Source organism: Fistularia commersonii, chromosome 3, assembly GCF_037954325.1.
Source record: "Fistularia commersonii isolate RoL2024-O1a breed Wild chromosome 3, RoL_Fcom_v1.0, whole genome shotgun sequence".
Classification (NCBI taxonomy): domain Eukaryota; kingdom Metazoa; phylum Chordata; class Actinopteri; order Syngnathiformes; family Fistulariidae; genus Fistularia; species Fistularia commersonii.
In genome coordinates, this window is record NC_141286.1 from 20105659 (window position 1) to 20355684 (window position 250026).

The following is a 250026-nucleotide window of genomic DNA, read 5'->3' on the forward strand; positions in this document are numbered from 1 at the left end:
GCTTTCAAAGGTATCCGTGATGTTGTGTCCTTGTCAAGATGAGCCCAGGTGATGCAACAGGAACCACAAGTTCAAGGGAAATCCTCTCCACAGCAATCATGGACCTTTAATGGACCACAAATAACTCTTTGGTGAAGTTCATATTGCTGCCAGGGAATTTTGAATTGACCCTGATATCTGATGCACCTGGCTGCAGATTAAAAGACGACTAAATTTGGCCGAGACCCAAATGTAATGAGACAGGGTTCACGCTGAGATACCTAATATACATTTAAAAGACCTAGATAACATACAGACCTGTACCCCCTTACTGACAGCCACATTTATTTTACTGACCAGTATTTGCAATTGCATTTACAATTAAAGTGTAATCCTACTTTACGCGTTTAAGAGGGGTAGGCTGAGGTGTGGATGGGTCTGCAAATGCTATGATTTTCAAGACAGTAATTGAAGCAAAACTGTTGCTAAACTAGGTTTGTCAATTCACTTCCACAGTTTGAGTCAGTTGGGGCTCTGGCTGCAGACTGTATAGGAGAAATCCTAGCAAAGGCACTGACCTTGCAGCCAACCCAAATCTGCATGTATTATATCCAGTTGTTTCCAGCAAAGTGAAAAGATGGTAAGAGTTTGATACCAACAAAATGATCTTGACAGTGTGACCACTGCAGAATTCTGGTGACATTGTAAAGTTATGGAGCACAGATTAAAACTGTTATCTCTGAGAGGGTTCTGAAAGCTTCTCTCCTGAATGAAAAATAATACAAACACTTAAAATGCTTCTGAGTTCGGTGACAAAGCCAGGTCTGTCTAATTAAAGGCTCTGTGAAGAGGGGATAAAGACGGCCATACCTTGTTGCAATCCAGCTAACTAAAACAGAGAACAGAGCACCGGGTTTACTAAAATCAATATGTTCGAGACTGATATCAAAATCACCTCAGAGATTAAATAATGTTTGGACAATTGTTGCACAAGGTACAAAAGGGAAAGAAAGCTGCAGAGGAACAGAGTCTCCTGAGAGAAAAAATGTGAAAAAAGCAAGACAACACATGTACAGAGACTCAAAAATTAGAAATTGAAGTTGTATCTCGGCGAAGAAGGAGAAATAGTAGTTGGGTCGGTTGCTGGGTGGGAATATCCTTTATCATCCCAAGGGTAAATCACAGTTCCAGCAGTATCTATTGATATCCTGTAAAAATCAAAAATGAAGCATACAATAAGCATGCAATGCGACCCAATAAGACATTTTATGCACAAGTACAGCGTTTAGTCCACCAATCATGACAAAACTGAGCAAAACAGCATGGAGTTTCACGTCAACATTTTCTAGCCTTTATGACGTTTAAGAGCTGCATTGCGTGGGGGAATCCATCAGTGGAGCAGGACAGCAGGCGATCACTGAAGCGGCTCCTCTGCCTGTATATGGTGCTGTGCAATGGCTGGTGCAGTGTAAATCTTATCTTTATTTTAAAATTTTCATGGTTATTTAAGGTTCTGACTTTCTTTATTTAGATTGAAATGAGTTTCAAATAATTGCAGCTGCAAAAGTAGGTATCTCATTACAATTGAATTGTTCTGTGATGATGACTCTTGAAATTGTTTAACCAATGACCAAAAACCAGAGGAGCAATAGTTAATGGAACAGTAACTGGCAGTGCACTCCCACTGTAAATGGCAAGGACAATGTATCTGAATGTCTGAAGAGAGGAACCCCAGTAACAAAATAGTAATGATAATAATAATAATCTTTATAATTATAATGATTATATGTGGCTTCTGCCTCACAGCATGAATATCCGTGGTTCCACCCAACAGGGGGCCTTTCTCTATGGACTCTCCATATTTTCCCAGTGCTTGTATGGGCTTCCTCTGGGTTCTTTGGTTTCCTCCCGTAGACCAAAACATCCAAGAGTTTCATTGGGAATCTGTGAATCCCCCTGACATGTGAATGACTGATTGAATGGTTGTGTCTCTGTACATAGCCCTGTGATTGATGGCGTATGATCCAGGGTGCGCTCTGCTTCTCAACAAATGGCAGCTGGAATAGACTCCAGCTTCCTGCGACCCTGAGTACAGGATATGCGGGATGGATTATCGAATATGGTGGGACAGCAGCTGATCATTATTATTATCCATCCATCCAGCCATTACCCACTGCTCATCCTGCACCCGGGGTCATGGGCATGCTGGAGCCTATCCCAGCTATTAGTTGGCGAGAGGCAGGGCACACCCTGGACCGGTTGCCAGTCAATTGCAGAGCCCAGATAGAGACGAACAACCATTTACACATCTGGGCAATTTTGCCAATTCATTCCAATTAACTTCCTGTGTGTTTTTGGACTTTGGAAGGAAAGCGAAGAACCCGGGGGAAACCCATGGGACAGACATGGGGAGAACATGCAAACTTCTCACAGAAAGGGCCCCTATGGGAATTGGATCTAGTTCCCTCAAGGTATGCTGTGAAACAGAAGCGCTAACCATTGCACTACCACCCTTTATTGTTATCCATCCATCCAACGTCTGCTGCTTTTTCTGCACTCAGGGTTGCAGGGGATACTGAAGCCTATCCCAGCTGTTGTTGGGCGAGAGGTGGGGTACACCCTGAACTGGTCACCTGTTAATCACAGGGCCACATGTCTATACAAACAGACAACTATTAATTCACTAATTTGGGGCAATTTTTCCAAATTCTCTTTTTCCAATCAACCTGCTACATGTTTTTGGATTGTGGGAGGAAACCAGAGAACCCAGAGGAAACCCACGCAGAAAGGTTATTGTTATTTTTATTGTTGTTGTGTTTGTTATTATTATAACTACTATCCCATCTTTTGTTTAAAAAAAAACATTGAAATTAAATCTTATATTTCAAGTCTTGCATGTTTGCTCTTGGAAAAAGTTATATTTTAATCAGTGAATTGCTGCTGCAGTAAAAAAAAAAAAAAAGCTAAATCAGGCAGTTTGAGGCAACTCAAGGGTCCTGCGGACACGGGGACGCGCCTATCCACTTGGCGTGCGTCGTGCGTGACGCGCAAAGGTGATCCACGTTTCCCTGAATATCCAGGTGAGCCCATGTTGCGAGGAGATGTTTTAGAGAAACACCTGCAACTCGCAGGGATTTGGCTGGTGTCTGAGAACAGGTTATTGTGAGCTGAGGATTTTGGATCATAGTTTGTGTTAAATCTTACGTTTTTGTAATTATGACCGCGGTGCGTGCGTGATCAGCATGAGTCGCTCAGTCAGCGGGCACAGGGGCGCTGTTTGCGTGCACGCTGGAACGCTTGGATCCCTTCATTTCCAGGTTAAAAACAAAACAAAACATAGATTTGTAATGGGTGTGTTTATATAAGTCTTTGACTCTGTAATGCAACAGAAATGCTCATATTTTAATATCCTTTTACATTGATTGAACTATTTGAGGTTTTATACGAGGGAATGAGGACCCTTTAAAAGGAAAACAGTATCGTACCTAAAGTATTCACCTTTTTTGATTTTTTTAATCAATATTATCGAACGAAACAGTAGTATTTCTTCAAAAGTGAACTGCGAATATTTTTGTTTGGACAGCCTACGCATTATAAATGGAGAACCGATTTAAGCTCTAGCCTCACTTCTTATTTGAGATGACTCACCCGTTTCAATATATTAACAAACAAGCTTCAACAAATTATAGTTCAACGCATAACAAAAGGAATTTTAGGGTTAAACATATTTTATTTATTCATAATATTCTCTTTGATATATTGGTGCTTTAATCTGTTGCAGTTCATTGCATTGCCTGAGGGTGGTAGTAAAAATCCACCATTAAATAATAATAAAAAAAAAGGTCTGTCTAGATTATGAGCGTTGTTTTTTTCCTCACAGCACCATGCAATTCAGTTTTTATTCTTGGAGCACATCAACGTTCCCTCTACTTTTTATTAGTGCATTAAGGACACCTATCCATGTGGTGGCACAGCAGTATGTAGATGCTATGGCAATTACTTGGAGAAGATGGAAAAAGTCCAATTTGCATTCTGAAGTTCAATCTTGCACGATTCTCCCATCTATTTTCTCACATTCTGAAGTTAGAAATAAATGTTAATGTGGTAAAGTATAAAGTGAAAAGTGGGCATCCATAGGATACAAAATTCCAGGTTATGCATTTTGAAACATCTACTGCATAAATAGATACTTTAACAAAAGAAAATATTCACCGACAAGGCTCTATGACATTTATTTTGTGCTAGAATATCACACATATTGCGATAATGGTTTGTGGTCACACTTTTATGTGCTTCACACATGCCCTTATTGATTTTTCCCTCGTGGCAGGACTGACATGCATTTGAGAACAATAGTGTTCAGAAACAGTAATTCACCTCCCTAGACTTCTTTGTCTTGGTAGGATCATACAGTAAAGACCTATGTCTCCTCAAGAGAGAGCGGGAGATTAGATACCCGGTTCCGGAAATTATTGTCCACTGCATGTCAAAGATGGACAGCAAACATACAGTAAATCCTGGCAACCCCACAAAAAAAGGATGGAGTCAATAAATGAATAGATCTGCAATTAGTTTGCTATGATATTATTATATCTTATAATGCAGCGTTATATAAAGCCACTTGCTGCAGAAAAAGGCCATTGCTGCATTTCTGACTGTTGTTTGAAAGCCTGGTTATTGAGCTCTCTGTTTTTATGCCTCCAGATGTACTAAAAGGTCAGGTAATAGTGTTTGTGCTATATGTGTAAATAAACATTTGCCGGTTTTGCAAAGATTGAATAACATTGTGGAGGCTAATTTTTGAGACTCACACACAACTCAACATGCTATGAGAATTCTAGCTGACCTTGTGACCTGTGAAACATATCGATTATATCAGGCTTGTCCTTTCAGACCTCCTGCACTTTGTGTTCGTCCTATAGTTGTGTCATTTCCTCCCAAGCGCTCTACTTTTTCATTCGAAACAACACCCTTTTTTTCGTCCCTGGGCCTCGATTGCACATGTTAATGGACTTCACTGCCAGGCCAGAGCTTAAATATTTGATGCATGCATTGTAATGGTGCTTGTTCTGTTAAATGTTTGTCTAAGCAAAGTTAAGCAGCATTGAAATATACTTAACTATGTGTAATTAACTTAATCAAGAAGTCATTGTTTTGATAGTAAAATGTGTGGAAAAGCCATTTGGCAGTTTTTTTTTCCTCTTACTCAAAGGATAGAGGCTAAGTAGCTCACTGGCTAAATACCCAAGGAAATCACAATAGACTGAGACACAATCCCCCACAAATGCTCTTCTCTCGTGGCAGCATTGGGATGGTTCAAGGCCAATGCTCTGCTCTGGGGGTCTTGCTGCAACATCCCAGTGTATTTCAGTGAACAAAGCTGGACAACAGTCAATAAGATTTTTCTTTTTTTTTATGACATGTACAGTATTATTACCATCCTACAAATCCTATAGCTTCTGTGACCCAGTCCTGGGTGTTCTGCTGCAGGAAATTTGTGATATACATCTGTTCAAGACTTGTTGGTATCAGTTTAATGTTTGTCCAAGTCTTGCAACTGGCTTTGTTCGGTGTTTGGTTGTGAGTTTTGGTGGCTGAGTTTCACTTTTAGCCAATTATCTTAAGCGGAACATTACATTCTAGTGTAATTTATTTAATTGAACACATTTTCATTTAACTGGCAATTAAAAAACACATTTGTATTTTAGAATGGAGCCTTTGGGGAAGAAATGATTAACTTGAATTCATTTTTACTGGATACGTTTATCTGACCTGAATTACTCTTAAAGAGCTAATGCAGTTAATGATACAAAATGATCACATATATAATTTATTCTTCTCTTACAAAATGATCACATATATAATTTATTCTTCTCTTACTATCTCAGGACACCTTAAAAAGGTATGTTTAAACCATTTCAAAATATACTGCATCAAGATGGACTATATATCATTCCTATATCCTTCTCTTATGACGTTGCAGTGTTCTGCTTTTTTTTATCTCAGAGATGTGCTAATTTATTTGAGCAATATTTTGGAAGCGGTCATTTGCACATCATACAGAGATATTTTGCAATATTAAGTCATAAGTAATATTTTGTCAAATAAAATTCATAAAAATATTCAAAATAATCGTTAGACATTCAGTTTGTTTACTTGGTCCCTGTGAGGAGTTGTTCTGCAATTCAGAAAAGGGAACTTCTAAAGTCGTCTGCTATGCATATTCTGTGCTCAATACTGACCGTCGTCTTCTCTTTTTTTTTTTTTTTTTTTTTTTTTTTTTCCAATGACATGGATGCAGTTGCTGATTTATCATTCTGGCTGCTGACCAGCATCAGTAGCCTGGATATTTGCATTGACAATGAATATTAATGGCATATTTCCAGGATTTCAATTGATTTGCTCTGAGCACATGTTAACAAAAATAAACATTTCAGACATGATGTTTCGAGCTGTTTTCTTCACCAGTTCAGTGAAAGCACATTTCCATACTCCTGCTCTGAGAGAATGAAACAACTGACAGGGAACTGCCTTAAGCTTTTGCCTCACTGCCAGACTTATCGCTTTTTTGTTTTCTCTTTCCTTTTTCCACACAAAATTTAGAATGGCACGTTGATACCGAGAATGTAAATTTATGCAAGGGATGCTGGATACTTCCCCTTCTTTTTCGGAAGTCTCTGTAAACATACAGTACACAATAGACAGTGGTCATTTGAATACTTGCTATAGTCTTGATGTAAATATTCATGGCGGGGGTGCAGAAAACGAGAGGGAGGCATCTTTGCCGAAAGCACACAGTAAAATCAGCAATGCTGCTGACAGGCCATTATTTTAGCTTGCTCTGAATGTAGATATCTTGATTTACTCAGGCAACTGTCAGTCAATATTGCTTGTCTTGGATATCTTATTACAGACAAGCTAAAACGATGCCTGCTGTCAGCTTGAAGATAAAGATCGGGGCTTATGACCAGAAGGGTAAAAAAAGAAGCGCTTCTGTCATACTGTGTGATCCCACAGAAATAAATGTGTGTGTTATATAGCATGGCTCTTGACACAAAAAAAAAGGGAGTCATTTAAAACGTCTAGGTTCTGAGGTGAGACACACAGATACATACAGATGCTTGTGCAAAGGCTCATACCGGTTAAAGATTTTTAACAAAATTAATTTTAAGGCACTTACTTTGATTGCATGAGGTATCATAGTGATGCATAAGCCCTTCCTATTTTTGTATATTTTGAGCATTTATTTGAGTAACAGCCAGTGATGCCTTTTGTTAGTTGCTGGCCAACTCAACTGGAACAGTGATATTTGTAATTTTGCCAGACAAGGTGAGGCAATGTAAGTGGCTCAGTCTTGTTTGGCCTCAGCTTGAAGGTCTGTATTATTGTGTGTGTGTGTGTGTGTGCGTGTGTGTGTTGTTTTTTTCTCCATTCTGACAGAATTGCATGAGAACAGTTAATGGGCAAACAGAAAAAGAAACAATCAATGACTATAGATGGCCAACTGAATCCTTCGGCAGAGATGCAGTTGCTGCTTAAGGCACTGCTGGAGAGAATATAATTTTTATTTAAAAGATTGCATTAATAACCGTACTCCAAATCTTGATACATCTAAAGAGTAAACACCCAACTGCCTTTTATAAAGTAAAAGCCAGCTAAAATATGTATTGAAATTCATAGTAAATATTTCTAAAGCCTGGCTAAGAGTGAAGGAAGAAGATATAGAGCAAACCCAGAAATTAATGCATGGAAAGCACTAAATAGGTGTCTAGCAACCACAGAATCAACACATTCCAGAATAGTCACCTCTCCTCATTTCCATACCGAGGGCGTTAGATGATTGTCTTTCATTTGACTTTAAGTACAGGAGTGCTGCTTAAGTCAAACATTCATCATTTTAGCTGCACCAAACAGTTTTTTAACCCCATAGCCAAAATATAGTAAATTACTTAAGTAAGAGTTTTATTGCATCAGTTCTTGCATGTTTATGTCTTTGACTTTGCTTACAGGCATTAAGAAATGATTGGATGAAGTGCCCAAGAAATATGTGCACTTGTTATTTTTATATGCCTAGCAGTACTTTGCTGCTGTCTTTAATTTTTTAGCTAATGCCACATGCTCAGCTAGATCGCTGCGATTCAAAGAGGCCCAAGAAGAAACCGGAATTACTTGAATTTAGTGTTCATTTGGTACATCTTTGAAATATGAAGATGTGGATCAGGAACATTTTAGGGTTCATGAAACATTAAGAAAACCAAATAAAAATGATCTTGTAAATATTTCAGTTTAATTGACTTTAGTATTACAGCTATCCAGTGAAAAAACAATGACCTCACCGATATTATGATTGGGTTTATTTTGTTAACACAAAGATATAAACCTGGCTCTAATAATTCAAAATTAAAGATGAATCTATTGCAGTTAAATTATTGAGCACTGCATTATATAAATCAAGTGATTATAATTTTCAGAACATGATATTTGTCATCAAAATCCAGCTCTCTATGTTCATTTATGATAACTCTTCATAATGATTCTCTGCAGGTCGGCTGAAAGAACCAGGTCTGCGACTTTCTGGTTGATGAAAAACATGATTTAGATGGATGACGAAGGTCCACTGAGGCTCCTCTTCCAAGAAGCTAAGGTAAGCTGTGATCTGACACACTCATTATGCTGGATCACAACGGGTTTCCATGCATGAACTTCTAATTAGGGCAAATAAATTACTAGGAATCTTTCAATATCTAGTATAGGATATTAGCATGGAAAATAGACTAAAAATTCCAGTTGTGCTTTAATGAAAACCATTCATCATGGTGACGGTATGTGAAGTCCACTTTTTGTTTAGAAAATTTTACCTGCACTAGATGCAATGTGGTTTTGGAAGGTCCACTTTGCTATTACCATTTTGCAGCAATGCACTGTCTCACTTGCATTGCTTTCCATTGTCCAAGGAAACATGCTGGATGGCTGACTTTAACTTGGGAATACAATTACAAAAAACAAAAGCTAAGAGGCGATCAACCGGAAACTGCAAACCAGGAAACCATGATAATTGCATGCAATTATTGAAATGAATAAGACTAAAATAGTTTATCATTTGAAAAGAATACTGCTGCTGCAAGTAAAATGCCTGAGTGATTTATAGATGAAAATGAAAGAGTGATATCAACAGTCATGTAATAAAACAAAACAAAATAAATAAAATAAATAGATAAATAAAACTCTGCTTGACTCACATTGTATCTGAATAGAATTTAATTTGCAGGACCACGGGATATTTTGTCTTTATTACAGCCTTAGCATAAAGTTAAATATATTTTTCCAAGTACACTTCACCGACATTTTTCATGTGTGAACAATATCTATTATCACATATTTTGCGCTGCCAATGGAGTCGTGACTTTTTTCATTTAACCGTGTTATCGATATCGTTCTCTTGAGGCTCATTTCTTAAACCCTATTATGAGGAAATAAAATGTGTGAGTAGATTCTTTTCATGTCATTAGTACAGAAAAAAACTTGCATTTACCACAGGATCACTTGAGTCAAAAATGTTTTTTTTATTCTTATTCGTGGGGAAAAATGCTCAAGCTTTACTTTGTCGAAAAAAACAAGTCCATTTTCAGTTGGGTTTGAAGAGTTTTTAAATATTCATTGGCAAAAGCGTAAATGTTGCTGTAAAACGAAAGATTTGCAGCACCGCATATACTTGGAAGCCAGTCCCGATTCAATATACAGCAGAAGCAAAAAATGAAATCCCCAAGTCGCAAACACTGACAATGGACTTTACTTTGAAAAAGAGGATATTTCGTGACCAAAATGATTTTTTTTTTATGTATCCCTCCCCCCTTAGATTGGAGCAGGACTAAATTCAGTTTGAAGGATTTCCATCTATTGTAACCTATTATGTCGGTGTATGTCCTTCAAAACTACTGCCCGAGTAATAACAAGTGTAAAAATGTAAAAAATACACTCAAAAATAGACAGAGCAAGCTATCATGACCTTTCATCTGGCAGTTTGTCCTTGATATAAGAATACCAGATAGCTTTCCTTTTTTACCATACATCTTTTCATAACCGCTCTTTTTAAAGTAAATTCCATTGTCACAATTTTAGCTCTTGTTTATAACACACGTATGTCTGAAAGAATGTAAAAAAAAAAAGTCTGTCACTTTTTTTACTTTTTTATTCAGACAGTGTAGTGAATTAGCAAATACGTTTGGTTTTAGCGTTTTTGAATTATTCATCTTTTACAGTGATATAGTGTGTCATAGATTAGTTGCCTTTCAAAATGTCAATTGTGGTATTAGTCTCAGGGGGAAAGATTGTGACTCATTCTCAAATGCATTTATTGGAATATTTTTTAGCATCTGAAAACACCCTTAGAGGGTTGCGCTAAATTGCGCCTTGGAAAGTACTCAATCTTGCTCTGTTTGGAATTTTTGATTTTATGTGTGTGGTTACTATTGTTACTGATTCTCATGATTGCAGTGTGAATTTACATATTCAGTGTGGATAATTGCACACTTAGACATGCGCCAGTGGTTTTTGGAAAGAAACAGAGAAGCTCAAAGAAAATGCTTGCGTTCTCATCATTAATACCTGGCATGTTGTCATCATTTAGTCTTTTTCCTCATCTGAATTTTTATATATGTATATATATATGCATGTATTTTTTTTATTTGTAAGACTCATTCACTAAATGCCATAGCTATCAAGAGTCTCCTGAGTGATCACGCCCATCACACTCCATCTATTAGTGTCTTGCCTCAGCTGAACTCTTACTTTGCTCTTAGGGAATGTTACCCACTTGAGTGTTCGCTCACTCTGATCAGCACTGTTACTCTTTTCCTTCCTAGTGCATCGCTATCGAACTGCAGGTGGTAAAGCAGGCGGGGATGGGAACGGAATTGGGCATTGTTGAAACAGCAACCGGCACCAAACAATGGCAAGAAATGCCTCACACCAATAGCTGGAGCAGCACGGGTGCTGACACCATATCACTCGCACATCTCCCTCTCTTTATTTCTGCCCCACCCGCTCCTTTCCATTAGCAAGTCGGTCCGTGTCCCTGTGTTATTTAAAGCCAGAGATCCTCCCTCTCACCGCGCCACTGTGTTGCATCTGTCTGCCTCGTTGCATGTGTGTCTGGGCGTGCGTGTGTGTCTGTGTGTGCATGCGCGCGTGTATGCGAGTGAGTGTGAGAGTGCGCTAAAAAACCTAAGCAGCCAGTGGGAGAGCTAGAGAGCGAGGAGAGGCACACAAGGGGAAGGCAAACAGCATCTGAGACGGGAGACGGAACGGGAGTGTGTGTGTGATAACAGCTATGAAATTCATCCAAGCTATTTGCTTCCTGCTTCTCTGTCCTGCTTTGAGCCTTAACACCAGGTAAGTGATGACTGACAGGAGATGTTTATTTTTCTCTTTTTTTATTTTGTTTATTATAATTTATCTCTTTCCTGCCTCTCAGTTTTTAGTTCCACCCCGCCAGAGACTCTGAAATCGAAAAAGGGGGAAGAGATTGAAATAATACAATTAAATGACTATTCTGGAGGTCTGTAGAATCCTGTGGAACACGAGCGGCTTAATTCTTTTTGGCAGGGTCTCTGTGTACCAAGAATGTTGCTTCATACAACTGAAAGACTTTAAGGAGGACAGACGAGATAATCTTTTCAACTGGGCTATTATCTCTCTCAGTTCTGGGGCAGGCTGAGAGACACTTGTTCTATTGTGGCTGTAAAATTCACTGGATGTGACGCCTCCCAATGCCTCCCAGTGACATTGCTTTTTGGGACTTTTTGTCGGCTGGTCCGGGAGGGAGCAAGTTGAAGTCTGGGGAATAGAAAGAACAAGGCTACTTGTGTTGCAGTGTCGGAGAAAAAGAGCAGGTGTGTGTCTCCATCAATGCGCGTGTGCGCGTGAGATTATAAGGCATCGGAGTCAGCCGGCAGAGGAGTGATGGGCAAGAAGAATGAATAGGAGAGATATGTGTGGAGAAGGAGAGTTTTGATGATTAATTAAATCATTGATAAAATCATCCTTTTCTGCCAGTGCCTGACACCACTGCCTTAATGAGAGCCGTGAGAGAAAATTCAAGGCTTTGACTATACCATGGAGACATCATGCGCAGGAAGGCATGCATTATAAAACTTGCCTTTTCTCTTTCTTCTCAGTGTCTTAAACATTTTGAGGGTGATATCATCTTTTCGCAGCAAATCACAAAATACCTGAATGCTGGAGAGATGTAACGGGACAAAGGGGGGCTTTGAACTTGAGGTTTTGTGGATGTTGACTAAATAGATTTATATTTCTTATAACTGAATACCTTATGAATGATTTATAACACTGTATATTTCAAAGGAAAGGAGGTTAATGTAATGCCCGTGTCAGCAATGTCAGTACTTTGGGATGTATGACTCGCAAACTGGGGCTGTATTGATGAATTAACCCCTAACGTTTATATCATAATTTTAACCAGTCACACTTTTAAAGACGTCCACACTTTCAGAAAATATATTCTAAACAATTCAATCTTTTCCCATGGGTTAACCCCCACCTCCACCTCCACACACACACACACACACACACACACACACACACACACACACACACACACACGCACGGATTATTGAAAGATTATTGAAAGTTATGTCTGATTGCTCATTGTGAAACATTGATTACCATTGGTATTGGAGCTCATCTTTTGGTGGTAATTGGACAGTGACGTATTATGTTGGTAATTTCACAGATCAGCACTGATTAAATGCTCTGTCTTTGTGAGAGAAACTCACAAAAAGTAATGAGTTTAACACAGGGATATTATAATCAATTCATCATTTTGTTTTAAAAAAGCGTTTTGGGAAAAAAAAACAAAAAACTAATTTTCTGCAGAAAATGCTTGAAATCTCTCAAAGGAGGTGCCGTTAAGAGGAAAAGTCTGTATGATGACATTTATAAGATGGTGCTTAATGGCCATGATTATTGATTAGAATAACCAAAAACTTTTGCAAACATTTGGAGGAAGGGAGGCACGGTCGCATAACCCACCCTTAAAAAAGCAATGGCGTTTTCCTCATCAGAATATGATTAATGACGGTATAAGCCACAGCCTTAATACACTGCTAGTGATAATGTTAAACCGTAAAACTCCGGCAGATGGCAAACAAACAGAAAGCATTAGCTCGGTCCATTAAGGACTGTGCTAACTTGATTGTTCACTATACCATTATCCTCCTTATTCATACAATGCTGCAAAAATCTGTCATGGGAAAAGTTGGAAAAACTGTTGCATGATCTTAACATTTTTTTTTTTTTTTTTTTGGCAAGAACAAGAATTTTTGAAGTTTGTTTCTATTTGATTATTTTTTATTTCATTTTGTACTTTTGGTAGTGGCACAAACAACATATACAGCCCAGACACCTTCACAGTAAAACTGTATCTAAACTGTATCTCACATTCGTTTGCCCTTCTAGATGCTTTAAATCTGCCAGCGTCAAGGTCCTATGTCAGAATTCTATGCTTAGGACATTCAGATCAGAAATTGAATCACATAACCAATCAGGTAAAGAAGACAACAAAGGGGCAGCAACGTTAAAGGAAATGAGGCTTGATGTTTGGTGTTGGGGTATTTAGAGGGGAAATCAGTGTTTTGTTTTTCAGCAATATTGTGAAGTAAGATTACTAGTATCTGCAATCATGCAGTAATGCTGTACTGCAGAGGACAATTTTGTTGATGTGTTAAACTTAAGAAAAGTGATTTTAAATAATTCAACAGTTTCACAAGTGCATGAATGAGTTAAAAAAAAAAAAATCCACTTAAAATTCCACACCGAATGGGGGGAAAAAATCCTTTGTTTCTGACCTTTTTTTATTTGAGTGCTTTCCCACATCAGGTTTGAGAGATTGTTTCACCAAAGAAAACGAAATACATTTTCCGTAATTTAAAAAGGCAAAGCGAAGTAGTGAAAAAAACTCTTCATCATATTTCTTTGTGGACTTATTTGTGTAAGTAGTCCTCTTATTAGTTTGATTTTATGTCATTACCCAGCTAACAATGTGAGCAATTCAGACGACGCTAATAAGTTTCAGCTGGAGAAAGCGACAATCAGATGCCACTTAGGAGAGAATGGAAAGAAAATGGCTTAGAAATTGCAAAAAGTTGAAAAAAAAAAGGAAAACGTGTGTGTTTGTGTATGCGTGCGTGCGTGTGCTTGTTTTTAAAGTTATTGTATTTGTTGTTGGTGAACTTACCTCAATCATTTACATCACAGATCAAGTTTCCCCACTGGCGGTTAGTCCCCAGCCCAGCCCAACCCACCCTGATTAGATTTTCCTCTGAAGCTGACTCTGAAAAGGGAAGCCTATCTTCAAGGAAAGCTACAAGGACAGCTAGATGTCATCTTCCTCCAGTCTCTGCTGCAAGCATCCAATTACACACTCAGACAAATGTCAACATTGAACAGGGAAACTGGTTGATCCATAACACCTCTGCTATGACTATCTGCTTCATCATTGCTTCCCACCCACAGTGGTTGACACTGTCTATTAGACCTGTCAAATACACTGAATTAACTAAGCTTTTAATAGCCTGCACTAATTAGCTAGCATATCATCCCGCTACCTCTTTGATCTGATGTGGCCTAAAAGTGGGTGCATGTAGATATTTTAAATGGCAGCGCAGAACATATATTGAAATATATTTAAAAAATTATGAATAAAGACAGATTTTGACATATGTTTTTTAATGCATTCTATCTTGACATTCTTTATTTTATGTAAATACCATTATGAAACTGAAGTTACCTTTTTGACACATATTTGGAAATATTTACCAAGAGCTGTTTGTTAATATGAAAGACATATTTTGTGTTGCCGAAGTAGATCATTTGGAAAAGCCATTCATTTGTAAACTGCACTCTCTGACCAGATAGAAAAAAATCGAAGACCAGATTGATTTATAAAGGGAACGATAATTAATGAAATGTAGAAGTAATTGAATTTTTTATGGAGAATAGGACATTTTAAATGCTTCGATCGATGCTTAATTCTTTTTTTATAGCTATAAAATGTGAACTTTCTTCCAGGGGGCGTTTGCATTGGTACACCTGCTTTAGAAGAGCTACAGTATTTCACTTCACTTGTTATTTTGCATTATCTATAATAGTTTTGATAATAATGTGTTTCAAATGAGATCCTGATTAAAGTGATTTGATGTTGATGAATTAAGTGGGCTACTGAGGCCAAAGACTGGTTGTGCAGGGCTATGTGTCATTGCAGAAATCAATTGGTACTTAGGCAGAACACAAGGCTGCATTGACACTGGCCCCGTGAGATATGACTGCCCACCTCTGGGTCAGGGTTGCAAGGCTACTACAGTAAATGCCACTGCATTTGGCTTGTTATTTTCCTCCCCCATCTCTACAGATCAGGCAGGGACACCCTTTTTCAAATATTTCCTTCCAGGCCGTTTCTTGAATCATATTTGATGTTTTTTTTTTTTTCTTCTTCATGACTGAGTCCATCAAGGTGACACCACATATTAGATGTTTTGAAGATAAAGTCAGAGAGGCCAGAATGAGATGGTTTGGTCAGGTACAGAGGAGGGACGGTGAATATATTGGTAGAAGGAGGTTGCTGAGGTTGGAACTTCCAGGCAGGAGGCCTGGAGGAATACCAAAGAGAAGATTTATGGATGTAGTGAAAGAGGACAAGAAGTTATTTGGTGCAAGAAGATACAGAGAATAGAGTTAGGTGGAGGAGGTTGATTCGCTGTGGCGACCCCTGAAGGGAGCAGCCGAAAGGAGAAGGGGGAGAATATTTGACATATTTTCCCGATGCTATGCTTTGATGTATTTTACTTTAAAAGACTCTTCTTGGAAACAGTTGCATCTGGTGGGATCTCCACAATAACCAAGTTTTTGGGAAGTATTCTGAATGCCAGTTAAAACGACGAGGGAGACCTGCATTGCGTGGGCAGCTGCATTGCAGAAATATTGCTACAATCTGTTATACCTTTCTTTGAATCTCTAATGACACGGAATAATTCAGATAGCGATATATAATATAATATGGCACACTCCTTCTGTGCCTTTTAGAGGTTTTCAGAGTTTTTCTAAAAGACATTCCATCACCATCATTGACATGTACGTTATTTTACACCTGACAATGGTTAATCTCAGTGAATGATCATATGGAACTTATTTTCCTTTGCTTCTTAAAGGCCTATTAATCTTGAGATGAAATGGTCATGTTGTTCTGAAACTGAAAAGAAGTGTGGAGCAGGTAAAATAAGACCAAAAGATGAACTAGAGACTCGCAATCACAGTGGTTTGCATGAATAATAAATAAGTGGAAGTAATTTCCCTCTATTCTTTCTATACATTTATGTGGAACTGGGTACCAAACACAATTAAACAACTATCATTTAGAAAACATTTCAGAAATATTTGCGAGAATGGCTAGTGAACACATTTACATGCACACACTAAAGCCCGTCCTCTTTCATGGTAAATTTGACCGCTCACTGTATATTTTGCAAATATTATATTTTATTTGTCATATTTGTGTTGGTGTTGTGTCCAACGATATATGCCTTTGTCCATTTTATTGCCATTTTGACATCATGGCTGGGGGACTAAAGATGAAAAATAGCCTCTCTGGCTAATTCTGGCTTTTTTACTCATGTTTTATTCATGTGTTTTATGAAATTGCATTTTCCCCTTTAGAAATAAACTAATTTAATTTAATTAATTTAATGTTGCATATGGGCGATACATTTATGGTGAACACATACAAGTATTGCAAGCAAAGATCACATATTTTGAGGGGTGCTTGGATGTCTTGGTATTTGGCTAAACTGTTATCGAGTGAAAGCTCTATTGTTATTCAAATTACATTCTTGTTTTTTCGGGCGTTTATACTGACAGACACTGTGGAAACTTGGCAAGTTTGAATACCCCTTTGCAAACACAGGGACGCTTGCAGAGAAGCAGCAGGTTGGTGAGAAGTGGTTAAATGTCTGACAGGGAAAACTTACAAAAAGGGTCATGTGTTTAATTGAAGTGTAAACACAAAATCAGCGTCACTAATCTATGGTGGATTTTGTAACTTACATACTTATATGTGTGGAAACGACTGAAAAGCATGGTTTTCTTTCTTTTGTGATTCTAAAGTTGAGACATCATTATAGATAGGACTATAATGATGAGCATTTGGACCTTCGAATTGAGAGAAAGCGATGTTTCTGCAGCCTGGAAATGTGCTCAGCCCAAATCAGAGTGTGAAATGATAATTGAAATTCAAAGGGCATGGTGTAATGGTCACAGCATGGAAACCACATTGGCCACATGAAAGTAATGAAGTGGACTACAACAAACAGAACCTTGGGTGACTCATACAAATGAGAAAGTAATTACAAAGACCAAAACCAGTGCAGGGTGAGGGGTTGAATGATGCTTGTTATTCAAGCCGCATTTCAGGTACTGTGCTCTTGCTCCGATGGCTCCCTGACAGTATTCAATAGGGCAGCAGTGTTAATCGTCAAACATGAAGTTATAGGACAAATTGTTGATGAAATCAAGACAGATGTAGGGTTAATATGAAGGCCAGATGAATAACCAGAAAAGGATCATATATTACCAGTTCTACATTCTAATGCAAAATTTAAACCATTTCCATGGTCATATAGATTTTGGACAAATTGAACAGCGGTTATGATATTGCCTCAACTTCAAGTCCCTGTAGTTACGGTTTAGTTATGGTCAGTTTTCAACTGACACATTTTACAGCTTCTTTTAAAGAACCCACATCATTTAGGTTGAAATGTACTGTAGATGGAGAGTGCAAAGTTAATACAGTGGAAAAAGTAAAGCATCAACATAAAATACAAAAAACACATTTCACGTATCCTGTTATATTAAGTATCTATAATTGAGGAATAATTTTCGTTTCCGAAGGTTCGGTCTGAGGTAGATTTTTGTTCAACCCTCATGTTATTTAATCCTAAACAACATTTAGTGTGGTGTTTTTTTTTTCCTTTTTCAAAGTTTAACTTCAATTTTGCAACTTTAATTAAACCTGTGAATTTGAAGTAATTGGAAAGCACTTAATTTCTCACTCCCTGTAAACATGATGCTTGTGTTTTTTCGTTGATGAGTCATTACTCTGGGGCTTGACTCTGTGTTATAGTGAAATGACCATCACTTGTCAGAATGGCAATGCATATAAAATGCCTCAGTTGTTTACACTGTGTGTATATATATATACACACACGCAGACATTTTTTTTTAAATAAAATTTAAAACTCTTTGAACATGTATTATCCATTCCAAACTCCTGACAAAAATGACATTGACAAATGACAAATTGTATTTTATTTGACGAGATATATTAGTCATTTCCATAATTAACTTGCATTGATGGTCAGGCAGTTGATGTTTGGCTGACCATAATCCTCATTTTAAGATCCTGATCAAATTTTCTAAAAAAAAAAAAAAAAATGCCGCAGGATAAAATTATATATTTTATATATTCTCATTCCAAAGTTAGACTCTGGATGCCTTCAAAGAATTCTTTGAAGCTTATTCTGGTTATAACAGGCAGATATTAATTCCAGTTCTTTGTACAAAAATTAAATAATTAGGTTTAAAGAAGAAAAACAAAAAAAAGCTTTCAGTTGACTTATAAAACAAATAAATGAGTGCATTGTTTATAAAACTATTCAACTACTCTCCTATGGAAGTCTGTAGAATGCCTCGGAGATTTTGATATATCCATCTGACTGAGGAATGAAAACATTACATATTGATATTGTTTTCATTTCTTGCCCCGTAGCTTTCTTATGTTTCCACTTTCATTTATTATGTGAAATGGTATGTCACAGTGTTTGAAACATGTTTCAAATTCATAAAGTTACACTTCTTCGTCCCCTTGGGGAGCTGCCCTTCACAGATCACATGGTCTACTTCTGAACAGCGGCTCTAAGGCAGCCAGTGTTCTGCTTGCAGACTACCTTCACAGTATTTATCAATACATGGGGGTGGTTGTTACACACTCACATCCCTGTCATGATATTTACAGCTTCTCTAATCATCCTCTTCCTACTAACTATCTAACCATTCATTATTTTAGTTATGCTTTTTAAATTGTTCACTGTGGGACGAACGGAAGAAGTCAGAGGCATGACTCGCACAATATTAGACATCAAAACATGTGGAGCCAATGGTTTTGGCACAAACTAAAGAGAGGGGTTATAAATAATACAGCTCTAAACAAAATGGTTAAATTTGAGGTAGACTGCCTTTTTCTTCTTTTTCACTATATTGTTGTGCTGCAGCATTTATCTTCTCATTGGTTCTGCTGTTTGTTGAGATATATTTTCCAAATGCTGTCGCTAATTGCTGTTCATCATCATTTTCCCAAACATTCAAATAAATGTATTTTGTATTCTCATTTATAGCCCGAAAGCCACCGCGCTATTTCTAAAATGTCAGTTGCTCAGTCAGATCCTTCTTTTATTCTTAATGATGAATCATGCTTATGCCAAGCAATTTTCAGCCGAGTCTATTAACTAAAGGTTAACATAAATGAAATGCTTGGCCGTATACTTAATTAATGTTTCAGGTGAGATTGAAGATTTGATGTATAAGTATTCAGTTATTTCTTTCCATAACAGCTGAAGAGTGAAAAGTTGCTATGTAAATAGATGGAAATATAAGGGGACTATACCAAAGGAAATAGACTGAAATGCATTTAATATTTTAATATTTCTCTGCTCTGGGTTAATGGCCTGAGACCTTTGTCATCCATCAGAATTTAAGTCAACATCTTCAGGTAAGATTAGGTTGACCTTTGTCATTGGTTTCAATTTTATGTGTTTCGATGCAATAATGTATTGTATTCATTATTATCTCAAATAGTTTAACTACAGTGAGCCAAAGTGCTACAGGGTACAATACAGTGACATTTAGGTCTGCACAGACCATTTATTCTGGCTACAAACACTATAGAAGAATAATGCGGCGCACAAAAATGGAGAAGTGAAGGTAATGGTATTTTAACCTGACACTAATTTTACATTCTACCGAAAAAAACAAACATACTTAAAACGTAACACAGACACTTAGCCTCTTTCCTGGCTCACACTGTCGGGTGATCCCAAACTATATTTTATCCATTTACTGTTGATATGGTATTCTTGTTTGAGTGCTTGAATATAATTCTCTGAATATACATGTCAGGAACCCTCAACTAGGCCCTTGTTTAACAGCATGGCAGTATATTGTGAAATACAGCAAGATATTCAGTCAATATTCAAGGACAAACAAAACAGACCTACAGTGAAGAGCCGAACTGCAATTGATTTTCAAAGATATCAAATAAAGCTGCTAAACTGGTGCTGTGTTTTCATTTCTTGTCTTTTATTAACCCCTCCTCATTGTTCTGTGCTTGGAACTGGGCATACTGTACGGCAAGCCCTTATGAGACATTTTTCATGAAACATGATATCAGCTTCTTTGGGTGAAGGCAACATAAATCTGAATCCTTTATCAGCCGCCAGCACACCTCCTCGAAGACGCCTGGGTGGATTCTGTTATTTTTATCTAATCATTTCCTGAGCATTTTCTGGTGTCAGGATCCATCTTAGCTGACAACTGCTGGTTCCATTAGAATCTACTATCACCCTGTTTTTCCAGTGTTTTGCCATGACACCTGACTGATAAGTACGATGTTCAGTGTGTATGTAGAAGAGTAGTGACACATGGTCCTTAGCAAGGGGAGGGGAACGGCTCCATAGTGCCCATGATGGCATTTCATATAATAAATGTTGTCATTATGTATTTTGATTGAGCATGTAATGTGCAGGCATTTTGAATGTCCTGCTCTAAGAGTCCTTTTTGGGCCGGCTCTATTTAGATGACCCAAATATGCACCATCTTAACATTTCTAGGGAGTAAATACCATGTTTTGTATATTTTTCAATATTTAGAATATTTATTGATTGAATAGCTTTATTAAATTATTTGTATGCTTTCATAGACCAGCCATTCTCCAATGGCACCATAAGCATATCTAATGGCATAGCATTAAATAAATTCAAACTGTAAACATCCCTTCCCGCACTGTGTTTTAGTGACCCAGAAATGGTACTCTTCAGATGATTCCTGCAAGGTTCTGAGAGTATTGTCACTTGCCAATCAATTCCAGTGTCAGGTGTACCATTTGGCAACAAATGGAAACCTACTCATGCAGCTCAGCTTATTGTTGATTGCATCTCTGATCAATCTGTCTGTGCCTGATTGTTGCCTCACTTACTATTTTTTTTTTTTTTTTTTTTTAATTTATTTTTTTTATGTTTGCCAGTGACAAATGCATACTTCGAAAGAGCAGAGGCATCAGTTCAGGTTACAAAACAAGGCCTTTTTTTTTCTTTTCTGTGTGTATGTATGTGCACTGAACCTCACCAGTGGGCATAGAGAGGGCAGTGAGAGGGTGTTATGTTGCTGAAGTCCACCACTCCCGTTTGCCTGTCTGTCAGATGTCTTGCTTGGCTGAGCTCCACACAGTGATGGTGTTGACAAAATGACAGGATGGGTGCACACTCCAGTGAATGTCAATTTGGCTGGAAACCATTGCTTCCCCAGGAGCGCTGAAGCTCCCACACAACCAACAGAAAAGAGAGAAATCTGTAGTTTATAAAAGGCAAGCCCCACAGATTTTGATATTTACATAAAGCCTGCAGCGGCACATGCATGCATATAAACCTGCACAGGCCTTGTTGTTTTACACCCAATGTGTACTGAGAGTCAAATTACATTTTGGCAATTATTGGGTTGGCAAAAGAATTTTGTCAGTACATGACAGTGATGTTGAAGGTCTCAACACAGATTCGGTGTCATTCATTCACAAATATCGTGCATTCTCATAGCTTTGCCAAGACTTGCTTACTGTCCTGGCATGACTGCCGGGATTAGAGATGCATTCTGATGTGTCTCTAATCTTATAATCTGTCTGACATGCACATTTACACTGCTGCCATTTAATGGGTAAACAGAGATTGATTTGGAGGAATCTAAAGGTTATTGTGGGGCAATTAGTATAGATATTTATCTATAAGCTTGATTCTAGAATTCCTTGGGTGTTCCCATGTGCATGTGCAAGACTCATCTCAAATGTTAAATAAATTATACCAAACTGTATATTTTAGAAATTAGCATTTGATGACAGGTGTTTGGATTAACGCTGATTTAATGAGCTTTATGAAAGTCCCTGGAGGATGAATGTGAGGTTTTGGGATTACTGACTTCCAGGATAATGTAAGAGACAGGAAAATAGAAAATCCCTACTCCATTTAAATGCATCCACATCCTTATCTGTTCAAACCTACCAGGAAAACATCTTACTAGGCTTTCACTGATGAGCAACTGGAATGGACATCTTGATCTTAGATATACAAACCTTATGTTATGTGTTGCATATTGATGGCTCTTAATAACATGAAATTGGAAATGCATAGGCAGAGTTGTTTACAAGGGTGCAATCTCTAAGGATGCACATTGATTTGAAGGCAGCAGAATAGTGCCTTTCACTTCTCTCTCATATTGATTAATATATCATGAACTAGTAGTTATAAAGCTTGAAGTTAGGATTTTTGCAACCTGAGAGAGCTTTCAAAAACAATGTAAATTCATTCATTGTGCTCTGCTTATGAACTTCTGAATGCAGCCCCCCTAGAGACCATAATTAGACTCATCACAAAGTTGTGGGTGTTCGCATACAGTGAGGTATGTGTCAGAGGTTGCTGCCAATCTGCACTACAAAGCAGTGTGCGTCTGCCCACCTGCAGGCTTCGTGAATAATTTGTCAGGAGTGTTTTCATGTGTTTTTGCTCAGTGGATCATCCGTGCTTGATGTGCGGACCTTGAAGAACAGGTCAGTATTACTTTCACAAATAACTTGGAAAAAGAGAAGTCTCCCTGTCAAACTGTTCAGTATTGAATATTAGATCCATTGGAAAAAATTATATTCTCAGTGTGCAAGTGTTATTACATGGAGATATTTTCGAATTGGGGAGTCGTTGAAAACTTAGACAGGATTAAAAAGACGTAAGCAAATGTCATTTAGGTGGAAAACAATCCGTCAAGCATACAAGCTTTCTAGCCTTCTCCCTCTCGGCCAGCTGGGTAGAAAAAAGGGTCAGTCATGCCACATGCTGTTAGCATTGACCGTAACTGTTGCTACTCCCTGTATGCCCGCCTGTCTTTGAATGTCAAATGACACTTGAAGGACTGATCCCTTAAATTCTTATTTGTGTCTAGACTGAGACTCAAGCGAGGTTTTAATCAAATTTCCCGTAAAGGTTATATGGTTGCAACCTTCAAAATTCAAAATCATCAGATAAATTAAATTCTGTCAATACAACCAACATCACCATCCAGAGCATTCAGTTAAGTGTCATAAAATATTATGACAATGTTAAATATCTCTCTTCATCTCAAAAGTCCAAGCTTGTGCAAGGTGTTATGCAACTTACATTAATCTGACACCTTTCAACCTGCATTGACAACAGGTACCTCTGAATATGGCACATCTCTGCAAAGCGGGTAGAATCCCATTACCTAAATGGATGGGACTAATAATAAAATATTACCTCCATTCTAAACGGATTAACAGTGATCTTGTGCTCTTTAGGAGTTGTTGAGCTGCCTCTGTACATCTAAACCTTATTATATATATATATGCATACGTATATTTGTATATATATACGTATGCATATATACACACATACATATGTATGTATGTATACGTGTATGTATGTATATATATGTATATATGATAAAGCTTTTAATTTAAAGTTCATTCCAATTTACCATTCAGCTCAAATGTGTTGAAGAAACAATAATAAATTAATGTTGAACAAACAAGGACGGTGAAACAGAGGGCTTTTTAAGGTCTATTTTTGTGCTTACTGCTGCAGTTCACTGTAGCTGAATTACTGCCAATACAAGTTAGGCCAGCTAGGGATTACTAAGATTGGAAAAATACAAGGAGGTTTGTTGACTTTACAGAAAATGCAGATGAAAGAAAGGGTACTGCACTCTGAATCAACAACTGGAATACCGAAATACTCAAAGGCACATGTCTCTGACCTTGTTCAGCTGTTTTGTAGCGTTTCCCCCAACTACAGCAAATCAGAGAATTCCTAACTATTTGATTTTCAGACCAGGGACCAAATTTGACATGTCTTAATACTATTGCTGTTATGTGGTAATAGAGAGGCTGAGTACTAACTTTATTGATTTGTACAGCTATTTATGAGGGCCATAACATGCTAAAAACATCCTAAGGCAACATTCTGTCAAATCATCAAGATTTTCAACCACTAATATCATGACACATAGTTTCTAGGCTGTTTTAATGTAATGTAATGAATAATGAAGTAATTAATCTGATTAATTTACTATTAATGACCATTGCAAAAATCAACATTTGGTTCCTTGAGTATCCTTTGCATCCTGAAGGAAATTAAACAAGGCTAATTGGATACATAAGTACCGGTAATCCTTAATTTTTTGTTTTTGTTTTATTTGAGTGTATGTGCGGCATGAGTAGCAATGTAAATATTTTATCTCACTGATTGTGAAATTACTAAATTTGCTAATCTCAAACAGGATTGTACAATATATGGGATTTTCATTTATGCCCCAAAAAATCATACCCCGTTACATGTGTGCTTAGACTAGAAGTTTTGACCTCCTCTTAATCCCACTGGCACTGTTGATATATTTATTTATTTTTTTCCTGGCATAAATATCAGGACTTGCTTACACTATACAACATATATTCATGATTGATTGTATAAAACTATAACTGGCTCTATCACTGAACCTATTACCTTGGGATTTTAGAAATACTGGCTGTATTATGATGTTACTTTTTGAAGAACGCGTTCTTCTTTTCTGTGTGGTTTCACTGTGTATATTTTTGAGTGCAGTGTGGGGGCACAGTTTCCATCAAAAGTATACTCTTGTGTCCCTTTGTCAGGGTTTGTCAATGTAAGAATCCTTGTAACTACTGTTTTGCGACCAAGTCAAGTCTTCGTTTAAGAATAAATAAAACAGAATGGAATACAACAGCCAGTGTTGGGAAATCTAATGTAATACATTTGTATAGCTGTGTCTGAAGCAAAACCTTTAGCTTTGAACCATTACTTTTTACCCAGTCACCCCACTAAAAATCATTTTTAAAAGCATACATACAATCCATCAATCAAACTGATCAATTTAATTTATGAAATGATAGAAGTTGGATATTACTGCTAATATTATGGTGGTATCAGAGATCTCATTAATTTAAATATCACGGTGATTCAGTAGTAATGCTATTTTCATCACAAAGATTTTTATAGAGGCATACTTGCTAAATAATATGTTTGGACGATACTGAAAAGTAATCCAGAGCTAATGATTAATGTTTAATTTCCAAAATAGCATTAGTCAGTAATCAATTCACAGAAAATAATGATTAATCACATTGAGCAGTTTCTAGATCCCAAACAATGATCCTATTTTTGTGACATAATACAGACAATAAAAATGAAGCTTAATTGTGAACTGGACTGAATAGTTGAAATGGGGGCCGGTGAATTCTGTTGAATGATAGATCCAAGAATATCTTAGTGCATGTTGGTGTTTGAAAAAGGCTGACACTGAACAGTTTGGTAACATAATAACAGTTTTGAAGAGGTCAAGAGGTTAAATGGATTGGGGTTTGTAATATTTTTTGATCCTGACCAAGTCAAGACCTACAAGAGAGGAACATTTTGTTATGCTATCTGTGAAGGTTACAGGTGACGACAGCGTATCATCTACTGCATAGGTGTCAAACTCTGGCCTGCGGGCCATATTTGGCCCATCCTGTAATTATATTTAGCCCGCGATGCCATTAAGATTGACTATTAGAGCTGCCACGCTGGGATAGTCTACAGTGCATGTACCGCTAATTCTACAAGTCCCAGAATTTTTGCTGGTGTTTTGGCTGTAAAATCACAACAAGACTCATAAACGCCCTCTCCTATGTTGACAGTAGTCATAGCGACCTTATGCTAGTACTGCCAACCTGCTGCTTAGGGAGAAAACAGGATTTTGCATGTGTGCAATATTAAGTTATATATTGTATAATATTAAGCTATGCTTGTTCCTTCCTTAGTTTTTAAGCAAAACTTGTTTGGGTCCATATGAAAAGGTTCATTGTTTTATCACTAAATTTCAATGTTGGCCCATGACTTTGTCCCAGTTTTGAATTTTGTCCCACCATGAATTTGAGTTTGACACCCCTGATCTACTGGAATAGTGAACTGAGGATTTGGTCACCCAAGATCCTCTTGTTGATATTTCTTCCCATGTTCAGTGGAGACGCATCTATCCAGGATTATGCCTCAGGTACCACTGGTATTGTTAACTGCTTGTCATTTATTCAGTCAACAATGTCTCACTTGGTTTAATTTCCAACAGGGATTATGCTCTAACTCCTAGATGTGATACATTTGATACATTTAAAACAGCTTGCTCGCAGTTCTAAATTATGAAAAACAGCTTGCTCCAAAATATAGAAAACAATATTTTCCTGTAGCTGCAACCAATTTGTTGGTGATCACATCCTGTGGGCATGTCTGCCGTCATTTCACTAACTGTAATGGTAATCCATCATTGATAGAACCAACATCCTTCCCTCACATGGGATATCATTGATAAAACATAGTAGAATTAAATGTTCCTAAAATTAAATGTATCTAATATACTTCCAATAATGTGCAGTACTTTAAATGTTGCTTTGCCACCAGGTCTCTCTTTATCAATAGCCTGTGGCCTAGCATGGCTTTTCCTTTTGCAGTGACAGGTGATATTGAATAGTAATGTTAAGCACTGGCCTGCATGGTTGCATGTGCCTCCTTTGTCAGTATAGCAGTTTCAGTTGATTATAAGGTGAATGTTCTGTTGTGTTGCCTCAGTATACTTCACTTGTCAACCAGGCTGATGGAACGAGAGCCTTTAGTCAGCAAGACAGGTAGAACATATTCAGCCATTTGGAAACACATCCTTTTTTGATGTGGAACAACAAAACATGATGTTGGGTTGATTGAATGCAGACAGGTGCACCACAGAAAAATAGTCCTCTTTTTTTAACCCTGTTTATCATTGTGAAATCCTTATCAATTTTTGCAACAATTTAAATCAACGTTACAGGTAAAGGTATTGCAGTGGCGTGCGGTAAATAGAGAAAACAGGGAAGCGTGGAGAGACAGGCTGACGAAACACAGAGGTGAGGCGAGCCCCATGAAGTATGAAATACATTCAAACATGGAGAGTGGAAGGAAATGACAAGTCTATCAAATATGTATCCATCCAAAAGCAAAATTATGTCCAAAGAAGCTGGAAGAAAGTACACTGAAAAGGAAAGGGAATGCGCCAGATTTTTGCAGAGATTTGATAAGGTTGAAGAAAGAGGCAGGGGAGACTTATCAACCAGTGAGGGGTACTGGTGCTGTCACAAGCTTAAAGAACAGCAGAACTCACATTTCCCTGATGAATCACTGTTATTTTTCTCTTATAAACAAAAGAATGTGCATCACCTGCATTTATAACTTGAAGTAAACCTAAAATGAATCATTAACCATAATTAATGGATCATGGCATGTCATCCAGTCCAGTACACATGATATATCGAATTGTATGAAAGCTTACCACTTCCATAGCAAGACAGATTTATTTATTATTTTTTCCCCTCAGGGTTTTCTCTGATTTCTCAGAAGCAATGTTGATATACTGGGTTTTCTTGGCACTCTTCCACTAATTGGGCTTTACCATTTATTAGAATGAAATACCTGACATCTCTCCTTTTTCTGTGACACCCACTATGCCTTGGAGTTAACCTTATAATGGGCTGATGTTTGCTTTGTAATGATATGTCAATGCAGGGAATGGTTCGCCTAAATTGGCAACACAGACTAGACTGACATGCAGGAGGCACTCAGAATAATGAGCTGGTAATTCATCACACTCCCGCTTCAAAACAAAAATGCTTTAGTATTTTATCTTAATGTGTTTAATTTTTTTATTTTTCTGTCTGTACTATTGTCAAAATCTTAAGTCAAGCTGAGCAGAATCCGAGATGTATTTGAATTAAATTATAATTCCATGGGGTTCATAACAAGAGCCTTTATCAGTATCACCTGTTTTAACACCTTATTGTAATTTTATTTTACAATAATTAATTAATTGTATTTGATTTTTTTCATCATAGAAAAGTTTTTACATTTAAAATGCTTATAGCTTTCAAAAAAGGCTTCTTTGACAATAAATTGTTTTTAAAACATTTTACAATTTTTGATTTTTTAGTCTTTGCAAAATCTTACTCATGAATGGACCAACAGATTATTATTATTGTTATTATTAGTCATCCTTTTCCCCTTAATTTAAAATCAAATGAGCAGTCTTTCTGGTATTTTTTTAGGAAGATGCCTGGTTGGATGGGCTGTACTGCTGCAAATAAGACAGTGAAATCTTCTGCTTACAGTAACTGATCAATCTTGTGAAGTGCTTTTTGTATAATCGCATGCTGTCACACCAGGATGCAAACACATTGTCAGAGAGCCAAAACGATGAAGGTGCATTTTTGTCCTGCTCATGAATGTGTCAGACGGCAGAGTGTGATATTGTCATTTTAGTTTTTTGTGCGTCTCGCGAGAACAATTTAAAAAGTCCACAAAAACAGACATTTGAGACCATCTTATATGCTTGATCATAACCATATACTAATATGACTGATCTGCAAATATGTCTATTAATTTATTGAGACTATAATGGAAAAGATCCAGGCTGGAAATTATGTAATGCATCATCAGCAATACGAAAGCATCTCGAAGTCACAAATGTCAACTGGCTTGTTCCAGATCACAAAGAGTAGCAAATATGAATCCTGAGTTATGAGGCTTTTGACTCACAACACACACAAACTGAGAGAGCTGCTGGGTACTTTGTGACAAAATAATCACAAAATAATCAATCATGAAGGACTTGCAAGGCAGAGAGTTTTATCTTGTCTTGCTGCATCTCTACCAAGTAGGTAGTAATCTTTTTATAAAGCCTAAGTCTGTTATTGAGTCGCAGTTATTAAATCTTCAGCTGGGCATGAAAAACTCATTTCATGTGATATGCGTGTACTGAAGTTCATTGAACAATCTAATGTGCTTCATATGACACTGCAGAACTCCTTCTAATTTAATTTTTGGTGGAGGTGGATGCAAACCCATGCTTTACAATATGCTACAGAGGAATATTGAATTCCCGAATAATGTTGGAGTTTTAATACATGTTGAAATTTGATCTGTTTTTTTTCAAGCAAATCTTTTTGCATAAATCATACAATACCCAAATCAAATGGCACTTGGAGAACTTTTTATTTTTGTTTGTACTCTGAATTTCATTTTTGTCTATTCTTGCTTGTGTGTGTGTGTGTATTAGTGCTTAGGAATATATATATATATATATATATATATATATATTTGTTCTCTCTCTCTGGTTGAATGTATGTATGTGTTCGATTCTGACAAGGGGACGTCTGTGTGGAGTTTGCATGTTCTCGTCATGTCTGCGCGGGTTTCTTCTGGGTTCTGGATGGATAGATTACTATCCTGTAACACTACAATCCAAACAGGATTTCCTTATCTTAATAAGGAGAAAGTACAATAGAAATTCATAAAGACTGCAGAGAGGTCCCTGTGCAAAAGATTCAATGATAAAATTTTGTATTTATTTGAACTTTATATAATAGTTGTTTTGTCCTGCAGGCTTCCTAAAAGACTAAGGCAGAGGGAAAAAAAAGGAAAAAAAAAGACATATGTGATCCTCCCAGGGTGCCGGAATGATTTCTTTTGAGCCAGTTTCAAGCCCATCAGGACCCAAACCTACCAAATGATATTGGAGACTGCAGGATAGTGGCACTGCCAGTAAATGATGGAATAATCTAAAACACAGCGACCAGTACTCTGGTCTGATGAGTATTTTTCTACAGGGGGTATCTTCATTCCGTCTGTTTCATCTTAGCAAGCACATATGGTGCACTGTTGCAGGTACCACCAACAGGAATGTCTCATTTCTAGAGGGTGGCCGCCATTTATAAATACATTTTTGCTCACATCATTGTTCAAGTTTCATTTTTGCATTAAAAAAATGCTGAAAAGCTGATAGTTCCTCAACATGTCATGTTGATTGTATATGCAATCTGTGTTTTCAATAGTGTTTTCGATAGTTACAACTCAAGCATAAAATGAAAACTCAAACCATATTTTACACTCCTATATGCTTTATCTAAAAAAAACATCCTGCTGAAAATCATATTTAAAAAAAATTTCTGTCAGCAAAGTGAGGTCTGACAACCTACTGCGAGCCTTTAACCCAGGGGTTGGCATACTACGGCCCGCGGGCCACATCCAGCCCGTTGGTCTTTTTTATCCGGCCCGCCAAAGATTGGTACAGAATTCATACTTGATGTGAATGATTGGATAAATCAATGTGGGAGCCAAAAGAGAAGATTATTTCATTTTTGGAGCTACTTGAGAACAATTGAGGATTTTCCTGAGCTGAATGACACAGATTGGCGTTGTGATTTAGCCTTTACTGTGGACATACTGACACACATGAATGAACTGGACGTGAAGCTACAAGGGAAAAAACGGTGTGTGCAAGAAATGCAAGGAAACGCCAGAGCCTACAAACCCAAGCTAGTTTTATTTTCAAAGCAAATGTCAGGCAATGTTCAGACTAATGTCAACAAAGTCTTGTCTTGTGCTGGCCCGTCTGTCAAATTTTAAAAGTCATGGTGGCCCCTGATCTAAAAAGTCCCCCCCCCCCCGCTTTAGCCCCATCTCCTCAGGTGTAGTAAGGCAGGTAATTAGGACAGTCAAGTCCCAAAAATACATGCACTTCCAATCCATAGTCAATGAATATGGTTGTTTAAACATGTTGCACATCTCTGTTGAAAATGTACAAAAGTTTGCTTCCATTCACAATGTTATTGCCTCAACTGCAACATTTGCAAGGGGTGAAATGGCTCCGGTGGTAAAAGCAATTGTCAGTTTGATCCCTGATCTCCCCCGAGCCCAGGGGTCGGCAACCCGCGGCTCCAGAGCCGCATGTGGCTCTTTTGATTCTTCTTATGTGGCTCCCTGTGGCTTTTGAAAAACAATAATAAAATAATAATTTTGTTTTAGTTTGCTCATTTTTAAAATGTCATTTTAAATGTAATTTATGGCGATCCTGTAACGTATAAATAAAACTTGTTAAATATTTTTGTCGCTCTTAGTAAGCAACTGCATGCGCCGGTAAAAGGATGACACAGCACACAGAGAGAGGACAGTATTTTTGGTTTGCTGTCAGTGGATAATTTAAGTTTGGCTTTTTTTTCATCAATAAAAGAAGGACTCAAATAGACATTTAGTATTTTGCTTAAAAGTAACCTTCAAGCTAACAGCTTTTTTTTTTTTCTTTTGAGTGCAAAATGCTTTGCTGCATGCAGAAATGTAATTTTATTTTCTCTGCAGTTGTTCATTGATAAAAAAAAAAAAAGTAACACATATTTTGTTATACATAGCATACATAAAGGGAAAAAAAAATAATGCTATATGCTGTGTTAATTCATTTTAAATTTCAAAAGGGTTGTGTGGCTCCTGATGTTTTCTTTACTGTGGGTTTGGAAACTGGTCCAAATGGCTCTTTGAGTGGTAAGGGTTGCCTGCCCTAATCTGTTGAAGTGTTGGTGAGCAAGACACATCTCAAGTGACTGCCCACTGGTCATGGGTCATCTGAGGGTTTAAAATGCAGAAAATTATTTCCCAAAGTATTCAAAAAAAAAAGAAAAATCACATGTTATTTGCAAACAGGATTGACTTCTTCATGCCAGTTAAGGTCGGTATCACACGAAACGCTTACTTCTCGAGGAGGCACCTAAGCATCTCATATACACTTGCACTTTGGATCTTATGCATTTTCAATTGATCACCAGAAAAGGAGACTGAACTGTGGTCATAAGTTGTCAAAAACTAAACTCGTACAACAAAAACTATTACAGGATATGAGTCAGAAAACCAGCTCTGAAAATATAATAATTCAGTTATGATTTGTTCATGCACTCGTTTTTTCTTGATTTGTCCAAGTGAATCCTATTGTGCATATCTGGAAGGTAATGAAGCATGTTTATTTCTTGTTTATTTGTTTTTTGTTTTCAATGTTGTGTAGCCGAGTGTGTTCACATCAAAACCTAGCGATAGATTCAGTTCCTTATTTAGAAGTTTTTTTTTAAGTTTGAATTACACCACATTTAATGGAAATCCACCTAAAATTTTGCAACCAATCTTCTCAATGGGTGACTACCTTCTCATCTTTGGAAAGCAATAACTCCTTAGCCTATGTGAGCCTCTGCACTTCATTCACTTAAGTACGCTTTCACCTCTACATCCAAAGTGGCAGTCAATCCCAAGGGGGCATTGATTGCAATGACCTCTATGGGACTAAGGGGTACATATTTATGTTGCAGTTGACAGCTGTCCTTAGGAATAATGTAATACAGGACCACCAAGGCAGACCTTAACAGTGACCTGTTTCGTGGTTTTGAACTTGTGTATCCTCACGTTTCATCCGAAAGATTTTATGTTCATTTTTGAATTAGTTATCAGCTTGACCCCCTTGTCCACAGCAGGTTATCCTTGTGTCCTCAATCTATTAAATTCCATAATGGCCTGTTTATTCGGAACAAGACTTTTGAAAATGCCTGGGTGGAATGTATTTCTGAAGAGTAAATCATTTCAAAAGATCATAGTCCGAGATGACAACTTGTACCTTTTTTGTATTTTTTGTGATGGTAATAAATGGCTGTAATAAACTGACATTACTATGGTACAGCATTTGAGATGCAGTCAGCTGCTCCCTCATACTTAAAAGTGTTCCTTGGGTAATAGAATGTTGCACAAAACCCTGAGATCATCCTATACTGTATATTTCAAAGAGAACAAAATGTAGTTCTTGAAGTCTTTAAGTTATGTTTGTCAATATTATTTACATATTTCAGGAAACTCATGTTCTACCTCCATGTTGAAAATATTAGTGGTTGCAACTAAAACCATCCATCCATCCAGCCATCGTCTGCCGCTTGTCCTGCACTCTGGGTCACGGGGGATGCTGGAGCCTATCCCAGCTGTTATTGGGCGAGGCGGGGTACACCCTGAACTGGTCGCCGGCCAATCGCAGGGCTACATGTACATACAAATAACCATTCACTCATTCATTTGGCACAATTTTACCCCTTTTTTTCCAATTATCCTGCTGCATGTTTTTTGGACTGTGGGAAGAAACCGGAGAACCTTGAGGAAACCCATGCAGACACGGAGAGAACATACAAGCTCAACACACAATCCCCTTTTCAGAATGGAAATAGGGTCCTTCGTACTGCGAGGCGAAAGTGCTAACCACTGGCCCTGCATCTGAAACCATTTTCCTTAAACATTAATAAATTAGAATAAATAAATAAATAAAAATCCCATTTTACCAGTATGACCACATCTCTTGTGCCAGCAATGGGATGACACATCTAATTACCGTGACAGGCAAATAGAAATCATTGTGCATGTCGTGCCTGCTGTGAGTCTTTGTTTTGATTGATACCACGGTGCTGAAAGCCTTTTTAATAGGTATTATGTGGCTGGAGGCAGGATGAATCTGTAGCAGTATCCAATCTTTTAACAGAATGGCACTGCCTCTGGTATCTCTATGAGACAGAGTTTGACTAGTGATAATTTACCACCCCAAGTTATGTGATGGAAGTTCACCATGGTGCAGCTCCATGAAGGAGGTAAAATGTTTCTAGAATTCAGCAGATAATTTTAACATTTACTGCATCATTAGAGAGTGAAACAGTTGGAAGTACATCTTTTCCAGCTATTCACCCTGTAGTTCTCTTCATGCATTAGATAGCTATTCAAACTCTATAACACTGTGATTGACATGTCAATAAGCACCACAAATATTGCTCTCAATAAACTTTTTTTGGTTCAGTTTATGTTACTTTTAGTGTGCCTAAACTCCTCGTTCTCAGTTTACATGTTTGAGAAGTAAGTCAGTAGTCTGTCTCTTTTTTGTATAACATTTTTGTTGCAATGGATGATCTAAGACGCCAATCTGTAACTTCTACATTCTGCTTTTGGGAGCCTTCATTTCTTAAATCACCTTACAGAAAGTCATTTTTGACCTCAGTACCATCCAAGTATATTTTCTAGACTACTTAGATAACACAGAAGTGATGGCAATGGTTTATATAAATGGGTCAATAGTGTACAACCAAAAATAAAGTAATTAATGATTAATTATTTGGTCATTTGAGAACATCAATGGTGTTGGATAATTGCTGAAAAGGATTCTCAGCCATTTGTAACCTCTGGTCACATTTCCCCCGGCTACATGCACAGAAAAATACACGCACACAAATACCATGAAACATGATTTTATGATATTAAATAAAGCTTATAGAGGAGTTTCAGGACTCCTGCTGAGTTGTTTTGCCCAAAGAGCTGCAACCACTTAAACACTGTCTTGCAACAGCATGATGAAACACATTTCTGACAGTGTGATTCTACATACACACCAGGCACACAAGACCAGTGTACACAAACTGAACCTCCACAGTTCAAGACTTCAATAATTCGTATTAAAACAGCATGATGCCCTAAGCGCCTACATTTTATAGAATTATTGATTTTCATGATTATTCATGTAACTATTGTAAGGTCAATGGTCCTATGACACACTGTCAGTTATATACCTTTTCAAAGGAGATGACAGACAGTTTGATAAATTGGTACTGTAGCTATTTCTTCATGTCTCGCTGTACTCTTTTGGGAAACAAAACAAAAAATAAACAACAAAAAATTTAGCTTAGAAGTGCACTACCACTATTTTATTCGCACTCTATCTTTACTGTAGTATGTTACCATAAAAAGATAACTTCCCGGTGAAAGATTTTGTTTGTACTGGTCCGTCAAACTATATTGAACTTTCCCTCTGAGTCATTATTGTCAAATCTTGTCGTAGCAAATAGATGACAGATGAAATGTCTTTGAAAAACATTAAACAAGTTCAGTTGCTGTGACAAGTTTTGTTGAGAACCATGACCTGGATGACAAAACCTCCACAGTCATATTTATTTTGTGAGGAGTATTAACTGTCAGTGGCCCTGATGTTCTTTGATATTTACATCCAGTGGAACAAACATCACATTTTCACTTCTACATCAGATTTCATTGACTTGGTTGTAGGGCTATTAAGTGGAACAATGCTTACAGTAAAATGAGCTGCTGAAACCCATTGTTGCGTTGGTTCATGTAGTTATACAATGATTTTTAGCAAAATTGCATCATAAATATCTAACATAGATGTGTATTGTGTTTAATGAATAGCAGTGTGCATGCCCTGCGTTAATTCAAAGCAATTGGAGTGAATTAATTTTGATTGAATTTAGCATTTTGTTTGGACTTTATTTATTACCTTTTAAAATTCAAAATGAATATTAATATGTCATTTATATGTAGGATGACAAACCTAATGGGTCTCTAAAATTAAGTTTTAAAAGATTCTTTTGCAACTGGTGCTTCCAGTTTAAACTAGACAACACTAAATATGTAGTGACACATATATCTCACTATTCTAATATTACCATGTTTAATTTTTCCTGCATCTGATATCAATGTGAGATGTGAAGTCCATGCACAGTCAATGTCAACAGAGCTTTATCTCAATTAAAAGCTTTTACTTTTTAGCTGACTCCTTGTGAATGAAACACAGTTGATTTTCACTTTTGCCGAAAAAATGGGAAACTCATAGGTTGACTGTCATAAAACATCTAATCTGTCGTGTCCCAGGCTGCTACCTGGGAACTTCCTTACGTGCCTTTCACATCCTCCGGCATGACCGTTCTGCCACGTCGATGGAGGATTTTCATTCAGATTAATTATTGCTCAGATTTTTTGCATGGGGGGCTGCTTGACTCTGAGCAATCTGGAAAACATGAATGTATGTATGTATGCATGTACAGCATCTACGTATATGTATTCACACATATACATGTGCTTGTGCAAATGTGCGCATGTGATTTACACTGGCAGGCTTGGGAGCGAAGAAAATGTTCTGATAATAGCATTAGGCAGACTAGGAGAGACTTACAGCTCTTAAAACTGCAATGCAGACCAATCCAGTGGACTCTTTCTTCTCTTGGTAAATCTTGTTTTTAAGCTTTTGGACCACAAATGTGATCGAATACAGGAAATACATTTCTCAGGGCCTGGGATCACAATAGTCAATATGGAAAAGTAAATTATGTGAATTATAAGAAATAATGCTGGGCTTTTGGAGGGAGCCCTGTTACAATCAATCTATTCAGTCGATTCAGGGAAGTAGTATAAGACTCAATACTCTGTAAGCTTCTATCATAGTAGTGTAGATTAGACTTACTAGCACAAGAAATGCAAGCCTTTAAATCCAATTACATATATTTTACATCATGTCATTTTATAAATTCTGCTGAATCTGTAAAGAAGACCCATGAAGTGTGTTTTTATATGACTTAGGGAAAGTCTCTTATGCTGTTCTTTTCAATTGAATACATCTAAAACAGTTTTTTTAGATAGCAGCCCGAGCAGTGACGCTCAGACCTTCCTCTCCTCCGCTACATGGTCCAGCTCCTCTGGGGGGACCCAAGGCATTCCCAGGCCAGTCTAGAGACATGGTCTCTCCAATGTGTCCTGGGTCTTCCCATGGTCTCCTCGCAGGGGGACATGTTCGGAATATCTCCCCCGGGAGGTATCCAGGAGGCATCCCGACCAGATGCTCGAGCCCCCTCATCTGACTCCTCTCTATGCGGAGGAGCAGCGGCTTTATTCCGAGTTCGCCCTGGATGATCGAACTTCTCACCCTATCTCTCAGGGACAGTCTGCCCACCCTACGGAGAAAACTCTTCTCGGTCACTTGTATCTGCAATCTCATTCTTTCGGTCACTACCCACAGCCCTTGACCATAGGTGAGGGTGGGAACGCAGATCGACCGGTAAATTGAGATCTTCACCTCCCGGCATCTCCCACTTCTCAATGACAGGCCGATACAGAGTCCACATCACTGCAGACGCCTCACTGATCTACCTGTTGATCTCTCGCTCCATCCTTCACTCACTCGTGAACAAGACCCCAAGATACTTGAACTCCTCTACTTGGGGCAGGACCTCTTCCCTGACCTGGAGTGGGCATTCCACCGTGTCCGGTCTCAGATTTTGTGGCACGGATCGGTGGAGGGTGTTCCTCCCAATCACACCCTTCCAAGTCGCACTGTCATTGCACATGTGAGTGTTGAAGTGAGTGTTGAAGAACGAGGGAGTCCCTGGTAGGATCGCTCTCTAGAAACCCCTCTAAGGATCCCAAGAAGGGTGAGTAAACTGAACTATTGTTGGGTGTATAGACACAAACAACAGTCAGAGCCCGTCCCCCCACCCGAAGGCGGATAGAGGCTACCCTCTCGTCCACCAGGTTGAACCCCAACATACAGGCGCCGAGTCGGGTGGCAATCAATATTCCCAACCTGCCCAGTGCCTCTCACTGGGGGCAACTCCAGAGTTAAAATGAGTCCAGCCCCCAAGCTGTGGATCAAGGTGAGTCCAACTTCTCAGCCTGAGTCTCTCAGCCTCATGCACCAGTTTGGGCTCCTTCGCTGCCAGAGAGGTGACATTCCATGTCCCAAGAGTGAGCTTCTGCAGCTGAGGATCGGACCGCCAAGGTTCCCCCGCTCCGGCCACCACCCAGCTCACACTACCTCTGACCCCCATGGCCCTTCCTGTGGGTGGTGAGCCCAGGGCATGAGGAACCCATGTCAATCTTTTGGTCTGTACCCAGCTGAGCCCCATGGGTGAAGGCCTGGCCACCAGGCACTTGCCATTGAGCCCCGGCCCTGGGCCTGGCTACATTGAGGGGTGCCCCAGTGACCCATTTCCAGGCAAGAGAAAACCAGACCCAAGATTTATGTTCCTCATGAGGGTCTTCTGAGCCGCGCTTTGTCTGGTCCCTCAAATGGGACCTGTTTGCCTTGGGTGACCCTTCCAGGGGGATCAAGCCCCCAACAACAAAGCTCCTAGGATCACGGGGACGTGCAAACCCCTCCACCAGAGTAAGGGGACAGCTCATGGAGGGCATGTACGCATATTGTGATAATGAAAGCCAACACAAATAGTGCAGATAGCACACAATAGATAGCACACCATATATTTAATTATTTTTCTGGTATTTGATTGGGTGTTTAGGATTATCCTGTGTCTCCTTCTTATTTCTGTCTCCACGTCCCTGTCCTCCTTCACTACTGTTGTGTGTTTATCCTCTCCCTCCTTGTATCTTCTACTGATTACTTTTTCCTAATTGGAAAAGCGAGTTAATTATCCCCCACTCTGTACTTAGCACATAATCTGGACCTCTCTAGAGAAGCTTAAACCCCTGACAGAAACCTACACTGGGGTTGAAGATGGGGTACTAAAGGAGCATTTTGACCTGAATTGTACCCAAAGATTGGTCCTATAGATTGGGAGCAAAAATAAAATCAAAGACATCCATTATAGGAGCAAGAACTTGGAAAGATTTTATAGGGCTAATTTAGAAAAGCCTGCACTAACTTCATCATTTTGCTCCCCACTGGGCTAGAGCAAATGCCAGAGAGAGCAAACCAGTTGTTTTTAATTCAAGCTTGTTGCTTGATGCCATGGGATGAGAAGCGATCGACAAAACCTAGCAACGTTAGCAGCATCTATAGTGATAGTGATTGAGAATATTTTTTTTTGCACATTGCACTATTTAGATTTAATAACCATCTTCCAATATGTGGTGCAAATGTATGTAATAAATATAAAAATATTGATGTTTTAATAATTAAGTATTGGATTGTTTGAACCCAATTTACTGAGGATGTTTAAGAGATTTCTATCAGTAGTATTTATGCATAGTATATGCAATGATATCCAATGTTTTGGTGATATAATTGCTATCATATCGATTAAAAATAACAAAGCTGACATTATCCTGTAGTGTTATTAAAATACACTTGTTAATTAATATTTCAGAAGCAGGAAACACAGAATAACCAATACTTTGTAAACCAGTCCAAATGTGACATTATTGGTGTTACAAGAATACAAGGAAGGGTAGAACATCAATGGATTGATTGTGTTACAGCTTCTCAAGGGATGAATTGTATTCAATTTACCCAGCAGAGCTGACATTATACATTTTATATTAAAAATGATGGTCTTTAAAACATCACCCAAAAGATTTAGGAAAATTGATAGCTGCAATGTGTGCAACATTGCTTCTGAAAAATAGAGTATATGTAATTGTTACCCTTATAAGGTGCATCTATAGCTTTTGAGGGGCTAAAAATTGCTCCATACACAAGGATGACCTACAATTTTAATCAAATACAGAATTATTTGTAATATGACATTTCCTGGGAAGATAAAGTATTTACTCATGAAGGTTATGCTGCCATTCACACATGTTTAAGGTTTTGAGACATTTTTGCCAGTTATCTTCCCCAATACAGTTTGGGTAGTACTGCAACATCTAGAACGTCAATAGATATGGAACAAAAGCATACCTCGTATTGCAACAAGCAATTGATCAAGACTCATCTAATGTCAGAGTGCAGCACAATGATGCTTTCTCGTAGGAAATTGCATAAGCAGCAATCTGACAGCAAACAAAAACCTTGTCTGGCATTTCAACATTCAGGATGGTAAACCAATTGTCACCGTAATTTTTGTATTTCATCGCTGTCTGTTTTGTACTTAAAATAAATAATAAATACATTGTAATGAAATCCATTGTGTCATCCCTCAAACTGGGATTTTTACATCATTTAGTTCCTCTTGTTAATGGTTATCAAAATGTTAGCAATGAACATGCATGACCAAACGTTTGTACTTCCACATCCTCAAAATGTATCCAGAATCCCTTAAATAAAATGTTTTGTGCCCTTCTCCCCAAAGAAAAAAAAAAGATTTATAAATATCTGTCCATCAATCTTCTACCACTTAATCTTGCACTCAGGGTCGCAAGGGATGCGAGAGCCTATCCCAGCTGTCATTGGGTGAGAGGTGGGGTACATCCTGGACTGGCTGTCAGTCAATCGCAGGGCTACATACAATAACAGGCAACATTCACTCATTCAGGGCAACTTTTTCAATTTTTCTAATTAACCTGCCGCATGTTTTTTTTTTAAATATGGGAGGACCCCACGCAGACAACATAGGTCCCCTTGTTGGAATCGAAACAGGTTCCTTTGTGTTGTGATGCTGAGGCACTAACCACTGCACCGCCCTTTAGATTTAAGAATAGATTTTAAAAAATGAATAAATTCCACACAAAGGGCACTTTGGTGTCACACCCAGGCCTCCACACTGAAGGCACTACTTGATCCTGTGTCAACATGTCATAAGGGAATATATTACCTAAAGGTTGAGGTTTTCTTCATGATACATAAGTGCTGATTCAGCTCAGTTAATTTTATGTGTTATATATCTACTGGATATATATATTAACTTGTCCCCTCTCATAAAAAATATTTTGCAATTTTAAATTTTAGACAAAAGTTAAGATTGAACATGACAATATTCTGGGGCAGAATTTGTTTTACTGACTTTGTATTTACTGCCCATGGTAAGATGTACATTTCAACTGTGCTGAAGAAAGACTAAAAAGAAGAAGGTAGCTTATGATATCAATATGATTTTAGATTTGAAATTGAGGAATGGGTTTCATTTTCTTTGTAAGGGTTGGAGTCGTTTTGCTGTTCATCTTGTTCAACTGTGTTTAGGGACCAGTTTCTCGCAAAATGTGTATTGCCAGAGGGGAGTATGTCTTTTGACTATCTCCAAAGCACCAATGAAATCACATGCTTCAACCTAGTTAAGAACCCTGGAGTGACCATTTCTTAATGGAGGAGTCCTGTTCAAGGATCTAGAAAGATGCAACAAAGGAGATACTTGATAGAGAGGCTCCTTTGAAAAACTAATGAGAAAGAAGAGATGCCATGAATGTGATCCAAATACTAACTCACAGACTAAGTCTCTTGGTCATTGGCAGATTTGTGGGAAAATTGGAACCTTGTAAGCTGCCTGACCGAGTGATTGAGGTCTTGAATGAGCAACGGCTCACATCTGTAACTCATGCACATCCACTATGTTATCGTGCATGGTGATACGGCCAGCTATGAATACCAAGTCCAATCCACTACAAACCTAAACACTCACCTAAGAACTGCTTTACCAAGGTGAATTGTCCACAGTTCTGACCTCAAAAAAACCTCACAAATCAATCTGCCACAGACAGGGCAAAGATATTTTACTGGTGAGAGTCTAATCAAAGCACTGCTGGTAACTTCCTCCAGGTCTGCTTTTCCTGACCTTTTCTGTCATAATCACAGAGTATTTACTTTGTATTCTGCAGATGTTTTTATTTATTTATTTATTTATTTATTTATTTATTTTTTTCATCATTCGATAATTCTTGGACACAATAATTTATTCAACAATAGATTATGATTGGAATTTCAGGTGGCTACGGGAAGGGTGACTAACTAATTACTGTTTTTCACAATTTGAGTCCTGTAATTGTTCATTGTTGAGTTGTCATGGGACAATTCTTTTAAATCACAATTTTGCATTATCACAATAACTTTTTTTTTTTTTGCTCTTTTCTACATTTTTCTTTCACAAATCTATAATCTATGAAAATTGTAATTTTAATGGCTCAGAAACCACACAGCTAACATCCATGACACTATCCAGAGGTACATTAAAGGGACAGAGTTCAATGCTATGATTTTTTTCTGACACACACACACACACACACACACACACACACACACACACACACACACACACACACACACACACACACACACACACACACACACACACATCTATAAAGAAATCATACATAACAGTTATGTTTGCTTTCATATGTATGTATGCTTTAACACACAGTATATCATTTTGCTTTAACCATCTCTTTCATGCCCAACCATCATCTGAATGACAGACTGTGATTAGGTTCCATGTTTGTAACATTAAGTACTTTATATTACGATGGTAGATATTTCTTTTAGCCAAGGGGGTTTTATACGCAGGACATGACAGATAATTTGATTTGCCTCGTCCTTCTACTGTCTGTACATGCTTTCGTAGCTCACCCTCAACATCCCAATACCAAAATACACGCGCCTGTGTTTTGAATGCTAATTTTTTTTTTTCAGCTGCTTCGGTGCGCAGCTTCACCGTCACATTGAAGAAGTGGAAGGTTGACTGCTCAATAATCATTATTGACCTAGTGTTTCCAAGAGGCCCAACATGTCCCGTATTGTACAACTGATAAAGTAAACAATGATGTATAAGATAATTTGAAAGCATTCTTTTAAAATTAAACAGATTGATCACAGTTCCTCAGCTCCTTTGGCTTAGCATGATTTGGTTTTAAACCCACAGTCACATCTCTTGATTAGATTTCTTTATTGATTCTGCAGGTGCAGTAAAGGTCAGACTATTGCACAACTCGTACAGATTGACCTTCAAGGGAACTCTAGCACAGACAGTTGTCTCATTTTATTTTGTCGGGAGTACCTTCAAGAATAGATGTTTCTTAGCTTTGGTTCTGATTGTCTTTGCATCCATCACAAACAAATGTAAAAACAAACATGTATGTATGTATGTATGCATGTATGTATGTATGAAACAGCTATGATGCAGGTTTCAGTTAAATAATTACATTGAGTTCCAATCCAGATATTTAAGTGCCTTTGTGATGTCATCAGTGGCCTTTTGAGTGATCCTTTCCGAGAAATTACCTCTGCAAGCTGCAATTCTTACAAGAGCTTGGAGAGCAACAATTTACATTAGGATTGAACATTTTTTTCACTAGTCCTGTTACATTAGCCTTAATGTAGATAACCTATTGTTGCGTGGCAACCTATCACGTTACTGTTCATCATTTTGCATGACAATCTCAACACCCTCTAAGTTTTTCTTATTTAAAGGTTGTCAGAATAAAAAGTAAATGTTTTATAAAAAAATATTTCATAGCTAATAGATCCTCCCTATCGACCTCAAAAATTCAAAGTAATTTGTCCTTTAAACTGGTTAACTTCTCAATGTACCACAGCCCTTCCATACCAAACTTTGAAGACACAACTATTCCCATTCCCAGTCTGAAAGCATGTCTCGAAAATTATCCCAAAGTCAATCTTCGTTTCAAGGTTAATAGCTAATCACAGTCTGGGATTTAGGCAACAGGGGTGGAATTTGTCTATTATCATACTCTAGAAGACATTATAGGAGATTATAGCACTAGAAGCTATTACAATACCCCTCCTTGTAACTGGTCTCAACACAAAAGTCTGCTATGATGCACACCAGTGTTGCCTTCCTGATGCTCTCTGAGAGGTTACACTTGGCCTTAGATATGATTAAGCACAGGTTAATCAATTAAAGCCAATAATTAAATGAAAGTACGATCTTGTTTCCACTATCAGCTTTCATAAATCTCATATAAATAAACATGCTCCGCCTGCATTTCACCCTTGTATAATCAATTTCTTCAGTGTGCTCACACCACCGAGCAGATCAGTTCAAAATCATCTTTACCTGTTGGTCATGCTTACAGGCAGAAAACACAACACCCATCATAAAATGGCATGATAGAAAATAGAAAATGCAGTAAAATATCTGCAAGAAAGACATTATGGAACAGGACAATCACAGGAGGAGAAGAAAGTGAGTGAGCTTGTCCAGTGGACAGCTGTGACATGGCCTGGCTTGATATAACAATTGGTACAGAGTGACAAACTGAAATTGCCAGCATGTACTTGGAATACTGCTAGATGGTGGAATGCAGACAGAAAGTGGGAATCACAAAAAATACAATGGTATTCCTATGAAACGGTACATCAATGATGTTGATTTTAGTTTCTTGTTTGAAAGGTACCTAATTAATTTACTTCAAGAAAATCTATAATAAATAAACCCTTCAGTGAAATTAAATTGCATCCTAAAAGGAATGAATTTAATATCTGGCAGAATTTTTACTTGGCTTTGCAATTTTCTATAGCAGTTACGGCAACTTCTTTGACTAATAACGCCCATGATAATAACTTTTTTTTGGAAGGTTCTTATGCATAATTTGGATAAGAAAGTTATCTTTTAAATCAATACTCTGCATAGAAAAAAAAAAAAACAATAAAAATGTTCAATTTATTTGTAAATGAAATGTAAAACTGTTCATGATGGAGTGATTCAACAATTCAAATAAGTTGATGAGATTTTGTGATGTACATAGACTAATCTGAGCGGTACATCCTAAAATGTAATTTCATTTACCCATTAAGGATTATTCATACTGAAATTCAGATTCATTCTTGGTAGTTAACGGCCAATATACATTTTTCAAATGTCTAATCATTTTTCTTGTTGGAGCTTGATATAATAAACATTCAGTTGATTGGAACCCAAAGGAAACCGCCAGATATCTGTTAAAAAGGAGAACCAGTATGAGAAACAGCAGATCAAATTGTCATGTAATGTTGTAGACGATAGATCGTACAGTGTTTGTTCCTACATGTCTGACTGAAATGGTCTAATGTCACGGGGGGCTATTTGTTGAAAAAAGATAGCCAAAGTACCTCAGGGCCTCTCTTCAGGAGCAACACATGATCTTTTTAGATCATGGCTGAAAGCCTAAAATTGTTGCACTGAAGAAGCATGCGGCACAGCTCTTTTTTCTAATGCATCTATTTGATATTTGAATTACTTTAGACATTACTCATATTCTTCATGCACTCAGACTATGTAGAAACCAGCTGATGGCCAGCATCAGAAAAAGGGGGGGGAAAAATAGCATCAGCAGCACAACTGACACAGAGATGTAAAATCAATACACAGTGCATTTGTGATATGCCACGTAATCGTCTTTTTCTACACCACAGATGATATTTTCTCCCACTGTTTTTCAACCATGTTATGTATATATGTTATACAGACAGTAGTGACTCAATTTGCATAAGTTCAGTCTTTTCATATCACACGTCTTCACATTTTAACTGTCTATGTTAGAATGAGTAAGGATTTCCTTTTTTTTCCAGCACAATACATTGCTAGTTATCTTTTCAAGATTCTTGAATTCACCTTAGATACACAGAGGTGTCATACTTGAAGACAATCAATTTTGAGTGTATCAATACAGTGCCTGCCACCACAGACTGTCAAAATGGTTTCAGATGCTTTAATCCCCTCCTTTTTAGAGCATTATTGTGCATTGGTAAGGCTGATTCAATTTTCTTGAGGTGGGGAAGTGGGGTAAATGAAAGGGAAAAAAAAAAGAAGAAAAATATATGTCTCCTTTCTTTTTTACTAGACGTCAACAACTACCTTTATTGTGTAACGCCTCTCGGTCTTGATGTATGTTTCAAAGAATTATCAGTTCTAGTTCACACAAGAATATTACAAAAACCCCTGCCCTGGAAAGAGAAGGGTCAGGGTTGACGTAAGAATTAATTGTCTGAGGTTTGGTATGTGGAAAGTGCAGTCAAATATGTCAGTCCAGAATCTCCTACAGGTGATTGATTGGGTTGAGTTCTATTGTGTGTGAAGAGCATAGAGTGTACATCACATCTTTGTCATCCTGGAAGACAACCGTGCATCTTCATGGACGAAAAGTGGTCATACAGATCAGAAATGAAATTATGTCTAGTTCCCTGTTTCTGGACATCAAAATCCCCAAAAAGCATTTAAATGATCATTTTTTTGTTGGGGTTCAGATTTTCAATATTGTGGGATTCTTTCGGCACAAAGTTCTATGTACTATATTTTAACACTTGATGGAAATATTGTTTCACAAAATTACTGTTTCTCAAAAATGTCTGCATGACACTGTTTAATTTGAATAGCGCTAAACTTTCAAATGTGCATTCATCTTTGTTATAATGTGGTTAAAAGCACCACAACCCTTCACACATTACGCTTGATGGCAGTCTGACTGTAGTATTCATTTACTTAACCTCTCTTCAAATATCATGCAGTGCACTTCATTGTCAAAATGTTTCCTTTTTTCTTGATTCCTCTCAAGTTAGTGCTTACAGAGGTGAAAAAAATGGCGGTGACAACAAACCACTCCCGAAAAACATAAAAGCATAAACTTCCATCTCTGCTATCATATTCAAAAAAGATTGCAGTTGGACAAATTAGATGAAATATCAATTCATAACCAAACAAAGACCATTACTTGATCTCAGTCAATCTTAACCTCAGCATAGTCAAAGCATTATAACATTATGTTACATTACATTATATAACAAACATTATATTACGGAGCAAAGATGGTTGTTTGGATTTCAAGATTTTTCTGTCACTCTCACTGAAGCTCCCGCCATCTGAGTCTCAGATTCCGATCTTGGCATCTTGGGTCAAGGTTTAAAAACCAACTGGACCCACTTAGCCCTTCCAAACAAATGCATCTGTTCAATGCATCTGCATTCATTATTACTCTGTACTCCTTTTTTTTTTTTTTTTTCCTTAACATTGGCCTATCATGTAGGAAAGTTCTGACTTTAATTTTCAGTACTGAGACCAAGGTCAAGAGTTCACACTTTCAATACTCAAAACATCTCATATCAGTTAGGACAGTAAATCAGTTTTTGCAGAGTGGTTGCCCTTTAGTCATTACTTACTGAAATAAAAAAAATGGAAAAACAAGGGAAAATCCAAACTGAACTGAATTGACTTGTGATGGAAATGTTCATGTTTTCGAGCCTTATTCAATAATAGAATGAGTTAGACTAACTCCATTCTTCAGTCATGAATACAATTACTGATAATATCTGGCATCCCCTCACTGAAATCAGCGGTCAAAAAAGGAACTCGGAGAGTTTCAGCATACCAACATTTCGGATAATTCCGCGCTCCCAAATTTGTGGGAACAGTTTGGAGCAGGCCCCTTCCTTTTCCAACATGACTGCGCACCTGTGCACAAAGCAAGGTCCATAAAGACATGGATGACAGAGTCTGGCATGGATGAAATTGACTGGCCTGCACAGAGTCCTGACCTGAACCCGATAGAACACCTTTGGGCTGAATTAGAGCAGGGACTGAGTACGAGGCCTTCTTGTCCTACATCGATGTGTGACATCACAAATGGGCTTCTGGAAGAATGGTCAAAAATTGCCACAAACACACTCCTGTACTTTGTGGACAGCCTTCCTAGAGGAATTGAAGCTGTTATGGCTGCAAAGAGTGGACTGACGTCATATTGAACCCTATGGATTAAGAATGGGATGTCACTTAAGTTCATATGCGAGTCAAGGAAGGTGAGCGAATTCTTTATGCCATATAGTGGTGTGTGTGTGTGTGTGTGTGTGTGTGTGTGTGTGTGTGTGTGTGTGTGTGTGTGTGTGTGTGTGTGTGTGTGTGTGTGTGTGTGTGTGTGTGTGTGTCACCCTCAAATAGTAACAGCCACCCTTTTCAGCAATGCCTCATAATGAATTTGAATGAAATACAAGTGCATAAAAAATACATTTTCTTATCTGGGTTTGTCTCGGCTAAATATCTTTGGGATTTATAATTCTTTCTTCAACTTGGAAACTCAGGATTGTGACGGACTGTTAATAATATGCGAACATTCAGTGTTGTGATCTTCTGACAGAGTCCAAGCAAGATTCCAGAATGACTAATAGGCTACCAGTTGCTTGAATTCATTTTTGACATTTCCATATTTATTTTTCGGTAGCAACATCACACATCTGGAGGAAGTCAGGGTGGTACTGTATATAAAATTGCACAAATGGTAGGTTGTCGACACTTGGTCCCCTCACTCACTCTCTCTCTTACCAGTACTTTTCTTTATCCAGAAGGATTAAAGAGCCCTCACTCTTGTCACCACTTAGCTGCGGTTCTCTTTCTTTTATACTTTTTCAATTTTTGTGAGAGAATCAGACAAGGTGGATAAAGATGGTAAAAGGAGTAAAATCTATTCTTCTGTGGCCTCGAAAGAGTCATAAGAGTTATGTTATCTCACAATGAAAATAAGGATTCGTCTGAACAAAAACAGGGACGATGAAAGAAATCAGCTCCTTGTGAGTTTTTGCTTCCTTTGGTGCATGAAGACAAGTTGGGTCATCTTTTATTAGACCACCGTCTGATGTTACCAATATGACGAAGAAAAAAAACAATATTACTTGTGATCATATTTTGGAATTTGCATAAACCATTGAATATTGCTATGGTTTCAATCTGATACAATCTATTTACTGTGTATATATTACATTTTAAATGCTATATATGACACAACGCAACTGCGGGAGAGAAAGACAACAAGTCGTCTGCTTTTTCTTAACCGGAATAAGATTTTTGCTTTACTTAGAGTGAGATGTTGCTAGAGCTGTCTTTCATGAAAAAATCTTTTGTGCAAATGCAAATGATTGATTCAAGTTTTGTTTAATCACAAAACCGTTCGGTAATATTACATGTTTAAAGTTATAGAACAATAGCTTTTAAAAACGGTCTTGACTCACAGCTAAAAGGGAATATAAGTGTCTTCTGCTTCACCATCTGTCAGACAGCACTCTTTACTTGCTCCTGGCAGTTTGGAAATGGACAGTTTCCTGCTATATTTTCAGCCTTAAAAGCACCAGCTCCATCTACCTGTCTTATTGCGAGATGAATGGAAAATCAGCTTCCATCTGACATCATTTGATTTCCTTCTTTGTAGAGTGACCGCTATTGTTTTGGCAACTACATGGTCTTGTTCTATTAAACACCTGATGTTAAGCTGGGTCATTTTTGCAGGTTGCATTAATGGCCTATTTTCTGTACGGGTGCAATCAGTTAAATGAGTAACGAGGTATATGACCACTTATGCAAAGGGTCACTAATTGAGGTGGTTTTCTTCAGACCTTTTTGTGATATTGCAGCGATATTTCATTGAATGAACTATTTGCTACATCATGTGCTATACTCTAATAGTGCAGTTACAGTGTTCTATTTGCCTTTAAGTGACATCAAATGATTTAATGTTGAACATGGGTACATATCAACATCTCTTAACAGGCATATTTTTAAGGTGGGGGATAGTGCTTCATAAAGACAATCTATAAACATTCTCTTTCAATATCTATTTATTCAAAGTTTCAACTGAATTACAGGTATTTGTAATGGATAGATGAACAGAATGTGCTTTGTTGGGTCCCAAACTGGGAAATTGTGAGGGTAGCAGCAGCACAAAGAGCATTTTATATATGTAAAAATAGAAAAGGGAGTTACTTAGCAAAAACACTATAAATTCTCAAAAAGAAATATAACATTCCAATTATAATTAGGCTTTATATTCTTATAGCTTTGGGAGTGACCAGGATGGATAGGATTAGGAATGAGTCTATCAAAGGAACAGCACATGTTAGATGTATTGGAGAGAAGGTCAGAGAAGCCAGACTGAGATGGTTCGGTCATGTACAAAGGACAGATAGTGAGTATATTGGTAGACAGATGCTAGAATTGGAGCTGGCAGGCAAGAGGTCTCGAGGACGACCAAAGATTTATGGACGTTGTGAGAGAGGATATGAAGGTAGTTTGTGGATAGAGAAGAGGATACAGAGAATAGGGTTGGATGGAGAAAGTTGATTTGCTGTGGCGACCCCTGAAGGGAAAAGCCGAAAGAAGAAGAAGATACAAATAGCACATGGGAAATAGCCCTCAGGTTCAGATGCAATACCTCTTTTCACCTACCCCACATTTGGTAAATGTTCACACATCTTTGGTCTTTTTTCAATTTTAGTACAGGATTATAGTTTCTTTCGAAGACTGTTGAGCAAAAAATGTTGGTTTTGTTATTTTTTTACATTTATATTTATCTATATTTTGTGATTTGTATTTTTTCTTAAAATTTTTTAATATAATCCGTTTAACAAACCAGGAAATATTCCCTTGTGGAACTTCGTATGCTGAATATTGCAATGAATTCAGTTACTCCCAGTTCTCCGTACGGCTGGCGGGCACGACCGTCCTCTCCTGAGTGGACCTGGTGCGTGGTTATCACCAGGTGCCACTGTACGCAGAGGACATGCCCAAGACAATTATGATTACCCCATTTGGGCTTTTGGGCTTTTTGGGCTTTTTTGGGCTGCACATGCTTTTCAGCTTGAAAGGAGCTGCTCAAACCTTTCAGAGGCTCATGGTCTCAGTGCTGCATGACCTTGCTTTCATGTTTGTCTAGCTTGATGACATAATGAGCAGCCCGTCGGCTGATAAGCACCTGGAGCATCTGACACAGGTTTTCTGTCCATTGGACGAGCATAGCCTCATAGTCAACCCGGCTTTTTGTCTGTTTATCTGTTTGTCTGTGATTGACTTTTTGAGTCATCGCATTTCACCACAAGGCACGGTCCCATTGCCTTCTACGGTGCAAGCAGTAGCTGATTTTTCTTGTCCAGGCTCTGTCAAGGCATTGCATGAGTTCTTGGACATGGTGAACTTATACAACCGCTTCCTACCAAACGCTGCCTTAAGTCACTGTATGTGGGCTTTGTGGCTTACAAAGGCGGAAAGGCGCTTTGAACATGACCATGTTGACCGATTTGGCCCTTTACCTCCTTCGCAGGATTTTACATTCCCGCTCACTATGGTTGATTGAACCACTAGGTAGCCACTAGGTACAGGCGTTTCTTTCTTTCTTCCTGGGTAGGCCGTTTCGGCACCCCGTTAGACATCATTTTGGACAGGCGTCCACAGTTCATGTCGATGCTCTGCTCGTCACTGGTGGGGTCATTGGGGTTGAAGGTGCATTGTACTACAGCGTAGCACCCTCAGGCTAACGGCTTGTGTGAACGGTTTCACCAATCCTGTAAAGGAAAATTTTTTTTTTGATCTACTGCTGAATTATTTGTATTGCTCGTTTGAATATCTTCCCTCATGACATGTGTGCTGGAAAATTATTTACTGCCGAACTGCTGAATTATTTGACTTTTTGATGTGCAACGTGTGTTTTGAAAGATCCTGTACCCAGTGATAGACAAGACAATGTCACAGCGACCTGACTAACAGGTCGTGCCCAGGGGGAGGAGGGGGGCTGCTCCCTCTCCATCCTTGACCCAAAATGACTCGACCGTCTGGAGAACGAAGTCAACTCCATAGAAGGAGAAACTAATGTGATTGGCAGGAGAACAATGCCTCCTCGGTCACCCGAATCTGAAGATATCAAAGAACTTAAAATGAGTGATCCGCCCACGTACGGTGGGTGGGTGGGGGGGGTTGGTACAGACTTCCCTAAAAAACTCTATATTATGCCTTTTCCCCTCTTGCATGCAAGATAAAAGCAGCTTTTCTCTATTATTGGGTGTCCTGACTCTTCTGTTATTTAAGAACCTTTCCGCATGGGAAAGATTTTTACAAAGATCCCTCAAGGCAGCACTGCATCGGATGGCAACTGGGTGGACTGTTTACCATGGGTTAACCTGGGGTTGCATTCACCCCCTAAAGGCAACCTCAACGCTTTGCCCACCAAATTAGTTCTTGGTCAGCTGCTACGAGTCTCAGGGAAATTTTTGCCTAAGAGATCTACACCCCCCCCGGTCTGGCTATGCATCCCTTCTTGCCCAGCAGCTCTCAGGTTCTAGGCCCCATTCACCACTGTTTTTGGTGCCTACAGAGCTCGACTCGGTTTGTGTTTGTGCGACATGGTGCTCACCACTCGCCTCTTCAACCCCAAATTATGGGCATTTCCGGGTTCTTGAGACAGGCTTAAAATGTTCTGTGCTAGATATGGGCAGGTTTGCGGAGCGGGTAACGCTGGATCGGCTGAAACCAGCACATAGGATGGCTTGCTAAATTGTGTTTCCTTTCCAGACTGAGGGTTGATGCAGTCATTATGGCAGGCTCCCTTAAGCCTCCAGTGATCCAGTGTTCGGTTCCTGTATGATCAGTTTCTGAGCATGGATCTTCATGGCCAGTTTTTGGATTTGTTTCTGGTGAGGGTTGGACCCCACTTGGACTGCCCTTTGTCAGCAATTTGTTCATAACTTTTACTGACAGAGTTGTAGACACTGCCTGTTGAGGTTTGGTGGCCTCAGGATCGAGTTGCTGCTTTTTGCATATAATGTGGTTTTGTTGACCTCATCGCACAGTTATCTCCAACTCTTGGTGAAATGCTCCCCAGCCAAATGTAACAGAGCTGGGATGAGGATCAGCACCTCAAAATCCAAGACAATGGTTGTCAGGCAGGAAGAGGTGGAGTGCCCACTCTGGGTTGGGGTAGAGGTCCTACCCCAACAAGAGGAGTTCAAATATCTTTGGGTCTCGTCCACGAGTGATGGAAGGATAGAGCGGCAGATTATCAGCCAGATCAGTTTCACGTAGCAGTGATGCCGACTCTGTGCCAGTCTGTCGCGGTGAAGAAGGAGCTAAGCTTATAGATGAATTTACTTGTCGATCTATGTTCCTACCATGTCTTATGAGCTGTGAGTTGTGACTGAAAGAACAAAGTGGCAAAATTAGTTGGTCCGTCCGTGAATGGCTCAGACTAGAGTTGTTGCTCCTCCCATTGGAGAGGAGTAAGGAAGTGGCTTGGGCATCTGGTTAGGATGCCTCTGCTTTGCTTGCTGCCCCTGCAACCTGGATTTTCGGTAGAAGAATGGATGGATGGCTTGCTGAATGACGTTGATGTCTTTTACCTCATGCTTACATTAGACACTGGAACTGGGCTGTTGTCTGGCAAAATCTACTGAAAGCTTATGATTGCCACGGCTTCTGGGGTAGAACAAAATCTAACAAATCATCACGGTACATTCTGCAACTCATTATAGGATTTTTTGTGTTTTATCCTGATAAGCACTACTGACTGTTGAACTTGCCAATGTGGTTTTAAATAAGCACTAATCGTGAGTGTTGTTTTGTTCTGTCTTTCAATTTCCCAGCCTCCGCTGTGGCTCCTTTACAAATTGCTGGGCTGGTGAGTTGGTAGAATACTGCTCTCATTCTTTGAAGAGAAGTCAATAGATTTAGCACAGAGTGGTATCATTTAAAGTTTATTTGTGCTGCATAAAGAAGACTGGGGCTACCATTACCTCCCCAGTTAAATCACTTGTCTTTATACCATGGTACTGATGGAGCATTCTTTAGAGTTTTTTTTTTTTTTAAGTTTTCCAGGTAAAATTATATAGTAATATTTTACATTTTCTCAATAGAAACATTATTGTTACTATAGGTGGTTCAGAACACCTACTATTCTTCCAGCTAATTTTAAAGTTGTGTTTTTTTTTAAGCATTAAGTATTAGTTCACAGTAGTAAAGTAATAAATAATTCCTCGATGGGCTATAAAATAGTGAAGTAAAAGGGAGCAGTATAAACACCAAGAAACAAAGAAACTATGGCTAAAGACTTAAAAAAAGGGAAATAAATCCACTCAGGTTGAATCACACATGTTAGCTATAAAACCTAAAAGGCACTGTTACGTGCAAACACAGGGATATTTTTATTTATTTATTTTTTCTTCATGGTTCCAAAGGCCATGTTTAACAAAGTCAAATTTGACCACATATGCGACAACTGAAATTAGAGCTTATAAGTTTTTTTTTATATTATCACTATTTGGGAATTGGCAAACTGCATGCTGATGAATTTTGAAGCATAGCCTCATCATGTAAATGTAGAGTTAAAAAAAAAAATATATATATATATATAGTATATATATATTTATATCCAATAAATGTGTATATTTATTTATTTTTAACAAGTCAAGAATCATTCAAGTCCATAATTCCAATGTTATAATGCTGAGTATCAAGAAGAAGAAGAAGATTAGTCCTGTAATTCTCATTTTCACCTCTTCCAGTCTCCTCAATAGTCTAGATTGTATGAGTAGTTGCTCAGTAGGATTCCAAAAACTGGTATGGCAAGGTGATGACAAGTTGGTTGGTGATAGACGGAGTTGCCAAGGTCAACCTCATATCCTTGGGCATTCTGGCAATGGGCCTGTAATGTTATTTGCAGAATGTGGAATTTTAGAGATTTATGACTTTTAGGGATAAAAATATTAATATTGCTGGAAAAATGCAAATATTTATGACCTTGTTAATACCTGGAAAATGAATGTATAGAAAAGGCATCCTAATTCCATGTGGCCCCACTTTTACCCACCCAGCATGAGAACATAGTGTACATTGTGAGTTGCATTTACAGTGATGTAACAGTAGCACAACATGGTGACTTCAAATGATAAGTATGAAAAGATGTGAAAAGTTAGTATTTCAAAGATACAGGCATGGACTGTGTCAATTGCTTAATGCACAAGGGATATGGGCCTGTCGTGTAGAGTATAGAGGCTGTAGGCTGAGTGGAGAAAGAAAACAGATTCTCGGGGTTGTGTGCAGTGACAGAATGGCGAAACTCCATTAATGTACTATGACTTGTGCCATCATCATTAATACACCGTGGCTTGTGCCATCAATAAGTCATTAAGCAGTTTCATGATTTTAAAGCAACCAGAACTGCTAAAAGGCTTCCTCAGAACAATGCCATGATGTAGTTTTTTTTTTTTTTTGTTCAAACTCATGTATAGTAAATTGAAATGTTGCGGTAATATGTTAAACCGTGACAGTATGATTGTTGTTATTGTTATTATCCATCCATCCATCCATCCATCCATCCATCCATCCATCCATCCATCCATCCATCCATCCATCTATAAATTATCTACTGCTTATCCCACTGAGGGTTGAGGGGAGCCCACCTACCATCAAGTGAGAAGCGGGGTACACCATGGACGGGTCACCAGTCAATTGCAAGGCCAAACAGAAACAGAAAACCTATTGTTATTTATTTTTTTTATTTTTTTTATTTTTTTTTTCTCTGGTATATATTAAGACAGAGCAGAACTATTTTTCTATGATTCAGTGGTGGTCAGATAGCTAACACTTAACAAGTCCTTTTCATTGCAAATCATCAATATGAATTCCAATTGTTTTTTTTTTTTGAATCATTCAAAATGCATTTATACATAATTTGTATAAAAAATGTAAATGTATACAAAATGTACAATATCCAATGCAGCCTCAGGGCAGCACAGGCCAGTTTCTCCCTGAGCCAGCCTCAGGGGGGCATGGACCAGTGTCTCCCTGAGCTGGTCCCAAGCCCGGATTAATGCAGAGGGTTGCATCAGGAAGGGCATCCGGCATAAAACTTTTGCCAAAACCAAACATGCAAATCAAACCAAATAATCTTTTACCTGATCGGTCGAGGCGTGGGTTAACAATAACCGGCATTGATGCTAATGACCTACAGTGTACCAATGGAAACTGGGCTACTGTTGGTCAATGAAGGAGAGGAGGAAGGCATCTTTGGAAGCAGACAGAGAGAAGGAAAGGCAAGAGTCTGGCTGAGAGTAGCAACTTTGACTGACTATGACAGGAAGGAGGGAGAGAATGATCTATACAGGTTGGCGAAACAGAGAAAAAGCGATGGAGAGGATGTACAACAGGTCCGGGTGATTAAGGATAGAAAGGGAACTGTATTGACAGATGCTAGAAGAGTGTTGGGAAGATGGAAAGAGAGATTTGAAGAACTGATCAATGAGGAAAATAAGGTAAGGGTAGAAGAGGCGACTTTTGTGGAACCGCAAAGTAGCAGAGATTAGTAAAAGTGAAGTGAGGAAGGCATTGAAGAGGATGAAGAGTGTAAAAGAAGTTGGTCCTGATGATATACTGTACCTGTGGAGGTGTGGGAGTGTCGAGGAGAGGCAGCGGTAGAATTTTTGACAGGATTATTCAACAGGATCTTAGAGAGGAAGAGGATGCCGGAGGAATGGAGACAAAGTGTGATGGCGACTCCTGAAAGGAAAAGCCAAATGAGAAGAAGAAGATACAAAATGTATAAAATCCAATTAAAGTGACTACAAGATGTAACAACAGTGCATGGCTGAATCATACCTGCACAGCTTCCTTTAATTAAAAGGAAGCCTGGGCATTTGCAGCAAGACCTACATCAGAGGAGTGGAGTCACATACACAGCAAAAAAAAAACAAAAAAAAAAAACGAATAAATCAGCATAGACTCAATCATGAGAGAAGTGCATGTAGTTTTGAGTTGGGGGGAAAATTAGTGTGTTAGACTAAGGCGAAATCAGGAGTCTGTGAGTGAAACCTGTTGTCTTGCTTAATAAATGAATAAATGTGAAAAAGATGCAAATATATATATATTTTTTATTTCAACTGCCATAAACCTCACTGACTTTTATTGTATTATTGTGGAAAACAAATGGGAGTTAATTATTTTTTGTCTCATATATATTATAAATGATTTCAACTTCTATAGCACCTTGAAAACGCAAGGTTTTTAAAGCTCTTTACACTACATCACATTTACCCATTTACGCTAATGCAGGGCCATAAACAGTTCGTTGGGAGCAACAAGAGATTCACCGCCTTGCCCAGGGGCACTTTTGGCCCCAATTTGTGGGACGCTCACTCTACCAGCTCAGCCAAATCTGACTCCATGCATATGGACCGTTGTAGTCAATATTTGAAGAACTGCAAATTGGACTTGAGGCTTGTGACAAACCATCCTTGACCCTGAATCCAAATTGAGTCCCACAAAATCATGTCTTATATGAAATGAGATTTTAAATGACAATGGAAAGAGGTGAGGTGTTAAAGTTTTCGGTAAGACACGACATCACTATTCGTCAAGGTTGATTGGATAATACGAGCATACAACCTTTTTCTTACATGGGATGGTCAGTGGAGTATTTCTCTTTGCATACTATTTCTGTCTGACAAACAAAGGGCTGTTCTGCCTTTGTTATCGTCACTTTAGATGTTACTGTAGGGTAAAAAAAGCATTTAGTCAGCCACCAATTGTGCAAGTTCTCCCACTTCTGAGAGAGGCTTGTCATTTTCATCATAGATACACTGCAACTATGAGAGACAGAATGGGGGGAAAGAATCCAGGAAATCACATTTTTTAATGAATTATTTGGTAGATTCCTCGATAAAATAAGTATTTGGTCATTGACAAACAAACAATATTTCTGTCTCTCACAGACCTGTAACTAATTTTGTAAGAGGCGCCTTAGTCCTCCATACGGTACCTGTATCAATGGCACCTGTTTGAACTGGTTATCAATATAAAAGAAACCTGTCCACAACCTCAGTCACACTCAAAATTCCACTATGCCCAAGACCAAAGAGCTGTCAAAAGACACCAGAAACAAAATTGTAGACCTGCAATAGACTGGGAAGATTGAATCTGCTATAGGTAAGCAGCTTGGTGTGAAGAAATGAACTGTTGGAGCAATTATTAGAAAATAGAAGACATACAAGACCACTAATAATCTCCCTCAATCTAGGGCTTCACGTAAAATCTCACCACAAGGGGTCAAAATGATCACAAGAATCGTGAGCAACAATCCCAGAACCATACGGGGGACCTAGTGAATGACCTGCAGAGGGCTGGGACCAAAAAACAAAGGCTACCATCAGTAACACAATATGCCGTAGGGAGCTCAAATCCTGCAGTACCAGACGTGTCTCCCTGCTTAAGCCAGTAAATGTCCAGGCCTGTCTGAAGTTTGCTAGAGAGCATTTGGATGTTCCGGAAGAGGATTGGGAAAGTGTCCTATGGTCAGATGAAACCAAAATAGAATTTTTTGGTTAAAACCTGTTGTGTTTGAGTAGAAAGAATCATGAGTTGGTTGGTAGCGGTTGGTAGAACAAATACTTATGTCATGCAATAATAAGAAAATTAATCACTTAAAAATCATACAATGTGTTTTTCTGGATTTTTGTTTTAGATTCCATCACTCACAGTTGAAGAGTACCCATAATGCAAATTACAGACCTCTTGCTTTCCAAGTGGAAAAAGCTGAAAAATCAGCAGTGTGTCAATACTTGTTCTCCCCACCATGTATACATAGCATTTCTTTTATTCAGTAACTTTACGAGATAAGTCACCTGTGGGTCCAAATACTGATCAAAATTGTCTGTCCACCTGTGGAAACATCAGGGCCAATGACCTTTAAGTAATCCAGAGATTGAGCACCGAGTATGAAAACTTCATCTTTAAGATTATAACCATCTTCTTTTTGTTAATGGACAGTTCTTGAGTATCCTTCTTATTGTCTCACACAACAAATTTGCAGTGCTCTTGGGCAATGAATTAACATCCACTGCATTGAATGATTTTCTATCAACCAGAGGACCAACACAAGACAGTCCATTTCAAAACTGGATCCATTTGCTTGCTATAGGTAAACTGTAGAATGTTTAAACATCAATGAATGAGGCCATACCTGCATAGATTAAGCTCACTAGCACTGGCCATCACCAGAAAGACCATGAAAATAAGCAACTTTTGTATGTTGCTCATTTTTTTTCAATTCCATTAATCATACTATATCACTCAATATATAGATGGCTAAATTTGGAGCTCGCCACACATGAACGACTTCTTAAGGATACCTCTGAGGTGCCAGTATGTTTTGTTTTCAACAGAAAAGTATTTGGTATCCTTATAAGGCTGAGACTTTTTATTTTGGCTCAAAGCTGAGACTTCTGCCACTTTGCTAAAACTTGGAAAAATTAGATGGCATTACTGTTTGCTAAATCTTTCCCAGACAACCCCTTATTTCAAATAAAAATATTAATCTTGACAGCCAAAAACTCCCGGGGATAGTTTTCTATTCAAAAAAAGACCTGCTGCAAATGAAACCTGTATAAAGTAAACCAGTGTTTACCAATTGTGTGCAGCTTTTCAACCTAAACTGCTTAGATTTAGTCCTTTGAATTCAGTCCCCTCACTTTGATAAAACTTAGGGAGCCAGATTCTGTACTTGAAGTTAGAACTTTGCTTAATGGCCGAGTCTCATTGTGCTGATGACTGTCTGTTCCAAGATCACAGTGGATTTGGATAATTTATGACTGTTTATTTTTAGCCAAAGGTTTGTGAAAGAAATATTGAGCACTGTTAATTTTTCTTACCCTAAATCCCCTCAGGTAGCCATCTTTGGTACACCTCTTTTCAGAATTTATACAACTATCCAAACTTATGTTGTTGCATTCAGCTCCATTATTACTTGCAGGACGATTCCCCTACAAATGCGAATTGGGAGTGCTTCATTAAAATTTGGAGTTTTTAAAACCCTCTCATTAAAATAAGCAAATAGATAGCTGACTCGATGAGTATATAAACAAATAGATAATCACAGCTACCAATCAGCCTCCATAGCAGTCGGGGTCCCCATCCATACTTTACATGAAAGCTCGGCATTTGTGGTATTACGTATGCTATCTCCAAGACTGTCCTTTGGGTGTAAACTTCTAATTGATGATTACATATTTTCTGTAACTTTTATTCACCAGGGTCTCTAATTTGCATCTACAAGTTGGAGTTTTTTTTAACTTTGTTTCATTTCAAGATATGAGTTTCTCATCAATGCTCAGAGGAAAATCATGATATTTGCATCTTTGTTGCTGTAGCTACAGGTGTGTTTTTATGCCACATCGATTAGAACTAAAATTAATTTACACAAATATAGACAGAGAGGGGGGGTATAGATATTGATATTGGAGCCATCTATGGTGTTGCATTGATAAGATCTTATTGATATTAGACCATGGGAAGTTGTTAGAATGACAAATTCAGCTTAATTACTCTACAAATAAACAACAAGGATTCGTTTGGAACCTGCATAATGATTTTGTTTCTCTGCAGGGAAATATGCCATTTTGCGTTCTTTTATCTCTCCATCAGCGTTTTCTGCATCAGTCAGCCTATTATTCCACCCCCCACACCTATTTCCAAGAAACCCAGAAACAATTTATCAGCGTATAAAGAATTTTGCACCACGGCCTACATTAGAGGCATTCTTAAAATGCTGTCCTAAATATTTAATTGAACAATTATCCAGCAAAATAAAATTAAATAATAAAACAGCAAAGGCCTGATGAGCTGAAGATAATGCTTTCTGGCTTATCTTTAATCTTAAAGGTCATGAATGAACTGGGGACCCAGGGCAAACAAGAATGGAGAGATTCTCCAGACATTGACACTCACATAAAGAGACATAAGAGCCAAGGGGATTGAGAAAGACCCAAGACAACACGCTCTGCTCTGTATTTGTGAGAATACAGAGACACCATATAGTGTTCACTGTACAAAACATGCTAAGTGAACAAAGGAATGCATTTTAGACCGCATATAAACATATAATAGTCATCTAGTCTGGTGGGAAAACGAGTGTCAGTGTTGTCACAGTTGTTTTCCCAGCCAGGAGCTGATTGGCCAACCATCTCCCTCATCTCTTCGCTGGTCAGACAGGTCCTGTGGGAATAGTAACACTATAACTGCACATATCACGGCTAATAACACACGACATATTCAAATTACATGGTCTTATTATGTAAATGTATGCAGCAACAGAAGAAGAGGTCACTGATGGGCAACATTCCAGGTGCTTAAAATTTTAGATCAGCATTAATTTATGTGTATCTACAAGTAACATCTATACATATCCTACTTTGTGACTACACTGTAAAACAGTGTGCCTTCATATCTTATTGAGGAAGAACATTTCTTATTATTATCATTACTTTTCACACTTTTAATTTACTTAAGAATAATTTTTCAGATGACTTAAGGAGTTATTTAAAAACATGTCCATGTTAATATCTTTGCATTCCCGTAATTCCAACACCAAAGACATGAACTTTACAGTGATAAATTCTTAATCAATAAATCATGATTATTTGACATTTTTGTTTTTGAAAATACTTTGATTGATTTTAATGACTTTTAATTGTCAAAGTTGTCTGATTCTTTGATAATTTACAACAGAGAATATTGAATTACAACAATAATAATGGCAGCTCATAATTATTATCATAAGATACATAATTATTTAATATTTATGGGTTGCAAGTGCTGTAGTAGTTCATATTTTTAAATCACATGTGATATATTTGGTTTGATTCCTATTTAATATAATTCATTCCAAGACAGCCTGGCCAGAGGTCTATTTCTGGCCTTATTCAAATTGAAATATGCAGATGAGACATCATTAAAGACTTGGCCATGATGAAATTGCCCAGCGAGCTCTTCTTCCTTCATTTGTCCAATTTAGGTAGAAAAGTGGGGCTCATCAAACCTATCTTGCATTTATTACTGTTGAAGCATATTGCACCATTCTCTAAAGTAATACGACATTTTCAAGACCGTTACCGATTGACTCTTTTACACTCCGATATCACTGTGTCTGATATAATATTTCAGTACCGCAGTCTTCCAGTTTCAAATTCAAAATGTGAAAATAGCTTACAACTGAACGGTTTCTGTTGGAATTTTCCCATCAAAAGTAACCATCTGCATATGCAAGCCTTTGTGACATTACTTTATCAGATGCTAATACAAAATGGATAATCTGCCTTAATGACAGAAAATGTTTAGTTGTCAGACCGTTCCTCAGACTAAAAATTTTGGCAAGAAATCAATGCAAGACATTTTGGGCTGTTCTTTCACAAATCACACTTCCCATAAGATGCCTCTCATCCCTTTTAGCTGAACTTGTTCAGTCCAAGTTCAGCGGATTAGCTACTGCCAATACAATTTCAAAGTTTTCCCATCTTCTTCAGTTGCTATCAATTATAAAAAAAAAAAAAAAGTCAGATATCAGAGACATTTCAGTCAGGTTTGTGCAAATTAGAAATGTAGAAAAAAAAACTATAACAGATTGTTTTCAACAATTGCTTCAACTGATTGTCCTTTCCTAGAGCTATTTTCAGCTGAATAATTATTGTACAACATTATAGATTAAAAATACAGAAAAAAAGAGAAAAATACTGAAGACAACAAACTAATAACATTAATTTAAAAGCAATCAGAAGGAAAAAAAAAGGAATGGGATATTGCTTCTATTCAGACAAAACTAGCCTCATGTCTTTCTTGATTTAATTTGAGGAAAGCAAAAAGGCTATGCTGGATGGGAAAAATAATGCAAATATTGAATTATGTTATGTTTGACAGTGCCCTCTTCTGCTGTGGCAGTGGCAACTGCATTGTGAGTTCGTGCCAGCAGTGCATGTCGAAAGACTTAACCTCATCCTTATCAAGAGGTATTTATTTGTAACTGTGTTGGGGAGATAAAAAAGGCCTGTATTTGTATACCTTCCCCATGTACACACCAATGGTATTTTTGCTCTTGTATCTAAATATTTCTAATCAACGGTGCCTTGATGGATGGGGAAATCAAGGAAACTGTTTCTGTAATCGTCAGTTTGCCCCAAATGTTAGATAAGCATAATAATTAAGTTATTATCAGTGGTTCAAATATGAGGTTAGAGGGAGGAAGGTTATGGGGAGGAGAAATAAAGACGGTTGAGGATTAAAAATATTTAAGGTCAACGCTCCAGAGCAATGGAGAGGGTGGAGAAGAGGTAAAAAAACATGTTCAAGCAGGTTGGAAAAGGTAATAGGGGTGCATTAACAAAGTATAGCAGTGAAAGGTACGATGATAGAAAGAAATGAGAGTTAGAGAAGACGTTGGCGAGACCAGCAATGTGGTATGGCTTAGAGACAAGACAGGCGGCTAGTTTGAAGAAAAGACAGCCAGAGCTGGAGCAAGCGGAGATGAACATGTTGAGGTTCTCTTTTGGAGTGACCAGGATGGATAGGATCCTGAATGAGTCCTTCAGCGGTACAGCATATGTTAAATGTTTTGGAGATACAATCAGACTGCGATGGTATGGACATGTGGATGGGAGGGATAGTGAATATTTGGGTGAAAAGATGTTGTGGTTTGAAGTACCAGTGAGGAGACTTGGACAAAGACTGAAGAGATTTACACATGAAGTGAAGGAGGACATATAGTTAGTTGGTGTGAGAGAAGACGAGGCAAAGAATAGGATTAGATGGAGGAAGAGATTTTGCAATGGTGACTCCTGAAGGGAGCAGCCGAAAGGAAAAGAAGACAACTTAGGGGCTAAATCGCAGCCAACTTGTTCACATCCTCTATTGTAAAATGAATCCGAAAAGTAGCTCCGCTTAAGGAGTGGCTGCTATATAATCTTCTTCTTCGTCTTCTTCCCCTTTCGGCTTTTCCCTTTAGGGGTCACCACAGCCAATAAACCTGGTCCATCTACCCCTATTCTCTGGATCCTCCTCTCTCACACCAAAAACCTTTATATCCTGAAGGCTGTATTATACGGATCATTTTTTTTCCATCAGTGAACAGGTTTTGTTAAGCAGCGTGCATGCAGACAGGGATTTTTGTCTGTCTGCTATGTCTTAAGAGTTTTTTTTTTATTTTTGACACATCAAACCATTTACAATGACAAAAGGTTAAGGCTCTGACTTAAGGGCGGCTCCTCCTAGTCGAAGTTTTGTTGAGCAAGACACTGAACCCTTAACTACTTCCCTGCCGCTGTTCCTTACTTGCCTTCTGCTCATGGTTCCTCCATGATGGGTTAAATGCAGCGGTCAAATTTCACTGACATTGTGCTCTACGTATGAATAACTGTATGTGACAATAAAAGCATTTTTTCTTAAGCAGGAAAATTTTTTTGTCACAAGAATTTGATGTCATCTTCTGTTGTGACACAATAAGGCATGACCAATGCTTGTACATGACTGTCTCAGAAAATTAGAATATTGTGATAGAGTTCTTTATCTTCTGTAATGCAATTACATTACAAATCAACTGAAATTTTGCAAGCCTTTTATTATTTTAATATTGCTGATTATGGCTTATATCTTAAGAAAACTCAGAATTCTCAAAATATTAGAATATCATGAAAAAGTAATTTTTGTTTTTTTTTCTGCATTACAGAAGATAAAGAACTTTATCACAATATTCTAATTTTCCAAGACAGTCTTGTAGATTACATCTCCAAGACCAATGAGGTGGTTGTGGACTTCCGAAAGAATCGGAGGAGACAGTTATCAATCACCATCCAGGGTGAAGTGGTGGAGATAGTGGATTCCTAGGGGGTCCATATCAACAATAAATTGGACTGGTCACACAACACTGATGCACTCCACAGGAAGGGTCAGAGCAGGACGTTCTTCCTGAGGAGACCGAGGTTGTTTGGCGTCTGTAGGGGGCTCCTAAAGACCCTCTACCAGTCGATGGTAGCCGGCGCATTCTTCTTTCGGTATAGTATGCTGGTGGGGCGGTGCCAGGACTGGTGAGGTCAGTAGTTTTGACAAGATGGTGAAGACAGCTCGCTCAGTGGTGGGATTGAACCTGGACCATCTTCAATTGGTGGCAGTGGGGAGGGTGAAGGACAAGTTAAGAGCTATCCTGGACAATCCTTTCAACCCCCTGCACGACGAGCTGCGGCTGATGGGCAGCTCCTTCATCCAACAGTTCATCCCAACCCGGTGCAGAACCGAACGCTTCAGACGCTCCTTTGTGCCCACGGCCATCAGACTGTATAACAGTAGTCTGGACGGCACACAACTCTGATCAGCCTGAGGTGAATCTGTGCTGCTGCTCCCACAACCTCACTACCTTACCTCACCCATTCACGTCATGCCCTAATTCTGCTCTCTTTCTTATCGTTGTTGGTCCCAGCCTACACGTATCCTGACGATTTTTATTTATTTTATTTTTTGTCGTTGCTATTGTCATTCTATTTATATTGTCGTTCAGTTCTGGTTGTGTATTTTTCACTCTTACTGTTCCATGAGATTGTCCATTATCCGTGGTCTATTTATTTGTTGACGTCTTGCTAACTTCTGCCTTCTAATGTCTCCTTATTTATATTCATATTCATATTCATAATCATTTTATTTTTTTCTAATTTCTGACATAACTGTTACGCTACGACAAAGGAATTTTCCCTATGGGGATCAATAAAGTTTATCTGTTAACATACTTGTTCATTTTACATTGCACAATTCCAATAATCAATTATTATTATAATGATTGGACCCTTTCAGAGAACAGTACACTTTTTGAAAATACAACTATTATGTCCCAGTTTTGCCCCTTCCCCTTTCAGAGCCTGTACACAAAACTGCCAAGCTCCATGTTTATGCAGATACATTAATACATTATTCATCTTGCCTGTAATTATTTTTCAATCCTTTCATGACTTTGTGAACACAGGATCGTTGAATAAGAGCCATGCCTTAAAGTCATTTTGGAGCCCTTCTTATAGGAATGATTTTAATTTATTCCCAAAACATATCTTCCTATCAAAGAATAAAAATAGCCATCTCTGTAAGAGCTGGAGGACATATGTTCTTCAGGTATATTCTTAGGATTCCAATTTTTTATAAAACATTGGCAGGGTTTGATGGGTAGAGATTAGTCTGAGTTGGTCTCCATGAGCTGGTTTAGCACTATATATGCCACTCTCTTACATCAGTGTGTGTGTGTGTGTGTGTGAATGGGATGAATTTGGCAACTGTATTAACTGGCCTGTATGTGACTCCAGGGTCTGTGATTGGTTTGTATATTTAGTGCTGTGTCTATTAATCACGAATGCCTGCAGTGTATTTTAGTTTTCTAGTTCCTTGGTCAGTTACCTCAAAGATCCCCAAGAACTTACCTTTGTTTGAATGATGGTTGCTGAAACCTAAAGGGCTAATCAGTGACTTAGCCTTTTAAAATAAAGTCTCCGGTGGCATTAGTGGGCTTAGGGTTGAGCACCCGTGAGACAGACTAGTAAGAGAGTGATCAAACATAGACTTCCTTAATGGGATTTGTTGGCATTTAGGTAAATAAGCAGTGATACAATAAGGTCATGAAAATAATTCTTCTCCATTGGAGATTGAAAATCAGAGTACATATGAGGTCCATGTCTTACCTTATGCAAATGGACAATTAAATGCGTTTTAATTAGCCTTGAGTTGCAAAATGTATCTTGCTCATTTTATTAATATTCATGAACAACCGTGCTTATTGCTAAGACTTGAGAAATGAATTATGATCTAATTTAAAAATGTCCTGTGCCTCGGGGTAAAAAGGCTTCCCCAATATAAATAATCAAGTAGTAGTTTACAGTCTAGACAAGTAATTTGAGGAGAAAAAAAAACAGCAGCTTTATTCAAGTGAAAAAATATACTGAACCAGCTAAACACAATGTAAAGAGATTGATGGTTTTCCAATCCAGGACCGTGTTTTTCAACAGGATCAACCAGAGCGAGAATCATGACATTGAATGCTTGAAATCTTGAAGGCCATTTTCTGAAAGTCTCAGCAGTACCAGATTTGATTATTTGACTTAAGTATTTTGATGAACAGGAGCTAAGGTTTTCCAGGATATCATAAGATATGTGCCTTGCACCGAAGGGTTGTTAAAGACACAATGAGCTTCGTGTCAGAGCTCATGTCGGATGAATCGGAAAACCTGAAAAAAAAAAAAGGAACTGAAGTCCAAAGCATAAACAGAGATCTAATCATGTAAAAACAACAGCAGCAACAAGTAAAATATGTAATGTGATTGTTAGTCCTTGTGGGATTAGTAATACTCAATTAATTAAAAGTGAATATTTTTTGCCTACGCTTTTTCAAGTTTTTCCTAACATGACACTGGTGTGTGTGCGTGTATGCGGGCACTCCAGTGCTTGTTGTAATGCCTGATTTGTTGGATCATTAAAAAAAAAATTTTAGCATTCACCTAATGGTGATAGTCATTTAGTCACTGACAGCTGACGAATGGAGAAGCATTAAGTGTGGTTCTTGGATAATAATCTAAGTAAGACTGAAATAGAATATTTTTTCTAATAGTCTTTTGTACTATTAGATGTTAAGAATTAATTGACTACTGGCTAAAAATGCATGGTCTGACCTTCATTCTTGCTGAAGTGGATGCCTACTACTTCGCAGTCAGCTCCATAAGCTGTGACTAATGCCACACAGAGAAATTCAGTTATATGCTGGTCTACGACAATTGGTTAACCCTACCCAGGAGGTGCTGCACACCTAAAATCTAAGCCTTTCATTTTGTGGTCAGACCCTCTTTTACAAAGGGTTTGGCCTGAAAGAGGTTGTCCAACAATGATGCAATATATCAAATCAATAACTTCACAAATTGTAAAGGAATAATAACAATAGCGATACAAAAAAACAACAACAATATATAGATATTGGAAATGAAAAGGCTGACTTCCAATGTCTAATCCTTTCCCTGTCAAATCAAGCAATGTTACAGCTGCCCACATTTATTCCCATCCAAAGTGGGTGAAGACCTCTATTAACCTTGGGTGATCTGAGTTCTTTAGATCTGTAGTATTTGTGAGTCCGATAGATAATTTAAGAAGTGCTTCATAAAAAGCAATGCGAAAAGCCTGCTGATGAGGACTGAATTTTGCACTTAATATGCTAATAAGCATAATTATAAACTTGCTATGAAATCATTGAGTGCAGATTAAGGAGACAATCTTTGCCTTGTCTGATTAGTAAGACATTTGATGTCTGGCTTTCTTATTCGAGGGACATTTTGTAGCTTGTGATGGAATTTCTCTGAACCTTTGTGCAGACTGATATTCAATAGACCAAACCTGGCAGCGTTTGCGTTTGTGCCATATGCAATTGTATTTTTACCTTTTTGAAAGTGCATGCATGATTGGATCTGCTTACAGGGATATTGTGTCTATTGAAGCCGAAGATGTTTGGTTGCTGTTGTTTATTTGCTTCCGTTAAAGTTGTTTTGACAAGAATGCTTCTCACTACTATGTAACTAATACTTTATATCACTTATTAAACAGAAATTCCTCCTCGCAATTTGACCAGACTGCATGTTTGTAACATCTGTCTTGTGTGTACTCATTTAACTGCACAGACTCCAATGAGTATTGCTAAAGAGAAACACTCAATGACCAGGCCATACAGTAAAAATGTAACCCTTTGGAAGGAATATCAGACTGTGTTCCCTCATCGCCAATTTAAAATGGGATGACAACTGGACGAATTAATCCCTCTAATCATGCCAGACCATTATTGCTTCATTCTGAGCCAAAAGGTTTAAAAGATGCTGACCCACCACTGTCATTTAAAAGTCGGGAAACTGAAACAAATAATTGACAAATTAGCTTATCACAGTATACTTGGCAAAAAATATAAGCCTAGCAATATGTCATATTTATGGATGAGTGACAGTTCAAAAGTTGGCCATAAATTATAATAATATGGTGCTTGATAATCATTGGCAGTAGTTTGATGTCAAAGAAACTGATTAGATATTTTCTGAAGCCAGTATAGGCTTCACAACTACAACATTATGTCCGCTAACCACAAGCCGCGCTAATGCAAGAAATTACAAACCACACCTCCTAGGGTTGGGTAATCAGCTTTAGCTGTATCAAAAATAAATGAATAAATATATTAATTAATAAAATAATGTATCTTACATTTTCATTTTAACAACCGTGCTTTTTTTTCGTGATTATGACAAAGATATTATAATCTGCAAGATTACAAACTGGCATGGCCTCAGCAGTGTTGGACATCAGGAAGATTTCCAAGTTGGATAAAGGAACAGATAGACAAAGCTTGAAGCCAAGTTTTGAGGAAAAATGATTTCACGTCCCTCGGATTGTATCATTAAAATGTTTTTGTTCGTTTTTTACAAAGCGCCGCGCTTACTTAGTGAGATCTTTGCAAAGCCTTGCTGCAGCAAAGACAATAAGTACCGCAAGCCTTGTTTAGAACATGTCCACTTGGTGTCCACCTGGCAGTCAGCTCACTTGATGCAAGCGTATAGTATATGCAATAGTTAAAATTTCCAATGCATGATGGAACAATTTAGTTTTTAAAATATATTAAGTTAAAATTACTACTTTATTTTACAAAAGGGTTGTACAGTGGCAGACACCAAGGGGCGTAGCCTCTCCCCACACGGTACTAGGGGATTCCGGCCACATACATGTCAACCTGGTAGGCGCTCTGTCTTCTTTGCAGGGTTTTGCAAACCTGCTCACCCTGATCGATTAGAACACCAGGTAGCCGGAGGTCTTCCCGTTGTCCTCCACGACAACCTTGAACGTGGCGATGGCGTTTCTTTCTTCCTTGGTCGCCCGTTTTGACATCCATCTGACATCACTTTGAACGCCGAGCTGGTTCTTGGTCAGCAACTCAGGGTCTCAGAAGAGTTTTTGCCTGAGAAATCTGCTCTCCGTACGTCCGAAGCTCCTGTCGGACCCCTTGACCCTCTTTTTGCAGTGCTTGCTAAATGTTTGGATATTTTAAAATGTATATGAGCTCTATATCACCCACGCACAAATTTGCAAGTTAATCTGTAATCTTTGGCACTTGGAACAAGGTCTGTTGTGTACGTTGGCCCTAATGATTTTGAAATATGGACTTTCTCCAGCCCATCGTGCATGATATCGAGAGAAGAAAATGCTTGTGTGTTGATTTAGTATACAGAATGCATTAACAAAGCCTGAAAGTAATAGTTGTAACTGTAACCTTTTGGTAAATCAATTATAAATAATAATTAACCTATTACCCTCTATTCCTGTATAGCATACAATGAACAACACACTCTTCCTTTTGGATGTAACTGAGGGATGAATGTACACTTGGAGTAGAATTTTAACTTAAATGAACACTCAAGCCACACTAGTTTTCCTAAAATTGAGATTTCTTTACTGAAGCTCTACAGTCTGTTTATTTGTTTTCCACTCACACAGAATTCAAATTTGTTATGCTCTTATTGTAATTCCACTTTCTTTCCAGAGTCTGAATGATTGACAAATACAAGAGTGTGACTGTGAATCTTACCAGACGTAAAAAGGGGTAACATGAACAATCCCCACAAACAAATAGATTATCAGTTACAGAAAATGCTACATTTGCTTTATTTGATTTAAATTTTCGTATTAAAGCTTGGATGGCTGAACAATATAAATAAATAAATGCATATTTATAATTCAGCATCCTCGGTGAAATGCCTGTGAACTGAGGCAATGTCAAATCTGTTGTTGAGGTCAGAAAATTGCTGCCTGTAAGAGTGTAGACAATTATGGTCCTACAACGTGTGTGTGGGCGGATTCTTTGCCTGCGGCTGATTTCTGAAAATCCACCAACAACATCAGAGAACACATAGACAAATGAATATACAGCGGAGACACTGGTGCTTCTTCAAGTTCATAAAATGACAATTTAATAGGATTTGTAAGCAATGTGAAATGAAAGTGCAATACTTACTGTTTAAGAAAGACGTCTGGGGGAGACAAGATTATACTCTTAACATCTTATTTTAACAAATGCTTGTGTTTCAGATTATGAATGCAGAAATGCATGTAATAAAATATTTCCTTATTTTCACAATTCTTACACCGCTCGTGGATCATTCCCAGTTATGAAGTTGTTTCACAAGACAGCCAGAATGAAACGTGAAGTCCCTGCAGAAGTCATATTGAATGGGCTCCTATACTTCACCATACTGCAGCTCCGCAGTATCTTTTCTCCTTTTTTTTCCCCTCTGTTAAGTATTTATATATCCCATATTTCAAACACCACATCTCAGATGCAGATTCCCTATCCGTTCCAAAGATTAGACTGCTTAGCCAAGCTAAAACCGGTTTAATTAAATACCTTTTTTTCCTTCATATTTTAGACTAACCCTCACTCTTGCTACTCTGCTTTATTCCTCTTGACTGGTGAGCTTTTACGAGGTAAATCACTCATCCAGTTCAATATGTCGAAGCTGTATTTTTCAGGGATGTATCATAGAATAGGACACAGTTGTATAAAATCAAAACTTAACCAAATGGTCGGGTGGATCTGCAAAGTGCTGTGGCATTTAAATATCTCATCGCACAAATTTGTATGGGGTTAGTGTTAATTTCCGTTCTGATCATTGGGATACCTGCTCATGTTCATCCATGGTAGGTTTTATATTTTATACACAAATATTGGAGCAGCGGCATATATTTTAGGGTTTTACATGAAATACTTTGTGTCACGGTTTGTCAAACATTCTGTGGCATAAAAGTCCATGCCTATCTTAAATTCAGTTTCAATGTACAAATGTGTGATTTTCAAGCTGATCCACATCTTTTCTTGTCATTCTCCTTTCAAAATTGGATTTTACTTTGCATGTCATCATGCCAGTCTGAACTGTGGCCAGAGGGTGTGAGTGTATGTGCAAGCGAGTAGGCGCGTGGGTGTGTGTGTGTGTGTGTGTGTGTGTGTGTGTGTGGGTGGGTTTGGACGAGTGGGTGAGTGAGTGAGTATGACAGTAAGAGTGCAAGAGAGAGAATCTGAACACTTTGGCAGGTGCATCTCATTCAATATATCGACAAAGCACTGATAAATTTGATGAAAAGCCGGATAGGAAATTTTATTAAACAGTTGGTGAGCTGTCAAATAGCTTTGGCCTGAGCCAGGGAGCCCATCAATCAAGACAAGGGCCCCGTAAAGCCAATCTGTTTTGCATGAAACAATACATTTGAATATAATCTTGGCTTTTCCAAATTAATAATCCAGCCATTGGTAGATTTTTCATTTTGGTCCGAGTGGTGGAACAGCAGGGTACTTAAAATAATCAAGTCGTATTTCGTCACCCAATTACAGACCCCTCTCTCTCCCCACACACACATTTCCCACTTCCTTGCTTAATTTTTCACCAGTCAGAGTTCGTCCTGAATGGCAAAGCGAATAAGCAAATATGCAGTTCTTCACTTTAGCGTCAACACAACAGTTTCTTTAGTAGACGGACATCAGCTCACCTTAAAAGAACTTTAGATATATTGTCCTTCACTATCTTTTGGTATCTGTGACCTTAAGACCTCAAGTTTCCAAAGCAAACATTGTTACTGAAGATGTAACATGATTCAGTGTCCCACATTGGTCATGATGCTCAACTTGTATATTGATTCGCTGCTTAAAATTTGATTAGTTTTAAATGACAATCAATGAATTGGGATTGTCGTTCTACATAGTAACAAATGTTTGGAGCATGAAGGGGAAAGGAGCCTTGAGAATTTCTTATGTTGTCTTTTTTGTTTTTTCCAATGAAAGCCATTATTGGTGGAAGCTCTAGTTACCACATGTTGATAAAATCACCAATCACCAATGTAACTGTAATTTAATACTGAATTCATAACACATTTAGAAACTAATGGCTTGGTGAAGTGGAGATAAAACTCTCCTCTAGTGCTTAGCTGCATTTAGTTTGATAATTCCCATGTGCCAAATTAATGAACTGCTAACCATGATGGTTGTTGACTGTGCTGAAGTCAGTATAAAGTTTATACTCTCCATCTGGCCTGCGTTTGATTCATGGTGAATGAGTGTAACCACATACAGGGGCATTTCAAAGAACTGTTACATGTCTATGAATTGCCACCCCATTGCTAATCATTCTCCCTTGGGGAAATCCTGTAGATCCATTTGATTCTAAAATATTTCAGATCAGGCTCATGCTTTCAGTGTAATAAGATTTGGGTGCCCATGGGAAATATTGTAATAGGGTGATTTTGGTCCGAGTGGTGCAACAGCAGGGTACTTTTCAAAGAGCAAAGGGGATCCTCTTTTCTGCCCATGTATCCAGTTATACCACCACACTGCAAGTCCCTTACATTAGTCCATTGTGCAACTTTCTTCATGGAGAACTATAACTACATAAATATTGACATTCAATAACACTTCAGGCTTGAATGTGAACCTGTATCACATCAAATTTACCGTTCAATAAAGCTGGTATTCGTCTTGACTTGTTCATAGAAGTTGCAGTTTCTCATCTTCTTCTTTGCAGACAGTTTCTTTGCTGTTTCTCCTGCAAATTAACACAGGCAATTCAGCAACAACTGATTTTCAAACTCGAGTTTTAATGTCCTCAGGATGTTGCCTGTGGTGCAAAACGTCTCCTTTCTGGCAATGTTTTCTGACATCATTGAAAACAAAGCTGTATTACTGGTTGTTGAAAAAATTCTCACAGCAGCAATAAGCATCCATTCTGAGAAAAGACAGCTCGCCCAAAAAACAACAAACAAAAAAAAAGGCACAATTACTGAAGTTTCAATCCTAGGCATTATCTCTTAAAAAAGCCTAGATGGATAAAATTACTCTCATCGTTCACGTCTCGGTTTTAATTGAGGCTTGCGATCCCCAGATGTTCCTCGAGCCTTTAAAAGAAATGCCGTTGCTGTAAAACTGGATCCCTTGGATTAGTTGCATCAATGCATGTGATGCAAGTATTTCTCACTGAAAAATTATGTATCAATGGACAGTGTCAATAAATTTCCAGATGAGGGTTATGTTGATCTGTTTAATTTCGTATTAAAGGCAACTTCCAGGCACATTTTGTGAGTTCATGCCACCGTGAAAATGACTTGGGTCGTACGTGACAGAGTACATTTACTGATAAGCTCAAATCATGCAGAAAATAGAGGAATCTTCACGAGATTGACTTTCCTCTTCGTTTATGACAGAAGGTAAAACTGAGCTTGAGACCAAGCTTGTGTGGAATCTCAATATTAATCAGCTTTTACTTTAACGACATGCTTGTCATGCTTTCCTTTGATTAGGGCTGGATAATCTTGTCCAAAAATAGATCTTGATATAATATTGTAAGCATTGTATGTTTTTCATGGTATTTCATGCATTCTTTCTTAAAATTTCAATGTGTATTACTTTGAAAAGTTGGTCAAGGACAGCTATCAGATTTGCATTAAGTGAACTCTTTACTATTAACTATTTCAGTTGAATGCATTTTACATATTTAAGATTTTTCAGAACATATTCTAGAAAATTTTATTGGAAAAATACAAATAAAGTTAAAGGTTTTTCAATGGACTCGGGGTCATTCTTGACAAATGGAGCTGCTTAAGGGTCCTAAAGATGTATTTCTCACCTAGAAGCCTTTTGGACTCGAGTCCTCTTAAAAGTTTTCGGTAGTTGCCAGGACCAAGATGACTAGAAATCTTCACAAAGCCTTTGTCTTGGAGCTGCCATAGGTAAAACCTTAGCAAACATGACCTATGATTACAGAAACCATTATTTTCTTTCCACCGCTGCTCGTCTGTTCACTTGACATTTTGGAAGGTGTATGCCTTCTTTTGCCTTCATCATACTCTGGATTGTGCTTTGCTTTGACATGATTGAAAAGATTGCCTGTATTGCTGCCGTTTGTAAACACTGCCACATAACTTGCAGATTTTCTTTTCTGCTAGATTTATTCTTCTACTTTTATCTTTTTCTCTTTTTTTACCTCCACCTCTTACTCCTCTTCCTGCTCCTCTTTTGTGTTGTGGGTAGTCACTGCAACCATTATTATTGCCAGCCTTCTCATCGCTTCCACACAAATAATATGTTTCCCCAATGGTATGCAAATATTTGCTCATGTAAGAAGTAGACAAAAGCAAAGGTCAGAATGTAGTTAAAAATACCAATATACCGTTCTGGTGAAAACCATCCACTGCCTAGTTGAAATCTGTGTGGAGTTTGCATGTTCTTCCCGTGTCTGTGTGGGTTTCCTCCCACAGTCCAAAAACGTGCAGCAGGTTAACTGGAAAAAATGGGAAAACTGCCCAAATGTGTGAATGAGACTGAATGGTTGTCTGTTTGTATATTTGGTATATTTTACTGGCAACCAGTCCAGGCTGTTTTTCCACTTTTTCACATTTTTAACATTTCATATTTCTGTTGTGACAGTTGCATTTCTATTTGATGGCTATAAGATACCCGTCTGTCTTGAACCATTTTTTCTAACCAAGTACATGTAGGAATGATGGAGTGCTAAATGTGGAGGGGATGTAATTGGCATCTACTTATGCATGAAAATGCCTGCAAGTAGCCATTGAATTATTCATTTAATATGCTAAGTATTTCTATTTCAATGCTTTAACCCTCCCTTGGTGGAAGATTATATAACTTAAGTGATGAACAAAGTAAAGGAACTTACTTTTCAAGAATCTTATCATTTACAAATCTCAGGTTAATCACCAAAACTCTATGTTGCTATCGACTGCTGAACTGTGAACTATGATTTTTAATGAAACAGGAGCTGAGTATCTTATACAGTTCCCCAGGTCAAACGATAGTGACAATCATACTGATTCATACACACTCAGCTGAATAATTCAGCTGAATTATTGAATTAATGCATTTTATTTCGATCCACTAATTCTACACAGTTTTAGGGATTCAGGTCACCTGCATGCATTCCCCAATCGTGGAATTGGATTACACTACTTTTATTTAATCTGTATCCATATTTAAAAACCTACAAAAAGTAGGTTGTTAAACAACTGAATACCAGCTTTGCAAATGTTTTTGTAAGGTCAGTCACTTGTCATAAAGGTTAGTTGTTTTCTTCTTCTTTTAAAGAGAGAGTATTTGAAATTGATCATGCAGTTGATGATTATTGTTTTCAATATTTTCAAGTGTTGTTATTTTCATCTTGTGCTTTACCAATCCCAGAAAATATACTATTTCCTGTATGTGTCAACCACGTGTCAGAGATAGATTCCGGATCATTGTTTGGAACATTGGGAAGAGTTGATCAGTCTTAAGAATTCACATCGACAAATCAACAAATATTGGTCGCATTTTACCTACAGTTTTTTCAGTTTAGAATTTTCATGCTTTAGTCATTTCTTTGCCAACCATGAACCTCTACCTGGGGAACGGCAGCAGCATACAATGAGTGCACAGCGAGAGTGGATGTGGGTAGGTAGGTAGGTAGACAAGTTTTACAGGCTTACTATGACCACAGACATGAGAATCTTTCTGTATTTTTTCTTTCTCCCTCAGAGCAATTTGTTAATGCCTGTCTGGGTATGGAGAGAGCGAGACAAAACCTGAAAAAAAATGTTTCCAAAGAACAACTTCTGCTGTACCACTAAATATAGTCAGTTCGATGTTTTGACTTTATCAGAGATCAGCATATGCCACATTACTAATTCAGTTATCCATCCATCCATCCATCCATCCATCCATCCATCCATCCATCCATCCATCCATCCATCCATCCATCCATCCATCCATCCATTGAAAGTAAACATCAGGGTTGAAGACAGACTGTTATTATGGTGTAAATTATATGTAAAAATCAATGAATACAGCCATATATATTTATGGTACTACCCAAAAGATCAATTTGTGGAGCGTTCGGGGGAGGATGTGAGAAGATATAGGAGTCTTGGAAATCAGTTACCATACTCAATATCGTTTTGGGATGGTAAAAATGTCAAATAAGCATAACTTAACAAAGGAATTTGAACAGACAGATTATACCACAAAAACTTTATACACAGATCAGTGTAAATCATCTAATACGGCTTGTTTTTTCTGCTGTTGAATTTAAGCGCGTGGCATCTGGAAAGCTGCGTGACAGTTATGGCCAGTGATAGGCTACATGTATACATTAGCAGAGGCAAACACATATAAATTGAAACAAACAACTAACAGGTGAGCCAGAGTGGAAAATGTCATTAATTCTTTTTGCTAAAATAAATATTAAATAGTCAAAAAATTTTTGCATCATTTGACGTTGCATCATTTAAATTTATTGACAATGCCAAATTGTCCTCAGCATGAGTCATTTTCAAATCTGTTCACTGAACAATTAAATAAGATTAATGTCCAGCATCCCCTGACATGCCTGTAATTAATATTCAGTGCCTTCAACTGTGTTTACAAGAGAAGGTAAACATGACTCTCTCTTGCTGCATGTGTTGGACAGTGGTCATGCTCTGCTAAGGAATGTATAATTTCCATGACAACCCCAAGGCAGTCTGTCTTTTATTGAAATTATTTATTTGCTTCTGCCTAATGACATAATTAATCTTGCCTGAAATTGGAAATAACACATAAACTGGTGTTTGCCTATAATCTGCATGACTGCAAATAAACTCTTCCCATGCCCAGCAGCAATTACTTTGTGACTTTAACTCCTTCATAAAGGGTAACTGTGCAGCATATAAGCACGCTCAGCACTGGAAGTTTTACAAGTCATGCTCAATACAAAGTTATTATTCATACCCACTTTCATCAGATAAACATATTAGTGATAGAGAAAAAATATTTATGGCTATATCAGACCTACATTGCAAAAAGGAATGATTTTCTGAGAATTTGTGTTTGATATTTGTCACTCAATCTCCTGATATAAGCTTGATATGCTATACTGCATACTTGTTACAGTCTTTCCTGTCCATCAACTGAGCTAATATATGAAATAACAGAGTTGGTGGTTTCAGGGTTTCCTTAGACACTTTGCCCAGGAGACACCTTTAATTTGTCCTTGTTTTACCATCTGTTGTTATCGTTGTTTTTTTTTTTGTTATTTTTTTTGTTTTTTTGCTTTTCAAAGCATCCCCAGCAAATGTTTCTAAAAATAGCACTCAAAGTTCATGAAAAGGGGACATCCGATTTTTCAGCTGGGGAACACAGTGTTCCACAGGGATTATTTTGCAATACTAATTACAAGGCAAATGATGGTGGGTGATATCCTTCTTGTCAGATGACGTTTTATGGGCTCTGAAAAAAAAAAAAAATCCATCTTTTAGTCACCCTTATCGACTCTTTTTACGCTGCTCCTGCTGCCAACCTTGGCTGGAGGCCTCATGTTACAGGTTTTGAATCTTTTATTCCGCATAAGCACTAATGGAATTTCTCAAATTTTGACCCAAACATCCACTTTGATGCAAAAATGACCCTATTAGAACATCCTAGAATGCCTCAAAGATCAATGTTTTTCATGTGTATCCCATTGTTATTAACATGATCCCTTATGGATACAGGGAATGGATAACATTATATCTACAAAAATATCCAATTACACTCAATGATGTACTGATTTTGAATTATGATGCCACAGGTCAAATTCACTGTGATCTATCATATCGTGTTTTTCAGTATTACTCAAACTTTTGTCTCTAGATGTGACAGAATTTTAAACAATTGCCTGTAGGACAAGACATTTAATATTCAAAGGGTCAAAGATCAACTTCACTGGGATATAAAATTCTTCAAAAAAAATTCTCTGGCTATGATTAAAACAAATGAACTGATTTATGAGTTTTGGAGGAAGAGATGTAAAATGTCCTCGGCAGAGGAGAACAGCTGCATTTCTTTGTATTGTTTATTCAGTATGCAAACAATGCATGCGTTTCCAAGAACCAAAAAACTATTACCTATATTTCAGATCAAACCTACACCTGGTACGACACTGCAAGTCAGGCTTCTTCAGTATGCTTTGTTTGATTAAACAAAAAAGGTGTCCCATAAATTGACCAATGTCAAAGTTTCAAAATGCCACATTGTAGTGTTATCTGAGCCTGATTTCACCGCCACAAATTACTTTAAATACATAAATATTGGATATAAACTTCCTAAAAATACTTGCAATTGCATATTTTCTTCATTACGCCTCCATCTCCAAGATATTAATGTTTATTTACGCTGTGGTTTTGTTTTGAAAATCGCTTTTGGCTAAAGTTATCGAAAAAATTGCTGCGTTCACCAAAAAAACATGTTTGGGCTCTATATGAAACTAGACTGTGCAGAATTCAAACTGCAAGTCAACATAATTTCCTTTTCCTTTTTTTTTTTTTTTCCATCTCAGATTCATTGATATAATTTGTTGAATACACAAAATATAAATGGCATCTTTTGCATATTTCATATAAGCTCCACAGGGACTCTGGTGCAAATTGATGTGGAAATATATGCTCCAGTTAAACAATGCGATACTGAATTATAACAGCTCCATGCTTGTGTTCCGGATGTCTGTAAAGATACATTTCCTTTTTTGGCTGTGTTAGCCCTTTAATCACATTTATAGGCATGCCTTGTCATCAGAGTAAAGGGCATCTCTGCAGTTCTTTTTCTTTGTAGGTAAATGTCATAACCTTGACTTACTTTATAGAGCCATAGCTTGAATGTTGACTACTATCTTCCTTGGAGTTCCTCTTAGTCCCTGCAGTCCTTTCCTCTGCAGTTTGAGCCTCCCAGAACTCCAGACCTGATCTCACCCCAAGGGCAAAGAAATGTTTGTCCTCAATAATAGGATCCAATAAACGGTGTCTCAGGAGTTTGTTGATTTTCATGAAGCCATCCAAGGAATGATCAAAAGCTGCAGATGCCTAAAATAGAAGGTTTCACTATTTCATCCCGACAACTTCATGCTCCTATGCCTGGTGATGCCATTTCAGGTTTTTAGAGTCATTACCTGGCATTCCAGTCCTTATAATGGCTGTACCCTGCCCTGAAAAGGAGGATCATTAATGTGGAGAAAACCAGTACAAAACTAGACTCCTAGGATATAACGTTGTTATAATGCATCTGTTCCGAGCCAATTAATACTGGATCACCGAAAAATCTATTCAGCTTCACCCAAGGATTTTTTGATGTATGTTTTTTATTTTATTTTTTATTTTTTTTGTTTTTTTGTCCCGGGCGTAAAATTATGACTCTTATTAATATCACAAAATCCCCAGGGCCTATTTCACTGGGTCATGAATAATATGGTAGACAGGGAGGAATCTCTCAACCCATCTTCTCCTTTTGCGTGAACTGGCAATAAATTTCCAGCTAATGCCATATGGTGGCAACTCATGTGTGGGGATTCAGTATGCTGTGTTATTTATTTATGACCCAGGTGTTGCTTTTCTATTAGTAATTTACGCGTTGTCGTGAATGATCTGTGGCTGGAATCAATGGCACTGAGAGTGTAGGTTCCTCTGGAAAACTGCTTCGGCAGAAACCAAGCCATGGATTTAGTGTTATTTTTCAGACAACGTTCACCTCTTATTGTCAGTAAATGTTTGAGTTTCAAGTCTGGGAAGCTATTGATGGTTAATGGTAAAGGGAATAAGAGATCACATAGCAGGTTTTTCATTACAGACTCAAACCTTTTTAATTATAGGTGTGGATGAAGAGTCAGCTATTTATATAATATTAATGTCAGCTCTGGCGGCACAGTGGTTAGCATTTACGGCTCACAGCACAAAGGTTCCCCGGTTCAGGACAGTGTGGTGTTTGCATGCCCTCCCCGTGTGTGCGTGGGTTTATTCTAGGTTTTCCGGTATTCTCCCACGGCCCAAAAAAATGCTGCAGATTCGACCATAAAGTAGAAGTAGAGAAGAGTAGAGTAGAACTGGGTCCCTAAATTGCCCAGACATGTGAACGAGAGAGTGAATGGTTGTGTCTCTAAATATGACCCTGTTATCGACTGGCGACTGGTCCATGGTGAATCCCGCCTCTCGCCCAATGTCTGTTGGGACGGATTCCAAACCCCTGCAACCCTGACTGCAGGATAAGTGGCATAGATAATGAATAAATAAAGTCAGCCTCAACTTGAAGAAGATAGTTGGATTTCTGAAGATATGGCAATTCTGACCTTTTAAATCTTCTAGACACTAGGACTTTTAGGTGTGTGACCTGAAAATTGTGATATGGAAAACGAAATGTGATCACAACAGCAGACGCAGGTCCTTCAAAACACATTTTTCAACTCTATTTGTTTCGCTTGAAACAAGGAAAATATTTGTCCCTGAAATGTTTGCAGTGTTGAATATTTACCGTACTTACTTTCACACTTGATTTTGGTTAGTTAACAGAAATGTATTCTAAAGGGAACAAGATTAAGATTTCCCTTTTGATTTATTAAAAGACTACATTAAAAACTACTATTGAGGTCATCCTTAAGAGGAATCCTCTCAAGGTATCATGTAAATTACTTGAGATTTTGAAATATTGCAGTAGCAAAAAATTGTGTGTGTGTGTCTGAGTTTTTTTTACTAAAAAGAGTTTCAATTTATCTATTTATTGTGTCCTTTAATGAAAAATTGAATGAGTTGAAATAGGAGAGGAAATCTTTTTTTTTTCTTTTTTTCCTGATTAACAGTTATTTTGAGGAAAACAAACAGGTCAGTTCCTATTTTTCCCACCCGCAACTTCTGAGGACATTATACCCTCTATATTTGTTCACTCAATTTGATTTTCTAAGGTCATTGAAAGTTTCTTGATGTTACTAAGTCATTGTCCTGCCTTGTTCTTTGGCAGAACAATGGAGTTTGAGGTACTTTTACAACTTTATAGGATATTGAAAGAGGCTCTGATTCGGCCATGGTCTATTCTTCCAGAAATTCAGGTTTGCTAAAAGATGAGCAGCATTTAAAAGGAGAAAAAGAAAATCCTTCTTATTTTCTTCTTTTAAGTGTTGAATGGGGGTATATACATGTTTAAAGGGAAATACTGAAGCTTATCTCATGTTTGAAAAAATAAATACAATCCCAAAATAAGTGGGGAAAAAGGGCCAACACTGCCATTACTAAATTGGTTGATTGAAAAGAATAGGTTGCTTTTTCCTTTTCTTTTCTGCATCCAGGATTATGTTGAGGAGATAATAGTTTCCTCCACCATCACTCGACCCTTTAGCTCTGGCAATTGTGGTTTTATTCCAATTTAAAACTCCTCGTTTTCCCACGGGTTACAATGAAGATTGAATTCTCATAGCCATTGGTGGGCATTGAATAACGAAATATCACTCTTTCATTCCCTCTAAAGACAAAGCTATGGTGGGCTGGAAAAGAAGCTAAAGGAAGTCTTCAGTGAACGAAGCAGCATCTTGCACCAACTGTCCAAGACATCCAAGGAACTGGACAGCATAAAAGACAACCTACAGGTTAGTAAATCCACTAATCTCTTTTAAAGATAATGCAATGTTAAGGCTTTGTCGGCCATGAGCTCCAGCCCTGGGGAAATTTACCGGCCCCTATTTTTTAGTCATCAAATGGGAATTAATGACTCCCATTACTCTTCACAGTTATTTTTAAGTCATCCCGCTGTCTGCCAACTAATTCCAAGATGTTCGGATGCTGTGTCACATGCAGATCAGACAGAGATTGTTTCGTGAGCTTTGGTATTGGAAAATTATACGTATAGTTTTGTATGTTGATCCCAACAAAACTCCAAATGCCAACATCACTGGTGGCCTAGCGTTTGTGTTCATGCCCATGGCATCACTTACAAAACACATTCAGCTGATATCATAACAGTGTGGCTTTTGAAGTACTGTAACCCAGTGAAAATTTTTGGCACATCATGAAGCTCAACGCTGGCTAATGCATATCTCAAAATGTTTACTTAGAGGAGTTATATATCAAACAAGCATCAGGAAGAAATAAATAAACATTTCAAATAATTCATTGTCCATCCTGCTCATTCTGGATTCAGAAATGTGGAGGGGATGGATCTCGACCATTTACCATCACTGTGGGCTACATGTCACACAATAACTTTGAAGCTTTTACCTGTGTTGTCCACATAGACAACATCACTTCTGCACCACAGCCAACACCAGATGTGGTGTTTTACCCCTGATAATTTTGATCCATTCCGTAATTTGGTCTTTTTCTTTTAAATTAAATTGCTATGCATTGCTATGAAAAATCACCTGAGCATGAAGCGGGACAATCATGGCCTTCTGGTGTACCAAAAAATGACTGCGTCTGTTTGTCTAACGATTAAACATTCGGTTTCATGTCAACTGTCTTTGAATAGTCGAGATCTTGTGAAAAATTAAACAAGAGCTCTAATCTCCAGACGACTTCCTGTTGAAACAACACATACATTGCATTGGTAAATATATGTTTTATTGACCAGGCACGCTGGGTATTTCTTTCCCTTCATTCACACTTTTACCGATAATACTCTTATCCAGAAACCCATAGTTTCAGTACCTCAGTAACATTATGCAAAGGGTGCTTTCAACACAGATTATTGTTAATATTGTTTTCCCAAGCCTGTGTGTTTATGTTCTTAAAACAGCAGGCTTAACCTTTGTAAAAAAAAGCAAACAAAAAAAAAACACAAAAAGCCAACATTTGCAGGCAAAATAATTATTATTTTTATGCTGTTCAACTGTTGGCAGCCAGGAGAAAAGTTTTTACTCTCTCTCTGCTGCTGTTGCTGTCAGTGCTGCTGCTAGTTACTGTGATCATGTGTCAGATATCAATGTGGAAAGACACTGGTTACCCAGGTAACTGCACCGTGTTCAAACAGTCTCATTCTATCTGCGATGAATTTCTTTACGGATCAAATGACAATACAAAGGCTGCATCCATGAAATGGATGCACATTTCACATTCAACAGCAAAGGTAATGAATGGGATATTCATGATATTTGTTGTTTGTAATGAATAATAAAAAGAAAAAACACAATTATCTGATGGGTCTATACTCATCAGGTCAGTGGATTTATTTGATAGATAAAGTACATCAATACTTTGATAATACTTAATACATAATACATAATACAATAATAATAATAATAATACAATACTTTGATCCATGTAGTATAGATAATGACATCAAAAAATAGCTATTATTACTTTCTTTTGAAAAATGAATGAATAAAGAATAAATAAGCCTCAATGAAAATAATGCATGTCGCTTCAATCCCATCAGTTCTTGGCCAGTCTCATTACAGTTACTGGTGGAAAACACACTTGACCCTGACTAGGCCTGACCCAGTCAGGAACAGGAAATCAGAAATCCAGAAAATTGTTGTTGATTGTTTGCTTTTTTTGATTTTGTTATGGTTCGTGTTCTGTACACCTGTGTGTAATTACAAACTCTTCTGAAATAGGTTTCATTTTCCCAACAATGACCATCAATCTCAGGGGGATAAACACTCTCGTATCATCCCTCTGTTAAGTGTGCCATTATCACATCACTGTGCCCAGACTCTTCCCTCTTATGGGGCATAGGAGCTGACCTTTAGATTGATCTACCTCTGTGCCGTCCAAAACACAGCAGGTATCACATCCATTAATTAAAATGGGGACTGAGGGTTACCCCTTTCGGCTATCTGCCGGGCAAAGGGGTTTGACACTGTGCCATCAAACTAGCTGCAAGTGTTTTGTTATACCTGATATTGATGAAAACCCATCTAGCCCAGAGCTTAAGATGATGTTCTTCAGACCACCAAAACAGCATCCTTAGTTTCGATAAACACTACGGCTCAGAGTTGAACGGAAAGTCCTTGCAGACCCTGGCCCTGTAGGTTGTATTTGATGATCTAAAGCGAATGCTCAAACGGGTTTGCACCACAACCAAAGAAAACCCCTTTAAGAACAGCCAGATGGACCTTGAGCTGGGCCTTATCCACAGGCAGCTTCCATAGAAATTGTAAAAGTGTCTTTTTTTTTTTTTTTCATTTTGTTTTTCCTGATTAACGGATTTAAAAAAAAAAAAACAAAAAAAAAGCAGCCTTTCAGTAACATGCTATATTAATTATAAACTCATTATACACTGCCATCTAGTCAAATTGGATGTGAAGCAGGACAATTAGACAGTGCCACCTCCTACACGTGCAAGTCAAGCAACAATGACTACTTGTTTGTGATTGAGGAACAAACTGTCAAACTGAGTGAAATGGCTCCACATAAATCTTCAATCATTTGAAGATTCTTCCTCTCTGTTCTTCCTCTCTGTTTCTGATTTTTATTTTTATTTTTATATTTCATTCAGGACAATCACCAGACTGGATGCTTTTAATTTGCTTTTGTATATTTTAGTTTTTATTTGTGTAGATAGTCTGTTAGTAACTAATGCATCTCCACTGTAAAGATAGGTTGTACAAAGGGCTTCCAACAGGACTTGGCATATTTAGCTGGAATTGGGGGATTTTTATTCTCTTGGTGAAACTCAGGGTGAATCCTCTTGATTAAACAATTTCATATTTCCAAGACGTTGGTTCAAGTAAGCCTTGCAAATGTCATCTCATTTTCATAAATGTTTTTTAAAACATGAAATTAAAAAACCACAGGAGAGGAAAAAAAATGATTAAAATTCAAAATATAAGAACACATTTTTTTACAACTATTGAAAAGATTTGCTCTCTTGTTCCTTTTGAGTCTTTTGTGACTGAAGCAGCAACTTGTCTGCCAGGTTTCTTTATGTTGTAGCAAATATCACATTGTCAAAGAATAAGGTTGGTATCTTCCATAAAGGTACCACAACAAATACAGTGTATTGAAAAAAAAGGGTTTGAAGACAAGGAAAAAAACAGAACATTGAACACATTCAGTGTCTTATCCATGTCAAAACAGGTAAAGTTGAATAAAATTCATTTCTACACCGTTCAATTAATAAGGGAATAAAGGTCAATAACGGCTGCTGTCGATGAAAGACACCTCTCTTCCCAATTGGCTAACAGTAATAAGTAATTTGCTTTCCGCTCATCAAGAATGTATGCTATGGGTTTATTTTTTTCTAATTAAAGGGAGCCTTGGAGTGCACAGATTTACATGACTAATGTGACACTAGACATCCACCCTCCCATCCCTGACCATCCCAATTTGAAAAGGTCTGGACCCTTTATCACTGAAAGACTCTTGAGTGTTTTTAGCTCTTTTTTTGGTCATACAAAGGGAAAACTGGATTTTGATAAACATTTATAAACCAGCTTTTCAGTATTCCTTAATATAAATAAAAATCATTTCCTATCAATTTCTTTTTTGCTTACATACCCCTTAGAACTTCCAAACCGATGCCACGCACAGCGTGCTATTTTAGGATGCTTGCGTTTTGCTGCTTTCGGGGAAAATTTAACTATCCGTGAATCAAGGATCAATCAGAGTATATGAACACTTGTCAGTTGTGTAAGATTTAAAGAGATGTCCCATCTGCCCAGGTTGAATGTCATACACTCCCAGCCATTATCAACCAAAGGGCAGAGTTTTGATGTTCCTTCACTTCAGGCTAACAGGGCTGGTGTTCTTTGCCCAGGGCCCTGTGCCAGCATACTGGGCAAGGCATCTTTGGTGTGCTATGGAAATGATCTCCTCTTCAGGGTAGGAACCTAATCTGCATAGAAATAAAAACTGTTCATGTAGGATCAAGTCATCGGGGACAGGCATGGAGTATTTTTGCCGAGCTGTGATGGAGCAAGTGTTTATAGTTTTAACAAGTTGCCCTGCAGGTGCAGGACAGCATCCCTAATTATCAAACTTTTGTGTGATACAGACATTTATTCTTGACAATGGCTTTCGGGGAAGGCTCTGAGTTTTATTTAGCCCGGGTACCTGGTTGTGTGCTTTTGCACTGACGTATTTGATTTATAAGATGTGTACATAAATAATTCCTGATAGATTAAAAAAAAATGGTTTTGTATTATGATATCAAACCTTAGAGGATTTAACCATATTGAGGATGAAAGCTCTATGATACACTTGAGGCAATTTTTCTCCAAAAAATAAACTAAGTGACTGGAAAAAAATGAGTAAGGACCGGGTTTAGACATTACAAACATACAGGAAAAAGAGGACAAAGATAATTCTCTTTTTCTGTCAAGATCCTTTTCGGTTTTATAGCCCTGATGTAATCTTGAATGCATTTAAAGGAATGTCAACTTGTCAATTCCCAAATAAATACATAAATAAATATAGTAAATACAGCAAAGCAATAAGATGTCACAAAAAATATCTAGGAATTGTGAAATGCTCTATATTTTAAATGAGTGATGGATAAGCAATCGGCAGTGCAAACATATCAGCATCTTTAGTAAAACAGAAAAAAAATGCATCCCAGACTGGTTGTACTTGACATAACTTCCATTTCCTTCTGATGGAATCATTTATCTTGTCATCTCATGAAAACAAACTTTCATTTTGTCAAATGATCAAACTCGCACCGCGCCAAACCATAGGCTACATTGATAGTGTATCTGAGAAATCAAAAGTGTTAATAAAAGGCCAGATTGTCAGGGCTGTCTTTCCCCTGCAATTTTCACTGTCACAAGTTCCTCAGATGATTCATAATATTTGCATGGTTTTGTGTTCCATCTGAAAGCCTTACAACAGATTGCATTTCAAATGTTGTTTCGGTATGGTATGTTCTAACTTGAGGTGTTTTTTAGTGAAAAGGAAAGAATTTGGTTTGGACTACATATCGCACTCTGAAAAAAGCATTCTATCACCTTACAAAACTTTTTTTTTTTTTTTTTAATAAAAAGGGGTTGCTGTTTATTTTCTATTCCCACTCATTGCTAAGGTCATATTAATGACACAAAAAGGACATTTTAAGAAAATCCAAACTCCAATTAGCTGTGAATCAGTCAATTTTTTATTGATTATTGGTGTTACTGTAGTGTTGTTTATAGAATCTTTAAAGCTTGAGCATTGTATTTTGGTCAAACAGATCATATCATGCATCCATAGCCTGCTTGCTCGGCGGATATCTGCAAAAATTTGTTGTCTTTGTTGAAAATGAAACATACAAAATGCTAAGTCAGATGGCAAGGGGCTGGTGCTACATAAAAATATTTTAAGATTTTGTTGCCACAGTGACAAATAATTTTTTGGTTTAGTTTTTTAAGTTGTACTGACCGAGAATGTTAGCATAGGAATTTTGCTCCCGTTGGCCGTTACGTCTCTTTCTGACATGGGGCTCTACAATGATTGGACAAGAACTTTATATGTAAAAGAAATTAAAAAGTGCACAGAGCAATGTCTCTTTGAGTGATAAGGTAATAATCCACATGAGTAATGTGATAAGTGAGGCAGCACCAACATGATGCAACTCGATAAATGAAATACTAAATAAAGTCATGATTAGGTACAGATGTTATCGCTTTTGCATGACACTTTGTAAGATGCAATTGGGGTTTAGGCATTTAACAACATGATGCCTTTTGGGAAAAAGCTGTTTCTGCATCTGGTAGTGCTAGCATACAGTGACGATGTACCTCCTACCCATTGGGAGAATGGAGAATAGGTAATGTATGAGTTGAAACGGGTTTGTAGTGCTGTTTATTGCCCGGTTCCTAACTCTGGAAGGGTTAAGGTCCTGAATGGAAGGCAGTTTGATACCTTTTATTTTTTTCTGCAGTCCTAATTGTCCGCTCCAATCCATACGTGACCATTTAAGGACCTGGTTGATGTTGGATTCTCAGAACCTGTAGGTTTTCTGTTTGCCAGCGCAGTCAGGCTCCTCCTGAAGTCCACCATCATCTCAACAAAGATTTTTAATTCATTTTTAGCTGTGATCTTATACACAGGCAATAGTAAATTGGTTTGGCATTGTTAAAATATCCTTTTCATGGGATGCATTGGCTTCAGCTCAATATGTTACAGTTTTTAGAAAAATCTTACCATGACATTTTGAGTAGTATTTCATTAACTTTCAAAGTATATTACTATTAATAAGGAGTGATTGGGAAAGTTTTTGGTCCAAGCATCTGTGCACAGTACTGCTCATTTGACTGTTGGGCCCGATGTGCGCTAAACTTTTTATTTTCTTACTACTTGTAAAGAGCTGTTTTTGGCTTCTGTCCTCATTCCTCCTATTTAACATAAATGCACATGAAGCGACATCAGGGACTGGAAAGAAGGGAAAAAAACACATCCCCAACATGAAGAAAAAGGAGAGTTTATGGAAATGTGGTGTTAATTGCCACAAATATTACCTTGAAGCACAATTTCAAAAGATGTTTATTCCCCTTTGAGTCCAGATTTTCTTAGAAGTCCTGATATTCCTGTCTAATTTATGACAAATAAAAATATCTTAAAGGGTTTTTTAGGGGGCAATCAGACACCTGACTAATCCAGATTACCAGCAAGCAGGTATTTTTGGAGTAATTTGGACCCAATCACTATGTCTGCCTCTATCCTCATTATGTTTTTAGATGCCATTCATAGCAAAAGCTGGAATAGGATACACATGTTCTTTTTCAGGAAAAATCAACAGAATTTTATAACTGCTTCATGGTGCTAAATGATCGGTACGCATCAGCTTTTTGGGAGTTTGCGGAACAGTTCTGTACCTTTTATATCCTTTATTTGACAAGGATAATGGTTTCACAGTTTATGACTTTTGAGCGATGCTCAAATTTTTTTTTTTTTTTTCCAAAGGAAGTCACATTTAGTCTATAAGTTTTTCTGCTTTGTCTTCAATGGTCACTTTGAAATGACTGATTGTGTTGTTCATCATGTAATTTACAAACTGACCCTTTCCTGGAAAACAATAGTGTCTTCTGTTCTCTTCTAGTCTCTGAAAAATGATGAGTCTGTGGCCAAGACTGATGTGCAGAGGATTCTGGAGCTCAGCCACAAACAGAGGTAAAGTGAGACAACATGCTATGCTCAACAATGTTGCTTCAAATCTCATCAGATTGCTTGCTCAACCATCAATACTCAGTGGCGTAATAGTAACTTATGCATATGCTTAAATACTCCGAAAGTCCAAAAATACAATTATAGTCGTGTAAATTTATGTTATATAGCGGGTGGCACAGCGGCACAGTGGTAACTGCTGCAGCCTCGCAGTAATAAGCAAGATCTTTCAAACAGAGCAAAAGATAAGAGAATAATATATCATGAGGAATAACTAAATAAAAAGACAAATAAATAAACGACTAAATGGGGTGGCACAATGGTGCAGTGGTTAGCCTTTCCATCTCACAACAAATGTCCCTGGTTAGATTTTGACAGGAGCTTTCTATGTGAAGTTGCATGTTCTCCCTGTTTCTACATGGGTTCCCCCCATAGCCCAAAATCGTTCGGATTAGATAAGATTAACTTGATTAAAACCCACAACAGGGATATTCAATTGTCACAGCTGCACAGTAGGTTAATAAGAGACCTTTGAGTACTCAGATGTGTGAATGAGAGAGTGAATGGTCGTTGGTTTTGTGATTGACCGGTGACTGGTTCAGCCCGCTCTGCACCCAACGACCCCCGAGATAGGCTCCAGCTCACCCATGACCCCAAGTGCAGGATAAGTGGGATTTATAATGAATAAAAGAAAGAATACAAAATAGCTCTCTGACTTTTTCTTTTAGTTGCTTCCCTTCAGTGGTCAGTACACTTTATAGCGAGTCAGAGACCATGCACATTTGATTATAGAGTTCTTCACATCACATAATGTAAATTACAATCAACTATAGTTGGATGTTTTACTGGGTGAAAAAGCAAATTATGAATCTTTGTGAGAACAGAAGACCTCAAACTAAATCTAATTATTCTTCAGAGACACTCACAGTAACAAGCCGCAATTCTCCTCCATATGAAGGATGTGTTCAGGGGTTTTTGAATGCAATCAGATCCGAGCAATCCAAGCTTACCGTGCTTGTTAGTTAGTCCATGGAAACATTAAATGCATTTTACAGACTTTTTTGGTTTGATTCAAAGTCATTTTTTTGCTTGTTCTCTCTTTATGTAACACTTCAAACACTTTTTTATTTTTATTTTGTTGAGACAGAAAACACAAACAGGATAAATTTAGGATGAGCCTTGGGAATGTTAGTGGTTTTAATGTGAGATATTATAGTCTAACCAACTGGCTAAATGCTTTCCAAGTTTTATCCCGCCTTGCTTTAAAATCCCGATATCTGATGTACAGCTTCTCTGTTAACCTTTCAAGTCTCTGCACTCTAAATCAATAGAAGAAAAACATGAAATACCTCACAAAGACCTTTTTTGTAGTCAACAGTAAGCTTTGCTCACAGCATGCTGTTGCCAAAAAAAGAAGAAAAAATGTTTTACATTAAGAAAAGGGTGTCATGACTCCTCGTCTGTCAAAGTGTGGTCGCCACACAAGACACTTAACCACTGACTACATCCGAGGTGCACTAAAGTAAGTGGCTGCCTGCTGCTCATGATTCATCCATGATGGGTTAAATGTAGTGGACAAACTCCATTGATGTTGTGCTGCATGCACAGCTGAATGGGTCAAAATTGAGGGTTTTCCTCAGCCCCATCTTCTTCTCTTTAATTACAAGACATCATAATCTTCAGCCACTCGCATAAACAGGAGTATCTTGAACAACCCAAGTCACAAATTCATTTGTGTACTTTATATAATAGTCAGTTTCATCCTTTGAAAAAGTCAGATCAGGCGTAAGGGACTAGATGATACATCTTTTTACAAGCATGCTGTTTACCTAAAGTGCTTAACCAGCTCTGGTTGTCTGATTAATGTTGTGTGTAATGAGAACGTTAATGATTAGGAGTCATTTGTGGCCTCCACACACTCTAAAATATCAGGCTGATTGAGCTCCAGCCTCTTGTGTGCAGTTTGTGGATAGCCAATCAATAGCCTATCACTAGTCCATGGAAGATATCACATGGTTGAGGTTGAAGCAGCACCTTGGCCCATTGTTGCTTATCAAGCATTGGCAAACTGCAATTTATTCCAACGGCTATGAGTGTAACTTTGGAATCTTGTGTCTGTCAAGTTTTATTACCAGAGGACTCCATCAAGGCAGGTGCAGACAAGTGATTTATTGCAAGTCTTTTATTTTTGACAACTGTTAACAGTATTTCAATTGCATTTTAAAAGCAATGATGCTACATACTGTAGTACAAGTAACATTTATTTCCAACAGACTTTAAACAGAAAACATCTAAAGGTTTAGTCAATACCTTGATATAACATGCTGTTGACTTATACATGTATGTTTTTAACAATCTTTTTGATCATATGATCACCAATCTACAGATTCAAACTGATTAAAAAGGATCAATTTATTGCATAAATTTAATTTAAATTTGCCTGCTCAATAGTATGTCAGCCTCACATTTACTGTGATCCATTGTCTTAACAAGAAGGTTGACAGTTGAATTAATTTTGATTTGATTATTACAGTTTTAATTTTTTTGGGAGAGAAACCACACATCCTCCCTTAGTTTTCCATTTGAATTTGGAGGCGGGGGTACGCTAACACAAGCGCAGTGGTTACCACTGTAACCTCACAGCAAGAAGGTCCCTGGTTCAAGTCCAAAACCGGGGTCCTTCCTGTTCGGAGTTTGCAGAGACTGAGTGGCGCAGTGGATCGGAGCAATCGTCCTAGAACCGACAGTTCCTGGTTCGTTCCTAGTTCCTCCAAGCCTGTCAAAGTGTTGTTGAACAAGACACCGAACCCAAAACTTCTCCCAGTGCTGTTCAGTGGCTGCATTCTACTCAAGGTTCATCCAGGATGGGTTAAATGCAGCAGTCAAATTTCACGCATGTTGTGCTCTGTGTATACCTAAATGTGACAATAAACGTCTTTCTTTTTCCTCTACAAAGCCCCAACAACAGTTGATCCTGTTTACCCTGCTCTGAATTGCTACTAATGTAACTGATATACCGCGAGGCCTGGGAAGACTATACATTTTAAGATGTCTACTCCAGAATGACAAAAATGAAATCCAGTTTTCCCCTCTACTCCTGTCAACTAACACTAATTTCAATAATTATTCCCTTTCCACTTCGATGGCAGTTTTTTTTTTGTGTCTATCAAAGTCTATTCTTCAAATGGTAGCATACGACTTTGACATTGGCCAAAGCTGGCTAAGTATAATCTTGTCATATTATCTTAAACTTACAGACAAGGTTGAAAGTAGAATGATGCTTTTAATTGAATTTTCCAAGCTGTGGATTTTTTAACAACCATTTTCAAACGGCTGGCCCACATCACATGGCTGGTTTGATCAGTTATTCAGTGTGTGGACTGCTGTTGTTTCTTCAGACGGGTATCAATAATGCACATATTCCCATTTTAATGTAGTTTCTGTAGTTTATGCTAAAAGCACAGAGGATGGCCGCACTTCATACACCATAAATCCAAATTTTATGAGCTGTTTTTCATAGATTACTCCCAAGGACAACATAATGAATTAGAAATAAAGTATTGTCCTCATGCAGCTTTTCAACTTACTGTTGACCTAGAATCATCATGACAGGCTCTTTGTTATGCTTAATTTTTGTCTGGTCTGTTTAGCAGCAATAATTACACAAAAAAAATTGGCAATTATTTCATCAATGTGTCAGGTCATTCTTAGATATCAAATTGCAAGATTTCTTTAAAATTAGCAGTCTGGACACTCACTATAATTGGAGCAAAAGGGGTTCGCCTTTGTCAGTAAATAAATTTTAGGTGTCTTTTAGGTGTCAAGTGACCAAAAACTTCATGTTAAAGGGATCCCCAGTGATCAAGATGTTATTGTCCTATTTACTCAATATTAGTGTGAGCTACTGGAAAAAAAAAAATAAAAAAATAATGACATCTCTCTACGTGTCTTAGTTTGCTTAAATTTGTAAAAAAAAAAAAATAAATACTGGAGGAGGATAACACTAAGGACACAAGTCAATATGAGCTTCAAAATCAAGATGAGCAAAGATGGAAAGAGGCAAGAGTCAGCCAAAGTTGCTGATGTGCATGTAGCAACTGTTGTCTGTTGAAACAAGCTCCACTTTTTATTATTGCCTGTTCATCGTAGACTGACGGAGTTGTGTTGACTGACCGGGTGACTCACTGTCAGCTTCCTCTGTAATCGTGCTGATGGCTGGTCTTACGTCATCAGCTGCTACTTCTGCAGTAGCGGATTGTTCATACCCTCGCAGGACAATATTCAGCCTCTCCTACCTGTGGCCTTTCTTTGGGCTGGCTACATAGGTTTCCTGAGGACCTTTTGTATGCTTATGAAAGAAAACTGTCCGCATGGCATTTGGCTGTAGGGTCTATTTAAAACTCATGCAACCTGTGGGCTCTTTCAGCAGCCTAGGTCAGCTAAATTCATCAAATGCATCTAGAAAGAAGAGCAAAAACACAGCCACAGATCGTGTGGAAGTTGTGTACATACAGTACACAAGCAATTTCCCCACTCCTTTTTTACCTTTGTGTCCCTTGGAAAGCTTTGTGGACTAGCATCAGTCCCTTTGTATCCTTTGGACGGGAAATTGCACCCAAATGTTGCCCAATGTGGCATTATTACTGTGTATAGCATATTGTACTGATGAAAAGTTAACACTAGGCTTGTAACTATAGTGTTTTTGAAATGCTACAGGTACATCAACCCCACACAATCCCACTGATCTATAATGTAAATAACTAATGAAAAAATACTTAAACATTAATGAAGAAATAATCAGGAAGGAACTTGCGATTCTCTTTCCAGCCAGCTAGCACAGTAATTCTTTGTTTGACTGTGGCCTTTTACAGATAAAGATAGATAAAGATAAGTTAATTTGTCACATGCGCAATTATACATAGTATCGTGAAATTTTTCTCACACAGCATTAATTAAGTAATATCCATGAGAGCGTATCCATAAAATATAACATATCAAAGCATAAAAAGTAAAATAAAGGGGTTGTTCTTTTTATTGTTGTGTGCAGTTTGCATGTTCTCCCTGGCTCCAGCTCCATCATCACCTGAGTGTAGGCTAAGCAGATAGACAATAAATTAATGTTGTTCTTGGTTTATTATAGGGCACTTCTGTTACATTTTGGTTGGGGAATCACTGAAAGGTTTCCCATATATTGTATTTGCATTCTATTACATTATTGATCAATGTTCATCATTTATAAGATAACAAGGAGATACACAGAGCTATATCCAGACCATGCTTAGTTGGAGCAGAAATCCTCTCAAACCTTCTTGATATGAAACAAGGTGGATTTATGATTTAAAAAGTTAAATCTTTTAGTTACATTTACTTTCAATGGCCACCTTATTTGACACAGGCACGGTCCTGGGGGATTAAAGTCTCACAGTATCAACACTTTGCATTTTCTCCAGACAGGAAAAGGTCAGCAGTTTGCCTGATCACACTTAGTTTCAATACTGAAACACCGGTGGGTCCACAAATTAGTGCAATTGAATTCATACTGTGATTTACAGTATATTGACACGGGGCAATAACCTCATCAGTTCAACTGGAATGATACTTGCCCTGCATATCTTTGCATTGTAGTTTCTATTTTTTTCCAAATCCAAACAGTTTTATACATCCTTGGTTTAGTAATTGCTTTGCATTTTAAAATTACTCACAAAAGCTATTTTGTTAAATTATTAATTTATGAGTTAAACAAAACAAGTAAGTATCTACGAAGCTTTTTTAGTCATTTCGAAAACATAAATTGAAGAGTATGAGCTAAATCTGACACAAGACGAAAACGGCAAAAATTGTTGTTGTTTTCAATACAAATACCTCACAGTCAATAAGATGAAAATGACATTGTCTAAATCCTTCATTGTGCAAAATGTCTGTAAAAGACCTGTTTGTGAAAAAGGAAAAAAAAAAGCCAATTCATGGCAGGCAGAGGAGACCCGAGAGAATGTAAGAGGGATATCCTAACTGAGTGTTTCTCACTTTCTTTTCACTTTACAGAGAGGAGATGAAGTCCCTCCAGGCAGCCTTGCAGAAGCAGTTGGATGAGGCAAATGAAAGAGCAGAGAAGCAGCAGGCCACGGTAAGACACCGTTGATCTGACCATCACCATTCTGTCATCTCTAACCAGGCCTGTCAGCTGTCACACAGGACCCTCAGTGATCCGCACTTATTAGCTGGCAGCCAAGTCTATCAACTCCTTGCTTTACCACTCAGTGAAACTGTGCAGTGTGTGTGTGTGTATGTGTGCCACCCCAAACTTTAAAAGACTGAGTAAGGGCATTGTAGCTATCTACACATTCCCCAACCTCCAGTACCTATCCTTTCATCTTTCCATCTATGTTGCACTGTGAGATGTCGAGGCGACTAATTATTCCATGCGTCTTCAACGCTGAAAACATCTGAAAGTTCCAATAGCACGGGTTAAGTTGATCAGCTGGTTAGTGCATTCTAAGAAAATAATTTGAGACGAAGCCGATGTAAAATATATCCTGTATAAATTGAATTCCACAATAGACACATTGACTGTACTCTCAAACAAGATCAAGAAAAGAATCCATTATTTAAAAACCAAATGTTGAAAACAATGAATGACTTGCAAAAAGCATTGCTAGAAGATTGTCAGGCAACAAAAGAGTGTTGTGTGACCAATTTTATTCTTTATAATGTAGACAAAACCATATTTCTTCCAAAGTGTCCTCATATCTGTTGAATGCTCAACTGTCAGCGAAATTTCGTACCCCTTTTGCAACTTTTTCGACATTTTCTTTTGAAACTTCATATCTAGATACTCCAAGCTCCTTTTGGAGTATGTGCACAGTCAAGTTGATGATGCAAAATAGATGTACCGTTAATATCTGTGAGTGAAAAGGGTTTAAAAAAACTTTTTGATGTTCACTTTTAGTTGGTTTCTCATATCCGTGTAGGCAGATTGCTCACTGTAAGGTTTCTACTTGTATGTGAAAGGGCAACTGTCTCTGGCTTGCAAAAAGTCATCAATGTATAAATAGTTTCAAATATAGTCTTCCTTTCAAATCAGATCTGGAGGGGGACCACATCTGCAATCTTACACTAAACCACCACATCTTCAAATGCATCAGGGAAAACACATTTCATTATTTGTTGTGAGACCTTTCCCATGAGCTACACCTGATGCCTCATTTTTTTATGTGATTTGAAACCTGCAGCCTACAGTTGGTGCTGTTCCTAAAAAAAAAACAAAAAACTAAAATTATCTGTTTCTCCATGACTGGTTTTGAGATGTTGTGAATATTGTCGGTTCTTTTGAGTTACAGAGAGTTTATCTATATTTTTATCATACTACAGAAAAGTAATTTCGACGATGGCATTTTTTTCTTTTTTTCTGCAATCACGCAACATCATCAACATACTGCTGTGCTATGATGTCTGTAGGTAAAACCGGGTCTTTCAAGGTTTTCATGCAAAGGTACGGAATCCTCAGTATGCCTGAGAGAGGAGTTTGTGTGTGTGTGTGTTTTTTCATTAATTTATTATTCATTTCAAATAGTTAGCTTTCGTTTTTTGAATCTATAGCATTTATGTTGGGGTCAGATCTCATAATCTGAAACTGTTTTTGACTGCTTATTTCAGTAAGTAGTAAGTAACAGATGCAGAGCGGCCGGCATCACTGGAATAGCCAGTCAAAACATGATTTCCACTTTAATCCCCTGTCCAATTAATTTCTTTTCAATATGTTTTCACATATTTCTATTTATGTTAGGGCCCCTATTCATCTGATGTATTGGTTAATTCCTGTATATGTCACCACTGGTATGCTGCTGCTAGAATCTGCAACTGTACCCCCAAGTTCACCTTCAGTCAATCTATTTTGTGTTGTGTTAATATTTTCTTGTTATCTAAAAATTCTCTGGCCCAGCGTCACACATCGCCATAGATGAAATAGTTATCAGAATGATAACAAACTCCTCTGAGGCCTCTTCCTTTGCCATGTCCTCGAACAGAACTCATCAGTTGGCAATGTACAGCTTTCCTCCTGTCTGAGCAGTTTTGCTGTCAATAATCTTACCAGTATTAATTGCTTGTTGCTCCATGAGAATGTCTTCCAGAGCCCTCGTCACACAGTTGGGTTTTTGTTTAAAGCTACAGCTGTTAGCGCCGCTGCAGCTGCCACCCAAATGTCCTTTGTGGAACAAAATCCAGACGAGAATCAAGATTTGAAAGTTTCACACATTGTTGCATCAGAGGAGTTTTGAAAACATCAGTGACAGGTCAATTGAAACATTAGAAATGATAGATGACGTTTAGTACTGGGTAAGCGGACTGCTTATTAATTTTTCATCATTTTTCTTTTACGGCAGCCTCACTGACTTATTTATCTAACTATTGCATCAGTAATCATAAACAACACGTAACTTATTCTCACAGTTAAAACTAAAGGTAAGCGGAACAAAAGAATTTCCTTTTATTTCAGAAACAAATGTTTTTCCACTGAATGAATTGACTTCCACTCAAAAAAGGCAGGTAAAAACAAATAAAAATTAGAGCTAAGAGCAGTATTACGTAGTTTGAATCCTACAAAAACATTCTAATAAACACCGGATTTGGTGCACAAACATGCCATCTGAGGCTAATAGTTGATTTCCAAATGCAAATGCTACTCCCTAATAATCTAAACAAAAACTGCCCGACATGGTGCTGTTAAACACCAAAACAGTGTTGCTTTTATACAAACAAGAAAATGAGATACATGCTAATGTTGAGGAGAGCATCTCAACCCAGTGTTATCTGAGCTGCACAGCCATGAATAGGACAGTGATTAAAAATAATAAAAAAAAAACATTATCAAAACTAATTGGCAAGATCTGTCAAGCAGCTTTGGCATTCATTACACCTGCATGCTGAGAATTGGTTGGGAAATAATTAAATCTGCCAAAGATTCTTTGGAATGCACTTTTGACCCACTTTCTTTAGGAATTAGCTGACGGTATATATAAAGAAAAAATTAATTGTGATCACAACAGAACAAATTCGTTGGCAGTGAAAACATTTTACCTAACTGTGAACCAAATAGCATTTTCTAGTTTCATTTACGCTGTTGGCATTTTTTATAACTATCATTGCTCTTCTTGTGTGTTTGTTTTTAATTTGTTTTGTCTGTTTTAATGCGCATACCAACACAAAAAACATAATTGTCAAGCTGTGTTTCACAGTTATGCAGACTCATCAGACAACTCCTGTGTTTGAGATTTTATTGTTCAAGTTCTTTTGTTAAAAGTATGGTAATCAGTCCCGCTGTGATATAATCTCAGTCCTGCTGTGCAACAATATATATAAAGGATATAAAGGTAGAGTGGCAAAGAATAGTATATTTTGTGAGTCACGACTTCCCAAGATGAAAATATCCATCGCAGCCACTGTTATACAGAAATAACAAAAAGTCAACATGAAGCAGGTCACGTAAGCAGTGCTTGCATAAAATTGAGCTGAAACAATTACTTCAGTCATTCACATCACTATTACAAAGGTCATTGATGCAAATTATTTGCGGCAAAGCCTCATTTAATCCATTTAACCACATACACAAAGCTCCTTGTTTCCCCACGGACAGTTTTTACTGACACACAATATGTTTTAGTTAAGACATGCTACATAAACACAAAAGGGGGTGTAAACAGCAAGCAGTTTGGATGAAACAGTGTAGTAATTGTTGCTGAACACAACAAGAAAAGAGCTTGCATAATGTCGCTATTTGTTAAAGCACACTCTGTAAGACGTATGAAACATATGACTAATAGACATGATAATAATTGGTTGAAATAAATTCATGTCAAACAATTAATTAGTATATGAATTAAATTATCTGTGTATTACTTGTAAAATAACTACAATACTGGCCGAGATGTAAACATTAGTCAGGCATCTTCTTAAGCAACCCAAGTGGCAGTGCTGTTAGGGGCTTAGCTGTAATGATTTGAAAAAAAAAAAACACATGTATACATCAATATGTAATGAAAATAACAGTAATGCATATGTTATGAGGACAGGCCCACTTATGAGCAAGTTGTTTGTTCAAAGTAAGCTCATCACAGGATAACTCAGGGCCAGAAATATGTCTAACCACAAGACCTTTTCAAAAATGCTTAATGGCATACAGTGAAGAGCCTTGATGATCTAAGAGGTGATCGGGCAAGCCTTATTCAGGAGAAGGTCATGTTCTCTACAAGAACGCCAATTTTAACTGTTTCCTGTCTTCCCTTAAAACTTCCTTTCCAATCCTAGGATTATTTTATGTCATCAATGTTCCCTTTTTTTATTTCACTTTTTTCATTAAATTGCGGTCTCTTAAATTCAAGCAATTTAGTTAACAGAAATAGTTTTTCCACTTTTTATTTTCCATAGAGAATTTTAATTTAGATTTAGATCCAATGTATTTTTTATGTAAAATGCATACAGATGGCCCAGAATGAGATTCCACATTTGGTTTTCAATCACTGCCAAACAGCAAGTGTCAGTTTGCTCCTCATTGACCTCCACTATTACCAAGGCAAATTCACATAGATGTCAACTGACTAACGCTTGCTTGCTGGAGGGTATTCTGGGATATGTCTGCTGACAGAAATTTGTCTCTTAACATCACTAACACACTAACATGTCTAAATAGCACTTACAATGTGCTTCTTTGCCTGATCTCCTTGCACTTTGTCTTACTGAATAGAATCAGTGTTTAATACTTACTCCAGAGTCTCAACATGTACTCAAGCTTGAGTGTTGTTCTCCATTTACAGGGATAAAACCCACGGTTAAAAGCATCTACTAAATAAGTAAATGCGTGTGTGACTCACTGCGATGGAGTCTTAGTGACTATGGAATGTTAAAACCCCCAACCCTACCCCAACGTCATTAACATTGGTGATTCTTTAAACTTTTTGTCAAATCTCATCACCCGGAAAATGGAATTACTGTGAATGAGGGTGGGATGGGAAAATGTGCAAGTTGGTATTTTAATCAGAAAGTCAGGCAAGGAAATGGCCTCTTTAATCACAGTTTCAGCACCTGTGATCTGATTTAATATATTGGGGTGTAAGGTGACAAAGAAATATTAAGAGGCTAAAAAGTTAAAATTGCACCATACTGCCTGCAGCCCTTCATCAAACAGTTCACTTTAATGGCTATTTGTACCATTAATCCTTGCAACATTTATACTGCTCTGTGGTAAAAAGGATAATATAATTTCAAAATGGGGAAACCTTTATTGAAGAATAATAAGACTTGATGTTGCTCACAACACAAACATTTTCCTCTAAATATTTTATATCTTCAATGAAGGTCAGCTCATACATTGAAAGCTGTGCTATTCCTTCACATATAAAGCTCTAGTAGAAGGATTTTCTTTATTTTGTCTGGTATGACGAACAGAATTGTTTTTTTATGGTAGATTATTTGTGATTTGTAATTGAATGTCTGCTTGTACTTTTTGTTTTTTTTCTTTTTAGTTTTTCAATTTGTTTCCATTGGTTGCACTAATTTATATTACAAGCAAGGCTTTTTTCCACTTGATAAATTGGTATTTTTACTTGATAATATATTGGATGTTCTACCAATTAGCTATAATCTAAACAGTGTTTTTATTCCCTCAGTCATCTTTTTTTTTTGGTTGTTGTTGCTGTTGAAGTTGTTCTGCACATAGGGATATTTCTATGCACGTATGTATACATGTAAGGGACTCAGGGCTCAGGGGGGTCAGAGTGGTTGTCTTGCAACGGAATATTCCTGGTTCGATTCCCAGGATTGCTGTGCTCCTCCCAGCCTGTCGAAATGAACAAAACACCAAACCCCTAACCGCTCCCCTGGTGCTGCTCAAGCGGCTGCGTACTGCTCATGGTTCATTCATGATGGCTTAAATGCAGTGGTTGAATTTCTCTGATGTTGTGCTGTGTGTATAACTGAATGTTGACAATAAAATGCTTTCTTGTATGTATGCATCCATTTGTATTAGTTTGCTTGTACCACAAGCAATAAAGTGACTGAAAGGCTTAAACATTAACCTTGATGTCATCATCCCCTACACTAGGGTGTGAGTCAACTGGTGGGGCTTAGTTCATGTTCCCCCAGGGTGTGGAACTGGTATTAGGTCACCACCATCACAGTTCTTTCACAGTCTCTTCACTGGAATATCTCGATGACCTTTCTCAAGGACATCTAAGGCTTTTAAACCATCTTTCAGAAAGGAAAATATATAGACACACAAAGCCTTGACCCATGGATTTCAATCAAAAATATACAGAGAAAAATCATTTCTTTAGATCCGTGGTCCCCAACCTACAGCCCGGGGGCCACATTTTGCCTGGTCCCTGGACAAAACCAGAGATGCATTATGATTTTATAATCATGATGCGAATAATAATACAAATATAATCATAATGACATCTACTGGGATAAAATCCGTTCTACAACCATACTGGTTATGAAATGTGTTGTGTTGGTAGGTGTTGGTATCAGTTGGGTTTCATAGCCTGCTTGCTTTCTAGTTTTCACAGTGAATTTGATATGAGAGCTGCAAACAGTTGCGTCTTCAAGAAAGTTAATGTTCCTTGGTCTTTTTTGCTGTGAAAAACTTGAAAAGGGTTATTTGGTTATTATATATTTCATTCATGGTGTTATTTATTTTAATTAATAATGTTATTATTATTTTATTTTATTTTTTTTTTCCTGTCAAGATCCCAGAATGGATTAATTTTTTGTTATGTGTAGTTTTCTGGAAAACAATAAACGTTTACGTCTAGACGCCTTTGCGATCGTCACACTTTTTGTAACAAACTGGCCTGGCCCCCCGTCGGAGAAGGGAAAAGTTATTTTGCCCTTGCAGGAAAAAATTTGGGGACCCCTGCTTTAGATCAACAATATCAAGTAATAGAAATTTAGTATCTGCTCACATTTTCTACACCAGAAAAATGTGGAGAACATATGATAAAGGGCCTGAGATAAAGATATTGACCTGACCTGTATCGAATATGGTGGCATGGTGGCGCAGTGGTTACTGCTTCGGCCTCACAGCACGAACAACAATGGTCCTTGGGAAAATTGGGAAAATTGCCCCCGAATGAGTTGGTGAGTGAATGGTTGTTTGTCTATATATGTGGCCCTGCGATTTACTGGAGAGTCCAGGGTGTACCCCGCCTCTTGCCTGATAACAGCTGGGATAGGCTCCAGCATCCCCTGCAACCCTGAGTGCAGGATAAGTGGAAGAAGAAGATGGATGGATGGATGGATGGATGGATGGATGGATGGATGAGTAGAATATGGTCTATTAGTTTATACATGTAGGAAAAAAAAACAGGCATTTGCACAAATAAAGCTTATGTCATCAAAAGAGTAAATGAATGATTTTTTTTTTCTTTTCTCGACAATACTTGGCAGTACTTTTGCCAGTGGCAAAGGAAATAATTTGTATGACAGTAGTTTTTAAGTCTTTAAAGCAGTAATTGGAGACAAAAAGAGTTGAGAGCTGCCTCTTAAACTCCAATTTATTAGAGCCACTAAAAGTCATAAGACTTTCAATAAAGAGTTTAGGCACCATATACAATCATTGTTTATCTTAGTTATAAGTACTCATAATACTATAATTACAGCAGAAGTCACATAAGAGGTTCTTAGTACTGCATTTATCAGTTATTAGATGTATAACATATGCAATCTTAATGCTCATTAAAATATTTAATTGAGTAGGAAATATAAGAATGAAGCCAAACTATTGGCATACTTAATTTTGCTGTGCTTCTTGTCCACAGGTCAAATTAATTAAAGTGGAGATGGAGAAAAAAAACAAAATCATCAAGGACTTACAGCAAGAGGTGAGTCACTAAACAGCTGTTGTGGATCGCCATTGTTTGGCCTTTTGAGGCTCTCCAATACATGTTATTAATTGTTTTGATTATGGTTTTGTTAGAGATTGCTGTGTTTTTATCGGTTAGAAAAGTCCCTTTCTTCTGCCTTTTTGGGTCTTTTCTCTGCATGATTGTGAAAATAAGGACACGTTGTCATCAACCCTCTTTGCTTATGAATGGTGATATTATCCATTTGCTCTGAACCATGGTTGTACAGAGAAGGTTCACTGCAGGAAACAAAACGATACACACCCACTATGTGTAAAGGTCAATTAACATAATGCAGGATCAAATGTCATTAGTGGAAGTTACACCTTGAACTATCAGCTTTAAGTGAGTAAGCAACATTTCTTGCAACTTAGATTATGCAAAAACAAAGAACAAACAGACTACTGGAGTTGCTGGCTTTGTTATTTGTTCCTTTTTCCTTCTTTTGTTATTCATATTTTCCTTCTTGTATTCATCACTATTGTATTTTAACCATCAACAAATTAAGAATTATTCTATTTAATAGTTCCTGTTATTATTGCTGTTATTGTAATAGATTATTTTAAGTCTGTATAGATTTCACTCTTACCTTTTCCATTTTAGTGAATGTGTAATAGACCTCCTTGGAAAGGAGCATCGGAAATTCTCTAAGCTGTCATGCTATCTGAACCAAATTGTATCTGCAATAAGTTGCCTCTTATACCATCTGTTATATATAAGGTTTAATTGGGAATTTTGCGAATTTGAAATTATATTACTGATGATAGTATGGATATGACAACTTTTTGAACGAAAGAAATTTGTGAATGTTCTACTACTCATACTTATCCTTTTGGACCACTATATATATCATCTTAACTTACTAACACACAGTTGTACGAAAGAATTCTATTATGAACATGTTATAGTAAACACTACACCGCTTACAGTGAACATAGGGGCCTCACAAACGTTCCTAACACAAAAGTGGGTTCCACTATTATAACAGATCAAAAGAAATGATGATGAAATAATCCTGAAAACTACAGAAGCTCACAGCTGCTTTGAGAGAACACATTTGCAACAGACAACCTGTTCAAGGAACATTTGCTGACATCATTATCCGTGTACACTTTTCCTCCGAGAGTATGTTGTCTATACAACCATGAACTAAAAGTGTTCCTATAACCGATCACAGGAAATTTAACTTCTACTCATAGGCGCAGTGTCTGAGAGATAAAGACTCATTTCGATTGAGCTTCATAATGATTGTTTCAGTTTATCTTGACTTTCATTGTGTCCCTTTCTAGATCAAAAACCTGCTATACCGAAGAACACATACACAGACACACGCAGTTAGCATATAAATGGGAAATATATTTGAAGCATTTCGCAGCTACAAACCCAGATGGTTTCCTCTGGAATTAAAACACACAACAAAAGGATATGAAAGACAATGCATATTGGGCAAGCTATAACCAGATGGAAAGAAATAGCACCCTGAATGGATGTTAATTTTTTTTTATCCATATTCCAGTGGTGAATACATTTAATTAGATTAATTAAAAAAAACCTCACTATAGCAATTAACAGTGTCCATGTAAGTCATCTAAAGTAGTTCAAGAAAATTATAATCTTACATGGATAAATTACTCAGACATTAGCTGAAGTTATGATATGTACCTGCTTGCCATGTAGAACAGCTGTGATCTCTCCTCATATAAATGCCCTCATATTGTAGACCCAAGACACATCATCAAGAATTAATAGATTCTATTTTAAATGGATGTGTTTCTACTGTTAAGTGAAATTATGCATTTGTGATGTGTACAGTGGCTACTCTGATTTTTTTTTTTTTTTTTTTTTTTTTTTTCTTCAGAGTATAGTTCTGGTAAAATATCCTGTATTGATTTTGTGGGACAACTTCCTGAAAAATCACTTCAAATTTGTAACTTAGAGCATAGGTGAATCATTCATGAGTGTATCTCTAAAAGGACTTCAAAATAATTTTCTCTCAAGTATGGTGAAAACAGACTAAAAAGAACTTGGTTTTGATGTTCCAGCTGAATTCTTTTACAACAAAGAAAGAAAGGCACTGACCTGCCCCTAGTGCAACTGGGACACGATCCCTATACACAAAGGAAGATAGATAGTGGTACTAAGCACAGATCAGTACAAATATTACATGGTTTATCAACCTACCAGGCACCAAGAAAAATACTGCCAGTGGCCTCTACTCCTGCCCCTGTGGATGGTGACATTCTATATAACTCACATGGTTTTCTCAAGGTGTAAGATGAATCCATGATTTCTTATACCACCACTTGGCCAGTTTGTAGCAATCAAAAAAATAAGGAAACATCTTATAAAGGACAGTATATTGGCCGCAAGGACCAGTGTCATATTAAACCTCAAATATTAGCCTCTTCACCAATGCCTGGCTACAATTTCAGTTCAATACATTGTATATTTTCTACGGTGCAGAGAACTCACAAAGTCTGAGGTGAGGAAAATAAGCAAAAAACGTTTAGCAATTCAAATTCTAGCAGTTGTGTCATAATGTATTTAATGTGTTAGTCAGGATGGGGGTTAAATAATGATAATTAAAAAAAATACACAAAAAAACATGAACATGCACTTCAAGTCCTAAAACAACTTGAGGCAAATCCGCTGCAAAACAAGAGAACAAGGACAGACAACTCAGATGCAAGTGTTAGCGAATGGTGTCCAGTGTAATATCGAATGACCAAACCTGTGCAGTAGAGCAAAGAAACAGTAACTGCACATGTCCATTGCAAATCAGAGGGAGGACACCTCATTCACAGGTCAGCAGTCCAGCCATATCTTCAAGACAATGTCCACTCCATTGGGGATAACAGTATCCAGACAGATGAAAAAAAAAGGTTTGAAAGAGATACTTGCAATGTCAACCTGAATGACAGTCTCTCAAGAAAATGTCAGTCTATGACACTGCTGTTCAGCCACATGCAATACAGATGTTACATCACTTTCCAAGCAGAAACGTTAGACCTGTTTGAAGTGAATTAATTAGATTATGACATTGGTCAAAGAAATCATAGGTGACCTGCGTGACACCCATTATGCCGACTTATTATCCCTACATCAACGTAAAAGAACTGCAAAGTAATGGCAAAAAAATGTGATGGTATGTCCACTATTCAGGGATCTGGCCATCGTATTTTTAGAATATCTAACATGAGATCTAGACTATTTAGTGTTGCCTAGAATGACAGTTCTTGGGGCAGCATAGACTTACCATGGGAACCATTTTGTATTACATTCAGGGCATATATGAGTGGTTGTGCTCAAGGAAAATATAACAGGCATGAAGTATAATGCTGATTAAGATTAATTTAAAACAATATCTGAGAAATTTCAAGTTTACAACTAAATGCATGTCTGGTAATGTTATTTAGTTAATCATCAAATGATGAATATAATGTAATATAAGATTTTTATGAGCAGTACATCTTTGTATGGTGTTTAATATGTTTCAATATTGTGATCCTCAGCCATACGCTGAAACTGCCAAACCCCATTATAAAAGCTTGTCAGTGAGACATAAAGTGATCTTTCCCAAAACAAAGAGTTTTTGAATAGTAGTGTCCAATAATTTGACCTTAATTAGTGTTAACTCTGTGATGATTGACTTGAAACATTAACGATGCTTTTTGGTAGAAAGGCCATTGAAATGTTTTCTCACGCAAAGAGAGGTAGCATTGCAGTGGGTTTCTAATATCCTCTGGGTAAGGGACAAGGAAACAGGCTGCAAGCGACTGCAAAAATCTGTCGGGCCATGAATTAGAATAGTCTGTCCATTTTAAAGGTCAGTTCATCGCAGACTGTGTGAATGTGTAAGCAAACCAGCAGGTCCCTGGAATTGGGCTTTACTACCCAGCAGCTGTAATACCTCTGCAATTGCATACATGCATGCTATCTTAAATGTCATAGTCATGTACACTTTTGTTGTTTATGTTAAAAAGATCTCAACCACCTTTTTTTTTTTTTACTAAAAAACATTGAACACTGATTGTGAAACTCATTGTTCACCTACCATGTAAGTGCTTCATCAGTGACATTTTCATGTAGGAAGTGACTTTTTCTTTCACAGTTCTACTTATCTTGGAAAATGTCATGTTGCTAGTCTTTGGAATCACATGGATAAAGGGTACTCTATGGTCAATGGATATGTAGGGATTTCTCCAACATATTTGTCACCCTGACATTTAATGTGCATGCAAGGAATCAGGAGAAACATCATCATGTATTCAATCCACTTACATGATTTATTTGGAAAATTTCAGGTATACAGAACATCAAGGGATAAGCTTTCTCACACTTAATTCCAAGTCACAATACATTTCAGTATTTTTTCATTTGTCTTAAATTTGCACTTCAATACCTCCTTACACTGTGAAAATCAGGTTATACCTCAAAGATCATTGACTGCACGTCTTTATGCCCATAAGTACTTCCTTACAGAAATACAATTGAGCTTTTTAACACAGTTAAAACCGTTTAACCAACTCTCATAAAAGAAATTAGTTTCAGGTTCATCCGTCATTTTGAATCCTTTAATTTGTAGTGCTTCTGAAATGCGAAACATCCTTGCCTCAAGGCTTTTTAATAACTGGCCAATTCATTGCAATAAATTGACTTGTAATTAGTACACAGATTTTAGCAAAATTTGCTTTCCTTCACCTTCCGTGGCATATTATATGAGGCATGGACTGCCAGAGCACATAATGTTTTAACACTAAATATATCTGCTGGTGACATGAGCATGGACATTTGGAAAAATACTTTTATTGTGAAATGTTTCTAGGTTTCAATGGTGAAGCTTTTCACTTGCCATTCTAAGGTCCTTATGAATGACGTGCTTAAAGGGCTTATTACAATTCTTTTGAAGAATATCAGTCAGGTGTAGACACAGCTGGAATCCCTCTGGTTCACATTTAGAATTGCAATGGGCAGCTTTGCAACCCCCCGCTACTGGCTGTGGATATTTTTTTAGCTGACTTTCTGCAATTATCTTTTCCTTTTGTGTGGTTGTAGTTTCATGTAAATGAAGGAAAGGAAGACATGTCTTTTGATAGATTAGGAAGAACAATAAGATAAAATACTGAAAACAATGTAAGGACAGCATAGCTGTATGAGCTTGATAAGACAAAGGAATTACAAGTACTATAATGTAGGTAATTACATGTACTGTTGTACAAGGAGAAAGTTTAGGAATAAGATGTAAAATTCCGTATATTTTATCTGCTAGCATGATTAACTTCTTCACAGATCACAAACACCAGTATGGCGTAATTTCCATAAAGACATAATAATTTCCTCAAGACTCAGCCAGTTTTACACTCAGCAGGACAAAGGGACTCAGCACCATTAAGACTCAATTAGGACTCATTTCATACATATGGTAAGTGACATGCATTAAGTGGGAAAGTGCAGACAGAAAAGGGTGTTTCAGTGAAATGGGGTGAGACAGGTTTTGGCATGTCATGTCATTTTTTTATTTTTTTCTATGGTAAGATGGGTGACATCCTGCCTGATAGATTGCTTTCACAAAACGGTGTTTGCCTGAAGGCAAAAAAATTGGTATAGCTACATTGCAATCAGAGACTCAAGAGGAGCCGTGCTATGATTCAACAATAAATATCTCCGTGATATTGTGCAGGATGGTTTGTTCATGCAAAACTAATAAAAAGCATTCAAGGATCATTTAAACATTTGTCATTCCCATGATTTTAAGTTTCTTTTGCAAGTCTTATGAAAGGTTACACATCTGGGTTTACCTCTAATTCCAGTCATGTTTAATTTGATATATTGCACTAATTAAGTTCGATTTAAGTTGAGCGGAAAACCACAAAATGACCACAAAACCAGCAATGAAAAAAGGCAAGTGTCTCCCTCCAACATTCTTCATAAAATGCAGTATTGAAATCAGGTGTTACTTACAGAAAATAAGTAGAATGCTGAATGAATCCCACCACTTAATATTAAAAATTATTGATAAAAAGTAAAAGGTTGTTTAAAGGCATCAGCTTTAAAGTATCCTTGAATATTAATCCTTTCCTTCCATTGTTGTACATTGTTTGCCCATTTAATTTCTTAATCTCTAATTTATCATAGCCCATTTACAGTCACTTTCCGCCTCTTACTTTAATGCATTTATCATATCCTACTTATACGAGTGAGCAGGTCTTTTTTTCATACCATTTTGTCTTATCTAGAATCAAATCACATTATGTGATTTTGATTACTGTGTTTTATGCATTTACTGTATCTCCGTGATCCTCACTGTAGTCTTAAGTGTGTGATGCCATTTGTGTCATCATCCGGGAAGTGCTGCATAAAACTGTCAAAATTGCTGTGTTTTTGCATTTTAAACTCTAAAAACATATCACTGGTATAACAGTCTGAGGTCAAAGTTAGATAAATAAACCGTTGGCCTATACAATTTGCATCTGTCTTCACACAGTTGTCAGACTGTTGCTGGAGGCTCTGTGAATATAACACGCTTTCAGTAAGTCTTATACATATCTTATAAAAGCATTATCTTCTAAAGACTAAGGTCAATAGTTGTGTTTTTGCAGTCCATTTAACTGACAGAAAGTCTATTATGCAGCTACTGTCTCCTGCAGCATTGCTCAAGAGAGGTACAAAAATATGTTGCAAATTCATCTAAATGGGGAAAATATATTACTATGCTACCTAAATGATTATATTTGAACAGCCAGTGATCAACAGATGATTTGGGCATTTAGTCACATTCATTAAGTTGTTAAGGTGTCATTAGTTGAGAGCCATTCGTTGTCCGTTGTTTTACAATATAAATGATAATAATTTATCTTTTATTGATCCCCGTGGGGAAATTGTTCTTTGCAATTAACCCATCATGGATGAACCATGAGAAGTAGGCTGCCATCCACCAGCACCAGGGGAACAGTGAGGGGCTCAGTGTCTTGCTAAACAATACTTGGACACACTAATAGGAGCCAGGAATTGAACCAAGAATGTTCGGAAACAAAGACGATTGCTCTACCTCCTGCACTGGCAGGGTGGTGAGGCCCCTTTTTAAAAAGGGGGAACGGAGGGTGTGCTCCAACTGCAGTGGGGTCACATTCCTCAGGCTCCCTGGTAAGGTTTCCACCAGTGCCGGAGAAGAGGGTCTGCCAGGTCGTTGAACCTCGGATTCAGGAAGAGCAGTGTGGTTTTCGTCCTGGCCGTGGAACAGTGAACCAGCTCTTTAGCTTTGGCAGGGTCTTCGAGGGGGCATGGGAGTTTGCCCAACCAGTCTACATGTGTTTTGTGGATCTCGAGAAGGCACTTGGCTGTGTCCAGCAGGCAATCCTGTGGGGTTTACTCCAGGGTACCAAACTCCGTCATACGGGCAGTTTGTTCCCTGTGTCCGGTGTCAGAGCTTGGTCCACATTGCCAGTTGTATGTCGATGAGAGTTGGATTCACTCGCCAGGGCTGCTCTTTATCACCGATTCTGTTCATTGCTTTTATGGACAGAATTTCTAGGCGCAGCCAAGATGTCAAGGGGATCCAGTTTTTTGGCCGCAAGATCAAGTCTGCTTTCTGTAGATGATGTGGTTCTGTTGGCTTCACCGGGCCATGATCTCCAGCTCTCACTGGAGCGGTTAGCAGCTGAGTATGAAGTGGCCAGAATGAGGATCAGCACCTCCAAATCTGAGACCATGGTGCTCAACTGGAACCGGGTGGAATGACCACTCCGGGTCGGGGAAGAGGTCCCGCTCTAAGGGGAGGGGTTCGAGTATCTCGGGGTCTTGTTCATGAATGAGAGAAGGATTAAGCAGGAGATTGAAAGGCGGATCAGTGTTGTGTCTGCAGCGATTTGGTTTCTATACTGGTCTATCGTGGTGAAAAGGGAGCTTCGCCTTTTGGCTCAGCTCTCAATTTACTGGTCCATCTACGTTCCCACTCTCACCTATGATCACGAGCTGTGAGTAGTGACCAATAGAATGAGATCTCGGATACAGGTGGCTGAAATAAGTTTCCTCTGCAGGTTGGCCAGATTCTCACAAAGAGATAGGGTGAGAAGTTCGGTCAGCCGGGAGGAGTTCGGAGTAGAGCTGCTACTCCTCCGCATAGATAGGAGTCATTGGAGGTGGATCGAGCATCTGGTCAGGATGCCCCCTGGACACCTCCTGGGGGAGGTATTCTGAGCATGTCCATCTGGTAGGAGACCACAGGGAAGACCCAGGACACGCAGGAGAGACTGTCTCCAGGCTGGCCTGGCAATACTTTGAGGTCCCCCCAGAGGAGCTGGACTATGAAGCGGGGTTTGGGAGGTCTGAGCCTCTCTGCTCTGGCTGTTGCTCCCATGACCTGACTCTGGATAAGCAGGGGAAGATGGATGGATGATTCAGCAATTAGAAGTAGTCAAGTTTAGGGAGTTTTATGGAAAAATGGGTCTTCAAATGGCCGTCCGTGGGATTCAAAATTGTTGATTTCATCTATTGCACGTTTGAACCTGGCCATTTTATTTGTCTGACCTGAACCTGCATCATATTTTGCAAAGGTTTATTTGATAAGAAATGCTGAAATTGTGGTGATTCATTATCAGCAGGGCTCTGTTTGCAAAACATGAGTGAGAATAAATGTAACTGGGAGAAACAGCTGACTATAAGATGGAAAAGCCATATTTGGGGAATTTTCAAACCATGAAGTTTAATAATTCTGCCCAAGCTTGTCTGTAATGAAATCTGGGGTGATAGGTAAACCTGAGAGGTGAATGACAGACCAACAAACACCACAAATATATTGTACACCCAACAGGATTGCTTGTTCGTCTGACTCTGTGGGAAGACCTTAATAAATATGCAATTCCTCCCAACATTGCTGTGGTGCTGTAATATACAAAAGGACAAACTGCAGAGAAATTCCAGTTTCTGGAGGCGAACGTGTAGGTCAGTGGTAGAGCGCTTTCTTTGCATGTATGAGGTTCTGGGTTCAATCTCCGCCATTTCCACTGTAAGTCGCTTTGAATAAGAGCGTCTGCAAAATGACTGTATTCTATTCTGTCTGTGATGCAGCCAATACACTAGTATTTTATTAACAAATAATAACCCCCTTTCAGGAACTGGTAAGTTACCTACATTTATATTGGTTCCTCCTTTCCTATAAAGCTTTCAAAGCTTCACAACAGACATTTGCTGACATTTGCAACAAGCACTAATGGCACAGAGACCAGACGACAGTATCAAGAGTGTCTTATTTATCCTAATAAAAAGATGGCTTGAGGTATAGATAATGTAGGACACTTGGGGTTTTAATCAGATCAGATTCAATCTCTTGCATAAAATCATGCTCAAAATTTCATCAAGTCTGTCAACCATGTTTTTCAACAAGTTAACCCGGTTTGAACCTTGGCATCATTTGACTTGAGGAATGGTTAAAGGACATTTAAAGTGAGGTAAAGACAGTTGACATGTATTCAGAATACTCATATCATACCTATCACTAAGTCATCACAGCCTGACATAGATATTTATCAATAGTGTCCACAAAAGAGCTGAGTCCCACAGTACGGACCTTTGAAACCATTGCTTATGAATTATATTGACTTTTCACTTTGGTTCAAGTGAATCAAGTATTGTAATTGAAAAACATAGTCAAGCTGCTGTCTGTGTTTTATTGCCTATGGTCCACACTTATTCACAAAATAAGTAAATGACTACGTAAATAAATAAATAAATAAAATGCTACCTTAAATAACCACCACTTCCATAAGATTTTCATGAGAAGCTTTAATGAATATCGTTTTTTTTTTTTGTTTATTGTACTCTGCTATAATCCCAACTAAACCATATTCCAGGTGATTAAATATTTGCTGTGCTTTGCTGTGTCTAAACTAATCTTATGCTAATCAACCATGTCTGTAAAATGCATATTCCCTGAAATTCCATTGATGACTGATAAATTATATTACATGTGAAAATTGTCTTTATTGGGCTTCTCACATATTGTGCAATCAAAGTGATGAGTAAGTCCTGTAAAGTAAGTAAATACCCATCCATCCATCCATGCATTCATGCATCCATCCATCCATCAATCCATCCATCAATCCATCCATCTTATCTAAAGACGGGTTACGGGGAGGGGACAGGAGCCGGAGCAGAAAGGCCCAGACTTCCCTCTCCCCTGCCACATAGTCCAGCACTTTTGGGGGCATCTCAAGGCTTCCCCAGGCCAGCCTAGAGACATACTCTCTCCTGCGTGTCCTGGGTCTTCCCTGTGGTGTCCTCCCTGATGGAAATGCCCAGAATACTTCCCCCGGGAGGTGTCCAGGAGGTATCCTGACGAGATGCCCGAGCCACATCATCTGACTCCTCTCTATGCGGAGGAGCAGCAACTCTGTTCAGAGCTCCTCCCAGACGGATGACCTTCTCACCCCATCTCTTAGGGAGAATCCGGCCACCCTGCAGAGAAAACTTATTTGGGCTGCCTGTATCCGAGATATCATTCTATTGGTCACTTCCAACACCTCGTGACCATAGGTGAGGATGGGAACATAGATCAACCAGTAAATTTTGAGCTCAGCTCCCTTTTCACAGCGATAAATCGGTATAAAATCTGCATCGCTGCAGACACCGCACCAACCCACCTGTCGATCTCCTTCCCTCTCTTGTGAACAAGACCCCGAGATACTTGAACTCGAGGCAGAACCTTTTTCCCAACCCAGAGTGTCCAGGATTTGGAGGTTCTGATCCTCATCCTGGCCACTTCACATTCGGCCCATGAACTGCTTCAGTGAGAGCTGGAGATCATGGAATGATGAAGCCAACAATATCGCATCATCTGCGAAAAGCAGACTTGATCCTGTGGCCACCAAACTGGATCCCCTCAACGCCCTGGCTGCACCTAGAAATTCTGTCCATAAAAGATTTGAACTGAATCAGTGACAAAGGGCAGCCCTGGTGGGGTCCAAATCTCACCGGAAACGAATCCGACTTACAACTGGAAATGTGGACCAAGCGCCAACACTGATCATACGGGGATTGAACAGCCCGTAAAACAAGGTTTGGTACCACGTGTTCCCAGAGCACTCCCCACCAGATTGCTCGCAGGATGGTTGAATGCCTTGCTCCTCCTGGATCTGAGGTTCAACAAACCTTTTTTTTTAAAAAAAAGGGTGATTGGATCGGTGGGATTACCACCCCAGTCTGCCAGTCCAGGGGCACTGTCCCCCACATCCACGCAATGCTGTCAGCCAGGACAGCTCTAAAACATCCAGAGCCTTTGGGACCCCATGGCGGACTTCATCCACCCCCTGGGGCCTCTCTACTGAAGATCTTTTCGACTGCTTCAGCAACTTCAGCCCGAAAATAAGTGGATCCGCTCCAGAGTCCCCTGGCTCTGCTTCCTCATCGGAAGACATTTCGACGGGATTGAGGAGGTCTCAGAAGTATTCCTCCCACTGATCTATTACTTCTTGAGTTGAAGTCAGCAAAGCCTCATTCCCACTATACACAGTGTTGACAGAACACTGCGTCCCACACTTGGGCCACCAGATGGTGGACCAGAATCTCCTCGAAGCCCTCTGGAAGTCCTTCTGCATAGTCTCCTCGAACTCCTCCCATGCCCGAGTTTTTGCCTCGTCAACCACTGAAGCCGCTTGCCACTTTGCCTGCCGGTAGCTGTCAGCTGCCTCCGGAGCCCCAAAGGCCAGAAAAGCCTGATAGGACTCCTTATTCAGTTTGACAGCATCCCTCAGCTCCCTTCCACCTACCCTTACACTCTTACAGCAGCAGCTCCAATTTGCTGGCTTGACAATGGAAACACAGAACATGGCCCATTGGGGCGTGGTTGTAGTTCTCCCGGAGATGGGAAGTGAAACTCCTTCTGACAGGGGACTCTACCAGACGTTCCCAGCAGCCCCTCATGTTGTATTTGAGTCTACCAGGTCTAACCGGCATCCTCCCCCACCACCCTGAGCCAGCTCGCCACCAGGTGGTGATCAGTTGACAGCTCCGCCCCTCTCTTCACCTGAGTGTCCAAGACATGTGGCTGCAAGTCTGATGACATGACTCCTAGGTCAATCAAAGAACTGCGGCCTCAGGTGCATCGGTGCCAAGCGCAGATGGATATGGATTCACCTTTTTTGCCTGAAAATGGTGTTTGTTATGGACAATCCGTAACAGGCTCGGACGTCCAGTAACAAGACACTGCTCGGGTTCAATTCTCGGGGGCCATTTATCCCAGTCACACCCTTCCAAGTCGCACTGTTGTTGGCCACATGAGCGTTGAAGTCTCTCAGTAGAACTAGGGGCGCTCTCCAGCTGACCTCAAGAAGGGTGGATAAAGTGAACTGTTGGGTGCATAGCTGAAAACAACAGTCAGAACCCATCCCGCCACCTGAAGGTGGAGGGTGGCTACCACCATGTTGAACCCTAATGTACAGGCACTGAGTCAGGGGCAATCGATAATTTACTTTATTTTGTAAAAAAAAAATATATGAATGATTTCATAGTTATGATATAAAAAGATAAATGAACAAATAATACAATTTAGATTTCAAATGTAATATAGTATGCTTAAATCCTGTATTGTGAAATTTTTATGCTGATGACTTGTAATTTAATGGAAATAACTGGATCATTATATAAGTGAGAAAATTACATTGTTGTCATAGTTGCACATAAACTTTGCCCCTCTTACTTGCATACTCATTATATTTTGAATAAATTACAACAAAGTCTTATTTGTAGGGAACCGTACTATTCTCTGTCCAGAATGCCTTTTTACCTCTGGAATAAGATAAGACTAAGATACTCTCTGCAATATAAAACTGTAGTGTCAAAGAGCTGATTAGAAGATTTACATTTTAATGGATTTTAGATATAAATTTTGAGAGGTATTTCACACAAAAAACCAACACCACTTACCTTTTCATGATTATAAACTCTGACATTGCCAGATACTTAAAAGCAACCTTTTCTGAGATCCAACATACAGCAAAAAAGAGCATTTGTGTCTTTTATCTCACTTCCATGTTCACACATTTATTTAACTTCATTTATTTACATAATGACAGTAATATACAGTGAAAATTGGCACAATTGCCTAAAATGAGTCCTATAAGCAGAAAGAAACTCCTGAAATCTATGAATATGGAAATAGCAAACAGAAGTGCCTCCCTGAAAACATGTAACATTTATGGAGAGTAATCCATGTGATACTGCATAATGCTCGCTTCCCTGCCACAGTGATGTGAATAGGGATGAGATCTACCAAAATCAAAGCGATGTGTCAGGCTAATATCCGATGCTATACCCTAAACGAAAACCTGGAAGTGAGAATTGATGTAGGTATTAGTGTACGGATAAATCTTTATGTGTAATGTTTTGAGTCAGTGGAATGCTGTTGTTTTGGCTTTATTGTGCTTTCTCCCCGCCTGCGTGGCCATCTCTCTGACAGTGACATGTGAATATGTTAGCGTGTTGGCACCTCGAACAGCCCCTTCTGCCAGCAGTGAATAAATATGTGTGAATGGTTGAGCTGTTGTAAAAAGCACTTTGAGGACTGAGTATAATCGAAAAGCTCAATATAATTGCAGCCCATTTACCATTTATAGGAAGCTCAATCAAATTTCGCAAGCGCTCCTCTAATTCTTTATACATCTGAAATATGGATTAGGAATAACAATCACAAATGCTTTATTGATCTGCATAGGGAAATTGGTCCCATATAGGTGACTGATTCACAAATCAAATTATCTGTACTGTATATAGCACAGAAAAATTCAAACAAATAAACATTAGAAGTATGTTGAATATACCTACTTTCAATTTTATATATTTATAAATATATATATGTAAAAGATAAGAAATAATTAACTCCCATTCGTTTTTCACGATAAAAATAAATTATACAATAAAGGTCAGTGAGGTTTATGGCACTTGAAATGGCATCACAAATCTCTTGCGTCAAAGGAAATATACTCTGAGAACCAAAAGCATAGAGGGGGCAGAATTTTCAGTGTCACAGTTCCTCGGAAGACTGTTTTTTTGTGGAAACTACAGAATTCCTCACGAGCAATCTGAAAGCTCAACATCTGACTGTCATCAGTTATTTACACATTGTTTTTCAAGTATTGTTTCAAATAGCTAGGATATTCTATCTCCCGTTGTTGTCTATTGCACGCCTAGAATATCAGTATATTTCAATCTACCCATGCTTATTCATATTAATCTACATCATGACAAGCAAAAAAACATTGCATAACCATTCAATGTGCATTCAAACTTAAGGTGAGCCACACCTCTAAGCGGGAGAGATTGCATAAGCTCTTCCATAGAGAGGCACTGATCTCTCGTGGGATTTTTCCTTGCGGGTAATGAATAAGGTACCAAAGAGTTTGACGTCATTGCTGACCCTGCTTTCTCCAACCTACCTGCCCCAAAGTACTGCTGCAACAATACCATAACTCTCTCTCTCTCTCTCTCCCTTTCTCTCTCTCTCTTTCTTTCTCTTTCTCTGTCTCTCAAATACTGCATTGGCTCCACGATTAGAACGTAATTTGGAAAAATGACAGCCCACTCTTCCCAAAAATCATTCAATATCTTTTTGTTTAACATGACATCCAAGGCCGGTATGATAAATTACATTATATGCCGGGCTCAAGGCAACCTCAATCCAAGTTGTATTACTCCCCCTGAAATACATGTTGATCCTAATGGTGTGTTATTTTTTAAAGCATTTATGTAAAATGAAATATATATTTCTTGTATTTCTTTGTTGAAGCACCAAATTACTTTGCCCACACCAATGTCAACAATCAGTACTTTTCTCGCAATAAAAGAAACTACTTTCATCTTCCTTGCTGATGTCTGTGCAATCCCTTAAAATCACAAAATTAAAACTCAGTGTGATGTATACCTGGTAAGAGTTTGAAAGAGAAGAGAAACAATTATTTTTATTTGTTAATTTATGCATTTTTTTAAGTTATCACCAATATTGGAATAATCTGCATGGAAATGCAATATTAATAATAATGATGTTCAAATTCAAGTCCATGTAGTGATCAACTGTGGTAAGGATGACCAGCCTGCCAGTACCTCTTTTTTTATCCTTTTTTTGACAAACCACTTTTTTGCAGATCACCAGATAATGTCTGGCTCACACACAGAGGCGGTAAAAATATCTCCTCCTTCGGTAATTCAAACAGTGTAGATATTCACACTAGGTACGCACAAGTCTGCAATGGGATCCGTGAGCCCTAAAGCCAATTGTCAGACAGTTTCAAACTGTGGCACAAACAGTGGGTAGCAGAAAAAGAAAACAATAAAGGAATTAAACAGATGGGAAAGAGGAAAAAAAACAAGATAAAAAAAAATAGAATAAAATTAGGGGTTATTTTTTCATAATAATTCATTATACAAATCTCCATAGGATCTGACATTATATTATTATACCTCAAATGAATAGATCAACCAAAACTGAGAAAAAAATTTAGTAGCACTTCACTGCTATCAATAATTAAAATTTCCAAAAGAGTATATAAGAGAGAGGTTTCATGCAACAACACAGCATCCCATCACACAAACCAGCATACAGTACTGCTCCTGCTTAAGGAATAGTCCTGTTTGACAGCAGGGCACACTGTCATATAGACTGTTGCGTCCCCTGATCACACAGCCTGACTCCATATATCATCCCAGTCACTTTCTGAATCGGTTACTCGAACAGTCCTTCATTGACATTGTCTCCTTGTAACAATTACCGCATTTTCTTCAAACTCAAAGAAACACACATACACACACCGGCTCGGCTCGGCTCAGTGGCACAATGGTTGGCTCTTCCGCCTCACATCAAGAAGGTTCCTGGTTCTATCCTGACAGGGGGCCATTCTTTCCGGAGTTGCATGTCCTCCCAGTGGTCTTGTGGGTTTCCTCCAGTTACCTCCCACAGCGTAAAAAAAAATTGGACTGGGTTAATTGGATGGGTCTAACTCCATCCCTCAGGATAGGCTACGTTAATGAATCATATGTCGTTATGATGTCCTACTCTTCTCACTTGAACAGCAATTTGATGGGAGATACTCTATGAAATTATTTTTGTTATTATTATGAATACAGATTAATAATGTTTTTTCCACATTTCTTCCAACAATCACAATGATCCTAGCATGTAAGTCCATCATCTGTAGTTGTTTTAAGTTAATATAACATCATCAGCAGAAGGTTTAATGGATAAAGCATTATGTCATCTAACTTTGTTGGATGATCAGTCAGTTTGACAGTGATTTAGTGTCAGGGGTCCTTTGGTGGCCACCAGGTCCTTGCAGTAGCATGTGCATACACGAACACACATATCCTGTTTATAACCGGCTTACTATCAAAAAAATATATATATTTCACACTTTTAATTATTTCTTCCAATAATTTTTCTATCACATCTAATTATATGTCTTGTAAAGGTACTTTGCATGTTGTCACAATTTGAAGTAGACAACAATGGATGCTAATGCCACCTAATTCTAGAAAGTACTTTTAAATTTGTTGGGGGTTGGGGGGTTCCAGCAGATGTAGAAATAACGAAACTAAAGTTCAAACAGGAACGATGGCAGATTTATTGAATTTCTCGATGTTATCTTTTGGTTTTGAGTGTGGGATTCATGAGATTATTTCTTTGATTAGGCCTAAGAAAAAGGGTCTGACAAGGAAAAATACCACTTTCTCACATCCTTATTCTAATTGAGTGTCCGTACGGCGTGAGTATGATTATATGACAGAACAATAGAACCGTCTTTTCACATATGCAAGATAATCCCCCCTCTGACCTCAAGAGTTCTCAAAAAAACATAAAATTGAGTTCATCTCAACCTGTCAAACACCTTGTAAGATTCACAGAGGCGTATCATATTTAATAGCTTATCCATAATGAAGCTTTTGTATAATGTATTAGATGAGATAGACAGCTACATAACTGGAGAACTTCAGACCATGTCCCAGTTGCCTATCAATTCTATTATTCTTTTTCATTTATTGGAGAGAACAGACAAGTCTTCTGCACCTTTCTGACAGTGATTGTAATTGGCTATATTATTTGTGAGATACATTTACTTTAAATAGGACAAGGGCTGTCAAGTTGACAATTCCTATGTATTTTATTTGCATTTCATTATGCAGGTTTTTTTTTTTTCTTTTGAAACAAAAATGCAAGCCTTGAATAAAGAAAACAGCAAGCATGAAGACCCAAATGGCATTATTCTGTTTCATACAAACAGTAATGAACAAAACCACATGGAAAGGGCAGACATGAATAATATCCCCTTTGATATTATTTCATATTTCAGAAAGCATATCTATTATGGCATCACAGTGGTTTTTATTTTGTCTCACAGCATTCAGGTTCCTGGCTTGATTCCGACAGCAGGCTTTTCTGGTTGCTGCTTTCAATATTAGCTTGCATGTTCTCTCTTTGTCTGCATGGGTTTCCTCCCAGAGTCCAAAAACATGCAGTAGGTTAATTTGAGGTCCTAAATTAACCAGATGTTTGAAATAAAGAGTGAATCATTATCTGTCCATATGTGGCACTGTAATCCGTTGTGACGGTCCAGGCTTTACGGTCCTGCCTCTTGTCCAATGATAGTTGAGATAGGCTCCGGCCCTCCACTCCATGCCCAGATTTTCAGATATGATTGCACTGTTAAATACATATTATATTAATTCATAAGTCAGTGAGTTGAAGGCAGAGCTTTCAATTGAAAGTTGAATAACATATTCTGCTATTCTGATACTTGTGAATTATGAGAAGTCCTCCCACTGAATTACTAGATATGTTAGATGAGGTATGTGAGAGATCTGCCCACCTGCAATTTAATTTGCTAAAATGAAAAGGAACTGGATGTGCTTCGTGTTTGTTTTTCCACACAGAATTGAATGCATTGCCGACGTAGTAGGCAGTGGAGAAATGTACTTTGATTCAGAACTCTGATTACTCACTAGTCTCTTCAGCAGAGTGGGATAAGGGAACAAAAAAACATCAGTAAAAGTAGGCTTTGCTATTCATTTTGCTGAATTTTGTGAATCAATAGGAGTTTTGGACTTTTTTTTCGAGAGCCCTGCAGATGAAGGGTACACTCATGCCTCTTTACAGATCGTTAGCAAAAATAATTGTTCCTAACCTCAGACCCATTTTTCAACAAATACCTCACACTGATATGCAAGTGCCATTGTTTGAAAGGTCACTTTGTGCTTCTCCCGCTATTGACAGACAGAGATGTGACTTTGCACCCAATTTTTATCCGTCCGGTCTTCATCCGTCCGGGTCAATGAAGTGGTCTAAAAATATCTCGTAGCTGTGCTCTGACTTTTTAAATGAACGTCAGCCTTTTAGTATGTCTTAAGTGTTATTTGTTTTATGAATCTATCAGGCTGCTATATTGTCAAGAGGCACAGAAATCAGAGGAACTGGGATGCAGTCCTTTCAGCCACAACAGTGCAGATTACGAAACAAGTGTCATGTTCTACAGTATGCAATATACTGCATTAAATATACAGTGTTGACAACCCTGCAGAGGATGTTGGTCTTTCTTCACCAATATTCATGACAAGCTTTTTATTTATAGACAACAAATACAATAATTAGTTCATTGATTAATTAATTACATAAATAAATGAAACTGGGGGCTCACCTAAACCTGTAGTGGTTGTTTTAGCCATATGGATACCACTGGTTACTGGTACTATCTAGAAACTACCAATACACACTTAAAAGTGCAAGTAATATATTGTTTCATCTAAAATTATTTTTTTATTTAAATGGGAAAAGTATTCATGAGGGGAAATAATGAAATGCAAAATAAATTTAATTTAACATAGAGAGCCTTGGGGGTTGCCTAACTTAAATTAAGTGATATGAAAAGAAATTAGTAGATCAAAAGTTGGAACTTATTCAGATCAAAAATGGAGCTTGCTGTATCCACTTTATTTGAGATATTTTATATTTATATTGTCTTACACCTCAACAAGTGAAAATTTTGCATCACCGTATTGCTCACCTGGTGCAATGTATGTTTATTTTGTCACATGCCACTGAGGCCCCAATACCATGTCGCATTGTTTTGTCTTTTGTTTTTTTTCTTTTATTTTTTTCTCTCTATTTCTTTATTCTTCAATTCATTCCCATGGTATATTAGCAGCCAATGAAGTAGCCTAGAGCGGTGCTTGAAAGTATCAGATAGTATGTCAAACAAATATGGAATAAGGTAAGATAATAGGGAAAAAAACAAGGAATGATGGACAAAAAGTCTTTTGGGGTGCACAATAAATGTCTTGATGTTTGTTGCACATATTTTTATGTCACAAACAGAATATTGTATGAGATATTGTTGTTGGGGGGAATGAATAAAGCTTGTTTTTAATACCGTCAAATTTTGACTGTTTTATGACAGTGAAACAAATGTGGACCAAAAAACAGCTATGTAGAGGCTGATATCTGACATTTGTCTTATACTGTCACATGACTCTTTCGTCTAATTCTACTTTTCCGTGCTGTAATAATAACCCCTTCTGCTTTTGCCAAAAACATTACATGTATAGGTCAAGTTCATGAAGATTATCATTAAGATGTGAATTGGCTTTGGATGTGAAATACTTGATGGTCTTATTTAATGCAATTTCATTTGAACTATTAAGTTGGACATTAGTGGCCAAGGCTACATCTTTTGACCCTATAACCAGTTTCTTTTGGGTCATAGGTATGCTTCACTGTAGTTTTCTCTTGCCTGCAGTGCTAAGTAGAATGGCCATATTATTAGTGGAAATGTGTAATTATGATTATAAAAAGCTTTACACAACACTTCGTCCAGCTAAAATTTAAGTAAATTTAGTTTAATTGAATGAACTCAAGTGTTTATGTAATTGAAATCATCACAGAAAATGAATTTAGATTTTTTAAGTAAAGTGAGTAATGGCTACCACCCATTATTGAGTTTGAAATCCATCCACAAAAAACACAACGTAAATGGACAAGCCAATGAATATCGTCTTGACACATTGCAATAAGCAAAGGCCGCATGAGGGAACAGCCACAGAGAAGTGCTAGATAAAGAGCTGAAGGCGACAGGATCGCAAGTTAATTGTGCATTAGTCCAATTTCACCCCATGGTGTTAATGTAGAGACATGATAAAAATTTAATCCAAAACTATTTTACCAGACGAGAGAATCTTTGTCACTTCACACTCGGCTAAAAGGGTCCAGTGCTGATGTGTGAACGATGTCAGCATTCACTTCACTTCAGGCAGACTGACCTTAAATTTCTTTGATGTAGTAAACATATAAGCATTGCAGATTTTAAATATTTCAGCATATTTTAGTCAGATGGACTGTATATTTAGTGTATATTTTTTTGATGAATTACCACAAAGATTGGTTAACTCATTAGGTTGTCATTGCCTCACTTTCATTTGTTTACATATAAATGTTTATTCACATGTAACATATTTTGTAATAAACAGGTTTAATCACTAATGAATTGATCACGTACCCTGCTAATCATGCAAACAGTAAGGCTGCAGCTACTCCCCATCTGTTACAGGGCAAGAATGGGTGGTACAGTCAATCCATCCTGAACTGATTGCTTGTTAGTTAAAGGCCAAAAAACCCAAAATATAAGCATTAATTCTCTAATTAAAACCTACAGACCATGTATAATTAAATGCAGCACTTTTTTTTTTAACAGAACCTGGAGAAAAATCAAAAAGACATGGTGATCACTTCAATAAACAGAAAAGCAGCATTTGCCAACAAGTTGAAAAAACTAACCTAATAAAAACAACAAGTCTTCTTTTCCTTTCAGCTACTCCCTTCTGGGGTTGCCACAGCAAATCAACCTGATCTATCTAACCCTATTCTCTGTATCCACTTCTCGTACACCGACTAAGTTTCTATCCTTTTTCGCTGCGTCCATAAATCTACTCTTAGGTCTTCCTCTTGTCCTCCTGCCTGGCAGTTCCAACACCAGAATCCTTCTATCAATATATTCTCTATATCTCCTCTTTACATACGTCTGAAGCATCTAACATGCGTTTTCGGATAAAAACAACAAAACAATAATAAACAGCAGCAATAAACACTAGACTCATGACTCCCGCATTTATAGCTTTTTTTCTTGGCCTTTGCTTTCAACAATGATTTTCTTTTCAATGATCAAGAAATATAGAATGACTGAAAGATAGACATTCTTAGCACCTATAAAGATGTTCTTATTTTCTTCTGAATGGAAAACATGTGCAACATGCAAATTTGAAAGAAAAAAATATTCCCCATGTTTATGCGTCTATCGAATTAAAAGCCTCAGGAAATAACACCTTTCACTGTAACTTTGAGGAGGTCCCTTGAGCAACCCACATCGTATTTTGTGACAACTGCAAGTTTTAAACATCCTGGAATGTAAGTCCAACCATTTGGCCAATCAGAGATGCAACTGTCTGGAATTGATACTGGGTGAGTTTTGCATCACTGAATCACCAAAAAACTGCCAACCCAGCTCATTAATGCTATTTAGTGTGCATGCACTGTAGCTATTTGCATATACAGTATTCTGTACATGTGTTCATGTGGGAGTAACACCTAATCTGCAAAAGAGGCATTATGAACATGGAATGTATTGCTCATTAAAAAAATGGTGAGTTTTGAGCTGGATGGGGATTTTTCTGTCTGCCAAATTACATCGCGAAATCGGTTCTCCGTAGCTCTTCATTTACAAATATTGTGTTTCCACTCATTATGATTATTTAATGCAGAAGCAAATGTACTACTCTAGCAAATCTTTCAAATGCTGGCGCACTTCTCGGGTGCAAACTATATTTTTGATGTTGTATATTTCGAGGGCCTCCTTCCCTTCTACCATAATGTCCGGACTAGTGCACAATGGTTGTCATTGGTGTTTTTTTTTTTCATCTACAAACTCTCCTTGGGTAATGATACTGTGCCCTGCTTCATTTTGGTATACAAATCCATTAAGTCAGAATTTGTCATGACATACATTGTGAAGGTTGTGCATGCAGCCACATCATTTATATGTAAATGTCAAGGGCCAGCTGGCTGAGTCACGCTCACTTGCTTCCATCCTCACTGTCTTTACTGTACCACTGAGTATCCTTCAAGCACAGAGCTATTCTGGATACAGCAACACATCATTTTCAAAGCCTCAATTAATTTGTCATGATCCATAAAATACAATTGCTTAAGGCAATATTGTGTTTATCGCAACAAACTAAATTTACTTCATTGCTTTCTCTCTACAAGTTTTACACATTTTTTCTTCTACCATAGACAATGGCAACTGCGCTTGACGCTCAAATCCAATTTGACTTATAAATCGGGATAAATCCTCCTCCTATAGAATACCTCAACAAAACCATAACATGCAAATCGATAATAACTCCTACTTTTACTTCTACTTTGGCCTTGTGAAGCATGTCTTCTTGTTGTCTTTGCTGATAATCCTGCATCTTGGTCATCTTGCATAATAGAGTTGAACAGGGAAGAGGGTAAGGTGTCTTTAGGTGTCTCACAATGAGAAAATTTGTCAGTGACAGCAGCAAGTGGACAGCAGAAGTTGCAAACATAACTAACAGTAAAAGAAATAATGTAAACATGTAATGTTTACACAGAAAGTTTATAAAGTGGATCAGTACAATCAGATGCACTGTGGTGACCCCTGAAGGGAAAAGCCGAAAGAAGAAGAAGAAGCCCAGTCAGATGCACTATGCTGGGAGGATAAAAAGGTGTTTAAAAAAAACATATATACACATGATCTGAGCAGATGTAGATGGAAGTTAAACATATCGCACAGTAGTATATGACTATAACAACACTATGCAACGTTGGGGATTGTGTACATCAGTTATAATAATAACTCCATTAGTCCTTTCTTTACTACAAGATTGTAGAATCATCTGTTATCCAATTGGATTCAATAAGAATTACATGACTTTTAACGAATTTCATCTGGTTTGAGTTAATTTCTTCCAATTTTACAATTTTTTTTTTTTTTTTTTTTTTTTTTTTTTGCACTCTACCAATGTTCTATGATGTTGCCTGTCATACTGTGGCGTGGAGATAATCTGTTTATAGCTTGAGCCACCTTTCATCTCCCATGTGGATCATTCAAGGGCTGCCTCCCACAAAGACGCCGTAGCAGGAAGGTTTTCTTGTCAATTCGTTCGCTGTGCAGTCTCAAGATAACTGCATTCAAACCCCAGCAACAGTGCAGTCTTAGCAGTGCTTAGGCACCTGGCACCAAACACCCTGCTGTTTTGAAGTCTGTTAGATGTCACTATAAACTGGTACACTGTAATCTGTTCACATACTGGTGTCTGCACTTTTTTGTGACATATGGAGCTTTTGCAGACGTTTCCTTTATGGCCAGAGGATTTTTCAATAGAAGATCGTTTTTTTTTTTTTTTTTGTGCAATGTGTTGAATCATATTTACCTCTGATTCTGATGCCAGAATGTATTTGCAACGTTACAGTCAACCTTTTACGTTCTTAATGAGCAAAATTAGATTGTTACTCTTGAAATTCAAAACTATCCAGCTTCAAACTCCAATGACTTGTTGCATCACACTTGAGCTTAAAAAGCGGATTTCTACATTATGGTAAGAAGCACAAATAATTGTCAATCGATGAAACCAAAATACCTTTGTTGTTGCTTGTTTTTCCCTTTACACTTTACAACTATGCCATGAAAGCGCAAGTGCAACATTTTGCGTGAAGAAGATGAGGGTGACAGTTTCAACTTTATATGTTCAGTCAGACAAACACTGACTGAGCCCTCTAATGGACAGTTTTGGTAAGACTGTCAACCATGCCTGCAGTTGTCCACTAGGAAAACACATGAAATGGATGTACCCATGTTACGCACATACACACACACATAAAAAAGAACAAAAAAAGGTTGGATATCCTGCTTTAGAAGTCTAAGATTTACCTTTGTTATCATGATGATCAGTGTAATTTTATTCACAGTTTGATTTACCTATTCCTTAAGAGCAGTAGTTGGATCCTTAACACCTTTTCTATGCCTTAGGATTTAAAAAGAAACTTATAGGAGATAGTAGATCAGGCTCTGAGCTACATACTTGAGATTTGGATGCCTGTAAGCCTGAGAGCCTTCTCAGATAATCTGATAGGGCACCAACCGCTCCTTAGTCTCATCTTCCATCAGGAGTCAGTCAGGCACACGCTATCACAGTTCCCGCCTTGATACAAACAGTGCAAGAGAACCCAGGCCACAGTTAGCCATGCTTTCATGGAGTTACAAAGAATACAGGGGAACACAGAATAAAAAGTCTCAGGGCAGTCACTAATGGGATCATCTTTTCTCTCCTCTTTTTCAGAATAAGAGTCTGAAAAATAAACTTTTGTCTGGACACAAACTTTGCGATGCCTATGCTGAGGAGGTGAGTTCATTCAGTCGGAAGTATTTCCCACTGAGATTCTTATTTTTTGTTACGTGATAGACTTTTTCTTGACTTAACAGCTGAAATTGATATTATTTTTATTGATCATCAACAAAAAATGCTATCATTTCCTGGTGTATTGATGGATTGTCCTTTCTTATTCCTTATTATCTTTTTAATCACCAGTTTACCTGTTTATGCATAAGATGGTATGACTTTTTGGTAATGTTGCTTGAAATAACTTTTAGACAGATTTCAGCAACAAAGACAGTCGTGTTAAGCTTGATAGTGACTGATGACTACTATACCCTTTATTTCTGTGTGTGTGTGTGTGTGTGCTTTGTTGTATTTTTGCTTTGAAAACAATGTGGTTATAAAACACTCATTTTCTCATTGTATATTAATAGTTTTTGAGTTTTTACTTGGCAAGATGGATGGAAAGATGGGTACTTAATAAAGTTATATCTAAGCACATTTGAGAATCGACCACAGTTCTGGGGATTTAGTTTCTCAGTTGGTTGCTCCTGTCTTTTCATGCTGTCTAAATGGGTGTGAGGTTCATCATGTGAATTAATGTGATTTCTGTGGTTTTAAGGCATGTCTCATTCAGAAGATGAATCATTTAACGTAGTTTAAAATAGAATAAATTAGATGAACAGTAGAGGCAAAGCAGTGCACTTCAGGTAAAAAAAAAAACATAAAAGAATTCAATGTTTCTTAAAGAAGTTGAATTTTCCACAACTACATGACCTACCTATATCTGGTTCTTTATATATATATATAAAACCGGTTATAAATTGAATAGAAAATAGATTAACAGTTACATTTTCAAACCAGCTATCTTAGGGTAATCATACCGCTGAAATTCTAAAACACTCTGATAGGGATTTGGTCTCCTTTCACATTGGAGCATCAGGATACTGTGGTCGTGGGTTCCTTGCAGTTTCTACTTAACTAAGTCTTATTATTGTCATATTGTAAGATGTTAAAAGCTTTAGGGTCAAACAGGTTCACTGGCTGATGCATTATGGCAATTAGTTTCTAAACTTCCACTGTAACTTTTCAAAGAGTTGGTGTGACGAAGTGATGATACACAATGTGTATTGGTTTTTAGTTTTATTTGTCCTTGAAGCAGCAATCACTCAGTCATTTCAAATCAAGTGAAGAAAAAAAAACAACTAAATAATTGATTAAAGAATGGTACAAACTTGATATGGTTAAAAGGTTAAAAATTTTAGAATTTCAAGAATAACATCCAATTAGAGGAAGACAGAAGACTTGGAACCAACCCATAGTTGTTTTTGTTAGTGCACCTTTCGCCTAGAGCACTATTTTTACAACAGTTCCTACCAATGAGTGTTTGACTGATGTAATTTTGTCATTTTCTTATGTGTTTTTTTTATTTTTATTTTATCAATTTATTTGATTTGATTATGGGATTACGATAGAAATGTGTACCAATGCTTCTGTTCCGCACTACATCTGGATGTGCAAAACATTGAGTAATTGAGTGGAGAGAATATAGAATAGATATAGACACGTATTAATCTCATGCTTTACTTGATGGCAATTATTTCAACTTTCAGGAGGAGTATCTTATTGGCCAAGAGATACTTTAATACTCAAAAAACAGTACTCAGGACTGGCAATCTTTGCTGTTGACCTTGTTGAGTATTTATGTATGTATTTATTTATTTATTTTAAATAAATATTTAACTAGAAATGTGTCCTGGCCCAGACTGGCAGCAGCACAGTTAACAAGGTTGCAACAATGATACAAACAGACGATCAGCAACCAAATATACTCTAAAAACATTAAGTAATCACATAACAAGATATTTAAATCACAGCCGTAAAACTGCGAACAATCATAAAAACCCCATAGGTACAGGTAAATACTCATAGCAGTACATGTTTACAAGTCATCGTTAAAGGATCCAGTCAGACCAAGCATTTAGATTCCAGATTTTTCTGCAGGTGAGAAGGTAGGCAGTAAGAAGATGGAGAGAAAGCCCTACTGTTTTGGTCTATGTGTAGACTAGCATCCAACCGGTTTATACAGCACACGGTGATGAGTAAGAGACCATAAGTTTGTGATAAACCTCAATGCCACACAGTATTAAGAGTATATGATCTCATACATGAGGCATACATGTACAGAACACCTGCAAGTCCAAGAACAACATAGGAGTTTCAGCAACGTATCTATTTGGACTGAAAAGAAAGGTAGGATTTAATTCTGAAATAAAAATCAAGTGTCAATTTCAACCTTTTGAACAACTGATGACTTTGTGGAGTAAAAGAGAGTACATCGACTAAAACACCCAGATATCTATTTATGTGCAATAGTCCAGGCCCACAGTTAAAATGCACTGCTTGTGTCATCTGGGAGATGTTTGGGAAGGGGGCTTCTGAAAAGAATACCCCATGCTGAATTGGATTTATTAAATATAATCATAAATAAATAAATAAATAAATAAATAAATGGATGTAATAAACATCATAATGTCATATGATGCACAGCGTGCTGTATGAAAATACATTTAAAAAGTAAAACAATGTTAATTTTTTCACACGTAAATTACATTAGAATTTTTTTCCCTCCTTTGTTTTTTTTGACCGTAGGAAATGAATAGACATTTGCCCCATGGGGTGATTTACCATTTTACAATTCATCTGTGGCAAAACATCCCCCTTTTTCGTTTTCCGTATTTTTTTTAAATCTCAGCAGAAAATGGATTTTAAAATCTCAGGGTTCATAATGTTATCCAACGGTGGAACAATGTAAGGGATGTGAAGATGTGTTTGCCGTGGAAAGCTGTGAATGTGATATGAGTCACTGATCCCAGTGAGTTTCATAGCCTTCCTTAGTTGTTTTTGACTGGTGTTTCCAACTCACATTTTAATGGGAATTGACTGCCAAAAAAAGACACTGCAGTGTTGATTTGTGCGAAGTATACATTCTTGTCTTGTCAGTCCTGCCCATAGTATGACAAGCGGATATCTTTTTAAATGCTTTTTTTTCCTCGATGGAGTTCAGATCCGATCTGACGAACACTGACGTTTCCTGGGTTTTGCCAGAATAAATGCAAATGAGACCTTTATGATTTTCAGGTCTGCCATTCATTTCATGTTGGTAAAACGTATCTGCAGTTCTATCAAAAGAATTCAATGAAATAAAAGTAACAAGATTTTTGGGATAGATTTTTTAAGGGAATTTTGGTATGCAGATCCTTTTTTGTTGAGAAGAATGTTTCAGTCTCTAATGTGTTTCGAAAAGTTTTGCTGGATATCTTCCTGTGGGAAGAGAAAACTGTCTGACCGATAAGTTTTACTGCCCTATTCATTGTCCATTCTCTTTCTGCCATAAAGATGTGCACAGTGAAGCACATTTAGCGGTAGGTTTTTTTGTATTTTTTTTGTTATTTTTGACTCTTGCCCATCATGTGTTTGGCATGGCTTCATCCCCTGTGATCCCATGTTCAGGAATATGGAATAATGTTGTTTATCTGTCATGTAATGTTAGAACTTGATCTTTGTAGCAGCTGGTTTTCAGTATATTTTGTGGGAATGCAGATGATGAAACAACATCATATTTGTAAACATCCTGTTGTGTTGGCGAAGAGCTTAATGGAAGGTTGTCTTGGGATGGTAATTCTTTGCAAAGACCCTTGATTGGGGTCTTAGGCTCTTGTTGCCGCTGAGGGTGGCTTGATCACAAATTTGAGAATTTACATGGTATTAAGGTATTGTTTTAACAATCCACATTGAAATGAAGGCAGGCACTTAAGATGTCCAGTGGGTATTAGGGGTGTGACATTTGAATTCCATTACAAAGTTATTGTTCTCTGGAGATAATTGTGCCATTGAATTTCTTGTTTTTTTTTCTAAAATGAATATTATTTCTTACAAATTTTGTCTTGAAGTATTTAACAGCTCATTGTACCAATCCCACATGGGTGGAAATCTACCCTTTCTTTCACTTGCTTTTAATTTCTTCTCTTAATTGGGTTTCAATAACATTTTCATCACTTTTTAAATTACTTTTCCTCAACCCTTGACAAATGCAGCCCTTAATGAAAACATCTAAAATTAACCCTGCAATCCTAAACAGCTTTTTGTTTTCATTTTGATAATACTTGACAGGGCTTAGATACAGCATGTGTAGTTTTAGATCACAACCAATGTCACATACATCACAACTAACAGTTTTGTTTTCGAACATTTGCAGTTGTTTCCACTAAGAAAATATGTATTTCATGGTAAAAATTCCATGTGATCCTATATTCATGTATTATATTTAGTTCTGATAACAGTTTCTTATCAATAATAACTAATAATATGTTATATATGTGACAGAAAGGTAGCTGAAGAGTAAATTATTCATAATTACAGTGTTCAAATGTGTTGACATGCATTTTAAAAATATTTCAGGATTATCCTCATTGATCATGTGCTGTACTGTATGTGATGTGAAAATAGAATCTGTTATGAAATTGGGGCAAACAGGGAATTTACCTCCACAAACTAAATAGCTTTTTCTCATACCCCGCTATTCTCTGTCACTTTTATCAATATTTTACTGGCAATCTTCTTAGTATTTCCTTTTGATTCATGGGTGCAATAGTGTTATGGTAAAGCAAAGAAACAGCTTGAAAAACCCCATTAATATTAGAAAAAAAGGAGATTAAAAAGAGAAAAATCAGAATTCTTTCTGAAATCAAAATCCCAAAGAAGTAGCTCATACTTTGGAATCTCTTCTCCTCAGAAGTGAATATTCTACTTGTAATCTGCTCTTCCTTCGTCATCATGAATGGATGAATGAATGATTCAAAACTTCATGCACCTGAACACCGAATGGACATAAACCCCCACATGAAGTGAGGTTGAAAAGACTGCTACCCAGAATTTTTGTCTTGACCATGTACAAGGTCTCGCTTAGCCATGCCGATCGACCGGAAAGGCGAGTGAACACAGCAGTGTGTGACTTTACAGCAAAGGAGCGCTGTCACTGTCAATTTCTAGTTTGGTTGAACATTTGAAGTGTGCCAAGGTAAGGTTGGACATGACCCTCACTGACTCTCAGGACCCTTCTGTGTAAAAGTGTCACTCCTACCCTAGCAACAGGGAAGAAGTGGACCCCTGCCTCAGCGATGCAACAGGCCAAATCTGTTCTCATGCATTGTGACGTAGTGGGCCATGTCCAACAAGGAAAAGGAGGTTTTGGCCTTGGAGTTTTAACACCTCTCTGGCAGATGGCATCTGTAACTGAGCATCGAACCAAGGTGGTAGAGGAGGTGCATCAACAGGAAAAAGTAGCTAGGTGCTCCAAAGTCATTGCACAAGCCAAGCGGGGCTGCTGGATGAAGTGGTTGAGAGGAAAAAACTCACATGAAGCAAGCTCTGGAGCACAGAATCTAGCCGTCTGAGTTTCATCATCTGAGCTACTTATGATGTGCTGCCCTTTCCCACAAATCTGCCACTATGGCTTGGTAAGGACCCATCGTGTCCCCTGTGTACCATCCCTTCAACACTCAAGCACATTCTGGTTTGCTGCAAAACCAGCCACACTCAAGGGAGATACACTTGGAGACACAACCAGGTCTTCAAGTGCTTAGCTGATAAACTTGAGTGCAAAAGGGTATCTATCAACACCCAGCACTTCAACAACCAGAATGTGCCCTGAAAACACTCTTCTTGTTCGGGAGGGGGACAAGCTGAGGGCTGACCCCTGATCTCTCCCCACTGAATGCAGTCAGGGACTGACAGGTGCTAGTCGACTTAGATCAGAGGCTTGTTTTCCCTCCAAAGATAGTAACAACAACCCTGCGACCAGACATCGTCCTCTGGTCTAAGTCCTACCAGCTCACCGACATCATAGAGCTGACAGTTCCCTGGGAGGACACCATCGAAGAAGCATACGAGCGCAAGAAGTTGCCATATTCTAACTTTGCAGCTGAGATTGAGGACAGAGGCTAAAGGATAAAGGTGCGTCCAGTGGAGGTGGGGTCAAGGGCTTTATAGCTAGCTCGACTGCAAAGCTCCCTAGGGCACACAAGCAAACCATTAAGAACTGGTCAACACCACCAAAAGAACAAGCCATTGGCTGTGGCTGATGAAGAGTGACACCACTTGGGCTGCTAGGGTACATAGCTAACTGTGGGACGCACACCCAGGCTTGATCAAACTGCTCTAGTTTATTCCATGATGTAGGAAGAGTTTTGAAAACAGCCTGGGATGGAATTTTTACTTTTGAGAAGATTATTTGACAAGGATGGGTCACGGAAGAAGATATTAAACCAAATTAGCAAGCTTTATCTGGTGTTCTCTGAAAAACTAGCTCTGATTTGATTCACTTGTGTGTAAGTTTTAATGTCCGCTCATTTTTTTATAAATAAATCAACTTAGATTGTAGAAAAAAATTAATAGCATAGAATAGTCTATACAACTTGGTGCTACTGCTGATTTTGCAGCTTCCGCTACATGTCATATCCTGGCGCCGTTCATCATTTGATCGATTGGAAAAGTATTATGCTATCTCTCTGTACTGAAGGATGCAGGATCCTTGGGGGAAACTTCTGACACACTGAAAAAACCTGGGTCAATGTCAAAGTGAGGATGGGTAGAGGGGCATGTGGCTTTAACGACAGTATTTGATCTCTAGCTTGTCTTCACAAGAGTATGAATTTATAATCGATTTCATTTTCTATTAAAATTGTGTTGCGTCTCATTTAAATCAAACATGCTATTTATAGCTCAGTTATATTCTATTTAAGTGGTCTTGCCATTAGAAAAATAAATAGGATTATAGTATTATCCATCCAGCCATCCATCCATCCATTGTCTACCGCTTATCCTGTTCAGGTCACAGGGGAAGCTGGAGCCTATCCCAGCTGCCATCGGCAGGGTACACCCTGGACTGGTCACCAGGCAATCGCAGGGCCTATAGTATTAAATTAGTTTTATAGTTAACTGGAACTTATAGATTTTTGCTTTTGCAGGACTCATCTTGAGATTTGTAAGAGAAATATACTGGGTTGGCTACAATTGTGCAAGTAGCACTTTGGCCTCATTGCAGGAACGACCCTGGTTCGATTCCAACAAGGGGACCTTTTCGTGTAGAGTTTGTCTGCGTGGGTTTCTTCTGGGTTCTCCGGGTTTCCTCCCTCAGTCCAAAAACATGATGCATCAGGTTGATTGGAAAAAATTGGGAAAATTGCCCAGAATGAGTGAGTGAGTGAATGGTTGTCTGTGTATGTGGCCCTGTAATTGACTTGCAACTAGTCCAGTTTGTAACCCACCTCTCACCCGTTGACAGCTGGGATAGGCTCCAGCATCCCCCACAACCATGAGTGCAAGCAGCAGACGATGGATGGATACGATATGATTAACTTTATGATTCAAATACTAATGGCATCAATAAATCACAACATTTTACATTAGTCCAATCAAGTCAAAGTATTTTACAAGTCCATTATTTAAGTGCTACTAAAATTCCAGAGTTCATAATTCAGCAAGGAGTCGCTTTTGCCAAACACAGCATGTTTCTAATTCTCAGATGATTCTTGAGCGACCCACAACTTGCCCCAAATCCAAACTTTCATGTAAATGGTTTCATTCACTTAGTCTATCAGTAACTGATCAAACACAATGTCCATTTTCAAATTAGAACTTCTAAGAGTTTGTTTGCTTTTAAACATATGTAACAATAAAATTGTAACATTCAAACATCAGATGGGTGTTGTACAACAACATGAGGCTGTTAATCTTCATTTTTTTTTCAAATTATCTGCCCTCCCGAGTTATTGTCTTATAATTAATACATGTATTTATTTTGGCAAGAAATTATTCTCCTCTGTGATACTTGGGTCAGTTTTCAATGAATTTATCAATTCTGAGTTTCTGGAATTTCATTTTGATTTTTTTTTTTACAGAGATAAGCTTTCAATCACATTAACTAACATTCATTGTTCTAGGCTTTTTATAGCACTTTACTGCATACATAGCAAAACAAAAGGCAGCTGATTTGCCATTTTATCTCCCAACAGGAATCGAAAGATAACCTACTGATGCACAGTCTGATTTTCCATTAAATTTTGAAATTTATATAAAAATGATTGTATTTTATTTCTTTATCTGCCAGCGGACCCTGATTGGAATTACCATGATCCTGTTTTAATTTCACTACAAGATAAGCAGGGAAACATAGTAAGAATAAAGCAAGAAGTCCCTTGTTTGAGCTCAACAGGTGCCCTTTTTTGTGCGGAGTTTGCATGCCCTACTCGTGTCTGCAAGCCTCTCCTCAAACTTCTCCAGTTTTCTCCCACAGGCCAAAATCCTCAGTAGGTTAGTTGGACACCCTAAATTGCTCTGACCAGAGCATGGCTTAATGTCTATAAATGTATCCCAGTGCTCACATGGTACAGGGAGAAACCTACTTGCCACTAAGGGATAGCTAGAAAAGGCTGCAGTATACCACCTAGTTTTAAATTTATTTCCCCTAAAGATTGTTTAACCCATTCAAAGAAGTCTACAGGCATCTTCCCACCTGGATGTCTATTTGCTCTGAAACCAAGAGGTTTGATCTGATTGGGCGTTTTCACAACAAACATTTTGACTTAACAAGCAGGAAAAGAACAGGTGCAATTCATCACTTAAATAATGGCTGCGTTCAGTCTGACTGAGTCCAAACCAGCCTGCTGGGACGTTTAATGAAATGCAGCCATAATTAATGTGAATGTTCACACATGCGCTTTTCCTGCTCTGACAAGTCAAACATTGGCTGTGACAAGGGTCTCAAAGGGCCAAAATCCTTGCTTCATTTGTGTATGTTTAAGTCAGAAATCAGTTCCTTTTTAAACGTATTAATTTACACTCCGACATTTTAAAATGAGCTCATTGTCATGCTGTCCTTTTTAGTCATATACATAAGTCGTGTTCATGTTGTGAATACAAGCAGCATGACTGTTGTTAGCGCAGTTGTTAGCGCTTCTGTTTCCCAGCAAGAAGCACCCGGGCAGGGAGCCTTTCTGTTTGGACGTCGCATGACCTGGGTTGTGTGTATGGGTTTCCTACAGGTCTTTCCATTTCCCGTCACGGTCCAAAAACACACACAATCTCGTTTGGACAGCTTTGATGAAAAGCACTGTATAATGATAATTCTTCTTCTCCTTTCAGCTTCTCCCTTCAGGGGTCGCCACAGTGAATCAACCTTCTCCATCTAACCCAATTCTCTGTATCCTCCTCTGTCACACCAACTACCTTCATATCCTCTCTATGTCCTTAAATCTTCTCCTTGGTCTTCATCCAGACCTCCAGCCTGGCAGATCCAATTCCAGCATCCATCTTCCCATATATTCACCATCCCTCCTCTGTACTTGACCAAACCATCTCAGTCTGGCTTCTCTGACGTTCTCTCCCAAACATCCACCATGAGCTGTTCCTCTGATAGAGTCATTCCTGATCCTATCCATCCTGGTCATTCCCAAAGAGAAGCTTAGCATCTTCATCTCTGCGACCTATAGCTCTGCCTCCTGTCTTTTCCTCTTTGTAACTGTTTCCAGGCAATGCAGCATAGCTGGTCTCACCACTGTCTTGTACACCTTCTTTTCATTCTGGACGTTATTCTTCTATCGCAGAGAACCCCTGACACTTTTCCCCACTGTCGTGTGCTTTTTCTAGATCTGCAAAAATGCAATGCAGTTCCCTCTGGCTTTCTCTGTTATTCTCTGTTAGCATTCTCAAAGCAAATACTGCATCTGTAGTACTCTTTCTAGACATGAAGCCACACTTCTGTTCACAACTGCTGACGTCTGCTCTCAGTCTAGTTTCCACTACTCTTTGCTATAACTTCATTGTATGGCTTATCAACTTTACCCCTCTAAAGCTGCCGTACCTCTCCACATCCCCCTTATTCTTAAAAATGGGCACCATCACACTTTGTCTCTATTCCTCAGGCATCTTCTCGGTCTCGAAGATCCTGTTGAATAATGTAGCCAGAAACTCTACTGCTGCCTGTCCTGGACACTGCCACACCTCCACATCTCTATCGCACTGTTTGGCCAACCTGTATAGATCATTCTCTCCCTCCTTATATACCTGAGTCAGTCACTGACCTCTCTCAGGTTACCTCGTCTATACAAGATGTAGTCTACCTTTGTGCTACCTCTGCTCTTATAAGATACCCTATGTTCCTTTCTTTTTGGGAAAAAAAGTGTTCACTGCAGCCATTTCCATCCTTTTTGCAAAGTCTACCACCATCTATCCTTCTGTGTTCCTATCCTGTATACCAAATTTGCCGATCACTTCTTCAACCCCTCTATTGCATGCACCAACATGCCCATTGAAGTCTGCACCAATGACCACTCTCTCATCTCTTTGGATATTCTGCGTTACTTCGTCTAACTCATTTCAGAACTTCTCCTTCTCTAACTCACATCCCACCTGCGAGGCATAGCCACGAACAACATTGAGCATCATACCTTCAATTTCCAGTTTCAGACTCATAGGTCTTTCTGACATTCTTTTCACCTCGAGAAAGTTCCGAACAAACTCATCCTTCAAGATAACTCCTATTCCATTTCTCTTCCTGTCTGTACCATGATGGTACAACATAGAGCCTGCTCCTAAGCTTCTAGCCTTACTACCTTTCCACCTGGTCTCCCGGACACACAGTATGTCCACCTTCCTTCTCTACATTATGTCAACCAACTCTCTAACTTTTCCTGCCATAGTCCCGATAGTCAAAGTCAACACTCTCAATCCCAAACTCTTGCCTTTCCTCTTCTCTGGCTGCTTCCGAACACACCTCCCTCCTCTCCGTCTTTGACTGTATAATGCTAATAATAATAACTATTGTATATCTATATATCATTATTATTTATTTAACTGATGTAACAGTACCTCTTAAGTAGATCCATCCCAAAAACAAAAGTAGAAGTATTAAAACTTCCAGGTCAGTTTAAGAATATCCTGCACTAAAGTCCAACACCCATAACTGTAGGTTTGGGGCTTTAACAGTCAACTCTGGTTGGTGAGTCTGCATGACTACAATAGGGCTTGTTTGATCAAAAAATACCTAACCGGGGAAGAAAAAAGAAAAATCTCAAGGACGTGTTGTCTGATTGCAATACCATAACTTAACATTTTGGAGATTTTTATTAATTAATGGTAAATCTCCTGGATACAGCGGTGTTTGATTTTTTTTTATTTTTTGTGAAAATCATGACATCCCTGATGTATTGTGCAAGAGTGAGAAACCAAAGTTTCTACAGATGTGAATATTTCATGTTGGACTGCTTTGATTATTCGTGGTTAAGGGAGATATTCCCTCGTCTCACTGCTGTACACTTCAATACGATTAGTTGTGAGTGCGGGGAGCATAGGACAGAAGATCCTCCAAGTAAAACAAAGTATTACTCTGCTGTTCTACACCATCCACTGTATTTATTGAATCAATCAGATCACCCTGACTGAAATGATTGAAACTGGATTCAGAGAGTAGGTTTTTATTGTCAGTCGGCTGCTGGTCGGTTTCAGCTCACATGCCTCTATTTTTCAGAGACAACTGCTCACCATTTAACTGTAAAGAAATGTGTTGGTCATCTGTTTCTGATTCAGAAACATGCTAGGGGAGTTTTGCTCACATTCTGGTGAGATCTTTATGTTCGCATGTGATTTATGAAGTCTTAGAGGCAGTATGGTACAGGAAGTAGTACAATCATCTTTGGAACAGAACATTACTGGTTCTATTCATGGCTCCTCCTCGTGTGTCAAAGTGTTGTTGAGCAAGACACTGAACCTCTAACTGCTCCCCTGGTGCTAGTGGACGGCAGCTTTCTGCTCATGGTTCATCCATGATGGGTTAATTGCAGAGAATGAATTTCCCCACAGGAATTAATAAAGGATAAATTATGATTATTATTATTGTTCACTTTTGCAATTCACTCAAATTACAGAGCTGGATCGTGTTTCATGCTTAGCTTGAAGTCCATTCCATTGACATCATGACAAAAAAGGGAAAAAAATGGTAGTCTTCATGCATAGCATGCATGCATTCTTCTTTTCCCTTCAAGGGCCACCACAGTGAATCATCTGCCTCCATTTAACTCTATTCAAAGCATCCTCTTCTCTCCCATTAACTGGCTTCATGATCTCATTGATGACATTCATAAATCCCCTTTTTGGTCTTCCTCTAGGCCTTCTGCCTGACGGTCCCAACCTCAACATCCTTCTTCCAATATGTTCCCTGTTCCTACTCTGTGCATGTCCATACCATCTCATTCCAATTCAAAATCTAACATGTGGTGTCCTTCTGATGGACTTCTATCAAACCTCAACATCTTTATTGCTGCTTCCTCAAGCTCTGCCTCCTGCCTTTTCTTCAGCGCCATTGTCTCTCAACCATACAGTATCATTGGCTTTACTACATGTATATAAATGTATTCATCAGGAATATGATTTGGTTGCATATCTGTAACATTTTTCTAAAGAAAATACAGAAGATCTTGTCTACGGTAGATACCTGGTTGTATCAGAACATCATCCCTATATACTATCTGAAATACAACATCTAGAAGTCCAGATCACATCTCAAAGATCACTGATCTGGGATTTTTGAATCAACATATTTCTGGTCAGTGTCACAGACAGCGATCCAAAGATATAAGGTCACATTATTTCGTTGAAGAAGACCAAAAGAGGTGATTTATGTACCGTACATAGTGCAAGAGGATATGACGTTAGTTGGTGTGAGAGAAGAAGAAGCGGAAGAGAGGATTAGATGGAGGTAGATGATTTGCTGTGGAGATCCCTGATGGTAATAGCCGACAGGAAAAGATTATTGAATTGTTTTCGGCGACATGCAATACTTACAAAGCATGTTGGCTTTTGAATCTGATATCGGTGTTTACCAAAAGAGAAAGCATGTTTTTATGGTTTTTGTTCTTGTAGTCTTTATGACAATATATGGCATTGTGTACCTGGTCAAATAGTCAAATACATTTTATAGTTTACTGTCTTGACATATCCTGTTTCAATTCTTCTTTATTTATTTCCAAAAAGGAATCTTCCAAAGATCCAAATTGTCACCTTCTCAGTATCTTCTATATTAGGTTTAGTTATCTGTAAATATGTCACAAGAGCAAATAAATGAAAGATGCATTTTGTCTTCAAAGAAAAATGCTCACTTTTATAGTAAATATTCTTTTTTTTTTTAATCATGCAGTTGTAATTTAAAGATAGATTATGCTAAATATAGTTTGGCTGCTGTCTTATCAAAACAAAAATAGTGCCAACGTTTACCATTGTTCCACAATGTGGTCCCAGCACAGTATCGTGATAACCGCTGCTGTTACCTAAAATCACTTCTAAAAGTTAAAGAGAAAGCAAATGAACAATGCTAAATGTTCCTTTTCCCTATTATGTTCCCTCAACATGTGCAAGTGCATGCTGCTGTGATTCTCCTCGGCAGAGAAGACAGCTCACATGATTTATTCAGGGTAAATAATAGACCAGTGCTTCGGCAATTCTGTGAGCTCAGCACATCTTCAGATTCAGATATTTCCATTAATTTATCAACCCTCCAAGGCCTGCTGCAGCACTTTACCATCTATGGATAATTTATTCAAATACCTGTATCAAAGCTCCACATGAGTGATAAAAATGAAATTAATACATGGCTAATTAATCAAATTAATATGATGTCCTGAACACAGAAATACTAAGTATGATATAGTGTATGAAGTTTACCTCCCAGACAAGAGTTTATCAAAATTTGTCTTTTTAAAAATAATTTATTTATTTTACCTTGATCTTGTCATGATGCAAAGTCTTCATTCAATGAAAAAAAAAAAAAAAAAAACAAGTTTAACCTGACAACAAGGGAAAAATTGAAACCAGAAATAAATGCATATATATATTTTTCTTGTCTTTAGTCGGGAAAAAGTCATATACATCTTATTTATCTGGTGTCAATTTGATTTGACTAAGATACGTAGAGAATCCCTGTATAATCAGCATACGTATATATTCCAGTTGGGATCTTTTTTTTTAAATGTGCATCATCAAAGCAACTATCATTATTTCATTGTTAGGAAGAATAAAAAGGAAAAGAAAAGCATTGGAAATATGACAATATATATCATTCTTGTTTTTTCATTTTATTTTATTCTATTTCATTTTTAAAACTACCATCAAATCAAGGAAGGATTTATCAGTGGACCGAGATCAGGATCAATCAAGTCCAGTATAAGTTGTTCAGTACTTTATAACCTGTCACCATCTTTTCTGCAACGTGGACAAAGATATTCTCTTCTACATAGATAAGGTTTAGATAAGGATATTTAGCTTTTAGTGCAATATAATGAAAACAACCAGAGAAACTAAATTACTGATGAGTTTACACCAAACTTGGACAATGAAACTTTTTTGCTATCTCTTGTTAACTGAAAAACAGAATCTTACATATATTTTACATATATTAGAATATTACTTAAAATAACCTCTAAGCGGTCAAGAAAGTTTGTTGATGGAGAAATAAAAAAGGATTAGAAACGGAGTATAAATTGGTCACAAATTAGTAGCAAATACTGTCTGTCAATGTCTGTAGCATAAAAATGAATGAGGTGGCAACAAATAACTTATTTCATCTTTCAGAGGCATTTCAGTCAAAGATAAATTACCATTCAGCTTGTCATTGTGGCGACCTTTCTTCACAGTTAAGGCATGCATCAACCAGTCATCATCTGCAAAATCAAAATGGTCATTATTTTAATTGTGATGCAGTTTTTTCACACTCATTTTACTTTTTATGCTCCATTCACTGTCACAGTGCGTCTATTTTTTTTGTTGTTTTTTTACGGCAGATGGACATTTAAACAGTTCTTTTGTCAGCCTTGATGATGTAGCTTTGTAAAAATATATCTTTCTCAGGATTCACTCACATTTTAAACAAAACAGAAATCTATAGTGCTTGTGAAATGGCAAAGATGAGTTGTTTGTATGTATCTTGGTTTTATGTGATGTTTACTATTTCAACAAAAATCTATTCTATATCAATGACATAAGTTCCAGTCAGTCTGCTTTTGGTGGATTCAGTTTTTCATTTTTCTTTTTTAGTGTATGTCACCTTTCTACTTAACGAATATCAGTTAAGAAGAAAAGTTAACTTTATTTTAAGAGGAAGATTGAAAGGATCATTTGACAATGCATCGCACATAAAAGTACAAGGAATAATTCTTCTTTGACATATTTTGATCTTTTTCTTAAAACTTCACAATGAGAATCTCTGGCATTCAAGTTAAAAAGAGATTGTTGAGGGGTTAACCGAAAACCCACTGTTTAAGGACCAGTTTGTGAAAACAACTTCATACCTCAACGAGAACCCGGCCAGAAACCCATGAATTGCCGCTGAGTATCACCAGGAGGATGCTGGTTTTTCTTTGCGCATCATGAGCAGAGATATAGAGACCTGTGTTTAGACTGTCCCAGCAGAGGGAACCTAATGCGGAGCAGATATCTTCCTGTTGGGAGTGCAAGCAAAGAAGTGCTCCGTTTGTGTCTGTGTGTATTCTTTTCAACAGGTCGAGGACAAACCCCAGAAAATTCATGTGTGTGGTAATGGGAATAAATACATGTGTAGTGGGAGTGGGAATTTGGTGCTAGACAGTGGGCAGGAAGCCAGTGCATGACTGCAACATTGTGTGGACTATAGAGTTCAGTGAACGGGAGATTTGATATTTTCGGCGTCTCAGTAGGGCCTTCCTTTAAGCCATAGCTTTGCCCAGGGAACATTCACAAAGGACTCTTCTGCTGCAGCCTGCAGAATCCTGCTACGTGATCTAAAACCAATTTCGCCATTTGAATAAGCTAACACTTATTTCCTTATCTTTCTCTTGCAGTCCAAAAAAATCCAGGCTCAACTGAAAGAACTGCGGTACGGGAAAAAGGATTTAATTTTTAAGGTAAGCTCAAACTGAAGGGGTGGGGAGGGGATGGGGGGCTGCATAGTAGCTACAAACCAGAGGAGAACAGGTACTTCAGACCACCTTGAAAAAATGATCCCATCACAGGGGGTACTCAATCTAATTCAGATTGTAATTAAGTCTTTTCCTGCAAGACAGCAACCTGTAAAGTCAGTCTGCAGCTTCATATTCCAAATACTTCTAAGTCCTGTCCTCTGTTTTTCTCTCGGGCGAAATCTGTCCCATCCATTTTAATCATGGAATGTATGCTGATAAAAGATGTGGACAGCAGTGGATGATGATACAGAATTATACATTAGGTCATAAGACATTCTTCAAGAAGCAAATTACAGATGACATGTTCAGGACATTGCAGGGGTAAGAAGGTAGAAAAAAAAAATGGATGTTGTGCTCAGATTTCACCTTTTGCAGGAATTGTAAGAACAATGGTTTCCACACCATGAAAATCTATTGTATTGGTGCCCACCTTTACAAGCTTGACTACATCTTGTATTGTAGTGACTAAATGGTTTCAGATCTGAGCAATATTTATTGACATTTACTGGTACAGCAGTTGACATTTCAGGCCTTGTTTGCCGTGATAATGTCAGTCCACATTTTTGTCACATTGCCAGCGTTCACCCCACAACTGAAACGTTGTATAGGAATAACGTTCCTATGTATTAGAACCTCAGACCTATCAAAGGAAATGAGCTGCAGTCTGGAATAGGACTTATAACACAAAGTCATAATGTCCTGCGTGCCCCGTTCCTTGCTCTATTTCTAGTCTGTGAATGATGGATGCATTGACTTGTTTGGGTGGTGTCAACAGTCATCTATCACTGTCGATGAATTACATCAATCACTCTCCCAAAACATGCTATTTTCTCAATGTCACTAAACATTGGATCCATACAGTATTTGGAAGTGCTTTTAGACAAATATGAAGATAACTCTATTGTACTATTTTTTTTTTTTTTTTTATTATTATTATTTCTTTAATTGTCTTTTTTTTTTCTCCGTTTGTTGCAATGGAAAGGTCAATGGGAAATGATGCATCCGCCTCTGGCTATTCATGAAAACTCATCTGTATTCCCAACATGCTGTGCTTGAAAAACCCAGCAGGGTATGAGGGAGCAGAATGTAGGGAAGAGTCACTCAAGATCGGAAATGTCATCAGCCTCACAAGGGGGATGTCAGTCAAGGCACCTTGACCGCAAGGAAATTGAATTGGCTATGACAGCTGTTGTACCATATCAAAGTGCATTTTACAGCACAATGTCACAGTACAACAAAATAGGCCCTATAATAACACAGGATTCACAGGACAAAGTTAAAATAAGTAAAAGTTGAAAAAGCCATTTTTGAAATATTTTAAGATAGATCGATAGTCATTCGAAAAAAACTAACAAACATACAAAAATCAGTAAGCGTTGTTGTTGACAAGTGAGCTATGCAATAACAGTTATATAGGGCCATTGTTAGCAACTACTGCAACAGATATTATATTGCTGTTCGGTGAAGTCATATAAAATCTCTTTATTATCCTTTCTGTTGAATTACTGTTTAAGATATCTCTATATTTATAGTTCCATATAGTACCATCTGTTAATCATACTAATCACTACATATTTGTACATAATCTGCACATAACAATTATCCACCATACTTGCCCCAGCTGTACATATTCTGCTCATATCTTATCCACCTCTGCTTACACTAGCTGTGAAAAAAAAAGAAATGCATTTATCATTTAATACTGCATTTATCTGTAAATACTGCACATTCTGCACATAGGCACATCTGCTTTTTGCACTTCTGATAAGATGCTAACTGCATTTTGTTGCTCTGTATCCTAACATGTGTTATGACAATAAAGTTGAATCTAATCTAATACGGTCTGCAAGAAAGCATTTTAAAAGAAATGAACAATAATAAACGGATCACATGAATTTCATATAAAATCTTGAGAAGTTCTACTCTGATGAATATGAAACCAGGCAAGTGCCTTCTGCATTGCAGAGCCTCTTGTCAGGTTCAAAGTACTCAGAGGATGAGGTGAAGCAAAAGCAACCAGTGTATGGTCAAAAAACAGTTTCAGAATTGTACTGTTTTGGTTTCCCTGACTTTGGGGTTAAGAAAATATACTGTTCACAGCTACTTAAAAATGCTGACCCACAGTAGAGAGTAGCCTGCACTAAGCAGTAAAGAGGACAGGTTCAGCAACACATTGGCATCCTTGACTTAACTTCCACTTGAAGTTACCAAACTAGATTCCCTCCTCTGTATACAGAGCCAAATATAACTTAAGACTAAGCTACGAAAACTATGTATCAACAGGTTCTCCAAACAACGCGTGTTCTTAAATAATATTAGGACACTTGAAATGAACTGGCAATGCCTTCTTTCCATTTACAAATTCATGTGGCAGAAGAAATTTATTCAATGCTTTCCCTCCTCTCTCCTCGGTTGACGTCAGAATAAAAATATCCACAGAGATGTTTCTTCAATGACTTAAAATGAAAAGGTTAAAAAGAAGAACAGAAAGAATGGTAGGATAGTGGAATACCTTGTCCAGAGAAATGGGTAGTACCCCACTGACCCCAAATCTTTACAATGGGCTAGGCGATGAATATCAAACCCTCAATCTGGAAGTCAGCATTTTTGGGTCAGTGACCGCGCTTGCAGTATTCAAAGGACTGTTCACCGCTGATATTCAGCATAAGAGATCCACTGGGTTTCTACAATGCGACACATATTCAAATGCATATATACAAAAAAACAGACCATTCATGCGTGTCTGTGTCCCGCACACACACAAAAACACATAGACGCACACATACAAGCAAATTTTAAAGATGTTCCTGTAAACCTGGATGTATTTTTATTTGTTGTTTACGTCTTGCACAAACTATAAAATGATCCCCTTCAGTGCCAACAAAACCAAAGTCTCTAACTTACTCTAGATATATGATAGTTCTCCACTCAGTGTTTCTCAAACTCTTATTTTCAGCAACATCTTTATCTCTTCTCCTAAAGTAAAGAGTCTCATCAGCAGAGCTGCCATCATAGTGCAAACCAGACCCTTGGGTGCAATTTAGGTTTTGGTGTCTTGCCCAAGGACAACCTGGCATGTATTTGATTGGTAATTTCTTCTCAGCTGACCACTGATTATTTCTTGTCCTCAACTCTCCACCAACCTGTCCAGTTTGTTCAAGACCTAGCAATGAAACCTAGGATACAGTAGCATCCTTAAGACTGCAAACTTATAACTTGAGAAGATGTAGTGAAGGTTTACCTAAGGAATGCTGGGCTTAGACCTCAACCATGTAGCCAGGCACAGTTCTTCCTGTGTGGGCTCTGCTGATAAGTTCTTGGTCCTGCAACCTGCCCATCGTCACTTCCCTTCAGATTATTTGCCTTTCATTTGTGGCCAGATAGGTCCTTGACGGCGATGTCCCTCGCTGTCTGGTCTGTGGGTTTGATCATCTCAAGCACAAAACTAGTTGGATTAGGATTAGCTGGATTGTAGCTGATGCAGGTGCTGATATGACTGCTGTGTCATGCACAAACTTCAGGCCAAAAAGACAAGTATAATAAGAACTATTTCAAGATGCATTTTCTTGTATGCTTATCAGAGGTCTGCTGTATGTAATGTTTTTCCTGCGCCAAGAGTATAATGGTGCTGTCACTCTTGAGTGGATGACTTGAAAAGCTTTACCAACATCAGTTCTTCTTATCATGGTAACTGGAACTGATATTCTTCCATTGAGGAAAATCCAGTCCATTTACCACGAGAAGAAGATTTTGACAAGAATTAACCATGACCTGGATGACCGAGAACCACCACAGACATGTTTACCAATGCCCTTACCCAGGAAACCAACTCCTCTTGGAGTTATTTTACATAGAAGAAGGTTATTATTGGTAGCCTGACTCTTCTCATGGCGTGTCTACAGAGGATGGGGTATACTGTGCATCCCACACTAGTTTCTATTTCTACCTCTTCTCATTCATTAGTATATTTCTCAAAGATGAAATCCATTTTTTAGGTCCTTGATGTATTATGACACATTGTGACACAAGTTCCTATTGTTGTTTGGCACATGGAACAAGCAGCAAAGTAGCAAAGTACTGTAGATGAGCTGGTGTGGAACGAGGCAATTTGCATTCTCAAGGTCCAGCCAAGTGATTGCCACCATTCTCTTTTCACGCTTTGCCATTTGGATTTGCCCACAAATTACAGATTCTTGTTGCACATACCCTTGGAAGCCTGGAATCCCTTCTGTTTGGCAGCTGATACAGTCATTGTCGGCCAGGAAGCTGGTCACCCTTCTGACTGATATGAAGAAGAAAAAAAAAAAAAAGTCTACCGTTCAATATTGATCAATGTCACACTCCAGAGTTGATTGATTTCCCTGGAGTCTTTCTTTTTAGCGATGAATAGTGCAACAAGTCTTGGGCATTCCAAGGGGATTTATTGCTGCTTCCAGGCTGGTTGCATGAGAGACCACAGTAGCTACAGAACTTCAAGACAATTCTAATAGAGATTTCTAGGAATCCCACTCAGGCTTTGAGCTGCTCATACCCAAGCTGGCCTGAGTTTCTCTGACTTCCCTAAGCTGAGACGGAAGGGTGTTGAACTGGTTGGCTGTTTGGGCAGGGCGAGGCACACTTTAATATATGTCTGACCATTATTTTGATGTGCCCTTCCACCTCCTTCTTGATGATATCAAGTTACCTGTCTTTGACTCTTCTAACAGCTTCCTGGGGTGAAAAGGTTTGTAAAGGTTATTCTCCTTCTTCTCGCCATGCAGCAGTTTGACAAGCCTGGCCTCTGTCCTACAGCAATTTAAGGCCTTCTTTTTTCCTTAAGGTTGACTCTCCCTCAGTTTGTCAAGAGCCAAAGCTATCAGTGTTCAAGCAGCTCAATCTCTGTTTTATGGCTTCCTTTTTGCCTCTGCACTTCTAGGTTGAAGGGTCTTTGAACATTTCATCATAGTGATAGAGAATATTTACAAGGGGGCCAATACTTCTCCTTACCCACACAAACTCGAGAAGGAATGACTGTAGTATTGTCTTGTCTATCGTAACAATTTTGTCCCTCCTTTAAATTCAAACACTTTGAGAAAAGTTTATCCTCTGTTGTGTTTGAAACTACAAGAGAGATACAAGAAATATCCTGTGGAATATTAAGCGATAAGCAGTTAGTTATAAAGCAGTGACAAGCATTTGATTAAAATCACTGACAGAAATTAACATTGAAATTAAATACAATTGTCAAACATCTCTACAGTCACACAAAACCAAGCATCATAAAAGTCAATGAAATATATAAATCATTCTGATTTCTCATCTACAAACGTATCTCAGAGAATCATATTTAGCATCTTAGCTGACCTTGTGTGTTTCACAATGTAAGACTATTCCATTTATAATTTAGAGAGGCAAGTAAAAGAAACCTGAAAAAAAATTATAGCTCAAAGTCTGAATTCAAAAGCTCGTGGTACAGTCTGCATGGAATAATCCTTTTCTTTCATGATGAATAATACTGGCATACTGAACATGATTATATGTGTATCATTTTGTGGAATTCATTGATATAACTCTTATCAGTATTGCCATTCGGGGGCCTGACAATGATCTCTTTGAGTATTAAGGATATTTGTAGTTTAAAAGAGAGGTGTTTTTATTCTACGTCATTCATGAATGTATTAATAATGTCTCCGTTAACCAGGATATTACTTTTATTTGTTTGACACATTAATGAGACATTCCTTCATGTTACTTGTGCCCCAACAGTGCAACCAAATTTTAAAGGTGTTGATAATGTAAATAAAGATGCAACATCAAGGTAATTGTTACGTTTGTGGAGAAAATCAGGCGTGGTCGACAGGCAAGACAGGGGCATAGTGATGTATGTTATTATCCGAAACAACAGAAAAAGCAAATGTAGAAGGAAAAAATCTGAATCTACTATTAGGAGAAAAAGCAAATGTAGAAGGAAAAAATCTGAATCTACTATTAGGAGAAAAAGATGATGAAACGATGATGAAAAAAATGAATAGCTGTACAACACTCGCAACAGACAAAAATTAACTTACTTTAGATAATTACAAAACAAAGGATTGGTGCAAACAACAGTGCAGGCATTAATAATGAATAATTGCTTGGACAGACAAAAATAGATTTATTTATACAGGTAGGATACATACAGTCAATGAAAGCAATTACAGAGAAGACCTGACAAAAGCGAGGCAGTTGTCCAAACATGACATACAAGAAGCTAATTAACAGAATAAATCAAAAGATGATTCAAAAGCAATAAGTAAAATTCTAAGAAATAAAGAGACAAACATGTAGGAATCAAAGGAGAACACTCAAGTAAAGTGACAAAGATACAAAAAAACATACCACCAGAACGAGTAGATACCGCCCGCAAGAAACGGTACATCTAGGAAAAAATAAAAGCACTACGAAAGCTACAAGCATTAAAATGCAGTAGCGGCTGTCTATTTCATGCCTAAGCCTTAGTCCTACTTAAATTAATCTTCATCTTCTTTTTCTTTAGGCTACTCCCTCCAGGGATCGTCAAAGCAAATCAACCTCCTCCATCTAACCCTATTGTCTGTACCTTTTTGTCTCACACCAACTAACTTCATTCTCTTTCACTACATCCATAAATCTTCTCTTAGGTCTTCCTCTAGGCCTCCTGCATGGCAATTCTGACATCAGCATCCTTATACCAATATAGTCACTGTCCCTCCTCTGTACATGACTGAACTATCTCAGTCTGGCTTCTTTGACCTTATCTACATAACATCTGACATGCTGTGTGACTCATTCCTGATCCTATGCATTCTCGTCACTCCCAAAGAGAACCCCATTATGCCATTAATATGACACCAAGGCTCAGGAATCCAAACAGAAACACACTTAAACATTTAAGATTATGAAACTAATCACTGATACTGTCAAAACTTAAAAAAAAAAAAAACAAAGCAAAAATAAAAAAACAGTCCACCGAAAGTACACAATGTGAACTTAAATAAATTGGTTCTATGAATTGTGCATCATTGCTTATTCCTATGACACCAACAAGATGATATATAAACAAACTATTCATTGAAAACAAAAATAAAAACATTATTTGTATTTGTCTCTTGAGAATATGCAACAACAGCTGTGACTGAAGTCACTTAAGTCATAGATGCACTAATGTGCCAAGCCATTTACATTTTAAATTGCAGACTTTCTCAAATTAATTTTTGATTTTTAGTATAGTTAAAAATAAATGTCCTCCACAGTAAATGCTTATCTCAAAATATAGTCTATCCTCCTTTCTTTTCTCAAGAACACTCCAACTGCTCTGTTGCACAGTTTAACTTTGCATTTCAATTCCATCAATAAGTCCTTTTCCATGGACATGGAGGCCAATGCTGAAGGCCATGTCTGACCGGTCGTGTCTCTGGCAAGAGAATTAATACGCTTTATTGCAGAGAATGACCTCTCACCGGAAGCAGTGGACGCAGGGATAGATTCTTAAGGCCTCAGGCAGATTTCATGGAACATGACAACACAAGCTAGCTGAAATATGATTGGGTAAAAACTCAACTACAATATAAAACACTGGAAGCAGCGTAACCAAGTGGATACCATGTGACACGAAGAGAACAGACTATGGAGAAACATTTTATTAACATATTTATAAAAAAAAAAAAAAAAGATAAATTACATTTTCTAAGTATGTTTCGGCTAGCAGAGAAGGCCTTGCTAGCCCTGGCAGGCTACGACTGCTAAAATTTTCACAACTCGACAGCCAAAAATATTTGAAGGTAGGATGCAAATCAAACCTAATAATCTCACACTGAATCGTTCGAAGCCTGGGTTAATAACAACCACCATTGGTACCAATGACCTCCAGGGTACCAGTGGAAATTGTGCAACTGTAGGTCGAAGAAGGAGAGGAGGAAGGCTTGTTCACAAACACAGAGAGAAGAGGACTTATGATTCCGAAACTGGAAATTGAAGGTGTGATGCTTAATATTGTTTATGGCTATCCCCCGCAGGTGGATTGTGAGTTAGGGAAGGAGAAGTTCCGGAATGAGTTAGATGAAGTAATGCAGAATATCCTCAGAGATGAGAGAGTGCCAAGAGAGGAACTCTGGTATTGTATGAGGGAGTCTGGAGTAGCAGGACATGTATGTTCCAGGACATGTATGCTAGCTATGAGACAGTGGTGAGGCATGCTGTAGGGGCAACAGAGAAGTTCAAGGTGGAGGTGGGACTTCATCTGGGATCAGCTCTGAGCCCCTTGTTTGCAGTGGTGATGGACAGGCTGACAGATGAGGTTAGACAGGAATGTCCATGGACCATGATGTTTGCAGATGACATTGTGATCTTTAGTGAGAGCAGAGAACAAGTTGCGGAAAACCTAAAGAGGTGGAGGTATGCGCTGGAAAGGAGAGGAATGAAGGTTAGTCGCAGCAAGACAGAATATATATGATGGAATGAGAGGAGCCCTGGTGAAACGGCCAGGCTAAAGGGAGTGGAGATCTAGAAGTCGGGAGATTTCGCGTACTTGGGGTCAACAGTCCAGAGCAGCGGAGAGTGTGGAAAAGAGATGGTCTTCACCCATCTGTGAAGGTGGAACCCATCTGGGATCAAGCAAGTTGGAATGGGTGGAGAAAAGTGCCAGGGGTATTACGCGATAGAAGACTATCAGCCAGAATGAAAGGAAAGGTGTACAAGTCAGGGGTGAGACCAGTGTAAGGTCTAGAAACAGTTACGATGACAAAAAGACAGGAGACAGAGCTAGAGCTTGCAGATAAGAAGATGCTAAGGATCTGTTTGGGAGTGACCAGGATGTAGAGGATCAGGAATGAGTCTATCAGAGGAACAGTACATGTTTGATGTTTTGGAGAAAAGGTCAGAGAAGCCAGACTGAGATGGTTCGGTCATGTACAGAGGAGGGATAGCGAATACATCGGTTGACGGCTGCTGGAATTGTAGCTGCCAGGCAGGACATCGAAAGGAAGACCAAAGAGAACATTTATGGACGTAGTGAGAGAGGATATGAAGGTAGTTGGTGTGAGAGCAGGATACAGAGAATAGCGTTAGGTGGAGTACATTTATTCACTGTGGCAATCCCTGAAGGGAAAAGAGAAAGGGGAAGACGAAGAAGAAGAACAAGAAATTTCCACAGGAATGATTTCTGGGCACCAACGACACTCATGTTAAATAACATATGGCCCATTTTTGATGTTATAATGCATGACTTCCTAAGTGCTTGACGCAATCCCTTATTACATTAATGCCAATTAAGCAATTTTTACTTTGATTGCCAGCTGCCTTGTCTAGAAGGGGTTCATTCTGTAATCCTTCAACTACTTTTGTTATGGTTTTAGAACAAAATATTAAACTTAAATTAAATATCAACTGCTGAGGCCTTTATAGGACAACTAAAGAGTTGAGTGGCCTAAGTAATAGAATGATGGTGAGGCCACAGGGAGAAAGATGTGCAATCTTCAACATAAATTACTTTTCTTGTGAGGAAAGCTTTTTCACACTTACAAAGATCACAATATTGTACAGATTATCCACTACTGCTGTACAAGTATTTATACTATTGTTGCTATAAGATGTATAGCAACAAGTAAAACATCTTGATTTCAACATGTTTTCCACATAGTTATTTTCTGATTACATATTTTAAATTCTGACTGATCAGCTATGACCCCTTCTTCTATCATTTATATGTATGATTTTTCACTTACTTGTAAGTAAGTAGCTCTTTCTTGGTGTGAGGCAGAAGCAGCTTAGTGTAAAATGAGCTGTCCAAAAGGTAACGCTTTGCCAGGTTTTCATCTGAACATACCCCATTCAGAGATCAACATGCCTAGCAGTGACCAGAAAAGCCCATGTGGATTTGCTATTTTGGAGATGGGGAAAAATAAAAATGACCACTGCTCAAGGTCGGATTAAAGGAAAGTGACTGAACACCCTTTTTTTCCATCAGGTGTATAGATGTATTGAGGTCAAGAGCTTCTTCAATGTATGACTTTGGCCTCAAATGCAATGAAAAAAGCAACAATGTGCAAAAACACAGATGAGCCAAATTCTTTATGCTATTGATTAGTGTCATTGATAGTGCTGTGGATGGAGACAAGGTGGGAATTGAGAAATGCTTTGTTTGTAAAGAACAAAGTGGGTCAGCCTGTTTCTAATGCCATGTCTGTCACCAGGGGCAGCAGCTAATGGACTTGGAGCACAAGTTAACTGTTGCCAAGGAAGAACTGGAGAAGACTGCACTTGACAAGGTTACTAATGCATAATGACTGATAAATATTTACTCTGCTGTAATTTTCTTTAGAGCTGTGCATTTGTCTCTGAACTATTTTCATATACAGTGTTGGAAGCTAAAAATATATAAATCATCAGAATAATATACTAATTATTGTTAGCAGTGCCATTCAGTTTTTTTTTTTCAAGTTCATTTTGAAAGAGATGGTGAATTAAAGTCTTATAATTACAAAAAACATATTTTCATTTAATTTAGTTTCAGCATGTTGTATACGTATGTAAAACTTTACACAAGACTAACATGCTGGTTTGTGAAACCAAATTGGTATTAGAACAGTAATACTGACTACTGGGGTATTATTTCAATTGGTAAAATATACACTTAACGCAATTCTAGATATAAGAATTGGATAATCTTTACTACACACATCTTTTTCCTCCAAATAATTTTGCTTCATGTCTTACTCTAGCATTTTTACCCATCTGCTGAAAGCCCCTTTAAAGCATGGCATCCCATGGCTTAATGCCCAAGTAAATTTTTCACATGAAAAGAGGCATGGGGGATTCAGAAATGTTCCTGTGTGTAATCTTGTTTGGGGACAGGAGTCTCAGCTGAAGGCGCTGAAGGACACAGTTCACATCTGCTTCTCAGCTGTCCTGCACAACCAGCCTGGCAGCAGTCACAGATTTGCCGCCTCCCCGACCCATTTGTTCAGATATTCATCACTCATCAACAGTTCCAGAGTTACCTTTCAGCAGCCACATGCCAAGGTAAAACTGATTCTTTTGCGACAGATAGTTATTAAAAGAAGGGGGGCGTGAAGGGCATTGTGATATAAAGAAAATCTACCATGTGATGTCAGAGGTTTAATTTGTGTCAACTGTCAATTTGCTCCCAGTGTGCCCTGAGTAAATAGTATCTCAATTTCAAATGGCAAAAATCAAATATATATGGTAAGGCAAAGTGTCAAAGTCAAGAAAGATAGAAAGAAAGGCAGGCTGGAAGTGGACAAAAGAAAAAAAAAAAAACAGCAAACAAATGCAAGTGCAAATGAACCATGAGTGCATCGAAAACAATGTTGATGGAGAAAAAAATTACCCAAATTAATCTTTCTGCTTTGGTCAATTCCCATATTCTAATTTTGTAGAAACAGTCTTCATCATCAGTTAGTGTTTTCTCTTTTATTACTGTATGTTTCAGATTTTGTTCCAATTATTGATATATTGACTTATTCATTGAGTCGTTCATTATTTTGTAACTATTTACTGTAAAGTGTTTACAACATTGATTTTTATAAGGGTGTCCCTTCTGGTGAGCTCAGTGCTTGTGCAAGATTGGAAACCTGTTTTTTTTTAATTCATTTGAGATACCAGATGAGCTTTAATAAATTAAAACACCCATGTTTGTAGTTACGCAGAAACAGAATACAAATAAGTCAGTGCTGTGTCCTGGAGGAGATAAGGCAAAGCAAATTTACTTATAATTATAATGCAAAATGGCACAATAAATAAAACATTTGACAATATGCTCCATGAAGCTGAACAGTGGATCACAGATGTGACCCCAAGAACACAAGAGGGACCACCGGGTTGTGGGTTTGCATGACTGATCTGTTCTTATCCCCAAGGTTCACTGGTCTACTTTAGAAGGAAAAAAAATAATCATAATAAAACTTAAAGCTGTATTTCATCTTTTCAAAGGAATTGAGGTTACTGAAAAAGGGAGCTGAAAAAGCAAAATTCAAAGAAAAAATATTTCAGAACTGCTTCCTGCAAAAAAGAGAATAAATTAAAACTACTAACATGCATTGCAATGACAAAAAAGGACAGTTAATTAAAATATGAATAAATAGAATACAGCTACAAATATAATCCCACTAATTTCACACATTTTTATTGAGTCAATGAGATAAACAATGATTACAAAATTATATTAATCAGGGTTTAGAATAGGGATGATTATTATCCCATTATGGAGAAAAGCCAATCATTCTTTGTTGGACCAAATTCTGTGATTATTTTATCTCTTATGGTGACAAATAACAGTTCAAAAATGCATGATAAACAAAACATTTCCAAATAGTTTTTCTACACCTATCTGTCCATCCATCCGTCCGTTCCTCTGTCTGTCCATCTGCATGTCTCATCCATCCACCTACTGTATCTGTCTATCAATTTTTAATGTATGTATGTTTTTATTTATCTACCTCAATACTCACCAATGTATTTGAAAATACTATATACAAGTATGCATATCATAATATACGACAAAATGACAGATTTAAACTCTTTCTTGAAACAATATTCTTTCTAACATTGAAACAGGAAAGACCCTTATAAGACACATGAACTGGTATCATTCCATGGGCATGTTCTAGATGATGTCTCAGCCAGGACCTCCAACAATCTGCCACAACTTGAAATTTGAATCATAAAATTTGTCACCAATTCACTGTTAACTTACCAAGCAGGCTTTTGTCAGAGCACACAACAGGCACATATTTTGCTCCTGTATTGTTTTCTTTAGGTGCCACCATCTGGATGTTATTGTCTCAGGGATATTACACAAAGCAAATGTTTCAGCCAATGACTGAATGTAGGAATTTTCAGTATGACATACTATAAAAACTACCTCTGTCTCATTATTTGAACACTCTACCTAAGTTCAATCTTAAGGTACTTCTGCTTATGTATTCACTTTTGATTGTACTCAATTTTTTTCTTATCCACTGCATTTTAGATGGACATAAATTATATTTTGCTACATTTAATTGAGTTTTACCTATCTTTCCTCAAAGAAATGTATTTTTCTTCTTTTCATTCATATATGCATCATGTATGCATAAAGTAGATAATCACAGCATACATCATGAGTTATTTTAACTGTTATTTCTTTACAGTTATTCAACTACTTAATGCTTTAAGAATATTTTACAGATATATTTGTGCACCTAAGTTAACAGTTACAACTCAGGAATTTTAACTGTAATTGTTTAATTGTCCTTTTTTTTAGTTCTATTTTCTTTAAATTTTTAATCCATTTCCCTCGACAACTTGTAAAGAAACATGACTTGCGGAATTACATCCAAATTCTGTCATACCAGTTCATTAGCAGAAGCATTCGAAAGCTTTATGGCCATTAATCATTTGATGTGCTGAAGCTCATAGCAAAAATTATAGAAGTCTCTATGGTGAGGAGGCAAGACAACAATAAGTTTTCTGAGATTACAACAATGATGCATCAAATTTACCCGAACAACCAGTGATTGCCAACAACAGTCATCAGCAATCAGTAGCGATTGGAAGTCATCTGCATTCGGAATCAGAGCTCGAGTCTCTCTTTTTGGCTGAACATGGTGCAGTCTCCTTACACACTGGACACAGAACAATGTTATAGGCAGGCTTTTATAGAGCGACAAGCAAAGAAAGAACACGTACACATTTAATCAGTTAGTTAATAATTCCTTCTAAGGTACATTAGCCTGTCCTTCATATACACATATCAGCTCTATGCTTGAGAACAGACAGCATGATAAGACAGGTAAAATACATACAGCAAAGCTGGTGACACAACAAGTCGCTCAGGAATGAATGAGGCTTGTTGCATGTCGCACAGCTGTTAACACGACAAGGACAACCTGATTTTCCCCATATTCCTCCCTTTTGTCATTTTGACAACTAACCTATCGATTGATTCGTCTTAGCATAACAAGTGAAGAGTAGTACATCAACAATGTAAATTCTCGCAGATTCAATACACTGCATCATTGCTCTTCATAAACTTCTAAGCCCCTTTTCTTGAGTTATCACTATCAGAGTTCCTGTGATATGGGGGAATCCAACCCGGAAGGAGGTACGAGTCTTGGCATTCCATTATCGCCAATGTAACTGCAGTTCCTTTAAAACATATTTGGTCATGGCTTGAATCAAAACAAACAAATAAAATTAAAAGTATTCCTCCTGCTATCCAAACTTGCCCTGAGGTGAGGAACAATCCCCATGACCCTGCCATCGCCTGTATGTCCCCGAACGGGTTCCATGTCTGTCCCTCGTGGAGTTCTTTACTTTCTTGTTCCGTATCCACAATTTCATTGTGCACCGCAGAGGAAGAATGTGAAATATAAGTATAACATTTTGAACCTCTAATTTTGCAAACACCTCCCTGTGAGGCCAGGATTACATCTAATACTATTCTATTTTGTAACACCATGTGTCTAATGTCATTCAATTCTCCCTGAATTATAGAAAGGGCAATTACAGCTTTGGTTTTTTTTTTTATATATATGTCTTTCAAGCACAGATGAGAGAACAGCAGTTTCCTTTCCCAATACAATATGTACGAACCGTACGATGGTTTGAGGATGCTTAAGATTCTGGAGCCGAGGGAGATGGTGTGCCTGTGGCGTACATGAAACAGAGCTAATTCTTTCATATCCACATGCCTAATCAAAGGTACAAGATAAACTCAATAACAACTTCCAGCAACTGTTTTCCAAGTCACAGCCCTTATTCAGGAAAAGCATCCATAAGCCACATTGTCGCAAATTAAATAAACTTGCAGTGGGAGCGGCAAATCTTTTATTACACCGTGGAGAGTAATCATATTACCTGAATAGGTGCTGGCACCTAAGAGGTATTCATCATTTGCTTTGAATTGGAGGCAGCGATGGACACCCTGATAGACTCCAGTCTGCCCCAGCAAATGGAACCGGGACTAACATTTGGGATATAGATGAGGTGGGCTAATGTTGCCATATCCAACAATTCAAGTAATTGTCTTCTCTACCAAACTCTGTCATAAGAGACAGGCTGTGCTATGGGCTTCGAAGAGTGGTGCTCAAGTTGGGAGGTCTTTCATTATCAGACTTTCCCTACATGCAAGGCGCCAATTGAACTCAGTGGGGTAGTTTGGTCCTGCGTTGCAGTCATCTGGTGTACCCTGCCAATATGCATATTCATAACTTGAACTGTATCTTGTACTCAAAATAACCAAACAAATGCTTTGACCCTTACATTGAAACAAAACGTCTTTTGTGAGGACAACCCACCAACAGCCATATTTTGGGTTGCTAGGTCTGAATGTGTATATGTGGCATTCGTCTCCATTGGTTTTGGACATTTGAATTCAATCGGACCTGGTATGATGGGGGATGTAAACGTGTAGCTCAGTGGTAGAGCACATACCTTGCATGTATGAGGACCTGGATTAAATTTCCTGCATCTCCACTGTAAGTCGCTTTGGATAAAAGCGTATGCCAAATGACTATATTTTTTTATTTATCTTTTTTAATGCGCAGACATTTCTGATGCCATTTACTGTGATTCCCATAAGCTGGTGATTCCTCACATGATTGTGTCGTTTACACCAAAATGGAAGAATACTCTTAGTATCAAATTTTTCAGGCAACAATATGGAACAGACACCTTTGCGTCGTCTATCACATGCAATGCCTCTCATACCATCTTCAGCCTCCTTTAACATAAGGCTAGTACTTCATCCTTAATGGTGTACACTGTGCAATTATCCTTACAACACTGCGTGGCAGGACAATGTAGTGCAAGGGAACCCTCTTTCCATTCCATTCTGAGACGGAGGAGGGGGTCGTCCCCAGTGTGCCACAATTCCCCAATAACATAAAGGGTCATCACCATCATGTTCAATAACAGGAACAGGCCTGAGCCTTCTTTTGGCTCAGTCCTAGCCTCTTAAAGGGGCTATCCAGTGAGACGCAGTCAATTGTTGGAGCTTTGCATGCTGCTGATGGAGGTAGCTGTTACGTCCCCCTACCCCTCTGGATCCAGGATCTGCTTACAATGGCTTGCGTGAATCCAATGCACCCTTCCGTTCAACTTTACTGCTGTCTCACTGACAAATAGGATCTGGAACAGCCCGATGTTGCGTCACTGTTTCCAATGCTTTTGCCAGCGGTAAATGAGCACCCAGTCTCCTGGATTCAGACCATATGGACTGCAGTGGCTGGCACAGGAAGTATAGTTTTCACCTATGAATGTAATGTAATGACAGGGCCGACAAATTAGCACGGCATCTTTTATACTGACCAGTGGTCAAGGCAGGCCTCACTGGGCCCATGCCAGTAAATGAGGGTCCTCCAAACATTATTTCAAAAGGGTTAAGGCCATATTTATTTCTAATTTGCATGCACATGTGGAAAAGTACCTGTCAGCCCAACGTCTTCACAATACTTTTTGTTTTAATTTTTATGATCCCAGTCTCTTACTCCACTGCACCTGCGGACTGTGGATGATAAGAACAATGACACGTGATGCTAAACCCTAAAGAATGTGAGATTCCATCAAGAGCACGGTTAGCAAACCCGGTCCCATTATCGCTGCTTATGGGCCGAGGTATTCCCCATTGTGGTATGATGTGTACCAGTTGTATTTTTCCCACTGTTCCTGCATCCTGTTTAGAAATAGGAAACACTTCAACCATTTGCTGAACATACACACTATCACCAAGCATTACTTCTACCCCTCTGATGGAGTTAATCCATCATTGGGGGTGAATAGTGTTATTGTTGTATTTTGATTGCACCCGATTGCATTGTTAGCTGCATAGATAACATCGCTTGCAAAAATCCACAGCAAATGTTACAAAACCTTTAGTATACCAATTAACATTTACAGCTGCCTGCATAGCATTCCTACCCACGTGGTCTTTACCATGACTGAGCTTGGCATATGGGTGAAAGAGGGCCTTTGGCAAACAAGGCCTATTGTCAGGGCCAATCCAAACTCCATCTTTAAAAATTGCTCCAAAATGCCAACATAGCCTTCTCTGCTGCAGCTATTGCTCTCAAAATTGTGGGAGACCAGCAGTGACAGGATCAAGCTCAGAAGAGGAATAAGCAACTGCCTCCATGAGGCTGACAGAAGATAGATGTTATAAATCAAGATTTCTGATCCATAAATTGAGTAAATGGCAAATCGTCCAAGGTAGGCCCAGAGTTGGGAAACGAAGACATAGATGTCTTCAAATCTTCAAATGCTTTCTCTGCCTCAGGAGTCCAAAGTAATTAATCATGTGCATTTAATGTTTTCCCGTGGACCAGTAAAGAAAGAGGTGATTCCCTTTTCTGAATAGTTGGGAATCGTTTGACTACAATAAGACGTCACTCCTCAAAAGTTAACCATTTGTTTTTTAATCACAGGTTTTGGCAGCCTCTGTATTACAGCAACTCATTTGGGAAAGAGAGATTTACCTCTCCATGTGATCACATGTCCCAAATTAGTCACCTCTTTTTATGCAAACTGAAGTTTCTGCTTACTGACCTTGTAGCCATTTTCTGTCAAAAATGTTAAAGTAGTCGTGCTGGATCAGTTTTGCATGCTTCTTTTGAAGGCCTACAGATTAGCAAATCATCTGCGCACTGCACAAGTGGAGGCCCCCAGGAAGATGTAACACTGCAGGTTTTCACTCAGAGCTCTATGAAACATGCCTGGACTTTCGTGGCCATTGGGCACCTTGTCCATGTATACCCTCGCCCATTAAAGGTGAGACAAACCTGAACTGACTGTCAGGGTGTACTGGCACAGAGAAAAAAATTATCATTAGCCAAGTCCACAATAGAAAAGTATCTGTTTCCTGGTGGAACAAATGACATTATGGTATATGGACTAGATACTTCTGGTGCCCGTTGGTACACTGCTGCATTTACTGCTTCTAGATCTTGTATGAATCTCCATTCTATAGGTTGCCCTTCCTCTTCACTTAACTTGGAAAATCGGGGTGCATACAGGAGAGTCACATGGTACAACTATACCAGATTTCAGCAATGTCTCAAATACTGGCATGATGCAATCGATAGCTTCTTTCTTTAGGGGGGTACTGTTTTAAACATGGCCTATATTCAGACTTGGGGTGCACCACCAAGGGCTTAACTCCTTTCATAAGCCTTACATCATGTTGTCCAACATCGATCGATACACATTACCTATAGCACTATTCTCTATAGGCCAAACTCTCGCCATTCCCAATCTGCTGGCTTAGCTATTGATCTGTAAGGGGTAGACTCACAGAAAACCTTTTCCTGAGATGCAGAAAGAGACATACTCACAGCAGCCACCTTTTCTGTCCAAGACATATGTTTCATAAACACTTCCTCTGACCTTCTTTCAACACACCATTCTTCTATTCCCTGTCTGGCCTTCTATTGCCATACGATATAGGGACTGATCGTTTATGCCGCTATAAGCTGCAATACTGTGTGTATGAGCAAGCAGATAAGACCACTGGCTTCTCTGTGTGCCTTTAATTTCCACTCATAGACATACAAGGGTATACTTATATCACATTTAACTATAGGAAAATTCTGTGACACCAAAAAGGAATACTCTATCACCTGATGATCTAATTCACACTTTAGGGCCAATTATCAATTTTTTGTGGTTGGAACACCACTTAATCCTATTGTTACACATGTCCGTCCACTTGTTTTTGGGTGTCATCTCGTAAAACTGACTTAGTAGCCCCTAAATCTACATGAACCCTTACTGGATGATTTGAAACCTTTTATTGTTAATTCTGGAGATTTCTGATAGCCTATATTACTAAAATACATGGTAACTCAAGAACCTGGCTTTTGTCTGGTTGAGTAGGTGTAGGTGTAAGATGATTACTTGCATCTTCGAAAGATGGTGGCCCTTGTCAGGAGTCCGCTCCTCCGGAGCTCCCCCCTTGCATCTGCTAGACCCTGGGAAGGCTGGCTTCCCCAATGTCTCCGGAAATACCGCCTGCCAGTGTCCAGGCCTCTCACAATAATGACACACACTCTGGTCTCTCTTAAAACTGCCTCGCTCACGTCCTCTTTCCTCTTGCCCCCAACCCTGCCCAGCCAGTGTTGGAAATGCTGTAAGGGTGGCCTTCATGCACTAAACGCTGCAAGTTACATTTCTCCCATCTTCCTTTGTCTGGTTTGCTCTTGTCATCGTCTTTTCTCTGGACTTGTTCTTCTGCATATTCTGCATGCTGCAGGATACTTGAAAGTGGGCACGTCTTTCAGGTGATGCACCACTTTCTCACCATCCATGCCAACTCCGGCCTCTATCGGCTCAGGAAATGTTCTTTCAGACGAACTTCATATGGCTCTAGTGGTTCAACACCCATGGGGTCAGGTCTGGTTAGGACATTCTTGCTGGTGTGAGCACACCTTGGATCTTGTGATAGTCGTTGCCCAACATTTGTTCATCAGGCGTCATATTTCAGATATAGTAGGTCCAGATTCCTTGAAAAATAGGGTCAGATCAGTCTCCCATTTTGTGAGATTATCTTTGGACGTATTGCCGAAGCAGAGTCCAGATCCAAGTCCACTGTGTCTCTCAGAGGTTGGTGTCTCTGTTTTAAGTGTTTTTGAATTTTAAGCCCTTTGTTTTTCCCTTCTCTTTGTTCTTTTGGACAAGGTAGAATGCTGAGCTGCACTCATAAGCACCATCTGCCATAATATTGCCTTTAACTGCTCTAGCTGGTTCTCACTAAGACTCCCTTTAGAAGGAAATCCTAACTCTATCTACTTCTGAATCTGTGTACAACTTTGAACCTCTCATTTTTCTTGCCGCATACAAACCCAGAAAATACTGCAGCAATAACCATGATATGCCTGTCAACAACTTCTCTATGGTTGTGAGATATTTTCCTTTTCCACTGGCTCTATCTAAAGTGTATCATTGTGTCCTCACCGCACGTGGTTGTTCATTGGGTCGGATCGACAATCCGGGCTCCGAAAGATGGAAGCCTCTAAGCTGAAGGTTTGTTTGGCCAGGTCCATCTGGCAGAGTCCAGATCACGTACCCGATCCCATCCTCGCCGCCAACTTTGTAGAGGCAGAGTCTCTATGGTGAGGAGACAAGACCACAATAAGTCTTCTGAGATTACAAGAATTCATTACAACAATGATGCATCGAATTAACATGAACAACCAGTGATTGCCAAAAACAGTCAACGATGATCAGCAGCGATCGGAAGTTATCTGCAATCGGAATCAGAGCTCAAGTCTCTCTATTTGGCCAAACAGGGTGCAGTCTCCTTACAGACTGGACACAGAACAATATTATAGGCAGGCTTTTAAAGAAAGACAAGCAAAGGAAGAACACATACACATTCCATCAGTTTGTTAATAATTCTTTCTTGGGTACATTAGCATGTCCTTCACATACACATATTTGTTCTATACGTGAGAACAGACAGCATGATGAGACGGGTAAAGTACATACAGCACAGCTGGTGACACAACAAGTCGCTTAGGAATGAACGAGGCTTGTTGCATGTCGCACAGCTGTTAACACGACAAGGACAACCCGATTTTTCCCCACAATCCTCCCTTTTGTCATTATGACAGCTAACCTACCGATTGATTCGTCTTAGCATAACAAGTGAAGAGTAGAACATGAACGATGTAAATTCTCACAGATTCAATACACGGAAAACCCGATTTTTCCCCGCAATAATAATACCAATGGAACATGCTACGGTTTTGGCTGTAAAAACCGATAAACCTGAGTGACCTCTGATTATTATTTTTTTTCTTTTGGCTGCTCCCTTCAGGGGTCGCCACATGGAATTAACCTTCTCCATCTAAACGTTTTGTCTCTATGCTATTCTCTCACAACTAAGTTCATGTTCTCTCTTGCAACATCCATACATCTTCTCCCTGGTCCTTCATCTAGGCCTCCTAGCCAGGCAATTAAAAAAGGAACATTGCTTTTTTTTTTAAATATTTATATTTTTTAATTTCTTAATCGTGTATTTATTGATTGAATATATTTATTTATTTATGTTTTTTTTTTTTTATTCTGGTGTAAACCCTCCCAAGTGGGATTTATGCTCTATTGTGGCTCCCAGCTTGGTTAAATCATGCATTTTAACACATTGTCAAAATATCCACATCGCTGCACTTCACAGCAGACATAATGCACTGTCTGCAATTTGAATTTAAGTGTTTGCCGATTATAACCTCCTTTTCAAGTGGCTATTTGTCAACCTGATGCCCCGACAATCACTCTCCCGAGAAAAATAGCCCAGAAAATAATTACTACCAAATATAACAGCTGTGCAATCAAGATTCCAGAGGCTGTTCAGTATAATAACATGTCAACAACTGGCCGTAGTCAAAGGAATTTATGTAAGTAGTACCGTAGCTTTAAATTCAAATTACTAGCGGGCAATATGAGTGTACTGGTGTGATGAACGGAGATTTGTTTTCGATTAAATTATAAACTGCATGTAACACCATTATTGGGGAAACCCTATTAAAGTCAAGGACAGGGCAGAATCATGCTGGAGCTCACTTTTATTCCCTGAAGGAATGTTAGGTAAATGCAGAGACCATTGTAAAGTCACAATAATACCTTCATTTTGGCATTTTATGATTAATGTCAAAGATTTATTTGTCTACTCAGACCCCTGACTTTCTCTTTATATTTCACCTAAAACATATTTTTATCCACACATTCCCTAAAAGTACAGTTGAAATATATCAGAAAGTACACACTGTCTCTATCGCTTGAAAATATATTTGACGCTATCTGTTTTCACCACCAGTAAGCAGTCATGTCAACTTCAATCAGAGATTGCGTTAGTTCTGATTTCTGAAAAGCAGACGCCGCAGTCGCTTTGAAATCATGGATTCAGCCAGACCCCCACTGTGCCTTATCCTCCATGATCCTGGTGAGCAATTCTGTTTTTAAGAGGCTTTTCTCTCCTCAAAGCAGTCACAATTGACTCTGCGTCTCTTTTGTGGGTGCCTTAGAGATTTGACATGCCCTGTAGAGGAGTTACTTTTTTTTTCTATTCATTCCCTCATTTTCTTATCATGCCTCAATTCCACCAGTCCCACCCGTGTCAACTGCCCCTCTGTAGTGACATATGAAAATATTGAGTTAAATTGAGATTTTTTTTGTACCGATCTAGACTGGTGTTCACGGCCATGTACTGTATGTAAAATGATCCCACCTTCAGAAAAATTGTGCCTATTCCTTTTCATGTCCCTGCTAATGTGTGCCAAATAATAGCAAACACATAGCCATTTCTCAAAATATACACAATAAAGGGCAACTCAAGTTAGGTGTGGGCTGATTTTATTTTTGTTAATGAGCCAATTACTTCTCAGTTCATTTGCATAAAAATAGCAGCGCTTCAGTTTCAAGCAGTTGCTTATTATCTCCTTAAGCAACTGTACTCTTTTGACGGGCTGATAAATCTGAGTCAGCCTGATCTGTAAAGTTTACTGTGGCTCTCCATCTGCTCATGCTGTCTGTGTCTCTGTATGTGGGTTGAGTCCTGTTTAAATCACTGCCAAATTAATCTGAAATTAGGTGATAAAAAAAACAAAACATGCACAATAGCACTTACTATGTGTAAAGGAGCCAAATGATCCGCAGTTATGACATTGGATAACAATCCGCTCACAAAAGATAGAGGAAAATGCCAAGAACATTGGTCTTTGAAGGTATTGTTTAGGGAAATGTTGTTTTCATTAATGGCATTAAATCCAAAAGAAATATTATTAAATAGCATGAGTGACACGATGCGCTATTGCACTGGCTTATATGTGGGTGTGTAGTTTCACATACATTTTGACTATTATAAAATTCTGAACATTTAGGAAAAACAAAATCCAAACTCTATTAAAAAATAGAAACAAAAATGCACAAAATTAGTCTACACAAGTTAATTTGTAAGCATTTGATAGGAACAAAAAAAAAATGTTTCTATTTAAATGCAAATGGGGTTACTGCATGGTGATTTAAATTGGTAAGAAACAAAGAAAACTGTTAATATTGGATTAAATGCCGAGTCTCCCACAATCACTGGTCCTGACTTGTTGTGATGTGTTGTGATGTTGTGATACTCTTTGAAAAACAATATCTATATCCTGTATAGATGTATATATATGATATTGTTTCAACCAAAAAGCATGTTTTATAATTATGATTATGAAAATATGATCACAGCTGTTGATAAAGACTTATTTTTTACACCTAGGGATATACCAAGCTGACATTCAACATTGACAGACAAAAACACAACAAAGCTTTCACACATAGAGAATGATATTAATCAGTCAATGGGTTCCAATTCATTTGGGTTTCAGGAGAACACTTAGATATGCTTGTTTTTGTTAAACTATAAAGTGAATAAGTGAAGGGATATTTGTACAAGTGGTTACTGACACTACTATCAGTCTCCTGCTTGAAGTTAGAGTTAATGTAATGGGCTCTAGGCTCCGGTTGATGCCACCAATATGACTCTTGCAGCAGACCTCGCCTCACCGACAAAAACCCTCTTGCTGATGAAAGATTCATTAATGTGACGATGCAGAGATCAGCAAGATTAGAGCAGGCGATGCTTCATATTTAAGACTTTTGGGAAAAAGCCAAGTCTTGTGGTCTGAAGGCGTGTAATTTTGATCAAAGTAATGTGAGATGATGTCTTGGATGCTGTAAGCAGTGAGCTGGAGGAGAAATCTGGCATTTGATTGCCTCGCCTAGCGTGTTTTATTTACTTGTATGATCATATCCTTGTCCATATAATCAATGAGATAATCATCTCTGCCAAACAAAAGTCAGAAAGCAGATGCTTGAAAGTGAATAATAGGGGATTTAGGAGTAGCAAAAATAAAGATTTTGGAGATACCTCTTAATTGCTCATTTTTTCACATCTGAATATAGTCAGTATGTTCTCAGGTATAGGGAAGTCAATTTTCTGATATACACAGCTTAAAAATTAGCTGAGTGTCCCTTCCTTTCCTGTAATACTCTTTAGTGCTTCCAAATGAAGTATCCAGGATAGGATATAACATCCATGTATTTCTGAACCCAATTTAAAACTGCAGTGTAAATAAAAACAAATGAACTCTGATATTTAGGAAACTCTCTTGCAAACTCCTGTCCTTGTTTTGTGTTTAAATTAAACATGAGAAAACACTCCTATGTGCCAAAATGAAAAGTTTGACCTCCATCATCTTTCACCTACTCGGGACAAAGAAGCACATTTAAATCCTCCCTTCCTTCATTGTTGAATTGTAAAATTAAGGTTGTGATGGATGCAGTCAAAAGTTCAGAGAAATATCATTCTAAAAGAAGATGTCTATCCAAAATTAATGCCAATTTCAGGGAACCTGCTAAAGATGTGTATTCAGCTGACATAGTAAGAAGGAAGCTTGACAGGTTAAAATTACGTGTGTTCATCTTAAAACCATCTTGCTTCATGCTCTCAAGAGACCACTTTTGACCCAGTTTAGGCTGGTGCTCTGTACTTGCTTTGTAAAGAACACTAGCCGCAACACAGTTATCTTTGGAGGAAATATGTGCTGTGGAGGTTTTTACTGGTGGGTTTCTACTGTATCTGACATGGAAGAGACTACAGAGATAAACCGCTGGAATTGATTGTTTTTTGTTTTTTTTTTCATCATAAGTATTTGTGCCTTGACTTTCAATGTGGACAACCAAAGCTGAATCCTTTGCAACATCTTTGTACTTTGAGGGTGAGGCAGAAGGCAAAATGCACTGCTTGCTGCTTTCAAGTGACGCATTCAATAACACTTAAAGGTACCAAAAGCTCACCCTGTGTCCTGCTATGTTTTCATTCGGATATAGAAATAACTGACCAGGATACTTGCAGGGATACTGTAAAGTGATGGCAGGGAAGCAAGAGCCAATTTTGTCTGGAGGCTTTTGATGTCTCCACCACATACTGTGATGCCTGTGGATAAAGAGATGTGGTGTGGGCACAAAGAATGGGGGGAGGGTTATCGAAAGACTGAATGTGACTTGTAAATTGAAAAAAATAAAAATAAAAATATGCACATTTTTTTCACTTCCACAACAAAGCACTCTGGTTCGAATCCTACAAGGGGACCTTTCTGTGTGGAGTTCACGTATTCTCTCCGCCCTGTGACCCTGTGATTGACTGGCAGCCAGTCCAGGGTGTACTTCACCTCTGGCCCGATGACCCCGTGACCCTTAGTGCAGGATAAGCGGCAGACGATGGATGGATGGATGGATGGATAAATGGATGGATGAAATGTGTCAGATCGTAGGTTGTTGCAGTGATGTAAGCGGAAACTTGAGAATTTGGTTGGGGTCTAAGCTGTTGTACGTTAGGCAAATCTGAGAGTGTGTTTTTGTCATTTTTTTGTGTCTGCTTGCACTAGCTTTTCGTGTTTTCGTTCAAAAATATGCCTTTTAGGATTGAAGCACCAGGTTATTAGTGAAGTTTTGGCTCACATCAAAACACCTGTTAGATTTCATGACAGAATGACCGTATTTTTTTTATTTTTTCAAGCTCTTTATTTTTTCATGCTGCACTAGAAATGTATTATACCACAGGGTAAAAGCATGCGCACACAAACGCACACCACTCACTCACACTCACACTCATACCTAGTATAAAAAGAAACATTATTATTGTTATTTTCATTACGATATTCCAGCATTTGCCCTGAAGTTGTAAAGCCTGGTAGTAACTATCTTTTGATGAGCACAGCCAGCAGGCCTATTCAAATGAGAGAATTTATAAAGAAAGGTATAAAAATGGTTTCAAAATGATCCTACTTTAAGTCAGCTCTATCTGAATGTATGACTACGTAATCAACTGAAACAAATGCATTTATTCCACACATTTTAAAACATTAATAACACTAGCATAGTGTGAAGACACTTAGAGCAGATCCCATTAGGGGATTTCATCCAAGCCACTGGCACAGCTATCGGAAATGCTCACCATAAGAATTGAATTTTAAGTGCTTTAGCTAAAACCACCAAAGTAAAAAAAGAACGAAGGATGTCCAGATGCCACGGTGCGTTTTCTCGAAAAAAATCCCATGACCTAGATGTGCATCTTTTTTTGACATATGGCACAATTAACTATTTACTCTTTTGAACTAAATAATAAATAAGCAATTTTATATCCTCCTATGATTGTACCGGCAACGCATTCATTTCAGAACTTGAACGGCTGTGCTACTTATGTAAAATTGCCTGGTGTAAAGAACATCGGGTTTACAGTACTTATAAATAAACATATACATAGTAAAGTTTGAATGGTTAATTTGTAGGTATATTTAAAAAAAATATCATGTAATAATAGGTATTATTAAATCTGATACTTATAGTGTAAGAATCATTTAAGTTTCTGATTAATATTGTTAAAAATAATTAAATAAATTAATCAAAATAAAACTTTTCAGATCAGACTCCCCCTCCAATTCTTTTTTCAAGGTTACATATATTATTTATTTTATTTTTCACTTTTTTTGCATCGAAAGATTTGCATTGAAAACTCTCTTCTACAAATCCATACAGAGCCTTTGTGACACATGCCAGAAGTTTATAAAGGTTCTATTTAGCGTAATCGCAATGTTTTCTAACCATGTGCAATGATTCAAAAAATCTAAATAATAACAATAAAATTAAAATAAATCAGAAAACAAGGTGCATAGAAAACCATATGCGGTTTCTTACACAAGTATCATCAGTGAATCCATTCAGCGACCACGAGTTGCTGCTTTAACTGGACTTAGTATTCATACTTTGTCACACTCCCCAAAGGTTTTTTTGACAGAGGCCCTTTTACTGTCAGAAAGACATTTTCTACCAAAAAGCTGGGAGGAACCCTCCGAGGCAAACTTCTAGCTCAGTTTCATCTCAGGCTGTGCCTTGTTTTCCTCCCGTCTTAACATTCCATGGCTGTATTTTGTTCCGACTCTCTGCACTGAAACATCATTGCCTATCATTTGTGGTACTAAATCCCAAATCTTTTTTCAGCATAATCCCAGCACTTCAGCCAGCAGTTGTGTCTATTTTTTATAGATAGTGCCCTTCTGGACTTTAGATCCATTTTCTCAGACTTTTTATTCAGTTGTCTTGATTTATACACAGTGGCTGCATTTATTCAAACATTTTTCTTGGGACAATTAAGCCTATCCCGATCTTCCGTCACTTAACCTATGAATAAAGTGAGAAATATTTAAACAGCTATTTTCAATAACACTTAAAAAAAATACTGCTTACTGTCGAAACCAAATAATAGAAAAGGGTAGCATGGAGTTGGACTTACTTCACTCAGCAGAATTGGAAAAGGTTTGACAAAAGTAGATAAATAAAAATCACGAAAGAAAGAAAATATGTTGTTAGTGCTAAATGTGTTTTTTTACTAGCCTTTTTTTAGTTTCCCCATTTGCTTTCTGTTATAAAATAGTCATTCAATTCATGATTTATTTGCAAGCAATAAACTAAACTAGTTCAAATGAATAAATATAAATTCAGCAGTTGGAAGTCAGAACTGTTTATTTTTCAGAAACCCCCCAGAGCATTAAATAACAGTAAGGCATTTAATTATCAACACTAAGCTGAAATATTTTCTTCTTTGTCATTTATTTATGTATTTATTTATTTTCCAACAGGATATCTCCAAAGTTCAGAGAATTGCCCCAGCCAGTAAATCGCCCATAAACGTCGGAGTAATGAGGGGCGACAGTGGTGGAATCATGGAGTGCCAGATGGAAAAGGTGAGTGTTTGCCGTAATGAAAGTGCAATGGTCTATGTGACCTAAGAGCCTGAATTCAGGAGGTTCATCTGTTCAGTGGCTTTATGTTTCACTCCCTTAATCACAAGTCAAAGAAACCACTTCAATTTCTTTATACGTTCTCATTCATGATTATCGAATGAAATTAATACCCCGACGAGCCGGAGCAAAATGTACAATTAGATGGTCTTCAACCCATATGATGGGCAAATGAGTTATACTTGAACTGGCAGTTAATTCTAATAAACTAAATCTATGAGGTTGCAATGTTTTTTCTAGATAATATGCATTTATGGTATCAAATTTGCAATGCTGGATGATTTTCTATAACTGGTTTTACTGTTGTTCAGATGAGGATCAAAAAAATTGTGATACCTCATATCTTAACTAATAAAATAAATGAATATTGATTTCAAGTTGTGGCCAGATTAGCACCTTTTCATGATTATTCAGAATGTGAATTCTTCCATGTATAATATTACATTTTGGTCTTTAATGACTTTTAGGAACCTGCGGGAAAGAAATGAAGAAATGTGACATGTGATACATAATGCATTTCCCACAAAACACTGGATATATGGCATTTGTTATATAATCTAGAGATAAAGTTAAATGTCATAGTTTAGGCAGATCTTCCTTTGAATATATTTCTAAAAAGACAAACAAGCACTTTGATGGCACGGTTGTTCGGTGATCCTGGAATGAATCCAGCATGATAATACCAATATGGGATGCACTTTGAATCCTGTTAAAAAGGAAACTGAAGCTGCAATTACTGGTTTGGCTGTTCATCACTTTTTTCTTTGCAAATATTTTCTCTTCATCCACATGTGATCACCCTCGAGTTAACCTCGACTGCCACTCTACATGCTAGAGATATGCTCGATAGCACATTTTAAATTGCTACATGGATGGAAAATTTCAGTTTCTAATAGAGCCTTTTAGTGTAGTGTTGCAAAATGTTTTGATTTTGATGATTTATATTGTAAATTAGCTAACATTTAGTGCAATCTTGTCAGCTGATTATATTCTTACAGCAGGGCAAAAAACTAATTAGTCAGCCATTAATTGTGCAAGTTTTCCCACTTAAAAAGATGAGAGAGGCCTGTAATTTTCATCATAGGTACACTTCAACTATTAGAGACAGAATGAGGGTAAAGCATCCAGGAAATCATATTGTAGGATTTTTAATGAATTAATTGGTAAATTCCTCTGTAAAATGAGTATTTGATCACTCACAACAAGCAAGATTTCTGTCTCTCCCAGACCTGTAACTTCTTTAAGCAACTCATCTGTCCTCCACATGTTACTTGTATTAATGGCATCTGTTTGAACTGGTTATCAATATAAAAGACACCCGTCCACGACCTCAAACAGTCAAACTCCAAACTCCCCAATGGCAAAAACCAAAGAGCTGTCAAAGGACACCAGAAACAAAATTGTAGACCTGCACCAGGCTTGGAAGACTGAATCTGCAATAGGTAAGAAATAAACTGTGGGAGTAATTGTTAAAAAATGGAGGACATACAAGAACACTGATAATCTCCCTCAATCTGGGGCTCCATGCCAGATCTCACCCTTTGGGGTCTAAATGATCACGAGAATGGTGAGTAAAAATCCCAGAACCACATGGGAGGACCTAGTGAATGACCTGCAGAGACCAAAGTAACAAAGGCTACCATCAGTAACACACTACGCTGCCAGGGACTCAAATCCTGCAGTGCCAGACGTGTCCAGGCCTGTCTGAAGTTTGCCAGAGAGCATTTGGATGTTCCAGAAGAGGATTGGGAGAATGTCCTATGGTCAGATGAAACCAAAATAGAGCTTTTTGTTAAAAACTCAACTTGTTGTGTTTGGAGGAGAAAGAATGGAACGCTGAGTTGCATCCAAATAACACCCTACCTTTTGTGAAGCTTGGGGGTGGAGACCTCATGCTTTGGGACTCTTTTTCTGCAAAGGGACCAGGACGACTGATCCGTGTAAAGGAAAGAATGAATGGTGCCATGCATCATGAGATTTTGAGTGAAAACCTCCTTCCATCGGCAAGGGCATTGAGGATGAAACGTGTGAAACCGGGTCTTTCAGCATGACAATGATCCCAAACACACCGCCCAAGCAGCAAAGTAGTGGCTTTGTAAGAAGCATTTCAAGGTCCTGGAGTAGCTTAGCCAGTCACAAGATTTCAACCCCATAGACAAGCCTTGGAGGGAGTTGAAAGTCCATGTTGCCCAGCGACAGCCCCAAAACATCACTGCTCTAGAGGAGATCTGCATGGAGGAATGGGCCAAAATACCAGCAACAGTGTGTGAAAACCTTAGGAGGACTTACAGAAAATGTTTAGCCACTGTCATTGCCAACAAAGGGTATATAACAAAGTGTTAAGATGAACTTTTGTTATTGACCAAATACTTATTTCCAGCCATAATTTGCAAATAAATACTTTAAAAATCAGACAATGTGATTTTCTGGATTTTTTTTTCTCATTCTGTCTCCCACAGTTGAAGTGTACCTATGATGAAAATTACAGGCCTCTCTCATCTTTTAAGAGGGATTACTTTTTGCATTCTTAATGGAATTATTGGGTGGATACTAATGACTATTTAATTTCCTGCTTTTTGATTTCCAGCCACCCTTTTAGCAATGCTCCTGTATTATTTGCACAAAATGAATGCCCAATGCTGAATGCCCTCTTGTTATGTATATTTTAAAGAGGAAAAACATTTAACACACCACAATTTTGGACTATTCAGTGCAACTAAATAGAAGCCACACCCACAAAATTTGATGAGAAAAAAAATGTACATATATAGGCTACACTTATATGCCACAAGTGTCCATGAGATATTTACATGGAAATTAAGTACATGCTGTAAATGCTATTTTTCAAACAGTGCCTGTAACATGTCAAAATAAAAAAAAAAAAAAAACAGTAGCCTACCAGGAAAAGTCATTGATGGCTATCTTCATTTTTATCCTGCGCACTAAAACCGTGTGGAAATTTAACAGCTTCAAAATTCCTCCATCACACACTTCCTTGGTTTCCTTGCTGATGCTCTCAATGTCACTTTTGTAAACCACATGCGCGTTCTGCAGTGTCTATGTGTAATTTCATTGGTCCAATGTGACAAGGTTAAATATTTTGGCGTCATGAAGCTCTTTAGCTTGTAAAAATCCATAAATTAGCCGCATCATTGTTTAAGCCTCAGGGTTCAAAGCTTGTGAAAAAAGTACCAGCTTATAGTCCAGAAGTTGGGGTTGATTAAGAAAGGATTGATTATTTTTATTCTTATGGTAGTTTAAACCTTCTTCAACTTACTCAATGCAGTCTTTTGAATACTGTCCCTTGATATTCACTTGTAATCAAACACCATTATTTGTTTGTATTATCAATCTCGCATTTCATCTCACCCATTGCTACGTGTGCGTAAAATTTTGCGGACACCATGTCTATGTTTGTTTTTATTCTTTTCTTTTTTTTTTTCGTAGTACCTGAAATTCATTTGAACTATCAATGTATGTGAGAGTGAGAGTAAGGGCAGGATTGGATAAAAAGGCATACTTTTTCCGTGTCGATGGGGATTCACACTGAGGGGTTTCATTTGAAGATTTTGGGTAACAACCTTGCTGACTCTTTGAAAGCCGTTATTGAGTATGAAAAGAGACAAGCAATCACTGACCTCTTGTAAACTGAGTTTCTGTGAAGGACTTTTCCGCCTCAAAGTCACATACTTTGGACCTGGACTACCGGTACTCTCAATCTGCTATCAGGAAGGCTCTGAAAAACTCTATCCTTGTCAAAACCAAGTGATTTTGTAGAATCTAGAGAGCAATGGCAAGTGGAAATCATGAGCTATTACTGATGCAATCTGACAAAAAATTGGAGGCAGGAGAACGGAGGTATGCCATCTCAAGAGGAAATTACTATCAGTGGAAACCATAGAAAAAGATTGTTCCTCAATGAGATCATGCCAAAAACAATGCTCTAGGGGGTCCCATATTTAATTATAGAATTTGGGCCCAGTATTATTAATGCTACAGCAAGAAGAAGAAATGTTCTGATACAGATAAGAGGAGGCATAGTTGAAACAGAGACTCATATGATGTTTTCTTATGAAAGATGCCACATCTCTTGCAGTCCCCGTCTCCCTGTAGGCTGCGCTCGAGAAAGGAGGGGAGACAATGTGTTTGAGCGTTTACATCTCACAGTTTCTGCCTCTGTTCAAAAGCTGAATGTGAAAGGTTTGCTGCAACCCTCTGCGTTTAGTTCTGCGTGGGTAACGCAAAATGCATGAGGTTTGAAACTACCGTACAGTATAGAGGTGGTTAGGTGCATTTAAATATCTTGAATACAACGGGATGTCAAAATAAATCATTTAATATGTACTAAAAGATTTGAGGGGATGCTGTTTATTCACTTGAATTATCAGATTGTAGCACAAGTAAAGTTACTATATCAATTATTAGGAGAAATGTCAAAATTAGCAAAATTTATTGTTTTTGTTGTTTTTTTTTTGGGGGGGGAGCCATCCATCAATTCAACTATTCATCCATCCATTTGCCCATCTGTCCGTCCATCCACCCATCCATCCTGTTCTTGATGATGCTGAATCTGAGGATCACCTTAAGAGAAAGTATTTATATTTGGCACAAAGACCCACTTGGACGCACAGATGACGTGATTTAGAATTTGGTGGCCAAAAGTCAAGGCACTTTTGTCTTTACCAGACAGGTATTCATCATCATTTAAATTTAATTAAAGTATTTAAGAGAAAGTCTCATACAAAATTTCAGTTTTCATTGCAGCATCTATAATGCTGCAATGATATGTTTACTAATATGGCTGTTATTACTAGTTGTCATAGTACTACTAGTAGCAGTAGTTAGCCGTTGTTGTTGTAAGTTGTTGCAATAGTATTTTCAGTATTAGTTATTGCATTAGATTGTTGTTGAAATCTTCTTGTTGTGGCAATGGGACTTAAATTTCTTCAAGAAATTTGTAGAAATTCAAGTCAAATTACCTCAAGAAGATTTCGACAAGAATCCACCATGAACTGAATGAATGAGAACCTCAACTCCACTCATCATTAAATTGTTTTTATAATTGTCTAATGTGTGCCAAATTTCACCCGTGCTAATGTTACTGTAGACATATCTTTTTTTTACCATTATTTTTTAAATTTTATTTAATGACAACATATGTTCAATACATGGCTGAGCGCTCGTGCACTTTGACATGTCTTTGTCTTTCCTCCTGCAGACCGGGGGCAAGTGTTTCCAGAATCAGACGGAGGGATCTGCTCCAGATGATAAGAAGCAGCCAGAGCCAAAGCAGGTGGGGTTTCACTTGAATGAATTTGAGAGCACATACACAGCATACTCAACCAGCAGCCTGTTAAAATGCAGTTTTATCAGTATATAAATGGATATCAATGTATATATAAATATATAATGCTCTTGAAGTATTTCCTTGAAAAATAAAATGTTAGCAAAAAAAGGAAAGAATGATAATCCGGATGTAGTAAGAGAAAGTTTAAAGAAATCTTGGAGAAGCAATAAGATTCATTCTGAAAGTCGTCAGGTCCTCCCGATCCCTATCTTCTCTGTTTTATTGAAATCAGGGAGGTAATCCTGCAACAGGTGAGACACAAACAAGTAAAGACTCAAAATCAACCATGGCTGGGCAAACAACAGCTGTGGACGGCAAAGAATTTAATTTATGCTGTTGTGATTTTTCGTTGTTTTTTTGCCTCCCAAGACATACATGGTTATGATTTTGTTCTCTACAGAGCATAAAATATAAATGAATAGAATACAAATGAGACATAAATAGAGGAATAGCCAAATTTATAAATTAATTGTAATAACAACACTTAATAATAATAATATAATAACAATAACAATGACAACAGCAACAACAACAATTATAATAACTTCATCTACTTTCAAAATATCAAATTAAAAAGAAACTGATAAATTATGCCCAAAAAATAAAGCACAATGGATAGGATAGCATTATAATACACCTACAGAAATAGGGCCAATGGTCTATTGATTTCTAATAATCATTGTACCAAGGCAAAAGTGTGTTTCAGTGCAATGGGCAGAGGCAGATTGCACAGCAAAACAATACCTCTAATTTCAGTATAAGTCTCACAATTTAGTGTAATAATCTTTTACTGGACAACTTTTTTTTTTTATTTAGTTTATAGCTTTTTTAATTTGTTTATAAAACAAATTAGCACAAATACCGTTACAGATCATTTATATTTGGTCTCTGAATCATTTTTTTTCTAACTACTTCCCTGTGTTATAGCTTAAAGGATTCGCACACTATGTTGCGGCACTAAATATATGACTAGGTTTCTCTCCATCTCTTAGCATCTGTCACATGACGGGCTTGGATAATAATTTGATCAGTAATGATTTCCTTTCTGGTCTCCATGGCGCCTTCTGCATTAACATGCCCCTATTTCTGTCACTACTCTACCTTCATGTGTCCTCATGTTCAATTTGTGAGACTGAGAACTAGAATGGCATCCCGAACCTTCATCACAAAGAAAGCTTTTCAGAAAGATACCAGGATCTATTCTGTGTAGGTGAGATACACGGTGTGCACTGAGTTCTCATCTAGTCAGTCTCCTTAGGCAGGCTGATTGCAAAACAGGTTTTCGCTGGAGCCTCAGCATCAATACTATGCTCGGGGTTGCTAAATGCTTTGTGCACTGTTAAATATACCTTATAAAAAAATCTAACACTCACTCAAACAAAGTTGTATCTCCAATAGAATATTGTGAAGATTGCTGTGTTTGGTCATGTTCTTTTATCATCAATCACTTCTTTTGCATGTTCAGCAGTCACAAGCATCCCGCTTTATTAATGTGACATCAGAATGGTATATCTTTGACACCCCACAGTTTTATTAGAAATTATACAAATGTTAAAGATGTCTGCTTAAAAGTAGTTTTATTCAATGACAGTAACTCCGTTGTTCCTTCCTATCAAGAGTAAATTATATAAATTTAAATTGTGAAATACTTACAGCAGTGTTAATCAAGTTGTGCTTCATCAGTGACTTGACACCCATCTTTTCAATGATTATATTAGCAAAAAGGGGGAACGTTTGTTTTTTAACAATTTCTTCTGATCAGTTGATTGGATTCAAAAAATTTTCTATTGGGGATATCTAGGAAACATTTTGCCTCACTGATGTGCTCAGACCATTACTATCCTTAAAAAAAAAAAAAAAGACACTAAAATCATGTTTTCAATTCTTTATTCTTGAATGCACAATCTTTGCAATCTTGGTGGAAAATATGTAAATACATACAGGAATGTCTCAGAACACTAGAATATTGTGATAAAGTTCTGATAAAGTTCTGTAATGCAATTAAAAGAACAAAAAATACTTTTTTATGATACTCTAATATTTTGAGATAGGATTTTTGAGTTTTCTTATGACATAAGCCATAATCAGCAATATTAAAATAATAAACGTCTTGTAATATTTCAGTTTTGTTTGTAATGAATCCAGAATGTATGGCATTTTTGTTTTTTTTGTGATTGCATTACAGAAGATAAAGAACTTTATCACAATATTCTAATTTTCTGAGACAGTCCTGTATATAGAGATCTAAATTGAATAAACCCCTTTGTTCCTGGTGGTTTTGTCCTCAGAGAATTAATTGTCTTTGTAAAGTATTTTTGAAATAACAAGACATGATAATTAAAAGCTTTTACGAATGGAACATCATGATATAATTTTTTTTTTTTTCAATGACAGTTCATTGCTACCGTGATACATTGCAAAACTGCTGTCATTGAACATTTAAATGAAAGGACAAAACATGTTGTTCAAATTTACTGCAGTAGGTTTGGATTGCCCTTGAGCCACAAATGCATTTTCTGCTAGTAAACCGACACTGATTTCTTTGCCTCAGTCACAAAGATAACCTAAATATATTGTATCGGAATATGCTTAAATTCTTTTTTTTTTCATTCGGAAACTGCAAGAGACATTTCAGATTCAGTTGGATAGGGAGCTTAAAACAATCAGCTCCAGACAGAGCTTTGGCTTACAACTTGTAAATGTGATCAGGGCTCATGTTAACATATTAAGAACGCTTTTAATTATATCTATATGAATGATAATTATTAATAATAACAATAAAAAAGAAATTAGAAATGGTTTTGAGTGGTCATTTTAAATATAGAAGGTTATACCTCCTATACTCAACCACTATAACCCCTCCCTCTACCATTACCACCACCCCAGCACACAAAGATGTAAATTTCTTATTGAATCATCACATTGAAGGTAAACCATGGTGTTCAGTTATACATTAAATCTTCTTTCCAATGTAAAATTGGTTAATGGAAACATACCAGTTAATGAATGATTCTTTTACGTTGTGTGCAATCTGCATATATTAGAGATTCTATTTCTTCTTCTCTTTTTTTTAGATTACAGACCACCATATGTTTGGAAGTTTAATATTATGGTGTCACTGCGACTAACAGATGTTTATCTTCTGAACCTAACAGCCAAAGAGCCAAGCACAGCCTGGAAAATTCAACACAAAGCTCTCAGATGACAGTGTGGAGGCAGAGGAGAGCAGCAGCAAAAAGACAAAGCCACATAAATACAACTGAGCGGATGGCATATCATCAAAAATGCAGAATTTCTGCATAGGCCTGAATGATCTTTCTAAGAGCACACATTTGCGCACACTCACAAAAACATTAGTGCGCCTCAACACACACACAGACACACACAAACACGAACAAACACACATTTTTAACCCATGAACAGCTACATATACGCACATCAGCATTGTTTGCAAAAGCTGAGACCTGGAATTGTCAACAAATGTCTGTCATCAGAAAACCTCCATAGTACAACGGCATGCATTTTAGAAATTTTATTTTTCGTTTCAAGGTAGGAATGGCACTGGTTACTTGTTTCCTGATTGTTCATTTGTTGTTTACTTATCTGAGTTTTATCCTGAGTGAGAACACTGCTTTATAAATGTGTGATCTTTTTTAGAAAAATCCCTTTGCACTGGTGAGGTCTGACACTGTATCCTGTGATAAGTATATTAATTGACAACGAAAAAGTACTTCTACTACTTATAGTACTATTCTTACTACTACCCAACTTAGAATTATGTTTGTCACTCATTGTAGCAAGGTTAATTTACTCGTCCACATTTTAAATATAGAGGCTCAAGTTGGCTGGCCAACTGTTCAACATTTAATATTTCAGCACTCTTTCTGCCTTTAACACTCAAGAGGCAAAGAGCCAAAGACTCACAATGGGTCGTCTCCCTGAGAATGTGCCATGCACTGAGTAGTAACTCCTAGCTACATGTATCTGTGTTATCTGACCTTTCTGTGTCCTTTCAATAAACTGTAATTTTCAGTAAATGTGTGAAGAATAAATGTTTATTTGTGGGAAAGAATCGAGTGACTACGTTTGTGATCGACTGGAAAAAAGTTGCAATGTGGGAGAAACGGTCATGATTTGCAGATTATAATAGCTAAAGCTGTGTTGGACATTGTTCTTGGAAAGTAATTTTAGGGTGATTATCACTTTACCTGCCCAAACTGATCGATAATCGTCAACATTTCAACTCCTGCCCACTCTTACGGTGTCCTCATTCCACTGATATGATCCTTGACTTGCTGTGCAAAGCTGACAGGAACATTATAAAATTTTGAGAGGTAACCTTTCAACTGAACTGTGGCAAATAAGCGTTGCGATATCTATGTGATATCTTGGTTTGGAAAGAAGCTTGTCAGGTTAAAAGTTTGCTGCTATCATTCCGATGTGCCATTGAAACTAACTGGAAGGGTTTTTGTGTGCTAACAACATTGACACCCTAGGGCATCTTTCTATGTATCAGTAGTAAGCAGTGCTGTTGTCTGCTGCACTGATACCAGAGAAATTATTTAGAGACACCTTGAAATTGGACCTTTTTATTGCTATTGTAATATGCCTTCAAAGGGATTGTGAGCATAAATTGGAATCAAAATGAGAAGGAGTGGAATTAAAAGGATGGACTATCCATGCACTCAGATATTTAGCAGCATACAAATCATTGGCCTCACACTCTCTACTAGAAATTTCAATGTTAGAAACTAAACAGTGTCTGTATTGTATGTCATGTTGGTTATATTGTGATTGGTCATGATATGGAATTCAAAAATTCTGTACAACACTATTTTTATTTTTTAATGACATTTGAAACATATTAATTCAACAGCAAAGTGAAAAGCACGTCAGACAAAAAAAAAAAAACCCTTCTTCCGAATTTCACCAGCTGCAGGCTATAACACTAAAAACAAATCAACATCATGGAAATTGAAAATGCTTTGTATAGACAAAACACAAAAATGTCATTCTGATTGGTGTTATGTAAATTATAAAAACAACAAGATAGTCCACTAAATCACTTTGTAAATTTCCCAAGTCTACATAATGATAAACAACATAAAATTAAGAGCACAACTGTTTTCCGAATTAAAGAAAAAAACAAATAAATAGATACATAGGTATAAATAATTAAATGTCTCAGCAGACTCTGCACAATGTATAAATGCTTTTCTAATGTTTTGTCTTGACTTGGATAGGTGAAATCTGTTACACATACCCATTACTGTCTGATATGATAATACAGTTTATATCCTCCCTGAGATGAAACCCCTTTTTTTGTATAGATATACTTTTGGCAAAATAATACTTTTGATCAGAGTTCTGTTTTGAGCATGCTCAGCTCTGCTCAATCTTCTGCAATTACAACACTGACTTGGAGACAGTCATCCAGATCAGCTGCTTTGTGTCAATTCAGGCTCCTGTTCCCACCTGTGGGAGGATTAGTGGAATCCAACTAGCGACATGGTGTAGGAGAAATTTTCTAAAATTATTCCTACCTTCCCAACCTTTTTTTAGTTCTGTGGGCGAAGTTAACAAGTGCCAAAAGATCAACCATGAGAAACGTCTATAAACCTTGTACTGTTCTGGAAGCTGCCTTCTTGGATGCAAAGAGGCCAATCAAAACTACTTTTTCCAAGTCGGTGATGGGTTGGAAATGCAGAATATCGTAACGTTGCATCAGTTTGAGCAAGGGTGTGGAAAGCACTGAGAGCACACTTACCAGAGATGTTGAGCAAAGTGAAAAACAGTTGAAAAGAGGTTGAGTGAGCACGCAAGCAGGGTTGAGTGTGCACAGACGTCAATGAGTGAACAAAAGACAGTTTTCCGGCACACAAAACAAGTTTGCACATAAAAATAAACAGCTCAAAATAGTGTCACAATAGTATTGACTAAGTAGATCCAGGCAAAAGGAAAGAATCTCCAATCCTGTACCATTACTCTATATTTCCATAAATTCATAGTCTTCATTCCACGTAGAAGAATTGTCTCTTCATTTGGCACAACTGAGCTCTAGCACTTCATGGAAATATTGCATGTCTATTCCTCAGATTCTACTCTACAAAGGGTTATATTAATTTATATAGATATGTTTTGCATAACAAAGCCTGTTCTTTCTCGAAGGTGCTCACCATGGATGCAAGTTTACGATACATTGGCGTCTCAAGAGACAGAGATTTGTTGTTATCGAGAGTTTTGATGCTCGTGAAATATCAAAGTGATGAACTACTACGTCTCTCTCGTGTAATCCTCTGAGCTCGTAGGATCTACAACTTGATGAGAACAATTGCTTCTGTTTCATTCTCTTGCTGTACCTTCAAAACCTCCTAGTCACAGTTGTTTGGAGATAAAACAGATTTTAGTCTTGACTTTGGATCATACTGAAATTCAAAGCCATGAAAGGTCTACAATGAAAACATGATTATTTAGAGTTTTAATGAAAAAGTTGTTATTTTTTCTTGCCTTTTTTTTTTTTTTTTTTTTTTTTTTCACAATAATTGAGGCAACAAAGTACAAGCAAACGGTATTGTCCTGCTACTGGCAATTTGACTCAATTTTAATATCAAGCTTGTTGTGGTTTTCAAGGTTAGCGAGCTAAAGCAGACCATATCTCCAAACTAATTCCTGCAAAATTATTTCTTCAGACTGCATTGAAAGAAAAAAAAAAATCTCTTTGGAGATTCATGAACCATATGTAATTGTCTATAGATTTTGTTTAAAGTAAGGCTGCCAGTTCATCACATCACATCTTGCCCTCAGGGCTCATCACGGCACGCTTATCATCCCATAGATTTAGCAGGATAATGATTAAATTTAGTAATTATATATATATATATATATATATATATATATATATATATATATATATATATATATTTATCTATTTTCCTGGTAATACTTATAGTGCAGTGACTATAAGAAAGACACAACACTACAAGAAAGCCTACAAGAAATCTTGTCGGTATTTTTGCGTATTTGCAAGTATCGCTCTTGTTTTGGATGTTTTGTTTGCATTAATCATTTAAAAATAAATGCTTTCAATTACTGTATTTGATCACAATTCACCTCACTCAAACTTGGATTGTGTACATCATCACTTTCTCAGCGGAGGTAGATTTCCAACACTGCCATCTGAGTTTGGCCTGACACTTACCTCTGAAAGCTTTTCGCTCTTCATATCTTAAGCCCTTTTCTTCTTTAAGTTATCTTATTTCTCTAAACGCCCTCTACCCAGCAGGACATAAATACTTACAGTGCTGAACTCTTTTATCTGTAAGTGTGTCATAAATCTAATCCGTGCTGGGGAAAGAGTTAATATTATTCTACCATGTTATATCATAAGTTTATAATACCAGAACCACCATCCTCTTGATTTGGCACAAATACTGGATTCAATTGAGTGTTCAAGTTGGATATGGCATAAGCAGTTTATTTCAAAGGAATTTTTTTTTTAATAGTCCAAGTACCTCCAACAGGTTGTGTATGTGGCTTGCTGAGAAACCAATGAAAGGGCATGCCAGCAGGATTTGGTCCTGCTGTGGATCTTGAAAATGCTGCCATTAAACATCAAACTTGCCAGTGACAGGGGAGGAGAAAGATGGTCAAGCTCAGTAAAAAATGCACTGGCTTTGGACTTCATCAAAGAATAGTTTATGCTCTGTATTACATTTTGCAGTTATTGCCTTTCTACAGCCTATAGACATTTTGCTTTTTTGTAAGGACAATTACTCACCCCCATTTTTTGGCTGAAATGCTCATGAAACCTATTTTCTAAGACAGCTGGTATACAGGGGAAGATTTGTACTTTGTTTGAATATGAAACGATTTCTTTTGAAATAATAATAGTACATTTTGTTGTCATTTACTAGGTTGTGGAGACAGCAACAATAAAACATCTACAGTAATTGTCTCTCCAAAAAGCCTACAGACTACCTGCAATATCTCACCTGTCCTTTCAAAGCGTAAAAGAAAAAAACAACCCCTTCTCTGTGCGAACTGATCCAGATCACCGCAATGGGCACATCCAACTGGTTCATATTGGTTTGTACAACTAATCTTCAAATGCTTTGCTGCTTCAGGAATTGTTGACTTTTCTGAATGATTTAGAATAACAGTGTGGGGTAACATTTATTCATCCATTCGATATATATGTAGCTTATCCTGCAGTTACACCCAGAACCAGTCACCGGTCAATCACAGTGCCACAAATAGAGACATGCATTCACTCACACGTCTGGGCAATTTAGGGTCTCAAATAAACCTACAGCATGTTATTTAGATTGTATGAGGAAGCTGGAGAACCGGGTGGAAATGCATGCAAACGCAGAAAAAGCATGCAGACTCCATACAGAAAGCCACACAGCTAGAGGGTCTAGGGACCTTCCAGCTGTGAGACAGAGGCGCTAATCACTGTGTCAACATGCCGTCAAGGGGAAACATAGTGATATGCAAATCCAGCAGCTCCTGCTTCCATATTGCAATAGTTCCCTCCTTATGTCTCCTGCAAATCATTGTAAATGACAGGTGTCACTTAAGAATGATAGTCGCAGCTGTTTTTTTGTTTTTTTTTTTGTATGTAGCCATAGTTAAGAATGAGCATGAATTTCTTCAACCGCCTTCAAATCCTCGCTGTAGTTCATTAAGAATTTGGAGGAGCTACAGCTAAACAAGGCGCGCCCTATGATTTCATGGAATATGACAGACTTTCCTACCGGCTGTCAGTGCAGGAGTGCAATTTTTTTAACACTGTCCTTTTTGAGCCTGTATACAGTTTCAGGTATGTTGGCTTGTTCCACTGGCATCCAGGCTTCATAGTGACATCAGTGTAGGGGACAGGCACTGATATTGGATGTCACAGCATGCCTTTTGCAGAATCTTGTCTCCTATTTGACCATTGCAGCAACTACAAGGCATGAAAAAGATATTTTAGATTGTGTGTCTGTTTGTGTGTACTTTTGTGTCTGATTCAGTATTAGGGATTTCAAAAGTATGAATGAACACTGATTTAATTAAAGGGATGATTTCACATTGTAATTAAAATGGTCTCAATTACAAGTGTGAATATATTCAGTTACATATTATCGAAAGTAAGATCGATTTGAAAGAGTTTGAACTTAAAGTATATGTTTCTCATCGTCTTCCACCCTCTTTTTCACCTATCTATCCATCCATCCATCCACTCATCCAATATCTACTTCTTATCTTACAATAAGGATTACGGTAATGCTGGAGCCTATCCCAGTTGCCTTTGGGTGAGAGGCGGGATACACCCTGTATGGGTCACCAATCAACCAAGACCACATATAGAGACAAAAACTCTCTCATTCACAAAGCTGGGCAATTTTTCCAATTTTTTTCCCCAATTAACCCTATGTATGTTTATGGACAAACCGATGAACCCGGAGGACACCCACGTAAACACGGGGAGAACACATGCAAACCCAACAGACTGTGGTATTCGAACCAGGATCCTTCGTGCTGTCAGGCAAAAGCTGTAAAATAAGATATTAACAATTAATCCTGTTCATCCTGACTGAACACCCTCAGTTAATATCTCATAATTGTAACTCTTTCGTCAACTCTTGCCCTTGGTGGTAAGTGCTTTAAAGCAGCAGATCATAGAAAATAGTCCTTCTCATTAAGAGGTTCATAGATGAATGTATGTAGCAGTCCTCCTCCCTGCTCTGCTTTTATTCTCTGACCTCTAACATTTTCTCTGCTGGTGGTGAGTTTGGCTGGATCCCCACAGCTGGGAGTGCGCAAGGTGCAGCTGAAGTGCAGCTGAAATGCCCTCACTGTAGTCATTGTAACAGACACAGAGGAGTTGCGAAGGTCCCACCCAGTGGGTCATTCGGTGAAGAGAATTCCATAAACACGTGTTAAATAGAGGAACAGATGTCCCCACACCTCCTAGCAGGCCCCTGATACACCATATGTTTAATGAATACTCACTCATTTTTGTTTCCCTGAAATGCCACAGATGCCCTAACTTTTGCCTCTTGCGACTTTCTCCTGCTGTCCAATAACGCTCTTTTCTCCTTTTTTTTTTTCCTTTATGGTTCCTCAGATGTATACACTTTTTTCACACAAAAATAGATGGGAAAATAGTAACGAGCTAACTGCTTCTTAATTACTAGTTGTAGTAAATAGCACTTGTAGGTACAACATTTTTCAGTCCATTTGTTCCAACAGACAACTTCAAATCACTACGTACCACTTATTTGGTGGTGGATACACATCTGTACCCTTGACAAAGCCCTAGTTTTCCTCTTTTTTCTGAAACCTTTTTTGACTCTATCCATCTGTAAGAATTGTATGAAAAGCTGTACAAAATCTGATGATTGTAAACTGAAAGTTCAAAATGCTATTAGTGCTGGGCAGCATGAAACACTGGGCTGTGTGGAGGACAGCAGGTAATTTTGATATAGAGAAGTGTTGATAGTGTCAGTTGAGGGTGGCGGAAAAGCGGGAACAGATATTTGCTTACCAGGCAACAATGGCAAACAGGGAGGCCCCTGATGTTCTCCACAGTTGTCTGCACCTGTTTGGATCCCAACAGGTTGGTCTTTGTTTTTGGATTGTCATCATGACTTTGTGGGTTTCCCCAAGGTTCTCCCATTTCCTCCCATAGTCCAAAAATCATGCAGTAGGTCAACTGGGAACTCCGAATCGCCGAGACTTGGTAATGAGGGAATGAATAGTGATACAAATGTCTGAGTTAATGACAGCTACTATGAATAAGGTCTAATACTACAAATCAGTGCATCTTGATATATCTGCAGTCCATGTAGAAGCTACCTTCATAGCACATCTGTATGAAGTGTTTACGTAATCAACTAATCAAGTATCAAATGTGTTGCCATGTTAACCAAAGTCTGCCACACTTCACAGCAAAGCGTCTAATTTACATGAATAATGAACAGAAATCCAGAGTATAAGCAGATGGTTTCCTGGAAGAGGCCTGTGGCCCTGCATCGCTACACTTTCTTGTCTTCATTGTCCATCGTACTCAGTTCTTCTTTATAGCTTTTTATGGAAACCATTTCTATGGAGCATTTTTTTGCAGACAGAGAAGGTACCATGTGTATTTTTCCTGAGTGATCACTGAACAACAAAAAATTTTGACATTTCAGAATTTCAAGAATATAAACACCTTTGCGTTACTGTTTTGCGCTTAGTGTTATTTTTTACTGAAGAATGCTGAACCATAAAAGATCACAGACATATGTTCCAAAGGAGCAGTCCACAAAATGCTAAATATAAAAGACAGAATATGTCCATTACAAGGGTTAAAACTGTAGTTGTTGATCAACCTCAAAAATGGAAACCATGAGGGGATGAAAGCTATCATTAGGCTGGGGGAATTAATTTGTGAATAATTCAAAAACACAGATAGCCATTGGGAACTACAATTTCAGCATTATGGAAAGAATGAACTGGGGGTTTTCACTCGCACTAAAAGTCCCCTAAGTCGGCCAACAAACAGTTAGGTACAGCAATTATTTGATTATTATTTCCTAGGTGAAGAAAATGCCCTTGAATATCACATACATAATCGTGAAATTAACAAAATGAAATAAACATCCATCCATCTATCAATCTTCTACCGCTTATCCGGAGTCTAGTCACGGCAGCCGGAGCAGTGAGGCCCAGATCTCCCTCTCCTCCGCCACATGGTCTAGCTCTTCAAGGGGGAACCAAGGTGTTCCCAAGCCAGCTTGGAGACATAGTCTCTCCAGCTTATCGTGGGTCTTCCCTGTAGCCTTCTCCCAGATGGACATGCCTGGAATACCTTTGCCGGGAGGGGTTCAGGAAGCATCCTGACCAGATGCCCGAGCCACTTCATCTGACTCCTCTCTATGCAGAGGAGCAACGGCTCTACTCCGAGCTCCTCCCGGACAACCAAACCTCTCCTATCCTATCTCTGAGGGAGAGTCCAGCCACCCTGCGGCGGAAACTTATTTCGGCCGTTTGTATCCACAATCTCGTACTTTCAGTCACTACCCACAGCTCGTGAACATTATTGAGGATGGGAATGTAGATCGACCAGTATATTGAGAGCTTCACCTTTTGACTCAGCTACCTCTTTACCACGACAGACCGGTACAGAGTCTGCATCGCTGCCTATGCCGCACCGACCCGCCTGTTGATTTCTCGCTCAATCCTTCCCTCAGCCCATTCAGACCCAAAGTGGGCATTCCACCCGTTTCCGGTTGAGCACCATGGTCTCGGATGTGGAAGGGCTGATCCTCATTCCAACCACTTTACACTCTGCTGCAAACCCTTCCAGTGAGAGCTAAAGATCATGGCTTGATGAAGCCAACAGAACCACCAAACCGGATCCCCTCCATGCCTTGGCTGCGCCTAGACATTCTGTCCATAAAAGTTATGAACAGAGTCAGTGACAAAGGGCAGCCCTGGCCGAGTCCAGGTCCGACACCGATCACCCAGGGACCAAACACTCCGTATGACAGGGTTTGGTACCCCATACTCCCGGAGCACATCCCACAGGATTGCCTGCGGGACACGGTCAAATGCCTTCTCCAGATCCAAAAAACACATGTAGACTGGTTGGGCAAACTCCCATGCCCCCTCAAGGATCCTGCTGAGGGTATAGACCAGGTCCACTGTTCCACGGCTAGGGACAAAAACCACACTGCTCCTCCTGGATCCGAGGTTCAATATCCCAGCAAACCCTCATTTCTAGAACCGCTGAATAGACCTTACCAGGGAGGGTGAGGAGTGTGATCCCCCTGTAGTTGGAGCACACCCATTTTAAAAAGGGGGGATCACCACCCAGGTCTGTCAGTCCAGTGCCATTCACCAGGGGCAACTCCACAATAAAAAAGGGTCCAGCCCCTCTCGAGAGGCCTGGTTCCAGACCCCATGCTGTGCGTCAAAGAGAGTCTGACCACATCTAGGCAGAATCTCTTAGCCTCGTGCACCAGCTCAGGCTCCTTCCCTGCCAGAGATTCCATGTTCCAAGAGCCAGCTTCTGCAGCCAAGTATTGGAGGTCCCCCACTCCAGCTAACACCTGGCTCACACTCCACCCGACCCCTTTGGCCCTTCCTGTGGGTGGTGAGCCCAGGGCAAGAGGGACTCATGTCATTCCTTTGGGTGGTGCCCGGCTGAGCCCCATGGCTTAAGGACCGGCCACCAGGCCCACTGTCAAGCTCCACCCCCGGGCCTGGCTCCATGTAAGGTGCCCGGTGGCCCGCATCTGGGCAAGGGAAAACTGGTGCCAATGACTGTCTTCTTCATGGGGGTCTTCAAACCACACTTGACTGGTCCCTCATCTGAGACCCGTTTGCCTTGACTGATCCTTCCCAGGATCACCGGGACGCGCAAACCCCTCCACCACGGCAAGGTGGCAGCTCACGGCGATGGAAAAAAATAATTAAACAATATATTTTTTCAACCTAAATAAGTCTAAAATCTATATTCTGAAAATTATTTTGTAATAGCATTCATTAAATTTGAAAGCATTTCCCTTTTTTACTTTCAGAATTGGCTTTGACAAGTATTTGATTGCTCTATATAGATGCTGATGTAACTCCTGTTTCAAACTGAATTAATATGAAGGATCATGCAAATAAACCACGAAAAGATTTATGGACATGGTGAGAGAAGATATGAAGGTAGCTGGTGTGAGAGAGGAAGGATACAGAGAATAGGGTTGGATGTAGAAAGTCGATTCGCTGTGGCAACGCCTGAAGGGAAAAGCCGAAAGGAGAAGAAGAAGAATGCAAGTAAACCATAATTGTGTTCCTGATCTTGACTTAAGGATTTTTTTTTTCTTTCCTTACTGAAATTTCGATGCGATCGCCTAGCGGAAGAACTTTCTTAATTACCGTAATTTCTTGCTCCTAAAGAAGTCAAAACTGAAGGCAGAAAGATCTCAGGTATATGTCAAGGAGATGCAATGAGAACCCAGCTCAGTATCACAAAATGGGATCATTTATGATTACTGGTAACCATGGATTTCTACTTCCGTGATTGTAAAGGATTAAATATCTAATTGGATTATAACTTGTAATTAAATGTGACTTAATTCAATGTGTAGTCAGTTGTCATCCAAGCTTGCTATTCAGTGGACACTGTCTACATGTGTAAGCTTGTGATTGTCTCTGGCTACCACTCCACTGTTCATGCAACACATAAAATGTTCTTTAACCAGATCCTCTATTGTAAATTAGCTAATCAGAGATTAACTTTACAGCTTTGCAGTAGTTCTTTTCGCTGGCCTTTCATGTATTATCCAAGTTATACAAACAGTCTCAGAGGGCAGCGGTGTCGTTCACAAGACGATCTTAAAATGCTTCAGTAAATGTTCTGTACTGCAGAGGATCCTTGTCAAAAGCTGTCATTTCTCAGTGGGAGTAAATTTTGAATAAGCAATGCTGCTATGAGTTGCAAAGAGCTGATGCTCCATCAGGTCTTTGAAAGAGGGAAGAAGGGAGAGTTGAGGGAAGATACATTTAGATTTCTTAGCAGCACGAAAGATTAGATAGACTTGGCTTGTTGTCTTCTACTGACGGGTTTGAATTCTAGTGACTGGCATTTTTTGTGTCCAGTGTTGTGTTCCAATTATATGAATGAATTCCAACCACATGCATGCAATTGCTTGCTTGTCAAAGACTCTCTCTAATGTTTTCCTTCTCACACTATAATTCTATCCCATTCAAAAGTGTTAGAGGTCATAGGGAATCAAAAACTGACATTCCCTCCAGCAGCAATCGTTGCTCTTACCAGCCACTCCTTTAAGGCTATAGCATAAGCTTCCCATGCAAGTTGCTTCCCATGTGACTGCTTGAAAGTACTCTGATACAGTGCAAGATTTATTGAAGCTGTTGGCTCTATACACTCTGTGCTGTGTCTCTCCCAGGTTTTAGTTCAGTTTTAGTTTATGTATGTATCTGATTGAAAAATCTCAGATGCACACAGTAGTCAAACATGTCATGTTCTTTATATTTTCTGAAAAATATATGTATGTAATACATACATAATGTATGTATGTATGTATGTATGTGTTTGTTTATTTTTATTTAAAAACATGTTTTTAAATTTTGGAAAGGCTGCTTCTGCACATTTATCTGACTGACATCAGTGTGTTTGTGTTTACTGGTTTGTCATTTTTTTCCATTGCAGTTACAGCACTTATCTATATCCTCAGAAAGACCAGACACTCATTATCATCTTAAAGCATGATTAATGTTGTGTTTTTTTTTTTTTTAATCCCTTAATGATTAATGCCCTTTTTTAATCTTTTCTTTTTTTTCTTTTTTCTTTTTTTTTGGAGGAGAAAGCCTGGGCAAAGCTTTGTATGAATTATTTGAATGACTGACCAAAGTTTCGTTTTTGAGAAATGCAGAGTTTATCCCCATTTCATATTCTCTGTCACGCATCAGGCCTTGAACTGTCTGTTTGAGGTCAAAAGTGTCCTTTGACTTTGACACCATTTCTTTTTGCGCTTCCCCCCAATATATCCATCAGTCCTGTTTGTGTTAGTTTAATGGGCTACTTAGTGATAGTTTGTATCTTCATCTCAGCACTAGCTGCCGCAGTGGGATCAACAATAAAAGCTAGATCATGTGCCCATTTTCAGTCAGTACAATGATACACCAATACCTTAAGCCTATTAACATACACACAACCCAAAGATTTGAAAGAGTATACTCATTTCCTGGACCGAAAAATAAAATATATACACACGCGTGACCTTTATTTGAACTTTAATTTGTTTATTTATTTATTTATTTATTTATTCATGCTTTAACTTTCAGACATCTATTACCTGTTATGGTTGTGGTGGGAGTTGCAGGGTTGGTGAGACAAAGCCGATCCCAGCTGACATTTAGTAAGTGTTTGGGTGCACCCTGAACAAGTCATGTCTTTTTTAATAGTCACAAAGATGTGATTTGTCTGAAGGTGGCATGTCAAACTACTCTTGCTTCTGAGGAGAAATCACTTTAGTACTTTAGTAGGTACAGATAGCGCATAACAATTTTGAAGCTTTCTTATGATTAAATTTTCCATAATGAACCATTTGTATCCATTTATGTCAGTCTACGATGGTTAAAAATGTATAGGAAAAGGTATCTGGACATGATTTAAGATGATAGAGGTCACCTGTATTTTGACAGTATATGGCTCTTACTCCCAGCGCAGACACCTAATTAAACATGTGATTTACACACTTTTACATTTTCTAAAACTTCTGCTGTCGGTGTGATACTGATTAGAAATGACTGAGACTGACCACTTTATCTACACTTTTATACCCAGTGCTTGAAGCTCAGCTCGCTAATGTGCTGAGAGTAAATTATTTTAATGAGGTGGAGGGTTTTGATGGCGCAAGTTCATAGTCCCATCAATTCTGAACGATTTGCACTGCAAACCCGGGTCAAAAAGCCAGTACATGTACATTTTTAAGCATTTCTTTTGTACCCCTGTGTCCTAAGAGAGAAAGGGCCTGCACTCAGACATAAGTTCAGTGGTGGCTGGTTTGATTTCAATCACATGTCATGCATACTGTTCATGGATGAACAGTAATTAATTTCCTGTCCTTCCTCATCAGTAGCAGCACGCACATTTGGCATCCACCACCCACTTGGCACATAACTGGCTGCTCCAATATAGGAACCTATTTGCAAGGACAAAATGATTGTACCAGTTCATATCCCCAGGTGTGTCAAATGCATGAGCTTCGCCCAACTGTGGGAAATCAATCAAGAGCAAACATCATTTAGCCAAGCATGTGACTAGAGTTTTAGAAAAGAATTCATACGGACTATGAGTCCATATAGAAATTTGAGGTGATGATGATGTAAACATGATGTTAACAGATCTGAATTTGTCAAAAATGTCAGGCTTGAAACATTTAACACAAGAGAGAGTATCTTGAAGTCATGCAAATGTTGAAAGTGAACATTTTAATGTAATGTAATATGCTGAGTTTCTGTGGAGACACTGCATATTAACACTACAGTCGGTAACAATCAAGTGTTTTCATGACATACAAGTGTACAAGTACATTTTTTTAAATACATTTGTAATGACTGTCAAAATTAAGGTAAGGTTTAAAGTTAATCTGAACACATTTTCCAACCTATTCCAACCAAGTAGTCTCTTATAGCTGGCAGGTTTAACCTTGCTTGCTACTTTTCCATTAATTTCAGACCTTGTTTTTCCAAATATCATCGCTACTCAAAACCCTTGATCACCTTTTCTACAAGCAGAATTTGTTTAATAGCAAGGTAATTTCAAGTTTTAGAAAAAGGAGTCTGGGTATCTTGCTCTGGGTTCAGGTTCTGGTCACAGGCACTGACATCTCCATATGGCAACATGTGATGAAATATTGTCAGAAGGAGACTATAGGACTAGAATGGGTTGAGTAACTGATACACATGAATGACTTGATGCCAGTCAGAAGTTCACGTAATCAGTGGCCAAATTTGACAATCTTGATTATCACTAGATTCTCCACACGTTTAAATCAGTCTAATCATGATGTCAAATCATTTATATTTATGAGTTGTTTTGTCATTGCAACCGTGATTAAGAAAGGAGGCGTGCCTGAAACTATCATCATTGTTCATTGATGAACACAGCAGGGAGCTAATACTGTATCGAAATGCACCAGGACAATCTTTCTAAATATAGCAGTCAAAATCCCCTTGTACTTTTTTTTCACTTTTTATTTTTTATCTGTTTGCAATAGTCCACTAATTCAGAAAAAAAAGGGAAAAAAAAAACGTCTCTCTAATGGCGGCGCCAACTATTGCACTCTATGATTTACAGTGGTCAGATCTTTCAAACGTGACTTTTAACTTTACCATTTTTGTCATTGATGAGGTCTTCTTTGTTGAAAAGTGCCACTTGTGGTTCAATTTAGCAACACTGAATGAAATGCAAATGCTTTTGAAAGTACAACAAAAGAAGGCATATGCTTTTGTAAGAGAGCTACAAAGAAATGCTAAACCCAGGTAAAGCATTTTTTCCAGATGATTTGAATATGCTTGATATCGCTATGTAAATAAGATACCTCTATAAAACAACAGGATCCCTTCATAGAATAACTTTATAATGCCTTACTTTCAAATTGTACACCCTGTTGTCTCTGTTGATGAGTGAAGGGAACATAATGGCCTAAATGTATTTGTGCAAAAGATAAAGGTTGTTTATCAGTACAAAATTAGGCAAATAATAGATGTGACTTTAAAGACTTTTACTTGCTTTCCACATTTTGAGATGCCAAACTGGTGTCTCTTGAAGTCTAATACCATAACAACATACTTTGACCATATAAAACAAAAAAAAGAACAGTGTCAACTCTCCAGAGAGAACATAGGTACACATTTCCAAGCCCTTCTCAGTTTGAGCTGAATAAATGCAGACACTCTATTTATTCCTTGTTTAAATATAAAAACACTGTTAAGACCTGCAAGTTATGATATTTCACAATTTAAACAAGGGGCACTTCCTCAGTAAATGTGAAATCCGGCAAGCTGTGACACTCAGTGAGGAAATGTGTTTTATTTTAGGGTATCAGTTTGAGAATCATTTAAGGAGAATGAAGAAAAAGAAAAAGAAAGTGGAATGGAGTCTGTTAAGCATATGCTCATAGCAAAGCCTCGCAGCGTGGATAAAAAAAGAGGGATCTAAAGAGGCAAAAGCCATCATTTCACACAGCCAATGTAAATATGCAGCTATTTATACACCCTGAATGATCAAAAGTTATCGTCATACTGGAGGCAAAAAAAAATAGCACACACTCAATTATTAACAATTTTATCTGGAAATAATAAATCATATACTACTTTCAATTGAACATGTATAGACAGAATACTGTCATACATTTTATCTGTAGATTGCCTTCTTCTGAGCTTTATCTTTAAAATTTAATATCCGCATGTCAGATCCGACTCACTGTCAAAATGGTGGCTCTGATGTATTCCAGAGCTATGCACATTGTCAAAGCGCATTTACATTGTTTTTTATAAAAGAACAGATTATGTGAATAGAAATTGTCCACATATATATCTCAAAACTCTACAAACTGCAGCTCAGGTATATTTAGATGACAACTACGCACTATTGAAATTTAGATTAATGTCATGTTTCACCAAAAGGAGAACAGCTACTACTCTCTGAATTATTTACAAATTAACATATTCAAGCATATGTTGTGCTGTGGAATATGCTGTGGAAATGCTTGTTAAACCCTTTGGCCATTCCCAGTGTATAACAGCTGTCACTGCTCTCAGGAATGCTATTGCCATAAAAAGTCCTATGGACACAATGACCTTCATTGGCAAAAAAAACACTTTAAAGATCAAATATATCATTCTCCTTTTTTGAAACCAGTTGCACGACCCAAGTAGAAGTGTTTCTACTTCATGACCCTCAGTTGGGAACTTTAGAAGTATATACTTAGATTTTTACAAGTGATAAACAAGATTATATTTGATAAAAAGATAACAATTTAGGATACTGGGGAAGTTATAGATGGCAAGATCATGGTCTTAAAGGTAAACTCATGTGCAGGACTGTCTCAGAAAATTAGAATATTGTGATAAAGTTCTTTATCTTCTGTAATGCAATTACAAAAACAAAAATGTCATACATTCTGGATTCATTACAAATCAACTGAAATATTGCAAGCCTTTTATTATTTTAATATTGCTGATTATGGCTTACATCTTAAGAAAACTCAAAAATCCTACCTCAAAATATTAGAATATCATGAAAAAGTTTTTTTTTTTTTTTTTTTAATTGCATTAAAGAAGATAAAGAGCATTATCACAATATTCTAATTTTCTGAGACACTCCTGTAATGCATATTTATTCATGCTACTCCCAACTAAAGTTTTCTAGATGCATGACTACTTTCGGCATAAAGACATCAGATTGTTTTGGAAACTGTCCATTAGTTCAGAGAGAGAGAGACAGAAAGATAATTATAACAACAACAAATGCAACAATAATAACAATAATTGTTATTATTATCATTATTATACATTTTAGTTTATGTTCAGTTTTATTCTTGGGAGAGCAGTGTTGCCAGGAACCAAACTTTCATGCTTCAGTTTCTGAGCTCATTGTATCCTGTTGAAGTGCTGTCAGTGGGGGGTATTAAATGCGAAGAAAACAACAGGATGCCAAGATATGAAAAACTTTTCTGAACTTCTCAACTGTACAAACATTGAGCTGAAAAGATCAGTTCACTATGAAGCATGTGCCTTTTTACCGATTCTAAGTATAGCAGACAAAGCCTGATAATTTTTTTTGTTAAAGAAAATATGGTATGTTCTAAATGGTACGATTATCATTGTGTTAAGGCCAAACCTAAACAACAGTATCACATCTTGCACATACAACTGAGGATTTACGCTACACCCCCCACCTCCTCTTTTCATTTATGCTTCTCTATCACAGTGAGAGCATTCATTGTCAGAATGCATTTCCCCAGCCCTTTATCCAACCTGCAATTTGAACCTTTTTTCCCAACTGAAACTAGCACACAGAGATTTTTTTTTACACCCTCAAAAACATTAAAACTTAACAGTGAATTTAGATTTAACATTTTCAACCTACTCTTTACCTTGAGTTGTTATAGGATCAATTGAATTATATATTTCTGGAGAAAAGTCATTGGGGGCTGCATTGTGCTTTTTTTGATCTAGAAAAAAAGCATAAAACAGGATTCCAAGACGGGGCCCGTAATACTTGAGTCTGGAGTGGCAGCGAATTATGTTTGACTCGTGCAGGACATGTATGTAGGCTTTGAGACAGTGGTGAGGTGTGCTTTAGGTGTGACAGAGAAGTTGAAGGTGGAGGTGGGACAACATCAGGGATCAGCTCTTAGCCCCTTCTTGTTTGCAGTGGTGATGGAAAGCCTGACATGAGGCTAGCCGGGAATCTCCATGGACAATGATGTTTACAGATGACACTGTGATCTATAGTGAGGGCAAGTAGCAGGTGGAAAACATGACATTAGTTGGTATGAGAGAGGAGGATATAGAAAATAGGGTTAGATTGAGGAGATTGGTCCCCTGTGGCCATCCCTGTAGGGAGTAGTCAAAAAGAAAAGAACTGGTTCTTGGGTTGAATCAGACTTTTTACTCAAGTGTACAGACCGTGACTTTGCTTTTTAGAGCGCTGCTCCCCTATAGAGAGGCGTTAACTACATGTTAAACTGACAGCATCACTAAGGTCCCTGTGAAATCTTCCTATATATGGTATGAGCAATCACTAGTGTCCAAGGTTAGAGACCAGACACTGAAAAATGCTCAACAAGGATTTTTTTTTAATTTTCAGATGAAGAGGAATATGGGAAAAGCTATAAAAAGTGCATCTTTAAAAAAATTAGACAATAATACCTGTCAGTTTGGTGTTATGTTGACATGGGGATGAAGTTGGTATAAAACCCGGGATCCAGATGTGAAAAAGTTGGGGGGGGGGGTTGCAAAAAATCAGCTTACTTCCTCACACGCACCAAACTCTGCAGGGATCGTTTATTGTCTATAGGCTTGATGGAGGGCAATGGAAGGCCTTTTGAACATTTTTCTCTTTTCTTATCACCCAATTTATCATGCAATTTCATGAAGTGTATGATTTTTTTGACTATTTAACACTATCCATGGTCAGGAGAAATATGTGTGGTTGTCCAGAGGAAGACAAATTGATGTCATGGTCATTGAGGTCATGACTTTGTCAGTGCTGTAAATCTTATTAATATATGAACGGTGGAACCTTTTTTTGAGAATTGGTCTTCTTTCTCTCCCACCTGTGCCTCCAATATTTTATCTGTGTGCTGATGGGCTTTTTGGGCAAATTTCAAAGTTCTTTACAAGTCATTTTTTTAGCCTGCTTTTAAAACCCTTTATTTTCATCTTTAATTTTCTTTTTTTCAATCTGTGTCTGGGGTCTAGAGCTGAGCACTATCTAATCCTTTCAGGCATATTTTGAATTCAAGCAAATTACATCTTCTCCTTTCAACTTTGTTTCAGTCTCTTATAATTCAACGTTGAAACGGCATTATACACAGAAATAAACCGCTTTTGGCCTTTTCCACTTCTGTTTCAGACACAACAGCCTGCACATAAGCTGCTGCTCATGTGACTTTATACCAAATTATTTACATATATGTAACACAAGATGATGTATGCAAAGCACCATTGTAAAAGAAAAAAAAAAAAAAAGCATGCAATTACTGCATGTACTTTTCTGTTTAATTAGGTAATGATTCTACACAAAGCTTCTTATCTGGTACTAGTACTTTCTGAGACCGCTGTTGTTTGCACCCAGGCAGGAAATCGAGATGAAGTGAAATGTCCATTAGGCTCCCTTAAGGCAATTCAGCTCAACGGTCAAAGTGCTGGTGGGGGAATGGGGAGGTGAACTTTGTAAATGATTTGGGAATTCTGTGACAGTTGGACATGAACGTGTAGTATATTTTGATCAGGTACAAAAAGTGCAAAAGCAGCTAAACTCTTGATTCCACAGGTAGTATAAGAGGAGATCTCCGCAATGGACCAATAACGTTAGTATTGTAATTAGATCACATGCTATTTATGAAAACTAAAGTCATTCCTGACGGTGGTCAGGGAGACTGAAGAAACTTGACGTAATAGAATGTTCTTCAAGAAATCAGCAACGTTATTTTCAATTACATTTTAATCTGTCTTAGATTTCCCGAAAAACACTTTAATTTTATCAATAAAAATGTAGTTCATAAGTATCTGATATGACTGGGGACCCTCAGAGTCACTGACGAACCTTCCCTTCGAAGTCAAGTAGTGGCACCCGAAAGTGAAAACAAACTTTTTAGGGTAAGAGGAAACGGCATGGGTTTCCACACAGGAGAATCAGATCACGAGAGGTGCTCACTTTTTGCCAAAGAACAGGCAGTTGGAATCAGGAAAGCAGCTAAGTCTATCTTTTCGTCACTCTTAGGGTCAGTTGCCATGGTGATGCTGGACTACCATGTCAAGAGAGCAAAACGAAACACAGGAAAACACTAAGAAACGTATCTGAAACTTGGCAGCAGACATTATTATTAATATTATTATATTAATTTCATTATTAGTAGTAGTAGTGATAATGGCGTTAAAGGCACCAGTACTTGTAGTAAAATCAGTTGTAGTATTATTTTTCATTAGAATTGTTTTGTTGTATTTGTTGTTGTGATTGTTTTTGTTGTTGCTTCATTATCATTATCTTATAATCAAATCACACATTACAAAACAATAATTTTCAATTTCATTACCCTTTCCTAACCAAGTAAAAAAGAATGGTATTTGTTCATTTATTCATTTTGGTTACAATTCAAAGTCTGACAGAACAAAATGAAAATCCAGATCCATAGTGATGTATAATTAAGATTAAAGAAATGTAGGTCTTGCCATAAGATACCTCTAAATGATGGATTTTTTTCCAGGAAAAACTAACATGTTTAAATCTTATTGATTGATCTACATGTTTTAATCTTTAAATTATTTTTTGTTTAATTAAAGAAAAAAAATTAATGTTTGTGACCTCATTCAAAAAAAATCCAATATAAACTTCGAATGAGATTTGCTCTTAATTATCAAAATTATTATGATTATTATTGCCAAACTGCCAGGGTTTAGAATTTTAGCAATGGGAACGAGGCTGCTCATATAACCCCAGCTTTGGTGTGATTTTAGGGCAAAGTATTAGTATGTAAAGGGTTACTTGTGGACTTGTGGTTTGGGTTTTGTCACAGAGAAGAAAAAAAAAAACATAATAAAAACAACCATTTAGGTGACCGAGTTTATGATAAGCTTTTCATGGCTGTAAGAACTCTAATGGAAGAGTCCCCGTAGACAGAGATGAGGGCAGACAAATAGAGAAAAAATATCAGTTTTCTTTTTGAAGAAAAATTCTCTGAACAAAGCAGATGTCACATGGACTCAAATTGTTATAATTAGCTGTCTTATCCAAGACATCGGTAAAAATGGAAGAAGGGCAGGATAAAGATCACTCAACATGTAATGTGAGTTTGAAGTAATTATAGATATACTCTTTGAGAATAAATGATTGTATCGTTCTTTCTGTTATTTATTAATATTGGGGCAGTGGCTTTAAAATTGCTATATATATTGCTATATGTATTGCTATACTCACACACATACATAAATACACACACTCAAACACATAGATGCACAAATACACACACACTGTTTACGTGGTCTCTCACATTTACCCTTCTTTTTTCCTTTTACATTGTCATTTGTCACCTTTTAAGACAATTATCAGCTGGCTCGTGACCACCACATAACTCACTTTTAGATTGCCTGCTTGAGACAAGTAAGAGACCAGTGCTTAGTTTAAGAATATATGAATATAAAAGTTAATATTCATTAAATAGATTTGCATTTTTGGCACCATCTCTATTTTGGAACACTTATGATGAAAATTCGGTGGCCAAAGGTTTTGATGATGAGTTATTTAGAAAAGGATGGGGGGGCTTAATCTTCAAAAGGTAAAATAATTATGTGTTTATTCTTGATAATTTTGGATAGGCTACTATTAATCTATTTATTTACTTCCTTATTTAGGTTAATTTGAAGCTTAAATTGCACTGACTTGTCAAGGATGCAGTGAATGACGATCAACTGGTACACACATCATAATGTCAAAATTCATAATAATAATTTTCATTATTTATTTTAATATTTTAACACATAATATCTGACTGTGAGTGGTAGGAAAGGCAGAAACTCTGTGTCTTGCTTCCCAGCTCTTAAATATTGGATACTATCAATGCTTCAGTGTGAGCTTTAAGGATCTGAAGTATTTACTTACATCTCTTTTGCGAGTTTATGACACAGACATTTTTGTGTACTTACTGGTGCACTGCCCTATACATCTTTGGGATTCTGTGATACCCTCTCAATGAATTGGAGCAAGAAATATAAAATGCTAGATTGCTGAAAATAGCCTTATGTTGTACCTATACTTGGAAATTCATCAAGCACAGACAGGCTCATCAGTGAAAACATTCTCACACTTACACATATTTGTTTCTTGAACTTCTCCTGGGCACAGTCAGTAATTGCAAGGTAAACGTGACAAAAGCTTCATGCAAACATAAATATTAATATTAAACATTTCCAGGTGAGAAGCTTCATGAAGCCCAGTTCTAAGACTAATGCAAATACTTTTCCAGCAATATGACCAAATAAGCTCTGATCTCACTGAATATTATTTAATGGCTGGAAAAAAAAAATCACATTTATGTTTTTTGATATTTTGTTCTTTTGGGTTGTGGTATTCTAAAGTTTTAACAATACATTGCCCAGGCATTTGGGGTTTGTTTTCCTTGTTTTCCTTCTGTCTATTCCTTGACGTGTGTGTACCTGTTTGTACTTCTCCTCAAAACACTAATCGTTTCTTTACCAGCCGTCAATCATCTCATCAACCACAACAGAACAAAATTACCAACTGTCACCAAACCAATGTGGCAGTTATCTCCTAGGCACCCCACTTGAGTAACTGTCAAAGTTTTCCAGGTATTTGATGTGTTTGATATTTAATCATGTCTTTCCTTATGCTCATAATACCCCACTAGTCACATGCCAATCTAACTCTGTCTACCCCAGAAGATTGCCTGTCTGGCTCACAAAATCCCAGTGTCTTTAACCCAGGCATCATCTATCGAGCCCTCATCGCCATTCACCTTGCACAGCAATGTGAAATTCATCTTTGCCTCAAACCATAAAAGTTGGCTATAAAACTCTTTTACTGCGTTTCCTTCCTCTTGTGTCTGCATCCAGGTCTAGGCAGAACAAGGCACAACTTCAGTCTGAATGACTAAAGAATATCTTTTCAGCCAATTAGGAGTCACCAGTATTGCACTTCACCCCAAAAATTACCAAATATTTTGTAGGGCAGGACTGTCAATTTAAAATCTGTGTAATGGAGCAAAATGTTTCAATGATATTAATCAATTAGATTTAATAATCTGTACTGACTTTAGCCCTCTGCAGCCCTTTCTGCTTGTCACATAAAGCCAAATAACATATTGGTCTTGTGCTTTTGTTTAATATTTGTCATTTTTATTTATAGTTCCATATCAGAAATCACATGAGAAAGGTAAACAGGTCAAGAGTCACAATTACTACTAACACTAGGTTAATATCCTGTATTCTGTAGGTACTTTTGAAAATGTTCTTTGCATCCTGGACAAATTTTCCATCAGTCATGACAAACTTAGCTCCCAAAACAGCATGTTATTCAGCCAATACAAATAAGGAAGAGGGTCTGGGGTTTTAAGGGTTATATATGTATATATTTATTCATAAATTTACTTTTTAAGTTCAATAATTTTATCACATGGATGAATAATATTTTAACAATGTGTATTGTTTTCATTTCTAATAGGCCTGATGTAGTTTTCAGGTCTGGAGTCATCTGGTTGAAAGGATGAACAAGAAAAACAATTAGGAAAGTAACACCTGCCATCACGCCAATATAATACATTCTTAGATCAGTTTACAGTAATGGAAACTGGCATTAACGTGAGGCTATCATACAAGTTGTAATTTCTGACACCTTGTAAATGTGGGTGCTCGCCTAAGTTGTTTTACTGTGTTACTGTGTGCCGCTATGAAGTCACGGCTAAGTCTGTAAAGGAGTCAGCAGAAGAGATGACATGCAAATGGTTCTACAGCCAGGATGCCAACTGCCATAAACCTCTAAAAGGATGAAGACATGAGCTTGGGATGACATTAAGCATGCAGGGGTTTTAGTAGTACAAGGCCAAGGAACAAAACTGAAGGTAATGTGCTGAACAACAGCTGTGAGTAGCAAAGCAACAGCAAGTATCTCTAGCAAGGGAAAAATAATAATGCCCTATCTTTCAAGTTACATCTGAACAAATAAATAAATGGAAATTAGAAAAAAAAAAAAAAAAAGAAAGGAAAGATGATCATTTTTCTTTCTTGTTGGGTTTCTGACTCCTGTAACGTAGTTCTTCAGAGGTCTGTGGGATAACTGTTGACCCCGATGATCTCGTCAAATAAATTTGCTACAAGTAGATATTGAAGTGGGACTTAGCTAAAGGAGGTCACATACTTGTTTCCACTCTGGAGGCCTCCCCTTGTTGAGGTTGCAATGTGTGCAGATGAAATCTCAACAGCCTTCCCCTTTCACTTGAGCACTCCATTGTGGTGAATTGTGTTTCCTCATGAGATAATGTCTTTCTCCTCTGTCAGACATGTACACGACAGGATAAACATTACATTACAGTTATCCTAACCCAAACCAGTTATCCTAGATAAATGTCAAGTGTAGGTAAAGGGTTGGGTAAAGTCAGACATTTCATATTTCATGTTTTTGGAGGCAAGCAAGGTAGATCAGGAAAGTAAAGGGGAGGCTGAGCCTTTGGGCATGCAGTATGTCCTCCAGCTGAAGCCTAATCTAAAGCAAGAACATGTTGGGATCCGGGGCTCGGGCTCTGGGTGCAGCCCTTGTCTCTGGTGAACCTGATTGAACAGGTGAATGATTCCAGCTAACATACGGCTGATCAAGCGGTTATTTGTTCCTCGCTAGTTCATTGCCTCCTGCATTTTTTCCCTAGCCAGCTCCTAGTTCATGATGGTCAACACCTCTCCTTGCCAGCTTCTGGTTCCTGTCACAACTGGCCAGTTCCTAGTTCTTGAAACCCCTGAGACAATCCTGCTAGCACAGCGCCCCAATCACCTTCCTCATCAATAAACCCCTTAAGACACCCTAGTTCCTGAGTGTCCTTGCATTTGGATCAGGCACAACCTTCCTTAAAACAGGATAAAACATACAAATAAAAATCCAAGCTTCGTTAAGTGAATCTTAATACAATGCAATTACATACTGCATGTACTTGAGTGTTATTTTGACCTCTCCAGTGCCGCTTCTGTGACGTCTGAGAATGTTTTATCATTTTTGACGTCGTAATGCATTAGATGTGCATCGGTTGAAATTAGATAGCCCTTTCTTTGGTCATTTATTGAACATCTGTTCACTATCTTCAGTCTTGAAGACTGGCTTTTGGTACATGGCCATTTTTGTTGTAAATATTGTGTCATTGGTCCCACCATGAGCTGGTAGTGGTGATTGTGTCACATTAGCACTCTGCAATGGTTTTTCTTATCACATGCGGAGATTCATAGTTTTTGTTCCCCATTTATGTAATATTAGGATTTTCTTTTTTTTCCTCTTGATCTTGCTGGTGTGCTTAATATTACTCTTACTTTATCAATGTCCTTGTTAAGCGTGTGAGGTTATTAATCATATTCTGAAACATTGACCTTCAGGCAGCCTCTTTGTTGGTCAAATCTGGTATATCATGGTTAAAGCACATAAATTATGACTCTTGTCTTTTTGAACAGTTCAAGCAATGACAAATTTCCCTCAAGAGAGATTTACCAAAGAAAGGTGGCATATCAGGTATGATGCATGGAATAAATCCTCTAGCACTCATTGTACAGAATTCAGATATTAAACCCAAGGTTTTTGAATTTTAGAATGAATAAAATGCACAGCCATAGTAACAAATCACTTTTAATTATTACAAATGAAACTGAAAGAGTCTTGGAGGACACAAATATATCACAGCAAAAAGAGAGTTAAATGACCCAGAGACACAACGGTCTTAGTACCTGAGACATGGTAGTTCAAGTGCCTGGCTCTTAATATTTCAAAGAGACTGTTGTGATGACAAAAAAAAAAAAAAAAAAAACATTCAATGTGCTGCATTTTATGCTTTTACTGCTTGTAATGGGCTTTGATATTGAAATTTAATGATGTCCTGTAAGGTGCAAGATCTCCCAAGGAGGGGCATGGGAAAGGTAGTAAAAATGCTGTGGTAATTGTATCATATCATTAGACATACCGTCACAAATCTTTAAGCTTTAGGAGATCCAGCTGAGTTTGGTCCTCTGACAAGGTTTGCGCTCAGTTAGTTAAGCAAGTGTAACAACTGCCTCCACGAAATAAGACGAAATAAGGCGCCTTTATTCAAGCCAGTGCAGACCCAAGGGTGCGCAAGGAGGAGCATGACAGTGGGGAGAAAATCTGGAAAATCTAATTCTGCGATGAAGGTGATTTAGTTGGAAGAAAAAAATCTTAATCCGCACTGCTTTTGGTGAATTCAGCAGTTTAGCTAATGCAATTACTATATGAGGTATCATGTGTGGAGGACAAGCATGTGGATGAGAATTTCACAAATGTGCTGAAGGTAAAAATCAAGGTAAACAATCATATGTTTGTGTTAACTCTGCTTGTATTTACCTGACTGCCATTATTCCACAATCCTCTCTCTTTTTATACTTTTATTTGGTCATGAAGTGTGTCGTGATACTATCAGTTCCCAATGAAAAGTAGAGTTTATACAACTCAGATTACTGCAGTGAGTTTAAATCGATACACAACGTAGTGATTATTATGTCTTGAGCTGGTATACAAAAAGGTCTATCCAAAAGTTGCTATTATGCTCCATGGGGATAAGGATGAACTGCAGAAGGATGCTGAAAATAAAGCAAGTGACACCTTTCTCATCATTGCAATCTGCCAACAGGATTGCTCCTGTTTGCAGCCAGTGTTCAGTGTTTACATCTTTCAGACAGAAGCCAAAAAGTTAAGAATATTTTCTGCCAAGACAGTAATTGATAGATTTGTTGAACCAGTCAGAAAGTAAGTAGGCTTACTGATAGGCGCCATATATCAAAGCAAAGTACCAAAGTTATTTGCTAATACAAACAGCCTTTATTCAAATATTCAATAGAAAGTCAACCTCTACATTTTATTTATTGTAGATACATAGGATTTAAAATTAATGTGCGTAAATGCATACTTCTTTTCCTATAGGTTTTTCCCTTTCAGGGGTCGTCACAGCGATTCAACCTTCTCCATCTAACCCTATTCTCTGCACTACGTCCATAAATCTTCTCTTTGGTCTTCCTCAAGACCTCCTGCCTGGCAACTCTAATTCCAGCATCTACCGTCTACCAATATATTCACTATCTCTCCGCTGTACTGAACCATCTTAGTCTGGCCTCTCATTCTTAAGTTTGATTCACAGATTTGGTTTCGGCAAAAGTTTTACGCTGGATGCCCTTCCTGATGCAACCCTCTGCATTTATCGGGGCTTGCGACCGGCTCAGGGGGACACTGGCTCCTGCCTCCCGAGGCTGCATTAATTTGTATAAATGCATACATACATAATATATAGTATATAGTATATTTTTTTGACCGCTGTCTGTGTCATTTTAATTCCTAATTGACAAATACATGAATAGATAGTAGCAGCAAAGATATGAAACTAGATAAATAGATTTAAAAAACAAACAAACAAAAAAGTAGTATAGTCAAACCAAGTCAGATTTTATTTATACAGTCTCAAATTACAGCACAGTTGTCTAATGACGCTTTACATCAAGAGCAGGTGTGGACCACACTCTTTAAAATGATTTATAGAAATCCAGGTTTCTCCAATGAACTCCCCTCACCAGGCAGAAACCTCAGATGGTCTTCTGTCTCAACTGTTCGGGCTAGAAAGAAAACTACCATGATTTCAGTGCACAAACATTCGTCCATATTTGTGGTAATGTAGAAAAACAAGGTACAGCTGTATTTTTTGATCAAATGCAAAAAAAAATATATACATTTTGACATGTGAAAAGTACAGTGCAAGTTCTTTTATAGATACTGCTCTCTATCTGGACACCCTTATTGCAGCAAGGAACAGTGAGATGGAAATTTTCACCTCATAGGAAATCATATGGGATGACAGAAATATATTCTAATTTATTATATTTATCCACCACTGAAGACAGTGTCACTTTATAAATAGCAATCCAAAAGGTGCAAGTAGAGATCAACTTCATATTTTTCTTTAAACATAAGCTCAATCTCCTATACATGGTCAGTGAGAAGCACCTCCAGAGCATTGATGCATTAACATGTACCCATTGATAAATGGATCAGTCAGGATTTGACTGAGAGCAGGAGTGAGTGAAATCATTCATCGCTTGGTCTACAACAATGACTATGACATATACACTATCTGTGTCATTGGGGTAGTTGTTTTATATGGCGGTTTGAAATACATAGGCATTACAAGCAGATTAATATATTCAGTATTTTGCTAATAATAAGGTCAAGAGCTGTGATGATTACAGGAGAGCAGACATTACCTATGTATTTAAACCCTTTGTGATATTCAAAATGTATATACACAAATAAAATTATAGTTTGACGCCCCCTTTTTGCATTTGACGGTAGATATATGATGATTCAAAATTCAAGATTCAAAGAGTTTATTGTCATATGTCCTGTCTGGAAATGGGTTTCCCTTTACAATAAAATTCTTGCTTTGCCATCCACAGTGCATCTACAAACATGTAATAAATAAATAATAATAATAATAATAATAATAATAACATACTGTGGTCAACTAATGTAATAGTGTAGGCAAATATAAACTTATGCAGATGTCAACAGTATGGGAAATGTAAACAGTATTGGTAGGTATGCAAGTTTTAGTTGAGTGCAGCTTTGAGTGTGCAACTTACAAAGTGCAGGACAGGTTGTTGAATATAGTTTAAATAGGCAGTTGAAGTAGAACATGGATAATGATGATGATAAGAAATTCCAAAATATTTAAACTTTTTTGTGTGTTTTGTTTTTCTTTCTTATTTTCTTTTTTACAGTTTGAAATGTTTTGAACTGAGCCAACTTAAATGAATGAGACATTATTATATAATCTACCATTCAGTTTCCAACCAGAACAGACCATCTGCTTTATCCCTTTCGCTTGTCTCCAAATTACTTGTTAGCACTAGTCGAAATTGCTCTTCTGATTATTTTTCTTATTCATTTTTTTCATTACATATTTATTTATTTTGAGTTAATATCATAGATTGTTTTGAAAGGGCTTCATAACATAGCTTCCATCTGCCCACAGAATTAATCCTCCATTCTCCATTCAAGGGACACTGTAATATAAATGTATAGGTGCATGCCACCACCATCCATATTGGAGCATTAAGAGAAGGATCTGGTGTAAGGTATACCCTGTCCACAAATCCTTGAGGCAAAGCGCATATGTTATATACTGGGAATAGTTCAGCTCACAATTTAACTGTCTTAAAAGAGGTGCATTTTTGCTGCATCAGAGCTCCTGAGCTGCTATTGCAAAGTCTCCAGATCCATAGTTTGCCTTTGATAATAACCATCAACATAAAATCAATTTTCCTAAATCGAAAGTCTCATCACGGGCTCATTTCACACAAACACACATACAGAGGCATCAGTGAAAGCACAAACCCACATGGAAGAATGGGAAATTGAAGAACAACTGTGGAGCCATGCAAAGTAACTGATGGCCTTCCCTGCCCTAACCCTTTACTTCCAAACTTGGCACATTCAATCCTCTGCACATGCTATAGTTTATTTCACGTCCACTGCCAGGGGAAGTAAATAACAGGGATTTTCTTGCTATGGTTGCCCCGGTGGATATATAGGATATACTGTATTTGCCTGATACATGATGGCCTCAAAGCAGATAAGATATGATATGATATGATAAGATAAGATAAGATAAGATAAGATAAGATAAGATAAGATAAGATAAGATAAGATAAGATAAGATAAGATATTATATGATGTCAGTATTCTATGGTCAACCCTGTACACTGCCAGTAGAAGTTGGCAAATGAAATTTTGTCGAAACTTTGTATATTAAGGTTTGTCGACTTTTTTGCTTCTCAGCAATGGCCCAAAATCATCTGTTGCGCAGATGTAGATTTTCAGAAATGAATCATAAAAAGTTTGCTGCAAACATTACTGCTATACTTGAAAAAAATGATATGATTTGAGTGTATTTTAAAAAATGCATTAAGTACTATTATGAAGATCCTATTCTTCATAATAGGATCATATGATTTACTTGACTTAATGAGTCAAATGGAGGACGTGCATTGAACAAACAAATTTGGAAAGTCATAGTATTAGGTTTTATAGTTAACCACTTGAAGCAGGAGGAAGAATCCAAACCTTTTCCAGTGATTTTTTTGAATTAAGAAATATACCTTTAATATATCGTAAAATAACATGAAAGATAAACTTTAAATTCAGGGAACTGTTGGTAACCAAAAGAAATGTCAGGACCTCCAAAATCTAATGTTTCACTTTCAATGAAATACCACAGGAATTTTCAACTACCCCTTTGTCTTGACTGAAAAGTCACTGGAATTTTGATGAATCTGTCTTAACAAATAAAATCAGAATTTATAGCATATGAAACATGTTCGTAGACGTCATGTACTCTAACTTATTACAAAGAGCAATGAAAATGCCGTATATTCAGCATCAGCTCAAGCAAAATCACTTTGTCATACAAAAAATCAACTCATCAGCAAAGTGACAGTAAAATACTAAATGGACAACATTCTGCCTTGTATCAATGGATAAGGAAATTATTACAGACTAAATGTAATGAAACTGCAGCCACCAAAGAAGAGCCTCAAATGGTTACACATTGTGATCCGGCTGTGTTTGCGTAAGAAGAATGATGCACTGAACTCAGAAGTGAGATTAAAATTAAATTACCTGTATAAGAATTCATTTATTTATTTTTCTTGTCTTATTTTCTGAAATGGAATTCTAACAGTTGGGTGAGAGAGGCTGCATTATCAACAATGTACTGTCAAGAGCTTTTTTTGTTGTAATATAGACTTGGAAGGAAAAAAAAAAAGAGCTTTTGGCATTCACCTAACAGGTATACAGTCTCACCTTGGAGGAGAGGTTAGTCAATAATGAGGCCAGGAAGGAGTAGTTGCAGGGTTACTTACAGGAAAAAAGTGTATGTTTTTACTCGGGATATGTCTTTTATTAGACACAAGAGTAATGGAATCACAGCAAAATCCACACATTTCATGAAATATTCCTCTAAATATCCCAACCACCCCAAGCTCCCAAATCACCAATGATAGAGTTCCTCCCTCTTGTATTATTTAGTCTTATGGGCTCATGTAAGCAGCAACTGCTGATAGTGAAAGGTTTGCATTTTCAACATTATGAGGCTGGAACAATAAACATATCATATATGATAGACTGCGAATGGGTGGATGTGCGAAAAGCAGTAATAATATTGTATTTTTTTAGGGAAGAAGGAAAAAGCATAGCCAGAGTGGCAACATTGCTATTTATGTGTATTTATTGTTAGTTTGTTTCACTACAATGGCATTTTTTATCTCTTAAAAAAGGATGACCTTTTGCTAAAAGAAAGAAAGAATTGTGTTAACTCACCATCATAGGTTAGCTCTGACTTATAATGAAATAATATATTTTTATGGAAATGCTAAACAATAACATATGCAAATGTTTCTGCAAAATCATCTACATCTGCTGTGACTGCAAACAGATGGACTCTTGAAGTACTTTAGACTTTTCCCGGGAGCCAACACAGAAGCCACCTCATAGAAACAGCTTGTTGATACACCCATCATCTCATTTATTTCTACAAAGCCAAGTTTTATTGCTCTTCCATGGTTCTGCCAAGTGAGCCCTGCCATTTGTTGAATTGTATGACAAAATGCAACCACATAAGTGGACAGAGAACTGCAATTAATTGTACATGCTCTAATTTAAAATTAAGAAACACCCTGGATTATATGTAAAAAAGCCCACAGGATGAATCAGCAGCCCTTCAATGAATGTTGAAGGACAAGCTGTTGCCTCCTGTAACCAACAGAAACTGCCAGGATTTCAATTCTCAAATTGTGTTTTGTTGTTTTACCGTCTTTGATAATTACGTGAAAACTTCAACCCATCTTAGACCAAACTATTCTTTGATTAATTTATCCTGTCTATGTCTGTGTTTTTAAAAAAAATATATATTTTCTAGCATCATCTCAGGGAATTGTAGAATTGTTTAAATTTAAATAAGCTACTGTTAATCACTGTCTTTAAATGTTTGATCGTCATATATTTGGGGTATCATCTTTGTCTTTGCAAGAGCATTTATAATCTTCACCTGAGAAAGAAAATTCAATGTAAATTGTAGAGCTCACAGAAAACATGTATGACAATGAAAATAATGTATGAAATGATTGTGTTACCAAGTAGCTGCAAATGCAGAGGTTTATTTCACAGTATTGTTGTTTAATATAATACCTAAATTGGTGATGAATTAGTGACGCATTCTTGATAATATGTAAAAGCGGTATGTTATATAAACATAACTAGCTTAGCTGATAGGTCCCAGTTCTCTGTTATAACATTAATAAACTAATCTGGAAAAATAGTATCCCCAGGGTCATTAGACCAGTAGGGGAAGAGAGCAAATTATTTATTATTTATCATTTATATTATTATTATTTTTAAATAGATAGAGTTGACAAGAATGAGAGGAATAAAAAATGATAAGGAGGTAGGGGGTGATTTAAGCAATTGAAAATATGACAACATTTGTTTTGCCATAACATTTAAATAGGCTCAGACGGAATAGAGACTGGAAGATGATTGGACAGCGATGACATCAGAACTGAGCCTGTGAGACAATCGAGATAAGACAGCGGGAATTTCTCGGATAGGAAGAGGCATCTTCCTTATTCAACATATGCCAAGGCAAAATTTTTCTCAAGGTTTAAAAGTGAAGTACCTCAAAACTCTAGCGCTATGGACAAAATTTCTATGAAATAGATGAAGGATTTGTGAAGTATTTTGTACTAGCTTGCTGGATAAATCTTGAAAAGGGATTCTGTTGGCAGCTTTATTGGTCATAACGCAGACACACAACATCGCTTGAATCATTGGCGATTTTGTTTTTCTCTCTTTCTACTTACTTACTTATTTATTTTCCTCCCAAAGGAAAACAGGAAAATCTCTCTCTTTAATAATGTTGAGAGACAAAGGGAGGTTAATTTCATCAGAAATGTCAGCAAACATCAGCCTTGAGTATTTTTTAACAGCAAATAATTTTGAACAGCGGGAAATGGGCATGATTCACAGTCTGGTTATTTATAGAACAATATTAGTGTTTAAAGAACACTAAGTCAAGACATTTTGTGTCATGATCTCACCAGAGCTTTACTGTGGCACCCTCCCTTTCACTTGCACATTGACTGGGTTGCCATGGAAACAGAGTCTACTGCTTTGGCCGTCATTCAAAATGCTGCAGTGTTACACCAGACCAGACTCAACCCTGATAGAGTTTTCAAAGAATGCAGCATTGTCTAAATCAGATGAGAGAGATCAGCCTTCTCCGTTCCGTAAAGTTTTTAAAAGTCCTTCCATTTTAACAGCCTTGTAACTATCATCGTATCCTAATTGTATCTATTTTGCTCCTTGAAAACCTCCAGAACTATCCCATCCCAATGGGCAGTACATCTGTGATGTCTAAAAAGGAAACAAGTTCCCTATTTAGAAAGTATTACTCTGAATATAATTCTGTTGACCAATAAAGAATATCTACAACACAATTTCAATCCATCTGAGAGAAAGTAACTGATACAACCCTGGCACAAGAACTTTAGTAATAGAAAAATAATGTAGAAAACCAATATGTGTAATTTAATTCCGACTGTAGTGGTAAGCTAGTATTTAACGCATAGGATTTTCAACCTTCCCGAGCACTCTCGTCAGCCAATCAAATGCCGAAGTGATGAGTTGCATATACAGGACTGTCTCAGAAAATTAGAATATTGTGATAACGTTCTTTATCTACTGTAATGCAATTGAAAAAACAAAAATGTCATACATTCTGGATTCATTACAAATCAACTGAAATATTGCAAGCCTTTTATATTTTAATATTGCTAATTATGGCTTACATCTTAAGAAAACTCAAAAATCCTATCTTAAAATATTAGACCATCATGAAAAAGTAATTTTTGTTTTTTTTAATTGCCTTACAGAAGATAAAGAACTTTATCACAATATCCTAATTTTCTGAGACAGTCCTGTATATTGTAGTATATTGTATACTGGGCCTGTTGAACCTTTTGATTTTGCTCACCAGCTCAACAGTAAAGAAAAGTGAAAGAAGTTTGGATTTTATGCTTTGCACCCTCAACCAGGCACTCATTTGATGATGAAAAAGTCTTTTTGGCAGAGGAAGATCTACAACCACAACTTCCTTTGTGCTTGTTAACTTAATGAGGGAGACGTCCAAGAAAAATTTAATTACAAATGATGTATGAATTCTGCTTCAGACTTTTTATGGGAGAATGGACTATTGGATTATGTTGTCTATGCAACTTTGCTCATTATATTTGTTTCAGTTTGTGCAGAGCTTAAGTCATTGGTGTTGTCTGCTGACATTGATTGGACATAACATGCACCCTTTGCTTAAAGGAATGTTGTCACTAAAATCAACCAAGGAGATTTCTAGTGGAATTGTGTGTGATAAAGTTGCGTAAGAGACCAGTGAACACATAAATAGAGGAGGAGAAGTGTTTGAGTCCATTTGATGCGTAGGTGTAATGAAGTTGTAACAAAAAAGATTGGGTGGTGGAAATACTGTTACACACTGCTGATTGAATGTGTGCTTCTCAGCAATGGAAGACCACTTGTACTGGAGTTAAAGCATTTATACATCTTTTTTTTTAGTGTATTTTGGATTTGGCTTTTCTGAACCCATATGAGAAATGAGTTTGATAGTTTACACAAGGCTGGACAGAATTGGTAATTAGTGAAAATGCACTATGCAGAGACTGAAAATAGCAATTTAAGGTTTAAGGTAGTCCAGCTTAAGGTAGACTTCAATTTGATCACATTGTTTACACATGTGAAAAGGGCTGTTTTTTTCAGAACCATGTTCACCTAGACATTATCATAAATTTCTTTGTTTATTTATTTGAAGTTCTGAGTTTAGTCGACTAAGTGTGTTTATTCTCTGGCAAAAACCTGGGCCACAAGATATGGTGTACATGGGATAAAGATAAAAAAAAAGCATGCAGGTGTGAATAATGAAAAAAAATATATGATAAATGGATGATGAAATCCCTCTGCTGGCTGTTTAAAGATGTTCTTATTAACATGTATATGATATCTTGTAAATTTGACTCTGATGAAGGCACAGTCCAAAGCCTTGATCTTTGATTCAGCATCATGTTGTTTGACAAAGGAAACACAGGGGTGCTTTATCATTCATTATGTCACCGCTGTCGAAGGTGATAAGAATTCACTAAGCATGCCTGAAAAAGAAAGCAACCTATAACATTGGCAGTTTGATGTGATCTGTGGTGGCTTAGTGCATTTGTTATTATGGAAAGTAGCATACCTATTTCATCACACAAGCACGTCTTCTGTTATACCCTCAAGGTATATAATCACCTCGACGGGTTTGAATGGAATAGCAACATGCGCTGTAACTCCAGTACCAAATGTTTATAAACATAAAATAGGGAGGAAAAAAAAAGGTATATAGAATTAATATAATTATCATGACTTCCTCCATTAACTTGATACTAAAGTCAGATCAAACACCACTTTCAGTGAGAAAATCTAATATTTACCTACGGTACATCTTTATATTCTCATTCCATTGCCAACCAGATCAACCAGCTGCATTTACCAAATCTCTTTAGATCTACAAAGTTAGGCCTGAGCGAAACCCCACCCACAGAATATGTGTCTGGTTGGTCTATCTGACTGCCTGCACTCTGCAGGGGCGGAGATACTCAGGAGTAAATATTCACAGGGAATTCTCAAGTACTCTTCTGTTGCTGGTGAGGTTTAGCGGCTGATGTTGGGGTTATTAGTTTTCATAAGCATATTCCCATATGTGAAAAATTGCAAGCAGAGCTGAACTCAGACAACAAAAAAGGTGAAGAGGAGCAAGGCTGTTTGGTAAAAGCTGAGCCAAACCAAGATGAGACCTTTAAGTTTACTTAACGCAACTTAAGAATCATCTTTTTTGTAAAATCCCATGTTTGTGTTTGTCTCCTAGCCCTATGCCATCAGAAGACCCCGTAGAATGAAATAAAATAAACATAATTGGAAAAAATTAGATAGCAAGTATAAAGGAATGTGCTACTAAAACACATCCCGGCAGTAATCCGATAACTTAAATGTTATGAAATAAATGTAATGTTATGTTATCAAATAAAATTAATATGTATAATACAATTATATATATATATGTATATATATCACCATCTAGATGATTTAATCTCACATGTTGATAATTGTTTCATCACAGCTGCCTCAGCTGTCAATCATCGCTTCAGTAGCAAAGTCGCCTCAGACATCTCACTTCACTGCTTGCATTTGTTAATTAAAGCTGAATTTCCCCTGTGTTTCAATCCAATTTCACTTGATAAAAGCAGAACTGTTTATTACCATGTTATATGTATAATATATTTGTCAAATCAGCATTTTTTTCAGTTTTAGATGATTGCAAAATGAAATGGCTGGCAAATTGAAAGCTTGTTTCATTTATTTATTTATCTATCATTTTTGTATGGTCTTATGATTAACATGGATCAAATTTGTATTTTTTTTTTTTTTGTTTGTTTGTTTGTTTTTTCTGGCTTTACCATGTACGACAAAATATATTACACTCTTCCAGACTCGCCAGAGTTAGTAAGCAAATAAACAAGTAACAGAATACTTCAATATCATTTATGAGCCATAACATTCAAATACATTCCTCAGATGCTGTTCAAACATCTGTTGTGTTATATGCAGCCAAGGGTTAAGCAATTTTCATTTCCACTGATGGATTTCAGTCTCTGCTGTGGGCTTTGAGGCTTCTGAGGTGCTGATGATACCACCCACTAAAGAACTTTGAAAAAAAGACAGGCTTTTGTATATTACGTTTTATTATCGAGCCAGTCATCAAGTGAGTCAGGCAATCATCCTGTCCCACAGGTTAAGGTTTAACTCATGATTTAGACGGTATCCCTCGATAGTTCCCACTCTCTCCTTATCATTGCCTTTCAAAGCCTCCACCATCTTATGAGTCATTCATATACACACAGGAATTGACCTTTGAATTTTAGCGATGTTGATGTGACGTATAATCAATTTATATTCTGACTCTTATCATGTTTCTGAAAGATTCAGTCATCTTCATGATCTCTTTGAAGAAATCCTGTCCGCTCTCAGGCTCCACGGGTGAGTTACAGGTACTAGAAAGACGGGATAATGGTTCGGCTTTAAATAAGTGATCAATGATTCTGACTTTGTTCTGGTGTCCCATCTGTGGGGAGAGCGGCGACGAAATATGTTTCTAGCTCATCAAATCTTAACATGCTGTGTGTTCCCAGCACTTTGTCACATGTCATAAAAAGCAACATCTGAAACAAGCAATTTTCATGCACAATTTCTTTTGGGTAATAACTTGTTGATGAGTTGCTTTTTTTATTGTACCCATAAATACATTTACAGAAGCAATGCTTGTGTAAGTGGAGAAAAGCAAGGTGTTTCTAGAATAACGGCTCACACTAACACACTCAATGCTGTGTTAGACAGGTATAAAACCTATGCACTTAATAACATGGGAACATGTTTTATGTTGTTGTTTTATGCTTTTCAAGGAAAGTATCAGGTACACATCCCCCTATCACATGAGTGAACGGCTGACCACTAGGGGCATTTATTTCGACGGCCAGTCAAGTTCTGCGGAGCAGTGAGCCAGTTGGACCACACTGCAGGCCAAAAAGCTTTCTTCACCCGCAGTCACATTGGCACGATGGTGTAAACTGGACCCAGATTGTGACATTTCTGCTACCCAATTGCAATGAGCATTCTTTTTCTTCTCCTTTCGACTTTTCCCTTCAGGGGTCGCCACAGCGAAACAACCTTTTCCAGCTAACCCTATTCTCTGCATCCTCTTCTCTCACACAAACGAACTTCATATCCTCTCTCACTATGTCCATAAATCTCGTTGGTCTTCCTCTAGACCTCCTGCCTGGCAGCTCCAATTCCAGCATCTGTCTGTCAATATATTCAGTATCCCTTCTCTTTACCTGACCGAACCATCCCAGTCTGACTTCTCTAACCTTTTCTCCAAAATGTCTACCATGTGCTGTTCCTGTAATAGACTCATTCTTGATCTTATCCATCCATGTCCCTCCCAAAAGAACCTCAATATTTTCATCTCTGCAACCTTCAGCTCTACCTCCTGTCTTTTCGTCAGTCACTGTTTCTATGCCATACGGCAGCGCTGGTCATACCACTATCTTGTTCACCTTTCCTTTCATTCTAGCTTCTATCCCATAGTATCCCTGACACTTTTCTCCACCCATTCCAATCGGCTTGAACCTCTTTCTTTACCTCTTTTCCACACTCTCTGTTGCTCTGGATTGTTGACCATAAGTACTTGAAATCCTCCATCTTCTCGATCTCCACTCCCTGTAGCCTCACTGCTCCACCTAGGTTCCTCTTATGCTCATATATTCTTTCTAGCTGCAACTAACCCTAATTTCTCTACTTTCCAGCGCATACCTCCGCCTCTCTAGATTTTCCTCCACCAGTTCCCTGTTCTCACTGCAGTTCACAATATCGTCTACAAACATCATGGTCCATAGAGATTCCTCTCAAACCTAATTTTTCAGCCTGTCCATCAACACCGCAAACAAGAAGGGGCTCAGAGCCAATCCCTGATGAAGTCGTACCTCCACTCATAAGTCTATCTGACATTCTTTTCACCTTCAGAACATTCCTAACAAACTCCTCCTTTAAGATAACTCCAACTCCATTTCTCTTCCTGTCAGTACCATGATAGTCCAACCAAAAACCTGCTCATAAGCTTCTAGCCTTACTACCTTACTACCTTGCTTCTCTACATCATATCAACCAACTCTACCTTTTCTTGTCATAGTCCCAATAGTCAAAGTCCCTACTCTCAGTCCCAGACTCTTGCCTTTCCTCTTCTGTCTCTGCTTCTGAAACATGCCTCCCTCCTCTCTTTCTTTGACCTACGGTTCCGCAATTTCCAGTGTTACCCTGTAGGTCATCTGTATCAATGGCGGTCGTTTTTAACCTGGACCTCGATCGGTCAAATGACATTATTAGGTTTGATTTACATATTTGGTTTTGGCAATATTTACGCCGGATGCCCTTCCTGACGCAGCCCTCTGCAATTATCCGGCCTCTGGACCGGGTCATGGAGACACTGGCTTGTGTCCTCCTGAGGCTGTATTACTTAATTGCACTGAGTATGCTTTTCGAATTTGGTTCTGTTTATCACTCCCTGTTTCAATGGGTCTTTTTTTGCTGGACTGAGGCAAAATCCAGAGTGGTCCTGGATAAGGAGAACTGTGCAGAGCCAGACTCGGCATTGATAGCAGTGGCATAACCGAGGGAAGCTGGTCCAGTGACCAGTGGAGCAGGAAAATGTTTTTGGTTAAATGTAAGATATTGAGTTTTTTACACAATAATTTGTGCTGAAAATTCTTTTTAAGCAATTCATAGGTAATAATAAGAACAGAAAAAGAATAGTGTATTATTGAATATTTGGAGCCGGGCAGAACCAGGCAGGTTAAATTCAGGGAAGTTTCAATTGACGGTCTTGACCATGCTTCATATTTAACACACCCTCGGTACTCTAATTTGCTGGAAATAACATGAGTGCAGCTTGAATACTACTTTCAAAATCCTATTGAGTGCTGAGAAAACATGTTTTTTTCATTTTTATCTTTCATGGCTCTGTTTCTAATCCTCTAATTATTTCAAGATTTTCTGAATGTTATTCAAGGTATATACTGTGTATTTATAAATACGTCATAATATGCAAGTGTTTCAGCGACAGTTTCTTGGACAAATTGAAGTTTGAGCCGTCAATCAATACGGTTGTAATCAATGTCAGGCAAAACAATCATATCTCTTTGTTTATGCTAATTAGTAACCTTTGAATGTAGTTATGATTTTTCCTTTATCGAATATTCCTGCTGTTATATCATTTTGGTTCTTTACACAATATGCAAGTGGATGTACATTTCCACATATTCCCGAAGGTCTGCATGCAAAAAGATGATATAATTTCCAGTGTTGCTCAAAAATCTCATCTTTTTGAATTTGTATAAATGTGTAAACTGTTTCTGACACCACTGCCAAGAAGTAATACAGCAGTTCGAACAAAAATAATCTTTTGTATTACTGCAAAATGTATTTGGCCTCATAAATGTGTAGGACACGAGAAATTCACCAAATGATTAGTTTCATTCACTGTGCATAGAAATCAGCATATACAGCTTGTAGAACTCACAGTTGCCTATACATGTGATGCATGATCATTGAAAAAGTGTGATAGGACAAAAATGGACATCCCTGATAAGCAGATATCCCTTTTCCAGAGATAGTCAATTTCATTTGGGGGCAATTTCATTTCCAGCTCAACCAGCATCATTGTGTGAGTATGTGTGTAAATGGGTGAACGTGAAGTGCTTTGAACCCTCAAGGTGCTCTGTAATCGAGGACAATTTACCCATTCAGAAGTAGCTCTTTTTTGTATGATTCACAGGAACAATATATCCAGAAAGGCCAAGGTAGTTTTGAAGGCCTTTAGGAATAAGCTCCTCTCAAACCAGCAAGTCTACGGGAATGACAAAGAAGTCTTGAGGATTGTCAGTGTGAGGTATTTGACAAAAATGGCCCCAGCTTTTTATTCAGTCATCTACAACAAGAAAAACAGTACGACAACATTCACACCAAAGTGGTATTTCCTGATTTCATGACTACAAGGATATAGTTGGAGCCTATTTTGCTCAATGTAATCTGTTGCTTCTGCTAATCAACTTGATTTTCCCTCAAAATGATCAAAATCTCACATCATGTGTTGTATTTTTTTGCAAATCAATTGCTTACTCTCATCTCTGTTTTTCTTTGCCATTAAGTGAAACTTTTGGTTTCAAATTTGGCAGGTTTAACTTGTGCATGTGTCTGAGCAGGTATTTTGGCATGATGAAAGAAAGATGTTGTTTTCTGACCACCACATTTCAATAACCTGAGCTTTGTTAAGCCTGATTTGTCTCACGCCAGCTCCAGAAATTGCACACTGCATATAATCAGAATATTTCCTGGAGCTGAACCAAGTGGACCTTGAAATTTTCAGGGATGAAACATGCAGGAATTGGAATATTTCCACCTGATACTGTTGCACGATGGCACAGTGTAAGCAGATGTTACATTTACTTGTTTGGCTTTTTTTTTTTTTTTCTACAATGAAACAACTGAACATGGAAATTGTGACGGAAAATATGTTTACAATTATAAAGACAAATACTTTACATTTTTTGAGCGTTCGGCTTTGTCGTTTGGTCTGAACAGTCAACTGTCCTGTCATCAGCAAGGTTTTTGCATCAGATAATTTATTCTTAATTTAAAAACTAGAGAAATTAGAAAAAAAAGATCAATTTGCAGAGCAGGACGGTGAAATTCTCTCCAGGTGCCAGCTGGTAGGGTCACCTGTGCAGGTGGCGACCTCGCCAATTGCACAGTGTCAGTTGGGATTAGCTCCAGCTCCCTGTAGGTAGTTTAGCAGTACTGAAAATAGATGGATCATTTTATATAATCTGAGTTATAGCACAGTTCCCATGACTAGAGAGGCATTGCTGTCATGCAGATCTTGATGGGAAATTTAAGGTACAAGTAAAGTTAACAACCCTTTTAAGGGAAAAATGTTGAGAAATTTGAACACTACTATGACATAAAACAATCATGAATGGGGCAATAGATAGGGTGTAATTATCTAATTGTAGGTGGGTATTGTTAAGCTTCTTCAAAGAGCTGTGGTTCCAAGAGTATTTTATTAGGCTACCAAGGAAGGAGCCATTTAGTACCAACATAAAATGATGTTGGCGGCACACAACCAGTGAAAGGACCATCAAGAGCTGAATCTGTAAAAGACCCAATAGGCTGATAAAGTAGCCTCAATTAACATGAATGAACAACAACACAAACAAAGTAAAACTCCTGAACAACCAAGCAATGTGAACAGAAAGCAGGGATCGGATGGAGAGAAATGTTAATGTGTATTTGCTATCACCTTGGCCAAAACTCCCCTGGATAATTAAAAAAAAATGAACGGCTACAAAATGCAATGATAAATTTTGATATGTGTATCGATTCATGCTCTATCTGATACATATTTACTGTAGTTTGATATATTGACTAATGTTATATGCCTTTACCTTTAATTTAATTTTCAGTAGCAATATTGAAGTCCCTGACCGTTTAACTGGCCCTCAATCTGGCCGATAAAATGTGCTTGTTCTATTCAGTGATACTTTCCAATTATCAGTTGAAGGTCAAAGGAGCTTCAGAATTCTGAGTAAGTATTTTCAACATTTACAGTAAGTTCCCTCTTTTGGTTTCAGACAATTAATTTGTGGCAAACAGACACTTAATATCAATGTCTGTAAATTTTACATCTCTCTAACTTATTTTATCTCAGTGCTCCATTTCTGGTGCAATCTCTGCACCACTTTGACTCTTTGGTATAAAGGAAGGACAAAATCACTGCATTTGGAGATCTAAGTTAGTTTCTTTCAATCTCTTGTCAACATGAGTAACCATAATGTCTCCTTAAATCATTACTGGAAAAAAACAGGTATCAAAGCGGATACATACATTTATATCCAATATCATCGGTTACTCTTGTTATCTATGTTATAACATTTCTAAAACATTGCACTTTGACTCTCTCTTAACCTTTTTTTCTTTTTCTTTCAGTAGCAGCTAAGTCCATTTGCGAATACTTGCGGGACTTATAGAGTTTATTGCCAAGTTCTTTGTCAAAGTACCTTGCAGTCAAAGGGTGCAAGTACAGTGCGTGTGATCTTATCTACATTTCACTTCTGTAAAATGAACTTGTGTTCTCTGTATCCTCAACCAGGTACAGATTCCGAATTCTGAGGCATATCTGATCACCCGGAATGGATTATATAGTTGTTTTTTTTTTTACTTCTTGATCCTGTCATATCAATTGACTGACACGTCAGGGTTAATCAAATAAGTTGATTAACAACACATAGCAAGTATTTGACACCAATCAATTTCATCAACCCAAACCATTTTTATTTGTACTAAATTTCATAATAATTTTCAATGACATTCAATCACATTCAAAGGACTCTAACGTCAACCTCTTAAAATAATCGCCTAAGTCATTTTTTTCAGATTTTTCAGGAACACAAAAAACTGAACCATTTGACAAACTCTTGACAAAGGTGATTTCTACTAAAGGGATAGTATGGCATAATATGGTCAGCATCATGAGGAGATGATTTAGGAAAAAAAAAAAAATGTAAAAAAATGACTTCTGCGATTATTTTAAGAGGGTGACAATAAGTAAGAATATTCATGTTCCCAGAAAATTTTGACACTGCAATAAGTAGCACCAGAATTTATCTGGCATATCCAAACCAAGCAATTATCCAAGGCATTTGTTGGCTTCCATAAATACCAGTTATAGACCAATTTTTTTTTTTTGTTTTGTTTTACAGCAGATTTTCTGTCAGGCTATTAAGCATGGTTTGTGAAAACTGGGTCACGATGAGACAAAAGATCTGAAATTGGAAAGAAAATATGCACCGGTGCATATTAAGCATGTCATGTTTTGGGACTGACTGAACTGTACGGTATGATGAACTTGAGGCCAAGAAAATCTATATTTTGAGATTTCCATATTGAGATAGCTCATCAAAAATTGAATAATTTATTCTCATAGTACGCTATGCAAAACATATTGAGACATATCCTTAGTTAGTCTTTACTTGAAAGGCTGAACAAGCTTGCAAAAAATCCCAGCAATTTAAGGAGATGGTGATTAAGAAGATATCTATCTCAAAGATGGTGTTAAAATTTTAAACCATGCACATGGGAAGGAATGACAAATACTTAGAACAATGGACTTTTTCTTTTTCCATTACGATGAAACAATGTCACCTTCACATGAAGGTTGAAACATCTGGCACCCTCACCCCTGCGGCTGGAAACACGGCCCGACCTGTGGGTCACGGGAAACTCTTGACAGGGACCAGAGCATCAACCTTGATCTAATTATATGACAGCTTTCAAGGAAGGGAATCTGGCGGCTCCATGATCCCTTCACCGTACCTAATATACCATTCCTTTTCATATTGAATCTTTTTGTTCAGAGCAGCCTTTTACTGCTCACTGCACCCTCATCACCAAGGCTTGGAGAAAAAAAAAAAAAACTATGAGGTAGAGGTGTGAGGTTTCAAGCGAAAAAACGGGGGGATCGTTGAGTTCCCCTGTCATAACTACTGAGAAATATGACAGGCAGGTTACGTCACATTGAATTTAGGTACTTCCCTTGTACTGTGCGAGGCCCACCACAGTGTGTGTGTTTATGGCTGTCTGAGCAATAGAGTCAAGACTTAGACGTCTTTGAACTTTATCTTAAAGCCCATTTAGATTTATATCAGATAACCAGAATTAGCTCTAAGGATCTCCCCATAAATATTATACAGTCAATTCTAAAGAATACTAAGGAACCTTTACCTCAAATTTTTCACTTCAGTATTCTGTATGTTCATACATGGTGAAATAAGATTGATCATGTAGACTTATTTGAGACATTATTGTTTTTCATATTACTTCATTTGTCAGGCAAAAAAAATTGGGATTATAACGATGTCGTCCAATATTGCTTCAGTTTTGCAGTGGATGAGAGGCAAAGTAATCCCTGCAAACATTGTGGACTTCTCTATGTATAGAGACATAACAATTGACTGTCTCATTTTTGACAATAGTTTATATTAAAAAAAACATCAATGATCTTAGAGGAGAATTGCCTGAGTTAATCACTGGAATCAAACCAGAGATCTTCTCTTTGTCAGGCAAAAGCATTAGGCACCGCAAAACAGTTGACATTATGAATATACGATTTCACTACTTCCAAAATTTTCCCCCAAAACTTCTATGTATTGTCCAAGTAAAATTGGAATCGGGGAATATAATGGTCGGTAAGTGGCACAGTACATCTATCAGGTACCACAATTCATTTCCAGCATGGCACGCTCCACAGAAAGAGGCAGGAAGCCCAGGTAATTAGCAAACAATTATAAATACAAAGGAGGCAAAATCCTTCTATCCAAGTTGAATTCTCTCTGCACACTTACTTTCCGTAAGCACTCATGAATGTATTAAGTATATTCAATTTGAAAGCAACGGGAAATTAGTGTAGCTGCAAATTCTGCTTGTTAGTCACTGTGTTACAGAGGTTTTTTTTTTTTTTTTCTGCATGTGACTAAACTAAAAAGCTGTGCTCCCGCTCTCTCTCACCCTCTCGCTCTCTCTTTATATAGCAATATAGAGAGCAAGACAGTGATTGATAGATAGATTTACTGTAGATATGCCAGTTGAAAATAATATTACTACTGTTTAGATATACATGATTATCCATATTTTATTTATCTCATTACACAGCGTCTCATAATTTGCACTTTTCACTTTGTATTTGTCCTGTTATCGGGTTGTTGTTTACCTTTACGTCAGTACAAGGTGTAACCGTAAACCAAAGCCAAATTGCTTGAAATAGCTGATTCTTATTCTGGTTTTAATATATGGATGTACAGTAGATATAGATGGTTATAATGCAATGGCATTGGGCCAATACTTTCCATTCAAAACTATTAAATAAAATGCAATTTTTTATTGCTTGAACTAATTTTCAACTTGTCAAAAAACACAGCGATGTGTCCTGATCCTTTTTTAAATATATAACTTGCTAGAAATCATCAAACCATTAAAGCAGATTTTGTCATAGCACTTGCTAAACATTGCAGAATATTGAAAAATGCATAATTTACTGACGAGCTGAAACTCAGATGTTGCTCGATGCCAAGGTTTTGTAATTCTATGGACATGGTTTTGCAAAGGCAATTTATAAATGAATATCCATTGGTGAAGTGAAGGAAGGTGGCGTCAATGCACCAAAATGAATCCTACCCCTTATTAACCCTGATCATAATCACCTTTATGTGAAGATTAAATAAACAGATATAACAAAATAACATTCATATTCAATTTTTAAAAAAGGGTAAAAAAGGTGATTCAGTTCAATAGAAGCCTCCAGGCACCATTCTGGTCCATTAAGATGAGGTGAGCATTTATTGATTACCATGAATTGTGACCTGAAATGATGTCAAAAGCCAATGAAACCACAGGTTTCATCCTCACTTTTTCTCAATTTTTCCTGTCCTTCTATTGACATCCATCCATTCGAACACCTGGTTCGCGCTGAGCAGTTCATTCAAAACAGCATTCCTAGAGCCTGCTTAGAACTCCCACCAGCAGCACATCGCTTAGTAAGCAGTGAAGAGTTAAATCAGCAAGGGCGGTCACGACAGAGAATCTGTCACTGATTCAACTTCACCTGCAAAAGCCTCGAGTACAAAGTGAAATGCAAGCCACAGACTTCAAAGAGAGGGGTGAAGAACCTACTGCATCTAAGAACATAATGTGTGTGTGTGTCTGCGTGCATGTGTGCATGCGTGTGTGTGTCCATGTGAAGCACAAGTAAGGAACTTCTTACTGTATTATGATACATTTTGTATGCGTGTACCGGTAATATAGACATATTTGTGTAATTCTGCAATACCTTCACGTTGCCAATGAGCTGAGGTTAGATGGTTGAAGTTCTTCTTTGCTTTGTCCTTTTGTTAAGCAGGAGGATCCACATTCACTGTAGTGTTTAATGAGGTTCTTGTGCTTATAGGAACACATTCAAAGACTTCAGCACAGAGAGAAAAAGGGTGGGAGAGAGACCAACAAAAACTGTTTTCTTTGGTAATCGAGTATGCTTTATAGCCTTGCAAAAAGTACCCTTTGATAAGTAAATTTATTGAATAATACAATGAACAAATTGTACTGATACATACATTGTATTGATACATATGTGTGTGTTTAATATGTATGAGTTATCAACATTCAGATGAATAAATAAACAAATATGAGTAGTAAAGTAAATGTTTGCTAGTCTGATACACTCAGGACAAAACTGTTTTACAAGAAAACATTTTGTTCCAAATGCGTGGCCATGTTACGAAGCAATCATTTCACAGGATGATGTTTTTTATTTTTATTATTTCTTTTATGAATGAGACGTTTTTTTATTCGGTCAATATCGAGGCAATTTGTAAGGTGCAAATGGTTCTGACCAGTGTATTTGCCAAATTGCTTGGCTCAGCTCATGAGTCATTAATGTCTATGTCAAAGTAATCGAGGAAGGGTTCTTCATGCTGGAGCCTTGTTAAATGGGTGACTACTTATCAAGATTTCTCTTTTTATAATTCCCTCTCTCCCTTGAAAATCCCATTAAATGGAATCCCAATGCAATATGTGCTGTTACACCTATTGATGCAAAGTAATGATAAAGATCGCTCTTATTTCTTAACTGAAAATTGATTTAATGTATTCATGTCTTTTTTAAATCCTTCATAATTCCACAGAACACAAGAAAGTTGCATTCGAGTACAGACCATGCAATTACAACCATGCAAAGTTGCAGTTTGACCGTCTTTGGAGGGAAACCCGATGTGACCAACCTGAAAAGTTGTGCAAGAAAGTCAGTCTGTGTTGTTCTGCACAACTTGGCACTGGAAAAATGATATTTCCATCCTTTCTATACCCCTTTGACTCCACTGCTGCCAAGAACCTCACAGGAGCTAACTCTGGCAGCAGCTCAGGCTTATATATGTCTTAGTGTGATTCAACTGCAAGTGAGTGAAATTGCTAGAGGGAGATGCATGTGTGTGCTCTATGGGCTTAATAAATTAAACAACACATATTCATAATGTTGATTCTAATGTTACCAACTATTTCACTGTCCAACAATCCACTACAAGATGGCAAATGTATCTAAAGATTCATGGATTCAGTAAAAGTACATATTTCTTATACATGACTATGGATGCAAGCAATAATCTTACGGCAATCAATGTGTCATTGTTATGTTGTATTCTGGCAGTGTTAGCAGGTACTTGACAAATACATGCAGACAACACAACAAGAGAACTGCTGATATATAACACAGCGTGAGCAAAGCAGCAGCAGCAGACGCCGTTCCTCGCTGCATAAAAACCTGCTGCTGCTTGTACTATCTCTTTGTGTTTGGGTTGTTAAGGTAGAATCAGGCATAAAATATTTACATTATTCAATATAACAAATGTTAGTTTATATCTGAAACTAATAAGTTAAGGGGCTAAAGAGCAAAGTCACAAATGAATACTGTGTTTTTCTGTGTGTATCTAATGCTTCAAGCCTAGTACATGTTCTTCAATGTTCTTTTATCCAAATTCAAGCTAAGTCAAATCAAGTCAGATTTTGTTGATATAGTGCCAAATCACAACACAATTCTGTCATGACACTACATGTAGAGCAAGTCTGAACCACACTCTTGAAAGTGATTTACAGAGATTCAGCTACCCTTGTGAGCAAGCACTTGGTGTTGGAGGCAAGGAAAAATTAAATTTACTGGATAGAAACCTTGGAAAGTTCCAGGGTCATTGCTGGTGGCCTTCTGTCTCAACCGGTCAGGATAGAAAAGGCGAGAGCGAGGGAGACATAAAGAGAGAATTTATAATTTTTGTTTGTTTTTATACATTATTTCTTCATATCTTTTGCCACTCCAAAATAAGTTTGCTTATTTCTGCTTGAATCAGCAGTTGACTTTATAGAAGTGTTGGTTGCTTCTGGAAGTGCAAAAGTGGTTATGCCGCACTGTGTTCAGAAAGGCGAAGCAGAACTGATCAGGGAGCTGCTTCACAGAAACTTTTCCTCAATGTAAGCCAGTGAGAATTCAAATTGGGTTCTAAGCGCAAAAACATATTGCGTGTGTGTGTGTGTGTGTCTGTGTTATTACTATGACACGACAGTTATTCCATGAACCTGTTATCACTGCAGTGAAGCAATTGCAAATAGCAAAAAAAAAAAAAAAAAAAAATTCCAAGACCAACTTGGGAAAAGACATATGCAGACCCGTCATCACTGCAGACAGTTGACAAACCCGATCATTATACTCTGTCATTTCTTTAGTTTCTAAAATTCAGCAGCTTTCAAAACCTCAATTGCTTTTTGATCCTTGTTTACAATCACAAGTGATCTGCAGACTAAGCCTGGAACAAAAGAAATAAGCTAGTTAAACTAGAAAGATGGAATGTTTTTCTAACTAGGACAGCCAAGTTCTTAAAAAAAAAAAAGCAAATAGCTTATAGAAGTAGACATGCGGTTCTGTTCAAACTGTATTTGAGTCATCTTTTGTGGGTTTCTTTGCTCAGGTCGGTGTTAGCGGAGGAATACAATGTGTGACAGTTCAGCTTACTTAAATGTGCCTCAGGTCAGTGCAACCTTAAGAGAGCACAATTCCCCAGGGTAACCTCTCTCCATTTCCATTTTTAGCTCTCCAGACAGTTAGGCTATAGTGCTCTGACAAGAATGAGGCCATCTGAAAGAGGAGAATGTGCCTTTGCCAAGTGCCAGGAGTCTCAACCCCCAACGCGTATTCATTGTTCAACAGGTAACAGCTGGGACGTTTCCCCTTCAGCAAGTTTTCCACACTACCTCTAATACTCCAGTTTAATCGAGTGATTTGCTCTCTATTCTCTGTCTTTTAGAACAATTATTTTAAAAGCAGGCTGACAAATCAGGGCTTTTGCTAGACAAGTAAGGAACAGAACGGATATTTGTCTATGTGTTACTGTGGGCTAAATTCAGAATATAAATTGAATCTCTATGTGACTTTTTAGCACTTGATGAATGAACACATCTGTGTGGATTGTGTTCCTGGGTTGTGGAGTTTTGTCTCCTCTGATTCATTATCTGGCAGGAAATGGCCACTGATGACACATTGTTGTTTTACGTCTACCTTTGTAGGGATGTGATTTATTTTTATTTGGGTTTGCTTTTTTTAATTCGATGGACATTTCTGAAAATTTAATTTAGCTGAACATGATGCACTGACAGGGAAAGAGTATTTAGTTCTCTTCTTTTCATGGTTGTCTGATGTAATCTCAGTTGAGTGAAAAAACATTATAAGGCTTTTCTATGCTGCCGAACCTTTTCCATTAACAATTATCTGTATAATTAGCGGTGGCCAAGGATGACAAAAGCAGGCAATTTCCAACCACTTTTCACAATTACCAGTAATAGTGTAATTTCTCGCCCATCTAAATTCCTGAGCAGATGAAGTTGATCCAACATTCATATCTATCTATCTATCTATCTATCTATCTATCTATCTATCTATCTATCTATCTATCTATCTATCTAAGATACACAGGTAATAAAGATATAGATATATAGATACATATGTGCATACATTTTCTATACACACACCTGCATGCACACACACATATATATATACATATATATATATACACATATAAGTATATACCTTTATATATATATATACAGTATACATACATGAGATGCCCCCTGAAATTCAGTAAAAAGATCAGTAATTAAGCATTTAAGCAGTATGGTATGAAGAGGGACCTGATCCTCTCCAAGTTAAAGTTTTAGCAAATAAAATTGGAGCCTCTTCAATCAAAACTGGAAAAAACCCAGGCAGCAAAATATTGCACTCCTTTAAAATGGAATAGCAAGCAGATAGAACTCTATCAAATATACTGTAGCAGCCATAATAAAAGGTTTTCCAATATAATCTGTGAATATACCACCCACCGTAGATTGAGAGTCACAGCCTCGTAGAAGAGGCCTTCATGAAATATATCTGTCTGAATTCATGGCCAAACACCACATGAACCAGTACTTTCTTGAGGATCTTTGGGAGCATCGTGACCTATTGCATGCACTAATTCTACCCTGTCTTTCTCTATGCTCCGCTTGTTCGTGTCATAATTCCCAGAAGAATGTCATCACCAATTCCTCTTTGGGAAACCTTTAGAAGGGAGTTGAAAATTACTCACAGGTGCCAGACAGATTCTGGCTTGGCAACTGAGGTTTTTCTAGATTTTTATAAATACCTATTTTATTTGTAATTGAAAAAGTTGTTTTGCCTCTGCTGGAGTTTGTTATAGATGTTGCAATCTTTGGTATGTTATGGCTGACGCACAACTCACATCCTGCTGCAGTTATTATTGGTAACCTGGTTTATACTCTCACAGTGCAAGATATAAAAATAGTTTTGTCGTCTTTTATACCTTTCTCCCATGAGTTTTCTTTTCTGTTTTGAATTTCTACCATATATTTTGATTTTTTTTTACATCTATATCTAATTAAGCTACCAGTCAGTCATATCCATAATCCCAAAAAGAAAAGAATTCTTTCCCACTGTCCCAAAATTACACTCAGTCGGCAACACGTTGTGGATCCAAAGGAGTATCTGTTCTAATAATGGCAAATTTTGATATGTGATATGACAACTAGGGGTGTTTGCTAAATGTGGCCCGGTCAGCATTCAATAAATTATCTGACTGGAAGTTAGTTTTGAGCAGCAAGACATGCATGATGATGTAAACCTGAAGTGTATTGATGGTCACCCAATGATGTTGTTAATCTATGACATTCACATACACTGAATACATGTTTGGAATTAGCAAACAAGTTATACCAGGTACGCTGTATGTCCTATACAGTCTTATGACTATATCAAATGGCCTCCTTGCCTTGAGGGTTGCTAGTTTTGGAGGTGAACATATGTTCAGAACAGCAAAAAAAAAAATAGTTTAAGGAGGTTGCCATTGCAATTGGCGTGTCCGCACTGATCCAGTGATTGGGCTAGAGAATCTAAATGTTTGTGTGTATTCTATATTTGTTGGAGCACAAATATCAGCTCAGCCAGTGTACAGGGAGACATGTGTCCGGCAATATGAAATTTACTGCATACATCAGATGTATGTGCTCTGCACAGTCTGCCATTTACCACTTGCCTCTTCTATATTTCAAAATGTCTTGACTTAAAATATTACATATTAAATATATTTAACATGTGTATTTATCTACCTGCTTGTAACAAGTTGTTGGGTGTTTGTGGAACTGATGCAGTGCATGCCCGTGTTTGTCTGCCGATTTGGCATGCTTTGCTTTTTCATTTAATTGATTTTCAGGGCATCGAAAATGTAAGCTTTTGTACTGATAGTGTGCCAACCCATGTACTGTACTGGAGAATAAGATTAAATAAAAGGGCAGTGATTTAGGATTTTAAATTAGTAGTTATCAAATTACTAATCTAAAAATGCAGCACAGGCTTGATTAGATGCTGCAGTTGTATAATGAGATTTTTTTTTATTTTTTCTGAAGCAACTGTATACATAAAGTATTATATAATGTGAAATACTGGAGAGAAAAAAAAATCAAAGTTGATATATTAGTATAACTACCAAGTAGAAATGTTTCTGGGTCATTTCCTGTCAATGACTGGAGCCTTCCTTCCTTCCAAGTGTTCTCTCCTGGTTCTCTGGCCTCCTAGTATCATCACTACAATAAGTAGGTGAACTGTATTTTACAATGTTAGTAGAAGAGTAAAATGTCTTTATGCTTCCATAAGAGGCCCAGTGTACAGGATGCAGTACAGAAAATGTGATTATTATTATTAATTTTTTTACTCAAGTATAATTTCATATACTGTAGGAGCGGGATGGTTTCAAACTTTTTATTTTCATGTATTATAAGCAAATCAGAACTGCAGCAAATATAATACCATTTTAGTCAATTTTAGAAGCTATCAAGCCTTTTGGAGGCAGCTTATTCTATATATGTCTAAATCAAGATTACTGTTAAACATTTTATACTTAACATTAGTGATTAAAAGTCAAAGCATAATCACAAAATCTATAGAATTAACAGTATACTATTTTTTTTTTTTTTTCCCAGGGAGGGTATTTTAGATTAGTATTTCAGCCACCATGACCATTCTGTGTGTGTTCAGGACTCGGCTGCTGATGACGCAGAGAGAAACATTACTGTCACTGTCATGAGAATTTACACAGTGTGAACAGATGGAAAAGAGGAGCAAGAGAATGTTGAGACTGTGATAGAAGGCATTAAAGTTCTGAGTAATGTAGTCTGTCATAATGGGGTTCATTATGCTGTTTTTTATTTATGCTATATGTCTTGACAAAGTGTTCTTTCCTCTTTATACAGGGGTCGGGACTGTGTTTATCATGTCCTTTTAACAGTACTGTTTTTAACATTAAACAAACAAATACTATTCTATCAGGGTGAGGTTTGAGAGAAAATATTTTTATAATCATTACAAATTTATTATTGCAAATAATTATGAGTTAAAAAAAATCATCCCCTTTGATTTGTTTAATAAGAAGGTAGAAAAACACTCATACAATTTTGTTGAGGTTTCACTTTGCAATTTGCATATGTTACTTTTTTATGTGATGGCATTAATAAATACTGTAACTTAATGTGTTTCTTTACAGTATTAGCTACATGATGTCATTACATAATACATCTTGGTAGACATCTTTTGGAATTTAGCCTTTCGGCCACTCATGTAACTGGATGTGTTCTCGATTTTCTTGATGAAATGTTGAAGATATTGTGATGATATAGTGTCCTCTATAAAATTAATTCATTCTAATAATGCATGTGGAAGGCTGTCTCCAGTGGAGGTGCAATAAAACTTAAAATATCTTAAAAAGAAACAAACAGTACCGTATTTCACTAAGGTGATTTACAAAGTCGCAGAGCTTCGTCGTGTTGTTGACGATTGTCAGAGGTTTGTTTTGATTTGTTTTTGATTTTTGTTTTTGTGCCACTTGTTTCATTGTTGGCAGTTTGATGAGTCACCCCAAATATAAAAACTTTTAATTAACTTATTGCTATCTTAAGGTAGAGTGCTTGGATTCGAATGAATAAGAGTACATAATCTATTCCAGTAAAAAGAAACACAATAATAGAACACACAACATTAAAAAATGACAACTTGTCTATAACTTGTCATTTTATATGATGATTTGTTTCTCTGTATGATCATGTATCGCCAACGCATCAGGATTCTACTTTGGATAGCAGACTGAGTTTTGTTTGGACTTGCAGAGGCAGGAAAAGTGACACTCAGTCGGGTGATGGAGACAAGTGTGAAAAAGTGTTGGCACTTTTGAAGACAAGCTGTGTTAAAGTGTCACAGAAGCAGCCCAAGGGTGGTTGACTGGTTGCTTCTGCCAGTTTTTTCTTCAACTGCCTAGAGGTTTCCTTTATTGATAAACACACTGTGTTGAGGTAGGTTCAGCCAAAAGATGAAGAAAAATACATGTCCCCAAGGACTATCAGTGTTTTAAAATGCAAAGGCAGTTGCAAGTGTTTTCTCGATTGAAATATCACACTCATCCCTACCTGAATATATATGATTTTAGGATGTCGCACATAGATTTTACATTTGCAGTCCTATTGTGTGGAAGGTGGGGGTTTTGCTTCTGGATTGACGGACTGGGATGGTGATCCCCCTCTTTTAAAAAAGGGGTATCTATGTCCGCTGTGTCACTGAACCTCTTTTCTGCACAGTTCTTGGTCCAGCCAGGCTATTGAGAGGATCCCGTTTGGTGGCCTCAGTATTGGATTTTTGCAGATCACGTGGTTCTGTTGGCTTTATCGGACAGTGACCTCTATTGCTGGAGTGGTTTGCAGCCGAATGTGAAGCGGCAGGGTATAAGAATCAGCACTTCCAAATGCAAGACCATGGTTCTCAGCTGGAAAAAGATTGGTTGGGGATGAGGTCCTGCCTCTGGTGGAGGAGTTCAAGTATCTGTGGGTCTTGTTCACAAGTGAGGGAAGGATGGATCAGAAGATCAACCAGCGGATCGGTGTGGCATCAGCAGTAATGCAGACTCAGTGCCAGTCTGTTTTGGTGAGCCAAAAGGCTAAGAACTCAAATTACCACTTAACCTATGTTCCGATCCTCACCAATGGTCATAAGCTGTGGGTTGTGACTGGAAGAACAAGGTCACAGATCCAAGCGGCTGGAATTATTTTTTTCCGTTTTCTCCACAGTGTATCTGAGCTTTCCGATAGAGATAGGGTGAGTTCTGCCATCCGGGAGGGGCTCGGAGTAGCCGCTGCTCCTCCCCATGGAGAGGAGCCAGTTGAGGTAGCTCAGGCATCTGATCAGGGTACCTGCTGGATATCTCCCTGTTCAGGTGTTTTGGGCATGTCTGACCAGGAGGAGACCCTGGGGAAGGCCGAGGACATGCTGGAGGGACTATGTCTCCAGCCTGGCCTGGGGACGCCTCTGGATTCCCCGGAAGAGCTGGACAAAGTGGCCAGGGAGAGGGAGGTCTGGGGCCATTCTGTTTAGGCTGAGAACTGATAAGCGGCAGAAGATGAATGGATGGATGGTTCTATTAAATAAAAGAGTATGCGTGACCTACTACACTATGACGTGGATGACTGTGAGGAATCTACATAGAAATACAGCAATTAAGTTTTGTGTGTAACATATCGAGACCTTAAAACAGCACAGTCCTAACTACATTCTGTTTTTGCATACTTAGGTATAACTGGATTTTTTTTATTTTTTTTCATTTTTCAAAAATGTTTATTTTACTTGAGGTATTATAGAATGCAAAATACTGTGGGGGGGGGGGTCAAAGTTATTATAATTGATTTTTTGTTTTTGTCTTTAGATGCTGTTCAGTGCACTTTGCTACAGGGGTTCAGACGAACTAAGTAGGAATGTTTCTGATTCAATTCCTCTGAACGACTGCAGCCCTTCTGCAAAGAGCTTACATGGTCTACCATGAGTAGAGTGTTCTCTCCTGGTTCTGTGACCTTTTACAGCTAAAAAACAATGTAATAGGATAACTTAAATATTTCAAACCCACACATGACCTTGCAGAATCAGACATCTTATTTCTTGAATACATTTCTTTAATTTTAAATTTCAATTATTTCAATTGAACTCGACGAAACATTGACTCTTAGGACTGAAAGGGGTGATTTTCACGGCTACTGGACAGAGTTGTAACTTTTAATTTGCTGGAAATTGAACGTGCGATTGCTGTGGGAGATTTATCAGATGGTATTTTGAAGACTGTGATTGTGTGATTGTGATTCATCACCAACAATTAGATACACTGTCAAAAACCTTATCGGTATTATTTCATCTTCACTTTTGAGTCGATGCATGGGCAGTGTTAGTGGTACGTAGGCTGAAGCAGCTAGGGTCAATGCTGATGTTACTTTTGGACGATAGGCTGGGGGTGGCAGTGATTCATTAGCTGCCAGAAAAACAAATGTGGGTTTCCTGGCTTTGACATAGTTTGTACATCCCACCAGGGAGATGCTCAAGGCAAGGCTTTAGATGTGAAATGTTGTTGGAAATGTGGTCTCTTTGCTACACCTTCAAGAGCAGAGCTCAGAGAGGTTGCCTAAGCTTCAATAGCTCTTTAAGAGCTAGTTGGTTTCAGTGTTGACAGTGACCACATACCCCATCCTCCCTTTATTCTAAAGAACGATGATTAAGCTCACCAACTGAAATGTCTAGTGGCACTATATGTAACATTTTGCAGACACACAAAGGTCATGGATTGGCTGATATAGTGCATGCATGGAGAAGAGTGACAGTGTTAAAATCCTGTTTTCTTTTGGTAGCATAATAATGAGGAGCACGTCTGTGATGCTGCCCTCCGTGAGCTGCCACCATGTTGGAGGGTTTGCATATCCCAGTGATCCCGAAGATACTTGTCTTTTTATGGTCCGAAAGCAAGCAGAAGGTTAAATGGAGACTCTAAAGTGCTCGAACATGTGAGTGAAAAAAATTATGGTTGTTTGACTTTCTTGAAGTGGACATTCTATTATATATGACTAGTCCAGGGTAAACCCTGCCTCTCACCCAGTGACAACTGGGATAGACTACAGCTCCCCCATGACAATTACTGCAAGATAAGCAGATAGAGAATAAATTAACGAATATATTACATATAATACAATCCAACTCCTTATAAATTTCTTTTAGATACAGCCTTCATGGTTCCATCTGGTCTTTGTATAATCATGTTGTTTAATGCCAATTTCATTCACACAATGAATTAATAACAAAGGTTCTTCCTTTTTCTGCAAGAATCAATACGGATAAAGAATTTCTGAGAGTAACCGGCCATTACAGTTGCTGTGTCAAAAAATTCTTTGTTTGCTTTTGAGTGGCCATTCTGCAACATAGTACTTTATCATTCCTGCCTTTGCTCCCCCCTGACATAAAAGTAATAATGGCAATAACAATGTATGTTTTGAACTAGAAACTTTCCATCTCAAGCCTATCACTATATACTCTGGCCCGATAATAGGAGGCCTTAATATGCTTCCCCAGTCGTTGGACAATGCCTTAAGGCAGCAGTCAGTTTCAGTCAGAATAAGACTGTCGATGATGTCTTCTTGTTTCAGTCTGTTGTCTTTAAAATAACAAAGTATTCTATTTTTAGACCGTAACGAGAACAGGCAACTTATTAAGAAAGAACTCGATTGGCTTTAAAAGACCATCCGCAGGGTTGCTCAATATGGCAAAAATCGTCTTTGTTTGTCCACTCTGTTGCGGAAAGTGGCACTATAATCATTCCATACTACTGACTATAGTACCTTCCACTGTGATACTTTCTTTTTGCTGCCTTTTTCACAATATAAATGGTAGCATTTGCTTTCCCTTTTTCTGCGGTGAAGTCCAAACATTTCTCCCTCTGAGTCGTACTGAGTATACCATCATTAAAAATGCTCTACCTCTCTCTTAGATCTTCAGTTTAGCTTGGATAGATCTGATTTTAAACCAGTTTAACCTATCTCTGGTACAATCAGCTCTGAGACAGTTTTAATGCTACATGGTCTATTTCCCCTTTGAATCCTTGAACTGCTAAACCCTCGAATTGTAGCTTTCTTTTTGCAGTTCCTGTCAGCATTCCCCAAATGTATTTTGACATCCCAAAAATGACTGATGTGTCTGAGGATGCCGTTGCATCTTGATACAATCATCTGTTAATTCGTGCTGCACTTTCACAATGCCATTCCAGAAACCCAAGTTTTTCTTCCTTTACAAAAACATGTGTTGAACGATCCTTGAACTTGGCTCTTGTGGGTTGTAAACATCTTACACCCTCAATTGGATAATTTCCCTCCCATCAGTTATGACTTTTGCTATTATTGCTGCATGGCCTTTCAACAGCTGTCAGCAGTAATATTCGCCACGGCCTTTAGAAAACTCTCACTGAGACCATTTTTTAGCTGGGGAGAGAATTGAATACATTTAATGCCTTACACTGTGGGTTGCAACAACTGCTTGACTAATAAAGAACTGAGTTGAGACCATTACTTGACAGTGAGTTTTCATCTCAGTGATTAGATGAAGCATTAAAAGATATATAGAGGGATAATTCCAGAAATATAACTTGGCTTTGGCAGAGAAGAAAATTCTGATTACAGACACAATTTGGAAGAAAAGAAGAAAAGAAGATTTATGGCACAGTCATCTCCTTCATTGGGCACATTTAACTATTTCCCCATCTGTGTTGTAAAAGATTCCAGCCAGTGCCAAAACTTTGGACAAAAGCAACTAAAGATCTAAACTATTGGGCATTTTCCTCTTTGCGTCTGAGCTTAGTGAACCGTCAGGCTTCACTCTTGTCTGCAGTCTCCTTCCTCAAGGTGCATCACAATTAAAAAGGCAAGTGTTTAACAAAGTCACTAATTTGGACTCAACAATTGATTGTTTATTTTGCTCTCAACTCCCCAATGTGCTGCTTCGCGTCACTCTGACCGACCTTCTCCTCACTCTTGTCAAACCCAACCAGCTTATGTGAAATCTTGGCAATTCTTTTAGTTAAATATCGGTATCAGTCTCAGAACATGGCAACAATTACATTGAATTGCATGTTGTGTATGATACGTTACCACATAAAATGTTTATAAAAGTAGAGGTTTATAAAATTCAGTCGGTTGAGAGATGTTATGAAAACCAGAAATTTGTCACTTCCAGCTTGTAAAAACACCAGAAAAGACCATATTAGTTAATTAAATGATCAAAACGGAAACCAAAAAAAAGGATGATTTGCCACTTCCTTTGGCAAGGCACCATCATGGGGAGCAGAGAATTCGGTAGTTCTACTCCCCATCTTTGGAATTCTCAACTACCCAAACTCAGGAACATCAATGAATTTCCCCATTTCAAATTACTTTTGAAAAACCCATCAGTAAAGCGGCTTATTCTGTTTAGTTATGTCCTGTTCAGTTATATATCTATATATGTATGTGTTATATACATTTGTAAGTTTTTTTTTGAATCTGTATTTTGTATATATGTATATGTCTGTACAGTATTTAATACACCTTAACTAAAATGTATTATTATTATTGTTATTGTGAAGTGCCCTCAGTATTGTAGGCATAGGCAGATAACTCCTTCTTTTCTGTCATTGCTGATAAGCTCTCCATAAGTAAATTAAAACGAAACAAATACAGTACTTATTTTAGTATATCAAGTTTTTCATACAAAACTTCTAAACTAAGAAGTGCGTAATGAAAAAGTGTTTTTGCCACCCTCTGGTTGATTTCTATTCAAACAATGTCAAACAATTCATTAGATATCTTTTTCTGTGAAGATACTATTTTTGGTCTGTTTTATGAGATTTAATCAAGGGAAGGGAAAACTGCATTCAGCTGTTTTTTAAACATTGTCGGTGAAGTGTATTGTGGCTTCTATGTGTACAATAAAACTATGCCAGAGAACAGATAAAAATATTTAAATGGATAAACTAAGAGCAGGGTAATGTTGATTGACAAGTAATATAGTTTACTTGAAGACGAAAATGTATCAGGTGCAAAGATGTTATTTCAGCATTTTAGAATCCTGTGCAAAGTATATCAAATTCAATTACTTTAATTGCTTTGCCTAAAACCACAAAGTGAAAGAATATTATATCGTAACACGTTGTTTCCCAGAGGATTATACCAAACAAAGTTGTTAACAACATTGCAAAACAACAGGTTTAATTAACTCCACTTAGAGAGCTGCAAGGAACTCCTACAATAACAGATCGAAGGCAATGGGATGACACTTTAGCTAATGATTCCACTCACTTATTGAATGACACAATCCAAGTTTTCTTTGTAGCAGAATTGACTAATTAGTAGTTACTTAGTAAATAATCTGATTAAATCAATACCTGCCTTTTACTTCTAGTTCTACTGTAATTCTACTACTTCTAGTTCTAAAATGATCTGGACCTGACAATTTAATTCCAAAATCAAGCAAGGGATCAAGTGCTTGTCTTCACAAAAAACACTTTGAACAAATTCCCTTTTTTTTGATTATCATGCCTATATTAACATATAAAATATACCATGATTTGACATTGTTTTCAGTGCTTATATACAAGGCGCTCCAAATAAAGTTCCATCATACTTCCGTCTACAAAACCAGACATCTTTCTTCTATTAAGATGCTAATGCCTGTCTATCTGTCTGTCTGTCTGTCTGTCTGTGTATTTGTGTGACAAGGGTTGCATTTCAGATTTGAGCATGCAAAGGGGAGACTGTTCGACATCCTGACAGCCTAGTGGATAAAGCTGCTGCTAAGCCTGACGGAGCACATGTAGTTGCTCCTGTATCTCCTCCCAAATGGGAGGAGGCGGAAGAGACTGCATCAGGGATTTGTTGAGTAGCACACCCCACTGAACACTTTGCAGGTAAGTCAGTATTGTTGATGTCTTTGAGGGAGGCGAGGCAGCAATTAGCTTTGAAGCCACATTCATTCATTCAGTTGTAAGATGTGCAGCTCTGATAACTCATATTGATACAATTTGTTAGGATGTCCCCCATGGTCAGTTGAAAGATCACATGATTAGTATAAGGGTTCTTGCTGCCTCTTCTTTGTGGAAAGAGGGAATGTGGCTCATCAATCATTGATTTTCAATAAAGAAAACCACCATCGATGTACACACCTTGAATTTTAGTGCTCTGAGGATGTAGCAAATACAATTATATGGAGTGAACTCACCCACCTACACACAACCACACACACACGCACACACACAGATATTCAGGGAAAGATTGTCTTCCCATCCTTAATTGTTGTTGAGACTCATCACAGCTGTGCAATCAACAAATATTCTAAAGCAATGGATGCTGTTTTTTTGTTATGCTGTGATTTGTTAGTAAATGATGAAGAGGGGAGCGAGCCTTCCTTGTGGTCGCACACAACTGAGTGTGATGCTACGCAACGTGTATTGTTCGTTACACATATTGCTGGTGGTCTCTGGGTGAGAAAATCTGGCAACTATTTACAGGAATTCTACTGAGGTGGGTAAGGGCTGAGTGAAGAGCAAATGAAACTAAATCCCTTGGTGGACCAGTTGGCTCAATTTGGAACCTGAATTGAATCCAGAGAGGACGGATCTTATTTACTGCATTTTAAGCTTTTTAGAGCTCTTAATTATTTTGGGGATAAGTGGCAGTCATTGCAGTGGGATAGAGATGAGTCATTCTTGTACAGGTATGATGGAAGTGGTGACTTTAACATCTCTTAGACAATCAGCTGCGACTGCATGACGGGGAGACATCGACGTCTGAACATTTTTACACCACATCAAGGAGTAAGCTAAGGTAACACCCATCAAACATAAAGAGAAGAAAATGGCACCTAGTAATCCATTAATAATAGTAATTAATGTGGTTTTCTATGTTTATGCAGTATGTACAAAGAAACATAATCTCCTTTACAAACAAAAACTTCCAAATATCACTTACAATTCCTCTGCTGCCCTAGATAAGAGTCCTTACCATTTTTTTTTTTGCCTTTCAATAAAGTAAACTCATGCAATATTCTTCTTTCTCATAACTCCACTGTATGGCTCATCAACTTTATAGTTGCCAAAATTATACACATCCCTCTTATTCTTAAAAGTGAGCACCATCACACTTCATCTCATAGTCAGAAACTCCACCGCTGCCTCTCCTACACACTTCCACACCTCCACAGGTATATCATCAGGACCAACCGCTTTTCCACTCGTCATCCACTTCAGTGCCTTCCTCACTTCACTTTTACTAATATCTGCTACTTTGTGGTCTACAATAGTCATCCCTTTTACCCCCCCTTTCATTTTTCTCTTTCCATCTTCTCATCACTCTTCTAGCATCTGTCAATACATTTACCTCTGTATCCTTGATCACTTGGATCTGTTGTATAGCCTTTCCATCTCTATCTGTCTTTTTCGCCAATCTGTATAAATCATTTTCTCTCTCCTTACTGTCCAACCGAGCATACAAGTCATTGTACGCCCTGCTCTGTCCGGTATGTAGTGTTTGTGCCGTTCTTGCTGATGAGGGATACAGTAGGGATAACTTAATCAAGCTCTCTATAAATACCTGGTTCAGTTCTTAAGTCGCACTTGGTCACCTCCGCAGTGTTACTTGTTTCAGTCAACTTACTTTGCTCTAAAACACAGTTACGTATCTCTTCTGTACTTTTAGTGTGTATTCTGATCCTTGTCTCCTTTTCATATCCCTCAGGCCTTATTATCTGCCATATGTCCTCAGGCTCCCCATCTGCCCCCTATATTGGCTCACTTGCATTCATTCATCCGTAGGTTTCCCCCCGAGTCCTCCCAATGCAAACTACTCCCTATCCCTGCTCACCAGTTCAACTAACACTCACCCTCCCGCGTCCTCAATAAAATCCACTCCAGTCTATGATTGTTCTGCGTTTAAGCCCAGCACAAACCCATAAAGTAATTATGGGTTTGTGTTTTATTTGATTTGGTTATATATTAGTTTATGCATTTCATCAAAAGTCTCAGAGCAGCAATAATTTAGATGACAATTTTCTACATATTCAAACAGTATGCCATTTGATTTAGGGGTCCCAAGGGACATAAATCATCATTCTACTACGGCACAAACCCAAATTCAAATTCAAATAATCCAAATAAAGGTTTTGTGAGTAGTCTCATGAAGTATCCATACAGTAGCAGTGGCAGTAACGCCATCTGTGAGGAGGAGGGTTAGATCATTTTCTTTCTAAGTTCAATTGTGATACAGTAGTTGCTCATCAAAGATATGTTTTCCACCTTCAGATTCTGAAACAAGACTCATCATTGATTACTCAGTTCTTCATGATTCTTCCTTTCCGACTATAGCTGTATTTCACAACTACCCCTCTCCTTGTTCTAGGCTGATGTAGAAGGAGATGCTGTGCATGGTGATTAGGACTAGTATTTGGCACTTGTTTTGCAAAACAGATGCTTTGATTTTATGCAGCCTTAGCCCTTGTAATGGCTGTTTTTCAGGTACAATATGATTCAAAGACCTATTCTGTTGAATTACAATTTCAGTTTTCATTGTCACTTTGCTGCAGATGCTCTGAAGCATCAGCAAACTTCATATTGCACCATTTAAATGCTTTTTTAATGACTGATTTTACCTCATTGCTGCTTAATTCAAGCATCCTAAAGTATGTTTTCATTGAAAGAGAGTTTCTATAGAGATACTCCAGCCTATTATGAACATAGAGATATCAGCACATCAATGTGCCAGGGGATTCATGTTTACAGGTTCCAATATTCAATGGGTTCAATGTTCATCAGGCTAGTTTGCCATCTGACTGCCTTTGGAGGATTCAACAATAACGAGTAGTGTAAACTGTGATGTATCAGGTTGTGTTTGTCTGCTCTGATCATTTCCCCTGGGTGCCGCCAGGGGGCAATCGTGTTTATTTGTGATGGCTGAGGCCATATGCTTTGTTTGTACGTTAATGAAGTACTTCCGGTTTGGCAATATGATATCATGGCTTTGCCCCCATTATTTTTGAATAAGTTGAATCCCGACAGTTTAAGTAGTGAAGCACACTCACTTGGGGAACATAAAAAACTAGAACTGATACCCTTAACAGCTACTCCAAATCATGGCATGTGTGAGATTCACCCAAGTGTCATCACATTCTCACTGTGGGGCAACCGATGGAAGGGGAAGTTCCATAACAGTAGAACAATCAATAAAGAATGTGCAAAAGTTTGAAAAATAAATGGTCTCAGGCAGCTCTACATGAATTTGAATGACTTCTATTCTGTGACCTATTCTCATTTGCAGTCATAAAAAAATCTGCAGCTGATTTCTCAAGCTTTCGAAATCAGTTCAAAACCATCTATTCCCTAGCCAAGCCCTCCAGCATGCCACATCCAACATTCAATCTAATGACTGTTGATAAAGCCCTAAAAAAGCCACTTCTGGATATTTGTTCATACTTTGTGGGTGGATACTAAAGATCACCGCTTCTCACCCCATGGGACTAGGGGCTGGGGCGTGGTTTAGGTCAAGGGGCAGTATGGTACATGAACGTTAATGGCCAGTTTTGTGTTGATGTTTAACCCTTGTGTTGTCTTGCGGGTCAAAAGTGACCAACCACCATGTTTAGCTGTAGAAAAAACACCTTAACCTATTTTTTTCCCAACTTGAAATTTTATGACTTTTCCTAAAGAGACCCCATAATTAGAAAAAGTTATACTTCTTTTTTGTTTATGTTTCCATGTGGGCTGTACACCACTAGGGTACAAAGATTGTCTTATGGGTCATTTTTGACCCGTAGGACAAGGGGAGTAAACACAATGTAAGATCGCACGAGGGTTAAGGAATAAAGTTCAAACTCGCCATCGTCCTCGCAATCCTTCCTTTTCACCCCACATTGCTGACCCTGTTCTTGACACATCTGACTCGGACTGTGTGTGCACTTCAGCCACGTGCGCAGTTATCACCAGGTCCTTGTGCATGGGGAGGACATGCCCAAGACCGCAGTGCTCACCCCATTTGGGGTTTTCGAGTTCCTGCGCATGCCTTTTGGCTTGAAGGGAGCCACTCAAACCTTCCAGAGGCTCATGGACTCGGTGCTGCGTGACATTGCTTTTGTGTTCGTCGACCTTGACAACAAACTGGTGGTCAGTGCGTTGACTGATGAGCACCTGGAAGACCTGACAAAAGTTTTTTGTCGTTTGAACGAACATCGCCTTTTAGTCAACCTAGCAAAGTATCATTTTGGACTGTTGGTGATTGACTTCGTTATTGCATTTCACAGATAGGTGCAGTCCCATTGCCTTCAAAGGTGCATGCAGTAGCAGACTTTCCATGTCACGCTGGATTGGCTGAAACCAGCATATAGAGTAGCCAGTGAGGTTTTGTTCCCTTTTCAGGTTCCCTGTTGAAGTCACCCTCCATCCAGGGCCCCAGCAATGCCTCTGCAGGTTCAGTGTCTGGTGCCTCCTGCTGCTTCAACCAAGTGATTACATAATCAGTGCGGCAGGCTGCTCAGGCACCTCCATCTCGCTGTTGCCTGATGCCTTTTAAATTATGTGGAGCAGCAAAAGTTTACTTGCAGGATAATTGTTCATTGTCAGTTGATTGTTTTATTCACTGCTTTAGATAATGGAGGGTGGCTTGCTTCACAGGATCTCAGCTGAGCAGGTATTTAGCATACAACCATTCACAGTCTCGTTCACATGCGAGAGTGAAGTCTCCAGTTGACCTATTTCTTGTTTTGGATTGTAGAAGGAAAACAGAACCCAGAAGAAAATGCAAACCCATGTAAGAATTGAACCTGGGATGTTCTCACTGTGAGGCAGAATTGCTAACCACAGCGCCACTGTGTCAACCCGCAGAACAGAATATTTATTTCGCTTCTTCTTTTTTTTTAAACTCAGCCTTCCCTATCCACAAATTATAATTTAACTGCACACAAATACAACTGAAATCTGGCACCATGAATACCTGATTGATGGCCCTGCTACCTTCATCAGTATCATAGCTATATCTTTTAGTCACAGCATTGTCATAAATTTTTACCATTGTTACCCTTCTTTCCTTTGCTACATGACAGTGACCATTTGAGAGGTGATCTCAAAAAGTGCTTTGTCTTTTGGAGCGTTTGAACTTTCCGAACTTGAGGTGTAGTAATGTCATATAATTTGTCTTACGTTACTGTCTAAGTCATTCACCAGGACCAATAATTGTCTCTTTCCTCACTCATTGCCGCTGTGATTTACTTTAACACAATAGTGACTTCACGCTGCAATGACCTTTCTATCCTCATGTCTTGAATGAATCTTCAGAAGAATAGAGAGATCAATTGCAAATGTTCCAGCAGTCAGCCAAAATGAATTTGCAAATGGTTTCACCCAGCTGTGCATATTAATTTCCATTCCAGAAAATCATCAACAGATCATTACAGATTTTCTCTAACCTCGCACATTTGTATTACCATAATTATTATTACTTAACAAGAATAGGAACATTACAATTTACTCCGTTTCACTGAGATGACAATATTCATATTTTTCAAGAATTGCCTAAATCTAATGGGGGTGGCTTAGCGCGGCGAAGGAAGTAGAGCAATTTTCTTTGGAACTGAACATTCCTGTTTCGATACCCGTCTCCTCCAAGTGTTTTTGAGCAAAAAACTGAACCCTTAACTGCTCCCCTGGCACTTGTTGATGGTAGCCTACTGCTCATTGTTCACCATGATGGGTTAATTCGAGAGAACAAATTTCCCCATGGGGATTAATAAAGAATTAATTACCTTTCACTGTTGCAGGTATAAAGACCCTCTTAAATAATCAGTTGCAATTATTAAAAAAAAGATGTTATTATATGATATCGCAATGAAGACAAAACTGGTGTCACTGATTTTAAAATTGATGGGCGATTGATGATGACGTAATCCTTTTGCTGCATGTTTTGCAACCATGTTAACTCAAAAAAGTATTTCTTGAAGATGAAACATTTAATACAAACTGAATTAAGATAAGATAAGGTAAATTTTATTGATCCCCATTACAGAGTTAGGGCATGACATGAGGATGGATGAGTGAGGTAAAGTAGGGAAGTTGTGGAAGCAGCACAGATGCACCTCTGGTCGGTCAGAACTGTGCGCTGTCCAGACTAATGTTGTACACTACTGTTATACAGATATACAGTACAGATGGCCAAGGGTGGAGGGGAGTGTCTGTATCAGTATTCGGGGGGATTGGGAGGTGATGAGGGTATACCCATCATCCCCAATCATTCCATCGGTATACTGACAGAGGGAACTGCTGTTTGGCGTGGGAGCCCAGAGCTGACTGAGGTGTTAAACCTATTGAAGAAAAGGTTTGACTCACCAGCAAAATCAGGGCCACCTTTGGCTCCAGGTGGGGTTTTCCCACAACCTGTCATCTTCCTCACCTCCCTCCAAACCTCCCTTGTTTTACTCTGCTCTATCTTGGACTCAACTTTCTCCTTATAGTTGAGTGTTGCCTCCTTCAGTGTCCTCCTCAGCTCTTTCTGGATGGCCCTGAGGGTCTGGTGGTCCGGAGCCATGAAGGCTCTCTTCTTACTGTTAAGAAGAACTTCGATGTCCTTGTTGATCCATTGCTTGTTGTTATCGAAACAACAGACCTTTTTTGATAGGACTATGTTGTCCTCACAGAATCTGATGTAGTCTATTATGCAATTGGAGAGACCCTCAATGTCATCCTCAAAGTCCTTTTCAAAAAGGCTCCAGTCGGTGACGTCAAACCACTCCTGCAATGCCTCCTCTGTGGCTTTGGACCAGATCTTCACAGACATGGTTCTGGCCGCCTGCTGCTTCACCGCCGGTGGGTCGGCAGTATCCAGGAGTACCAAGTTATGGTCCAAGTTGCCCAGAGAGGGGAGAGGGAAAGTCGTATACATCCCTCACCTTCGTATACAGGAAATCAAGGGTTTTATTCCCTCTCGTTGCACAGTCTACGTATTGATTGAAGGTGGGGAGAAGGGGAGTGAGGGGGACATGGTTGAAGTACCCGCTGATGAGAGCACTGGGGTCAAATCGGGGTTGCACACATAGGCTTTCACAGTGCTATGATTGGGGTTCCACCGTTTCTTGTTAACGTAGACGCCAAGCCCTCCTCATCTCTTCTTGCTGCTCTACCTCCCCCGGTCCATGCATATGTTCATATCAGCGCGAAGCCAGGCAGATCAATAGCGCTGTCCAGTATGTTCACCTGTAGCCAGGTCTCTGTGAAGCACAACATGCTACATTCCCCGCAGACATGCTGGCTGTCGACGAGGGCTGCCAGTTTGTCGAATTTGTTGAGCGACCTCACGTTCTTCATGATGGCCGAGGGCAAGAAGGACTTGCATCTCCTGTCTCTCTCGGTCTGCTCCCTCACCTTTGTACCGGCTTTCCTCCATCATAGCTTTGGGGATGCACGCTGCGGGGAGTAAAGCTTCTTTTCTCAGTTGGAGAAGTTCCTCCTTGGTGTATTTTATCATTTTCCTCAGTATTGGCAGGGGGAGCACTGTGGCAAACAACACAATGCACCAGAGAAACGGTATATGGTCCCACCCGTGAAAGAGGAGTAGAAAGGTAAATAAATAAGTCAAGAAAATAAAGAGATAGAGTTAACGATTGTAGGAGGTGCTGCGACAGGCTGCCGTCATCCAGCGCCATCTTGAAAAAAATATTCATGATATTTTCAAGAAGTTACTATCAAGGTTGCACATAGAGTTAATAGCATATATGACTTAAAGTTTTCTATGGCTTTTAACTAAAAGCAATGCTAACTTGGTCTCTGCTGATCCACTATGAGACGCTATCAAGAGGGTCCCTTATTGGAACTGCACAGATGGCTTTTTTCGAATGAACAAAAAATCGAAATATATTTTACAATACCAAAAAAACAAACAAAAACAATTACTGGATCCAGTGCATAATAGGTGGTTAATAGCCTTGTACTGGTATTTTACTTTTAACTTTACTACTCCTCCCCTTTCTGCGAGAAGGAAACCTGACAGAAATAAAAATATCATGTTCCGAGTGAATGTATGTAATGTTGGAGCCTTCTGGCAAAAGAATTTCCTTTGGGATAACAAAGTTCTATTCTATTTTATTTTATTCTATTCCAATGACAAATTAAACATTCCTTCTCTCCTGGTGTGACTGATCTTGACAAGCCACTTAAACACTGGAGGAAGTCTGAAGTCACATTTGATCAAATAATTGCTTCTTGTAAGACATACTTGAAATTCCCCCAAACCATTTAAAATAAATATAGAATGGGCTCTTCTTTACAGTCTGAGTCTGAGGCAGGTGTGGTTTATTTTCGATTATTTTCATTGATTCTAATGGGAAAATCACCCATGCGTGTACTCCTACCTTAAAGATACAAAAGTTCTTTTTCCGGAATCTCGGTGGAATCGATGTAAACATGGCCTGCTGCAGTCTTATATCTTTGATTTTTACACCTTTCCAAACTTCAGACTACTATGCTCACACCAGGTTTCCTTGAACTCATTGCAAGTGTTGGCGGGTCTTCAAGATGCAATATTAATGGTCAATCTGTCAATATGTTATTGTTTACCCAACCTTCAAAATGTTTCTTCAGCTCCCAAAATAGATTTTTAAGAGCCTATCTATTTTCACCTTGATAACTTGAGACTGCAGTCCATGAGATGACTAAACCCATAAGTACAAAGCATTACCTCTGCTTGATATAAACGTATCCTGAGACCAGATCTATCATGTTATTGTTACTGATGACAAAATGCTTATTCTCAATCAATGATTCTGCATCCTCAGCCTCTGCTCTGGGGCCAAAAAAGGTTTAATCTTACCTTTGGCTGATGGTTTTGTCAGCAAGTATTTCCCTCAACTGCAATGCAAGCACTACCGCATGCCAGGATGTTGCTGAAAGTTGGCTGCAATCAATTATTTCCTGGCAATATCAAGACATAAGTGTTCTAAAATATCCCAAATGGTATTGACTGAAAACTAGTTGCTGCTCCTCTGTGATATTGAATCACAAAAGACTAATGCGTCAAGACTGACATTGCATTGATGGCGTGCTGTCGTGTTAGATATCCCATTGCAAGACAAGTACATCTGGTTCCGAACTTTCTACTTTATTACCCGTTCAAAAGATGCAAACTGGTCATTTCAATACTATAGTCATAACTATTGAACGGCAGAAGGGGATAATTAGTTCATGAATATTCTTTGATTTCAAAAGTCAAAAAAGAGTGAAATAAGTCTTTAATGGAGTTTCATAAATAACATTTATAATTTTTTTTTTTTTTTGTCTTTTTTAATTTTCATCAACAAACTGAAAATAGCTTTATAGCTTTATTTACATAACCATGGACTTTTGGTCTATTTCAAAATCTTTCCTTACAATGTAGGTCATGAAACAAATCCTTTCCATTTTCAATAACAAAGGGCTCAATACAATGAAATGCTCTTGCAGAGCCCTGGAGCACCCCAGTTTGCACTGGTTGATAGAAGCAATGTCAATGTATATTCATCTTACCTGTATCAAGTTTCTCCACTCTGCACCTCAACATCTACAGTGGTCCGTTGCT

At 37.9% G+C, this 250026-nt stretch overlaps 1 protein-coding gene across 1 annotated transcript; it reads left to right on the top strand.

The window, feature by feature from the left end:
* The first annotated feature begins 11178 nt into the window (after positions 1-11178).
* Positions 11179-180753, top strand: luzp2 (leucine zipper protein 2). Its single transcript, XM_086144019.1, has 12 exons — positions 11179-11370; positions 81600-81717; positions 89085-89155; positions 95192-95273; positions 102961-103023; positions 127429-127491; positions 143391-143453; positions 153698-153772; positions 154359-154526; positions 171176-171280; positions 176556-176630; positions 179840-180753. The coding sequence occupies exons 1-12, from the start codon at positions 11309-11311 to the stop codon at positions 179945-179947; spliced, it is 1053 nt and encodes a 350-aa protein (XP_086000145.1). The 5' UTR covers positions 11179-11308; the 3' UTR covers positions 179948-180753.
* The last annotated feature ends 69273 nt before the right edge of the window (positions 180754-250026 follow it).

Excerpts from the sequence above, each read along its gene's own strand:
- luzp2 (XM_086144019.1), top strand. The coding sequence starts at position 11,309 with ATGAAATTCATCCAAGCTATTTGCTTCCTGCTTCTCTGTCCTGCTTTG. Across the intron at positions 95,274-102,960 it reads CAGAGAAGCAGCAGGCCACG|GTCAAATTAATTAAAGTGGA; the intron begins GTAAGACACCGT and ends TCTTGTCCACAG. Across the intron at positions 153,773-154,358 it reads AGAAGACTGCACTTGACAAG|GAGTCTCAGCTGAAGGCGCT; the intron begins GTTACTAATGCA and ends GTTTGGGGACAG.